Here is a 242,757-nt window from a genome sequence, read left to right as displayed (position 1 = left end):
AGCTCAGGTCAGTCGAGTGCCCCTCCTCGGGCACTTGCTTTTTACACTCCATATTAGACAAAGAAGCTCATCAGTTTAACACAACAAATGAGTTCACTGCATCATCACTGCACTATTGGTGAATATTGTCAATCACGGAATAGTTTGGGTTGGAAGGGACCCTTTAAACCCCTCATTTCAGCCCTTCCCCAGACCCGCTTCAGGGGATGGGGCAGCCAAACCTCCCTGAGCAGCCTGGGCCTGCTTCACCGCCCTCATTCTGAAAAAATGAGTGTTTAGTGTGGGTGAATGCCTCAGGTGAACGTTTTGATTGTAAATGTTTTGCTTTGTTACTATCTTGGTTTGAAATCTACATGGCAAGTTGAGCTATGTGACTATGCCATGTGGTTATTTTCCTGATAGGCTAAGGCAGTGATCTTCAGAGATGGTGTAAATCCTTGCACAGCACATTTAATCCCTTTGCAACTGTCATGGTTTTCTTGCAGGCTTGCTATTGTAAGGTTTCAATGCTGGACAACTTAAAAATACTAAAAGAAAATGGTTTTTTGCTTTGTAGCTGAACTACATGTTATCATCAGGCAGTTTTGACAGTAATTCTTGTGAAACTTGGCTCTTTTCTATTTGTTTTTTAACCCAAAAGTTATTACTCAGTTATTTAGCACATCCCAAACCTTTTAAAGACTAACTACTTTCCATTTTTGTTCAAATAGCACCGCTCAGTGTTCAGTTGTGGTAAGTGACACTCTCCTGTACCTAGCTCTGTTGGCAGCAATGCTGAAACTGTGTAATTAAAATAAGGGAGAAACTTTTTTCATCTTATCCGAGTGTCAAAAGCCAAACACCTTTTTCTTGTTTCAGAACTAAGCCACTTAAATCAATATTCAGTAATAAATAATTGCTATAAAATTATCTATTATTCTTAGCCATGTCATTAAGAGCAGGTGCACTGTCTTGCTGTAGCATGTAGCTAATATATAGAATTCACATCAAGCTTCCATAGTTTTTTAACCTTATGCACTGTCTGTACTTAGTTACTTACACATTTTGATGCAGAGAGAAGTATTTGTACTACAGTGTAACAATGTACAGAAATATCTCCAAGTATCTCTTAGCAGGATTATGTTGTGAGTATCCTTGTCACCTGGAAGGATTTCATTTCTGATTACATAGTATTTCCTGGAAGCAAACAAAAAAGAGCTCCCTATAAAGATGTTTGAAAATTGAACGTCTTCCCCGCAGGCCTGTTCAACTCAGCTCAGTTTCCTTTTGTGCAGATAAAATCTGTGTTTACTCCTAACAGTTGTTTGCTTTATTAAATTGTGTGAAGAAAAGCTGTGCTTGTGAAAGAACTAAGCTATGTTTTGCGTGTCAAGTTATGCCAGAATACAAATTGACCAGAATTAAAAGTCTATGTGATTTGCTGAAAGCAATAACATTTCCCTTTTTTTTCTTTAAAGTTATTGTTAAGTAAAATTATAGCCAGCTATTTTCAGAGGCTCTTCTCCTATTGTCTGGAGATGCAGATCTTTTACCCTTTTTATCTTCTCTTTTTTTTTTTTTTTTTTTTTAATCAAAGATAATTAGGTGGTTGAGAAGACCTCAAATAGCACATAGGGCCATTAGTTTACATAAAAGGCTGGGCTGGTTAGACTTTTAATTGCCTTAAGCTTGTCAGAAATGTGTGAGATAGAACACGTTTTAAATACTTTAAATTATAAATGCATTGGTATGTATCAGTACTACAAATTATTGTGTGTGGTCCAATCTGGTTAAAAGGACAAGGTCTGAATGGGTGTGAACATATATTAAGTTTAAGAAACATGAATGTGATCTAGTCTAGAGAAAGTGGCAGAGAAAAAATACTAAAAAAAGTCATCAAGTCACACATATGTTGGATGAGAATGTTTTTAATACCTGCCTTTTCTGCCTTGGCAGTGTGTCTAGGGTTTTTTCTGTGATTTCTTTTCCCTTTTGAAAAATGTGAGTATGCCAAATTTGGTTAACAATACAGACTAAATAATGCTGCACAGGAGTAAAACATTCTCTGGGACTATCTGTCTCCCTTCATGTAATTATTTTATACTAGCATTGTTCTGACACATGCTATTAATCAGTTTTCTTTGCTGTTATTAGGTTTCTGGCTATTAAAGTGATTAATCTACTTGTTAATAATATAACTACAGTTTCTTATTCTAACCTATATCCCAAACACTCCTCTGCTCACAGAACAGAAGGAATAAAGTAGTTCATGTGATATGATTTTTGTTGTTTTGTCACTTGTGGGGATGCCTCCCATTTTGGTGAGAATTCAGTGTGGAGTTTTCCTGTAATGCTTTTTTTCTGGCAGTGAATCTATTCATGCTACATTATTTTCTGAAATTAAACAATCCATTAAAAAGACCTTTCAGTTTACATTTTACAAGAAAGAGGAGCAGGATTCTTGTATGCTATATTGGCACTAAGTTTGCTGATACAGGTACATGAGTGGAAATTTATCCTACATGGGATCTGGTTAAAGAAATCCAAAACAGATATTATTGTTCATTTGGTGTTTTATAACCAAAAGATTCTGCTGGAGAAGGAGGAAAGGGGAAGGGAATAATTTGTAAAGTGTCTAAGACACCCAAATACTTGTCAGTTAGTTTGGATTGAGTTACCCACACCTCCATGGTGTTTTCTACAGGTTTCTAATTTAGATTTGTACAGAGTATTCTCTTTGGTGAAATTGTATAATGAGTATTTTCTCTTCAAATTGAGCTGTTCCATCATGACTGACTGTGCCAGCTATTTGAAGATCTTCTTTGCCTGGCTGAATTTCATTCAGCAGATGGACTTGAGAAACCACTAGAGTTCTGTATCTCTCAGAAAAATATTGTCATTCCAGAAACAGTAATTTATGAAAAAAAATATAGAAATTTTAAAGTACTTCTCCAAGCAATAACACTGTATTTTTCAGAGATCTATATTAATTCTGAATAAGCCAAAATACTTTCATCAGCAATAAATAGTTTAGTGTGAGCAGAAACACCATTAACAAAGCTCGATTGCTTCTTACATTTATCTCTCCACAGGACTGTGCATTATGTATGTCTACCCTTAGGCAATTTTAAAATGCTTCTTTTCCAAGCTGTGGAGTATATTTCTCCAAGGTGCCTGCCCAGAACAATAAGACTGGCCATGACATTGGCTAAGAAAAAGTCTCAGCTCACTTCTTTTAAGAACTGCTTGCCAGGGACCTGCTTGAAGAGACTTGTGATGTTCAGCCACTTCCAAGGTATGGAGTGCAATGCATGTGCTGAACTGCAGAGTTCTGTCATCAGCCACGGGCACTGACACAAAATCACTGTGCCTGAGGCGTGGTCCTGTTTATAATGGGTGGAAATCAGGTCACTGTCTCTCGTGGTTACTGATCTGTTTACTTTAGTTTCCATGAATACTCATGCTTGAGATTTTGAAATTTGCTTTTTGTTAGCAATTTTTGTATGTAAAAAGGAATAGCATGATTATCTGTAGGGAAAAAAATTATCCCTAAGCTCCATGACTTAAGCTGACTTTGACTGTGTGGGTTGTTCAGGCATAAAGTCCTGCCAATGTGAACATACTCCTCCTGAAACTGGAAGGCAGCATTTCTGCATGGCCTCTTGTGACCCAGATCATTCTGTTTGTTCCCACTTTGGGGCTATCTATAGATAGTGCTCAGGGTTGTCTTTGCTTCCCTTTTTAGCCTTGCCTGCAGTGTGATTCCTCTCTTTTATTGTGAATTGCCTATTGGATCAATCATTGCCCTGTGATGTCACTTTCCTCCTTTGGGATTTTACTTCCCTGTGAGGATAGTGTTAAGAGAGAAACCAGTCTGTTCCCTTCATTTTCCACGGTGCAAATATATGCTGCAGTGTTGAAGCAAAGTAATGATGTACACAAATAACACTGGAGATATGGGTTAGTCTATCTTCAAACCTTTCCTAAATTTGTTAGAAACTGTATCCCACTGGCCCCCATTAGAAACTTATTTGTGGTAGTTAAGATTTAGAGATAAGGAAATTATGGAGATCAGAATACTTTTGTTCACATGAATCTGTGTTACATAAAATGAACCGTCTAGAAACAGGAACAGAAACTGATTTATGTATTTATACCATAAAACATGAATCAGTTAAATATTTCTGGCAGAGGAAAAAGGAACGTGATGAGAATCTTTTGTCCTAAGGGGGAAAGAACTAGTGTATTGTAATTGTTTTTAACATTTTCTGCCACCACTCTGCTATTTATGGTTTTGAATTGGCTGACCCTACTCTGGCAGTGTATTTATGTCAGACATCACGGCCTACAGAAAATATTTTATATGTCTGAGGACCCTGGCAACTGTTCTAATTTGAGGCTCAGAACATTTTGGCGTTTCCATGTCACAATGGGTTCGTAAAATAGCAGTTTAGTTGGTGGCTTTTCTTTGAGCTGTGGGAGAGCATGGTGTTGCAGTGTCATGCTGAGGATCCAACAAATGGGCAGAGCACAAATAATGTAATAAATAAGAAAATTGCTAAAATGGTCATTGCTGTGTAAAATATACAAAGTGTATTTGCTAGTCCAAACTGAAAAGCTAAATAATTCGTTCCATGAACACCTGTTTTTTAGAGAAATAACTTTCTTGCTGAAATAACTTAGGTATTGGAAAGAGTCCTCCTATATGTACTTTTCAGTGGACTGGAATTATACAGAATAAGCCATTTTTAATCTGAGTTTTAACTGAAGCCTCCTTAAAAAAAACCAAGTAAAATGGATTAGTGTAAAAGCAAGGGCTGAGCTCCTTACAAAGGAGGCAGAGTATCTGGTCTGTCTGCAGGAACAGTATTTTTGTGCTGCTCCCCTGGGGTCTCTAGCATTACACAGAGCACTGGGGGTCTGTGATCCCCTCTTAGGGGAGCTCCTGGAAGCAGCTTGGGATTGCACTGGAATCCCATAGGTATGGGGAACTCTTGGTTAAGTTCAGAATAAAATGTGTTTAAAATATATTATTTATGTTCATTGAGGTAATCAATGAGCAGCTTTCCCTTCTCCCTGCTTCTGGCAGCAGGAAGTATTTTCAATAATATATATCAGAACTAATTATGAAGATCACCAGACTATAAGCATTGCCATTATTTAAACTTTTGAGAATCATCTTGGAGGGAGGAAGCAGATACACAAGAGAATGCATGGAGTCACCATAATCCATACAATTTGTTCTTACTCCCTAAAAAAATTTTGTTTCATCTTGATAGGAGTTACTGAGGAGCAAGAAATATCAAATAAATGTGAAGTTTATTTAGCTTTTTAACTAGGGCTTTCACATGGAAAGAGAAACCTAAAATATATTTGAGCAATCTTAAGCAGTGGTAGCTGTGGCAAACAAGAAATGAAGGAAAAAATTAGTGATATAAAAGCTAATGGGTTATACTCAAAAATAGAAAAGCTGATAGATTTTCTTCTTGTTGCAGGGTACGCCGCTGATGTAAGTGGACTGATATTTGCATAAGATGATTATCAAAGAGGAAATGCATTTGCATTTATATCTCCATTTTATGTAGTCTTCTGGAATCAAAAACTGTTCTCTCTTAAAAAATTAATGTGGTGATAGATTTCTCTGTGGAGAACAATCACTAAATCCACAAAGAACTTTTTAATCTCTGTTGATCCTGGCAGCAGTCTTTGGCAAAACTTAAAGCAGCAATGGTGTCTTGCAGAAGACTTGCTTGATTTCCCATGATGTAACAGGGTATGTAAATGATTCAGTAGAGTCAACTTTGAGATAAAAAAAATTCTGAATGGAGATGGTCGTGCAGGGATGCAAGTTCCAAGGCTTAAAAGTACAAATGTGCAATTAATGTGACAATGCAGGCTTTTATGTCAAAATTTTAGTGAAAATGCAAAATAAGAAACATCAGGAAACTGGTTACATTAGCAAAGAAATTTAATGTGGAAATTTAGGGCACTTGCATATCATATGACTTAGGAAAAAAGAGAATAAATTCAGAAAGGAGAGAGGTGAATTAACCTTGGGAGACCAGCTAGATCCGAGCTGGAAGGAGAGAGAAAAGTTTGCCTCTTAGTGGCTGGATGGAGGAATAAGTGGCATTCTCCTGATTCTTTCCAGTTTAGAGCACAAAGAAAATCAAACTGACCATCGGGTTTTGGTTGATAGGGAATGCAGTACTGACATCATGGCAGAGAAGGATTCACAAAATCAGAATATCCTGAGTTGGAAAGGTTCCACTGGGATCATTGAGTCCAACACCTGGCCCTGCACAGGGATTCATAGGCACTTCAGATGAGACTCAACTGTTACAGGTATTTTTGCTGACATGAATTCCTGTAGGTACCTTATGAGCATCATAGATATTATGTATTATTTTATCCATTATTTTTGTAAGAACCTTTTTCTTTTCTTCTCTTATGCTTGTCTGTTAAATCCTGAGTAAGATGTACACTACAGTATAATTGAAGGGCAGTGCCTTGATCTGTTCAGAAAGTTATATTGAAAATCCTATGGATTCTTACATATTTTTTATAACTGTATCTTATTTGAGTGTGCTTTTATAACAGTATTTCTGCAGCAAGCACCTTCTATTGGTTGCATCTTCCATATTATGGTTTATGAAAGAGACTAAAAGCAACAATGATTTGTGGAAATTAGATGTGGCCTTTCCTATGTTGCAGGTATATGTCATGGTTGTGTGAAGTTTGGCTAGTTTTATTCAGAACAAGATTATGTGCTTTCCTACTTTCAGTAAAAGTCTTTCTGTTATACAGTCTGCATTGACTTATAATGATTTTTAAATCTGTTTTTCTTCCTCAGAAATGTTTGTGAAGTCTTGCCAAGAGATAAAAAAAAAAAAAAAGAGAAAGCAAAAAAATTGAATAAACATGTATCTGAAGGAAGAAATGGTTGCAACTGAGAATGACTGATTCTTTTCTCTCCCTATCCTAGGAAATGCCAACCCAAGTCCTACAAAAAGAATTGTTAGAAATAGCCCTGGCTATTGCAAACTCACAGTCTAAGCTGATCAAAGGAATGAGCTTCAGTCTGTAAAATCGTGAGGGATGATTCTATTCCCTACAGCAGGAAAATATGCTGGAAGCCTGGCAATATCTGGTGCTTCTTAATTTTTATTGTATGGCATCTTTTGTGCTGTTATGAATCCTGCATGATTCTAGTTAAATTTAGAAAGCTGGAGGACAGCTTTTCTGCTTTAATAACTTCTGCTGCTCCTGTAAGAGGTTTATATTTGCATGCCAATTTAGCATGCTTAATTTGCTGCTAAGGTTCACTGTACTCATTGTTTCACATATCCTGGGATGAACTCATTTAATTTATTCCTTTGTTAGCCTGTGTCCAGCTGGTGAACTGCTAATCGTAGCAAAGGTTATCAAATGTAACAAAAAATGAACTAGATTTTTTTTTCAGGAAGGACTAAAGGAGATATTTGACTATGATATCCCCACTGAAATGGCAGATAAATGCAACTATAATCTGCTTAAAGTGCATAGCTGGGTTTATTTCAAAGAACTGAAATTAGAAAATAATCATCCTTATCATTATTTCTGTAGTCCAGAATGCATCTCTACCACACTCCAATGAGTGTTCTCCAATCTTTCATCCAAGAGAAGATGGAGCACCTGTCCTATGAGGAAAGGCTGAGAGAGCTGGGAGTGTTCAGCCTGGAAAAGACAAGCCTTTCAGGGTCCCTTTCCAAACCAAACCATTCTATGATTCTGTGATTTTGATGTTTTCAAACTGAGGTTGGGCAGCATAGAGGACCAATTCTGGACTGTCATCTTTACATTATAATGTTAACTCTTAGAGCTGTAAAGATTTCCAGCTCATGCTTCAGAGTTTCTCACATCTTAGACAAAACCAGAGTGATGGGTACACTTGAAAGCACATGGTATCCCTGGAAGACATTTGAAAAAATTCACTTTACTGATTTTTGTTGGCAATTATTACAATGTTTGTTGAGATAGGCCGGTAAAATTTTTATATTTTTTGCCATGTATAACTTAACTTCTTCTGTGTTACCATTTTCGAACACTGGCATTATTTTCAGGCTTGGAAAGAGAAATTAACTTCTGAGAAAAAAGAGATTTTAAGGACAGTTTTCTTTGAGTAGAATTCATGATCAGTGAATGATTTAAGACAGGCATTTCAGTGCAGGATGGATAGGTGATATCCAGACCTGTCCAGATATTTTCTGTTGAACTGGAGTAAGACTGCTTATATGCCTATGACTGGCCATTAGTGCAAAAAGGAAAAAAAGGCAATTCAAAGCACTGGAATTGAAAACATCCTTATGGTAGTTTTTGTTGTCCAGACTCTTATCTATAGTGTTTTTTTCATGCTTGTCACTAGAAGCATCTTGTTGGTAGCAGATGGAATCTTTTGGTGGCCTTACCATTCTTTGCAGCAACAAGTTATTCTCTTGTATTTCTGTGTTGTCCTAATCTTCAGGCTTTGCCACAGTAGTATCCTGAATAATGTATTTGTATATTTTTTTGTTAAAAAGTACTGAGGTGCAGTTTTTATCTCAGCTGTCTGGGCAGCAGAAGGATCCAGAGTCAGAGCAGGCACTGGAGGTGATGTTGTGTAGACATGAAGGGTAAAGATAGGAAGTTTGGAGGGAGAAGTTGAAACCTGCAAATGAGATTCAAGAAGGGAATGAAAGATGATGAGTGTCAGGCAAAGCAAATGATAATTCCAGCAACCTTGTGGATACAATGGAGAACAAGACTGGAACTTCAGGAAGGAAGAGGAGGCAGTGAGACAGAATGATTTTTCTCAGTGTGGTCAAGAGCAAATAATGCCTTGGTGCTTTTTTTGTTTTTAGCAGTAGGGATTCCAAAGTACTCTGACCCTTGGAAATTGATTTGTTATGCTTATTACACTGATTATTTCTAGAAATTTGCTGAAGGTAGAAATAGGAAAATGTTTTTCAGTGGCAGTGAGTCCTGCAAATAAGTGTTATGGCACCACAATGTAATTAATGCCAAATGTGTCATAATGTCTTAGTCTGAAAGGAATTTAGGATGGATGCCCATTTTTTTTAGTGAATAAAATACCATTTCACCCAATTAGACTTATTTTTTACTGAGGACAATGGTTAAATTATATTAGCTAAACATCTCTCTTCAATATTACTGCCAGTCTGTACCAGTGACTGATCCTTTGGCTGATATAAAACTGTGCATGTAGGAGACATTTAATCTGGGGGCAGGACTAAATCTAGTCCAAAGAGAAACCCTAGAAAAGTACATTGTGTAAGCATAAAGGCCTGAGAATAAATTGTTTTGATGTACTGATACATTCCTATTGTGCTCAAATTACTAATGCAGACCTAACATATGCTGACAAACTGACAATTATTCAAATCTATTTTTATCTTTTATTCTGAGAATTACTCCAAACCTCTGCTTTAGTATTTTCTAGTAGAAAAGAAGTAGCTACTTTTGTTTTTGCAAACTGGGTTTATCCTTTAGCAGAAAGTCTCCAGTAGAAAGATTTCTGAATCTTCACCCAACCATAGATTCACAGAAGGCTACATCAAACCTGCTGTAAAATCCTGAACTGAACTGTTTTGTAACCTTACAGCTGGAAAGATTTACACTGCAAAGACACAATGGAACTGTGTCATCCCTGAGATTCCCATACACATCACTCATTCCCCTACTCATCATTTTCCCTCACATTTTACACTGTAAAGGTGATTCATTTACACAGACAGAACAAATACTAGGCAGAAATCAATGTCTGCACAAAAGCTATTTTTAATGCTTTTTAGAACAGCACACACTTTTTTCCTGAATCGTGTTCAAAGATTATCATTCATATGACAGAACTGTGTGTTTGCTCATGTAATTTCTGTTGGATGTTTTGGATTGTGGAGAAAACAGGAGCTACTTGAGAGCAAAGAATTGCTAAAATGATAAACATGCTACCATTGGAACACTTGAAAATGCCCATAAAAACTGACACGTCAGTAGTGGATTAACATTCATAACTCTGGTGTACAACAGGAAGCAGGGCTTAAATCTGGGGAAAACAATAGGCAGTAAGAGCCTTTGTATCTGGGAAGGATTTCCTTGTTTTATACTTGCTTGTAAACATGGCATGAATTCTGCTGAAACATGTGGGGAAGTTTTAGTGATTTACATGTCTGAGAACTTTCCCTGTTGACAAAAATAGCTGGGATTTTATTTTTAAACCTTAAAGAAAGTGCTACCTAATCTGATTGCAGGGGGCACAGAAGCTTCTATTTGCACCCAGTGCATTCAGAGCTGTTAAACTGTAATATTCCCAGCCAGATGTGTAACAATGCTTCTCGTTTTCAAAGCCAGATGAATCTTACAGAGATGCTACACCAAGAGGTTTTATTCTCTCTTACTTCTAATGAAAATAAAGATTATTTTAAACCTCATTTCTAAGTTTTCTGGGTTTGTAATCTGTCAGACCAGTATCCTGAGCAAAGTTCTGATTGTTGAATCTTAATTATCTGGTTTTCTGTTTGCCATATTTGTAAAAATAAAATTGATTGGATGTCTTAAGTTTTTCAGAATTCATGTTTTGTTACCCAACTGATGTTTTGTGGCACAAGAACTTCTAGATTTTTAAACCTGCTATGTACTTCTAAATTAGTATTAAAAAATGATTTACTTATTAATGATTGAAGACATTTAATAATGCAGGATTTCTCTTAATTTTTCTAGCTTGGATTCTAGCAAGATATTACATAATATGAAGAAATAATGCTTTGCAAGAAGTTCTTGAAGTGCATTAATAATCTGAATTTCAAGGTCAGTGGTACTTTAGTGCCAAGATGGCTGTTGTTGCTTGGCTCTGCTGTTCTCTGCTGGCCTGAAAGTGGCTTCAACAAGACAGAAAGAGAGGAAACCCAAGTATTCCTTAATGACATACTCATGGTGACTGAAGACATGGTTCTACTGGGAAATTAATCAATTTCTTTAGTCCTCTCATAATTAGGTTTACAGCCTTTAGGGAAGAGCTATGGTTAGGAAGATAGAGAACAAATGTTTCAGGGTGGAGGAGGAAGCCAGCCTTGAAACTCTTTCCAAAATATGGACAAATTAAAATAGTCATTACTGTGTCAACTGAATTAGTATCTAAATCTAAATGCCAAAGGCCTTCTCTGCAGTCTAAATACACATTTTACTGTATTTTTTTCTGGAAATAAGACCTGAAGGCCATAGAGGCAGCTTCTAGACAGACATTTTCATGCCACTGTTTCCTAGGGAGTGCTAGTTTGCCTAACAGAACCCTAAAGGTCAAAAAAAAAGTCTGCTTCCATGTTATGCTTTCGCATGGGAGCTCAGAAAGCTCAGGAAAAAATCACATCAAATGCCAAATTTATACACCTAAAGCTGGAAATAAAATGATGAGAGAAGATTCCTCTTCACACAGACGAGTTTCAATGGATTTGTGCAAGCCAAAGACAGACTGATTAGCTCAGGATGCAGCACAGAGCAGCAGTGATTTGCCCTGTTCCAGCAGCCCAGGGTCAGCAGCCTTGCAATCTTGCCAGACAGTATTTTCTTTTCCCAAATTAGAAGTTGTGTGTGCCAATAGTAGGTTTCCTGGTTAATTCTGAACTGTAAGTTGAGGGAGAGCCAGGTGCCCTGGCCTCATCCAGAGTCAGGATGGAGCTAAGCAGTGAGTCCAGAGGATCTCCCTGCTGTGAAATGCAGCAGGAGCTGTGAGCCCCTGGTTGCCATCCAAGGGGTGGTTTGACCAGTCATGGGTGACAGTACACTAAAGGAAAACTCCTCTATTGCAGCATCCTGGCATAAGAAGAAAGTTATGATTTTCAAGAATCTAGCAGATTTAAATAAAATGGAAAAACAGACCATCACTATGGGCATGTGCAATATCAAGACAGGAAAACATATGCCATAGTTAAATGTGTTTTCTTCGAGACCTTATTTCAATTATGAAAAAAAGCAGCAAATTGATTCCAACACTCTTCTACCATTGGATTGAAACATCAGTAAAGTTTCTTTTTCAGTTCTTGATAACTTTTCAGTGCTCATGTGGCAGATGTTCCTCAGCCCAATTCTTGTCAAACACTTGTGGTTTAGTACGTGCATAAAATGATGGCTGACAGCACTGGGGGTATGGAGTGAGTGCTCCATGTTGCACTGGTGCAGGCTGCTGCTAATATTAGAACAGAATGAAAGCTCACTTCCTGGAGGCATCAGCAAGCTTTATTTGCAAATTTTTTTTCAGTTGCATCAGACATGTGGAATAAATTATCATAAACTGCTTGTGATTAAATGTAAAGTACCAGGAGGATTTGCAATAGTTAATCCCTTTATTTCTGAAGTCTGTGAAGAGAAAATTCATCTGAAGACTGATACATAACTGGTTTTCATTAAACTAATGCTCTTATATTATAGCATTGTTTGGTTTAATTATGGAACATAATTTTGAAATTATAAGCTTTAGAAATAAGGCAGTCAGCAATGTGTACTAGTCTACAACTGATGTTATTCTGCACGAACCACAAGTTTATACTTTGATACTTCTAAAGTGACATTAGAGGAATTAAAACTTGCTCAACATTTTGTAATAAACTCGATCTTACTTTGTACCAATATATTACATGGCTATGGCCAAAAGCAGATTTTCCCCCTAAATTCTGCTGAAAGATAACCCTCTATTTCCACATATTTTAATTTCAGCACAGTTTTGGTAGGCAGTTTTGCTTTCCATTTAACTAAAATAGATGAGATTCTGACATCTGAAAGGATTTACCACAGCAAATGTGAGTCCATGTTTAAAAAACCCCAAAACAGAACACCCCAAACAGTTAAATCAAATGTTGCTAGCATACAAATGGAATTAACCTCTGGTCAGGGAAAGTGTGTGAATAAAAAAAGATAAAAAAGCAAGCAGAGAATAGCAAATGCACTTGGTTTCTCATTCAGTTTCTTCTCTCTTCCTCCTTTTTTTCCCTTTATATATCTACCCAAGGAGCAATCCCCACTGATGTTTGTGATGTAAATGCAGCCATGTCTGGAGCTTTGGACTAGAGGTGCTATGAAGAAGTTCTTCTCTTTCAGTGGCAGAACAGGCAGCTCTGGATGAGTTCTCTGGGCCCAGACAGCAGCACATCCTGCAAAGCCCCTGCAAAGACAGCGGGTTAAGTGGATTATCTGTGTGGTTGAGGTAAACCTCTAAGCCTGTGGTTTCATGAGGCAAGGTAAACTGATCTAGTAGTTTACCACTGCTGAAAGGATAATCTTGTTCCTTTGCTCCCAGCTAACACACTCAGCACTTTCTGTGTCTTATCTGGCCCTTGAGAGAGTCCACTTTAACCTGTTCACCCTGCAGGAAAGGGGCAGGATATTTTTTGTGTTAATAATCTGAATGGATTCATGAAAATAGTGATTAGTGCCATGGTTTGGGCAAGTAGCAAGGGTGGGACCATAGTAAAGAAGGGAGGAATGGCATAAAAGAAAATGGAAACAGAATCTTACTCTTTTTTGGTTGTTTTTTTTCAGATTCCTGTGAAACTACACCATAAGATACAGCCTTGATTTATCTGAGACAGTAAATAGAAGCATTTATTCAGGTAACTGGAAAATACTTCATTGTTAAAGTCAAAGCAATAGGTAGTGGAAGATCATGGAGAGATGTGTTGGTATGTGTGCTTCTAACATGTTTGCCCTATTTATAGCAAACATTCTTTTCAAATACATGCTGAGTTAATTAGGCAACTAAATGGCATTTTTGTGTGTCACATGATACCTTTGAAACACTGACTTCTGCACTGAAGGATCAGTGCTGTGTGCACACATCCTTCTTGACAAGGAAAAGCAAAGGCATCTCTGAATTAGGGTCTGATTGGTCTGATTTTCTTGTGCATGTCTTCTCTTTCCAGCTGGAAATTTGTTTGTTGGAGGAATTCAAGCTGTTTCTACATTTGTCCAGGATTTATGGATGTTCAGTAGCTTGTGCAGTTTGGAGAGTCCAGATATGTTCATGTTACATTTTCAGAACAGACACAGAGTGGATTTGCAGTAAGTCAGATGTTTTTTGGGCAGTAGCATAGAAGCCTCCTGTGGAGCTAACATGAGTAGTCTTGATAATTCTAACATGAACTAGAAGCACTGAAGTATTTTATAATAAGCATGTAGTTTTCACTGTCCATGAAATCTTTTAAAGTATGGCAGCCAAACCGAGCCATAGGGAACTGTGAGACTGTAACATGCAGGAACAGAGAAGAATAGAAACAAAAGTGTAATATCAGTATGTGCAGTGACCATGGCCAAACCACAAAACATGCCACCTTTTGTAAATAGAACTTTCCAGGGCTATGTTGAAAGCTGTGAACATCAAGTCAGAGAGTGCAACTTTTCCTGGAGGGAAGGAGATTTTTTTCTGATTTTCTACTATTTTTTTCCCAATTGGATGTCCTCTCTGTTCAGCAGGTGCACTGCATTCTCAAGCACTGACATGCAGTTCAGTGAGTTTAAACCCTGGGGAGCAATATTGCTTAAAGTTTTGGCTGCAGGATTTATGTTCCAAGGCACTTCAAACATCCTTCCCCCAGGACCCACCCTGAATTACTGTTGGAGGTGGTACACAATCAGTAGCAGTCTCCTTCAGTCAGATGGGTGTGCTAATAAGCTAAAGACAACAGGCAAAGGAAATACTATTCAGAGGTCTTGAGGTCCCAAGGGCTATGACTCAGATTTGGGACAGGGTGCGAGGAATTGCTTTATTTGGTATCTGCTGCTTCTGCAGCGCCGTGTCATTGTTAAAAGCGAAACACTCACGCACCCAACTCTCTTCTCCTTGTTTAGAAGGGTGAGGTATGTGGATCATACTCCTGTTAAACAAACAGAAGCATACAATGTTTTCCATGTTCTAGATATAACTTGGCTGCAGCTGAGGAATCCAGAGTTAAGGCTGTTGTTGCAGACATAATTAACTCCAGCACCATTACGTGTAATGCAGCTATGCAGCTCCATGTGGGCATCCTGTGCCTACCCAGTTCCATGGAACAGGCTCAGGATACTTGTTCAAGTGTGTCTGATTTAGCATGGGACTATGTAAATACCTCACAACATCTGAAAAATTTCTAAGAATGTAGTGTTTACAAGATAAGAAAGTACAAGTGGGTGCAGTAACTACAACTGTAGCTGCAATTACCAGTGTAATGTGGCATGAGAGGAATAATCATAGTAAATGATAATTATAATCCTCTGACCTGGCATTGATTTACAGAAGTGTTGTGGCTATAGTTTCTGAATGCTTGGCAGAGAATTCTGAGCATTCTAAAACCATTCCTTCAATCACATACCACATTCTTTAAGTTTTATGTTATTTAAAAATCTTCTTTATTTGATTCAGCCTTGAGTTAATTTTACAAGAGCTCATTAACAAAAAACTGATGCTTTTATATGCTGTGGTTTTGCAGCTAGTGGCTGTTATTTGAGACAAATCATTTATATGAATACACTAATATCCACCATTGAGCTTGTAACCCACAGCAAGTTTTAGTACTAGATAAATTTTAGCTTTCCTCTGACTGCAGTCGGGATTTAGGTTTGCTCATGTCAGCAACCACATGTGTTGCTGGTAATTGTGAGGAGTTACTGAACAAATTCAAGGCAGGGAGAGCACATTCAGTTTCTTATATTGCTCTCATGCCCTAATGACCAAAATGGAATGACCACTGGGAATGCTGCTTTTAAACCAAGTATGACAGCAAGGATTAACTGGGACAAGCGCTGATTTGAATTTAACATGAATATTTCTGAAATATACAAGTAGGAAAAGGTAAATGTTGGATGTGAGAGGACATCCTGATCCTTTTATGTGAGTTTACTATTTAGTAGGGAGAGGGAGAAGCTACTTTTGCATTTTATGAATGCCTAAGGATCTGAGCATGCTCTGTCAAGCAGGATACAGAGCAGACTGCAGCTCTGTTCTGTGTCTGTTAAGGAAATGAGCCCCACCTCTGCTAAAATGGGCAAAACATCCTTGGTAAACAGAGCACTGGGCAGAGCTTACACAATTAGCAATTACTCCATGAAACCCAGGCTGGCCACTGCCCAACTTCAACTGAACTTTTATCCTCCTACAACATTTTATTTAGAAACTATTTTTAAACAATAATACTCTCTAGCAACACTCATCCTAGAGGACATCAACTGCTCTGACTGTCATCTCAAGACCTGCTTAAACTGGGAACAGCAGATGACACCTCTAACAGAAATTATGAAAAGTCAGTGACCAGTACTTCATGTCTTATACATCTTCATTAATGAAAAGGGAACAAATTACTTCCACAATGCTGTATTGTTGCACTCAGTCCTGCACAAAGGCTTCTTCAGAGTCATCGTGACAGTGTGTTCTTCATGACAGAAAGGGAATATGTTGGAAAGCTGTCAGTCAGGGAACCAGCCGAAGCCCTGAAATCATCTCGGTTTGGATTCAAACTGGGTGCCAGAGACAGAGTATTTTGCTGATTCCAGTTTATGCAAGCAAGATTATATCTTAGTTTCCTTTCAAAAATCAATCTAATTTTGTAACTTGACAAAAATTTTGAATCTTTAGTCCTCTGCTACTTCCAATAATGTCTTAGAGCACCTCCTGGGAAGTGTTGGCAAAATAATCACTGCTCTGCGACAATTTTTGAGTTCAAAAGACAAGTACTTGCCCAGAATGACTTTAAACAGTATTAACCACTGATGTTTTCTCAAATCAAGTATCCCCTTCCTTTCCTACCAGCATATTCAACTCTCCACAGCCCACAGCTTCTCAGCACTAATAACTGGCTAGTTACACTCTAAGAGCATAGTTATATTGCAGCCATTGGTCTCTTTTTGAAAATAGAATTGAAAGCAGCACATGCGAAGAGGAAGTGATGTAGAGAAAACAGGAGGACAGAATTTACTTTTGTTTCATAATCCAATTACTTTGGATACACTGAATCAATGGGGCTATTCCAGCTCTGAGAATAAGGCCTGCTCATGTGACTACGTGCTTGGAATCCCAAACTCTGCCAATTCATGCTGGCATAACTAAAGAGATTCCTGCCTCCAGCTCTCTGCCTGTTCTAGATGCTGTCAGGACAGTGGGAGGGGCGGAAGCTGGGCAGTGTTCCTGCCCTGAGACACCCAGTCTGGGGTAGCAGAACAAGCAGCCATAAAGTTCAGTTTTTACTGTCCTGTGAGCAGCAGATGCTGAAGGCTCCAATTCACAGTCCTTCATGGATTTTGACTTCAGCAGCTAAAAAGGTCTCTATCCTGCTAGCACTCATAACTCCAGAAAAAATTGTAATCAGAGCCTCCAAACATCACAGGGGGTTAAACCCTGTTTTTCATAGCTGTCACCAGTATGGATCTGTCAAAATCACTGCTTGCACCCAGGGTCAGTGAAGTCAAGTAGCCAATGTGTTTTTATATGCATGTACACACGTGCTTTTAAATACATTTCTGGCTGTTAACTATGATCTCCTGGTGAGCATTTGATTCCTCTATGGTTCTGAAATGGAGCTGGTTTTGTCAGCAGTTTGTCAAATCATATACTGTGAGTTTTTCCCACCAAGAGGAGTAGTAGCAGAGCAGCACTGTGGGGAAAGTGATTTATTGCACACATGTTATAAGGGAAGTTGCTCTGAAGAATATTTATATTTATGATTTAAATGAGATCATCTGGAGATTTTTCTCAAGAAAAAAAAAAAAGAAAAATTTAAATGGATGCAGCTCTGTTTTGGTGTGAGCACGATTGGGTTTTTGTGGGAATGTATGAAAAAATCTCAAAACTCTTGCTCTGATTTTGAAAAATAATGTAAGAGTTATTTTGGGAGTATAGCCTCCAAATTCCTACCCTTTGGGTGTAAAGCAGGCAAATGTCTGGATTTTTAGAATGAAAAATGATGCCAGTAGATAAATGTTTGGAATTATTTTGACTGCAGCCAGCAAATATATCTCATCACTATGGTTGCAAAAACAAAACACCCACCAAAGAATTGTATCTGATACAGGGAAAATAATTAAAGGAAATGGAACAATTTGCAGCTTGTATTAAATTCTTTGCATTCCTTCACACAAATCAGTAGTTGGAGGGGTGAACTGTGACCTCAGTGTGAATATTCTGTTTGTGTTCTTGCCATTCTGACAGTAGCAAATAGGGCAAACACTACTTAAAAATAGAAAGGAACTTGAGATGTATCCTCCTACTCTGAACCATTTTCCATCCCACATTTTTGAAAATCAATGTGAATTCAAAAGTATAGTTTTTCTTTTGAGCCCAAACTGAAAATAATTCTCTTTACCTTGTTCTGGATGTAGTTAAAGACAATAAAACTTCCCAGAAGCACCTTACAGTTAGGAATTTGGCCAGCTCAAGTTCAGTGGGATCAATCCATAGTTAAGCAAGTTGAGTTCTGTACACTAACAAAAATAATTTCCTGTAAAATATATTAATATGTTTTAAAACCCAAGTATTTTAATTTTAAAAAATACCAACAATAAAAGGAAGAAGCATGAATTAGAATTGGAATGACCAATGCCATTCCACATGGATGTGTTGTGCAGCTGCTAAACCATCAGCATTTAGAACCAGCCTGAAAATGGTATTTGTGCTGTGTTTTTATGAGCGGGGTTGGGTGTAAGTAGCCATGAAACATTGTCTCTTCCAGGACCTAAGGTGACAATTCTTAGTAGGGCATCCTTGGAGAGAGGAGGAGGCGCTGCAGCTATCCCAGAATAAGGTACCAGTTTTCATCTATCCAAGCCCTGAGATGTAGATGATACCCCTTCCCCTAACAAACAGCCAAACAAATAAACCCACCACAGAACCCATCCCTGGGGGTTGGAACCTTAGTCTCACAATGTTCTTTCTATAGTTTTCTGCTAAGACTGAGCTTGGACAATCACTGCTCACTTTGCTGTGAGTGATCCCATCAAGACAAGTTATGTTTGCAGTTCTAATGAGTAGGGTTTGGGTTAACCTAGGAGTTAGGCTTAGGATTAGTGTTAGGGTCTAAAGGGTCAAATATCCTACAGGTCCGGGAACACTGAGGCTGGAAAAGGCATGACAAAATGATTCTAGCAGGGTCCCAATATTGCTGGTCCTTCATCTCTCTGACCACCCATGGTATTGGGTCAGGGTTAGGGTTAGGGAATTGTTTACAGTGGTGTTCGTGGTAGTTAATTGTAGGAGTAATGTTTAGCATGGTGTTTATGGGTCTGGTTAGGGCAGTGGTTAAGGGTAGTGTTTGTAGCAGTGGTTAGGGCCAGAGCTGTATGTTAGATTTAGTTTTAGGGATAAGAGTGTCAAAGACCCTACAGCTCCAGGAACACTGGGGCTGGTAAAGGCATGCCAAGGTGATCCTTTCTCTTCCTCATTCTCTGGGAAGATATTATTTCTCCTAATATTTCTGAAAGATGATGCATATCTACAGGACATGCATTCCATTCTCTGCTAAGCAGATGCAACAATGAAATAATACTAGAAAACTTCAAAACACTGCATAAATTCTTCCTTAAAAAAATATGAATGTTCCTTTGCTACACCCCATCTCTTTTTTTTTTTTGAGAAAGTGAATCAGCAAAGTTTACAGACATGTAAATCCCTATCAGTAAAATAGTTAACCCTAGTAAATTCCTCCTAATATGCTTATTATTTCAGACTATCCCATACAAAGGGAAACACTGTCTCACAGATTGCATGAACAGAGCTTACACTGAAACCAAAGGATATCTGCATACTTACAAAGGTACTGTAGAGTTATGTAATATCATTATTCACTTCCAAAATCTTCTTGATATCACCTTATTTAAAAGTAAACTTCCATTTTTAAATTCAGCCCACAAACCTTACAGCAAGCAATTCCAAGCTGGGAAAGGAGGGAGGATGTTCTACCTTACCTGTCCTTACATATTTTGCACCGTAAAATATACTGAAATTAAGAATTTTCAATTAGTTTATGTTATTTGCCTATAAATTTTAGAAAAGTCAGTCGTCAATCCATTCATCTCCCCCCGTCCCCAGACAGCAGTAGGGTGACATCATATAAAGGGAATGAACACAATGCTGCAAGTGTCCTGCTGGTTTGTATTAACCTCCCTGATCAGGCACATCCTGTGCAGCATCAGTTCAGCCTTACCAGTTTTAAAATAGACAGAGTCTGTGTGAACCAAGAGTGAACCAAGAGTGAACCAAGAGTTCACTGGATAGGGAAGCTTCCCTCCACCCAGCAAATAGAGAGCAAAGCTGTTGGGAACTTTTCAAAGGTGAATGCACAGCCATTCCTCTTCAGACACAGCACACTTTCTGTACAAACTTAACACATCCTCTTCCTTCAAAATACTAACACAGGAATGTGCAGGATAAGGGGTAAAAGAGGTTAAAATTATTATAAGTAGTCTTTCTAAGTGACACCCTTCATCCTGTCAGATGTCTAAATGCTTTCTGAAACAGATGGAAATTAAGAAGAAAGTGGATCTGTAGACAGGGAGGGGAAAAATAAATCCTATTGTTTAGAGTAATGGGGGACCGTGTTCAGGCCTGATGGCAGAGACTGCTCACAAAGTTTGGTTTTGTGGGATTTTGATGAGAGTGTTCTGCTACTCCTGTTACACATGTAAACAGCAAACCCACCTATAACTTATTAATAGTCGTGAAAACTTCATTTTGTGAGGTGGGATTTGAAAACCTCTGTGCTGAGAAGGGAGGGTGGGGTGGCATTTCTTCCCTCAAATTCAGACTCTGATACTGTTAATACCAGCTCTGTATGTACTGGTGAAGCTGCCAAAGGTTAAATGAAGATTAAATGAAGATTAAATGAAGATTAAATGAAAGGCAACTTAAATATTTTTTCTTCCTGAGTCCAACACCTATACAATCCCTCTTGTCTATCCATCTGTGTCTGTGAGTGAAATATGTATATGCACCATAGCAGCTAACTTATTTTTAGATGCTGGACACTGCCAAAAGAAATTTCTGTTTTCTCTTATGGAATCCCTTCTTGAATCCTTTGATAAATTAACTATGAGAAAACATAATCTTCTCCTTAATTTATAATTCTTTTGTCAAAAGCTTGAGTACACAGTGTTTATGTATATATGAGTGATGAAGGCAAAAGCAATTTAATAGTAACTCATTTAGTGTGTGTGTTACTTATATCTCAGCAGTAATCAACTGAAATGGAGGTGATTTTCAGCTACTGGTGATGATAAAGATAGTTGCATCACTGTAGTTAATCAATGGATGCTTTGAAAATAAAGGTCCTAAGGAAGAGTAAAGAAAAGGAAGGAAAACACAAAAAAATCTTGTGTTTGAACTGGGTACTTGCTGAAAGATCTCAGCCCACTGGTAGGAGGCATATTGAGCAGGTGGGCTGGCAGAGATGTACAGACAGCTGGTTTTGTCTGGCATGCAGGTGTTAACTTGGCTGCCTGCAGGTTAGCTATGAGATGCCAGATAATTTGAGGGGACCACCTTGTTTAAGAAGAAGTGTCTCTTGTCCATTCCCATAGTGAGTTCAGTGAACAAAGCTGTGTGGCTGTTTTCACTTCCTCTCTGCTCACCTCTTTGACACAGTCCAAAAACCCCATTCACCTTCTGTAGGATTTAGATGGGAGAGAAAACAGTCCTTGCAGGTGGGGTGTGGTGGGTTTGCCTTTTCTTTTATTGGAAACAAAGATGTAACAAAACTAGATGTTGCTGTGATGTTTAATATTGAAACTAGTGTTAATGTTATGTCATTCTTCAGAGAGTTCTTTTTGGTTTGATTTTGTTAGACTAACAAACATTAGCTGAGCTCTGTGTGCTTTTATTTGAAATAATGTTTTTCAGTAGTTCCCTGATGAGCTAGTACTTGACTGTGAGTATTTGGGATTCGCTGCTGTGAAAGTTTTGGGGTCAATCCAAAAGTTAAACTGCAGAAATAGCTGTATAACATCAGCAAAGGCAGTTTGCTCCTTTCCAAGTTGTAGTAAGCCATAAAGTAAATGTAATGCACTGGTAATAGATGTCAACTGAGAATCTTCATGAATGGTGTCAGATGCACACCATTAATAATACTGTCTGCTAGAACAGAGTGTCAAATACAAACTTGCATAAGTAGGTTAAATAAGTTTGCCCTGAGCATAATGTTGTCATCAGTGTACTTTTCCTCTGATGCTAAGTTTAATTGCAGCCTCACTGACCTGGGATTGCTGTTGGAGGCAAAGTTCTCCTGTTGCATTTTTGTTTCATGGCCTGATGGCCCTGTCAAGCAATCATTTGATTCCTCTTGCAACTTTTATGTTTCCTGTATGGAATCAGATCTGTAAGAGTCTGGGCAACCTCTCTGAAAGTCAGATGTAAATTTCTGACTGTCGTAAAAGGACAGTAGTTGAATGTTGATCTGACTTTGTTATCTTTAATTAAGAAATATAAATATATGCAGAGTAAAATGTTTTGTTCTTGCTCCACAACAAAAGCTGCATTTCATTATTTTAACTCATAAACTCTCAAATGCTATGAAGAAGCACTAATACTGTTCTTTATGAATGCAGGTTGTGCAGTCAACCTCCTGAACAGTGCACTGAAAATGTAATTTCCACCATCAAGATGCACTTGGTCTGAAGAACTTGCTGCAACACCTATATTTTGTGCTAAAAATAAAAGCTGTGTGAAGATTCTAAGCTTGTAAACTGAATTTTTTAACGTTAAAAACTATTAAGACATGGGCTGCAAATCCACATCAGTCACTGAAATACCATATGAAACTTGGATGGAGAGCTGAAGGTATTACACAAATGAACTGGGAATTTCTGGGGCATATGTATTGATTTTTGTTGAATTGGCAGCTATTAGGAGTGGAATTTAGAAAATAATGCTATTAACAAATAATAACTAATTGCCTCCCAAGTGAGCAGTGCTCTTCTTAGGGCAGCAAACTGTCCTCAGCCTGAATGGTTACAGGTGCCCAGAGCCAGCAATCCATGGGCTCAGAAGAATCAGAGGGTAGTTGTAAATGGGAAAGCAAATTGTAAAATTATTGGCACCTTCTTTTCATAACTGGCATCACAGATTCATCCCATTGAAGTTCCTCAGAGGACCAGCATGCCAGAAAATGTACAGTTCTGGGAGAAGGTAAGGAGAACCAACTTCTCACCACAGTCCAGACCCCCAGAGAAGCTTGCCAAAGTCAATCACAGTTGGAGCTTGTACTCCCAGCCTGAGGTAACCCATGAAATGTTGCTCCTGAACAGTCTTTTTGCTCAGTTTTTAATCAGTTTTTGCCTCTTAATCAGTTTTTGCAGCCATGCCAGAGAACAAGCTGACAGTCAATCAGCTTAACTTAAAAGAGAGGGTGCAAGCTTTGCTGTCCTCAGTCCTGTGAGGCTGTTCTGGAAGAGAAGGTGTCTGCTTAACCCCTCTTCCCTGAGGTACTGCAGCTCCCTGTAGATTGTAACTGATGGCTGAGAGCACAACTTACACGTCTGATTGTGTCATTACTGGTGTTTTACTGTAGTGACTGGTTTATTATGCAAGTCTGTGGTTGCACTGTAATCAAAAATCCTTATGGCTTGGGGAATATGGGATAGGATAACAATCATTAGTGTAAGGTCAGCTTGAACCCTTAGGTGCTGAGTTGTCACCAAAAATATTTGGTTTCCCTTTAATATACTACACAGCAAATTGCCTTCTCATTCTAAGGGAAAAACTGATATTGAATTAGAAGACCTTGCTCTATATGAAAGAAACTCAGAATACTTAAAAGAGGGGAACATAAGGGCAGTCATATAGAATGTGATATATGAAACAAGAGCCAAGTTAAAAAATGATTAGCTGTTTGCCAGCCAAAGAAAACAAGACTCTGTGAGACCTAACCTGCCTACTCCTCTCTTGAGACTCATATACCAGCTCATGGGAGCTCTGCAGTGGAAATGTACATTTAATTCTGATTTGTTTTACTTGGCAATTGTATTCCTTCAACCGCACTGATTTCAGCATTCAATATTTTAATGATGCATCTCAATAAAAAATACCTAAGATCTTAGTCAATCAGTCCTCAAAAATAATACAAATATCACTTCCATTTAATGACACATGGCATTGTTCCCAATGATTGATTCAGAAGAGTGACCAGAGCTGCACATAGTACTATAGGGTATAGGTAAGTAATGTGTTGACATGGTGGCAAAAAGATATTTCTTGGTTTGTTCTCAATTAATTCCTGATTATTCTTTCTGTGTAATTTATTCTCAGAGATGTTGAGTTATTTGGAAAGAAAAAGTTAAGAAAACTGGTCAGTATTTTGGGTCTACTTTAAAAACCTTTGAGCACAGTAAGACTTAGTTACCCTTACTATCCATGTATTCTTTGGAAACCACACAGATTTCATTTTGGACAATATGTGGGTCCTGTTTTCAGACACACATCTCCCATTCATGTGCATTTCCAAGGACTGTGCATTGATACATAAAAATGTTTTAAGAAGATGCTCATCACTTTCAACTGAATGGGTTTCTTCCTTAAAGAAATGCCATATACATTTTAAACCTCTAGCTTAAAATAGAAATGTAATGTAGACTGTTGATTTTATCCTTGGAAAGTCTGTGTACTTAATATTGTCTTACATGTGGCTTATGAAGCTCTTTTAACTCCTTCATGTAATAGGGGGAAAATGCATTTTTTTCTTTCAGCATGTTCATTACATTACATTAAATTACATTACATTACATTACATTATACAGGATGTTTTAGGAATAGAAAAATTATGTACTTATGTAATCAATTCTATTGGTTTTCTTCTATAATTGGTTTGCTGTTACTGAATCCACTTGGTGATATCATGGCTGCTACCATTTTCTATATCTTTTTATTATCTTTTTTCTTGTCCCTGTTTCTCTCAAACTTATTTTCATCATGTTGTTTGCTTAAATTAGATTTTCTTCACTGCTATCATATCTTCAGAGCATAAACAATCAAACTAGATTTACCTAGTTAGTATATTTAAATTAAGTAATTTACTAAATTTACTAAATTTAATCATCAAATCACAGATTTAATGACTCCTTGGACAATCCTTAGCACAAAAATTTAGGACTGGTGTGAGGTATGTTTACATAAAGCTGTGACTATATATTTTGATAGATTCTTCCCTAGCTCTTTGAAAGTCCGGACTCTGGTTTATGAAGTTTGTGATATTTTCAGTTGTGAGAACAGGAGAAAATGGTTTGGTATTTACCTTGCTCCTTCACATCCCAAATATCTCAAACTGAAGTATTTTCTGTATTGTAGTGGCTCATTCACTCAGAGAAACTTAATGCATTTTACTCACTTGAATATTTTCACAATCATAATACTTTTGTGAACTAGTTAAGTGTTATTAACCCCATTTTACAGCTGAAAAACACAGAGATAAGAGAGATGAGAAACAATGCTTTCAAAAATGATCTCTAAAAACCATAAGTGTGAAAATTCAGGAACCCCTTTTGAATGCAAATATCAGTCATTTTACCAGTGTGTCCTAAGAAATTTAGCAATTTTGGCAACCTATCTTGTGATTCTTACTTTTTAATTTTATTTGCACCTTCACCATATTATTTCAAAATGAAAACAAATGTATACTTTATTCATCAGCCATCAGATCTACTAAGAATAAATAATACAATGCTGACAATGCTGGTGAGTGCTGTGCTTCAGCCATTTATTTAGTAGTGATGCTATTTATAGAAAGCTCCTTCATGTGATGGTGTTGCCAGTAACACAGATGTCCCTTGAATACACTCTATTTTAAACAGAGGTGAAAGGCTAAGGAAAATATAAAAGAACCCACCTTTAATATTTCAATTTAACAATAACAAGCAGGGTGTGGCCACCCTGAAACTGCAGCTTGTCAAATGCTTGGGAGAAGGGAAGGGTGGGAAAGCTCTCTGCTTACCAGTTCCACAGTCTGGTTAGTAAAAACACATCTGACACCAGTGATTGTGGCCTGAGAGATACAGTGAGAATGGGTGGTGCCTTCAGTAATTGCTGTGAATAAACAGATTTTCTAGTATGTGGAATGTAGCCGTGGAATAAGCAGTTTTATGAGTGTTAATGCACTTATATTTTAGAAGCTGTGAATGAAAACTCAAGAATTCTTGGCTGTTAAAAAATATATATTTCTTTAAAATACTGGTTTTGCCCCCAACGATGCTGTAAGACTCTGCACATAAAGCTTATCCAGAAAGTTTCTTCTTCATGCTCAATTTGTTGTCCTTAAGCTGGACACTGATATTTTCAGTGTTCAAAATGAGAATTACTGGCTGCAAGTTACAGAAAATGCTGTTGCTCCTATTTGACAGTGGTTTAATAGTAAATTAAATTCACAGGAACATGGGAAGGTCAAAGACAGAAAAAAATGCACATTTTACACATGGATAATCCTCCCTGGAATAACTTGGACTTCTTATTCATTTGGTTTTAGGATATTCTTTTATGTGTGTGTTGTTGTTGTCTAGGGGGAAAGTTGGGGTTTTTGTTGTGTATTTGTGGTTTGGTTGGGAGTTTTTTTAAATTAGAGAGTAACAATCTGAACTTCCTGTGAACTGAAAATTTAAGGCTTAAATAATATGTATTTACCTGGAATCAGATTAGGAGAAGCTAAGCTAGCTTTATCCTAGCCCTGGAGAAAAAAAATCACACATATTTCCAGCAAGAATAGACTTCCAGTAACCCAAAGTCACCCAGAACTTGCTCTCCAAATATGAGGTCACCTGGAACAAGCACTTGATTTTTTTAATTCTCCTTTTATTGGGATTTATTAATTTAGTTTTGATTCAGGAGGAGTTAGAAATAAAGAAAAAACATGGGTGCTGTATAGTATCACAGCTAATGTGTTCTGCTATTCCAGAAGACTCTACCAAATAACTTCCACTCTGTTTTATCTAACTATAAAGGAATTTTATTCTGAGAAAAGGGAGTATTTTTCAGAGTGTGTAGCATGGTTGAGTGTCTGCCATAAAATAGACTGTTCATTCCTCCAAAAATGCTACAAGCAGGTTGTAGTGAGTCTAGTATCTAGACAGATTTTGTCTGAGCTCATTCAACACATGGAAAAAATATTTCATCTCATTTCTTCCCAAACTGACACCACAAAGCCATTTCATTTATTTTTCCTGACATGTTGTGTTGTTCAGTACTGGATGTAGTCTCCCCTGACTTTGGAACAAGCTGGTAGGATTGAGCAAAACTCTTTCCTTTTCCCAGTTAGAAGGCAAAATGAGATCATAAAAGAAAAATTTAACTACAGAGTAATGATTGGGCTCCTTGCACAGAAATGTCAAGCACACCTGAAGGAAATGACTCTGGTAAGGCTTGCTAGCCACATACTACACAGCTATTTTTGTTGCTTTCTATACCTTAAGGCCTCCCACAATAAATCCTCACCTAGTGAGAATCTAGTGGGCTGTCAACTTGAACAAATTATAACGCTGCTGATGGCACAGAATTACTGTACCTTCCCATCTGAGTCATCTTTTAATCAAAGCAGGAAGAGATCAAACCCCTTCCAGAGATAAGCAGCACTAAAAACCTTGCAGGGAAACTAAATATTACAATTTTTTACTCCTGCTTCCAGTAGGGTGGAGGTGGGGGAGGAAGGGAGATCTGCAGCCAGATCAGAGAAGGCTGTAGTGTTTCTGGAATAAATGGGGAGTGCAGGGGTGTAAAACTTAAATGTTGTCTTGCACAGGAGTCAGGCTTGACTTGAACAAGGGAGATCTCTTTCAGAGTCCACTATGATCTGTGAAGGCAAAAGGAGAACAAGGTACATTACAAAGATGTTCAAAAGGTGCAGAAAGCTTGAATTGCCACTATTCTTTCATCTCTGTGACTCTCCAATCTCATACCCATGTTAGCAGCTAGGAATAAAGAAGAATCTATTTGTACACTGATCCAGTTTGCTTAATATTTTGCTCAAATTGCTGCATAAGCAACACCTGAGAAAAGGAATAGGGACATATCTGAATAAGAAAAGGAAATTAGTGATGGAAAAATTCGGGAAATGCAATGATGGCAGATGATCCTGATAAAATGAGAGCAGAAAATCTGCAAGCAGAAACAAGTCCATCATAAATGTGGGACCACCAGAACTTTCCCCCTCCAACAGAGTCTACTTTGAAGGAGTTAGCAAATAATTTATCCTAGGACTATAGCTTTTATTCTTGTCAAGGACTGCTGCAAAGGGATCACAGTTTTCCTGAATTTATAGCTGAAAAATCAAAGGTCTTTTCTTATAAATCTTATCAGAACTGGGACTGCTGCTTGCTCGCAGAGGCTCAGATGATTGGCAGGGAATTACTGGTCTTCTCTCATGTGTTTTATCATCTTTTGTGAACCAAAATGTCTGCAGATACTTCAATATCTGGGTCTCAAAAATAATTTCTGCAAAAAAAAAGAGTGCCAGTAAAATGTGACCACTTAAGCAGTCCTAGAAAATGCAAAGGGCAGAAGAGATGGGTGATCCTTCCTAACTGAAATCCTAATTATCATCAATCAACCATGAGTTAACTGTGAGTTACAGCACATCAGGGGTGCAGTCATGGGCCCCAGCCCCAGGAGATCTGAGCTTGTTTCCTGCTTTATGGTAGATCACAGTCTCTGAAGCTGGACAAGTAATGTAATCACTGTTGGCCATCTCCAGCAGGGGTGATCAGCTCCAACCATTTGCCTCTGTTGGCTCTGTAAACTAAAAGCTCCCAAAATGTGTCAGTCTGTCACTACAGTGCCTAAGCTCTGTACAGCCTGATTAGACATGGGGCCCCTTGCACAGTCATCTGGCAAACACCATAACACAGTTCATAAATAATAATGTTTTACAATAGCCCTTTTCTTCAGTTCTCAAGGAGAAGACGTAACACATTGTGTTGAAGGAACTCTCATCTGGTAATTTTAAAAATGTTCTGAGCTCTCTGGTCACCCAAGAAGTCAGATGGAGTTGGAAAATCCCTTTCAGCAACTTGGTGTGATTTTAACCTGTCTTCAAGTCCGAGATTGGAAATTCTTCCTTTGAAGAGAGTTCCTTTGAACAGCTAAGGTATGAAATTAATTTCTCAAAATGTTCATGGTCTTTCATGGTTTCAGGTTAATATTTATCAATGCCTTTTGGCTTGCCAGAGCCTTTCTTGTTTGAATTCATAGTTTAAGAGGGGAGGACAAAGTCAGTTATTGCATGTACCTTTAATGCAAGGTGAGTTATTGTATGTGCACTGCAAAATGACAGCCATGACTGTCTGAACTGTCCAGGCACAGAAAGCTGTTTCTTTCAAATACTTATGGTATGACTGAATACATGCTCAAAGTAAGATCTTTGTTTAGTAAATACTGAATATTCCCTAGTCCTTTATATCCCGTCGTCATTTCCTCTGTACAGCTTGCAGCTGTAGTTTCAAGCCAATGTACAAAAGTAATTGGCTAGGCAGAGTTCAGAAGTGTGTTTAACTGTGTAACAGAGATATTTTTGATATTTTTTTCCTCTCAACAAAATTCTTGGAGTTCTGTATCAAAACTGTATCCTGCATCCAAACTGGCCTACACCAACATCTTCTGTGTATAAGTCAGGAGATCCATTAGTTATCCATAGTGAGTATAAATATACTGTAATGCACATACAAATCCATGAGTATAAATATAGACATATATACATAAATACATATTAAAAATAGGGAACTTGGCTGCCATGTAGTCAGTTTGTGGTTTTGGAAAACCACAGGCTTTAGGGTGGAGATAGCCATTGTATTGCATTAGTTATTTTCTCATAGTGTAAGAAGCAGCAGCTCAGAAATGTTTTGTCCAGACAGTAAAACACCCAACAGGAAAGCAGTTCCTCTATGCAGACCCACGTGTTTCACCAGGCCTCTGAAAAGATGTGGGTGGAAGAGGATGTTGGCTAATTCATAGGTGGTCACAGGTTCCTGTGAGTTGGGCAGGAGTGGGAAGAGGGACATTGTGTAGTGGTGAAGCCTTGTGAGGAGGAACATCCAGTGAGCTGTGTGAGGAGGACAGGGAGGACTGCTCACCCTCGGTCTTCACAGGATTTACTCCAGGGTAATGCCTCTGTGTGTGCTGGGTTTCAGAACAAACATGGAAAACACAATTTTGCAGGGTGGTTTTGTCAGTTTTGAGTTGTGGGCAGAGCACACAGGTTTTGGATTGTAATCTTAATTTTATTTTCTGCCCAATTAATATTGAAATGGGTTCATTTTCTTGTGATTTTTTTTTCCTGTTAGGTTTTCCCCCTCTGCATGTTTCCATTCTCTGAGTTGAATGTGTCAGTGACTAACACTGACAGAGTTAATTAATTGAATAGTAAACATCTGTGTTAGAGCTGCTGCCTCTCTCAATTCTCAGTCTCTTTTTGAGCTGTGCCAGAGAACTCAGGCTGTGTAGGGCTAGACAGAAGAGGAGTTTGGATGTTGTTAGCAACTCTAAGTTAGAAAATGTATTGAAGGTGTAAGCACCACTCAAGTATGCTGCTGAACAACACTTAAAAGGCAGCATGATTCAGCTCAGTGGCCTACAGGTGGAAGGCAAACCATTATTTTCACTTTTTCAGCCTTGTAGAATTCATATGAGCTTCAAAATCAGAACATGAAACCTGCAAATTCTGAAAATATTTCAACTCATTGCTTCCTGATAGTTGTTCTATAAATGATACCAGAAAAGTCACATAAAAAAAAAGTAATAAAAAAAATCTCCAAACAAACTGACCAAGAACTTAGATGAGGTGGAATTCATGCTCAGTTCTCTGGAAAGGCTCCCAGCCTATGCACAGCAATCTTGAACGGGTAGTGTTCAGCAGGCAGCATCCTATTTTCCATCCTTACCACCTCCAATTGTTGTGATTCATCCAGAGATGTTTTTTTCCACTGTTAAGATAATGGAACAGCAAAATCTTCCATGGAAATGAAACTCAGAGCCTCTGACTGAAATTGAAATTATTCTTTTGACAGAGTAGCAAAAGAAAGATGATAAGTAACATTATCACACCAAGGGAAGCAATACATTTGTGGTGTCAAGGGTATCAAACCAGTGATTAGCATATTCGGTTTGAAATTAACCTCATTATAAATTGTTGCTATGAAATCTCCTTTGAAAAATTACTTCAGAACTGAACCTTACTCCAGACAAATGGCTGGAATTTGACCTCTTTCTAATAGCTTTATTTTTTTCCCCTTGTGGTTTAATTCATTATGATGTCACCAATAAATACAATAATCTTCCCTCTGCCAAAATGCTTCCCAAAATATTATCTGTCTTCCAGGGGGAGTGAAGAGAGGAGTTTTGTTTGGGTTTTTTAAAGTGAATTTTTAAATAAAATAAATATAGAGCATATATTTTATGATTCAACAGTCTGAGACCATGTTAAGAATAAAGAATTACTTTATTGGTGTTTCAGTGCCAATTCATTTACATTGTTAATGATGTTACACAAATAACACTGCTTCAGGAAGGCTCATACCCTGGATCATAGCCCACATCTCCACATCCTATCTCCTCATGGGAATTTTACCCCAGTATTCCCCCAGGTGCTGCAATTGGGTCAGCAGCTCTCCTGTGAGCTGGGGCAGAGATGGGGCTCTGTGGGAGTGCACAGCCTCAGCAGTGCTCACAGACACCATCCAGGGTACAGGAAGGGAATATCTACCTCTTCTCTTCAGGCAGAATAGAGAGTAGGAGCAGATCTCTATAGTGGCTTTTCTGCTGCACAGTTCCCCAAGGCTATTGCTCAGCTGGAAGCAAGGGTGGGTGAGTCAGCAGTCTGTCTGTGTCCTTAAGGTGTCCTTATCCTGTGCACTATTTAGGCAATAAAACTGTTAGATTTTTCATTCAGATCCATGATATGTGGTGGTGAACATACTGCAATGCTATTTCCAGAATAAAAAGTTGTCAGTGGAGCAAGAAGGGTGGCTCTAGCAGCACAGATTTTGAGAAGTAATTTTTTTGTTTCTTTTCATAAGACTTTCAATTAAGCACTTTCAGTGTTATCTGGCTCTCTCACCTGTTCCAGCTGCACTAACAGGGCTGTATTTAGTTTGCCAGGTTCAAGGTTACCTTGAGATTGGACTCAGACCATGGTCAAGAAATGTAAACATGTGAAAGGCATGTGAACACGTTTGGGAAATGCCATATGGCATTCTTCCTCCTCCCCATCCTTGCTAGTGAAAGCCTGTTGACATTTTTGTATTGAATTCTCTAGGAAAGAACAGATAAACACCAAGATGAAACTGCAGCATAGCCAGGCTCAAGATCAGATGAGACTTTATCCCTCCTCTGAAAACTTAATCAGGCCAAGCTTATGTGGGACTGGTGTTTGCTGACTTATTGTTTCTGCCTGTCCTTTGTGAATCATGGAAAGAAACATATCCCAGTGCTGTCAGAGAAGCATCCAGGCTGCTTTAACCTGTTTATAATGGCTCTTGGGGTATGTCTGCACTGCACAGTAGAGATACCTGTTTTGGCTACAAGCAAGTTTCCTCCAGAGCCTGAACCAGTACTGCTGTGCCAGTGGGGCTTTGCATAAAGCAAATTGTCATGTGCTGCTCCCTCTGTGTGGCCACACTCTGGGCTGCACAGTCCTGCTGCAGAACACAGGCAACTCTCAAACAGCTCTGCCTTGTGGGGCACAAAGCTCTGCTGTCTTCATACATGCTTAGGATTTCTTCTAATTTCAAACTTTTTAGTCTCTGTAAATGCTTCAGTTTATTTTTGCCTTTCATTTTGACAAACTCACAAACGCACAGAGACAAACTCACATCCTTCCCACCAGAGACATCAGCCCTCACTGTCGCTAGCAGTGCTGAATTATGGTCATAAAATGGGAAGAGTTGGGGATCTCCCAATATCTTTGTTTCCAATGAAAAAGACTCCCATCCAACAGTCAGGAATGATGCAATGCTCCTGGTTTTGCTCTAGAGATCCTATTCTGTTGATTCAAATGCCCAGCATTGTGCAGAACTGCCCTGGAAGCCCACTGCTGCTCTCAGTCCTTTTCTCCCCAGCTCCCCTGCTAGACCAGAACCTTCCCTTTTCCACCTCACAGCTTTCCAGACAGCATCTGCTGCCCAACAAAAGTGGGTTGCATGGGCTCTGAAGAGAGGGCAAGAGATACATGTTCTAAATCTAATAGAAGTGCATAATCCACAGGGCTATTGCTTTGCACATCTCCAGGGAATTCAGAGCTGTGTTGCAGTGCCCAATTTCCATAGCTGAATGGCCAATTTAAGGGACTCAGTTTCACAACTAATTCCCCTGTGCAGTGTGTGACTGGCTGAATGGTACCCCACATATCAATTTTACTTTGAAGAACTGAGCATTCATCTGCAACTTCCAAAAGTTTAAATTTAGTTTGCTATTATTTGGTTTTTCTTGTTTGAAAATTTGCCTGGTAAAAACATTGTGCTTGCTTTTATCTCCTTTCCTGCTTCCACAGCTGCCTCTAACCCACTTGAGCTGTAGCTCTTGCCACCTTGGTTCATGTCAGTAAGTCACAGAGGTGACCTAGAATCACCTAAATCAAAAAAATTTCTAGTTGTAGCCACATTTTCTGAGGTAAAGCTCATCTATATCTTTTCCTTCATTCTTACCCTTGCTTTCACACTTTCAGGCTCTATGAAAGCTGGTTTCAGTGTTGATGTAAAACTTTAACAGTTGGCATTTGGTCTCACTCCCACTCAACATTTCTTTATTTCTTTAGCTGTGATCCTACAACTGTGTGTGGGCTTGTGTTAGAAACCAGATCACTGAAATGGTACAACATTCATCGAGGCAGGGAGGGCAGAAGGGAAGGAAGGAGGGAGGGAGGAAGAACAAGCTGGTTAAATTGACTTTACTAAGGTCTCTTAGAGGATGCACCTTCCTTCTCTCTCTGCATGGCTTTCTCTTCCTCCTCTATCTTTGCCCACCTGAGCATTCCCACTTGCCACTTTTAGATCACATTTCTTGCCATCAGCTCCTCACACTCTCTGTTTACGGAAGTTAACAAAGTTCACATCATTTTACCTAAATTTTCTGTCCTTGTCTTGTGCACCTTTTCACCAATACAGAGAAGAGTGTACATATACTACTATACAGAAATCAAGCAGCACATCAGGTCAAACCAACTGCAGCTCTGTATTGTAAGGAGGATGTGTTAATGGGGCTTTTCAGGCAAGTCTGTTCCCTCTGAGTGCTCATGGGGATGCTGGGTGGTATAATGATAGAATTTTCACATGACCAGGATTTCATTACATCATTTGTTAGCATATGGAATGCCACAGGGAGTTCTACTTTATTTAACATAGTAACAATGAACAGCTGGCTGCATTACAGTCCTCTGCGTCAGAGAGGATACAGTCAAAATATATTAGTCTAGTTTAAAACATTCAAATTACTTTTTGTAGGCTGGCCAGTATGCCCCATGAGTGAACAAAAACAAGGAAAAGACAACTCAATAGTGGAAATAAAATGTCAAACATAATGAGAGCCTGAGCTCCAAACAGAAGAAATGTTGCCATGAAAGGTGTTGGAGGGATTTAACCTATTTAAGGGACATGGATTTTAAAGGTATCTAGTTTCCAGGATTTCTCTGGTGTCTACCAGGACTTTTAAGCCAAGAGTTATATATGATACAATGTTGATATCACTATTCTGATAAAATTATTATTTTACTTGCCTGAAAAATCCAGTGTTAAAAATGTCACTATTAGCTCCTTTTGTAGGTCTGTGAGTTTAGCAGGGACATTTGATCATTCCCAGCTACTGGCATAGCCTTGTCTGCAGCACCTCTGTTCCCTTCCCCTCCAGCCATGTCAGACAGCATCAATGCAGCTGCACTGAGGGCACCAGACAGCTCTGACAATTTGGATATGTATGATATAGAGAATTCTAGAACCTTCTGCACATTAGCACTGGGTGATGTGTCCCAAAAGCTGACATGTGCAGTTGTAGCCTCTGTAATGGTTAACAGACTGTGAACTGCTTCTTTCTCTGTGCACCTTTAATTAAGTTTCCTAGTTTTACCCAGTCTCAGTTCACCAATTTGAGAATTAGGATTGAGCATAATTTTCTCATGTGTTTTGATGGATGGACAGAGTTCTGTGAGCTATTCCATAGCAAAACAGAAATACTCTGCACAAACTCCCATTCATGTAGCACTTTTGGGGAAGTTTACTCGAGTACATACAGTATTATTCAAGTTAATAATAGGAAGAAAGATGTCACTTCTTGACAGTTTGTGGTATTACCCACAGACCTTTTCAGAGAGCTTTGCAAATGTAGTTTTACAAGCTGAAAAGGACATTGTGTTCCCACAGTTGCTATAAAAGATCTTTTTGTAGTGTTAAAACATGGGATTGACAGGAAGCTTTCTCTCATTATTGGCCTGATTTTTTTGTTGTTTTAATTATGCATGGTTATACCTTGACATTTGTATTTTTCTAATAGCTAACATAATAACACTGCCATTATCTTTTCTTGCCATTGGCACAGTTAGACACATTCAGCATGTCCAGTTGTAGAGGAGCTGGTGTCTTTGGGCATTGGTATTTGCATGGCTTTCCCCCCAGCTCACCTGATATTCTGCTTTGGAGGCAGATGGCCAGAACAAAGAAAGGGTTTCCAGATTTGGCCTTACAAACTGCTAAATGAACAACCACCTGAGGTTTTAGTACACAATTAAATGTAACTTAGTCATACTTTAATGGCCAGATGAAAGGGGATTCAAAATTGGGAAGGGAAAGAAAGAATACCAAAATGCAGCAATAGTCATGAAGTATCACCTTCAAAGAAGGTTTTCAACAAGATGTCCATGTTTAAAGTTGAACAATTGGATAAAGAACTGAATGATGTCTTACAGATTATTTTTTGCTTGAGAACATTTTTCTGATCTGTCAAAGACATTGAGAAGGAAACACTTTTCTCAGTCCCAAAGTGAAATGAAACAAAATTCATCTTTATAGTTCCTCTAAAACAAAGAGACTGACACTGTCTCACATCTTACAGTCACTGATGGGGAAAGTGAGGACTGAAGGTGGTCAGGGTGGGTCTGCTCCTGAGTCCATAACTGACAAGTATACTTTTGGAAATGGACTGGAAAACACAAAATGCAAAGGTTCTGCCAGTCTGCAGCAAGAAAATTATGTTCCTGCCTTTCAAGCAAGAGATACAGAAACACAAAGCTGCTGTTCTTAAACACAGCTCCTTGTTCAGAGGTGTTAAATCAGTTTATTTACCTAAGACAAACATGACTAGAATCTGTGAGGAGGAAGGTGCCTGCCTCCTGCAGCATCCCAGCTGGGCAGACAGGCAGTGCTGGTGAAGGGAGGGATGAAAACAGTAACTGGACTCAGCTCAGTCTGTTGAAGGAAACAAGTTAATTAGAATAAGAGATGTAGCATTTCATATTGACTTGAACATTTCAAATTACAGAGAGGACACAAATGTAATAAAAATTTTATTGTTTTCAGAATAATGGGGAGATTTATTATGGTTTTTGTGTGACAGAAAATGCTGTAATTAAGACTGCACTATAAAAACAAGTGTGGCAAGAGCTATTTTTAAGATTCTTAAACTCTTTGACAAATTCTTGTTTTAAGCTTTCTTACTTCCCCCAACAGTGGAAAAAAAATCATATGATGCAAAGAAATCATAATTTCAATTATAAAGCTGTTTTTTAAAAAAGTAGAAAATTAAATAAAATATATATTCTGATTCCAGTTTGCATAATTTAACAAAAATAAGTTTGGAAGCATCACAGTAGTGCTCAATGGGGAAAAGTAGCTCCCATAGCATTTTCTATGCCTACATTTTCAGATAAAGAATAGCTTGGCACAGTCATTGCTTAAAATTATGCAACCTAAATATTTCAGCACTGAAGAGGTAACATGCATTGCTTGATATTCCCTTTTTTGCAATTTAGCATTGCCCTTATAATAAGGCTTTGAGGTACTGTATTACTTTAAAAAGTCAGTCACTCTTCACTATTTCGTCAATGCCTGTTTTGCTATATAGGGACAAAATTAAGCAATGCTTAATTGATAATTCAGTTTATCTATCTGCAGCATTTTTGTAAATGCTGTGCCACAATGGACACTTCAGCCTGGAACATTCTGGTGCTGAGCAAGAGCTGATCCCAGGTGGGCTCTCCTACCTGCTGGGAGCACACTCAGCTGTTAGAGTTGTAGTGCTACATAGCCTGCAAGTAAAACATTTTATAAACCAGACTGTATTTAGCCTCTGTGTTTTCATTATAGCTATTTTCCAGACACCAAAAGTTGAGTTTATTTTTTGAAAGAGACTCCACGAGTATAAACAAGGGCTTAAGTTTTTATTATTTATTATGTAAATGTTACATGTTTTATTCCTGAAGAGCTGTATCAAAGCTGCACACAGGACATTGAGTTCAGTGCTGGTAAGGGAAAATGATCCCTCCTCCCTGTGCAGAAAGCATTACATCACAAGGGGATGGAAACAAAGAGCTCTGAGGGATTGGGATAGGCAAACTTCCCTCCATTCACAGGAAATGGGTGAAGCCTTGCTTGAAATTATTATTCAGACATTTTGTGCTGTGAAGGAAATGTCTCCTGATAGCACAAGCTATTGGTTTCCTGTTGTGAACTAACAGTTTTGGCATAACCAAGAATGGACAGGAAGGGCAAATGATTGGGGGGTCATTGGAAGAACTTATTTTAATGAAAAGACCAGACCAAGTAAGTGAGAAGAAATTTGGCCTGAAAAAATACCTGAAATTAAAATGGGGGTGGGAGAAGAGGGAAGAAGACAGGGCTCAGATGCTGATTGCTACAGTGGAAATAAATCTTTGTGGGAATAAATAATAACAAAAAAAATGTTCCCCATGAAATGTTCACTGGGTAAGCAGGGGGAACACTGTTGTTGGGCAGGAAGTATCACAGGGGGAGAAAGCCCTTTGTGTCCTACCTAATCAAGAGCCTGATTCAACAAATAGATATCCGGCTTCTGCCCTGAGGAAAGCAATTTTTGGAAGTTTTCACAGATGCTGAATTGTTTGGGGTTTTTTTTTACAACTAGAACCTTTTAACAGAGGCAGTCTCCAGTGTTCTTTTTCAAGCAGGGTGTATAAATAGCAGTGCCAGCAGGTCCCTGCAGTGCTGGAGCACTGGGCCAGCTGAGTGTGGCACGGTCCTTCCCAGCCTGCTGCCAGAGCAGAGAGGGGGATGAGGCTCCCCTTGTCCCTCTGAGGTCTCTGGGGATCTGTGCCACCTCCACAGGGCTGCTGATGCCCAGCCAGGACAGGCTGTTGTCTGTCACTCTGGCTCCTCTCTGGAGGAGCTCACAGCTCCAGAGCCTTTCCCTGGAGCCTGCCAGGGCTGGAGGATGGCAGGGCATGGCAGGGAGACTCACTGAGCTCTGCCTGTCCCTCACAGGGTTTCCCTCTCAGCACCAGAATGTAAACCTAAAAATCTTTCCAGTGTCACAGGCTTCTTTTTAAGATGGCAGCCTAAATTTCACTTCAATCATTCAAAGTACCTAAAGACTGTTTCTATAAATGAATGAAATCTGTTTGGACTCTTGTGTTATGTGCTTTTGGAGAAAGCATCTTCACCCTTGCAGATTATTTTGATTGTATGGAAATTCAGTTTGTAGAAAATGGCTGCCTGGTTCAGAAAAAAAACATGAAAAGAGTCACTTTTTGTTTGCAGATTATTCAAAGGCTGCCTCTAAAGAGTCTTTTATGATGCCAAACCCAAAAGAGTTTGTAAAAATGTGTTTGAATTTGTTTTTGGATTTAATTTATATAGAAATTTTAAACCCATGTACAACATTTCTGCTTCCTAGTCTTAGAAAAATATGAACTTCAGTCACATTGGAATCATGTTTTTTTTTTAACATCTCCTTTTAAATATTTTTGTTTCCATTTAGGACTGCCAGCATTACCATGGAAACCCCCAAAAATAAAGACTTTCCCAGCCTTGTGAGAGTACACCTGCAAGAGCAAGAACTGCCTATCAAAAGTGACTTCTTCATTATGGGTGTCACCTAAGGACATTTTGTGTGGTCAGTATGACTTTTTCTCTCAAAATGTATTGAAATTATATTCTTAACTTTGATACAATTTGGTATCTTGCCATGGACCAGTAACAACCAGTCTGTTGCTATCCAGTAGTGCTCTCTTTAATATACTATCTCAGTTTCAAGAGAAAAACCAGCTCTTGACAAACTGTAGGGTTGAGTTTGGAAGCCCTGAAATACCAAGATGACATAAGCACTCATCTCAGTGAGACAAACACGTAAAATGAAGATCTAATAAGCTGTTTTAATATAAATCATTTCACTGGCTTCAGAAGGACTTGGATCAGAGTTACAGAGAGAATTGCAAGAATTCATCTGCTGTTTCCTAGTAGAGAGGTGGAGCATATTTACTAGTGAGCAGTTGGCTACTATCAAAGTGGATCTGTTTCGACTTTTCAAGACTGCTGATTTTATATATATATTTTGTCACAAAGTTAAACGGTTTGATGTGAATTTTTACAATTGCAATTAACTCTGTGCAGTTGTCAAATTAACAACAAAAAAATTTTAGTTAATTGCAATGGCTTAACATGTATTTTTTTCCAAGAAGAAGGTAGCTATGTTGGTAGGGCTGAATTCAGATAACCTGGCAGTAGCTATGAATAATATTTCAAGACAATGTTCTTGTAATAACAAGCCCTCAAAGCAACAAGATATTTCCATTCTTTTGGTGCCTACTCTCTTTTCTTAGCTCGATGAATTTTATATTCTGCTTGCCAAATTGTTAAAATTTTCAGCATATGAAGGCTTTTGATTTGTGTACCTTTCTGCAGTGTAGTAGCAATTTGACAAGTCTGCATCTGTAATGAGCACCACTGGGAAAATAGAGATTTGTTTGTTTGTTTTACTGTATTAAGAACATCCCAAAACCAATGAAAAACTGACCTCTAAATGATGCTAGAAATACACCTGTGTGTTATTACCAATAGCATATGAAAATCACCTACATATTTTTTGCTGTTATTTAAGCATACTGGAAAACCTGATTTAAATGCACTCAGGTGTCACAAAGATTTGCTTTTCACTGCTGTTTTAATGGGCAAAGTCCTTGGCAGAACTGTTTTTCAGCACAGACAAACCTCAGAAATGCTATCTGTAACATCTCCATGGAATGTCTAATAGCAAATGATCCTGTTCAAATCAATAGACACCTTGGGAAATTAGATTCCACGTGAAGAGGAGCATCAGCCTCAGCTCCCTGGGAGTATTGAAATACTAAAGGAAAGAACAAATTCAGTCCTCAAACCAAATGTTTGCAGTTACAGAGCTGAGTCTAAAGAGGGAGGGATTCATTCAAGCAGAACATTTAGCTGTACATGACAAATTAGTGTCATGACTATTGATTGCACAGTCTCAAACTATAATCTCATGAGAATATTGTATTTTTGCAGGACTGGAGCTTCCTGTTGTACAAATGAAAAATTTTCCCGAAGAAGTCTGATGTTTGTAAGAAGAAATCTTTCCAAAAGTGCACAGGTACTCTCAAAAAGTTATAATAGTACTGAAGTAATTTTTTTCTGAATTTGCCAGCTTTAGGTACTGTACTATGAATTTTCTGGATGTTTGCAGTCAATAACGTATCTGTGTCACAAGGAAATGTTTCCCCAACAAATGCTGATTCAAATGTTATATATTCCCACTGCTTCAATATTTTGCTCTAGGCTAAGTAGATGATTATTTAGTGTTGCTACAAGCTGTCATATTACCTATGCTGCTCACCAAAGAGGTGGCTGTGTTTCAGCATTAGGCAGGGAGTGTGTGCATTTGAGCCCAAAATGAACATTTCAGAAGGTTGTTGCCTACATTAATTGAAACCCTCTAAGGCTGATTGTTGCAGATGGCAGCAGAAGTTGAATTTGCCTGTGAAGGTGGGTAGGAGTGCCAATCAGATGAAATTAGGAAAAGGTTGTAAGTGTTTTAAATTATTCTGGGGCAAAAATTGTGGAAACTGTGGATAGGTTAAAGAATGATGGGTTACCATGCAGGGTTATTTTTTTAGGAATGAAGTGGAGAAATTATAATGACATTAATTGTAGTGGAATTTGTAAACTGGCATAGAATTGAGGTCAGTCATTGTAAAATTATTCCTCTTCCTTTGGCTGGATGCTCTGCACAAGCTGCTATTCCCCCTCCTACAGTCTTAAAATCACTTCTTTTCATTTGTGTGTGCTTTCTGGAACTGATGAGATTAAAACAGCATAATACAACTTCAGCTCAATAGGGAATGATTGCAATTGAAAAGCATTTATTTATTTGATGTGAATCACTCTGTAGCACATTTCAGTTCCATATTTGAGAGGAGAGGTTTTTGTCTTTTAAATATTTACTTAAGTAGGAGAAAAGAGAAGATGTCCCTGTCCCTGGCACCTTTACTTTGCTAATGCAGGTGACACAAACCTCACTTCACAGTGCTGATATATTGCAAGGGGACAGCTAGGATAGCTTCAATTATTCTAGTGTTCACTTTTACCACATCAAGTCCTTGCAGTTGTGTATGCTGGTCAGTGTAAAAAAGAAATCATAATGTAATACAAGTATCATAGAAAGGGTTACAAACAAAAAAACAAAAAGTAGGTTTTGTTGTAATGCCACTGGCTATTGGCTCTACATTGCTAGTAGTTTTTAAAATAAGCTAGACATTAAATAGCCACAGTTTTGTCTAAAAATAAAGTAGATGCTTTATGGAGAAAATTTTGTCCTAATTAAGAGGACAGGTGAATTGTGGGGAGAATGACTTAATATTATGGTAATCATAATATTTGACTTTTAATTGTATTTAAAAACGCTGCCCTTTTAATGACAGCTTGCTTACACTAATGCATAGCTTTGCTTTTTTTTTTTCCTCAACTTAGTTAGCAGTTCAGATCAGATCCTTTTATTCCAATTTACATACATGCCAATCATTCCAGGATGGAACTAACAATTGTATTCTAGCAAGAACAAAAGAGAGTTTGTAGAAAAAGAACATTAACAAAAAAATCTATTTTTAGTCCAGTTAATATAATTGAAAAGAACAGGCAGGCTTTTGGCTCAAAGTCCTTTCTCTGGATCTGAAAAGGAGTGGCAGAATCTAAGACAGAGACAAGATTAGGCCAAATTCCCCTTAATTTAATCTAATTATGTTAGTTAGGACACTAGAGAGATAAGGGTAGTTAGCATGCACAGAGCAAATCTCCCTTCCATGGTACAGCAATCATGCTGTGCTGGGAAAAGCTGTGCTGCAAGGAGAGCTGCAGGAGCCTGTGCCTCAGTCTCCAGGGCCCTCCTGGTGTCCCTGGCATGCACCCAGCCACACTGGCAGCACACACAGTACTCAGCCCAGGCATGGAATACAGGGGCTGCAGGGGCTCTGTGGCAGCCAAATTAACACCACAGTCCCACCTTTACAGAGCTCCCTGCACCTGTGGCTTGCTCAGCAATGTCTGGCTGCTGAGTCCTGCTCAGACTGAGAGTAGCTCAGTGCCTGGGACCTCTGGAGTGCCCCCCTGAGCTGGTGTGGACAAGATTCCAACCAGGCAAATGGATGGATTACCAATATTCCTTGGATTCCTTGGCCATCTGGATGTACTGCTACCACCAGGCTCATTTTTCAGCTTGATGAATGTAATGATTTTGGCAATGGATGTGGCTGCTCCCAATCATTCTTTCAACAATTTCCATTACCCTGGCCAGTTGTTTTCAGGGTCTTGGCCTTTTCCTTCAGAGCTATGTGTTTCTATGTTTCAAGATCTCTGATTGTACAAGTATGTCCCTTCGTGTCTACTCCTGAACTTGGAGCAGTTTATGTACAGCAAATACCTTTTGAATGGGCTTGTGACAAAGTGACCCAGGCAATGCTGTTCTAAATGACCTTTCCCCAGACAATGAATAAAAAGGAGACAAGCATCAGCTCTCCATTTTGCTGGACAGGGCACACACACTAAGCTTACAGTCAGGTGGAAAGTAATGTGGATTTCATAATGGTGTCAGTAGCAGACCCCAGCTGTTCCCTCTGATACAGCACACACAGGGACTTCCCAGACTGGGCTGGTTTCAGCTCCATTTTACTCTACACTTTTGTCTATATGCAGTTTTTTCAGGTTTTTTTCAGCCCCAACAGGCATCTTCTTGTGTGTTTGAAGCTGAAAGAAAGTCAGCAAACAAAAACTGAGTCTACACAGGCACCCAGAAACAAAGCTGTCATTATAGGATATGCAACTGCTTTTTCTGAAGCATTGCTAAGTCTTGTTCTTTTAGGTCCATACACACTGTCCAGTTCACATCTCAGATCACTGGGAGAAAAGAAAGTTCCCAAATATCCTTGATATAGTAAAGAAGTCCCAAAAGCAAAAACCTAAACAAGCACTATTCCCCTCACTGATCACAGCCAATCCTCCCCCAACCTAGGCAGCCACTGACACTCTTATCACCTTCTGCCAGCAACTCTGGATGTTCTGTTCTTCACAAGGAAGCCTTACACTGCTTGTGCAGCTTTTTGTCACCCCTGTGCATTGTATGCCTCAGTTACTGAGCCAGCTGCTCTGCTGATTCTTAGAAGGGCTTTCACAGAATGGAATTCTGTACACAATTCCTGCTGCCCTGAGACTAGGTGGTGACTAGTGGTGACTGGTCATTAGGTCACCCTGGTGGCTTGTGGTGACTGGTGCCACTCGTTACAGAAGGGGCCAAACAGCAGACAGACATTTTGGCAGAATGGCTTCTGAGTGACAACCAATCTTTACCAGTGTATGTACACACCACAGTAGAGTAGACCAGGCATCTCTAATTACCACTGTTTACTCACAAAAGTAGGGTTGGCTAGTCTTAGCCTCTTGACAGAAGAAGTTATAATGAAAATCAAAAGCTGCACTTGGTGAAAATTATAATTACCACCTGAAATAAAAACATTTCAGATGCCATTTCCTTGAATATATGGTTAATAGTTTCAAATCTTAGAAAGCATGTGCCAGCTCCTCCCCATTATACAGCTGCACCAACTTCATGGTCTTTGGAATCAGTTAAAATCTTTTTTTTCAGTATGACGAGAACTTTTGCCAGCACTGTAGTTAAGCAACAAGAATGATTCCAGTAATAAGACAGACAAACAAAAATACCTTGGCAAGCAGGTAAAGATCTAAAGCCTTGGGAAAGGCTAGTTAAGTTTTCAGCACAAATAGAACCATAGCAAATTAAGCAGGTTTGCTTAAATTGTACCTGAGATGGCCACTCCTAGAAACAGGTCTTGAGCCATAAATTCTCCTTTCCAGGTGGCTCTTGCAGACAACCTGAATCCAGGTCTAAAAGTGCCTTGTTCTCACTTCAGGCCACATCAGCCCTTATCAAAAAAGGCCACAGAATATCTTATCTGGCTGGACTCAAACTTATGGTCTTGTCACAAGGTCAGATGGGATGTGGGGAGGTGACAGGGACAGGTAATGCTCAGGGCTGGACAGCACTACAGGTCAGATGCTGGGAGTAAACTTTAGTTTTTCTCCAAGTGTACTGATTAGTTCAGCAGTCCCAAATGTGATCCTGGGAACTGATCAGGAGTTTAATTCAAAGCAGTAAATTTGTTCTTTAGGCTGTGCTCAACTCACAGAGCTTCTTTATCCATTGGATCAAGGAAAGCCTGAAAAATTACACATTAGGTATGCACAATTTCACAGCAAATGCAAATACACACTAAATGTCATATGAATGCAGTGGATTGCATTCACAGCATGCTGGTGGCCTATTTAAATACCAACATTTTCTTCTCTTCAATGCATGTGTAATTTATAATAGCCAGCTAACATCAGGAAACTCTTCATGCGCCAAGGCTGAAATACTCGTAAATTATACCTGTATACTGTGCTACCCCCGAAGACTAATAGTAAAACAAAATAGGGAAATTCACTCCCTAGAGAGAAGACTCCTCTAGGCTTTAAGGACACATAACTTCCAATTAAAGTTTTAAAGAAGAGCTGATATGTGCAGTGTGACTAAGGCTCGAGACTACCCTGATGCATGTCTGTCTGATGAGGTGCCTATGGCACTGCTGTTGCATTACAAACTTGTACCAGTAAATCCACCTCTGAATGCAGTTCTTCTCTCTTGGGAATGAAGTTCATCTTTCACAATACAGCATGGTCTTCTAAACAGAAGGAGAAAGAAAAAAACATTTATCATTCTTGTGCCAAGCAGAGTTCAATTTGAAAGAAACCAGATGAAATGTGTATCATTCATCTAAGGAACAAATCCACACTACAGATTTGTCTGAGAGACAAGTGAATGTGATCCAAAAAAGCTATCCATTTCAGAATGGGAGGCTTGAATTCAGTCCAAGCAGAAAATGCAGGCTGAGTAACATCCATTATTCAGAGTAGTAATGGTTTCTTCTAAGGGCACATTGCCTTGATCACTGTGTTAAACATAGTATATATAACCAACAAAAACTCCCATCTTTGCAAATGCAGGCTATCTGCCAGTTCCACAAAGGGATTTTTTTTTCTAAACAGCTACTGCATAAGGGCTGTTGCCTGCAGAGCAGGTTTTGTGTGCTCAGCCTAGTGCGATCATCAGGTCTGAGTGCACAGTAAATGGAATTCACAAGCCTTTCCAAGTCACCTCCTGTGTAAAGCCCTGAACAGACAGTCCCAGAAGTGAAGTAAGGAACCACTTCCCTCTCCGCCCCTTTGGGCAGCTCACATAAATGCTTTTAGCAATACCTAAAACAAGAAAAACACCTACAGCCACTTCACGGGGACTGGCGGAAACAGAACGGAAATGAGAAACTGATTAAGTGGAGAGCCAGCTTCACATGCAGAGAAACTTCCAACTTTCGCTCCTGACGACTTAAAAAAGTGCTTCAGTTTTGCTAGTATTCCCTTTGAAAAAAAATAAAAATCTTGGCCCATGAGCTCTCAGTGCCTACACAGATGAAAGCTGAGAGAGGCCTTAAATGACTTCAGCAGGAAACTACTGGGAAGGGGAGGGGTCTGTTTTCTGACAGTCCCATTACACATTTCTAGGAAAAAGCTTTTCAAGTTCTGTGGACAAAAACGAAACAGAATTACAGCACTGCCTCTCTTTTGGAGACAATCAAAACAACACTTTTCCTGCTCCCATGCTGGAGTGCTGCAAAATAATTCCCTTCTTTTTTTATCTCTCCTTTTCTCTTTCTCAGGATCTTAGGGACAGGAATAGCACTTCAGATTGAAGAAATTGTTAGAGTCAATGCATTCTCATCTGCTCAAATAGGACCCACGTTTGTTTCAGGTAAACCTGAGGAATACTTTGCTCTGCAGTTGCTTTTATAAATCCTTCTGCCCTTTCCCAAACTCTCACAAAGTTTTTAGTGAGCTCAGGAGTTTTCTGTTTAGTAGTGATGACAAAGCACTCGACTACTGCAAAACCACGGCAGGGAAGCTGAGCAATAACAGACATCAGCCAACATCACCCCCAGATCACTGGGGTGGAAGGTCATCCTCAAACAGTATTTCCATTTTTCATTCTTGGTAAATTGCTATGGGAAAAATTCTCCTTTTATAGAGTAATGTAGTTAAAAATTAGAAAGTCACCACCACTTACACAAAGCTGGAATTCCTGGCCGTGTTGGGAATTTTAACTGATGTCTCCACCCAAGCAGCGTGTGGAACCAATGTAATGGCTAACACAATTCAGAGCTTAAAATGGAGTGATGTTGCAGCTCCAGCTGTTTTTATAACAGTACAAGAGATCTTTGGAAGCATTAGAGAAGAAATAGAAACAGGGGTGGATTATGTCTTCTAGCCTGATGATGTGCACTAAGGAATATGTGAGTGACAGTATAAAATGCAAGAAAAAAGTAAAGCATCACTGGACAGTATTCCATAGGGCCATGCTCAGGACCAAGACAGCCACAAAAAAGTGATGACTGTTGGGACATATCTCATGGGAAACAGGTGCATTGTTTCTTATCTGTGCTCCCAGAAAAGGCAGAGTCCTCAAAGGTGAAGATACATGACAGCCTGGGATAGACAATACAGCTTTTGTTCTGATGAAGAGGAAAGGTTCACTGTGAGCAGACTTGGCCCAACTGCCCTGAACAGTTCCTGTGACTTGATGTGCTCTACAAATCCCCAGTTATCAGCAAGCCACAGCTCCCTATTTATCAGCTCATCCAAGCTAACTCTGCAAGGGCTTTTTTATTCCCTGAGAACTGAGCTGTACTGTTTGACCAAACAAGTTTACACCTTCTTTCCCAGCTGGAACATGCAGAGACCCAAAATCACTGGCAGGGCACAACAATGACAAGCATTTATGTTATTACCAAATGCATTTCCATATAGGTTCCTGCTTATAAGCAGAAGTGCTCAACTAGCTGCTAGTTCAGATTTTTAGCAATTTAATAATTACTTAATATTTAATGAGTATTTAGTAGTAATTTAGTAGACCTGCTGTATATCTGGAGATGGTAGAAATAAAGAATTTATCCAGTGAAGAGAATCATGGTATAAACTCTATGTCCACTAAAAACAGAAGCTTATTTGCTGCCAACATCAATGCTTCATATTTGCACAGGGTACTATGCTGTGTATTTAAAAAATAATTAAATAAATAGATTAGCAATGGAACTATTTTACCAAAACTAAAGAGGGATGAGACACTTAATAAAACACTTCTAGGGCATTCATCTCAAAAACCTCATTTAAAAGGTTGCTTATAAATAATAAAAAAATTCTGTGTTTCTTTGAAAAGTCAAAATACCCAAACCTCAGGTAATGCAATTCTTCACTAACACAACAACCTCTCTCAGAACATGTTAAACCTGTACATGCCAGTTTCATATCTGCAGGTAGGACTCACTCTGCAAATTAGACTTAACTAGGAACATTTTACAGAGCACATTCTAAAGGGCTATAATTACCCTCCCCAAAAAAATGGTCTGAGAATTCTGTCCTTTCTGGAGTGGTAAAATTAAACAGTTTGAAAATAATATGCTTCAGGCTCACAGGAGTCCTCAAACACTACTACAAATACAGCAGCACTTAAAATTCCTAAATTGAAATTATCATCAATCTGACTTCACTACAGTGCTAGATTTTTCCCTTAGAAATAAATTTGATATTATTTCTCTCTGTCACTAACCAGGATTATTTGATTCTGAGGACAAATTTATATAGTCACTATCATTGAAGCACATAAACAAGCTGAGAACTTTTCTAAAATAAAACTGTAGGACGTAATCAATGCAAATCAACAGTAAAAATATATTTTAGAATTATGTAAGAAGTAGAATAACTTAGTTACAGAGCATCTAAATGACTAAAAGAAATACTGTTTTTCAGCCCACTTCTGAAAACTAAAGTAGTTTGCTTTTCCCCATTTTTAGAAAAAGCCTGCTATTTTTTGGCATAGCCCTCCCAACATTTAATCTGATATTTTTGATAAATAGACTTTGAAAAGAGCAAAATATGAAGGAAGATTTTTGTGAACCATGCAGATTATAATTTTTTTTTGGCAGCTGAAATTCCTTAAATTTTAGAATTAATAGTCCTGAGGTAGAGGGGCTAGTTCAGAGTTATTGAAAGAGAAGTGTCCATCTTACAGCATTTTCCTACAGCTGTACTGTGAACATTCTTTATGCTCTATTCTCTTGACAAGAGTGATTTTCCTTGGACATCAGTAATTAATTGAAACTCCAGATCACTTCAGTAAAATGCAGTCTCACAAGGAAGAATCTGCAATATCTCAGAGATCATAGTCTTAAAAAGGATCTAAACCCAGTGAGCAACTGCATCTTCCATAAGTGAAACCCATCCATCTTCTACAATCATCTCATGGAGAGATGTCCACAGTCAGTAAACGACTGGAACAGCAACCCAGGTAAAACTGTGGCTATGGCAATACCTTTGGGAAAAGCTTTTAAAAAGTACTTTGACTCTTTTTTAATAATCTTTCTATCAGATGGATTTAGTAGATTTTACAAGTCTGTTTTACCCAAGCTTCTTTCTGATCACCACTGTACATTTCCAAAAGTGCATTTATCATCCAGGGAGAATCTTCTACAGACCACCATTATTTTCAAAGGAAAAGGGGAAAATACAGCAAAGGCTTCAAAGATGTGAGTGAATTATTTCATTCACAAGTGCAGCATGTGCTCTCTCTTCTCTAATGACACAGTACAGAAAACAAGAGGTAATTAATGCAATTCCTTTGCCAAATGAGTGGGATCTTATAAAGAATTGGCACATAATTCTGATTTGAGCTTTCTGGTTTTAAACAAAACCAAACCTAATACAGAACAGTATCATGTACTAACACGGTCCTTCACCATATTTTTCCTTTTCCCCAATACAAATGCCTGCAAAGTGCTGGGCCTGTAATCAAAGGACACTCAGTGTCCAAAGCAGCACTGCTGATGCAGCCAGACATTTCTGTGTACTACAGTACAGTCAGGAAAGTGAACCAAAGAAGAACATTTGGTCTTTTGTTGTCTTACATACTAAGACAGAAAAGCATGGCTTTTCCTCTGTTCTACCCAATGAACAGATGTGAGTTTAATCACACACAAAAGAAAATGCTCACAAATTTCAGACTGACTTTGATATTTAGGAGTAAAATTTTTTTCTCAAAGGAAGTAATTTTCATCTAATTATCTTGAAACTGTCCATAAAAGGAAGATAGGTAAGGAATTGGATAAATACTCCAAATAGGGTTTCCTTTGGAGTTATTTTCTTCAGCTGGGAAGAAACTGAAGGTAATTTTCATCATCAAAAAACTCATGGCAAGATAAGAAAAGAAGCCTCGGGGTCCAATATAGGAAAGTTATAGAAGACTCTTCAATAAATAAATGTAACAGAGCAATGTAAATTCAAATGCCTCCTCTGTCTTACTGAACTCAAAGGTGCAGATCAACTCAACACACAAAGTTAGCAAACAGCAGTTAGGAAAACAAAAGCAGAAAATGCCATACAAAAAAGCCCAAAAGGACACTTTAAGGGCTATAACTTTAAGCTGGCCACTAACCTACTATCCAGCTCCCTGCCTCCCCTCCAGCTCAAATCACCTCATAAATACCAGATTTCCCTTCCTTCTGAGGAGCATTACAGCTCTGACAAACTGTGTGAAACGCAGACCCAGGGAACACACATCTGGGGCAACTCTTCAAGACACATTTTGAGAGGATGTCCATGGATGGAGGTGGATGGAATTTGCATGCAGAGGTATGTTTCCAATGCCATCTGACCCTCCACAGGGATAATGTGCATAGAGTACAAAAGGATCTCTTTTCCACATCTGGGTGTTGCACCAGGAGCAGAGGGTGCAGGGACAGAGGTGAAATCTGTGATTCTGATGTGAAAGTAAGATGCACAGTGCTGGCATCTGGCAGACATAAAAGACACATGAGTTGGAGCTGGCCCCTGGGCTGTGGCCAGCCAGGGCACCTGCAGGGACAACAAGAGCTTGTAACCCCTGCAGAAGGGTCAGGATGGCAGCAACACAGTTATGGTTATGGTACCATGCTGGTACTTCAACTGCAAATTCCCTGGCTTCCCAGAGTTTCTGCAAAAGCCTTCCCAACATCCTAGATTAATTTTAAAACCCCAGGCATTCAAAGTTCATCACAAATGACCAGGCCCACAAAACATTCAGACATATATACACCTCCCACTGAAAAATCAGTGGGGGTTAAGCCCCTAAATACTCCTATAGTTCTGACCAAATATTTTTAACTTTTCCCCCTTAAAAACTCCAAGTTGTGCCATCCCTTTGAGCCTCCCTCAGCTTTTTCCAGTCCTATATTTCACTGTAATTTCTTGAGAGTATCACAGCCTGCAGTGCCAGCCAGCAGCATCTATCTGGAGTTTCAGAGATAGTGCTGCTGTCTCTGCAGCCTGTGGTGCTCACTTCAACAACTGCTCTTCAGCCCACTCACGTTACCAGCTCCATTTACAGGCTGTTGGATAAACTCCTTCAATGCCAGGCACAAGACAGGATTACAGATCTGAATGAATCCATGTCTAAACTTAAGGGAATTTCATGCAGGCAGTTTCACTTACAGGCTTTCTCGCAATGCCTAGGACCTATTAGAGTTTCTAAAAAGTGAGTTTTTAATTATGAACAGAGAAACAATAGATCACTTCAGCATGAAAAAGAATACACCCACTATTCTTCCATGCTCTGTAATTTAAAAATAGGTCAGCTCATTAGCTTTAAAACTTTCAAAAACACTAAAACTGAAATACAGGGCTCAATTTCTTTTTGTTTTTTAAGCCAGACTCAGAGATTGAAGAGTTTAAGACCAATGACTACTTTAAGATGATGAAAGAGGATAAAGTTTTTGAACTATGAATCTAATATAGCCAGAACAGATTGATTTCATAGTAAATTTTTAAACAGAAAGTAAATTTTTAAACATTGACTAAATTTAAAGCATTTAAATAAGGCCAGAGCACTAACTGCATGCCAGTTCAGAAGTGCTGCAGGGCTATAATCTGTCACTCTGCACATATAGATCAAGATGACTTTTCTCACTTTTTTCCATCGTGTGCATGTCCAGAATGCAAACAGGGGACAAAGTGCACCTGAGCAGCCAATTGAGAGACTTCCTATATCTAATGTGAACCAGACACAATCAATACATACTGCAGAAAATTGACTAGGAAAGGGCAATTTCTTACTCTGTACTTAAAAACATAACCCTGAGGGCCAGGATTGCTCTCTTGACATTTTGTAAGTTGACAACAACAGAATTATGATTAGTGGGACATTGACTCCTGGTGCTTCCCAAGCACCTTCTGCATGACCTGGGGGAAACACCTGGTGTGCATTCAGTATGAAACAATTTCATCAGTGCCAGTGCCCAACAGGCTTCAGGGCTGTGTTCTCTATCCCCAGACTAAAGTTCAGGTTCCTGCTACCCAAACAAAACTAGAGAAAAACTGCTGGTTTGGTAGGCAAGTCAAACCAAAACCCAACTACTCTGAGCCATCCCATACTTCCAGTCACTTCACCTGAAAATAATTTGATTTTAAAATTGAATTTAAGCAAGTTGTTAGTAATAACTTTTCAAGTATTTATTTTATTGAGGGAGGGAGGAGAGGAAAATCAAGCTATTTAGCTTTCCAAGTATTTAACATAAAACCCAGAAGAGCTCCATCTGGCAACCAGCAGGATTTCTAAATAATCTAAATAGTATCTACATAAGAACCAGGCTGTCTATGGAGTGAGACAACTTCAATTTTTACAGCCACAAGAAGTCTTTATTAACATAAAAGGAAATTATAAAGAATTACGTTAGAACAGGAACAAGAGCCTGGCAAGCTGACAAAAGACCCCAGGAACCTCTGCATTCATCTTGAAATGCTGCTTTTGACTTGTTGGAATATAGCATCATACTCTGCGTGGTTTAAAAAAAACAAAATAAAAAAACCCTCTTAGGTTCAAAGGACTCCAGTGCAATAAAACCAGCTCTAGGAAAATATTCAGATTAATGAAAATCAATATGCAATTCCTTACTTTGCCACACAAAAAACAACCCTTAACATTTGAAGATAGTTTGGAAAACATTAGTATTTAATTAAAGTCATGGACAAGGCTCTTCATGTTTATAGATGTCTGTCTTCATTAAGAAGATGGCTCTGTGTACTGCTGCTAATTATGTACATTAAATATACTTTTGAACTAGTTTTACATATAAAAAATATTATAATTCTAATTCCCAAGTAAGTAAACACCTCAGAGTATACAGTATTTAATTTTCTCAGTTCTTCATATGAAGGATCTGGCCCTGCACTTCATACCTAGCCCATCTACTTTTTGGATGCTTTGTGAGTGATCCAAACCTGCTGGTGGTTTGGTGTCATATGGGAAATATTTAACTGGTCCTCAATGCCCCCGTCAAGTTGCCATTGGGATTTTCTGTCAGTTTCTTGGCAAAAAATCAAAGAGTGAAACAGTGGGCCCAAAAAAACATGTGATGGTGATTCTGTGAGGATAGGGCAGCCTTGAAGCTCTGTGCTTTCCGCTATCCCTGGGCTACAGGAAGAGAATTTCTATCTTTATCATTGCCCATCTGGCACCTTTCACAGGCAGCAAGAACAAAGAAGTAAAATGTACTGGCCCCTACCATCTGCTTCTGCTTGTGAAGTCTGCAAAGAGCCCGATAGGGAAGAGAGCAAAGAAAGATAAAACTCAAGCCCTTCATTTCCCACCAAACTGTTCTGGCAGGTACACGTTGTGCCTGTGCTTCTTGCATATCTCAGGGCCACCCCAGAGACCTCTGTGTCCCTAGAGCAGCACAGCTGCTGAGCACAGAGCATCCCAAATCTCCCACCCCACGTGCTCCCGCAGCCTCCCGAGGGCCCAAGACTGTTCATTGGATCAGCCCCTGCTTTATCTACAACTGGAAAATTCCTGTGGGTTTCATAAGAGGTATTACCCTACAGATTTTCTCTGGTCCCACCTCCTTTCCCATCAGCCACATCCCCTGTTACTGCAAGGCTGCCTACACCATGTGTTGGCTGAGCCCCTTCTGTCTCTGACAGAAGTTTGGCCAAAAAGAGCAGATTTTCTGCTACTTTGATCATTTCCTGTGGTAAAAAGTGAAGGGAATTATCTGACCCAGGGTCTTTTTTTTCTTTCTTTCTTAGTTTTGAAAAATAACATGGCTTTACATTTGCAAGTTCCCTTAAATAGTGTACTTGCTTTCCAATAGCATTTTGCTGTAGGTTTGCTGGTTGCCTTACAGAACTTAATTTTTTTTTAGAATCAGAAAACACATTGCTCTGATCTCAAACTCAAACTCAACTGCTGTATTACATCAATAATGACCTTCCCTATGCTGAAGCAGCAACCACAAGATAGTATCAAATTTATAGACAATACAGAGGTAGCAGCTTCTTCCCTGTTAAAAAATTATTACATTTAAAAAACAAGCTTACTTCTCTTGTGGTGGGGACAGCATTTTTTTTTTGCTAGGAATGTGCGTTGCATAATGTCTTTAGAAATAAGTTAACCATTTTATTAAATGCACTATTACAGTAGTCTGTGACATATGTGATATAAGCACCCTAAGACTTTTTTCCCCCCCTCAAGACTCCACATCAGAAAAATCTCATGCTTGTGTAGGTCCATGTTGAAATAGCCACAGCACCTGCTGACTTAAACAGTGTGGAAGCATTTGGGAACAGGGGTCTAAGTACAGTGCCAAGTGGTAATCACTGACTTCCATGGGCCCTGCAAGTGCACCCTGCAAACTCTTCCATTTTGCATTTTTTTCTGACCCAAAGAGCACAAAGTAAAAAATGTGAATCTTCCTACTGAACTGATGTCTTGTATCAGAATTAATATTCTATAGGAACAAATTCCAAATAAATTATCAAAATATATATTAAGTCCATAAATGTGGCACTACAGCATTTAAAATAGATACATGTATTCACACTTAGAAGTGGGACTCCACTTTTTTCAGCTCAGAAAAATGTCACACTGTGTAAGTTGTGCTTGCTGGCATCAAAACTTTCCTTTTCAACTTTGCTGTGCTAATTACATGAGTAGATACACAGTTGAGCTGAGGCCAGGGTGCAATGTGTGCCTCCCTTTGTGTGAGTTGTACTCTCAAAAGAAATGATTGAACATTTTGAACTGTTAAAATTACTATTATTTTAAAATGTTACAGGAAGCTACTTTGGTGAATTTACTGTTTGTGTACACATATATTTTTTTTTTAACCAGCCTTTTAAAAAGTCATGACCCTGGCTACATTTATTTATTAAACTGAATCCTTCCAGAACTCACACAGCTCAAAAGCTGAGGGAGACCTATTGCTGCTGTCTGGTTTCTTTCAGCATTAAAGAAAGAAGACACGTACTTATTTATATATGCATGCATGTACCTCACTTAAAAATATAATAAGAAAGGGGACGAGGAATCTATGGTAACCTTGTTAAAACAAAAATTGTACTAAACCACTTCAAACAAAATCTTAGCACAACAAAAATCAGCATTATCATCATTAATAATACAGTGCCTTTCATATGCAGTGGTAATAAGCAGGCTGCACTGTGATCCATATAACCTCAATAATGTATAAATGAATCAAAAAAGGATCTAATTAGTTCAGCAGCACCAAAAACTATTAAGTAGAAACATCAAAAGAGCCAGTGGGACGTTACATTTTTTTTTGTCAGACGTGCTGCAGAGGTGCCCTTCAGAATTGCCCGGTTTGTATGTGGAAGGAGGTGACAGAAAGGAGCGGGGGGTGAAGGATGCTCCGAGAGCAGTGCCCGGAGCCACGGAGCCACAGCACCTCCCTGGAGATGGACGGGCCCCCCGCGGCTCCCTCCAGACTGCTCATGGCACAGAAAAGTCTTCATGCAATTCTCTAGAGTCAGAAAAGTTCCATTTAAAGAGAAACAAAACCTAAGATAAACGTCCATTGTACTTAAGGAATTATTTTTCTCTAACCCTGAATATACAGATATTGCTTGTATCTCCTCCACTGTCCACTACCCAGTAATGTCTCGCTCCACTTAGTAAAAGCATCATATGCAAGAGAAACAATGCTACAAAACAAAGACCTTTCACTACTCCAAGTCCATTCCATACCCAAAGGTTTCCCTCCTCAAAAAAATAAATTTGTTAAGGTTTAAGCCACAATAACAAAATTTTAAGGCGCTTCCTCCAATAGCTTTAAACATGATTCGATCTGCAGACCTATAAAAACCCCCAAAATTATGCAATGGAGCAGGACAGAGAAACAAAACCCTTCCAGAAGACTTGCTCTTCTATTTACCTTCTCTTTAACACAGAAGGCAGCAGATCTCACAGGGCCACAAAGAGCAGGCTGACAACATTCATCATTGCAACTCTGGGACATACTGCTGTATGCACTAAGCTCCACTCACACCTCCCAAGGAATCCAACTGGAGGCCAGCTGCACCTCGAAAGTCAGCCATGCTCTCCTGTAATCCACAACATCAAACTCCAACTGCTTTGACAGAAATCTCTACTGAGGAGCTCCAACACAAATGATGAGGAATTAAAGTACCCACTCCATCAAACCTTCACAATCCCAAGAAAATGTATGGCACATGCTGGGCTAACCAGGAGAGTTAAGTTTTTCAATAAATAATACTGAAACTCAAAGGTTTAACACACAGATGGCCCCCAACACCTGCAAGAATTAAAATACAAAACCTTCTCAAAAGGTTACACTGAATGCTGGTAAGACAAACAAAGCCAGGCTGTGCCCTGCTGCAGCAGCCACCAGTGCTCTGCAGAGTCCCCATGCCAAGCAATGCCAGGGCACAGCAATCCCAGTGTGTGCAGCACTGCCAGCTGTCCACACACACAACTGGAACAGCTCTGTCAGAGCCTCCTGAGGAGGAGAGGGACAGCATTTATGAAAATAGAAGAACTGAATTGAAGCCTGTATGCTGCTGTCTAGAACTTACAGTTACGTTTGTACCACCCATTCCCTGGGGGAAATGACATACAATACAAACAGGCCTAGTTGTTCAATTATTCAAGTATTAAGAGATTCACAGAAAGGCATCTGAGAAACATAACATTTTAATAGATGAAATAAATACTCCAGTACATGCAAGATAAAAACTGACATTGGAAAAAAATTAAAAATCACTTTTGTTATAGTGTAATTTTGTTTGTTTGTTTAAACACTCACAGTAGCTTTTCCCCCAGTTTGGAAATCAACACATGGAAAACATAATCACAACCTCCAGTCCTTCCACTCCTACACACCAAATGCACTTCTAACCTAACACTTGATGCAAAATAAAAAAAGTCATACAAAACAAAAACAAACAAAATAGTAGCTACATCCATCGTCTATGTGTTGTTGGGTTTTTTCATTTTTTTAAATGAGTAAGAACTGAGGTAACCTTTTTCCTGCACAACCGAACAGCAAAATTTAGAAGGGAAATTTCGGAAGACAAGACAAGACAAACTTTAGAAACCGCACCCAGCGCGATTAAAGCTCTTTTTTTTTCTCCTTTTTCTAAGATACCCCCACCTCCCCAGATATAAAAAAACTTTGAAACAGTTTTACCACTTGTGTGAAGACCTTGTTGAATAAAGGAAAATTTATCTGCAGATGCTTGCTTAACTTTAAAGTAAAATAAAAAGAAGCCAAAACTGGCTACCTTTATTATACATATAGTTTAAATATGTTCTGCTTTTTCACCACATAAAATCAAAGGATTGGGCTCATCCAAGCAAATTCTTTGGTATACAAAAAAGGGGTGAGGAGGTGGGATATTATTTTCCTTTAGCAATGACTGGGATCTAAACAGAAGATGTGGGGGTTAATTCACAGAATTGGAGTTCACTGGCGGTAAAGTCCTGGGTGAAGATCTTTCTCTTAGTGCCTGAGATAGCAGGTTGCAACCATCCGAGACGGCGCAAGCCGAGTTCCTCAACCTTTCCCTGTAATCGCTCATTTTGGTGCTACTTTCGGGGTGTTGGGCTATATCCCTGAGGCATTGGGTCAGGAGCACACAAGCAGATACCACACTCATGGCTCCTCCTAGGATGGCAGTTTGCACAGCTTTGCCCTCTGGATTAATGGTGGCAGCTTTACCCAAAAACTGGGGCTCAGTGGCAAAGCCCACCAGAGCATAGACAGACTGCACCAAAGGTCCACTGAACAAGACGCACCGGTTCCTGGTCAGCTCGCTGGGGGAGGTCTTCACCTCCTTGACACAGGCCAAGAGGGCAGAGGCGCTGGTGCTCATACATTTGACACTGAGTTTGAACTGCTCCTTAGCAAACTTATCCTTGGATTTCTCACTGGCCAGCACGCAGGCGTCCGTCAGGAATTTCAAGTTCTTGGACATGTTCTGAGAAACCTCCAGCAGGAGCTGAGGGCTCATATCTGCCAAAGGGGTGGTCTTCAAGACCCCGCAGCCGTGCTCCACCTCATGCCTACATCGGGTCACCTTGTAGCGATCCACCAAGCCAGGCATGGCAGGCTGGGCCCCTGGAGTCTCCACTGCAGCCAGGTAGGCAGCGTGGGCAGAGCACTCGGTCAGGGACACCACCAGCTCCCCCATCTCCATCAGGCTTTCTCCCACCTCCCCGAAGCGTCCCATGTTGAGCTGGCTCTGGACGTCATGGGTCAGGATGGAGAGTCCTTTGGTCCTGGCAATGATCGTGTCCCTGCACTTCTCAAAGGACTCACCGAAGACAGACAGACTCTCGGTGTTCACCGGCCTGGTCTCGCTCGACAGCAAAAGCAGATCGGCCACCAGTTGCATCTTGATCTTGCAGTGGTCGCAGATAGAGATGAGCTTCTTCCTCTGCAGGGAGCTGCTGCTGGGGATGCCGCCGCCGGAGACCTCGCTGCTGGACTTGCCGGAGCCACCGCTAGCCATAGCGCCGGGGGGGCACTCGCATGCCGCTCGCTACCCCGCTGCCGCCGCCTCCGCCGCCGCCCGAGCAGTCCCGACTGAGCCCGGCAGGATCGCTCTGCCTTTTCCGCAACATCATTCCATTAATCGCCGGGAGGCAAGAAAAGGCTCTGGGCGCCGGGGCTGCCGCCGCTGCGGGAGCGAGCTCGGCCGGGGCGCCCGCCCCGCTCCGGCGCCAGCCTCCGCTCCTACGGCGCTCCCGCGGCGGGGCGGCGCTCGCCGGGCGCCCCCGGGCCCCGGTCTGGCATCCTTTAGTTAAAAATACGTAATTTTTTTTTTTTCCTTTCCTTTTCGCACGCTGGCTCTCCTTCCTTCCAGCGCCTCGTCCGGCTCTCCCCGGCTGCGGGATCCTGCGCGAAGTTCCTTTCACCAGCCGCAATCCCTCAGGGACGCGCCGCCGCCGCGCCGAGTTGGGGCAGGGGCGCAGCCCTTCAAGTTGCTACCGCGCCCCCGGCGCCTCCGGTCGGGGAGCGCCCGGCGGGCGCAGCTCGCAGGGGCCGGAGGGGCGGCGGCTGCGCACCATGTGCCGCCCCCGGCGCCCGCCGCGGCCCCGGCTCGCAGGAAGCGCCGCGGAGGGTGTGGCCCGCCCGCCCCGCACGGCCCCGCCGCGCACCCGCGGGGAGCCGGCCCGGGAGGGGAGAGGGGCACGGCGGGGAGCCGGGACGCGGGGGAGCGCGGGGGGAAGGGAAAAAAAATTAAAAAATGAAGAAAGAGAGGAGGGGGAGAAAAAAAAAAAAAAGCTCCACCGGATCCGGGTGCTGGGGCGGGCGGGCGGATCCGTTCCCCTTCCTTTGCCGCTGCCTCACTCCTTCCTGCCGCGATCATTCACGCGGGCGCTGCGCGCTCGCTCCCCGCCGCTGCGGTCCATGCCCTGCGCCCCGGGCCCTCCTCGCCGGCTCCGCGCTGCCGCCGCCGCGCCAACTTAGGCTCTTCCCGCAAACAAGGGTGGTGGCCGCGGGCTGCAGCCGCGGATGCTGCGACCCGCCCGGCCTTGCGCTCCTCCTGCCATCTTCCCTGGCTGAGCCGCCAACTCCCAGGAAAAAAAAAAAAAAAAAAAAAAAAAAAAAAAAAAAAAAAGAAAAAGGAAAAAAAAAGAAGGGAGGAAATCTTCGTTTAAATTCCCTTTCTCAGGCTTTCAGACAAACTACTGGGAAGCGGCGGCTGCGACGGCGCTGCCAGCCAGACGCTGCACGGCTCTGGGGGAGCTCCCCCGCCCCGCTGCCTTTGCTGTAACCTCACTTGAGCCTATCGAAATCTTTTGTGCGGTGTCACCGCCCTTCGTTTAAATCCTGCCCTCCCCCCGCCGCCGCTCCGCGCCCGCCGCCGCTCGCTCCTCCCAGGCGGAGGGGGCAGCAGAGCCGGCACCGCCCGCGGCCGCCGCTGCCCCGTGCGGGCTCCGGCGCTGAGCGAGCGGCGGGGCGCGGAGCGACGGCCAGAGGCGGCCGGGGAGCGGCCGGGGAGCGAGGAGCCGGCCCGGCCGGGCTCAGCCGGGGCTCAGCCGGCCCGGGCCCGCTCCCGGGCCCGCTCCCGGCCCGGCCCCGCCAGGTGAGTGCGGCGTTCGCTCGGAGCCCCCGGCCCGTGTCGGGCTGTCGCGGTCCGGCGGCAGACGGGGACCCGGCCCGGGCTCCCGGCGGGCGGGCTGGGGGGATTGCTGCGGCTCTTCACACAGCAATAGTGCTCTCAGCACTGCCTTGACACAGATTTTGAACCAATGAAGGCGAATTTGGTCTGTTGCTCTCCCGTTTCCGTCGCTGTTTTTGAACACTGGTTACTGTTTATTAGACTTTAGCAGGGAAAATGTGAACATACTGACGCTGCTGTGTAATGAAAGCTCTGCGAAGACTTTCCTTGTTCTGTTTCCATTCTGCAGCACACCGAGAACTTTTTCAGAAGATTGTCAAAAGCAAGCAAACCTGAGGCACACATCAGACAGATTCGGTCCTGTTGCACAGTGTCTACATCAGTATAATTCTGATTAATCAAAGCTCATGTTGAAACCACATCTTACATTTGTTACATATTTTGCTGTAGCTTAAGCTGCAGCTAAATAATATTATTTTGCTCCTTTCAATCAGAATTCTCTTTTTAAGTCAGCCACCTAATTCTAGGATTTACAATGCATTTAAAAGGTTACAGAACTCCAGAAGTACATTTGTCCCAATTCACAGTTAACATCCTGCTACATTGCTACTACTGCAGCCGCAGAAATGATCTTGAAATAAATGGAAATTGAACCAGATTCCTCACTTGCAGTTGCATCCAATGATGCCCTGGCACAAATAGAGCCCACCTAATGGGTTCTGTACATTTAAAGAGCTTCAGACAAGTTTATTTGCACATTAGCTAGAAGAACCTTTGGTCTTCTACTTGTAGAGCAAGGTGAACACAGATGTGAAAATGGGGGTTAACAGGGTGTAGGTATTGGGGGGCAGGGAAAGCCCTTGCCATAAAGCCAGCCTTGAGAAAAGGGGTAGATACTGATCAGTGGGTGTGTCAAAAACAGGGCAGTTCTCCACCCATCCCTCCTCACAAAAACAGTGTGAGGGAAATTCTGTTTACTTGAGTCAGATTATTGCACTTTCAGAGAAGGTCATGATTTAGGCCTAAACAATTTTGGCTTACAGCCAGCAACTTATTTTCAAAAGTAAAAAATAGGAATTATTTCAGAGTACTCTGAAAAATAAAAATCAATGGGCAGAAGAAGCCAGCTGAACTGTATTTCCAGATATGTCCTTAAATGAGGTAAGATAGTATGCAGCACAAGGAATGTCTCTCATAAATATTAACCTAGTTTATCTTTAATGAGGATTGACTACATTTAATTAGGGTTTGAAATATTTCATTTTAGAAGACGTAGGTCTCTTCCCTGGCTAGAGGAGGTGTTACATGACCTAATAATCTTTTCCATTTTTAGATGCTGCTGCCTGCCATGATGTTCTGTGTGATTTGTGCCACTCCCCAAGGACAAAGCAGAGAGATCTTTGGTTTGGACAAGTCCTGCAGTGCCTCCTCCATCAGTCTCCCTCCATAGAAACCCAGCTGGGCCTTAACTGTGGCAGCTCCTACAAGCTGACAGGGCCACCAAAGCTCTTAGTAACTGCTACAATATAAAGCAAATATTTTTCTATCTCTTCTAATCCATCCACAAGACTGATCCAGTCCTTATCTACCTCAGTATTAGCAAGGGAGAGATCTGGTCATTTTTGCCCTGCAGTAGGTGTTGTATGTGGGCAGTGTCCAGGGAAGTCTTGCCAAATGCCATTCTCCTCCCATAGCAGCCCTGGCTGTTTAGCTTTTCTGCATATTAAATGTTTGGGGAAGTGTGACTTGGCTTTTGCTTTTTTGAAAAAATAATGTGGAAAATACCACTTTCATTAGTAATTTTTACCATGGAAGTGGCATTTCCTGGAGCAGCTCCCTGTGAGATGTATCCTACAGACTGCAGGGTTGCTGCCCAGGTACCCCTGGCCTGGCTGGATTCCCTCTTAGTCTGTGTTTCATGATCATACAGTCTCATTGTTAAAGGCAGCCTTGGATTCTCTTTAAAGTGCTTTAAAGTGCCAGGATGTGTGATTGAGGAGGAAACTTGCACCCAGTGATGTTTGGGGTGTGTATTTCCTTCATAAGTCTTCTGCCCATCTCTTTCAAGGAGAATGTGTTCATACCCATTTATTTCATGGCTGCTGAGTGCACAGGTGATCCACAGGACTTGGGCAGCTCAGTGAATTGGTGTAGAAACTTGGGAGATGTGAAAATCAGGTGGCCATGCTTGGCTTTAAAAAGATTTCACTGACATAGTCTGAATGAATTAACTCTCTGGGGTTCAAACCAGCAGGCATTGTCAGATACAAGGGATTAAAAGGCTTTTTAATGTGGCTTAGTAGTGTACAGAAGATTGGCTTACTTGTATGAGCTCTTCTTTTGTCACATTGATCTTTATTTTGCATTGTGCTTAGTACAACAGAAACTGGAGGCTGAAGTCTTCTTTCCTGAATCATCTGACAGCACTTGGCCCTTTTATTGCTTAGTAAAATATTTTTTGTGAAGGAGGAATTGATTTTTCCCAGTGTAGCCACTGTTGAGTAATAGCTGAAGAATACCAAGTTGTAATAATTTCATGAGCACTGTATGTGGCCAGGTCAGTGAGAGGAAGTTACTATATGGTGGGTTGTACTTCTTTATATTACTTTCCTGTATAGATGTATTGATCTAACCTAATAGGGAGCTAGCTGATGAAGGAATAAAAGGCAATTCAGTGGTTCCCCTGTGTCAGCTGTATGTGACTAAACCCGTGAGGTGGTAATTATGGGAATGATAGCTCCAGTTCTGAGGGATGCAGCTGGTTGTCAGGCTGTAAACTAAAAATCATAAGAGGATAAAGTTGGCAGGGACTGATGGAGGAAATGCTTAAACACCAAGGCAGACTTTGCAGAAGAGGGTGGATGAAGATGGGCCTTCCTCTCTGCAGCAGTGTAAGTCACATGGAAGGAAAGGCAAGTGTGTTGACCAGCTCATTGTTCTTAAGATCTATTTTGTCTTAAATGTTTTGGTGCTGAGTAAGTGTTTTGTGGTCAGTGCTTACAGCCATTACTTCATGGGAGACAAACTGTGAGCTCTGGGTCTGCCTGGGCTCTGCAGAGTTAGCCATGGTTGATGCACTGGGGATGCAACTCGAGAACTGCTCTGCTTGGATCTGCAGAAACAGTTAACCAGCACTTGAGACAGAAAAGTGCAAATGCAGCCACAAGTTTTGTTTCTTCTTTTTTTCTATAAATAAATAGATTTTAGAATAGAGGGTGGGTTTTCACATATAGGTTTAATAAACCTTGGTGTTCTGATGTGGTGGTTAGTGTTTGTTCTTTGTTTAATATGGCATAGGCAAAAACACAGTATCAAAGGTAATAACAAATTTATTACATAGACACCATTAAAGTAAATATCCCAATAGTGGGATGCTGGTCAGTGTCTGTTTCTCAGCTGAAAGGTAATACAGCAAAAGAGGTTTATCTTCTGTTGTCCTTTTTTTCACCATTTATTGCACTGTTTTCACCACTTGCTGTATATAATCGATTGGTTGTCCCCTGCTGTTACCATGGATATTTAGTACATCAACATGGAAAAGACACACATTTTTATGAAAAGGAAAAAAAATGCAGCCACAAAGCTCCTTTTGCACTGAATGGACAGCTGTGCCATATTTTATGGGAGTACAACCAATAATGGCTTTTTGCTTCCTGTTCTTGCCTGCACCTACCCACACAGACATCCCTGCTGCACCTGGAGTGTGCAGGTGAGGCTGGTGCCCAGGAGGTGCCCTGCAGCTCCTGGTGTCCATTCTCCCTCCCTGCAGCAGGTGAGAAGGGCCAGAGGAAGGTTTGTGGCCTTGAAACTCATGAGCACTTCATGGAAGAATGGCAGGTGCTGTTGGTTAGAGTGGTCCAGCATAAACAGGAATCCAAGACCCTCCCTTAGGCTCTTATGTCTGAGTTTTTTTGAGATCAAAGGAGAACATGGTATTTTGAACAAAATGTGCAAGGGCCCACCCTTCCTGAATTGCACTTTTGGTGGTATGTTCTGTCCTGCAGCTGTAATGCTCTACAGAAGGGTTTGGGTTTTTCCCCTCCCTATTTTAATATGTATCATGAGAGACATTTAATAGATGTTTTCACAGGAGTCTCTGATCCTGCACTGCTCTCATTGTGCCTCTGTGTTCTGTGAGCAGGGCTACTGATCATTAACAATTTAAGCCTGGCACCTCTAATTCATCTGAAGTTCATGTAATGTATTACTTACATTAGATCTAGGTGTCAAAACTGACCTGTAAACCTAAAATGAAATTGGGACTACAACATTAATTTAATTTAGATTGTGAAAATTAGACTATAAATGGAATTCCTGTGGGAACTGTGTAAATCTTCTTTGACATTGATTTAATGTAATTCTTTTCTTAACAGGGTAACTTTAAATTGTGTAACCAGTACATAGTTTAAACCAGCACAGATTTGCAGCACATTTTGCAGTAAGATGAGTACTAAGAGGAACATTCTGTGGTGTTCCTGAATTTAAGGATCACCCTGTATATCTTTAAAGCAGTTGACTAGACAATCAAGCATCACACCCCTTCCCCAACCCTGAGCAGAGAGGTGATGGCACAAAGCTGTGATGCCATTTGTCAAACATCTCCATCCCATCAATAAATACTAATTTATAAAATGCACATGCACAGGGTAACACAAATTCAGGGTAAAGATTTATTTTATGCTCAAAACTCAAGTCAGAATTTGAATTTCAAGGTTAGTACCTGAATCAGAATTTCATGTCTGCATCACAATAGTTAATCCCTAATCTGGGAAAATTTTTAATAAAGACTTAATTTTTCAAATTGGATCCAGGAATTTAAGATCTGACTAGCTCTGGAACAAAAATCTGTGTTCCCTTAATAGATGGCAAGTAAGTGTGCTTGTCTGATGCATGAAATTAAATTGAGGACTGAAATTATTCTGAATATTCAAATGTTCATGCTCTAGATGACAGCATATTCTGCTTGCTGTGCTGCTTTTTGTCTTAGGCATGTTTGGGTTTTTTTTAAAAATAACATGTTCAGGTCTGATTCTTCAAGTTTAATTTTGCCTGTGAGTAAATTCAGAGGGTTGGATTAACACATGCACTGTCTGTGCATGAGAACTCAGGCATTAGATTCTCTCTGCAGGGGAACATTTAAGGTACTTGAGATAATATGACCTACGAAAACAATAATTCTAAATGTTTTACTGCGAATAACTCATAATATCCTGACACTCTGTATAATGTATGAAAGTGCTTTTAAACAGGGAAGACTATGCTGGATGTTGGGACATCTCAAAACTTGCTTGAAGTTTTCTGGGTCTCTTACTCAGCAAGTCTTCTGTGTTGTTTAAAAATATTGTCCTGGTCTTGCTCTAAGCCAGTAGGTGCAAAAGCCTGTTAGGTTGTATAAGAGTCAGATCTTAATCATTTTTTATATCCAGAATTGCCACTACAAGGCTGCCTTGCACAACACTTTAAGATTCTACTGTACTATATTTGCAAAGAAAAGTAAAATATGACAAATAGGAATCCACTTTAAAACAGACACTTGCATATAAAACTCCACCACCAGCAAAGAATTGAGAGAGCTTTTGGCAATTAAAAATTCACAATCTTCTCCCAGCTCCTAAGAAAGAATGGTATGGAAAATACATTTTGCACAAATACAGTTCCAAAAATGGAAAAAAATAAGAGAATCTCAAACTTCATTGACAGAAATTTAGAACATCCTGAATTCTCTCATATTACAGCCTGACCCAGCCCTGCTCAATAATGAAAACAGTTTACAAGGGAAGGTAGATTTGCCTTTCTGGTAAGGTAAAACTTTATAATTAACAGTACTACTAATAAAGCTTGAGTGTTGCAGAAGCAGAAATGACAGTCATGGCTTGAGACCTTCCCTGGCATGACTAGATGGGACTTTCAGCTACAAGGTAAAGCATTTACCACCTTACTCTTGCAATCTACAGTGAAAGCAGCCATGTATTATCCAGTACATTCTGTATTGCAATCCTGATAATGGTGGCTGCTAGGACTATAAAAACTGTTAAGAAATGTGAAAGCACTTAAGCTATAAAAAGCATATTGGCATGATTCAATAGACACTCTGATTATTACACAATGTGCTTCAATAAAAAGAAAATGCAATTTAACTTGCTCCTGTCTGTGGTGTGTGCTGCACTGCATTTGCTTCTTGCATGGGAAAGAGGAACAGCAGAGAACAGGGCTCAACAGGTGTTTGTCCTGCAGCTGACCCCACAAGCAGCAGACTTGAACCAGTCCTGCCAGACACAGAATTTTGCCTGAACAGAGGTAGTTGCAAAATCAGAACCAAGCATGAAAATTACCTCCTTTTCAAATTAAAGCTTTTATTGTCACAACAAGGAAATGTATAGTACAGACCTGGGTATACTGAACAACTTGTTCACCTACCAAAGGGGATTGGGTTACTTTTGAGATCCATATCTGAACGTAGTATCAGACATTCAAGTACGTTGGTTTGGTTTGTTCTAACAAGAAAAAACAGAATTGAAGAAAATATTTCCTAGTAGAAATTCAATGCAAATATTTTATGCTGCAAGTCCAGCATTCCAAGATGGATTCTTTCTTTTTTTTTCCCAGTGAACGTATGCACGATCCAGTAATAACAAAAGTTAGCAGAAACCTATTTTAGTAAAACCTCATTAATCACAGCAATCTGATATAGTATACCTGACATTCATTATATTTAATGAGAAATCACAAGCAAATGTGCTCATTAGTGGCTCTGGTATTGGACAGCTCTGTGAGAAGTGCTTGTCTAAACCCTGTTCCAGTTATGTACATTTAACAAGCTCCACGAATAGCTCTGCTCTGCTTCCTGTTCCTCAGGCACTGGCAGTGTCTGAAATGTTATAAAACCATGGGGGCTGCAGGCTGGTTTATGGGGGTGCTGAAATCTGGGATCTCACATCCTCTGCTGTTTCTCTGGTACGTGTGCTTGGCAAGCTGCTGCTTGGTGTGCCGTGTGTGACAGAGCTACTGCAGTGTCTGGTCACTTCAACAAGAGTTAGTCCAGGCTTTGGAGAGCCTCCCCAAACGCCTCCTGACAGCTTGTGTTTTGTGTTTGCACACCTTGCCCATAAAGGCACTGGGTTCCTGGTTCATTACACGGCCAGAACTGAATCATCTGGGGTTGAAACTAAATGATCTGTAAAGCCCCTTCCAACCCAAACCGTCCTGTGATGACAGGATTCTGTGATACAGAATGGGGATTGAAGAGTTCTCTCAACAGAATTAGTTCTCTGCTCTGAACCTGTTCTGTCTTAAATGCTGGAATGGAAAAGCAGCCTGTTCACTAATCAGCCTGGCTGCAATTAATATCTACAACTAGCAGTAACAGTGATGCTTCCTTGCATCCCCGAGTTTTAACCTCCTGGAATCCAAGGTGAAAGGTAGAAGATTGTGCTATTTGTAATTTAAAAACGTTACCATGAGGAAAAAAATGAAGACTGAAGTGAAATAAGGTTGTGCAGACATCCATGCATACAATTTGGATTAGATAATGGAAAAACAGCCTGTACAAATAAAAAACCCGTATCTTTTTTTTTTTTTTTTTTTTTTTTTTTTTTGGTGGTGGTGGTCAGATATTCTGGAGTTGTATTTTAGTAACAAACAGCATTAATTTTAATACTTTTAGAAGCCTAATATTGCTGAGAGAGTAGTCAACATCAGAAGACCCATGCAGCGCCCAGTTCCCGTCACACAGATCAGCAAACCCGGATACTTTTCATCCTCTTTTTACAAAACAACAAGAAGCACCCCCCACATAGTTTAGATCGCAGGCGCTGGGCCCATCATTTATTTACTCGTTTTACCCTCCCTGCCCGGGCCCTGCAGGGCTGCACCGGGGGCTGGAGCGGGGCTTCGTGCGGGGACAGCGGCACCGGGAGCGGCACCGGGAGCGGCGAGGGGAGCGGCACCGGGAGCGGCACCGGGAGCGGCGAGGGGAGTGGCGAGGGGAGCGGCACCGGGAGCGGCACCGGGAACGGCACCGGGAATGGCACCGGGAGCGGCGAGGGGAGTGGCGAGGGGAGCGGCACCGGGAGCGGTACCGGGAGCGGCGAGGGGAGTGGCGAGGGGAGCGGCACCGGGAGCGGTACCGGGAGCGGCGAGGGGAGCGGCACCGGGAGCGGTACCGGGAGCGGCACCGGGAGCGGCGAGGGGAGCGGCACCGGGAGCGGCACCGGGAGCGGCGAGGGGAGCGGGCGGTGCCCGGCGGTGTCCGGGAGCCCGGGCCGCGCCCAGCCCGGCCCCATCCGCCCGTCCAGCTCCTCCCTGCCCGATCCATCCCGTGCCCGTCCAGCTCCTCCTCCCTGCCCGATCCATCCCGTGCCCGTCCAGCTCCTCCCAGCCCGATCCATCCTCAAGCCTGTCCAGCTCCTCCCTGCCCGATCCATCCCGTGTCCATCCAGCTCCTCCCTGCCCGATCCATCCCGTGTCCATCCAGCTCCTCCCTGCCCGATCCATCCCGTGTCCATCCAGCTCCTCCCAGCCCGATCCATCCTCAAGCCCGTCCAGCTCCTCCTCCCTGCCCGATCCATCCCGTGTCCATCCAGCTCCTCCTCCGGCCCGATCCATCCCGTGTCCATCCAGCTCCTCCTCCCTGCCCGATCCATCCCGTGTCCATCCAGCTCCTCCCTGCCCGATCCATCCCGTGTCCATCCAGCTCCTCCCAGCCCGATCCATCCTCAAGCCTGTCCAGCTCCTCCTCCGGCCCGATCCATCCTCAAGCCTGTCCAGCTCCTCCTCCCTGCCCGATCCATCCCGTGTCCATCCAGCTCCTCCTCCGGCCCGATCCATCCTCAAGCCTGTCCAGCTCCTCCTCCCGGCCCGGCTCGCTCCCCCGCCCATGAGGCGCCGGGCCGCCTCCCCCAGAGCGGCAGAAGATGGCGGCGGCCGCGGGCTGGGCGCTGCTGGCCCTGGCGCTGTGTGTGAGCGCGGCGGCCGCGACCGGCGGCTCCGAGGGGAAGCGGCGGGAGGGGCCGCCCAAGAAGAAGGACATTCGGGACTACAACGACGCGGACATGGCCCGGCTGTTGGAGCAGTGGGAGGTGCGGGAGGCGCCGGGGTCCGCCCGCAGCACGCGGAGGGAGCGCCGCGGCTGCCGGGGGCGGCGGGGCCGGGCCGGGGCAGCTCCGCGGGGCAGCGCCGCTCCGCCGGGGGATCCGCGGGCCCGGGCGGGAGGCGTGCCCGAGCCCGGTGCCGTGTTCCTGTTCCGGGGCTCTGGGTCCGTGTGGGGGGTTTCAGGCGGGCGGCCCGCAGCCTGTCCCGCCTTCCCAGAGCCCAGCGCCCCGCCAGGAGCGCGGTGTCTGCCAGCATCCTCGTCTGCTAAACCATACACGTTATGTGACCGAGGGGTGGATACCAGGAGAAATATTCATTTCACGTTTACAGGGTAGATACGTCGTTGTTTTGGTTTGGTGTTTCTTTCCTATCTTTCCTCATAGTAACAGCTTCTAATTCCAGCTCTCTCTCTCGCCTTCATCCTTATCAGCCGCTGCCTTAACTTTCCTTGGCGGTTTCCTATCACTCTCTTCTCCATGTGTTTGTCATGCCACTGTTAGGTTCTTTTCACTGTGTTATGGTCCATCATCTTCTGATAAATGCCAGAGCACTCCTCAGTGTCATTTATTCTTTCCCGTGAGGTTTTTCCCTGGAATAGTTTGCAAAAAAGCCTGAAGGAAATAAGCGAGAGAAGACTTATGTTTTGTGTAACACCAGTTGCAGCTGTACGTTAAGGTGGAGAAGTGTGTTTTATATGTGGATTATAGATGAAGGAACGGTAAGTGTGGATGCTTGCCTTGGTCCTGGTTGGCAGCTTATGGACTTATTCATCCCATAGATTGTTACTGCATATATGCCTTCAGGAAGGGTGGTTCTTAGAAAATTTAGTTAAAATTTTAAATGAAATTAATAAAAGGCTCAAAGTTCACTTTTCTGTTAGTGGTATCAGCAGGGACCCAGCAGGCCCAGCTGCTAAAATATCAAGGCTTAGTATTGCCCATCTTGAACCAGATTTGGCCTTGTAGGAAAAAATCTTAAAAGGTGAGCATGTCTTCTAAATGAGCTGGCTGAAAGGGAGGCTCAAGTTAATTCTGTTGTGACTCTTGACTGTATATTCTGCTCCAGCCCTCGTGGGTAGGTCACAAGGCTGTGAGGGTTTTTTCTTTTCAGCTGGGCTGCTGCACAAAGGCAGATGTGGCAGAGCAGAGCAGGGACTGAGGCAGGGATCAACCATTTGGGATGTTTGGTCTCCTGGGATGGTCAGCTGCAGGGCATTTTGCCTGGTGGGAGTCAGGACACAGCATGAAAAGCTTGGGGGGATGGTGGCTGGAGGAGAGGAAGGGACATGAGTGCACTTGTTGGAGTGGGATGAGAAACAAAGGGGCCACTGTGAGTTTGGGAGAGAGCAGGAACTGCGCTTGGGAATGAGGGGCACAGGGCATAGGTCTGTACAGAATCAAATGTCATTACTTTCAACTCAGTGAAATTACTCCAGATATTTTTTATTTCCCTGGCAATTAGTCTGAAACCACTGGAGGATGGTGGTTATGACATGCTGGGGTTTGGCTACAAGCCTGAGCCTGTGGCTCCAGCAGCTTTCCCAGCAGGAGCAGCCACCTCTGTGCAGATCTTGTGCTGCCCCTTGCACCGTGTGCATGGCTGCCTGGTGATCCAGGAGAGTGATCTGCTGGAAAACAAGGATAGGCAGCAGGACAAAGGCAGAGCTGCACAGTTACACAACTAGAGCTTGGAGGAAGCCACTGAGGGTGCTTTCCTGATGGAAAGGGACTCTCCTGAAGCCTGGAGTCCTGGGGAGCTGGACACACAACTGAGAATCTTAGTTACTGATATGTCAGGTGCATTAAATAGTTCATTACTGTTCCAAGCTCAGGGTTTCTCAGGCTTGACTCTGATCATTGAATAGGCAAAGCAATTAAGTGGCAAATGTTACTAATGTTTTTAAAAATTGAAATGCAGGACATTTATGAGAAATTTCAGAGAATGGGAGCTGAGGGGAGGACCAAGTGAAGGAATATGCAGTTTTTCCTGTGTCTATGTAATTCTTTCCCTGTGGAACCTCATGTTACTGTTTAAATGAGTGAGTCCGTGTCCTGAGGTGAATTGTATCCCCATTCCTTTGTTTAGGCCAGAAACAAGCTTTGCACCTCTAGAACTAGATCTGGGAGTGAAGGAGGAGAAGGAGAAGCAGTGGAATGTCTGTTTTCAAAACACAGAGATAAGAGCTTCAGCTTTCCTGCTCCTGGGCTGTGTTTGCAGCACGGACAGAGCAGCAGAGAGCTCTCCTTTGCTTTGTAGTTAGTTTTTAGCTAGCTGAGGCAGAGGAGTTCCCCAGACTGTGGCTTTTCTTTTTCTTGGGACTGTTCAAACCTGCTCTGGACTGAAAACCCAGAACACACCTGGAGCTCACAGCTGTGGCCCACCAGGACTGGGATGTGGCATTTTCCAGCAGGAGGGACTGATGGAGACTGAGCAGGCTGAACTACAGCCCACAACAAGGACTCTCTGAATTTGCCATCTCTTCAGAACAGCAAGAGGTCTTATTGTTTAATACTATTCATTTTTTATGTTTGTGAATACTTTGCCTGTTTATTTATAAATAGGTTTTTTTTCCCACTTTTCTCTAAAGAAATGTTTTTGTGAACCATGTGGGGTAGAGGCCACTTGAATCTGCTTTACAAAGTTTGGAAGTTTCCTCCCAAATTTGCCCTAAACCAGGACAGTCTGCTAGACTTTTCAAAGCAAAAGCTTATACTTTTCCTTCCCCTTTTTACCTTTTAGATGGCTTTAAGCACAGCTGCATCACATTTTGTACAGAAAATAATAAATGCCATCTAGGGGAGCTTTTGGCATCTTCTGATAATACTCCCATTCAAACCATAAGAATGCAATTCCAGGAGCATTTAGTTGAACAGTTGAGGAAAAAAAACAGGTAATACATGCTAGTAGCTCATGTTGTCATTATATCCAAAGTCAGTTTCTGTATTTCATAAAGAGTATTTCAAAATGTTTCTTTCTGCCTTTTTCTTTCAAAACTGTGAAATAAACTGGCTTTGCTCTAGTCAAACCAGACTTCAGCTGCAATTTGCCTTTAATTGTGGAGAATGTTTTTCAGTCAATCACATGAGATTTTGTATTTTCACTGTGCTTTACCAATTTGACCATTCTTCAGCTTCCTATAAGATAAGTGATGTTGCCACTTAGTGACAGCAGGGTTTTTCCATGGGCTGTCCTTGCCTCCCAGTTTACTCATTTCAGAAATTTTAAGGCATGTGAACTACTGGAAGGTGTGTTTCAGACTTGCAAAATTGAAACAAAAACATAATTGTAAGGAAAGAAAAGATAAAATCTGAGGCTCTTACAGATTCTGTTTTGTGGTCCCTAAATTTTAAACTCTTCTCCAGAAAGACAAGAAACTGCAGAAATGAGCTGGGGAAAGAACATGGGTCATTTGTGTGTCACTTAGCCTTTGAGGGATGGTCCTTGGGTGTGTAGGAGGATGCTGTTGGGTTTGTGTATAAGCATGTGCAGAGATGTGAGGGTGATGCATTCTGAGATCTGGAAATCAAGCTCACTTTGAGGCCTCTGAAGGAGAATGTCTTTATCTGCTGCTACAGTTCATGTTCCCAATGGAGTGATGCATTTTGAAGTAATGACAACACCTAAAATATCTGCCTTAATTCCTGCTCATTTAGTGGTGGTTGGGTAGATGCCAGTATAAGATTTCTGGGGATTTTTGTAGGGGTTTTTTGTTTGTTTGTTTGTTTTTTACTTTTTAATTCTGTGCTACAAGCACTGTTACAGAAATCAGGTTCTGTCTTAATGTAAGTTGTCACAATGTTCAGCTCACAGTTGTGAGCTCTTTTAAGGGGCAGCAGTCTGATTGTACCTTTCCAAATATTTAAATGTCTGTCAGCCTCAGCAGAGGTATCAAGAGGTTAATTTTTTTCTTTTTTGTGAGAGTGATTTACTCTGGGTAATTATGTTGTCAGACTGTGCATCTGTGCATTAGAAAAGTCACGAAACCTTTAATCAAAGTCTTTCTGTGACATAAGCACACAGAAAATCTGAATACTTGTGGGTTTAATTGTTTAAAGACACAAATTCTTAAATTTAATTCTCAAGCAATCACATGATTCCCAGAAGTGAGTATTGACCTCTGAAAGCAATATCAGATGAATGTTTTTTCATATATGTTTCTATGAGGCTTTTTATTGCAACTTTCCCATTTCATCTCGCATGCATAATAAATATTTTTGAAACTGTGATGAAAAAAGAAACTATTTTATGAGTTTTGTAGGTGGAATTGAATTAGCCTTAAGGCTGAAATATTTCTCAGTATGTGATAAAATGAGATTCCACCTGTCAGTATGAAAATGTGCATCATTTTCAGGGGAGGGTTATAAATGGAAAGGGCACTCTTGGTAAAGTATCTTGAAACAACAGTCACTATTTAATTTCACAATCTCCATCACTCAGCTAAAAATATTTTGTCAAAGCACAGTTATTCTCTGAAGAGAAATTAGCAAAAAAAAAAAAGATCCAAAATATATTTGTGGAAGAGTTGAGTTTAAAGCTTCCTTGTCGTTTTCACAACAGAAAGATGATGACATTGAAGAGGGAGATCTCCCTGAACACAAGAGGCCTCCAGCACCAATAGATTTCTCAAAAATAGATCCAGGCAAGCCTGAAAGCATCCTGAAGCTGACAAAGAAGGGGAAGACTTTGATGATGTTTGTCACAGTGTCAGGAAATCCCACAGAAAAGGAGACAGAAGAAATCACCAGCTTGTGGCAGGGCAGCCTCTTCAACGCGAACTACGACGTGCAAAGGTGAGCTGGTGTGCACAGGGATAAAGCTCTTGCCTTTGCAGAGCCCTCTCTTTCTTCCTGAAAACCTTTTTAACTGTTCATCCTTTGCTGTTCTCCATCATCCATTCCTGTTTCTGTTTCTTTGTCAGTTGTGACAAAGCTTGTGCAGAAACCTCTTCAATGCTTATGCACTATGTGTGTTTGTACAGCCCAGATTCTTTTTATCTCACTATGGTTCAGCTATTTATCAGTTCTAGCTGCAGTGGTTTGCCTCTATGTGCTTGGTGGGAAGTATCACACTCTAAAGACTTGTCACCACAAAAGGCTTTTTGTTTCCTTACTAAAAAATGGGACTCTTTTTGAGAGAGAAGCATCATTTTGAAACAGAAGAATGTTGTGCTCTTGTATGGAGGCTGAGAAGGGTTGCACTAAGTGTATAAAGCAAATTTAATGCTTGTTAGTGGATTTTACACTTTTAAATTAGTTCTAAATTTGTTTCCTTATTCTTACTTTCTTGGTTACTCACTGATACACTTCATACATTTTATTCTTAAATGTCCTAGGAGGTTGTTCTCCTGTCCCCATCCCCAGGCAATGACTAGACCATCTTCTTGCTCTTAGGCATGTGCCTCAGTCATGGAGGCTCTCTGAGAAAATGCTGAATTGTTTGCAAAGTAGAGAGTTAACTGAAAAAAATATGGATTTTTCTTCTAGGTTTATTGTTGGCTCCAATCGAGCCATCTTCATGCTGCGGGATGGTGGCTACGCCTGGGAGATCAAAGACTTCCTGATAAATCAGGAAAGGTGTGCAGATGTTACTCTGGAAGGTCAGGTTTATCCTGGCAAAGGAGCAGATGGAAATGAGAAAGTGAAAAACAAAACAAAACCTGAAAAAGCAAAGAAGAAAAAAGACGCAGAGAAGAAATCTAACGGTGTCAAAGAGGACAACCGAGCAACCAACCAGAGAGAGGAGCTATGACAGCCACGGTACCAGACTGAGTCTGCTCTGCTGCTCCTTGGAAGGAATCTGCTGAGGAGTCCTGGGCTTTGGGGAGGAAGGAAGCAGAGACTACTGAAGCTTAAATTTATGTTGAAATTCACCAGTTTACTCATTGCTGTTGGCCATTTGTTTAGTTACAGGAAAGGTAATGCTTCATGTCAGCAATTCACTGCTTTGGTTTGTAATTATTTTATGCTTTTGTTCTTGTTTAAAACTAGCATTCAAATCTGTGTGTCTAACATCACAAATTTAATTTAAGTGGAAAAGAAGAATGATGGTTTCATAATACACTGATGTTCATCTGCAGTAGCTATGTCCATCTTGGGTGTGCAAATCATGGATTCACAGCTGCTGTCAGAGTGCCAGGTGCAGTGTGAAAAGATTCTCTTGGAATATGGTTTGATAGACACAGTTGTCACAAAACTGCCCAAAGTTGCAAAGAGTAGTGGCCAAAGATGCCTGAAATTATGGGGTTTAGGATATGTTTGGTTAGACTGCCTGTTTCTTTAAAATTAACTCAACCCATTGTGTCCCAGGAAATCTGTGTCAGTGCTTAGGAGTGTGATGGACTCGAGGCAGGAACTCAGCTAATGCACTCCAGATCTGTTCAGGAGGGACCCTGTGCCCTTCAGAAGGGAATGGAACTGCAGCACCTGCACCAGCAGTGTCAGGGAGAAAGGTGAAGATGAATCCAGGGCATTCAGGTTCTCCTGCTGCTGAAGGACTGTGCCTGTGGAAGCAGCTGTTCTGTGTGCCCTGTTACTCATGCAGTGAGCTGGAAGAAACAGCTTTAACTCTGAAATTAATTTGGTTTGCTGATTTAATGATTTGTTTAAATATTTGGAAAGGCGCAGAGTTAAATTTGGAGTTGGACATTTCCCTTACTGATGCTGATCTGGTCAGATTTTGGTGGGGTTTTTTTCTTGGTACAGATTCCTGACTGATGTGGTTGATTGTAAATGATCATTTGATTTGAATTCTATGAAGCTGGACATATGGGAGCCAATATTTTGTATAACTGGGGAGGTTTTGTTATTACTCAGATTGTTTTCAAATGCTTTGCTTAGAATTGTTTCTCTTCTGCCTTACTACCAGTTAGGGACTAAAGGCACCAAGTAGTGTGGTCCACATCATTTTGCAGAGGATGAGCACAGTATCACCTGTCTTCATTCAATCCTGGGATGGTGTTACTTTTTCTTTAAGGTGCTAAAATCCAAGTGTTTTGGATAAAAGGTCCTAATTGAACCATAATGGTTGATCTTGTGGAATACTTCAGTATCAAAAGTACAAAACTGTGACTGAGTCCTTGTCCTAAAATAAAATATGTCACTGAACTTACTGTTTTGCAGAGTAGTAAAACCTTTTAAATAGATCTGCATTTGGTTATGTATTCAAGAGGCAGACTAACTTATCTTTGGTTTCTGTATGTAAGGACTACATGATATTGATGAAGGTTCCAGTTGATTCATTTCATTTAATTTTAATTATATTTGTATGGATTTAGATTAAAGAAACCTTTGCAGCTACACTTCATTAAACAGGCCTGTACCTGTTTGAGTGGAAAATTAAAATTTGTTTCTTCAGGATTAACTATTACCTTTTATATTCTCCTACTAATGCAGATGTGCAGCAGAGTTGAGAAGAGTCTCAGTAGATATTTGGATAGTTGAGATGTGCAATCCAATTCTTATGTATAACTAATTTATCATTTGGTCACATATTCTGGGTTAGCACCACCTTTTTTTTATAAAAATTATTGCTTCTCGTCTCAAGGGAAGAACAGGCCACATGAAACTATAAAAATTAAATATAAATGAGTTTTCAAAGTTATGGTATAGAGGTGATAATTCAGATTTTGATAAGAAAGGCATAGAAGTGCAGTTTTGTATTCCTCCTAATGTTATTTCCTTTTTGATCAGATTGGGTTTGAGACTGTTGGACAAACAATTGCTACACTGTGGCTATAGCCCAGATTTTGAGCATATTTACTTCAGTGTCATAAATCTACATTTACAGTAGATTGGGTCTTTCCCCTTTGAAGTTAAAAGGAGCTTTGTTGAAATTGAACCAGCCAATGCAGGTATGTCTTGTGCCACACAGCTTAATCAAATTTCAAAGTGTTTGGTTTTTTTTGTTTTTTTGGGTTTTTTTTTTAGGTTTTTAATCTGTGTGATGACTTGGCAGTTACTTTCTGATATAAAAAACAAAATGCTGCCTTCACAAAATAAGTTTCTTCTAATCTTCCTTGTTTCTTCTCCCTTTTCCATGCTTTACACTAAACAAATATTGAGATATACCAGTAAGTGTAACATGGCAGTCTGGCAGGATCTGCTTTACCTCAGCCAGTCTTTCTCTGCTATCACAGTTCATTAATCAAGAATAACTTAATTGCCTTTTAAAGCTGGTAGAGTCTTTGAGACAGTTGTACTTGTCCTGGGACAGTGTTACATAACCAAATGTTTGGTGATGATTTAAGAATCCCAAACCCTATTGATATATATTGATATATATATATATATATCAAATATCCTCCAAAAGTTACAAAAGCCAGGAATATTCTATGAGTACCTCAGAGGATGAAGTCTCCCTTGGAGGCTTATCAGGCTTTCAATAACAGATTTTTTGGTTCCACATACAGGACATTCAGATACCTCCTTTAAAACTAATTTCAACCAGTAGGGTGGTAATTATAGCTCTTACTATTTCCTTTTTTTTTTTCAGTTTTATGCAGAGGTACATGGGAAATCATCTGTTTTCATGACAGTGAAATATCTGCTGCCTTCCTCCCAGGATAGTGGTTTCTCTGTTCTAGTGCTATAACTAACTTTTCTGAGCTACTATTAAATTTTTAACCCAGCTGTCCTACTCAGAAAAAAGAGTTTGTCAGTGATGCTACACAGGATGTGGTTGCACTTTGTGAAAAATTTCCAATGGACAATCAACTTTTTATGTAATAAAATACTGGAACAAATATTCTGGATTTTGTTGATTTGGGGTTTTCCCTTAAACTGTTCTGACACAAACTACAACAGCATTTCTGCTCTTAACTTAGAGTGGTCTAAGCATTTCTCTGAACAGTCAGGTCAGCCTTGACTTCCAAGAGAATCTACTTTTCTATCACTGTTCCTGAACTCTTTTCAATTTTGTCCCAAAAAGGAAATCATAAATTAAAACACAGAACAACCTGCTTTTATCTGGTATTTGGCCACTCTTCTCCACGGGTTTCTGGTAAGGCTTATAAAGTATTTCCATTCTTTTATCTCATTTCCTTTTTTAATCAGGGAGTATCACTGCCTTTTCCAGGGTTTTTTTAACTGCATTGTGTATTTATAGAAATTCAAAGAACCTGTGCCTGAATAGAGGAGATGCCTCTGTGTTTAAAATGCCAAATTCATTGGTACTGTCATGTTTTTCTTACATTAAGATTGCCATCCTACTAGAATCCACCGATACCCTGCTATTTGATAATTCTTACTCTGGATAAAATGAACTATTTTTGAGTATCACTATTTTTTTATCTTTTATACTGTGCCCTTTCAACAGGACAAACCCACTGAACTCAGATAGTGCCAAATTGCCAGGAAGGAAAAGAAGGAGGAAAATCACTGGGAATTTTTGGGTGATGGTATTTTTGTCCTGCAGTAGTCAGGTGGTGGAGGGGGTTGGACACCTGGCTCTGGAGCAGTAGAACTCTGTGCAGAGCAGTTTTTGATTAGCATTTAAAAAGCTGCTGTGCCACACAGCAATCAGGCATTGCACTGCCAGGCTTTAGGACAGATGGGAAATGCTTTGTTCCTTTCCTGTGTGATGCTGCTTGACAGACAGTGTTGATACTGGCTGGGTTATCAGTGCCATTATATCCATTGTTTCTGTGACAGGAGAACCAGATCTGTTAACCAGATCATTTAACTTTGCAGTAATAATGGTAATCATTATTTTTAAATCGGTGTCATGTGTGTTTATTATTATTGTTAATATTATTATTACATAGACATTGATATTTTGGGAAGGGAAATGAGACATTTAAAGGAGCTTCAGCCTCTTCCCCATCTTATGGGCAAAGGCTACAACTTCTCAGAAGCAGAACCTTTTCCTTTCTTACTCCAGAATTGTGCCTCTGTTGCAGAGGGACAGAAGACACCTTTGCTTTTTACCCAAGAGTGACTGGAATGTTCTAATTAATGGAGTTTATTCCCTTAGATAATTTATTGATACCTCCAAAACCCCATGGGCCCATCTTTACTGCCTGTAACATCTGCTGCTTTTAAATTATCAGTTGTGTCTGAGCAGAGGCTGAACTTCTGTGTTGTCACGCTGCCCACTAATTCTGTGGGAAACACTGACCAGAGCATTGAGCACTCATTAAGTCATTAATATTTAAATCAGCTCGGCTGCTTTAATTGGTGGCAGGTTACATGTCACCAGGGCTCTGTGTGCATTGGAACAGCAAAGCCCTGGAATTTGCTTGCAAGGTGCAAGGATTGAACAGCACCATGAAGTGACCTGGTTCTGGCTGTAACTTACATAAAGTTTCCTCTGTAGGGAGGAAGACTGAATTATGCAGAAATAATTGTAGTGCAAGGGTGTATTGAAAACAAGATCATTGTGAGCACTTGCTGAGTCAATACAAAAATAAGCAAAAAGGTTTAACAGGTGTATTTATGTGGCCATGCTATTATTTTGAGATTAGGTGTATTTATGTGACCATTGCTGTTATTTTTGAGATTCATGCCTGCAGACCATCTTGTATATTTGGGATTTTTCTAACTTGTCCTTCCTGCAACTCCATTTCATTCAGCTTAGTTTGAAAAACAGTTAGAAATGGGTCAGTATTCATCCTCCCATCTAAAATGATATTTCATAAGCGTCCACAATAGTGCATATTTGAAATAATGTAAGACTTTTATATGAGTATTTTAATATTCATCCCACCAGTTGTATCCACAGCCATTCCCTGTGCCTTGCCAGCCCTTGATAGTCAGCTGCTGTCTTTCAGGTGCTGTACAGCATGTTAATCACTGTGTGGACTTCAGATAATTGCACTTGTAATAGGATGGAGTTGCCAGGAGCTTAATGGAAGCACAGACATGCAAATGCTTTGGCATTTAAGACAGCAGTTGAGCACAAGATCTTGAAAAAACAACTGTCTTGCCTTTAATGTGGGTACCAGGTAGTTTGTTGTGAACTAATGAGCTGTGTAACCTAATGAGGGCAAGACCACTTTCCTTTTAATCAGCATTCCTCTCAGCCTCTGTTCCCACAGAGCATCACCATGTTAGCCAGAGTGCTCATTTCTCAGATAACCCAGCTAAGGCCTGAGGTGTATTTCAGCCATGTTGCTATTTCTGGCAGTAGTGATAAACCAGGACAGCCTCACTTTCTGGGATGAGAAAATCAAGTTTAGATTTGTAATTAGAGCAGACTGTGTTCAAGAGATGTAGCTGTAGCACTTGAACGCTGGAGTAGTCTATAGGAAAGCAGAAATCAATGAGCTGCATTCACTTCCTTGGGTGTTGCTATCAACTGACAGGGCCTTTGCTTTCAGGGGAGGTACCTGCTTAAAGAAACATTATCCTGTGCTACTCACACAGCAGGAGAGGAGATGGGGTTATGGTGGCGCTGGTCACTTCATTGTCATCTCACACCCTCAGGCAAAGGAAACGATTTATTTGTAGGGTGCTTCCTGTCGAATCCTGTCACTGTTCCCTTACCACACCCTTGCCACGTCCTGATAGTGCTGAGACACTCCAGCTGAGCCTTACACTCTAAATTCCAAATAGATCCGTCTGCAGGGTGCTGCAGCTCTCCCTGGTGCTCTGGTGTTGAGGCTGTACAGCGAGTGACCACTCACATCGCCCTTCCAGGCTGGAAAAGCCGGGACACCGCAGCAGAGGGGATGGACTGGTGCTCTCAGAGTCCGCAAGGGATGCAGAAAATGGGTTTCACTATATTTGGGGGCGCGGGCAAGCGGAGAGTGCTGCGCTCGGTGCCCGGAGAGACCCGCGGGGAGTCCCGGGAGCGGCCACCAGAGGGCGCGCGGGGACAGGGAACGGCCGGGACAGCTGAGAATAGAATAGAATAGAATAGACTAGACTAGACTAGACTAGAATAGAATAGAATATAGAAATTTAGAATAGAATATAGAATAGAATATAGAATGGAATAATATATGAGGCATATAAAATAAATTCTATTATAATGTGGCATTTCTGGACATATTTCAGCAGTCGGCTTTGGAATGCTTGGTTGTTGGACTCAAGGACCTTTGAGGTCTTTCCCAAGGTAAATGATTCCGTTCTCCTCTAGTCTATAATATCTTTTAATAATTTGTATTATCTTCATAATATATAATCTAAAGATTAAAATAAGTTATATTTTATTTAACATATTAAGTTATGGGTTTTTTGCTTTTCAATCTTACATAAGAGATCGACTCAGCCATCACTGGTCCCAAATACAGATGCACACACACAGAGCAGCAATGGCACAGCAGTGATGTCTGCCTGTGTGCTGGCAGGAGTTGAGGTGGGGGGAACTCTCTTCACATCTTCATTTGAGTCCCTTCTGTGCATTTCCAGTTTCCTGGGCTGTCACCCAAGAGTGCCCACCTGTCCCAAATACAGGCCTTTCTCATGGCTGTAATATCCCCTTCCCATCCCCTTCTCTTTCCCCTCTCTCAGCTCCTGCAGCTGTGACCAGGCAGTGAGAGGTGCTGTGGTCTGTGTGGACTGGCCAAAAAACTGCAGACAGGGACTGCTTGACCCCTTGGGTCTTGTCTTTTGAAATAAGTAGGGAGACAAAAATAAAATAAGAAATTTGCACTGAATATTTATTTTGATAAACATTGTGTACTCCAAACAACTACATGTTATTTCAGTTGTAAGCCACAATCTTTTGGAAACAACGTCCCAAGAGCTCTTGTCATCATAAACCAGACAGTTAATGCACCACCAGGGTCTGTGGACATAGAGAGCTTTCAAGTGCAAAGCAGATTATCAGAGAAGACACATTGCCAACCTCCTTAACAAACTGGACAATGCTCAACTGCAGTAAAAATGCTTCATATGTCTGCAATTTAGTTGTCTTAGTGCCATTGTAATAAATTAATAGAAAATATATCTTTTTTTTTTTTTTTTCATTGGAAAGTCTATAAGAAAATGTACAAACATCTAACTCCGAAAAAGGACCAGCTGTTTCGGCGACAGGTAAAACAAGCAACTGAACAGAGGAATAAAACCCAAACATCCCAACAAACAAAGAGACAAACAAACAGAATGCAATCAAAACAACCTCACTCCACCAATGGCAACTGTCTAGGCAAACATGGAAACATCTGCAGAAATGCAACCTTACAGAGAGGGTCAGTGCAGCTCGTGCAGGGACTGTGTGGGCAGAGGGTGAGCTTTGGGAATTCACTGCTCAGAGTGCACCTGCAGAACAGCCAGAGACTGAGCAGGAATCATTTGGCACCAAGCTCTTGCTGACTGGCCATGGCACCAGGCTCCATCCTGTCTCCAGAGGACTCAGGGATGCTCCAGGCCCTGCAGGAGCCCTGGGCATTTCCCTGTCCTGCACACTGGCAGCCTGCAGTGATTCCCTGCACAGCACAGACCCTCCCCAGCTCCAAAACAGCCCCCAGGTGACAAACCCGGCACCACAGGACAAGCTGCTCAGGTTTACTCTCTTAATAAGGTAAGCTCTTTTAGAAAAGGAAAAGAAAAAGGTTTTTCCTGGAGCCAAGTCTGGTATTTTCACCCTGAGAATTCCCAAAACAGTAAAATCAGAAGCTACACTTCAACAGAGAGGCAGCATGCTCCCAGAAGCTGAACAAAGCAGTCCAGGGCACAGACCCACCTGGTGGGATGCTCTGCACACTTAGAGGGAGCAGGAGAGGGGAGATGGCTGTGGAGCACTGCAGTGGGCAACCCCAGCACTGAGGCTTGTACAAAGCCAATTCCCACATCCCAAGCCTGGCTTTCCTGCCCACCATCTGCTAAGAGCTCATGAAGGAAATGCTCCTGCTTTGGTCCAGCTCCTGGGAGCAGTGTTCCACCAACACTGCTGCAAAGGCATCAACAGCACTGGCTCAGGGCAGGAAAAGGTTTACACAGCCCAAACTGACAGACCCAAGGGAATTCCTGCTAGCCCCTTCCCTTGACTTCATGCATCTGGCACTCTTTTGGCCATCACAGGACATCAGATAAACATTTTGGATGATCACGGTTGAAACACCAGTGAGACTGACTCTTCAATGGAATAATTTGTGAAATTCCCAAACTATCATGATTTTGGGGGATAGACAACCCACCTTATTTCCCTTTTACAAATGTTGCTCATTCACTCTGTAAATGCACAAATGCCCAAGGAGCATCCATTACCAGACTCCTGTTGGGAAGCTGGGAGGGAATGCTTGGCTCTTCTTCTTTTTTTTTTTTTTTTTTTTTTTTTTAAATGCAATATACATGACATTCAGTGAATTCAAAACAGTTTTGTAGTAAGTCTGAAAATAATATTTCCAGTTTCAAAACCCAGGAGAGGCTTGAGGGGAATGTAACCTACAGTACAATCTGAATTTTGTTCACGCTTGCTTTGACATTCAGAGCAACTGATTTAAACCAGCATCTGCCCAGCCATTGGAATGACACAAAATCCTTGCTTTTTAGTCTAACTTCAAGGTAGCATTTTTGATACTGTGGTGGGGAAAAGAACAACTTAATTAGATAAACCAAATAGCCATCAGCAACTGAAATCATTTATGTGGCAGTGGGGACAGGCAGAGATAAAGTGGGAAAACAATCCCAAGTCTTACTGGCAAGATTGACATTCTTTAAAAAGCTTGTCATGGTGTCTTTCACACTTCCCCCCTGCCCTTAGATTTCTAAGAACAGCCACAGCCTCCAGAAACGCCTTTGTGGTATTTCTGGGCAACTGACAGAAATATCACTGAACACTAGAAATGCTTTCAGTGTTTTACAAGATAATGTTTAATTTCCCAGCTTCAAGAGAGGCCCCTGTAAGGTCCTGATTCACTCTGATCTGCCTTCAGTACACAGCTATTGGTTTAAATAGGGAAAGGAGGTACAAGACATCCAACTAGTGCATTGGGATTCCCACTTTAGTTCTTCAGCCACCTGGAAAGATCTCATGCAGGTCTCATGTAACTCTTACAGGAGGACCAGGACAATATCTGAAGCCTGAGGACAAGATCAGAAAGCAGCACAGCAGAGCAGTCTGATCCTGTTCCCTCTGATGTCCTGGGAAAGGCAAGGGCAGCTGACCCAATTTGATGTTGAATAAGGTAAGTCCCAGTATTCCTGGTCAAAAATTGGAAACCTTGAATTGGGATAGCTTTAACCATAAACTGATCCTGAATGTTGTTATACAGAGGGAAAGGCTGAATGGGAAAAGCTGAGAAAATTCATGTGCTAATTGACATTGCTCTCCTTCTAGCCTGCAGCTGCTTGTTGATGGAAAATTTCTTATTTGCATAACCTCCTTGATCCATAGGAAAAACGCAGTTTTCTGAGGAAGCAGAAATAGGTGGTTCCATCAGTCTCTGTTGGCATGTTTTGTCCACTCCTTCTGTCATTTCTTCCCCAACTATGTGCCGTGGGCTGCATGTACAACACACACCCCAAAGAGCTTGATCAAACCCCACAGAAGCTTTAAGAGAAGTGCTTACTGTCCCAGCATCCAGAAAATCACTCAGATCCACTCTTTCCACCCCAGATTGCCAACCAGTCTTTGAGCTGGCATCCACGTCTGCATGAGCAGCTAGTCACACTATGGAAAAGAAAAAGTCTTCAGACAATTTAGGGGCTGGTAGAAGCAACAATCCATGCTGGTCTTCAGACCAAGAGCTTCAGACCAAGAACCCTCCAAGGGGCAGCACTGGCGTCAGTCTGGCAGGAGGAGCAGCTCAGCCCTTGGTCAGTGCAGGCTGGGCTGCAGCACAGAGCACTCCCTGGCCACGGGGCAGGGAAGCAAGGAGCCTTCCTGGCACAGTGACACTCTAGCTACTTACACTGGGATTTCTTTGTGACAGCAACAACAACAACAAGAAGCCGCTGCCCGGCGGCGCAGGCGGCGTCCGTCCGTCCCTCCGTCCGTCTGTCCTGCGGGCAGTGCTGGCGGCCAGCAGCACAGCAGGGTCTCCTCACAGCTTCATCTTCCTCTGCACAGGGATGGGCAGCGCTTGGAAGATCTTGGCTGAGTCCTGGCTGGTGAGCAGCCTCACCCAGGCGGGGCGGAAGCTGCCCTTGAAGCCCACAAAAGCCATTTTCTCTGCAAATAAAGCAGAGGGTTGGGAGTGTGCCAGAAACCACCTGAGCGTGGAGGGGGCACAGGAGCCATGTGTGCAACACACACACACACACAGGGGACCCTGCCCAGAGCAGCAAGGTGCACATGGAGCTGGGTTCTAATTCCAGGGGATGCCCTGAAATCAATATGCTTGGTGCTATCAAGGTGCAAGAGAAAACCAGCTACAAACGAGTTCAGACAAGTAAAAAAAAATCCTGGTGTGGGGCATTTAGTGGGTGAAAAGGCTCAATATTTCTATTATTAAAAGGTCTTTTTATCTAAAATTAATCTGGAAAATCAACCCACTGAATTGTTTATTTCTAAGAAAAACTGCCAGATTGTGTTTTCTATTTACAGTTTTAAACTGAGCATGTTACCCAAAGCTTCAGTGGATACAACCTTTTTAAATAAATAAATTACTGTTTCCAGGATGTTTGAGCACATGCTGGTAGAAGCAAGAAAGGCAAAATTTAGAAGCAGAAAAAAGGTCCCTTTACTGGAATAATGGGAGGTTAATAAGGAGTTTTTAAAAACTGTTACCTTTTAACCTAAACCCCTCTCCTGCTCCAAGTTTCTCCAGTACTTTAGTCCATGGTCCTCTTGAAATGAATCTTCCTTTAGATGTCACCAGCACGATGGAGCTGGAGGAAACAAAGAGATGTGTAAATGGATGCAGAGTTAGAACACATTCCTTGCTTGCTTGCCCTGAGCACTGGTAACTCCTGCCTGTGTGTTCACACCCCCATGAACTGCAGTGGCTTCAGCTTTAATGCTTTCAATGCTTTCCAACAGTTTGGTCATAGGTTATTTTTCCAGTCATGCAAAACCCATTAGAAAGCAGAGAAATCATTTTTTTTTTATTTTTTCACATGGTTTTCTAGGAGGTTTTAAATGTTTCCAACCTGCAGCTCCATCCTGCTTTGCTCAGGGAGACTCATCTTCTCCCTGGGATGCCCTTAGCAAGTCTCAAATAATTTCTTGTTCTTTCATTAGCAGGAAAAAAAATCTGAATAAATTCACTTCTCTGAGACTGTTATTGGCCTCATGCTTTTCCTTTCAGCATGCTTCTGTTTAAAAAGTGTGTTAATATTATTACTGCTACTCCTGATCAGGAACTGGATTTAGCCAGGATTGGGAATTTTGTAAAGCAGGATAATGGCCTCCCTTAAAATAATTCTTATTTTTTATATGAAAGAAAAGTGAGAAATTACCATGCTTCCCTGAAGTAACTATGTGATGTGATTTTTGAAACCACTAGAATTATTTAAGACAATAGAAACACATCTGGTTGCACCTGCATGGCACTCAGCTCAAGCTTGCCCCAAGCCTCTAGAGTAAATGCCAGAACAATATCCTGCTGATCTGCCCACAGCTATTTCAGATGGTTTGTCAACAAAGCACTCCTATTTGTATGAAATGTTACACACCAGATTTCAAATCCAAACAGATTAAATAACAATTAAATATATTCACTTCCCACGAGCTCTCCACAAGCTAATGTGGGAACAACCCCTTTGGTAAAGGGGTTTCTGATGTGGTTCCAATTCTCCCTCCAGAAGAAGCCACTGTCCTCCAACATGCAGGAACACCTTTTGGCTATTTACCACCTATTTCCAAAACTCTGCCCAAACTTAAAATACAAAATAATCCAGCCTTTAGGTCTGGGCAGGGGAACATGCAAAGGGGAATGTATTTTATTAGTGGAATTATCTGCAACTTGAAAAAATGTACATGCAGTAAAAAAATGCAAGCTGTGCACATCTGTACAGATGAGTGCTTTGTGAATTTAAGTCTGCAGTTTGTCTATAACCCACAGCATAAATGTAGCTCTGTAATTTGTTAATCACATACTGCCCTACAAATTATCTGGAGCTCAATCAGTCCCTGAATCAGAATGTTCATCCTGCTGCTGCCTGCATGTCCTGCACACATTTGGGCTCCTTTGGAGCCATCAGGCACAAAAATACATTGGGTGCATTGCTCTGCTGCTGGGTGATAAAAGCCAAGAAAAAGATGAGTGTTGTGCATCATTCCTGTAATTGCACCTTAGAAAGAACAGATTATTTACTCACTGATCTTTGATGTTGTTGACATAATTCTCTATCTGTGCTGGGATTCCTTGCAGAATGGAGTTTTTGAATGTTGCTCGATCAACAACTTTTCCTTGGTGTCCATCAATCACAACCAGCTGGATACCCTCTTCAGTGAGGAAAAACCTGACTCCCTCGACCTGGGCAGGGGGAAAAATATTCTTGATCTCTCACAGCAACACAATTGCAAACAACCCCCTGTAAGAAGCACTGACAGTCTTGAGTCACAGACTGCTGCTCTATTCAAAGGGCAGAATTCCAGGTCTCTGAGGTCCTGGTTTCCAGCCTAGTAGAAGATACAGCCTTCTTTTTGTCTTTTTTTTTTTTTTTTTTTTTTTTTTTTCCCAAAATACAAAGCAGAAATGACCTGACTTTAACTCCCCATGGTAACTTTGTGAGCACTTTTTCCATGAAGATAAAGCAAGTGCTATAGAATTGCCCCCCATTAAGTTTGTTGAGAGGATCTGCTCACCTCAATGTATGCAAAGTCATCCCTCAGGTGGAAGTACTGCTTCTTGTAAGTTTCTATTTTCACTTCAATTAGGTGGTCCTTGGTCTTCTGTTTGCAAAATGAAATAAACAGGTTTTCTAGTGAGAATGCCCATTACCTGGATGCTGCATTTTCAATGAAAACATTTCAAACCTTGAAATTCAATCAACATGGAAGCTACATAATAAGCACTGACTTGCCAAATTAAATTGCTAATGAAACTGGGCACAATGGGAACCTCTCTGCTCATCCTGTCACCAGGAAAATTGTTTCACTGAATAGCAGAGTGATTCTCAGTTTGCAGAACTGACACATAATTCTCCCAGGCTTTGCTGTGTATTCCTGTTTCAAGAGGAAAAATCCAAATAACAGATAAATACCCCACTTCCCCCCCTCCCCCAGAACCAGACTGGGAACAGGAGATTGTTTTTTGCATTACATAAATGAGAATAATTCATCTCCACCATTCAGTCCCCTGTGTGTCACTGCTGTTCTTACAGCCTGGAGGAGCTGGAGGCTCCAAAATCACATTGACTGGACCAACCTGTTTTCCAGCTCATCAGTTTTCACCCTGTGCTTTCAAGAACAGCATGTCACACCAGAGTCCCAAAATACCAAGTACACAGCTTGCAATGGCTCTCTGCACATTGCAATAATCTGTTTTATATTATTTCACCTGCTGAACCATCTCAAAAAATCAAGCACAGCTTCTACTGACCCTGGCACAAAGTTTTGCTATGTCTGTGGGCACAGTATGTGCCAGATCTACATGAGCAATGATTCTGTGATAAGAAATCAGCTGCTTTACCAGTTGTGCACTGGAGAGCTTCTTTGGCATTGGAACTTCCACTATTGGTGTCTCAATGTACTTGGGATAAGCTGTGGCTTCACAGTCACTGACACCAGCTGTCTTTGGGATCACAGCTTTGATCCTTATTCGTTCACAGCCCTTTACAGAGCAGAAAGCAAATTTCTCCTTCTCATTTTGAGCTTTGAGTTTCAGGAACAGCAGCCTGCAGGCAGAAGAAAAAAAAAATCAATCAGCATCCTTCAAACTTTTTGTGCATAAACATACTGAGTTTTGGCGGACTCCTATGCTCTGCAATAATTTTCATTGCAGCCCTTGGTGCCTTGTTCTATAGTGCCCAATATCCCACATGGAAATAAAAGGGAACACTCATCTCAGAAAAGGTTTAGGGATCTCACAAAAAGTAAAACAGAAAAATCATATAATGTCTGAACACCTTCTGAGCTCTATTCTCTACTGATACATATATATAGAAATACATGCTTTGTATTTTAGACCTTCCTTCCTTCCTTCCTTCCTTCCTTCCTTCCTTCCTTCCTTCCTTCCTTCCTTCCTTCCTTCCTTCCTTCCTTCCTTCCTCTCCTTCCTCCTTCCTTCCTTCTTCCTTCCTTCCTTCCTTCCTTCCTTCCTCCTTCCTTCCTTCCTTCCTTCCTTCCTTCCTTCCTTCCTTCCTTCCTTCCTTCCTCCTTCCTTCCTTCCTTCTTCCTTCCTTCCTTCCTTCCTTCCTTCCTTCCATTCCTTCCTTCCTTCCTTCCTTCCTTCCTTCCTTCCTTCCTTCCTTCCTTCCTTCCTTCCTTCCTTCCTTCCTTCCTTTCCTTCCTTCCTTCCTTCCTTCCTTCCTTCCTTCCTTCCTTCCTTCCTTCCTTCCTTCCTTCCTTCCTTCCTTCCTTCCTTCCTTCCTTCCTTCCTTCCTTCCTTCCTTCCTTCCTTCCTTCCTTCCTTCCTTCCTTCCTTCCTTCCTTCCTTCCTTCCTTCCTTCCTTCCTTCCTTCCTTCCTTCCTTCCTTCCTTCCTTCCTTCCTTCCTTCCTTCCTTCCTTCCTTCCTTCCTTCCTTCTTCCTTCCTTCCTTCCTTCCTTCCTTCCTTCCTTCCTTCCTTCCTTCCTTCCTTCCTTCCTTCCTTCCTTCCTTCCTTCCTTCCTTCCTTCCTTCCTTCCTTCCTTCCTTCCTTCCTTCCTTCCTTCCTTCCTTCCTTCCTTCCCTTCCTTCCTTCCTTCCTTCCTTCCTTCCTTCCTTCCTTCCTTCCTTCCTTCCTTCCTTCCTTCCTTCCTTCCTTCCTTCCTTCCTTCCTTCCTTCCTTCCTTCCTTCCTTCCTTCCTTCCTTCCTTCCTTCCTTCCTTCCTTCCGTCCCTTCCTTCCTTCCTTCCTTCCTTCCTTCCTTCCTTCCTCCTTCCTCTTCCTTCCTTCCTTCCTTCCTTCCTTCCTTCCTTCCTTCCTTCCTTCCTTCCTTCCTTCCTTCCTTCCTTCCTTCCTTCCTTCCTTCCTTCCTTCCTTCCTTCCTTCCTTCCTTCCTTCCTTCCTTCCTTCCTTCCTTCCTTCCTTCCTTCCTCCCTCCCTCCCTCCCTCCCTCCCTCCCTACCCTCCCTCCCTCCCTCCCTCTCCCCTCCCTCCCTCCCTCCCTCCCTCCCTCCTCCCTCCCTCCCTCCCTCCCTCCCTCCCTCCCTCCCTCCCTCCCTCCCTCCCTCCCTCCCTCCCTCCCTCCCATTATTTTAATCCCTAAAAATAAAAAGGTTTATACTTAGTTCCTGTATATTCCTGTCATGTTGTTTAAAAACAATTGTTGTTCAAAACATGTGCATGTCTTCAGTTAAGTTTCATGGTCTGCAATTTGCTTTTTTCTTTCCTTTTTTTATTTTTTTTTCTAATTTGTATTCACTTGGAAAAGCATTTCCCAGAGTAATTGGCAGTGCAACAGAGGCTGTGCATGACTGGCAGGCCTGGGGGTCCCAGGTGAATTAAACACTGGTCACATTCCCAGAAAAGCTTCCTGGTTTTGTTGTGACCCCTGCTAGTGGCATTAGCCCAACTGCTCACAATCCCAGCAGCTTTCCCAAAGCAATTCCCGGTTCCCTGCCATCTTACCCAGTGTCCTCATCCCAGTAGTAGTAGCCTTTGGTGGGATATCTGTGCTCCAGCTTCTCCATTTGGGAGGTTCTGTAGAAGGTCCCAGTTTTGTATGTTTTCTTCAAGAGACGGTTGTGGATGTCTGAGAGAATGGAAAACGTTGTCCCCTTAGGATAGCAAAACCCTACTTGGATCCAGTCATTCCTAAAAATAGCAAAGACTCACATTGTAACAAGTTATAACAGAACCATTCTTTTCCTCAGCATGCTAGAAGCCAAACTAAATAATTTACAATAAGTTTTTTCCTGTCCAGTTAAAATTGTCATGGTTTAGAAGGAATAAATGCAACATAAATTAGACTTAACAACCATGGGTGAGTTAAGCAATGTAGGGCAGATCTGCTCTTGACTTGTACACCTGTGACTTCCAGGCACCAGGAATGAATTAGCTCTTCCAAAAATGGACTGTGTTATCTTACAGGGCTTCCTGGGGGAGGAAACAGGAACCTGGGATGGCTCATGAAAAGATGGTGAACTCAATGGACTGGGGGGATGACCTCACCCAGTGAAAATGTGCAGCTACATGATTGTCCTGGAATGCTGGGATGCAGTTCACTCACTTGTTGAAGTTGATGAGCCATATGGCCAGCTCTTCAGGGGCTGTCTTGTCCCAGTGGATGGTGTAGCCTTTCCTCAGGGTTATAACTGGCTGATACTGCTGGTAATGAGTGCTTTTGCTCAAAGCCCCTTCCAAGTAGAGTGGGTGGTTGTGGTAGTCGTTTTTTATTATTTTCATTTTCAGGTTGGCTGGCTTGTAGGCTTGGATGTATATCTAGATGGAAAAAAAAAATCACCAAGGGTTTAATGAACTACAGTGAAAGGTTCAGATATTCAATGGATGTGAACTAGTGCAAGTCCTGTGTGCTAGGCAGGGACCTGTGGGCTGTGCACTTATGTTCAATTCCTTAGGCTTTCATTTCAACAAAGCAAACTGCTTCCAGGGGGAAGAGAAAAAAAATAAAAACAACTAATTTCCTCATCCACTGAGTTAAAGTGCATGTGCCAGAGGCTGCAGCAGGGCTGAGATACTCCACAGCTTCCTGCAACCCTCAGCAGCAGGACAGTATCTACCTCAGACATCTGACTTGTGCTGAACAAGGATCCTTCTGTCTGGATTTCAGAAGCCTGAAACCCAGCTCAGTGGTTAGAAATTGGCTGCAGTGGCACTACACACAAAAACCCCCAACTGCTGCAACACCCAAGACAAAACCAGACCCTCTCAGCAGAGGAAAGTGAGGACTCTCATGGCAGCAGCACTCAGGGCTCCTGTGGTGGGAAGAGTGGTTTGGTGGTCACACACAGGATGAAAGACCATGAAAGCTGAAGTCTAATTTCAACTCATCAGCACATTTCCCATAACACTGTGGGCAACACTTCCTTCCATAAATCAGGGAAAAAATAACTAGCTGACAGCCCATGGATTTATGAATATTAATCTGTGAAGGCCCATGGAGCTCTCAGGAGGCTTCAGGCAGAAATGCACCACAGTATTTCTCATGTTCAAAGCCACCTGTGCAGACATGCTGATAAATAAACACTGAGCACTCTGAAGAAAGCCCATTTCTACAGGTCAAGCTTTAAAGTGCCAGGAACTTTAGAATAAACCCAGGTGCTGATGGTACTGCAGGACAAGCAGCCTCACCTGTGCAAAGTGCCCGCTGCAGATGGAGCCTCTCCAGTCGGGCACGTCGATGCAGTCGGGGTGTTTGATCAGCCAGTTATCTTCCTTGATCAGGTATGAGCCTGGATATTCTGACACAGAACCATCCACATCATGAAAAACTGATGTTTTGTCACCGTCCATATCCAGATCGTTGAACCATGGGCCAGGTTCTCCAAAGAAGACTCTTGAAGTAATCTAAACAAAACAGTGCAACAAATTTACATCTCCAGAAAGGAATTCATCACTTGGAGTACAAGAAAAGGATGCCCTGGTCACCACAGTGGCTCAAATTACCCATTTTCTGACTTCAAAGATGTGTTTGACTTGTCAGGCAGAGCAGACACATATTTCCCTGCTGACCATGGGGCAAAGGCTAAAAAAACCACAATTTCAGCCTCACCAGTGGGAAGGGTTGCTTTAAAATTCTGGAGGAAGGTTCAGGAGACAGGGTGATTTCATGAGAGCCACTTTGCTCATTGTTTGCTAACACAGTTTCAAAGTTCCAAGCCACATGAAGTCATACCAATGTGGGAAATAGTCAGCCCTGGGAAATGGCTGCTCAGGCAACTTCTGACTGATATTTTTATCCAGCATAAATAAATGCCATGTCATCAGCCTGCCTCGTGCAATGTGAGAGACCAACCAACACTTTTAGGGGAATTTTGCCTTTCCCATCATATTTGGCACTGGTCAGCATTTTTCCTGATCGGTGAGCAAGCCTGCTAATTTTTTGAAAATTAGGCAACACAAATCATTTCAGCCCAACCACTTTATTTATTTGTTTGCTTGTAATGTTTGGCAGCTAGGTTTAACAGCTACTAAAGGTGAACCTCAGTGAAACAGTTAGCGTGTATTTGTGCAGGCAAATACAAAAATAACTCAAAAGAACAGGCCCAGCACCCAGAGGTTCATACTGTAATTCAAAATTTGGCAAACCCCTTTTGGCTGGACTCTTCTCTCATTTATGTCTGCAGAACTGGAGTCTGGAATTACCCTGGTGTGCAGGGCTGCAGAATTATCCTGCATCAGCTCAGTTTCACTGGCTGTCCCCCAAAATCACTATTTTCTACTTCTAGGTCAGTCAGGTCTTTCAAAACAGACTTCCTTCTGTTGCTTTAATATTATACCTCTGTTGAAAATAAAGGGGGGGCTGATTCTTCGGTTTCTGAGTTGTACAGAAACGTAAATTATTTTCACTTCAACATTGCCATTTTTATTTTTTTTATTTTAACTGATGCCTTCACCTGTTTTACTGCAAACCTGACAATTTCCTCATTATTGCACCCATCACGTTTCCTCTTTCTACTTCACTGTCATTCTCCTGGCAAAGACAATCAGCAGGATCTGCCACTTTCTGCTTTTTGCCCACAGCCCCTCTTCCAAGGCACCCAGGTTTGGGTTTCTGGGCATGGTGACTCACGGGGACGTCCTGGAAGTGGATGCTGGTGACGTTGTTGTTGGGGCAGCTCTGCCAGGCGTTGTTGAGGCGGAAGGCGAGCGCGCTGGTGTGCCGCCCGTCCAGCGCCGCGAACTTGCGGAAGGTGCAGTTCTGCACGTTGATGGGCCCGTCGTAGAACTGGATCCCTCGGATGGGAAAATCCCTAAAACACAGCCAGAGGAGACACAGAGGCTTGGTCATGGCACGTTAGCACAGGGAGATGTGCTCTAGACGCGTTTCGCGGCTGTTCAGCCCGCAGGATGGCTCCTGAGTTCTGCTTTGGAAGAGAAGGGATTCCCCTTCTTTCCAGCTCTTATCCTTGCAAGTTCAGCTCAAGTTCTCTCGTGTTGAACTGATCATCTTTATTTAGTCTGTACTTCTCCAGGGAAGGAAGTAACAGCAATGCCAAAGGATTGAGCTAAAGATGAATAAATTCGTGTTTGCCATCAGAAATGAGTTCTGCAGCACTGAAACCTGAAACTCAGCAGAGCAGTGCAGACTCCTTGGGCTGAGTAATGGCAGGGATAAAAGAAGTCCCACCACATCTTTCAAAGGGATTTGGAGAGAAGCATCGCTAATCAACTGCAATAAAAAAGATGTTTTTGGAAACAAGGAAAGGTCCTACAATCTAAAGCTAAGAAGAGTTGAAGGGGCAGGTTAATTAATGTTAATCACCTTTTCTGATATCATCTGCAAGGTAAAGAAGACACCATTTTCACACCAATTAAATGAATAATATGCTTAAGGTCTTTAAGAGGCCAAGATAAGACATTTCAAATTTCACTTATGATACATAAATTTGATCCCTTCCTTGTATGATCCCTTAGAGAATTCCTGCCTGCTGCAGTGCATTTGTTCTGAGTTTCTGCATACAACATTCAATATGAGATATGTGCACATATATATGTGTGTAAAGGATATTAGGAGAGTCATAGCAGAATGGGCTTTCATTATTGGTATAGTTTATATTAAACCTCCAGCATCACTGCTGACAGCAAAATTGAGGCCTGCAATAAGGCAGAAAAGCATCAGTTGAGCTGCTTGCTCACTGTGAGGCTAGTTAGGAGAACTGTGTTTTTAGGAAGCAAAAGCATTGCACTTGCAAACCAATCAGTAGGACTAAGGTCTAGGAAGAGGCCACACACGAAGTTCACTGGCCATTTCAAAGCTGCTGAACAAAAGCATCAAACTCCTTTGCAGGAGCACTGAGCACACCCATGACCATGGGCAAGCCTGGGAAGGGGCTGCTCTGAGCCTTCCTGGCAGCTGATGGAGCTCAGCTCATTGCTGATCACACCTACAGAGGTGCCCTGCTAGCACAGAGTGCTCTTGCTGTCCTCTCAAATCCTCCTGCAAAGGGGAGGGGGAAGGAAAGAAGAGTTTGATCAGTCTTGGCAGCCTGCAAGGATGTACCTGCCAGCAGCAGCTGCACAGTGAGGACTCTGGGACTGGGAGACATGGAATGAAATCCTTGCTGTGTAATGGTTATTAAACTGAACAGTGCTGAGGAAACCACTGGGAGCAGGAGCTGTGAGTGCTGTGAGTGCTGAGCTCACTTACGGGCCGATGGGCAGCGTCCTGCCCCTGTGATCCAGACCTCCAGGGCCCCAGATCTCATTGTCCATCGTCTCCGTGCCCAGGTTCCCACTCTCACCAACAAACAGGCTGTTCTTGATTTCCTGCTTCGAGCCATCATCATGAGGAAAGGTCCCACCACTGCAAGAAAGGGCTGGAGCTGAAAGGGCTGGAGGCAAAAAGCTGCTCACACCCAGCCCAGCACCAGCACTGTGCCCAGGCTGTGCCACACAGCCTTTAAAACACACCTGTACCACACATCTGTGCCACACAGCCTTTAAAACACACCTGTACCACACAGCCTGTGCCACAAAGCCTTTAAAACACATCTGTACCACACATCTGTACCACACATCTGTTCCATACAGCCTTTAAAACACACCTGTACCACACATCTGTGCCACACATCTGTGCCACACTTACCTCGCCAGGGTCAGCCCAATGCCATTGTCAGCAAACCTGCCAAGAGAAGGGAGATGCTTCAGAAGAGATCTGGGATGCTTTGGTTTGTCAGGTCAAACTCTACCAAGCAAACTAGTGGAGGACAGGAGGGATTAATTACTGCACAGTGCTCAAGGTTTTTCCAGCCTTTTTCCCTGTCCAGTTTTAGAAGATCCCTTTTGGCACATCTTGCAGAATATGCAGGTCACGTGAAGCAGCAGACACACACCTGATTGCTCCAGCTGGGGTTAAGGTGGTGATTACCAGCCATAGTTTACTTGCCTGATAAAGCTTTATCCCTTTGTCTAATGACCACGCTTTTCTCTTGTAGATAAAAATCATGATTATCTCTCACTCCAACCAGCTTTTATTATTTAATGGTGCTTTCCCTTACACACTGTACTTCCCTGTCTTTATGTTTCACAAACTGCTTCCATAAAAATGCTTTGCAAGGGGATAAAAAAAGATCAGCTTGGCTTTTCTTTCCTCAACAAGAATACAGATATCAGAGCTTCCTTATTAAAAATAAAAACAACAATCAGAATATCTTTCTGTTTTGTTGAAATTTCAAGATAAATCACAGATGTTGGTCCTTGACTCCTGCTTAGAGAAATGCTACAATGAATTGATAGTTTGAGTGAGATTTGATGGTGTCTTCACACACATCACTTCCCACGTGTGTCTCTGGCGCTGTCACTGGTCTGGGAGCAGATCCCCTCATGTGCTGCAGTCTGTAGGTGGCAGCCCTTCCCTCCCTATCACCTCCTTGCTTCCCTGCAGGCCACATTAACGCTGGCCCTGTTAATGGGATACATAAGTCATTCTGTAGCAATAGAAATGGAAATGGAAATGGCTATAAAGACAATTACAGCTTGATGGCTGCTTCCTCCACACACACTCCAGATTTGCTGCTGGAAACTCATAAAGCACTTGGTGTCTGAGCACCCTCCACACTGCCTCTGCTCCATCAGCAGTGAAATTATCCCAGTGACCTGAGTGGGATCTGTGAGGAAACACTTGCTGGCCATGGAGGGGGTGGATTCTCGTGGGTCATAACAAACACAAACTCTATTGTTGTATATGACATTTCTGAGTTCTGCTACAGCCCCATTCTCACCAGGTCTCTCTTGGCAGCTTATCCCATGGGTGCTTTGAGAGGTTTGGGTCACTGGAAGGTAAGGCAGCTCTGGCTGGGAATTGGACACCAGATATCAGCGTGGCAGCCATTCCCACCAGGGTTATCACAATATGCCTCAGAAAGGAGCTTTTGCCTTTTTCTCCTCTTCACTAGGATTGATATCAGGAGCCTGGCTCAGAAACAGAAACTGCAGCAGATCATCTGTTTTCAAGTGCAAAACAAATATCTGCTGTGGCCAGCACAGGAAATGGCCTTCAAAGAGCACAACACACACTTGCCCAGATCTCTCCCTTGCTGCTGTGATGCATAGTTTTATGTCTGCTTCATCAGTACCTGCTTATTCAGCACTACACTGAGCCACATAAAACTGATCTGTGACCAGGCTGAGCCAGGAAAGGTGGTGCATTTCAGTGTTTTCTTTTCAAAGCACATCATTTTTCACGGGGAAAAAAAAAAATTTAGTTATTTGCATCTGCATGTCTTTGTGTGTGTTGTGTGACCATTTATGAATGCTGGTCAGCATCTCACAGAGAAACAACCTGAGGGATCCCCAGCTCAGACAAAGCAGCTTTTGTTTGTGTAAAATAATGCCTGTGGTGGCTTAACATTTCATCTTCATTTCCATCTTGGCCATATGAAAGGTGCAAAGCGATATAAATAGTCTGAACCACAGCTATGCTGGCCATAAACACCAGGCTGACCTCTGAGAGTTGAAATAAGGCAAAACTCACTGGCAGTTGTCCAGCCACACATCTCCACCCCGCAGCCAGGCCCCGTGGTCCTGATTCTTGTAGGCAATAAAGCGCTCGATTATTGCAGGTTCCCTGGGCTTCAAAGGATCAGCATCCTTGTGGGGGCTGTACCTGCAGCCAGGAGACAGGAAAGGCTGGTGAGGGAAGGTGGCCTTGCTGAACATGGCCCTGCTGAACATCTGGTTGCTGGTAACTCAGGAGCAGCTCTGGGACCACAGTCCATCCACGTAGTGTGCCTGCTCCAGCTGTGACTCCAGAGCCAGCTGCCAAGGCAAGGAAGGTCCAGGCACACACTTGGAAAGACCTGCTCCAAGTTTCCTTCCACCTTTCCGGTATTGTGTTGCTGATATATTGCTGAAAGCATGGAAAGTTTATTATTGCTCCCAAAAGTTCCAGAGATTTTTTTAATCCCTTACTGCTATCCTTTAGCATGTTCCTGTTATTTAGATAAATATCCTTTTGTTTTCCCTTTTGAGCATTCTTATCTCCTAACTCTGGCTATACTGTGGCCATGAGTACCACTGCCAAATTCTTCTTGCTGTGGAAAGGAATTAAAAAATCTTGGAGAGGGGCTGAGAGTATGTCCTTCACTACTCCCACTACACAGGACACACGTACAAGATTTATTAACCCTGAAGTTCTCAGTACGCTTAAATATTGGTCTGATTTGGTGAAAAAACAAAGCAGGCAGAAGCAGAAAGTGCAGCAATGTGTGCCCTCAGCTGCTCCCTGACAGCCACTGCCTGGGCCACAGGATCTGAGTGAGGTGATGCTGAGCTTGGCTGTCATTTACCCCAGCCTGAGGCACCAGGCTCCTTTCTGCTGTTGGAGGAGCATCCTCCATCACACTACACAGCTTAGAAAACCTGACAGATGAGTATCCAACTCAGTGCCAGCAACGGATGGTCCAGAGATTAAAATTCATTCCTCACCATGGATAGTGAGGCCCAGCTGTCAAATTGCTAACAGATATTCAATAGCACTTTGCTTTGCTTAATAAGCCATCATATCAATCTAAAACTGAGCATCAGGCTGATAGGATTCCAATAAATGAATATTGCTTTGGCAGCTTCATCACTGTGAATTTACTTTCAGAGACAGATTTAGTATCAGCTCTTGTGAATTCCCCAGGCATTATTAAGTACAGATATTTTGAGAAGGATTCCAATTTCATTCACATCCATGATAACTGGAGAAATACTACAGAGTTCAGAACTTGACTTGGACATTTAATGCTGCAATAGAATGCAGAATAATCTCTCCAACTCTGTCACTGTCCAGCCTAGCTCACAGTTTGCTCCAGCCAGATCAACTTCAGTCATTATTCAGTTCAGCCTTGACACACGAAAAGTGGAAAATGGAATAAATAATCTGAGCTGCATTTTATGCTGGTGGGCAATCCCCAAGCACAACCATGAGAGAATTATGAATTGTTTGGCTTCCAAGAGCCATTCCTGCCCTTGTATGGCAAGGGAGAAATTGCCTTTTGTAACCACTAACTGTGCCTGTGGCAGCAGGCAGCTCCCCAAGGCACGTGTTCAGCTGCTTGGAAAAGCAGCATCAGGCTCCCAAAAGCAGGCTGCTCTTAAGTTATTTTTTCAGCAGCTACTTTTAGATTTGAATTAATCTCTTCAATTAACTGAGCATTAAAATAATGTAAATAACATCCACTTTTGAACATATTTTAGCATCAGCTGCCAGCCAGGGCTCTGGGGTGATGTGCACTGATATCTGAGCTCCTGGCTGGGCTCTCCTGGGGAGGAAGATGGATCCCTGTAATGCTTGCCCAGACCATGACTACAGTAGTCTGGGTAACCCAAACCCCAGAGACAAGAAGGAGATAAAGTTGTCATTCTCCCCTGCTGAGCAGAGGCTTTCAGCATGTTTCTCTTCCTTACATAGTTTCTTCTGTCAAGAAATGCAGTTGTGGGGGAATGTTGGTTAGGGTGAAACTGGAGGCAATTGGTCTGTTAGGAAAGAAACTATGAAATTTGAGACTATTTAAGCCCTTTTACATGTCTGGGGGTTGGCAACTGAGAGCCAGACTCATGAGATACAAGGGTGCAAGTGCAGCCCTTTCATCAGCATCCTCTGGGGCCATCTCTGGGGAAAGAGTGGGTTCTCAGAATCCACCACACCACAGTAGATCTGCTGATATGATACAGCCTATAGAGAGGTTTCCATTATATCTAAATTACTCCATTACACCACAGAGAGGCTGTGCACAGCAGCAGAAATGAAGGATCGCTCTGTGAATTTAACTGTGATTGTTACTGCAGTGTCAGATTTGGAACTTGACTGAAATCTGAAATCAAAGCATGATCTCCATGCCCTAAGTACTTCCTGTTCAAGCAGGTTATAAAAGAATGCAAAAAATCAATATCATTCCCAAGAAATACTTAAGTTTCTTATTCCTAAGAAACTCTTACAGCAAGTTCTGCCCAAAGGGACTGTTGACCAGGCAGTGAATTTCCTTCCTTATCTAAAAAATTCAAAAATAAATGTAACACCCTAGACAGATGTAATATTCATGCCAGCTCAGCTCAGAGCTAAAGAATGAAGATGAAACCAGAAGGGCTAGGGATGGGTGTTGAGGGTCCCTTCCAAAGGAGAATGGAGAGATGAAGACAGAAATGGCAAGGTGTTTCTAAGTGAAAAGAGCCACCCCAAAGGCATTGCAATGATTCTTGTGAACTTCTTTGGGGCAATTTCATAGCTTTCAGTCAGTGTTTTAGAGAAATCTTTTCCAAATCAAACTAAGCAAAACACTTTACCTCCCAGAAATCAGTGTCAGGATAGGTCTTTTGTCCTTGGCAGAAGCTGGGGTGGTTTTGACGCCATTATCAATGATCATTCCAGCCTAAAGGAAAACAGAAATGCAATTATCACAGTATATTTACAAATTATACAGCTCTTTCCATGTTCAGACTCTACCTCCAGTTGTTCTAAGCCCAAGTCACCCACATAATGCTGGGAACAACTTCTGTTAATAGCATTTAAACAGAGGGCTGCCAAGACTATCCAGACCTTCACATACCCCCCAGAATTGCTGCAAATTTCCAAAGCTGCACTTTTCTCATAATTGCATGTATTCCCATACACCTAAACCTTCTGCTTCAGCCTAAAGTCCTCAGTAACACAGGGCCCCACAGCACGGCACAGGGGTAAGAACCAGAGAATGTGATTAGACACAGCGGCCGTATTTATCCCTCTAGAAGCTGTTAATTGCCAGCACTGGCAGGTGAGGTGTGTAATCAGGTAAGCTGGAGCTCCTGGAGGCAGCATTCCAGGAGCACAGGGGCAGGGCAGCAGCCTGAGCAGAGGGCAGAGCTGATGGATGCCCAGGAGCTGAGCACAGCCGGTGCTGGTGGCTCCAAGCACAGCCAGCAGCAGGGTTGAGACTGAGCACAGGCACTGACAGCTCTCAGGGTGGCAGCTGAGCCAGGGCATGCTGCTGGCTCCCAGGGCAGCTGGAATCAGGGGATGCTGCTGGCTCCCAGGGCAGCTGAGCCAGGGGATGCTGCTGGCTCCCAGGGCAGCTGGAATCAGGGGATGCTGCTGGCTCCCAGGGCAGCTGAGCCAGGGGATGCTGCTGGCTCCCAGGGCAGCTGGAATCAGGGGATGCTGCTGGCTCCCAGGGCAGCTGGAATCAGGGGATGCTGCTGGCTCCCAGGGCAGCTGGAATCAGGGGATGCTGCTGGCTCCCAGGGCAGGGCTCCTGCAGACTCACCCGGTAGTTGGAATGCGCGCGGTTGTTGGAGAATTTCCCCATCGGCATGTGCTCGGAGTAGCCAGGGGAGTACATGCCTGCCGAGGGGCCTGTTGGCACGTGGTGCAGCACAAACCAAAATCCTGTTTCCTGAGAGAGAGAAGGGACCTCTGAGGCTTTGCTAGCCCCAGGAGAGCTCAGCAAAGCCGCCAGATTTCAGGACAAATGGCAGCACTGACCCGCGTAACGCTCTGCAGCAAAGAGTTTAATGCACGTGAACACTGACATTCACCCTTCTGATCTTCAGCGTGCCTTAGGTTAAGTTTGGCATCAGTACTGAAGCATAACTGAGATTTCCCAAAGTTAAAAATCAAATAATTTTTATTTAGTTGCATAAAAATTTATCAAGGAGTCTCAATATAGGTACTCAAGTTTTGGAGGCTTTGGAAAGACCCCATCTCTCTGTCTTAGGCTTGATTTTCTTGTTTTCATGTCTTCTCAGGACAATAAGGGCTCCTGATGTGACCAAAAATGCCTGTGGAATTAGCATTAGGGCTGACTGAAATTTCAGAGCACCACTACTGTACTGCAATCAACAATATCATTGCCAAAAGCTTCTCTATGACTCCACAGTCACATTTATTTAATCTATTCAGGCTGCACACTGTGGAATTTTTTTAAATCTGGAATTTTGTTAAATCCAGCTCTAGAAACAGCAAATGACAATAATTGTGGAGCAAAAGTAAGACCATTATTTTTATTGGTGGCACCAGCCACATTAATGTGTGTCTCAATCAAGCAGCTTCCAAAATGTCTGTGTCACAAAAACGGGTTTTATTCCAGTGAGAGCCTCCCTCAGCCCTGCAGGGCTGTCACTGGCCTGAGCTATTACCAAATAAGAAACTTGTGCACTCACTTCAGATCCAGCAGCTGCACAGTTTATGAGGTTGTTGTGTGGGTTGGCTATCCAGAAGGTGGATACAGCACTGCAGAGCAGGAAAACAAAGAATAACACAAAAATGACACTTGGAGCACAAAACAGTCACCCATAAACTCCCCCAGTGCAGGCAGGGCTGATACCTGCCCAGATAAGGGGTCCTACCCAGGGGCAAAGGAATGTGTTTTTTTCTTTCTCCTCTCATATCTCATGTCCTCTGTGGTTTGACAGAGAACATGGCCTTATCTTTTAAAACACCATGTATTAAATGAGGAATTTCCACTGCAATTCCAAGCCTGCTATGAAGCTGTCAGATGTCAATCATGTTTTATGATAAGCTAAATATGTCACAGAAAAGAACTTTGCTCCCACATAAGCCCTTGGGTTCATTAGAGATTTGTTTAATCAAGGAACCCAATGAATTTCCTGTTAAAGGCTTTCCAAGTGTACCCCCATACCTGCCTTTCCCAAGAGCTGCTGTGATTGATTAACTTTATTTGCTCCCACCCTTCTGCACACTTCTTTTGGGACAAAAGCATTCCATTTGCCTAATGCACATAAAAGACTCTTAATTGAAACATTCCCATCAAGGAGGACAGATCAACCCATCCATCACTGTCAATCCTGTGACATGCAGAATTCATTAACCAACAGGCACGGGAAACATCCAGCCCATCCACCCAGGCTGGCCTCTAAATTTGCTGGGTGAGATTTGCCCTTCTGCAGGATATGAACCTATGGAATCCTTATGTCTATTTTAATTTTCCCATGAGGAACTTCACAGGGGCTTTAGGCCAATTGATTTTGCTGATGCATTTCCGTTTGTCTGACTTTACCATGAAAACATAGCAAAATGTTTCTATTTTGGGCATGGGACTGGCCTAGAAATAAATAAATTTGGATTATTTATAGACCACCTCCTGCTGCACAGACAAGGGCAAGGACAGTGTATTTCCACAGAGACCTGTGTTTCATCCTAATCCCATTCTTCAGATGCATAGATTGGGCAGGTTATGGTGTCATTTGGCACAATCCCATTGTTTTAATTCCTAGCAGCAGCTCCTTGCCTGCCTTTCCCAAGCTGATGGAGCCACAGCTGGTGCTCATCCCCTGTCCCTGCACTGGGATTAGTGTTTGTGTACTCATTCCAGGCTGGATAAGCCCAGTGCAAAACAAGCTGAGCTGTTTTTCTGATCAGACCTTGAATTCTTTTATGAAGGAAGACAGGGAAGATCAAAGTACCATAACACTGTTCCATTGGAAAGTGCTCGTTCATGTAACAATCTTCAAAATGACACACAAAATACATCCCTCTGACTATTAAATGGATTATCAGTGAAAAATTAGCACAATGGCTAATTAACCCTTATTTTAAGAATGGGAACAATAGGTGTATTTCATAAACAAACATAGATGTGAAAAAGAACATCGCATGAATTTTTCTCTCTCTCATGCCAAATTAAGAAGTTAAAAACACCTTTGCTTGAACAAAACCTCAGTTTGTTCTGAGGACAAAATGGATGACACTGAAATCTTTTCAAAACCAGCTGCCATTTGAGATGAGCACACAAAAGTCAGAACGTGGCCCATTCTGAACTCAGCAACTTTTAGCTGAGCCATCAGGTTCAAGACTCCACAAGGCACAAGGCAGGGCTGCACACTTTGAAAGAAAGATGTTTTAGGTGGGAACCATCTCCATGGACTTGATGCAAAAGTTAGAAGTACACCCTGGATCTGTAAGCATCTGAATAGCCCGAGGAAACTGTTCTCCCAAATTTGGGGCAAACAAACAGCCCAGACCCCTATAGATGTCCACATTATCCCTTACACAGGATGCTGTCTGTTATGGCTAAGTGTCGGAGCCTAGGACGTACCCCTGGCCTCCTTGGGGGTCTCAAAACCCCCCTGGCAAGGGTCTCAAAGACCTCTGAGTGAGACCCTGGTGTCACAGGTGCTGAATTCTAACCCCTGGGGGAAGTTGTCAGCACAAAGAGAATGGAAACAAGCTACCAAAATTAGTAAAGTATAAATTAGACCTTCAGAACGTAGATAAACAGGGTTTTTTGAATGTTTATGATATGGGACACGTGGCCAAGATGGAGAATTTGGGGGGTGGACACCTTTTCCTTCTTCTTCTCCATATCATCCATGTTGGGTGACACGTTGGCACTCTTGGATTGGATGGGGTCAGGGCTGGACCATTTAATAAAATTGTATTGTATTGGGAAAATTGTTGTAAACATGTAATACGTAGTACAAACTATATAAGATAAGCCCTGCCTTCACCAGGGAGATTCCACCATGGATGCCAGGCTGAGCAGACCCTGCTGGCCAGGCAAAAAGTCCCTGATATATGAAACAATAAACAATCCTTGGAAAAAGGGAAAACCGTCTCCAGCAATCTCTCTTTGGCTGCCTCAGAGAAAACCAGGGTTTGAACCACCTCATGTCCCTCTGGGGTGATCTCGGGGCAAAGGAGAAACCCCAGACTGGGACAGCTAAGTCCTGCACGGAGAAGGAGGAGAAAAGGAAGGCTGCCACTGACCTGCAGTCCTGCCTGGGCTTAGGGATGTAGCCGGGGTAAGCTCCCTCGGTGATGAGCCTGCACATCCTGCTGTCGCGGTCGGAGGGGAGCAGCGTGCTGGGCTTCACCAGCAGCCCCAGGCAGTGATCAAACGTGTTGCGCTCCTCTGGTCCATCCTCCGTGAAAAAACAATGGCCCAGAGCATCATAGCCCACCACATCCTTCACCTGTGTGCACACAACAAAGCTCAGGGCTGAGGCTTTATGCTTTCAGTTAGAACAAACATAGTGTGGTGGCACATAGGAGCCTCAGCACCCTTTTAAACAAAGGATCTATAACCAAAACCAAAAGCAGGATCCCTCTCTTAAGCCCTTAAGAGCTCATAGTCTAAGCAATAACTCTAACACTTAATTAGAATTTGTCATCACCTAGGAAATGCTCATTCCATTCTTTTGTTTGCCTGTGAAATCAGAGACTGTCTTAGCATGGGGCTGGAAAAAATGCAGGGTGGGGGGTGAGGAGAGGAATTAGACATTCAAATCACATCTGGGCTCATTCATCTTCATGTGCAGTTACATGAGCAGCTACGTAAAATGCAACTCAAAAATGCAGCTGAGATGAAAAAATATTTTTTCAAGCTGTCAGAGAGGCAGAAAGTTGTTTTCCAGACAAGCTAGCTTGTTCTAGGTTTGACCTGATCTTTTTTTCAAGTTGTTGACAGAAGTCTTGCTTGACCCTGAGACAAATCAGCTGGTGTTAATCAATGCTGTTCTGGTTTTGGTTTGGATGTTGCTAACACTGGGACACCCTTGGTTGGGCAGAACAACACTCTACCCACCACTGGAAGATCTGAGTGCAGGAATGTGAGTTTGAAGCCTAAGGATAGCACAAGAGGGGAAACAACAGCCCTTGGGCATGCAGCAAGTGTGTCCAGCAAGACAGTTGTCAGTGACTATATCTGAGATATAGAAAATAAATTTCAGGTCTCCACTGACCAGGGGAAGGTCTGGATCTCCTGGGCTCTTTCCTTGCTGTTCCCATCAGCCACCACCCATAAATCACCTTGGACTAGGGAAACCTCCCTAGTGAAGGTTAACCTGCCACAAATGTGTTCTTCTAAATGCATCTGAGGGAACAGTAATTGTCAGGGGACAAAGGGCAGTATTAACCTGGATAGAAAACCTGTTCATCATGGTGTCAGAGAAATCAAGTGCTTGGGCACTCAAGTGCTTGAACTGCTTTTGTAAACAGGCTTGAGACTTCTTTGTCACCTTCATGCCTCATTCCTGGGGCAAGGAGCACCAATTTCAAATAAAATCCCAGGCTTGGTGTTGAAATGATTACAAATATGTTCTCACATGAGAACAAACACTTTGCTTGCCAAATTTATTACTGGCTTATGACCACACAGACTTCTATTATGTAGCATCCCTGCTCCAGTGTAAATACTCAAATCTCTGAGCACAAGTCATCACAGTAAATTAAGCACTGCTAAAATGACCTGCAAAATGGTACAGTCCATTAAGCTACCTCACTGAAATTCACTGCTAACTTCCCTGGTCCAAAAAAAAAAGATAGATTTTACAAGGTTTAACCTTCTTTAGTTAAGTGTAAAGCATATGTACTAAACTGTAGCCCCTGGAAGAATGAACTATCCCAGCCTTGTTATGATAAAGGTTTACAGCACAGAAGATTTCAGGAGAGTGAGTAACATTCAGAAGGTTTCCAACATGTAGAGGAAATCTTTTAACCACAGAGATGTCAGAATTCCACAAAAACTGCCATTGAATCCTTGAAGCATTGAAGTTTTCTCTGACAGGACAGTAATACCAAAAACACACATAAGCAATGGTGTTGGGACATTTAGATGATGGAAGCAGATTCCCTAGGGAAATCTTTGCCACTTCAGCCATTTATCTTTACAACCCTGCACCAGGAGATGGAAACCTGCAGTGCCCAGACCCAGCTGGGGCAAAGCAGGGAGTGCTATCCCAGGGGATCACATCTCCAGAACAGCAGAGAGCAGGAGCAGGGCCAGAGAGGGCTGTGCACCAGCAGAGAGGCTCAGAGCCACCAGCTCCTGTTCTCCTAACTCATCCCTGAAAGCCCACAGAATTACAGGGAGTTATCAGCCAGGGATCTGGTCCCTTAGGCATTTGTCACCTTCTCTTTGATTAATATTTTCCCCATAGCCATCTCTCAGTCACCTCTGACTTGTCTCCTGTGCCTGTTTTCATGCACAAACCCACTACTGAAATGCTTGGATAGCAAACAAAATGCTTGTTCCAAAATCACTCTTCTAATGTATTTCATTTTTTATTTGATTAAAACCTTGCTAATAGTCCATAATCTTACATTAACCATGAGTAATTTTGAGCCAGATAATTCCCTTTCTGGCAAAACAATTGCTGTGAAGTATAGCTGGATTAGTAAAAGCAGATACCACTGGAGCTGTTAGATAGCACAACCTCTTATTCCATGAAGTACAGGTCTCCCTTGGACTATTTACTGACCCCCATTTAATTTTCTTCCCCAGTGGCTGCTTCTATTTTAGCTTGCACAGTGGGATCCAGTGGAGAGAGTGGGAATAAGAGCAAAGTTTCATCCCTGAGATTGCAGTGATGTAACTAGGTAGTTTTTCGGCCAATATATTGCAGAAAACATTGGGTAACTATTGCATTTTAAAACAATAATTATGGTGAGAAACTCATTGCTACAGATTTGTTCCCAGAATGATTCTCTGTGCCTCTCAGCTAATTTGAATTTACAGACAAGTGTGGAATAACCCATCAATGAGGTGAGCTAACCTTGAGAAAGCCACTTCTAAGAGACTGTGCAGACTCACAGAAAAATACCTGTCACCAGAAATAACTGGATACTCTTTTCTCCTAGACTTTTCAGTATCTGTGAGTATCTCTGAAGTGACATGAGAGAAGTGACAGCAAAGCAAGCAGGAGACCCTGTATGTAAATTACCTGCCTGCTTTAATGACAGCAAAAAGCAACTGATGCCACTCTTCCATTTTTTAAAACATTTGCACAGGTACTCTACAACACCCATGGAAAAAGCACCTCTGAAATCAACAGATTAATGTTAGGGACATCATTAATTGCTGTGCTGTGCTAATAGTCCAGCTTGAATTTTTATGGCTATTTCCAAAGTGTGGTTTGTGCACATCATTAAGGCAAAATTTCCCTCAGCAAAGTACACTTTGGATCTACCTGATGTCAGAGGGAATGAATGTTACCTGGGGAAAGACAGAGATCACCTCTGTTTGCATGGAAGGTGTTCTTGCATGTAGAAACAGGTGGTGCTGCCCAAGAGAAAAGATAATAGACAACAGGGAAATGTGTATAATAACTACTGTAGTCATCAGAGACCCATGTGGGTGTCTTTGAATATATCTGGGGGAGAAGGAAGAGGAGAGGAAGGAAATTAGAGTCAGAAAGCAGATGAGGAGATTGTGGTGGGATCACCTGATGAATCAAGGCACGGGGCTGCTGACTGCAGATGAGTATCAGAGCATGAAACAACACCTCAGTGATGCAACTATTGGAGCACATTTTCTGTGATGCAACTGAACAAACTTGATCAGATTGCTTTAGATCACCAGGGCTTTTTTTTTTTCAGCCATCAGCAATAATGATGAGTTTAAAAAACACAAAGAAAAACAATGGGGAGAGCTTCATATTCACACATTTTGATAAACTAAAATCAAGAGAGATTATATTGACTAACTAATGTCCTAAATTGTAAGATTTCTCTTGGGTGCCTTGTCACAAAGGCAAAGTATGATCATTTAGGGAATTGTGGTTGTTCAATAACAGCAAGAGAATCAAGTTGCTTTCATCAGCTCCATCAGCCTGTCTAAATTCTGTCATCTTGGCTGGAAGTTTGAGCACATGGATTCCTGCACCACAGATCCCTCATGGCACAGTGGCTGCCCAGAGAAAGCACAAGAGACAAAACTATTTCCAAATTCTCTTCATGAGCCCATCCCTGATAAGAAAAATGCCAGGCTCTGGGTGTTTGGTTTGGCAGCAAGGAATGAGGATTTCACTTTAGATCCAGAAGCAGCTGCAGCTCGTCAGCAGCTGTGCAGCCAGAGGATGAGTTTGTGGTGCCACTGGTGACAGTGTGACACAGTGTCAAAATGAAACCTGCAATGCTGCCACTCTGCTCATTAATTGTGTACTGAGCCCTTCTACTGCCAGCTTCAGATTGGGCAAATGCCATATGACCCTGAATGACTTATATAATTTATGCAGTAAAATGTCTCTTTAATTCAGAAGCCATGTTCATTTGGTAGGTTTTCAAGATCATGCTATAAACTTAGGACAGAGGTCAAACCCAAAACCTCAGATTCATAAATAGCAGAGAAAAGCTGCTCTGCTTCTGGAACTAAAATTTAAGTGCCCTTTGTTCAACTTCTATACATTATAATTATGCCTGTGACTCTCCCTTCCAATGCTGACACTTCTAGAGGTATGAACTCTTAATGCATAGTGACCACTCCAGGTTACTGCCAATGATATGTTTCCACTTAAAATTCTGTTATATATAGCAGCAGGGCTCTTAACAGTACAAATTCTCCTCTTCAGGGCTCAGATACACTTTTTCCTTTTGGAATGTGTTGCCAAGTCACTGAATGGGTGAGAGTCCTTTGTCTAGAGAAATCCTGCACCTTTAAGATTTTCTTCTTGAAGATCATCCAGTCCCCCTGGACTCTTTTGCCCTTCAGGACCTGCCTCTCAAGGGATTCTGTCAGCCAGGTTCCCAAACTCTGCCCTCTGGAAATCCAAAGCAGCTGTTCTGCTGACCCACTTCCTTACTTCTGCAAGAATAGAAAACTGCTACAATTTTACCATCACCATGCCCAAGACAGCCTCTAACCATCACATCACCCACAAGTTCTTCTCTGTTCACAATCAGGTCCAGCATCCTTACCCCAAAAACAAAGGTACCTTTAGATCTGGGAAGAATCTGAACATGTTCTTGACATCTCTGGTCTGTAACTTGTCTGGTAACCATCAGTCATTTTAAAGATTTATCCTAAAGGATTTCTTTTTGTGGAGTGCAACTCTAGCAAATCACAGCTCTGTGAGTGCTTAATGTTATGGCTGGCATTGCAAACCCAAACCTTTATTACAGGAAAGATGAGGCACATCTTAAAGCTTCTGATTATCCTCTTTAAATAGCAAACTCTGTCTACAGAAAGATCCAACCACTCATTAGAGATGGGCTGGCCTGCAGACACTGCAGTACCCAGACAAATGCTCTGCCCACCCTGAGCCACTCACAGCCCCCAGTGCCACACTGGCACAGTGAGGCACTCCTTCTATATCCAGGGTGGGAAGAGTCAGGCATTGGCTTTAACAACAAAACACATAATTCTGCAATAATTAAGCAATGAGGAAATGTTTTTGCTGCTGTCTGTATCTCTCAGGCAGACACTGGGACTTCTTACCAGTAAACCATTGGATCCATGGACTGTGACACAGCGGGAGAAGGTGTGGTGGATGGAGGTTTCCTTCACATATGTTGGAGGGTTGTAGCCTCCCTTCTCATCCACGTCTCCAGCCATATGGAAATGAATTGGATAATGCCCCATTGTCTGCTGGCCCATGTGTTTCAGTTCTAGACCTTCAATGTGGGTAGCCTTAAAATCAAGACCAATCTGGAGAACAAGAGAACAGCAGTCAAGAAACACAGGAGTCTGTTGAGGGCAAGGAGAGGGAACGCAGGCATAGGAAGGGTTGCACTGTATCTGCTGGAAAGATTTACTGTGTGGAGGGGAGTGTGTGGCTGCAGGGAGAGGGAGAGAGGGAGAGAGGGGCTGCTCTTTGATTTCCCCACTGCGTTTAACTTAATTGCAGAAGGAAAGCGATTTATATTTATTATTTTCCATGACTTTCAGCCAGCTGGGTTCAAATTGAACTTGCTGGGCTAAGCACCACCAAAATCTAGGGAAAACTGGGACTGGGATGTGAAGACTATCTCAGGGGTGTTGATCACTGGCTGAGCAATTTCTGCAGGAGCAGGACATGCACTTCAAAGCCAAAGGACAGGCAGCAGCCAGAGGGTGGATCTGCTGTGCTGTGGGCAGAGGTTGCTTGCTCAATGGCTGGTGAGGAATTTTCCTGTCTGCATCTTGCCTTCCTTGGTATGTGCAGGTGTGTCCAGGAGGAAAGGACAGGCAAAGGGCTCAGCCTTACCTTGATGTGCCCTCCAAAGGTGTCGAAGGGGAAGAAGGAGCACAGCTTGCTGCTGTACTCGTAGCACTGCGGCTCCATCTCGCCCATCACGGCCACGTTGCGGCTCAGCAGCCCCACCTCTGCCCGCATGTCCACGCCGTCCACCACCTCCCCCATGTGCAGGTACCTGGCTTTCCCTAAAGGAACCACAGCCAGGGTTACTCAGGATTACTCTGCCAATGCTGCTGGCAGCCTTGGGCTTGCTGTGCTGATGAAAGGAGCAAGCGAGTCAGCACAAACTGCTGGCTGACACCTCAAAGGAGGGAAGGCTGGAGCACAGGTGACACCCAAGCCTTGGTGGGATATTTGCAATGCAGGAAGTGAGATTTTTGGACTTAGGTTGCTTCATTTAACCAGGTAGTTAAACCAACAGCCTGTTAGACAAAACACATTTCCTACCTTGAAAAGGAGCTGCGTACTTTGGGTTACAACTGGCTGTGTATGAATATCCAATGCAAAAAGCCCTGGTGATGCAGCTACAGAAAAGTGCAGTTCACCAAGGTTAGCACAGCATTTCCCTTAGTAAGACATGGGGAGCTGCTCAGACCCCACAGCACTACTCTTGGGCAGGCATCAGTCAGATCCTGCTAACACCATGGCTGTTGATGCAAACAAGGAGCAGAGGGAGCAGAAAGCATCATAGGATTATGGCTTGGGACAATCACAGCCCCTCACCAAGTTTGTGGGTTGTAAAACCTCCAAGTCCCTGACCTCCCAAACCTCTCCATTGTAGATCTACCCTCATGTCTCCAACTTGCTCCCAAGGCTTCCTTCTGCCCTGGTGTAGTTGGAGTCAATGGAATCTTCCATCTATCCCATCCCACACTTCCCTTTGCCAAGCCAAGTTGCTCATAATATCTTCCACACACCCCCTCCTCCATGGAGGGGTTCAAAGCACAGAAAACTTTCCCTGGCCTGACTAGAAAGAGGGGAAGTCCAGGCAGTGGGGATGTCTAGAAAGCAAAGCATCTCTTTATTGTAATTTCATTCAAACATATTCCTACTACCTCCTTCCTTCCGCAGGTTTTTGCAGAGAAATGCCATTGGGAAAAGGTTCACCTTACTGACTCCATTCTGCATTATTCCAGTAAAAATAAGTAATAAACTCTTTAAGTAAACACTGAACTTTAAGGAATGCTACACTTGCATGTATTTAATTTCCATGGAATCGTTCAAATCCTTAATTAGAAACAAATGGCAAGCCTGAAGTCTGGCTATCGCTGCAAAGCACTTCATGCTTAAGCAGAAGTGCCAAGTCAAGGGGAGGATTTTGAACACTGAAACAATATTATTTTTAACCAAAACATGATGCTTTGAGTGTATAAAGATAAGCAAACACCATTCACTCCCTCTTCTCCTGAAGCAGGAAGCAGTGGGGTTTGATGGCAATACTGGGATTTGGGAAGGGCCCTGCCCTGAGCCTGCTGTGCTGTGGGACAGGGTCACACCAAACACGTGCCTTCTGCCTTGGCACCTCTGCATTCCAAATCATCTGACCTTGTGAAAATCACTCTGTTAACTAGAGGAGTGGTGGTGGCCAAAGAGCTGCATGCTCATCTCAGAAATGCAGGGCTGCAAGGGACCCTGGATTTGCACCTCACCCACTTTTTCAATTATCACCCTAGAAAGTCCTGAGCTTACCAATGCCTGTGTTGTGTCCTGCAGCCAGGGAGCCTCATCAGGTGTGTGGCCAAAACCAGACTCAACCCATCCAAAAAACAGCAGCTTTGCTTCCTTCATTCATACACATGAACAAAGCCACTGCAGTGAGCACCCTCCACATGAGGATACTCCATGCTGAACCCTTGAGTGAGTCTGTAAAGGAGCACAGTTTCTCCTCATGGAGAATGTTTTAAGCTGTTATTTTTTAGTTTTCCCCAGAGCTGACCTCTCCTTGATTTACTGAAATGCAGGAAGAATTTTAGATAATCATAAGAACATACTATTTGAAGCCACATCTCCAGGATTTGTGGCAGTGAAATTAGATAGGCAGTTTTGTTATTCCTGTGCTGAGCTCTAGAATAATAAATGTCATGCTTGCATGTATTTAATTTAATTTAACACCAGTCCAGACATGCAAAACAGGGTAAGCACTGACAGGAATGTTAAATACGGACTAACCAGTTTCTAAATATAACTCCTTGGGTGCATGTTTTCACTCTATGCTTTTGCTGATTTGACATATTTGGAGATAAAAGGAGAGATGGAAAATAATCCCCTTCCAAAGTAAAAGCGGATTTTGAATAACAACTCCTTTAATAGAGTTTTGAAAAACAAACCGTTCTCAAGGCTGACAGAAATTCAAGCTCCCTGCAGCAACAGAGCTGAAAGAAGAGAGGGAGATTGTGGGATTGCCTCTCTTGTGGGAGCCCTGGTGTGCTGTAAATGACTTCTGGGAGCCAGCACTACAACACTGGGCACTTCCCATGGGATAGGAGCACAGTGAGGGGCATTCACAGACACGTGGCACTGCCAGGGAGCTGCCTGGGGCATCCTTGGTGGTGAAGGATAAAACCCACAAGAGAGTCTGCCCTGTGGTGGGTTCAGGCAGTTCACACGAGGCTGGCAGGTCTCACTCTGCACAGCTACAAGTCTGAAGTTTGGCTGCTGCTCACAGCTGGCACAGGGAGCCCTCCCAGTGACCAGCCAGGATATTAGAGACCCAGGCACTGACCACGGGCAAACCCCAGCCAGGGGTTGCACATGGGCACTGCAGTGGTTTCATACTAAAAAGGCAACCCTGTGTTTGAAAGTGGGAGGAATGTGCTGCTGCTTCAGCATCAAAGGCAGTGCTGTGATTTCCCAACCACTGACAAGCCCTGAGGTCACTGATTCACCTTCTCCTCCTTTGGGCTGGGGCTTGCTGCATCTCTGGTGGATAGATCCTGCCCTGCCAGGCTTGTGCCATGTTGTAATCTAAACCAAACACAGCCTTGCAGGGACACAGATCACATCTCCTCACAACAGACCCGTGTGATGGACATAAAAAACTCCCTGGCTTTGCTGCTGCTGTGTCACTGCAGTGCCTCCAGTCAGCACTGGTACATTTACAGGGCAAACTTCCTCAGTGTGTGGGCTTGCCTGGTGGAAGTCTTGATTCAGCAAAATATGAACACCTTTCCATGCTTATTATTCAAGACAGTGACTATTGAAATAAGTGGTTGGTAAGGACAAGGTAATTATTAAAAGGAAATATACATTAAAATAAATATAGATGATCCACTCATCAAGGGCATGCTTATATCAACAAAGCAATTCAAAGCAGAGTTTCTCCAAATGGTACAAAGAAAAACCTGCCACATGTGAACCCAGCCATAAAACCTGGGCCTTATCAGACCTGGGAAGGGTGGAATTTTCAAACTATTTCAACTGCTGCAAATGAGTAAGAGTGCTCAGATCTGCTGAGTTAGATCTCTCAGAAAACCCTCCCAGGTACACTCATGCATTCCTAAATCCCTGGGCTCTAAAAGGCCCAAACTGATAAATCTCCCTTTGAGAAGTGACAACCAGCACTTGAAGGTCTGGATTTGGTGAAGATAAAGTAAAGCTGAGATTTTCCTGGAGATTTTCTCTAAAGAGTCTTTTTAAAATTTTTTTTCTCTAAAGAGTCTTTTATTCTCCTTTGGGATAAGACCCAGTGTCTCATGGTCTTTTGATGTTTTCTAATCAAGTTTTTAAGGGAAATGCTAAACACAATTTGTCATGTTGTTCAACCCACACGATCCAGTGACAGTGAATCCTTCATGACATCTTTAAAGTCAGTTCAACTCATTGCAGATGCCAGCCCAGATCTGACAGATTTATAATTTTTGCCAAGCACTTGTCATCCCTGGTGGTAATGCCCCTATTGCTTATATTTAATAACATACAAATGTTCACGCTGGCATCTTTCAAATCCTCATTATTCTGAATTATCTTCATGGGGTTTGCTGTTGCATTCCAAAGGCACAGCATGGTTTGGGTGAGCTGGCTGGATCCTTGAGTCCCACAGTACACTCTGATGTCCTAACCAACAAATATTCCTCCAATCCATCATTTTTACATGGAAAATTAGGTTTTCAGCAAACAGACATAAAGCAATCAGGCATAAACACTACCCTTATGAACTTCTGTGTAAACCTGAATGAAATTCTGTCAGCTCAGCTCCCAGGCAATGCCCAAAGGTAGAAGGAGCTCTGAAAGACTTTTAGAAAGGACCATTTCACAAGATTTCCTGCCCTGCCCTCAAACACCAGGGTTGCCTTAAAAAAAGAGCTTTTGGCAAGTTCCAGCCAAAATGATGCCAACTTCTTAACAGAACACCCTAAATCTCTAAAAATATCTGAATTTTGATAGTGGAGTAAATTCTCCCATCCTTACAGCACCAGAAGAATGCTGACACAGGCTGTGAATTTGTGAGACAACTATGTATTTATACTTTTAATTCAAAGTACTCTGCATGAACAAGATCATAGTAAACTCGTTATCTCTCTAATATTTGCAACCCAATAAGCAGGATTTAAGAGATGTGTGCTTGAATTCATAGATTCACCAGCATGTGGGATAATTGGAGCAATTATGCCAGGCACAAATAGTTTTTTCATCCTTTATCAAGAGCATATAGGAGCACAAAAGAGCATTTCATCATTTCTGTTCCATGGTGAAACTTATCAGCATTACTAGAAACTTCATACAGAGCAACCAAGATGAAGATAAGACTTGTTTCCCAGGGAAACTAGACAAAATACTTGATCTTTCCTACTATCCAGTTCTATCATAACAACACAACCCTTCCTTCCTTCCTCCCTCCCTCCTCCCTCCCCTTGCCCTGCACTGTCATCCCTCCCCAAAACTTGTGAAGTTGGAAGATCAAACAGTTTTAATCTTTTCCCACAGTGAAAATAATCTAGGCACAAAAAAAGACAAGCAAAAAAAAAAAAAAGTTAAACAAAGAAAGCAAGTGGAGGAAAAAGTTCCATTTAAGTGAGTGACCAATTACTGGGAGCAGGACCTGCAGATCTGGGTCCCCATGCAAACCACACCTACCCATGGGAGCCACAGATTTTACATTAGAGCCAGCAAAAGAGTGCAAAAGATCAGGGCCTGTGTGCCCTCCCTCACTTTCTACACTGAGATTTGCAGATGTCCATAGTTAAATTACTAAATCCTCCTAGAACCTGATGACAATTCAGTATTAACTCCCTTAAGTTCTTTTGAAAAGCTCTAATCAATCCATTTCCAGCCAGTAAAGAAAGTATGAGTTTCAGCAGGAAGTATCAAATATAAATAGGACATGAGCTAACTAATGAGTTTGACTTATTTGGCACAATATGCTAAACCATGTCTATTAAAATACTATTAAATTATGAGAGCATAAATTACATTAAACCTTGGTATGCCAAGTGGCTGCCACACCATACTGGCTGTCCACAAAGCAGAGGTTTTCTTTCTTTTTTATAACAGAGACTCTTAAGTAGCTCAGATCTGACATTTAGGTTTCATTTTAAAAATAAATAGAAAGGGAAAAAAAAAGATTAAAAGAGAAATAAATCATCATGGATAGGAATGGTTTTATCATTTGTCTTTCAAAGAGTAAACTTTTGGAGTTCTCAGACTAAACCTCTTAGGAAAATTAAGCCTTTTCACTTATTAGAAATGACATCCCTCTGAGATCCTGTATATAAATATATATGTGGAAGGTTTTTCTCAGAAGGAGCAAAGCAATCTTGCCCACCTCCATAGCAAAAGGCAGGCAGACATTTATGATGAATGTTCTTCTCCACCCAATTACAACCTGTCCCAAGGCCAGGGCTGCTCACTTGTGCTGAGCCAGGGGCCACTAATGATCCTTATTTTGGAATTCCCTGTCATGGCACAGGGCAGCCCAGGGACCTCCTGGCTCCTACAGACAGGGGACACCTCAGACTTGCCAGGTTTTATTTCATCTACACTGAACCTACATTCAGGCAGATTATTTTGTTTTCTAGTGTGAATGTGTTTTTGTTACACAAAAGAAAGTTGGAAGTGATTTTTATAAGTGGACTAGATTTTGCCTTGATTTATATAATCAGTGAAATCCCATTGACGTCAATAGAGTTGCCTGGATATAAGAAAGGAGAGACTTTGGCCCTGGTGTTCATGTCATTTGTGGTAATAAAAGGAATGTCCTAAATCTCCTAAAGAGCAATTGGAGACCAAGAGCACAATTGCTTTAACAATTGCTTCTTTACTTGAAATTCACATGATTTTTTGTTGTTTTTAACCCATTATTTGTTTCCTTAAACTAACCTAGCTGTCACTGCTGCAGAAGATGGATGTAACTACAGGAATTCCAGAGATCCATCAGATTATGGGAAGCCCAAGACTCCTACATCATCTTTATTTTTACTGGCAATCTACCAGGACCATCTTCATGATGTGACTTGTATCATACCAGCCTGAGTCCAACAGCTCAAAAGTTGCTCAAGAAAAATATTCAGCTTGGAAATGTGTCTTCTTTGAAAGCACTAGACATTTGAAGTCATAAGACTATGATACATTCAGACTGTGAATAACATTTTTCTTGGCCTAATGCACATCTCCAACAATGAATGGCCAAAGCTCATGGGGAGGCAGCTGCCAAAGGAAGTATATTGGTACCTTCCAGAAGAAGTTGCATCAGAGATAGTGTGGAAATGGTTCATTTCAGAGAACTGAGTGAACTCCCTGGTGCATTGGATGTTCCAAGTGCCCTCATGGTTTCTCAGAAAGGTCTTACTGTAAATGCAGACAGGACCTACAGCAACAGCCATGTGCAAGCAAAGATAAAGTCACAGGCATGATTTACCACCAGGCAGATGCTGCCTCTGAAAGGCAGCCTCATCTGCTACAGACTTTTACACTGTAAAATAAGGTTTGCTTTTGTAAATTATAGAAGTAATAAAAATATTCTCATCTATTCAGATAAGGGGCAGTTCATGTGCTATTTCCATGCTCTGCTTATCAGTGTGGCAAAACAAGGTTCTGGAAGGAAAGGACAACTTCACAGACTCAAGTGAAGATTAAATCTCCCACTCTGGACTTCAGTTTTGTGCTTGTGCTGGTAACAGTCTGTGTTTCATCATGATTATGCTTCTTAATTGGATTTGGTATCCAGAGCCCATTCTACAATCATTGGACTACAAATCTATTAATCAAAAGCAATTTGTTTTGCATTTGAGCTGGTCACCTACAACAGAAAAAATGCTGGGGCTCTACAAAGGCTCCCACTCCTCCATCTGAGGCTCTGGCAGCACCCTGCCACTGCATCTCCCCAGTGCTGAGGCTCAGGACAAATCACTGGCCACCAGAAGTGTTTGGTTAACATATCACCTCTAAGCAATACTCTCTGGAGACACAGCAAATGGGAAACAGTAGCTTCAGTAGTACAAAAAAAAGTATTTCTAAAATGTAAGATTACAGTTCTTGTTAAATAAAACTTAGGAAAGCAGCCAGCTGGAAATTACTTCATAGACTTACAGTCTCTCACAGTCTGCTCCTGCCCTAGCTCACTGTTCACATCAGCTGTGCTCATCTGCTTTCTAGAAAGTGGTATTTCAAATGCAGGTAATGAAAATCTCAAATACATAATCTGTTCCTCTATCTGTTCCTCTTAAGTAAATTCACCCACGCAATAAAGTGCTTAGGGACAAAAATGGAGTCAGCTATGAAAAGAGAAGGCAGAAAGGAACCAAAATCCAGTTAGATGGTTTTCAAGCATGCAAGTTATGTATCCCAAAAGCATCTAACAACCAGCCACCAAGATTTCAACATTTTCCAATTCATCTTGGAGTCACCTCAGTGCAAATGACAGGATTTGTGAACAGCAACCCCAGAGTGATAAGAGGAAGCATCTCACCTGCCACCTTGAGCTGGGTGGGGCTGCAGGTTCTGCAGGGCAGCACCTGGAACTCCTCTGCCTGGTACATGGAGTAGTCAGTGCTTGCCACCACCAGCCTGTCCCCAGGCTCCCAGGAGCTCACATCATCCACCAGGTTCAGGATGGTGCTGTTCACGTTGGTGTCAACAGTTACCGTGAGCTTTGGCTTCACTGAAAACCCAAAATGCAAGGGTGGAGAATTCAGTCAGTCCTACCAGAAAAAAACTTGCTCCATCTTTTTTCGTCTCTACCCCCGCCCCCCCTCCTTCTTGGAGTGCCACCAAAAATTATAATTTTCTCATATTCAAAGGAAAAAAAAAGTGAACTCCTCCAAACATGTTTTTAACTGGCTTTGGCTTGGCAAGCAAGAAAACAGGAAAACGTTTTTCTTTAGTTGCAGGCAGGTGGATTTTCCACTAACCCCAGGATAAATTTAAATGTAGCTCTTAGTGGCTCATTCTCACCACACCCACTTAGCAGCAGCTCTTGTGGGCGCTGGGTGCTGCTGTTTACAGCAGCCAATTGGTCTTTAACCTAATGATGTTTTTTTCCAGCAAAACAACAGCCTGCCACCTTTCTTTTCCTGCCAGCACCAAAAATCCTAATGGCCTGTCTAATGACCAGGTTAAGGACAGCAGTGTTGGAATGATGAGCTTTAAGTTTCATACCCTGTTGTCTCCACACGTTCTGTTTGACTACTCCTACATCATCCCGAAATGTTTTTGCAAAAGACAAGGAATTTACAGGAAAGAACTTGCCAAATATTTCCCACAGCCTTGCTGGGTATTTGAAAAACCACCCTGCTGCTTCTGTTAGTGCTCAGGAATTTTTTCCTGAGATAAATCTTCAGCCATTCTATCTGACTTCGTGTCCATAGCCCACCTAAAGCTTTAGCTTGGAAAAATTACAGAAGTTGTTGTGGCACCAAGAAGGAGCCAGTCATGGGAGGACAGTGCTGGGGCACATACCAGATTTGCCACACAGGAACCTCACTCTGTAGTTGTGGCAGCCCTCTCCTGTCTGGTGCTTGCCATGGCACAGGAATTGGTAATCGTGGCCGCCCTTGTAGAAAACCTCAGTGGTTAACTCTGCTCCATCGAGGGTCACTGCCTGGAACAAGGATGGAAATACAGCTCACGTGCTGTGTGAGGTGAGGTGAAGGCATTTCACCAAAACATCTGAATCAGAAGAGGCCTTGGCTTTGTTTTGGTGATGGCACAGCCCTGTCCTGACCAACCCCTGTGACTGTGCTCTGCAGCCAGCATTGCAGCCACTGCCTGGCTGCCCTCCTTTCTCCTTCTCTGTGCTGGGACCACAGGCTGCTTTGGCTGGAGTTTGTGAGCTTCACAAACAGCTGCCTCAGTGCCCTGGATTTTTCTCTTGCCATTGGTTTGAGGGCAGATGGAAACATTGCACAGGGATGCTTGCACCCAGATGAACTCATGGTTGGTTTAAAGCCTCTGCACTGTGCTCATTCCATTGCTTGTGGTCAGGCTCTCTCTGAATCTCACAGAAGAAAGGGGCAGGGGTTTTATTTCTCCATTGCATGGATCAGTCTGTCAAAAAAAACCCCAAGGGTGCTGCAATACTGCTGCCTGTTCCAAAAGAAACAAGGAGAAGTGGCCTTTTCTCACAGGCAAGTACCAGCCTGTAGAGCTGCCTTGAGAAAATAGGCTGTATCATGCCAAGAAGCAGTGAGATATGTAACCTCTCTGGTGTTCCTGCTGGGGCAATGTCTCAGGGTCATGTCAAATTTCACATTCTGTCTCTAGAGCTTGTATTTCTCTTGACCCTTTCACAAAAATGTGGTGCATTGCATTGAGGAATCCAAATACCACCTGCATTTTGGCAAGGCACCAGCAGAAAAGGCATCATTGAATGGAGGGTCTGATCCTCATTCTCTCACTCATGCAGGCTTTCCTTATTAATGCATCCACCCTGCTGCTGTGTGTGGGATTAGCACTGCCAGCTGGAGGAATGTGCCTCTGGCTGTGCTGTGCTGCTGTTATTATCATCATATCTGTAATTTTCTCCCATGTTCCAGAGCTGGGGCAGGCCAGCTGCTATAAATCAGCTTTATAAAAGCAATGAGCAGCACCAGATTACACTACCTGAGGATTTGCCCTAAGATCTGCAGGATAAACTGAAAAATTTCTCACTTGTAATATGCATGGGGAAAAAAAAAAAAAAATCCATGGAAGAGGAAAAGAAAAGGTTTGTTTCTAGAGCAGAATATTTTTTTATTTCTGTTTTAACACACTTTTTAGAAGGGGATGTATCATAAGAAACATCTGACCCCTGTTTTGAACTAAGTTGTCACTTCTAATACACGTATATGGAAGCAGAAATGAATGTGGGTTTGGTAAGACCTGGAAGAAAATTATAGGACAGTTTTTTCCTTTCTGTTCAAGTGAGATTTTTTTTATAACATCTAGCCCTGGAAACTTTCACTCATGGAGTCAGAATTCCCATTTACTTCAATAGCCACATTCTTGTGAATAAGAACAACTCCACTGGCTCAGCCTCACACAGATGTGAAGGATTTTATTGTCTTTTCCTAGGCAATGCTTCTGCTATGGTATTTTCAGCAGGTAGACATAAAAAGTATATGGTGAACATATAAAAGAATAACCTCATTTATTGCTGGTGGTGGGGTTTTTTTGGGGTTTTTTTGTCCTTAAAGAGTGTTTTTTTTCAGGGTCAGGAAAGCCATCTGGGTGCTCCTCAGCATGCTGGCCTGGTGATATAATTATAATGCTTAGCTCCAAACAGAATTCAAATTTCTTTCTACAGAGGTAAAACAATTGATTCCAAGAAATGGCTGAAAGCTCACCAGCATTTTTGACAACCTGCTACAGCTGGTAGTTGCACTATTTTGTTACATTTTGTGATTAATTTTTTAGGTAGGGTCCATTCCAGGACCACGAAAACCTTTGAAATTTTCATGTGCTTGCTCCTTTTAATTTTCCATCAGGGAACCACATATTTCACAATAGCATCTGTGCTGTCCATGACCCCATCTGTACACCTTTTCATGCCAGGAGCCAGAATTTAGTGAAAAGAGCTCAGTTCTATCACATTTGTCTCACAACAATACAAGACTGTAGGCAGGATCTTGCTGGTTAGGTATTAGAGTGGTAAAATAATTGGTGTGTTTTATTCAGAAACAAACATTACTGAAAATCACAATTGTTTTGGGGGTTCAGTGTCACTCCAAAAAAGACTCAACCCCCTGTAAAGTGAGTGGCAAGCCTGCCTACCTGGATGTCAATGGGCTGCCTGCAGATTTTGTCAGGGTGAGCAGCTTTGAAGTCAGACAGCTTCTCCATGTCCTTAGATCTTGCTTTGTCAGGCTTCTCAAACCACTCTGTCCATTCTACATCTGGAGACAAGTGCAAACAAGTATAGTCATTTGAAAGTCAAGCTTAATGAGTGCAGCAAAAATGCATGAAGCATAATATGATCTCAGATCTCATTCACAAGTTTCTTCATGATGATCTGATTTGTGCCTCTTCCTGCCAGTCTGTCAGCCACTTTTAATGATGCTGTGAAGTGCAACCAGCCAAGGGAGGGCAGAGTTATTAACAGCTTCACAACTGGCCTGTGCACTGTAAGCATTATTAACAGATGCAGATTTTGGATCTGTGTCCACCTTGGCTGCCTTCTGATCTTCAGATCAAGTTGCACCAGCTACTGTGTGTTGTCTGAACCATGGACATGATGACTGTGCAGTGAAAAGAAGAGGTTGTGTGTGATCTCTGAGCCCACAGGAGATGGAATTTCATACCCAGTGCAGAAAAGGAAAAAGGATCTCAGTTATTTAGAGGGTCCCAGAGTCAACTGAGGGAAGAATCTGTGAGTTCATTAATTGGGTTAATGATGACATAAATAGCAGCTAGCAAGTCCCCTCTTCCCAAATGGAAAAGGATGATTCACCCTATTTATCACTGTCTGCCACTGAGTGAAATAGATCCCAGAGCCCTTACCTTGAACCCACTCGCTCGTTGAAGAGACGTTAAAATGTTCTCCATTCTCAGCTTTGAATAGCTTGAATACTTTGGCCACAGCTGACCCTTTGTGACCTGTTAAACAACCCAAAACATTGGTAAAATCTTTGAAATCAATTGGTGAAATTATTGAATACAGTTGATAAGAACTGAAAATGTAATTGTCTCTGTGCATATTTGCATTTTTTTTACTGCATTATTTAAAATTAGCCTTGCACAACTTCCAGAAAAATTTACTAATCTTGCAATGAGGCTTCAGACACTTTTGTAACTGCATGGATAATGAGGAAGAAAAATCTAAAATCAAGAGAGGACAATGCCCACAATTAATGAGAAGACAGAGACTCTACAGTGTTCAGCTTGCAAGAAAATGGTTTCACAGGAGGGTTTGAGGATACTAATTCAGGAGACACTGATTAAATTTTCAGCTGGTGTGAACTGGATCTGTTCCAGAGATTTGTGTCTTAAGAGAGGCAATGTCTGAGTTCAGTGAAGTTACAGATTTACACTGGTGCAGGATCTCACCTTTTATCTAAAGGTTTGGATAACCTAAGCTGTTCCTCACTCAGCTGCTTCAGATGCATTAATGGGCAGAAGCAATATATAAATAGAACATTCCTTTAAATATGTCAAACCATCAGTTACTCATAGCTTCAGTGTACCAATTGACCAAATTAATCTCAGCTATAACTCCAGGGACTTCCAGAGATCACATCAAGACAGCATTTTGTGCATTAAATACCTTGATATTCAATGTGGTCTTCAACAGAAGAGGAGGGATTTCCTTTAATGGTAATAAAACTCCATGGGTGCCTAGAAAACGAAAATGAGAAATGATCAAGTTGTCAAGTATGAGATGCATATTTCTTATAGCCCAATGTTCTTAAATTTCTCAGAGACACCACATTCAAAACAGTCAGATTAGTGTCACAGGCAGCAAAATTAAAATTATCTTAACACTCTATATTTCTTCAGTAAATATATCAGAAGAGAAGCAATTTTGAAGACAAATCCCCGCTTAAAACATGCCTGTAACAAGTGTGTTTGTTTATTAAATGAATGTTTAAAGAAATTTGTGTATGACAGACCCAAAAGACACTGGCAACTCCTTGGGGAGCCTTCAAATAAATCTTGTGTGTTTGTGTATACACTGAATAATATGAAAAGAAACCACTTCTGCTTAAATAAATTTAGCTCATGCTGAAACCTTGTATGTGACAATTGTCTTTGGAGTGACCCATGAGGATTTCTAATAGACAAACTGGCTGACAAAGGACAATTAAAAATGCTTAGACAGTCTCTGCATATCTAGTTTCCTTCTTTGAACACTGAACAAGGATAAAGGTTTATGGCTCTGAATTGTCTGTTCAAATCTGATGCCATGTCAGAATTCAGTCCATTTCCATCTGATGGTCATTGATCAAGTAGGCTCAGTGGCTGTCAGCCACCCTGGAGAGTGCCCACATGGATGAGAAACCAATATAATATATATAATATGGGATATATATATATAAAATATAGGAAATAAAGTGCCTCCCAACCTTGAGGGTGAACCCAATTAGGGATCAGGGGGGATTTTTATCTTCAAAGTAGAAGTAGTTCAGGCTTTTAATGACTAAGAGAATAAAAAAATATGCTTTTAGGGTGGTAGAGAGACTGTCCTGACTTTAGCAGGAGCTCCCATGGATTAGGTCATGTCTCTATAGTTGTAAATATCTGGTCATTTCAATTGCATCAAGAGTCTTGCAGGTCACCTTACATTGGTTCAAACCAAGTTCCAAACCACAGAATAAAACACGTACAGACATTGGCAGAGAGCCATAAAGCACACCCAGACCAGAGCTGGGCTTTGCTGGGCTTTGCTGCTCTGGGGCAGCAGGGCAGGCTCAGGCTGAGCCCTGGCTGTGCCATGGCCCCAGGGGGGGACACTGTCCCAGCAGAGTGTCCCCAGCCCCAGCCCTGGCCAGGCTCAGTGGAAGCTGCCAGCTCTGCTGCCTGGGGAGCCTGCCAACCAGCCAGATGCTCCTGCTGGAAAATTTGCTTGTGTGCCAATTGCCAAAGGCACTGACAGGCTGTGATCTCCATCCAGGAGAGAAGGGGGATGGGAGCAGGAAGGACACTTTATCACTCAGCAGTCACCTTTTTTTTTGTTTTGTTTTGGTTTTTTTTGTTATATTATGATTATTATTATTATTATTATTATTATTATTTTGGCAAAACAAATTCGAAACAAATGACAAAAAAATTACGATGCCTCAAAAATAATCTTGAAAATAATTTAAGGAATAAGGAACTATTCACTTCTGCAGCTCAAGGCCTGGCCCTGTTTCATGTGTTAAAATACTTGTTTCTCCCAGTTATTTTACCACTAAAAATAGTTTTAAAGTCGTTCAACCCTGACACATAAGGACACATGCAATCTGTTTGGGCTGTATGAAATGAAGAGACCAGGAAGTCCAGAGCCAAACTGGAGATGCTTGTGTGGAATTCCAAAGTGTCATCAAGTGCAGAAAGGCTTTCTCTTCATTTATTAGTAAAAGGGGAAGAAAATGGCTCACACTGAAAGAGTAAACACATTTTTCAGAAGGAAAACAACGGGAGAGGAATGCAAGATTTTCTTTTCATTCCTGATGTTCTGAACTGAGCAAATAGGCAATGAAAAGAGATTCCAGGAGCACAGAAACATTTCTGAATAAATCAACATTGTGCATCAGCTGTGCTGCACAAGGGGGAGTAGCACAGCTTTACAATCTGGTTGAATGTGGAGCAACTGAAGATGGACAGGAATTTGCCCATTGACCCCAGCCAGAAACCAGCACAATCTATGACTGCACAGCCTGACTCAAGTGGCACCTCACAAAATTCCAAGAAGAAATTTCCTAAGCCTGGGGTTTACACTCTCATTCTCTCAGGGATGCCCATGGCCAGCCCCAGCCATCATCAGCTGAGCAGATTTGACAGCCAGGGTTCAGCAGGACCAGCCAGGGTTGGGCAGTGAGTGGTGACAGGAGTGTTAGAAAGAAAAACCCATCTGCTCTCCTCAGCCAGAGCCTGCCTTGGCCACCGAGGGTAAAATGTGTACACCTGGGTGTAATTTTCTCATTCCAAACATTTTTTTCTAAGACACTCAAAAAAATTTTCAAAAAGCACCTGTCAAGTGCATACATCCTTATTCATAGTTACAGATGTGTCTGAAACATTAAGCACTATGTCTAAATCTTGTTACACTGAAAGTTTAATCTGATTTAGAGGAAAAGCTTGGATACACCTGAAGTTCCTGTGTTCCACTGTGCCATCAAATTGCCCTTTCTAAGTCTGGTTCCAGCTGTCATCCAGACAGTGTGGCTTTTGAGAATTGATGAACTTAAACTCTGAGAACATTCCTAAAAATATGTTCTTTTAAATAATGCACCAGATATTTTCCACACACCAGAATGCTGGTGGAAGACAGTGTTGACCAATTAGTACCTCATTATTTATCCACATGTCTCTATAATTCATGGAATGCAATTTTGTGGTATTTCTGACAACAGCATGGCAAGGATTAGCCTCTTGACTGCAAACAATAGCAACACTGAAAGCCACACTTCCATGGATGAATTTCTGTGCTTTTTAATTTATAAACATTGATGGCAAAATGATGAGAAGCTTGCATTAGAACACCACAGCAGCATAAAAAAATCAAGTGCATTTTACTTTTATAAGCATATGCAAAAACGATCAATTCCTTCCTGTAGCACAATTGGGGGAAAAAATGTATAATGTTCAAGAGTCATGTTCTGTTTCCCTAATTCCAGCATCTGAAAAAAAAAAAAAGAAAAAAAAAAAGAAAAAAAAGAAAAACAAACCAGCAGGCTGCTGGGCTCTAATATGGGGTCTATATTTGAGAGCAAGAATTGCACTGAAGAAGATAGCCTGGTTTTAGAGACCATTTCTGCCCTTCTTGTTGATTCTTTGAAATGTGTTGTCTGGTGCCCAGGAGCCCCTGTAACATTTGACACAAGCTCTTCATCAACCACCCCAGATCTTGCTCCATCTGTGTGTGCCCAGCTGACAGATGTCTCTTTCCACAAACTGCTGTATTGTAGCACTTCTCCCTACAAGGCAGATTTTATATGTGTGTGTGTGTTCTGCAGACACCCTCTTAGTGCCTCATAAAAAAAGCCTACATAAATTCAGATAAACACAAAAAATATAATGGCTACAGTTGGGTAAATAGCAAGTATTCTCAACAGTGTGTGTGCCAACACAGACACTGTTTTGGCTACAGAAGTATTTACAGTCCACACCATAAATCCGTGTTTGCTAAATTTCTGTGCTGCACAAGTCCCCAGACCTGTACTGGACAAGCTGAGGAATGTGAGTGTGTCTGTATGGATGTAGCCAGGGCTGCACAGCAATTATTGTACCCTACTTAACTCTCAGCCCATCTAATCTTCTGTGTATGTATAAATATACTTCTTCAATCTTTGGGGGTTGGCTTGAAAATAAGTTGGAATAAGCAACCTGTGGGAACAATATCTTGGAAAACCAAATTTTTAATGTGATTCATATGCTATTCCTCAATCTGCTAATAAAAATACCCAATATAGACTCTGAGTCCATCTGAAACTACCTAATTAACTGCTAAAACTCTACATTGAGAGGCTTCCATCTTTTTAAATTTTTTTTTTTCCCATGTGAAAGAACTTTGTGACTTTGAAAGAGTGGAACTATTTGGACATCTCAGTAACATAATAAAGCCTCTGTGCTGGGAGAACTGGCAGGACTGGTACATACCTAAACCCAAGGTGGAGGAAATGCTTGCTGCCCAGTTTGGTCATTGCTTTCCTGGCCAAGTCATCCAAGTTTCTGGATCCTTCATCATTCACTGCGACCGACAGGATCATGCCATTTGCAACTCTACCCAGATACTGAGCCAGGCGGATACTTTCCTCTTTTGCTCTGTAGGTATCAAACCTGAAATGATAAAAAACACCCATAAACATTTACTGCAGTGATCATCTCATCCTCATGTACTGAAAAGCAAGTACTATAAAGAAAGTGGTCTGTGGTATTGCTCACTGTTGTAAAAGCACTTGTCTAGCAGGGTTTGTTAGATTAAACTCAATTTAACAAATGCAAGGTACAACACTGCTCGCTCTGTGGTTTTGGAGATTGCTGGTCTAGGAGAAATTGTACAGATATACAATAACACCCATTTGAGCAAGATGCTAAAATGTGTGTGTTTGAGCTTGCTGAGATGCTGCCCCCAGCTTGTTCCCAAAGATGTCACAGCTGGGCAGCAGCAGGTCACTCACCGGTCCGAGTGCACGACTGCCCCCGTCCTTGGGTCAATGACATGGACAATGACACCCCGGTGGCCCCAGCTCCTCTCAAAGTAATAGCCACCTTCTTCCATGCCACCAGGATGAAGAGTCTTGTTTAGGAAAGTCCAGGACAGCTTTTTCTTTCCATGGATCTCCAGAGTGCCACCTTTGCTGACTCCAAGGTACTTCTGCCCAAAGTAAGGGTTTGGCTGGCTGCCGTCGTCCGCTCTGGAGCAGGAGGGGAGGAAAGGGAGCAGGTGTGGGTTTGTGTCTGAGTCAAGGAACCTCTCTCCTTGTGCTGCTGTGACCCAAGGTGAGAAGCTTTATGATTTACAGTTACTCCAAGAATCAGGAGCTGCCCACGATTTACAGAAAATAAATTATTTTAAAAACGGTAGCAGCTACCCAAGACCAATAGCAATCTGGAACACAGCTTATTTATACGTGTTATATTCATTATATCCAGGCCAGAGGAGGCCTGGAGTCCAGACTGAATGCCACATCTGTGTTTTTGAATTCTGGAGGCAGGCAAGATCCTAACCAGGAGCTAAGAGGTCTCTTGGTTTTTAAATATGCATTCACCATCCTTGAAATTTTAAGAGATCCTGTACCAATCTGCAAGACATGAATGTGTTATCCTTCAGCTCACAAGTTCCATACAGAAAGAAAGACTGATTAGAGAGGACAACAAAAATAACTCCTGTTCTAGAAAATCAGTTTGAGTTGTGGAAAAATGCATGTTGATTTCTCTGGCATGCCCAAACACCCCAGTGTTCATATCCCAGTAGAAGAGAAAAACCCCCAAACCTGCACCAATTTTTGTGGGCCATTTAAATTATTTTAAAAGTTACTGAACCTCCACAGAGCAGAGAGAACATGTAATTTTAAAGAACATTTTCATTCCCTGATCTGGAAGAGAGATGCCAGAAGGTTCTAAGGTAGTTTTTTATGGTGCATACGTACCGCCCATATAAGATGATAACCACATTGCCTTGGTAAGGGCACAGCTCACTGCCAATGTGCAACTCTCCATCATTTTCAATGAGTATATGTCTTGTACGCAGGATGATGGGCTGCACATCATCTTTGATGACCAGTTTCCCTAGGTAGAGAAGGTTATGATATTTGCTTTATCACACAGAAGCTCATGTGAGGTGAGCCCAATGCGGGGCTGTCATCTTAGCCATTCAAAAATTCTGTTCATGCACCCCAAAAGTGCTCTCTATACAAATCCTGAAAACATTGGTTTTTATTCATCCAGTTCTTGAAGAATGTAATTAATATTTACATGGAAGAGGACCCATTCAAAACTGAGAAATTTAGAGTTCAGATGAATAAAAGCTATTCATGCCAGCAACACTCTGGCTCTGTCCTTGGACACAAAGAGGGACATAAACATTGCCATGTCCTGAGGCCCTGATAACACAGCTGCTGCAGTAGGATGCTATCAGGCCAGTGGTTCGCTAAAAAAAAAATGTTTTTGAAGCAAATCAAGGAAGTAGAATTGATCATTACACTGAGCTACTTGTGTAAATTCTCCAGACAGGACAGAAAACAGGCTGGATACAATGGCTGAAGAATCTCAGCTCCTCAGCTACCCCTCACCCTTGTACTGAGTGAAGCTGTGTTTGCCACTTCTCAGCAAGAAACTCTCCCAGCATGATTTAAAGAGCAGACTGCCAGGCTTGCCAGCAGCACGTTTTACCTCCATCAGTGATGTGGATAGAGTGGACAGTGGCAGAAGAAGAGAGGAGCAGCTTCCTGCCACTCCGGATCTCCACGCGGTTTTCTTCGTCGTGGCCTGGGTTCCAGATTTCTAACTCAGGATCTCTGTCAGGACATGTGGAAGCTGCTTCTGCTGGGCAAAGATGGAGAGGAAGGACAATCAGTGTTTGTTTGGTGTGAGACAGAAAGCTCTGCTCCTGGGCATCTCCACAGAATCACTCAGCATCTCGCCCTTGGCTGCCTCCCTGGAGCACAGCAAGACCTCAGTGCAGCAGGGTCACCACCAAAAGAAAACAAACAACAGCTTAAGCTGTATGGCTTTCTGTTTTCTGGAAGAATGGAAAAACCCAATGCAAAGGAACCTCGTAGAGGATGCAATTTCTAGAAAACTACTGAACAGGGACTTTAACTGAGCCCTTCCTGCAGTGACATTTAGGTCTGTTCATGCCACCTAGACACAAAGCCCAGGGAAGGTATTGATAAAAGGATAAAACAGCAACTACCTTTAAAAGTACCCCCAAATTACCTTCTTTGTTTAATATAAAGATGTTAAAATATGTTTGCATTATATATTTTCACTGGAGATAGAAAGAAGAAGAGATCAAACTGACATGGAAGCACCCAGTACATTCAGTAATAGAGAGCAACAGGAACCCCACAAGTGTGTGTGGGTTTGTGAGCTTTTCCAGGCAGAAGCAATAAGGATTCATTCACTTTGGGATCACCCATCTCCAGTCTGCACACACAGATCTGATGAGGGGCTGCCATGACGTGTTAGTCTGAACAGCTCTCATACCACATCCAAGAGTCTCATGTTGCAGCTATTTATTTAAGATAAAATATTTCCCTGATACAACCTCAGCTGATATGTGAGCCTCATGTCTCACTCTAATCAACTAAACTGTGAGTGAGTCTCACGTGTGATGCATATTTTCTGAGGGTAGAACCCTTTCTAATCCTAGGAAGCTGAGGTCAGTGGAAGTTTGAACAATGAGCCCTTTGCCTTCAGAAAGAGCTGGGAATTCTCACCAGCTTTGCAATTTTTATCCCTTAAAATGAAAACACCATGGAGAAAAGTGCAGGAGCAACAAATCAGTGATGATGAGCATGGGATAAACACCTTGACCTCAGCAGGATTATATCTTTGGAACTTGGTACAGTAAATTTGTGTGGGTTTTGCCCCACAGATACTAATGCCTCCAGGTAATGGAAAGGACAATGATGTAAATCCAAGCAAGGAAACATTTTCTGATGCTGGTGCAGTCCATGGGCAGTTGTTTTGTGCTGCCACTGTGGAATTTGAAGGACATCTGTAATTCCACTACAAGAGGAACAAAACCTGTCCATCTGCATTCAGTTGCCCCTCACATTCCTCCACCAGCTTCGTATCTTAAGAAAACAATAGAATTGGACCAGCCATGGCTTTAAAGTCTCCAGAGCCCCAATAAATACCAATTTTCAAGGTGAGCAAGGGGTGTTTCATGTCTCTCTGCAAACTTTTTTCATATACATGAAGTAAATCAGAGAGGGCTAATAATCCACCAGGCAGCAAGTCAGATACAGATTAACATCCAGGACTTGATTTTGGTACCACTGTGCCAGCTGGAAGCTGGAATTGTATTAGTAATGTCAGAGGCCCTCCCTCTGATTTACAGTAATTGAAAAAAATAAGGAGGTGTTTGTAGGTTCCTACCAGAAGCCACACAGGATTAATAAAAGTTAGAAAAGATAAATATTTCAGACAGAGAATGGGGCTTGCATTCTAAATAGATGTTCAAATATAACTGCAATACACACTAACAACAATTATTTTTTTTAAGAGATGCAATTTCCCTGAGAATAAGGATAATAGAAAAATTTGCTCATGATGAGAAGTGATATAAAACCAAAAGAGTCAATTCAAATGGAAAGGCATAATTTATCAATTATACCTTAATTAATCAATTTAAATGTAAAGGATAAAAATCTTGTTCATATTTCCATTTACTTGAATATGCTGCTACACAAGGAGCTTCCTGCAGTCTCAAAAGATGACTTGTGCCACCAAATTCATTATTTTGAGACAGAGGGGCTCACAGGGAAGCCTAAGGGGAAATCAAGAGGAATTTAGGCTGGTTTTTGGGATGAGAAACATCAAAAGCCAACAAACCAGAAGCAGAGGGCCCAAATTCCCATTTTCATTAGCCAATTGGTACCAGAACTTTGCACACCAGCAGCATCTGCTGTGCCAATGACACCATCAGGCTGAGCATCTTCTGCCAGCTGGTCCAGTTACCTTGACAGCTTGATTATTACTTTCATTGTCATTTTTTAAATAAAAGTGCAAATTCTACCCAGCACAAGGAATTGGCTGAATGTTTGTTTCTTGACCAAAAGGGCCTGAGCATGACAATGAGAGGTTGCTTCAAGCAGCTGCAGTGTTTGGGGCAAGACATATGGTCTCTTTGTTTCAAACAAATACAAATCTCCAAATTAGCTGTGTAAAGAATATGCAAATCAAACTCCCCTTTCCCCCTTCCCTGAACTGCTTAGTAAAAAACTGCTTGGAAGAGACAAAACCCAAGGGACAGGGATGTCCCAGGCCAGAGATTTTGCTCTCCACATCTGGGCTTGAGGAATGCAGGAAAGGGCTCGCCTCCACCTCCCTCAGCCACACACAGCTATTAGGACCTGAGGTTTCTTTTGCTATTTCTTTGTGGCAGTTTTGCTGGGTTTGTGTTTGGTTTAAGAATGTGTGGCTGAGTCTGAGGGATTGCTGAGGGTACATTCACCTGCTCAGAAATTTCAGTCTTTGCCACTCCAGCTGTCTTTGATTGGGAATATTGGCACACCAGAAAACTGCTTTTTTCCTGAGTTTTTCCACTCTGTCCTTGACTCTTTTTATACAAAGAGTGAAAAGCTGTCATATTAAAAACAGCATTACAAACCATACCCTTTTCCCCCAAACTTACCTGTGCTTACTGAAGAGACTACAAACAGAAAAAACCCCAAACTTCCAGCCAGATACTTGGAGGTAGGTAGAGCCATTCTTCAGGATTTTCAACTCTTTGTATGGATAGCTGTGAAAAAAGAATATCAAGAAAATGTCACTTTTTTTTTTTTTCTCCCCCAGCTCATTCACTGCACAAAAAGAACAACAACAAAAAAAAAGAGGTTAAATCCAGCTTTTTGCCAGACCACATCCACTCCTGTTCAGCTCAAGGGCTGCAAACACCTTTGCACTGATTCAAGACCAGCCTGCACAGAGCAGGGAGCCATGGGCAGCTCCTCACCCTTTGTTTGGTTTGGGATAAACCCACTCGGGAGTCCAAATAGACACTCAGAAAGCAGCCACCAGCTGTAACCAAAAACGCCTCAGGAATGTGGCATAAACACATCCAGTGTCAGGACTCTCCAGTGCTGCATACTCACATGTGCTAAAAAGTAATGAAACACAGCAGAGAAGGCGTTTGCAGAGTGACAGATTTTCACAGAGTAACCTCTCCCTGGCACCTCTCTCCCCCCGAAATACCCACACGTTTTTAGCAATGGTGTTTTGTGTAACCCCCAGATAAACTGTACTCACACTTCCAACCTGAAGCAGGCAGTTTCTTAGATTTCAGATCTAAGAAAATATTGTCTGTTTGGTGTGCCAGCTGAGAATTTTCTTGCAAAGCCAAAAGCTGCTTTTGAAACCAGTCTACCTAATGTTGTTTTCGTTTCTTCCGTAGCCAACCCCCAGCAAAAACAAACAAGCAGTGTCATGAAAGTCAAAGTTAGAATTAATGTGATTCTCTCTGGTCTCCAGTGATTGATTCTGCATCTCTGCCCCGGGCTCATGACAATTTATTGACATGTGTATTCACAGGGAGGCAAGGACACCCACTTCTGTATTCATAAGGCACTGTTTAAAATTCATATGTAGTCCTTGGAGTCTTTAGGTTTTATCATATAAGCCAGTGTCTGGGGAATATCAAAGACATTTGTTTGTAGCTGTCATGTCTCATCCCACTGATGAAACAAAATAAATGTATGCATCACACAGTTTAATTCAACACAAAGAAAAAAACCACTGAAAAACAATTCCCGGGTACCCCAATTGTTTAGGGCAAAAACACGTTATTTTTCATGTCACTTGTTAACATAAGCTCAACAACAAAAACAAAAACACAAGAAAAAGAATGGAAGAAGCCAGGATTTATTCTGAAGCAAATTTTGTGGTCTGTATATGAAACACATCTGTTCTGCTCGTAAAGGTGACACAGCTCAAAGCACAATGATAAGTTCAAAACACATGTAATCCAATGATTGCATTAAAAATAGCATTAGGACCAGATTTTGCAGGAAATATTTTGCCAGGGAAATGTTTGTTTGCTTTGGTATAGTGTATTTGACAGCTCTGAGCTCTGGAAACAGCATAGACTCAGGCTTGGTGGAGTCTATCAGGTGCTGAAATGCTGTTAGAGAGCAGTGGAGGAGAGGAATGCACTTAGCAACGCCATAACTTTAAATGATGTACATTATCAGAGAGCAGGGTCGTCACCATGGAATCTGTGCCAGAGCCAGGCTGCACGTGTCTGACATTTTAACAGCATTAACCATCAACATTGGATAAGCCAGAGCTCTTTCAAAGAAACATTATGAGAGGTACACCCCAAGTACAGCAGTCACCATTAAAATGCCAAGATTTATTAGTGATTATTACACAGCCTGATCTGCAGAGCCAGGCATTAGGCTCTGCTGTAATGATTGAGGAAGAACTAAACAAGAGGTAATACCACTGGATGGTCTTTGCAGATAAACAGCATTTCTCAGAGTGTGGACACAACTGGGTGTAAGTGCTCCATAAAGCCAGATTCCAACCAGTGAGGCTTTGGTCATAAAATACATTCAGATGATAATAAGAGTTCACAGCAATAAAAAGAAGGGGCTGTTTTTTGAGAGTGGCATGCATTTGCTCTACTATTGCTGTGTAGGTAGCAAAGAAATGTCTTTGTTCTGGCCCGTTAGAAGCTCAGAGGAGCATCTCTGTTCTGTCCAGCATATGACCTTACCTCTGAAACAAACCTGTAGGAAACTACATCAAGAGATTTCTCAGCCTTTGCTTTCTTTAGAACCAAGAACTGCACAGTACTTACCACCAGGCTGTGCAAAATGGCTTCTGGTTTTATATCCCCTGTTGCTCACCAGGGACTGCTTCCCTGATTGCATCCATCTTCATCAGCAGAGATCAAAACAAGCAATCAGACACTGGGAAGACATGTCATTTGCAGAGGCATCAGCTGTGTGCCAGGGCTCCGATGTTTTCACAGTGTCTGAGGTGCCACAGTCCAAAGAATATCCTGCTTATTTTGTGACTGAGGTTGGGTGTTTGATTCAGCTGCACCGAGCCCGAGTTCATGGCAATGCTAGTATTAACTGGCACTTGGCTTGGAAAGGCTGGGAGCCAAGAGAGCCAAGAGGATTCGACTCCTCTGATTCAGCTCTGACTAACACCCGGCTGGAAAAATGCTGCTCGCAGGATAATCTCAGGAATTTTCCTTCAAAACCTCCCAATTAAGCATCTTTCCCAAATACTGGGTTCAAGCAGCAGGGTTTGATTGTTCAGTCCAAGAGGAGGAGACAGTGGCTCTGCTGATGGCTGTGGTGCTGGAGCAGCTCAGAGCAGCTCTGTCCTGCCAGGCAGCGTTTCCCCAGCCTGGGAGCCGCGCGGGATGCGCTCACGCCGCATCCTTGAACGGGCGCCACGGGCTGACTCCAGCTCTGATGTAACCACCAGAGTCAACAAATCTCCCTGCAGATTCCAGCACAAGGGCCATGCAAGTGGCTGCCTGAGCCTATCGTCTCCAGCCTTTCTCAAATCCCATCTGGGACTTCCCTCTTGGGTGAGAAAAGCTTTTATATCTAGCCATTAAGAGCTGCCTGGCAATGGCAAGTGGGACTCATATCCTTGGATCTGGCGAGGCAGACTCTCTGAAATGATTCCCAGCTGCTGAACCTTTCCAAAAAAATGAACAATAGCAGCAGACAATGCTAAAAGTAGATGCAGGAAACCATTAGTCCTCAGCTGGCTGCTACCACAGGTGTCAGCAGCGATGCTGTACTAGAAAGCACAATGCAGAGGAATCCCTACCCACCACCCTTCCCACGGGTTTATGCTGGAGGCAACACACTGCAGACAGTTCTGAGAACAGAACAGTGAAGAAATGCTCTGAGGAAGCTGGATTGTCACAGGTCTCGTGGTGGGGTCCCAGAGACACCCTGAACCTGAAGGGTCAGGGAGGAGGCACCACCTGAATGTTTCAGACATTCAGAAGCACCTACTATGACTCACCCCCTTGAAAACTCTGGGCCAACCACCCAAACCTGGCAACAAAATCTTTAAAAGTTACTCCCAGGACTGGGTGCTTAGAAGTGCTTTTTAAGACTGGCTTGACAGTCTTTGGAGGAAGTATCTCCAGCTTCTGCTGGAGACAGCTCCTTTCAGTATTTCAAGCAGGGCATAATGGGATCATTCACTACTCATTAAAAATGAGGCAAGAAAAAAACCCATTAAAAATTAGGCAAGGAAAAAGGCAGCAGCTACCTGATCTCTCCTGAAAAAGATGTTAAACAGGGGCAGCAAACCATGCTGCTTCTGCTGCTTCTACTGCCCAGTGAAAGAGACCACCAACCTGCATGGGGGCAAAGCATCATCCCCAGACAACAGGGAAAGCTCACAGGGAAAAGGCACCTTTTAGCCTGATGAGGAGTGAGCTCTCAGCAGACACTGAATTTCCCAGGTGCTTGGATGACCTGTGAGTAAATCCTTTGTTCCCCAGGGCCCCTCTGCACTGACCTGCTGGGTCAGAGGGGCACCAAGCCCAGCCCCTCCCACAGCCACTGCTGGTGCTGAGGCTGCAGCAGCTGGACAGAGAGATTTGAAGCCTTGCTGCATCTTTTCTCTTGCATATGCAGGGAAGCCAACATCGATTTGGAACCCTGAGAAAGGGAGGAGCTGTTTAATTAACACCTCTGCTCCCTTCTTCTGACACTGCATGGCAGCAGGTCCCCTCGCCCTGCTCATGGAATTTTGCATTTCAGCCTCAGCTGGGAAGATGGATTTGAGGTGCATGTTTGTGTTTCTGACCTGAGAACATGCCAGCCCTTGCTACAGTGACATACAGAGAGGATTTTCACACACCCAGCCACAGGCACAGCTGAAGCCTTCAGAAAATAAACACAGGAATTTCTGGGGATTGCTAATGGAAATGCTGTTCAATCCCAGTGCATGGCAGAGCATAGCTGCCTCTACTCCACATCTTTTCCTTGTGCTTGCCACCCACACATCAGCTGCTCTTTTTTACTAGCAAGAAGAGGAGGATTAAAACTCAGGAACAGACTTTAATTCTCAATGAATCAATACTGGAGTCAAAAGCAACATTCTGACTGTTTTCCCAGTGAACCTTGGTTTCTTATAAATTTATCTAACAACTTTCCCAACAAGAAGCTCACATATTCTGTATAAACATCACTGCAAGTTCCTTGGTTCCTGATGTCCACGAAAATAGATTCTCAATGAGAAGCAGGAGTTAGAGGAAATTTTTGAAATTAATAAATTAAACTAAGGTGCTTGCTAATTTGTTGTAATATTGGCAAACTATTTTGAGACAGATATAAAAAGGGGAAAGTTGGAGGTTTAAAGCTATACTTTTTTGAAGAGTTTACTTTTTTTTTTTTTTTTTTTTTCCAGAGGCTTACAGACTTTGAAGAGGAAAGGAAGCAATTTTTGGCTCTGTTTAAGAAAAATCATATGCAATTCCCATCACTCCACCCATCCGAGGCTGACTGACTCCCAATCTCACATGCTTTCAAAGTGCCCAGCATTTCACTGAACTAAACCCTCCTCCACCACACAAAGTTTTCAAGGCAGCAGAGCAGTGGGAAGCTGAGGCTCAGGGTGCACTGACTCTGCTGTGCCTGCTGCCTGAAGCTCATGCTTCCAGGGGATGCCAGAGCCACTGCAGAGATGCTCTGGGGATGACCAGAATGGCCACACGCCCTGAACTGAATGCATGGCATGTGCTGGACATACCTGGATTATCTGCAATCCACAAGGACATGTGCAGTCCCTGTGGAGTCCAGCATGGGGTGGATATCCTCAGGAAATGCCCAGGAGGAGCAGAGCAGCTTCCTCCAAACACAACAGCCACGCAGCACTTACCCCACAGCTTCATGCACACGGGCTCCTGGTGCATGCCAAGTCAGCAGCAGCCTTTGGAAACATCCCTTGAATGTCCCAGCAGTCCCTGGAGGAGCTGTTCCCTCTGCAGTGTCCCTGGTTAGAGGGCTCTTTTCCCTCCCAAGGTAAGGAAAGTGAGTGCTGTGGCTGAAGAGGATCACAGCATCCTGAATCCTCTTCAAACTGCTGCTTTTAACTACCCAAATAACTGCATCAGGATGTAAATATTTTTCTTTTTGCTTTTGTGGTACTTCACTGTTTGCATCTGGCTGGCCACGACTCCACGCCTTCCTCTCCAGGACATTTGCCATTTGCTCTCCTTCTGGGAGGAGGAATAGAGATTTTTCAGAGGTTTAGGCACATTCCTCTCCTTCCTTCACCAGGCTCTTCTTTTGCCAATTGTTTAGTCTCAGCCTGGGGTTAGAGCTCTGCAAAGTTTTATTGGGATCCAGGGTCTGGACATGTCACAGATTATCAAATAAATCTTCAAGAAGCTAAAAGCTTGCTCTGTAAGTACTTGTTCCAGTGCTGGGCTTGTGCTTACGAGCCAAAAACATCTCACTTTTTTCCCCCTGTGCCGCATCAGAAATCAAAACAATTAGGTATTAATAAGAGTTCAAAAGGGCTGAAGGGATCTCCCTAGAGGGGCAGTTCCAGCTGCTCAGGTTGTTGCACCAGTTCTCATCCCCATGATGTCCCATGCATCATGATTTTTCTTACCTTACTGAGCAGCATCACTGATTTCTTCACACTTTCTGGCAAGCCAGGACCTCTTCCCTGGCCAAACCCAACTCTCACCTCTCCTGCCTGGGGTGGGGATGGAGCCACAGGCTTTTTTCCTGCCTGTAAACCTTCTGGGTGTCCTCTGACACACATCCAAGGGCCAGGGCAGAATGGGTCTGGGGGAGGCAGGTGTCCCATCCAAGGCATTCAGTCCCCACACAGAGCAGTGCCAGCTGGCTGGTGTGTGGATGCCAGAGCAACTCACTCACCAGGGAGCAAAAGTCTGGCCAACAAAACACTAACCTTTCCCTGGAGCAACTTGTTTGGCCGTTTCTGAGAATTCCAAAGAAACAACAGGACATCAGGTGCAAAACCTTCCCCGACCTGTTTGAACAGCCCATTTTATTCAATGACAGGGATGATCTGACACCACCTGTCCCTTCAGTGTTGCCACCAAGTAGCATCATGTTCAAACCCAAGTGACTCTTTCATCATTTCAGGGTCACTTTGTGCTTAACTGCAGTCAGTGAGCTCATCAGTTTTTTTTCACTTTGCATATAAATCTCTATTTTTGCCTTTACTTCAAACAGCTGCATCATAACCATAAAGCAAAGAGAATTAGCCACTAATACTGACAATATTTCAGTCCTCAGTGGGAGCTGAAAGTTGATACAAGCATTGTCTGAAAGGAACACAAGACTTTACCCTAAGCAGCACATACTTTATCCTGGGTTTTATTCCTGTCAGTCTTTAATTAAATGTTCACATCAGCTAGACAAACATCATTTGACTAGTCATTAGCTTCAGACAGAAGCACATTTATAATTCCTTGTTGTGCTCTGTGCTCAGTTCAATTAGAAGACACTGTCACAAGATCATTGCACACTGACCAAGCAGATGTTGCTGAGTTCACCTAAGATGCCACAGCAGATGGACACATTTAAAAAAAAAAAACAAAAAAACCAAAAAAACCCATTAATGGATAAAAGCAGGAATGAAGGGAGAATTCCCTACCTTTGCTTAAGTTCATGTTTCCTTGGAACTGCTAAATTTCCACACTATATTTCATTTGTAGTCCCACAGTTACCACAGAACAGCTCTTGCCTTTAAACTTACCTTTTGATACCAAATCACAGTATGTTGAAACACTTCCCCCAGGGAAGGGCAGCCCACAGACTGCTCCTGTTCTGCCTTGTGAGGCACTGGCTGAAAAATAAAGCTCTACCAAGGGGGAAAGGTGAGAATATATTTATTGGTTATAAAATATACAAGTGAACAGCATGGGTTTGGTACAATCTTGTGGGAACAGCAGGTTTGGTGGTGGTGCTGGGCTCTGCCTGGCTGGTGCTTCCCAGCAGTGCTAACCCCAGGGCGCCCCAGCCTTTGCAGGCATGAGCTCCAAGCACGTCTGAGAAAAAGCAAATTCTAGCAATTCAACAGCATTGTCAGGACATTGTCAGTGACATTTTTTTTCAACCTCAAGGAGACATAATACTGTAGAGAAGCAGCTTTCTGATAACTTGTATGATTAAAGACTTTAATCCAGGGTGGTTTGGCTTGTCCTTTATAGCCAAGTGTGGCAAAACTCCCTGAAAAACAGACACAAGGAGAGAAGTGACCCTCTGGGTGTGGCAGATCACTTACCAGCAGCACAGCTTGGGATCCCTCCACACATCATGGAAATTTCTTAGCCCTTCCTTTATTTCTTGAATTAAAATAATAGAATATATAGAAGAGAAAAAGGGGGATGGAAGTGGGAATGAGCCTCACTGAAACTGTAAACTTGCTGCATCATGGATCTGCTGGTATTTCAACAAGCTAAGCCAGGTACCAGATACCAGTTAGCAGGAATATTGTTTTACTCTTTTTTTTTAAATAATACTGGTACTTTTTCTTATTTGACTACTTGAAAATGGTTAGACACTTTGAATCCTTCTTTTATTAGTTTACATCTGTTTCATCCTGTTATGCCTTAACTATCCCTCATGTCGACTCTGCTCTGGTCCTCTGCTGTCCCAAAGTACAAAGGCATTATGTACTCTTCTATTTTAATAATAATGTCTTGTGTTTATATTATGCTTTTCATTGCAAAGACTCCCAAGGCTATTTGCAGCTGGCTGGATCCAGGCTATTCCTGTAAACACTTTTAATTTAAATAAGGTTTTGCAAAACCAGGAAACAAGACCCTAAATCCTGATCCCGCTGGGGTCAAGAGGATTGGGGTTTTGTTGCATTATCCCTGGCAGAAGCAATGTGTGCTTGGGAGAAATGCTCCAGCTTGCCCTGAAACTCAGCCCCCCCAGCACGGAGCAGTCCTGGAGCTGGGAAGTCAAATAGTCCAAATACCTGAAGCAGCAGGAGGAAGCTCATGAAGCAAACATAATTCCCCAGGCTGGAAATCAGGGCAGGCACACGGGTGAACACCCTTGCCCTCAGGAAAGGGAAAACAGGGGCAGCTTGTGATCAGCCAGCAGCAGCTCAGTGCCACACCAGGCAGCAGCATCCCACCAACGTGGCAGGGCAAGGACAAGACCCCCAGACAGTCCCCAGGGTGCTGCTGGCACTGCCTGGCTGCTTTTTGTGTCCTTTTTGTGTCAGGGCAGGAGGCTGAACTGAGCTCCCAAAACAGCCAAGAGGATGGCACAGGTGGCTCAGGGAAAAAAGTTTGGCAAAACAAACAAACAAAAAAAAATATTTCCTTTTAATAAAAAAAATTCCTTTCAAAAGTATTCAGGGCTTTGATGAAAGAATAAAGTTTCAGGACAAAAATAGAAAAGAAAACCTCAAACTTTTGCTTTTCAAAGGATGAAAGAAGAAGCAGCTTCTCAGGAATCAAACATGCACCAAAATGAAATTGCTGCCTCTGCTTGAAAGACTGTGTTGTCCTCCTCTGGAATGGTCATAGCAATGAGCTTTGAAACTTAGGAGCATGCTTGACTTTAACAACATCTAAATCCCCTTAATTTCAATCCCATGTAAGCTTTCCCAAGTTTAAACCTCCTTTTAAGTGGTCCTAGATTAAACCTGTGCCTCACATGGAATAAAACCAGCCCAAATGACTGTGGAGATGGGAGAGGGACACTCAGTTGCTGTGCAGTGCTGAGACTCAAACCATCTACATCCTGACTCTGATTTCAATCAATCTTCAAGCTGCCTTTGGTGCTCACAGAGTCCTTTCAGTGAGTTGTACCTGCAGTGAATTGCAGGCACAAGTGGTCACATTTAGCTGAATGCCTCATTGCAAAATCTTACCAGGAAAACAAACTGAATGCACAGATGTTGCATGGATATATGCATAAATGCAGATGTAATAACTCAGGAGTGTTCAAACCCTTGGCCATGAACTGCTCAGAAATGCCTTGGACTGAAAGTCTGTTTTCTGGTTACTTGACCTGCTTCTACCAGCAGCCAAGAATATATCTATCCATCTCTGTTGTTCCATGTTTATGTGGCAACACATAAAACCACAAGGAATGTAGGACAGACACAAACAGAGATGGTCCAGACCACTGCCAGGACCCACAGAAGGCAGGAGAGCCAGCAGCAGGCAGGACTAGTCATTGAAAGTCTGGAAAATCTGGCACACCTGTGATTTTCATCTGTCACAAGAGGTAAAAACAATCAGTAAGAATAAACAGAAATGGACTTGTTTCCAAAATGGAACACTGAATCACTGGCTGCCAGGAAGTGTCTGGACATGGGGATGGGTGCATAGGATTGCAAGTGTCATTGCAAGGACCTTATCTACCCCCTGCTGGAAAATGACTGGCTTATTTAGAAGAAATTGCCAGTTTTCTAGAAAACCTGTTTCTGTCTGCTCTAATCTGTACAGCCCTGGGAGAGAAATGCTGCTCCTCTTATCTGGCTGATGCTTGGGATTTGTACATGCTTAATTTGTGCCAGATTTCTTCAGAGCACAGGTTTGGTTATGAAATTACATCATTTTCCTTCCTTTGTCTATCAGCCACATGTTGCTACACGAAGTGGAGTCTCAGCAGTTTTCTTACCTCTCTTTTATGGATGTTTGAACATATTCAGTTATTTGCACAGGCAGCATTTCCACTGGTAAATGTGCCAAAGTGCTGCCTACCCATGACTGCTCCTGAGCAGGCATCCAGCACCATATAGAATATCCCAGTGCTGGTGAACAGGAGCACTGTGTCATTTATCTGCAATGAAAAAAGCAGAGGTAGGTTATGTGGAGACAGCCTGACTGTGATCCTGCTCCTCCATAAACGAGTTGCAAGCAAGGAAAATATCTAGATTTTAAAAATACCTATAATTTTAAATGTATCATTGGTACAGATGAAGTGACATCATTGATTGTTGGCCAGTGGAAGGAGGAAGCAAAATCCCTTCTCAAAGGGGTTCAAAACCAAGAGCAATGAGGTCATCAGCATCTTCTGTGGATTAGTAAGACACATATAGGAAGCCAAGAGTCCTGAGAGTAAAATGCTTAGCTCAGCCTTAATAGAGTTTCCTTTCATGTGGGGGAAATTACTGTCACTGGGCAAAGCAGATTTGCCCACGGAGCAAGGGAGAGGTGCTGAGACAGCAGACAGATGAATAGAAATGAAACATGCTTTTTTTTTTGTTTGTTTTCCCCAATAATATAAATATCCAAACCAAACTATTCCTTCTTGGAAGGACTGTCCCAGTGCCTCCAAGAAGTTGTAGCAGAAGTAACTCTAGTTCTTCTCCTTTCCTTCAGCAAGAACTCCTTCCCCAGGTTACACATCTCAAGATGTGCCATGGTATTTACTTTTAGAAAGCCAAAAGCTCTCTGAGCAGCCTGGCACTGGTGTCACCTCCCAACACCTTGGGGACAGCCTATCCCCAAAACAGAACCTCCACCAAGGGGAGCAGCAGCACAGCAAGGTCAGGCTGTCAGGACACTGACCCCAGCATACACAGGGCTGCAGTGCAGTCTTCCAAAGCCTGCAGGCACCAGGAAGTTCACATCCCATCACTCTGAAACATGTATGTCTCCAGGGAATATAAGACCAGACTAAATGTGGGAGCCAAGAGTCAAAAGGTGACTTTTGCAAGATGTCAGAGGATGCTGAATGCAATATGGGGCCAAGGGTAAGGGAAACAAGAATGTCCAGGGAAGTGAGAGGGAGCAAACACAGACAAAACCTTTTGCCTGTCTCACCATCCTAAGTGTGGGAAGTGTGTGAAAGTCTGGATGCAAGCACAGCAAAGCAGCCACCGTGCCCTGCCCTGTCCCATCCTGTCCCTGCAGACCCTCCAGGATCCAGCACAGCCCTGTGGGACCTGGGGCAGGGCACACCACAGCCAGCTCACTCAGCTTTTGGGGAAGCTTGGCTCAGAAATCTAAAACATCTCTGGGTTTTGAATTTCATTCAGCAAAACAAGAACAAAATACGTTGTCCTTCATTTTTCAAATTTTCTGTGCCTTTCAAGATTTAGGGTTTAACCTTTAGGCATTAACCTTTACCACTTGCCTGCTTTTACTGCAGCTAGGACTACATGTGTTGAAATTTAAACTTCTTTAGAAAAGCACCACTTTGCATTAAAACCTTAGAAAAGACAAAGAAGCTTTGAGGACACCACACCTGTCCCAGGAGTGCTGCACCCACAGGTGTCTGTGCTTCACAGGAGGATGCTGCCTGCACTAACACCTGCTTGCTAATGGCTTTCAATGAGTTTTTGACCATGCAGCCAGGAATCTTGGCTGCTCATATTCCTTAAGGATGCTGTACCAGCTTTGCTTGGCATTTGTTAGCATTAATTATAATTCAGTAGCACACAGGCATGTAAGCCTGGGCAGTGTCCTTGCAGGAATTATTTCACTCACCCTTCTCTGTCTAGACAGATGTATAAAGCATGTGCAGGGGCAATCTGACAGTTCCAAAGCTCTTAAGTAGTGAAATACAGTTATTTTTATCTTTTAGTGCAATGCCGGCAGAGAAAATCAGAAAAACAAACTTGTTTTTCCCCCACATCCTTTGTAAACAATGGCTTCTATCTTGCTTTTTCCTCCCCTTCCTCTACATTACAGCAGTGGTGTTAATTCTTCTGCTGAGGTGATAAAAGAACATTTTTTTCCCTCTAAGAGCTCAAATCCTCATCTGAATAGAATACAAACTCCCAGTGACTTTAATTGAGTTAATTGTAAGGGAGAACAATGTACTTGCCTCTTCCAAGGGAACTTCCCATTTCCTTCTGCCAAGGCTCAGCAAGACTCTGCAGTAACTTTCCTTGGAGATAAAGTTTCCCCTATTTAACCACTACTTCAAATGCAGTAAAACACAAAATATCCTAATGAATGCAGATGTAAAGTGGTTTTGTATGTCTGCCCTGCCAAGAGACTGGATCTGGATCCTTATATCCTTGACTGAGGGGGTGTTGGTGATAGCAACCTGCAATTACACCAGAGGCAACCTTAAAAATTGGCTTACTAAGTGGTTGCCATCAGCAAAATGACACTGGGTATCAATGTCCAGATTTACATGATGCCAAAAGTAAGAATCCTTCACTCAAATTGTGAACCTGATTCACATTTTAGTGTTCATTACTAGTATTTATAAAAGAATTGTTGTATTGCAGTTGGAAGGAACCTCTTATAAACACTCTGGCTTGAAGTAAGTTGAGCATGGATTTCATATATTTTGTCTGGCTATAAAATCAATTGGAGATCTGTACCAGCCTGAAACAGTTCTGCAGGATTTAGAGTGGGGTGAATTTACAGTAAACCAGGGGAAAAGCTGGCTCTAGATTTTCAGTTATTCCTTTTAACCAGAATTACTTCCTGGTTTGAAACACAGCAGCAATGTTGTCCTTTGGAATTTAAAGCTAATCCAAAATAAGCCCTCACAAGAGTCCTTTTGTTCTGGTTTAAAATAAAGAAATGGGGGGAGAGGTGCCATGAATGTGCACCCACATGCTTCTAGCTGAGCTTTATCTTTGAGGCAGTATTTGAGGCACAGCACAAAAGGCTGCAGAAAATCAGAGCAAACCCCTTCTCTCTACACAAGTTATGTGATGCTGGGCAGATTCTCATGTGGGAATTCCCTACAGCTCATGGCTGCATGGGCATTGTGTAACACAAGAGGCTGTTTCACCCATCAGATGGGACCTGCAGAGCCTCACACCCCTGGCAGTGGGACATGGGGTGCTGGGACATGGAAACAGGGCTCTGGGACAGGGACATGGGTGCTGGGACAGGGACATGGGGTGCTGGAACAGGGACACAGGGTGCTGGGACAGGGACATGGGTGCTGGGACAGGGACACAGGGTTCTGGGACAGGGACATGGCTGCTGGAACAGGGACACAGGGTGCTGGGCAGCCTCTGGCCTCTCTGGGAAGGGGTTGGGACCACAGCTCCAGGAGCACCCTGATTAAAATCCTATGTGTCATGATTTTAATCCCTTCACAGCCCTGCTGGGAGCAGTAACTGTGTTCTCTCCAAGCTCCACAGGCTCACAGGTGAACAAACAGGTAGCTACAAATGGCAGCAAGCAGAGGGATCAGGGCCCTGTGCTTAGAGGATAAACTGGGTGCAGGCTGGAGCTGCACTTGCTAAATTGCACTCACATTTGCCAGCATCACAAACCAGCTCTAGCAGTTACACGTGGCACATCCATTGCCAGATCCTGCAAGATTACAGGCTGAGCTCCCCTCTCCTCCTGCAGCACCTGCAGCCCGTGCCCCCAGGGCAGCACACCCCACTGCACACCCAGGCAGCCCTGCTGCCCATGGGCACATCCCACCAGAGAAGGAGCAGCAGCTCTGCTTAGGCTGCTCTGCAGAGGGACCCAGTTTCCTTGGAGTTACCAGCATCACTTCTTTGCAGAGCTCAGCCCAAAGCATGCACAGCAGAAGCTCCAAGGCAGCCAGGTCTTCTGGCCTTTGGAGCTCATTTTTATTTCTAACTGTTCCAAGTATGTTTTCAATCCTGTCCATTTTGCTATTCAGGCTGAGGATATTATATAAACAGCTCAGTTCAGCTCCAGGATCAAAAAGATACATGAGCTTTACAGGGATTCTTCATTCTATTTCTTTTAAAACTAAATATTTGTTTCTATTTGTCTGGAAGAAAGAATGAGTAAGCTTGGTGCCTTTCCAAGGATCCAGCATGTGGGGTTAAAAAAAGAAGGGGAAACATCCCACTCATTATGAAATAGTCTAAAAAACAACAACAGGAAAAGAAAAAAGCCAATCCCATAACTTCTGGACTCTGAAAGGCTAAAAAAATAACTGCTGAACTAAACAGAGAACCAAAATGCTGATACTGCCAGAATTCAGTCAGGTTAGACCATCAGTCTGCATGTGCCAGGTCCAGATGGCTGCTGGCAGCTCATGGCTCTTCCCCCACACACCCACACGTGTGACCATTTTTCCTGCTATTTAGTAGTAAACAACCTGTTTACAGAATTTGGGCAACCTTTTTTTTTTTTTTTTTTTTTTTTTTTTTTTTTTTTTTTTGTAGAGGAAGATTAATTACCAAATTGGTGTTTCACAATTCCTGTGATGAGTGAGACCTGGCCATCATCAAGGAGCCTGGTTAACAGGGAAGGCATTCTGGGATTTGATTGCTCATGTGTTATGGTTGAATGAATAAATATATCCCATCTTATTTTCAAATCTGGCATTTGTGGATTGATTCCTGAAGTAGCTGCTTAGTCAGGTGAAGCATCATGAGACCCATGGTTAAACCACAAAACACTTTTTTCCTGCCTAACTATTTTAGCTGACTGAGAAACAGAGTTTCGTAACATGTTTTTTTAACCAAAGGTGTCCTCAAGTCTCATAAAGACAGTGCAAGAGTTTCAGAGTCTTCATGCCTCCAAAATAAGAGATGTGCTTTGGTGCTCACCTTTTTTCAATAAAACCTGATTTTTAGAATGGGATTGTTTTAGAAATCTCTTTTGATGGGCATATGAAGAGGTTGAAGCTTCACAAACTGTCTCAGTGTTGGTCACAAGAGGGTCTTTCTCACGGCCCTTTAGGGTACATTGGGTTTAAACAAATATTTACACCATGCCCACACCTGCAGCAGTCTAAGCAGCAGGGATGCACAAGGAGCCCAGCCCAGCCTGGAGATCAGCCCTTTTCTGAACAGCACTGCAAATCTCTGCTCAGCTACAGATGCACACCTACCCCAGGTACTCCAGCCTGGAAATCCATTTTGGCCTGAAATCACTGAAGAGAGTATGTAAGGTAGACAGACCTGAATTTTGACTGTGAGAAAGAGAAAGGAGGTGCTGGGGTAAGAAAAATACCTGGAGGGCTTGTTGCCCACTCAGGGCTCACCCTGGAGCTCTGTGGGAGTGGAAGGGCTGCTCACCCCAGAGGGAATGTGTGCTGGACACTGTGCCCTGTCCCTGTCCCTCGCTGGGATATCTGCCACACCTGGAAAACAGCTTTCCTGGGATTGCAGAGGACAACACACAGCCAGTCTCAAAAAGGGCAGGCTGGGGCAAAGAGAAAAAATGCATTTAAGGGCTTGAACACAAGAGAGATGGTCTGCAGCCAAGAGTACAGTCTTCAAGGGAAAACAAAGAAATGTCCTTTGAGGTTCTCTTTCTACTCTAAAAAAACACAACAAATCCTCAAAGCCAAAGAAAATCAGATTTTTTTTGCTTTGTCTGGAAACAACGGCTGCTTATTACGAAGGTCTGATCCAGGGACCCTGGCTGACCTCTGAGGACTTTGAGTCAGGTGCCAGGATGGCTGAAAACAAGGGATTTTCTCTTCCTTGCCCCACAAGGCTGAGGTACAGCCAGTCACATACCCATTGTGTCTCCTGGGGCAGCCAGGTCATGTGGAGCTGCTGCAGCAGAGGGAACCAGCATCCAGCAGACATTTCACCAGGGGCACAGATTCAGGAATTAGAAAGTAATCTCCAACTTGAACCAGAGCCACAGTCTAGAGAGACCTGCTTCCTCCACTTTGCAGAGAAGTTTATTATTATGGTTTCCACTAAAATCTCTCTCTCCCTGGCTGTTTCTTCAATGTCAGTTTAGAATAACTAAGGATAAAGTTAAATCATCTTTTAACTCCTGTTTCCCCAAAATTTGACATACACATTTACAAAAGAATTGCCCCTATGTCTTTCCTACATCCTGTGATTCCTGTGATTCACCCTCTTTCAGAGAAAAAAAGACTCCAAAGTAGAAACCTTTGGTACAAGCCTTAGAGCCAAAACTGCAGATATAGTACAGTTGCTATACTGATAGAAAAGATCTCCCACAAAATACCCCAACACCCATTCCTGTCTGAGAAAGGCATTTGTGCTGTGCAAAGCAGAAAGCCACATGAAGTTTACACTTGAAAAGAAAAACTAAACACCAAGATAATTAGCTTTTGGAGTTTTTTTTTTTCTCTTTCCTCTCCTCTTAAGTGGCTTAGCATGTAACACCGAGATGCCTGAACCATGGTTTGCTTTCCTCATGTCCCCAAAACCTTCCAGGATTTAAATACATTCTTTGAACTACCTGCATTCCTGGTAAAAATGGAAAACATAAATTTGGCTTAGAGAAAAAAAGCACCACCTTCATTGTCTGCCTCTGCATTCTACAAAGCTCAGGAAGTCAAAATTTTTCCAAAGGATTCCCTGAAGTGACCCACCACCCATTCCTGCCTGTAGAGGGATAAATGAGGGGAAAACACTTAATTTTGGTGAAATCAGGTGTTCTGAATGCCTGGACCTTTACTTTGCTTTACATATGGATAGCAATAAAGGAAAGCTCTTTCTGACTTGTACTGGTTTTTTCATTAAAATAAAACAAAGCTATCTACAGGATGGAAGAGGGGACAGGCTGTTCTAAAACAATAAATCAAAGCCACACAAAGACCCATCAGCTTAAGCCAGATACTGCCCTCTAGATTTTAACCAGCTCCAGCTGTGTCATAACACAGGACAGCTCAAAACCAGATATATTTTCAGATGATCTGCCCCTGACTAGAGGAAATGAAAGAAATGCACCAGAGCCATATTCGTGGAATATTTTTAGGCTGGAGTCCCAAGACGTTTGGCTGTTTCATAAGGGTGATTTGCATTGCCTTAGCACATTTCATCCCCTGAAGTCACCATCACAAAAAGAGCTTGTCACTCCCCCAGATGCTGGGAAACAGCTCTGGTGCTGCACTGCACTGACTGCCACCTCCCTGAGGAAAGAGGAAGGCATCAGAAGAGGAAACTAGAGGGTGAAAGAATTAAAAAAAAAAAAAAAAAAAAAAAAAGAAAAAAGAAAAAACCACAGCTGTGACCATCTTGAGCTGCAGGATCATTTGGGAATAAGAGTGTGACAGTCTAGTGTGCACATGAGCAGGCTGAATGCAGCAATGAAATAAATTACACAAGGATTGAAGAGATCAAATGAAAAGCACATACTTTGGAGTTTGTGGAGGAAGAGATGGAAATAAGGACTTCCCCACAACAAAGGGCTTGGGAAGAGTGGCAAGAAGTGAAGGTATTAGAACTTATCCTCTATGTAAATATTGGAAAGGTTAAGGGGGTTATTTTCTGTTTAAATTAGTGATATTTAACAGTTTCCTATTTAGTTCTGCAGTTCAGTTCTGTTTCTTCAGCCTGTACAAAAGCCCCTGTGAGCCCTGCAGCAGAGCTGTCTGTGTGGCTGAGCTGGGCTGCAGCAGAGGAGAGATGCCAGCTGGGCAGAGAGGTAGGGCAGATGTGTGCTCCAGCCATTCCCAAAACTGAGGGAGAGCTGCAGCCTCAGGAGAGAAGCAGTAATCAGGCATGGGCTTCAAAGCAAAGCAGATGTGTGTTTTCCTGAGGACCTCCTGGCTGCTCCCAAGTGCAGAAGCCTTCCCCTCTTTCAGGGGGGTCAATAAGCTTTGGGTCCTGCTTCTCTGCTTAAATCTCTCAGTTCTGTATTATTTAGCAGCTGCTACTCTGAGAAAAATTTGACCAGCCTAAGCATCTTGTAGATGAGCTCTAGTTTTGGCACTCTCAGTGCTGGCACACCAGGAGCTCCACAGGTGCCCAGGGGCTTGTGGACACACAGCACTGGCAAGGAATGACAGCAATGAATTCATGGTAGATCCCAAACTACAAATTCAAAGTAATTTTAGAGCCCTACCTGAAGGCTGGGGGAACATACATAGATTTAGATGCTTTTGTGCTTCAAAACCAGCTCAAACAAGGGAGACAAACTTAGAACACAAGGGATAGAAGTCAAACTTGATAAATATAATGCCAATGGAGCAATACACAGGACCACATTTTTGTCTTCTTAGGAGTTTCTTGCAAGAGAAACAAATGAAAATATTTTTAGGCAGAAAGTTTAACTTTCCAGTTTAAATAAAAGTCATACTAACATGTGTAGAAAACTACCTTGAGCTATTTAAGGTATTTGTACCCCAAAACTAAGCAACTGTGTTCACAACCTTTTCTAGTGAAAAAGTTATTTTCATTTTATAAATAAGGAACTTTCTTCTTTCTTTTTTTCATTCATGTTCCTAGTCAGGTCAACACTTTTTTATGTTTTCACAAAAAAAAATTCGGTCTTTGAAGGAGGCAAGCTTAATATACACAAGCAAAAAGTCAGTGTTTAGTGGGTCTCAACTGTCTGAAACATTACTTTGAAAATTTTTGAGGATCTACTGACACCAGACTGTATAAAACCTGACATTTCTGCCCTTCTGTTACTGTCATTCAACAATCCCCACAGTGCACTTCATGCATTTTTACCATTGTGTTTATCCTGCTTGTTTTCTTTTGGAAATTGCTGGATGAAACAAACCCAAGAAGTCTTTGGGGTTTTTTTTTATCAAGATACTAGCATTTGCAGTTCTGGCTCTTTCAGGTAAAGTAAAAACATCAAAGTGTTAAAAAAGTGTTCTGTTTTGGCAGTGAGCAGGCTTCCTGGGATAAGCAAAAGTATAAAAAGGACAAGGGAAAGGCAAAAGAGCAGGCAAGAGGTTTCCTGTTCTTGAACATGTGGCAGATAGAGATCTGCACGTACACACATCCATACCTCATTTACAACCCTCAGAACACTCCTCCAGTTCACTCTGAACTCTCAGAAGCAAAGACACTGAGAGAAATGTGATCAAGCAGGCAAAGGAGGGGAGATTCTGTAGTGGTGGGATGGAAAACGAGTCACGTAACTTGGAGATGAGATTTGGCTGAACAAACCCACACAAAGTGCATGTCTGGGGCTCTGGGAGAGGATGAATAACACTTGTTCAGTATAGTGAGCAGCACACAGTATTGGCTGCATCAGGTGGAGTGTGAGTCCTAGGCAAATGGGTATCATCTAGTGCTGGGTTTTCTGGTTATCCTGGATGCCAATCCTGGCTGTGTTTTAGTGAAGGGAACCTCTAGGCTGATGAATGTTTTTCTAGAAAACAGCCCTGCCATGTTTATTGACGTGGTGTGTCACATAGCTGATGAACATGGAAGGGCACAGTCCAAATCCTGACCTCACTGATGAAAATCTGGGGTAAACTAACAAGGGAATGCCATAGAGTACAACTGAAAATTACATATTTTTTTCCTTGGGATTGAAAAAACAAGAGAGTTCCATCCAGTGAGTCAGTCTCCCCCAACTGCTATTACTCCTATTTAAAAACAACCCCTCCTGACACTTTGGTCAACATCTACGTGAGCTGAACTTTCAAAGGGAGTGAGAGAACTGGGAATTTAAAACTTTCCTGTTCATAATATGGGAATGAAGCAGAAGTCCCCATATGCTGCTTTGGTAAGTTTGTCTCTTACAGACTGAAATTTAAACTTCAAAGGACCATAAAAAATGCACAAGCCCCTATTTGGCCTCCAACCCATCCCAGGAATAAATCACAGGAGGTCAGTACTTCTTGCTCTCAGTCAGGATACAGCTGGTTTTTCTCTCAAGAAATTTCTCCCACCTCACAACAACTTGCCCAGCACTTGGCTGAATCTCCTGTGGCACAAATCATGTTTTCAGGACATGCCACCTCATCTTCAGTCAGCAGCACTGGTGAGGAAAGAGGAATGAGAAATATCCCCCACCTCACTGGTGCTGAGAAGAGCATAGAAAGGGCTGCAGAGCATCTGGCCCTGCCACTTTTTCCCAGTTCAAGCTGTTTTCCATGAGCCCCATTTCCCACCAGCTCCCTGCAGCTGTCACTCACTTTTCTTAGATTTTGGCTTTTTTTACAGTTTTCTGCCATCATCTCAAGTCTAGTAAACACACCCAGCCCTCACAATGACAAACATGGCTATTGGGTGAACATCCAGCCAATTTTCTCAGGGCCTTGTTGCTGAGGATGGACTCTTCTGGAGGACTGCTGTTTGCAGGGACTGTAACTAGTCAGGTGTGTGTTTACATAACTAGAGTCAGATATATTGGGATTTAAATGCTTTTCCTAAATACTGCTATTTAGGAAATGCCATTAAAAATTCAAAAGCATAGGTCATACCTTAATATAAATTACAATTTTCTGTCCACATCTCCTTAGGCAAAAAGAATGATTTTTGGTTTTGTGAAGCTCAACAAATTACAGGAGGGATCCTGCCCTGAGGTACAGATCTGCTGATCCCCATGAAACCAAGGTCTGACTCAGACAGCATTTGGCTTGCAGACAAATGTGTTCAAGCAAAAATAAGAACTCCCTGCATTTAACACAGTACATCATTTCATCATCTCTTTTCCCACCCTACATATTTCATGGAGGAATCACATCCCAGTTCACTTCCTACCTTTTTAATGTCTTCCCAAGCTCTCTGTCACAGACTATTGTGTATTTTGTGTTTTCCTGCTGCTGTGGATGCACATCTGGTCAGGAGATGCTCCCTCAAGACCAGGAGAAGGATAAAAGCAGGGAAAACCCCTCAGGTTTATATGCCAGGCTGCTAAGTGACAAGCAGCCTGGTTTGCCACAGCCATCTGGGACTGCCTGATGCTCAGATTGCTCTAATTCCTGCTGGAATGTGACCATCTCAGCAAGGATGTGTCTGCTCAGAGCCACCTTGCTAATGCCAGCTGCAGAGCACAGCCACCAGCAAGGGAGGAGGTGAAGAGGGAAAACCTCAGGGCTTTGGGATGGCTCAGGCAGTGCCAGCTCTGGCTTCCCCCAGCTGCTCTAAGTGGTGCAATCTGCTACCTGGTGTTCTGGCAAGTGTTTTAGCTCCTTTCCAATTATAAAAAAACATGTATACAAATCTTGTGGCTTTCATCCATGGGTTGATCTGTGGGTAGTTAAAGGATTTTAATAGACAGAAGGGAATTCAAATACATCTGCTGACTTCTGTGTTGTGTGGATGATCCCCTCTGAATCACTGATGTTATCAGGAGGGGCAGGCTATGAAACCCAAGTAGCACTTTGTTATTATTGGAAGTAGTGGTGGTGTTCCTTGTATTGCACCCATATCTAGGGGATGGAGGGGTCAGAACTCATTCATGTACAAGAACAAGAAAGCATTCACAGCTTTAAACTGTGAGCTCCACTTTGAAATACTAATTATGCCTTCCTGAGCATTTATCCATCTGGAAAGCAAGAGGAAAAGCTCATTTGGAACTAATCTGAAAAAGAAGCAATTTAGGAAATATCTCAAAACTGGGCAAGACTGCAGCAAGCACATTCTAGCCTCATCTTGTTATCTTTGTTTTCCTCCCGACCTTATCACCACTAAGGAATTTAATCGTAAAATGACAAGTAGCTGAAAGTATGAATCAGACTGGCATTGAATAATAGGCCATAGGAAAAAAATCTACCTACACAACCTTGGCAAATACAAGTATAATGAGTCCCCCAGAGTCTCAGTGCAGACTTGGGCTATGTAAGTTTCCCTGCACTGAAATCTCCACCTTTGGATGGGTTGCAGCCTCCTGGAGGCTTTGTGTCACCCAAGGTCAAAAGAGTCCAGATTTTAAAAAAGAATATTTAGACACAAGTTCATTTTGGGCTCTTGAATTTTCAGATAATCAAAATTGTTCACTGATGAACATGATAACAAGCTCCTGCACAGTTTTCAGCCCATGAAATAGAGGTTGAGCAGTGAACCTGTGCCCATCCCTGCACAAACACCACAGCAGGAGAAAGGCTGAACACATGCCTGAGCACTCACATGGGCATCTACCTGTTTGTTTGCTGCTGACAAGAAATTTGGCCCTCCCCTCCCTAATTTTCTTTATAAGACTCTCATAAGTATCCAAGTCCTTCATCAAGGCACCAAAGAATACCAATATGATGAGCCTCACTGCACACCTCCAGACACATTTCCCTGAATTCTCCCTGTAAAACCAAGGCAGGGAGTCCTGACAAGGGAAAACCCTCCCCTCTGAGCCTTAGCAGACCACATATTTCCCTGTTGGGAATACAATATGTATTTCCCTGTTTGGAAATACCAAAGGTATTTCCCTGTTCTCATTAATAGCAAGGAATGCTTAATCTAACTGCCACAGCTTTCAGGCTGCCTCAACAATTTGACTTATTACACTATACTTCAGATATGTGCTTTGAGGAGATATAATTCTTATCTTTAGATGTGCTGATAGCAGAAAGAAGCCTGGCCGACTTACTGAACAGCCCTGTGCCTTTGATAATAGTATTTGCCTTTGGTGCTTCTGTGATTAGAAAATTTGCACAGGCACAAAGCCTGGGTCATTAAATTGAAGGATTAAATTTCTGACTTTGATTACTGCATGAAGTGCCAATCTTTGTACTGTTGTCCAGCACCAAAAGAAGGCACTTACAACCAAATAATATTTTCCATCCTCTTCTCCTGGATTACCAGCCTCTCTATCTTGTAACAAGCCTGATGTTCTCTATGGACCTTTGTGCTTCAGGACAATAATTTTGAGGAGAGCCCTTAACTGAGTCTTAGAGATAACTCTCAAACTTCTGTGAAGCAGAAGAAAAATACCAACACTGCCCCACCCCACCCCCCCACCCCCCCCCCCAAAAAAACCAAACAAACAAAAAAACAAATCAAACAAACAAATAAAAGGAAAGGAAAAGTAAAAACAGCTTGGAGAGGGTGAAGATCATGGAAACTCTCCAGCAAAGAGACAAAACCCACGGAGAAGGGATCTGAGGGTACATAAAGGTTTTGCACACACTTTTTCTGTCCTGAAAGAAATGCTCAGCAGATCTGGACTGATCCTGGAGCACACTTCACTCCTAGGCATTACAATTCCAGCCCATGCTCTCCTGTTCACTTGCCAAAACATTCAGAGTTACTTGCCCTGCACTAATCCTTTCCAGAGGCATCAGCACACATCCTCCTGCTCATCCTCACAGGGAGCTCCCAGCCATAGACAGAAAACTGCTGTCTGCAGCTTGATCAGGCATTTCTGCTGAGCCTGCAGTGTTCCCCAGCAGCCTGGAAACACAACCTGTGGGTCTCCACCAGGGCTTTGTGCTTGCCCATCAGCCAGTGAGAGGCACAGGTCCCCTGAGAGATGCCAGCCAGTCTGAGCTGTGCTGGCAGGTGTGGAGCAGCCTCTTTGCAGCACAGGGCAGCATGTGGAGAATCAGGAATTCTGCTTGCTTCAGCCACCTAGCCTGATGGAAGCAGAGAAACTGAAGGATTACTCTAAACATGGTTTGAAAAGGTGGGAGGAAGGCACAAGTGCTGCAGCAAGACAGGAAGAAAAAGCCCAACAGCCAGATAAGATGTGCTGGGTGGCTGTGCTGTGGCTGTGTCCTCCTCCACATCCACCCAAGTACTGCCTCTGAGCTCACTGGACAAGATTCACACTCACAGCTGCCAATTTCAGCTGAGTCATGTGCATTCATCCCAACAGCTCCTGCCTACCCCAGGAATCTGGGTGTTCCAGCCCTCCAACAGATGTCTGGACTGGCACGAGATCTGCTGGGTCTTCCTACAGTGCCCCAGAGGCAGGGAAAGTGTTAATCATGCAGTATCCAACATTAACCTATCCAAATCCTGGTACACAGCTCCCTGTCAAATTCTTTATTTCCCCTCTGACCTTCCCTTAGCCAGCCTAGTGCAGATACTGTGGAAGCTGAGGGCAGCCTGCAAAGGCAGCATCCCAGGTACAGCCACCCATCAGCTTACAGTGACAGCACTGAAAACACTTCACCTGCTCACTCAGGTTATTTCTGAAATTATCAACCCTAGAAGATTGCTAATAAAGTTCATCCAAACGTGATTTGGTTTGCATCTTGTGTTTGGCACAGATATCACTACACTAAGAGATCATTTCTTGGAGGTTATGCAGTACTTTGAATTTTAAAAGAACAGATAAAACATAAAGTCACTTGAGACAGGTAAAAGTCTGGTTTTCTATCTCTGATTACTCTGGGCTCCACAATCTGACATTTCTTTCATTCCAGAAATCATTGGAATACAATGCCTGTAGAGTTCATATGCGAAATTGCTTAGGCAGGCACTTATTTTCCTTCAAACTCCTAAAATCTCTTTTTCTCCTCAATTCCTTCACCCTTCCATGGGAATCTTATTCCTCCATGTTTTTCCATGCAGTCTGGAGATTTCACTGTTGCATCAGCCCTGAGTCTCACACTAGTGAGCATCCAGCATACTTGAGGTGTAGACAGAGCAGCCACACAATTCACTCCCAATTATTTCTGAGCAAGATGCTCTAAACAAAATGAAGTAAAATTGTGGTTTTCCTTTGTTACAGCATATTTCTTGCTTATGATTCTTCAAAACAGATACATTGCCAACTGTTTCTGGATCAGAAAACTCTGCAAACCTCTGCCCAGTTCAAATAACTGGTTCCATACAAGACAAAGGGAACCACAACCACATTGTGGTTTTCAATAGTAAAATGTAGTTAAATTGATGCTTGAAAAAGAGCTAAAGTTAAAGCTGAACTTTACCAACGCCCTGGTGCTGCCTTCAAATTTAAATTCATGCCTGAAGATTGTGGGCCAAAGCTTTGGCAAGTGTGAGCTGGCCATCAGTGACTTGGCAGATTTAGCTCTGCATTTGCAAACTGAGAGCTCACCATTTAAAATAGATAATAACTGCAAAACTCAAGTTGTCCATGAGCTGCTAGTAGGTTTTACTCTTCCTTAAAGTGCACAAAGATAGATTAATATAGATATATGAAAGTGTTATAATTCTGGTAATTCCCCCATGACAGGAGTGTCCAGACTCATTATTACAGCAACTCAGTCATGGCCCTACATCTCTAAATCAAGATGTCACCCCCTGGAATGGGGGAATTACCAGAATTATAACACTTTCATATATCTATATTAATAATGCCCTTCTCAGGTGCATTCCCATGGCCTTCATGATGGGATCAAAGGACAACATCTTTAGATTTTTTTTCAGATTCTAAGTTCAGGGGAACGAAATGGAGCTCAAGCTTTGGCCAAAGCTATCCTGCCCAAACCCACAGCAGGGACACTGCCAGAGGAGCAGCACACACATGGGTGTGGGGCTTGGTGGATAATGCTGGAGGGACCTGGGAGCCCTCCAGCTTTGCCAGCAGAACGTGCTGCTTCACATCCCCAGTGCCTTTGCCTTCTTTGGTGCCAACTATCTCAAACCTGCTTTGGAAACCTGAGCCTCTGTTGTGTGTAATCAGCTCAGGTTTCACCTGCAAACCTCTGGGGTTTTTACCACAGTGTGTTTTTAACAATAACTGAGGACTCAAAGTGCAGGAGCCAAGGTGATGGCCAGGCTTTCTCGTGGTGCTCATCCCTTGCAGCATCTGCTGTGTGCAAGCCATGGCATTGCCCACCCTGCTGAGCTGGCTGGCTCCAGGACTCTCTCCTAACAGTGGAACCAGTGCAAAGCACAAGTCATTTCACTGAAGTAAGAGCACCACTAAAAACCATAAATTAAATCAAGCCAAATGAAGAAGATTGCAGGGGGAAAAGCAGCACCTAAAATGGATATTCCCTGTCTTTATACAATGCTAAGAAAAGATGGAAAATAAATGCAGCACAGTCTGCAATCTTGCTGTGCTGAGACCCAACATTTCAAAGCTTTAGTTAGAAAGATGCAATAATTCCAGTGCTGTTTGGATTACAGAAGATGCAAAGTTTTGTGCACATTCTGATGTATTTCTGCACTTTATATATATGTGGGAGATAAATTATGTGTGCAGCGACCAGTACAAATAAATGAACCAGAGCCAGAGCTCTTCTGGAGGGATTTCAGGGACAGCAGGCCAGGACTTACTTGGATCCTATTTCAAAACTTTCTGGAAAGAGAAACCTCTCTGCACATCAAAAAAGCTGGAATAGAGTGAAAGCAGAAGCATCTCTGCATCAGTTAGTGTCAACCTTTCAAACCTTGCTTCTACACTCTTAGAAACTGCTGAGACCTTCAAAAGGTCACTGATGAATATTTTGGGAAAATGATAAAGCTCCAGACCTTTGGAAAACAGAACATTTTCTATCAACATAGGGCAGTACCTGTAGAAGTTGCTGGGGTCCTGGATGACATTTTCAGGGGCTCTCCATTCCACTGGAGGATGCAATCCTGCTCGAGCATGACGACACCTGGCACTGCTGGAGCAGCTCACAGCCACAGGGATGGGAAGGGAATGCTGCTCTGGCAATGGACAAGGTCAGGTCTTGGGGCACCTGGCCTGGATACAGAGCTGAGGGAGAAAGAAAAATGACAAACACATCCATTAAACCAGCCAGGCACAGCCGGAACATGTGCATTTGATCATCACTGCCTGTAAATGGTTTTTTTGCCAATGAAGAGTTCAGAACATTTGGAAAGTCACTGAAATGTTTCCAGTTCAAATAAAAAAGGTAAACCAGAAATAGCATCTGCAGCCATCCATGGGGATACCATGAAGTGAGATATGAGATGTACAGTGCCATAAAAATGTTCACTATTCAAAATCTTTTGGGAGACGGATAATCAAGGAAGCATCACAAAGTAACTCGTTTTTTATGAATTCAAATAGCTGCACTTTAAAAACAGGCTTATTCCATTGAAAATACAGAAAACTGAAGTTATTTCAATGGGCTTTGGACTAGGTCCAGTTATCTAATAGAATCCACATCTTTGCTCTCAAGTAGCAGACTAGGCTGAAATTCTGGGGGCTAAAATTTGATGTCCTGACTAAATGACCTCGCAGACTAAATACCAAAGCCCAAGGCTTCAGCAAAGCTCTTGCAGGGACCAAGAGATGCCCCTGACCTGTAACTCAACTCTACAAACCAATTACAAAACCACACTCCAGCTGTGTCCTTTTTCTGCTCTGCCATCACTCAAAGAAAGTTTGTGTGGCAAACATTTGTTTTAAGGCTGAAGGCATGATGCTCCCCTGCTTTCCACCATGTGAAATTCCAGTGCAAAAGGAAGATGCACAGCTAGTCATACAAATCTGTCTCTGCATGCAGGGCTGTTTCAGGCAGCTTGTCATGTTCCCTGAAGGGTTTCAGATGCACAAAGGACAGATGAGGACATCTATAATCCTGCTGCCTTCATTCTCCTACAGTGTAGAATAACACTCTTTGCATCAAGAACTTAAAACATCCAACATAAAAATCTGTGGCAGCTCAGAAATGTCTAAGCTTCACCATGAGCATCCATCCATCAAAATTATTTTTAAACTCAGTTTGTGTCTTTGGGGTAGATCTAAATGGAAGCAGTAGTTTCTTATCAGATTTTGATTTCGCAAGGGTACAAGTGCAGCCAAGATGAGCTGAGACTCCATCTATCAGGATATCTGCCTGCTAATGCAGGGCACTCACATCTCCAGATCTGCTTATCCTCCTCTTGTCTACACAAACTGAAAGATCTGCAAAAGCAGACTATCACTCATTGTTGATTTTCAGTCCCATGGAAATACAATAATTTATCTGACAGATCTTTAAACATGTGTCTTACTGAAAGAGGTTACAGCCCTGATCAAGAAATCCAGATCCTATGTGAAGAGGCTGTTTTTTCCATGTGGAACATCACTAAGTCAATAGGAATGAAAAATTAATCCACTTTCTAGAAAGAAAAATCCATCTTCCTTAGAACTACCACTATAATTTTTGGTTACTTCTGTCAAAATCGTTTAAAGAAAATGGTTGCAAAGAGACTTTAAAATAAGAGAAGTGGTGACAGATTGATGTGCTAGGAGAAGAAGAACTGGTTAAAATATTATAAAATGTGACTCTTCTGATTGCTTGGGTGGTTTAATGGACATAGTTGTCATTTTAGCTGCACAACACGTCCTGCTGAAGAGATGTGTCAGATTTCCCCATTCTTACAAGGCAATTTTCCCAAGTAGATTGTGAAAATGAGAAGTTCTTTACAATTCAGAGAGATCTGCTATTCTGCTGGAGAGTGAGTATGAAGATAAGCAACATGCCAAGTATTGGAATAACCATGTTGATTTCTGAGGAAAGGTTTTCTTGCTTTCTTGTTTCGTTACTCTTGCTTTTGTCCTGTCATGCTGTCAGCTGTCATGTTGTAGCAAAAAACCTTAAAAATGAAAAGATCAAAACATACCTTCTCCCTTTCTGGTTGACTGACTGTTCAAAAAATGTTAATATCTTAGGGAAAAAAATTTTCTTGGTGAAATTTCCAAGTGAAGGCTTTAAAATTCTCACAGAAAGAAAAAAAAAATGTATCTTTCTTTCTCTAAGACATGCTAGGGTGTCACTGGCATCAGGAAAACTACTTCGATTTTTCAACTGGTTTACATCAGAGATCCAAACTGAACCTCTTTATCCAAATACAGACACTATGAACTGAAAAACATCTCTTTTCCTTCTTCCCAGCCTGTGCAGTGCTGATAATCCTCAAGCAGCACAGAAACCCTGGGACTGCTCAGATTTCCTGTGGCTAGAAAACCACTGCTCACTGCCTCCTGCATCTCCTGCTTGCTTTACACCTAAGAGCATCAGGAGCAAAGCAGCCACAGGGACACTGAGCCCACAGAAGAGCCAAGAATGTGAAACCCAGAGATGAAGGATCAGCACAACTGCAAACATTCACTGCAAGAACAGAGTTAACAAAAATGGAATCGTTTCTATTTCACTCGGTGAAGAGTGACCAAGTGAACTGGTGTAAAATCAACAGCATTTCCTGCAGTATTTTAGAATTGCGAAGCATCTTTTTTTTTTTTTTTAATTCAAAACTGACACTAATTTGGCTGTGTGGCAGTCTCTTATGACTGTCTAACACCTTTTTAAGCTTATAAAAGAAAACAGCACATCCTGCCAAAAACTCTGCTTACTTTAATAAGAACTAATACCAAAAAAAAGAAGTTCCAGCCTCCCCTGATGAGCTGCTGTGAAGTCTGCAGGCAAACAGTAAATGCACAGCTTCACCTGCCCAGTGGAAACCAAGGCACTTGTCTTGTAATTTGTATAAAAATCAGAAAATGCTTAGGAATCTCATTTACATTGGAACAAGTACTGCAGGTGTCAGGAAGTCTCCTGTTCCATGCTACTGGAAATTTCACACACCTGTATAGAGAGAGCCATGAAACCTCTCCCTACATTTTTCTCTCTTTGTTGACCTTTGCAGCAGCTGAAAGTCAGATTGCTGGGACACCAAGGACCTTGGTGCCCTGATGATGAAGTCTGAGGGACTCTGAGACTGCCAGAAGATGTGGTGCTGGCAGCTCTGGTGATTTCCCTGTGACTTTCCCTCTGTTTAGTGTTCCCCCTCAAAGCATTGCTTTATTTACATTGCAACATGAGAGTTTCAGATGTCATTAAAGAGCAAAGGGATTGGTCCTGTTTGGACAACAACAACACTGCAGACTCCAGAATCAAAAAGGGAAGATTAAAAGACCTGATAGCTCTTGCTTAGTGAATTTCATGATTTTGAGTTGGTCCCAGGACCATGGGGAATTATTTGGTGCTCCCTGCTGAAGAAAGCCCTTGGAAACCACTGAGAGAATGACATTTGATATTCCTTGGAGGACTGAGGAGGAAGGACCATGAACAAACCACAGAGGGTGGGAATATCAGCCTGAGCTGCCAGATTAAAACATCCCCAGGAAAACCCATCCCCAGGATTTTTGGATCTAGAAACACTGCCAGAGGAATTGTTTTTCCCCAGGCATTTCTTTTCCTGGGCAAATTACATCCAGGAGGAGAGGAGCATGAAATGGGAATGAAAGAAACCAAGCAGAAAGGAATTAACTGTACTCTAGGCACTTAGCTCAGAAAGGATTTGCCTGCAAAGTTAGCTGAAGGACTTGGATCTCAGTTTTCCACGCCAAGGAGCCCATCCCTAGACTGACTATCTTGGGCTCCATTCAGCAGTAACACAGCAGTCACTATTTCCTTCAGCTGAAAGGATATTTTCACCTGCTTGCACAGAATACAAGTTCTTTTCTACCAGAGCTGCAGGAAAAGGAGTAGAAAAACAGATTTTGTAATAAAGTTGTTAAGATCAAAGCAAACCATCTTTCTCCATAATCGGATTGACTCTTTCAGGCTTTTGATCAGAAGTATGACACTGAGAATTTAGCAGACAAACAAGCAAGCCATCAGTTAGTCAGGGTGCTGAGAATCAGAGTGAGGCTGAAATATTCTAACACTTCTCCTCTTCAAATTAATCAAACTCTGAGGCACGAGAACAATTTCTTCTATCCTGCACATACATATATTTCCCTCCCAAAACCCATAAAGTGAAGCATTTAATGTGACCTTTACTCATCCTGCTGGATGCTTATTAGTTGAAAATGTTGGTAAGTAATGGATCCCAGGGAAGTAAATGTTTATGCTTGCCTAAACCTAGCCAAGGAAATTTTCTATGGTGGAAAAACTGTCTCACCATGTAGAGTGCCATAACCAGGAGGATATTAATAGAAATAAAAATATAAATGCCTGCTTGTTTGCAACTCTGAATTTAACTGTTAGGTTGCCAGAGCAGGGACAATAATTTCTCTGGAGACACAGAGCCAAACCAAGTGCCAAGGACAAAACCCTATTTCAAAGGGACTGTTTCATAGGAGCCCAATCCTGTTTCTGCCCAGCCAAAACACATCAGAGTTTTTAATTCCAGTGTTTAGATACTTAAATAGCAACTCCTGCTCTCTGCTGTGCAACTAAAGCAAATGCATCCAATTTTTTTAGCTTAGGGAGACATGCATACTCTATGTTTGACTGTGATATTCACTGCTGGCAAGGTTTGAGGCCACCTCTTAGCCTGTGATTTCTGCATGGGAAATAAGACATAGGTGCAAGTTTGCATCTCAACCACCCATTTCACCATCCTGAACACAAGTAGGATGTACCAGAGAAGCAAACCTTCAATTACTGCAACTTGATTTAGCACAACAATCCACCAGAGCCCCATGACAGAGCAGACAAATGGCTGGAGCAAGAAAACACCAAACTTTACCCCAGGAAAATTATATCAAATTTACTGTTCATCCTTTGTGTGGGTAGTGCTGAGCAGCTTCCCTGCCTCCCCCCTCACCAGAATATCTGCTGCTGGCTGGGCTGGGTGTTACCTGTGTGTTTCCCAGGACAGATCACCCCATTCCAGCAGGGCACCACGAGGGATGTGGCAGCAGGGTGTTGTCTGCTCTGCCTCTGGAGGTGTCTGGGTACCCTGTCACCAGCCATCCTCATCATGGAAGAGGGACATTTTCATTGTCACTGTTTCCAAACCACTGGCCTGGTCTGCCAAAAAACACTCTCAGTCCAACCTAGAGAAGAAAATAAAGTGAAAATCACTCTTAGCTCAAAGCAAGGACTCAGCTTTGCAGAATTTTGACAGTGATAGAGTTGGAACTAGGAAGCTCTATTGTCTGAGCAGAGTTTTATTTTGCCTCTTCTATTTAGAAAAAAAATGTTGGTTCTCCCTCTCATGTCTTAATCCCAGGAGATATTTTTACAAAAATTAGACTTTTGGTTCTTTGAAGTGCACCCACACCACCATGCTTCTGCTTGAAATCACACAGCAATTAATTGAACAGTGGCAAAAGAAGAGGATGGCTGAAAGTGTAGGAAAATATTGGATGATTATGAAATTTACTGAGGAATATCACAGCTGTTAATAAAGAATATAAAAACAACCTGGCTATTTGGGGAATTTTCTCATATCTTTTCAATGTCCACTAAAATGGTTCTGTCAGTGCCATTTTTTTCTAATTCTTCTTCCTAAACTCCCATAAAACTTATAAAAGTTTTAAATTCTCAGAATTGGCTCTCATGAACATTCTAATATATCCCATGTTTGTTTGGGTTTTTTTAGGAAAGAGAAATAACAGGAAGAAGCATTATCCCCATTTTGCATAGCTCTGCTCTCAAGATTTTTCAGTAGCTAAATAAAAATATCTGTCCCAATATGAGAATCCAGCAAAACAAGGAAACTGCAGATGTTCAGCAAAAAAAAAAAAAAAAGCATGGAATATTTTAATGTCTGCAGATAAAATTATTACAGAGTGTGAAGATTAAGTTTAGAAGTAATCAAGAAAATAATTACTCCAGTTCAAACACTCTGAATGAATCCAGCAGCAACACGTATAAAAGCAGACAGCATAAATAACAACAGGATTGTGCTGACCCAAAGACTGTCATTTGTTCCATTTAACCCAACTAATTTTAATTGGACTGTGCACATGAGTAAGAATTAGGGTCAGCAGGATTAGGCTGAAAGTTTATTAAAGGCTTTAAAGGCTTTATTTTAACAATAATAAACAGAAGGGCTTAGGAGAATAGGAGGGTTATTGTGACTCTGAGTTGGATGGAAGTCCATCACCTTAAAAAAAACCAAACCCTGCAGCAACAGCTATTTGCAGAATAAAAGTCTTTATTCCTTTAAAATGAAATTAAAGCCTAGAACCATTTTCTGCCACCTTCTTTTCTAAGTATGAATCTCATAAACAAGTATTTGAAGCAGTCTCTTTTAAAGGAGGCTCAAACACTTGGAAATTGAAGGTGCATTTGCAAGGTTTTTTTAATCTTTTCTTGCCTCACCACAGAAAGTTTTTCACCAAAAGGCTCCTTGGCCTTGGCCTAGGAGGATCCCAAAAGTTGGTTTTTTTCCTTTCCTTGAGTTTTAATTTATAAAAGATGAGATAATAAAAAAATGCAAACACTGCAGCAGCTCAAAACTCCATCACAAATACTTTGTGATGGCACTTCTGGAGTTGCATATGAAAACAGGCACTTCACTGGGAAGGAGAACAAAGTCAGCTGCACTTCAAACCAAATGAAGGCACAGCCAGCACATCTTACATTTGATCAACACTCTCAGTGTTCCCATCCAGCAGACAGTTTTGGTGCTAATTTTGTTAACATTCTCCTCTAAAAAGTCTGAAAGTCAGAATTAAAGTGGAAATGTTAATGAGCAGTGTCAGTTCTCATATAAGTCTCAAGGTTACCTTACTTTGGTAAGCTGTGGGAGTGTCATTGAGTTTGCAGTTACAGCTATGGCAGTGTGTATTTTTTTTTCTAAGTGAACACACAGGAATAAAGCCTCTGCTCCTCAGGTTTGTTCACACAGATCTAGGAATGAGCTAGAAGAAGGTGCAGAGACAGGTCATGTCTGGATGCCACACTCCTGCTCAGACATCTAATTTTCACTAGGTGTGGACTACCTCTGAGTGATATGGTATAAAGGTTACTTGAGTTACCTGTCTGAAGCCTGACAGAGTTCTGTTTGTAATCTCTCAAGAATGTGCTAACTCAACCTGTCCAAAGGCAGCACACCTAACACACCTGCAGGGAACCCTGACAGCTGCACTTTCTGCTTTAAAAAATAATAAGGTGCTGGAAATCATTGTAATAATTAGTAACTTCTTGTAATATTTCAGTGTTGGCACAAGCTGCCAACAAAAGACATCTCACTGTTATCATTTCAATAAAACCATTTTCATCCAGTGGGAATCTTCCCCTCTTTTACCACCCAAGGTCTCTGTCCCCATGGCTTTTCCTCTACTGGAGTGATGCAAATCCTCACCCTGCCAAGTTCCCTTTGGTCAGGAGTCTCCTTAGGGTTGGGACTGTTTTATTTCTGCTGTCTGTTTCAGGAAATAACAGACTTCAGCTCACTGTCTGCTTTTCTTTTTTCCCATCATGAGCTATTTGCAAATATGTGCCTTGACGCAGAAACCCAGCACTAAAACAACCCAGGCCAAGCATAGCAAAATCAACATGAGGAGTGTCCATCTCCCAGCTAGGCTGGGCTGCAATCCCATGGGAGCTGCTAGCCCATAGCCAGGGGTCAGTACTGGCCCCTGTGAGCCCTTCTGGGGACCACAAACCCACCCAACAGAGCACTGGGATTCCTTTGGCAGACAATTCCTGAGATGAGGTAGAGCTGGCACAGGTAGGAGTGGAAAAGGATGGAATCCACCCTAAACTCCTGGTGCAGGGACAAAATGACCAGAGGAATTTTTAGCAGACAATGTGAGCTGGGAAAAATTTGGGAGTCTTCTGCACCTGTTGCAGGTGGCTTTGCTCCTGCTCCTCACCTCACTCTGTGCTCAGAGGGGTGAGTGGGTGGCAGTTTTGTGACTAAAAAGAGATATATCAGGCAGTTTTATGACTAAAAAGAGATAATGTCAGGTCTTCTTAAGAAGTGATGGAGCAGAGTTTGGACATGGCCTGGTTCTGGGCTGGGGCATCTTTGGGTTCTCCAGGTGCTGCTGACTGACACATAACACAGATACAGGAGACCACATCACCATCCCTCAGCTGGGTTACAGCCAGCTGCTGCTTCCACTGCTTTGAAATAACTTTCTAAAAGCACTCTTCTCAAAACAAACAAACAAACAAGCCCAGCAATAATCTTGCAATGGATAAATGCATAGATAATATGTGAGACTGAGCTTTGTCAATGGATAGACAACTAGAATCCTTCATGTGCAGTGCAATGTTTAGGTCTTCTGTTCTGCTTCACTGTTATTTTTATGCTGGAATTAAACAAGACCTGACTGGCTTTATTATTTTGTTGTCTAACCAATCTGCTGATTAGTCTGATTAATTATACAATTATCTTTCAGCATGACTAATAGTTTTGTCATCACTACACAACTTGCAGTAATGTTTCATTTCTTCTTAAAGAACAACAGTGAAATGATTGTACTTTAGGGAATTAGTACTTAGCCATCCTTTAAAAACTAATAAAATGAAGCCTGGAGATGGAAAATTAATTAAAATGGTTGACAGGCTCTATCATAACTAGGCAAAGATATATTATCCCATATAGCAATGAGCAACAACAACAACAACAAATAAACTGTCTGTGGTTCTACAAGCAAAAAATCAGATGTAGCACATATGGGTTCAATCCAGATAAGATAGAATCAAAGTGAAAGTTCCTGGGATGCAGGTGCTTACAAATATACATGGTTCTTAAGCTGGCAAAGCACCAGAAGTTGATATTTTCTTAGAAATATACAAATAATAAATATTGAGATCATGTCATTAGGGTTTGTTTGACTTTGTGGTTGTTTTTTGGTTTGTTTTGGATTTTTTTGTAATAGGCCTTCACTGCAATGGTTTAATTTTCTTTGCAGAATTATTTAGGAATTCTTCTCACCATTTTTACTTTGAAATGCTTAGCTCCTAAAGGTGTTGCAGTACTGAACTGCCTCTCAAACAGATAATACTGCATATTTAGCAGGATCATTGGCCTCAAATGTTGTGACTGTATTAAAGACTTGCATTTTCAGCCATTCAAGATATAATCAACCCTTTGCCAAAGTGCATAAAATGTCACTTGTCTGAAACCATTCTGGTGGACAGTCCTACCAGCTATTACTGGAGGGAATTTTCCACTCTTCCACTCCCCTGATCAAACATTTTTTTTTCTCTAAGCTCACCTCCCCAGTTCCATTTTGATTTTCTTGTCAATGTTCCCCAAGACATCTTATACCCATTTCCCCAAGGGAACACATAAAGAAGGAGCTGCAAATTAAAGGTCCATAAAGCATCTGAGATAACTAAGATCTCCTCACCAAAATGCACAGAGCCTTGTTTTCCTTAGAGGAGCAGTCAAGTGACTGCAATCAACACCATCCTTTATGAATTTATAAGTATCCCCTTGCTGTTGGTCTAAGGTGTGCCAGAGAGGGGACAGATAAAGGCTCTGCTTACCAGAGGCAGTGATGTTGGTCAGTCTCAGAGCAATGGAAATTTTCCTCAAGATAAAACCAAACCTCAAGCCAGAGTTACTGTAGTTCATGGACATCCCAACAACTACAGACCTTGTTTGAAAAAGCTGAGGAGAGGTCACAATTCCTGGGAGAGAGCCAGGTGGAATCCATCATTTCCCAATCCAAGTGTCCAGGGTCATGATCCCTGCAGGAATCCAGGACAAGGACTGGAATTGCTCAGCATTCTACAGCTTCTGCCAAGGCAGAGATACAGAGCCCCATTCTGCTGTCACAGCTCAAGGGAAGTCACTGTTGTGCTCAACAGGAATTTCACAGCTGATCTCAGAAACTGGGTCATGGCTTTGCTTCTCAGAGCATTTGCTATTTCTGTGGAATTGTTTTGCAGTTTACTGGCTCCTGATATCTCCTGTGTGACCCTCTCAACCTCTGAGGCCAGGTCTTTGCCAGGTCCTCAGCAGCTGGCAATGCTGCACCACCTAAAAGTTGTGTTCTGGGTGTTCTGGTTACAAGGTGAAACCTTTCTCCAATGCAGATTTCTCTGTGTATGTCTGCCCAGGCATAAAACCATCACATTTTACTTGCTTATAAATAACCTTCATCACTAATAAGAAAAGGGTTTCAAAATTAATTGATGGCATACACCAATGTAACACACACTTCTGCTTGGAAATCCTGCTCTAGGATAGATCTCTCACCACTGCTAAAAACTTCAAAACCTTTCACATCCAACAGCAAACATTTCTGCTTCTCTTACTTACACTTTTGTCCATCAGGATCTCTGACATGTTCCTCTGGGGCTGACCTGCCAGGGGTTTTTCATGAAGAACCTGATGGCTCTGGAGTATCTGTCAACAATTGGGGTGAACTTCTGAAAGTGCATCTTGCCATCCTGGCAGACCCATCATAAATCTGGAATCCATGGACAGGGAATGTCCATCTCAGGAAAATCAGCATGACTGAAAAAATGGTAGCAGTCAGATTTTCTGGAGACAAGTGTCTCCTTGGAAGCAATTACCAAAAGGACAGACATCAGATGCTTTGCCATACTCCTCCCCAAACTGCTTAACACTATTAGAGCTTATCTGAACTGCAAAGGAGCTTTTTGCAGCTTCAATTTAAATAACAACACCAGTAATAACTGAGGATAGCTCTGATTATTCTTGCTGTCCTGCGGAGATCTCATTCCTGGTGTCACTTGTGGTCGAGTCATGTATAGCCAGAGCTATATTACTTCTGCTTATTACTTAATTTTTTATACCTCATAGAATGTTTAATAATTGTTAAGCCTCACCAAAACCATATATTAAAATAGAATTTAGGCTTAGGGCAGCACAATTTTCTGTGAGGACGTGGGTAGGCACTGTGGTTGCCAGAGAGCTGTGCTGCTAAAAACAGGAAATAACACATAGTTATCAAAAAAAAGAAAAAAGATGCTATAGTGAAAAATGGTTTCTCCTTTTCCAAGGAGTGTTTGCCCAGTTATGCCCAGAGGAGGGAGGGTGTCATGGTGTGTGGGAGCTGCACCCTCACTTTGGTGCTGCACTGCTGGAGCACCACACAAGAGCCATTTGGCATAAATCAGATTCTCTAATCCATTCTCCACTGACTAATAAACTAAAGAGAAAACTAAATCAAACACATTCAGTCAAGAATGCTCTCAAGCTGTTGGCCTGAAGAGTAAGTTTATTTGGATGCTTATTATTTCTGGCCTGAACAATAATTTAAGCACCTGGTATAAATTACTCATTGGTAGCTGCATTAATTCTTGGAGCTTTTCTTTTACCTTAAGCTAACATCAAGAAGAAATGGCAGAAGAATAACTCACTTGTTTCTGGGCAGTGTTCTGTGTTGTCCATTTGCCCCTTTTCCCCAGTAGCTGTTCTGGCCACCCTGGGAGCCAAAGTTGCTGTTTTCTCCAACTAAAATGGAGTGTGCAACCTCCAGGCTGGAGATGTCATCTGTTGGGAAAGTCCCATCACTGCAAGCAAAGAAACACCAGGTAAATATGCAGCACAACACACCAATTAACACTTTTAATTACACCACAGACACAGCAAAATTTGTGTCCTTAAAAGGTGTATGCACCACTACAACAGCCTAAAATATGTTTAGAAACCAGCAAGTTAATGACAAGGCAGCTTTGTGCTTGAGCATCAGGACCTCCCGTTCAGCAGGAAATATTCTGCAATTCTGATGTATTCCCCAGGCATGCTCAGGCAGAGAGAATGAAGGGCTGAATTGCCCCTTGTGTTTATGGCTGCCCAGGGAAGACTTGATGTGGTCTAAAAGGGAAATATGAGCTTTTCTCCTGTCTTACACTAATTAGCAGGGGAGTGTCTCAGTTTCCATTCTTGAGCATGTTACACTGGGGGAGAAAATAGGAAGAAGACTCATTTTAAGAAATTAACTTGCTAGAGTGAGTCCAATTTAATTGTCTGAAAACCTGGGACAGAGGAAACACAATGGTGTAAATGATGAGGAATGTCTGCAGTAAATTTGGCCTACAGACCTATTTATGCTTGTTGGGGGTGGAATTATATAAAAGTAAACTACCTTCAGTTGTGGAAAATAATGTCACCACCTCTGGCCCAGGCCCCATGGTCATTATTTTTAAGAGCAATAAGACCATCAGTCATGGCAGGAACTCATGAGTTTTCAGGATCAGCATCTTAATGTGGACAAAACCTGAAGAAAGAATCTTAGTCAATGCAGCACAAAAGACACAGGAATCAACTTCAGACAGAGGCAGTAATGTCCAGCAGATCTTTTTTGGCTTCCATTTATTGGCATGGTGGATTTAAAGAGGTGATATGCCCTGAATCAGAGTCAGGCTATTAGCCTGATTTCACTTTTGAGCTTTAGTGTAAAGCAGAAAACAAGAAACATTTATAAGGACAAAATTCTGGCCTGGGTGAAGTGAGCAGGTGACACTAGACACCAATGGGCCCACAGCTACTCCTTAATTTGATTCAGTGTGATTTAGAGGCATAGAAAAGATTTTTCCCAAGTCACTCGGATCCTTTTGTAGATGTTCTTACAGGGCCCATTGACAATCTCTCTGTTGATGCTAGAAAATCAATTAGACACTTTCAGGAATCTCATTCAGCAGGGATAACAGAGTAATTGGAGCTGCTCTCCTTGCATATACAGACCAAACCCCCATATGTTTCTGTGTCTGCTGAAAGAGAACCTGCCAAAAGCAAAAGTTTTTCCTGGAACTGGATGCATCTAAATTGTTCACAGGCTGTTGCTTGCCACAGTGGCTGTTAATAGTAGATCTGTGCTGTGCTGGAGGAAAAATCACCATTGCTTTTTTTGAGTCTATCCATCCTCACCTCCTGCTTCTTCCAGCTGAGGTACAAAGGCACAAAAGTGTCTCCTTGGTGCCCAAAGGGGTGACCCTGGCAGAGCAGTGTCTCAAGGGACACACAGTCATCTTTTCCTTTCAGCCTTATGGGAATATCATATCGATAGGGGATGATGGAGGGGGGAAAAAACCAAGGCTTGACCAGGAGCAGCAGCTGATTTCTCTCAACTTCCTCACACAGACCCATAGGACTGCAGTGAGGGAGAAAATGGCCTTAATTTACCTGCTTCCATTCTGTGAAAGGAAGCTCAGACATTTCAAAGCAGCTGACAAAAGCCTTTGAGGCTGCTTATTTCCCTCATTAATCTCTTACCAGTCTCAGCAGCCTCTTACATCACCTTTCAGATACAAGTTCTTCTAAGCAATTAGTAATAAATGTTACAGTTTACAAACCCACTAATGCACTAATGGGATCTAGATCCCCTTCCACATGCTTCACTGCTTAGTCCTCACAACCCAAGTGCATGGGTGTCCTTTTTGGCCAGCAATAACACAAACAATCCAGTGCATAGCTATGGAATTGTTGCCTCTGCACATCAGAGAGAGCTCGTGTATTTTTCAGATGCTCTAGCCATAATGAGGCATTAATGATCTGCTAAATGCAATGCAGAAGCCAAGATGCAGTACAGCTATCCAAAACAGAGCCATGCAGCATGTGCTTACCTGGCATCATCAGCAGTGAGATGCTCCCTGGGATCCTCAGCCCTGGCTCTCGTTGTCTTTACTCCTTTTCCAATAACCAAACCAGCCTGGAAATGCACACACCTCCAATTAGCTTAACAGATCAACCAAGAGGGAGCAAAATCCCAGATTTTCTCAATGGATGTGGGCAGGCAGTGCAGGCACAGGAGCAGCAGCAGCCAGGCTCTCTGTCCCTTTTGGTGTCCCTTGGCCCTGCTCAGCAGGACATTAGCACAGGATGTGGCTGGATCAGGACACAGCCTGCCCTGCCATATGTTATACATCAGCATCTTGGGCTCCCTCCTGACCCAAAGCAAGGCTCTGAACTCCCACTCTCTCCCTTGCAGAAAGCAGTAAGGGACCCTGCCAAGCTCTTGATAACTTTTTGGAAAAAGAGTGTTGTTGAGAATTAAGGTTTTAAATAAGGAGTGACGAGTCCCCCGGCAGCCGAGAGAGAACACGAGCTGCTGCAGCCAACTGACAGGCTTTGGGCTGGAGCTGCCATGGACCAAGATGTAAAATGCACAAAGCACAGAGAACAAAACCAGGGTCAATCTAGAATACTGAGAAATAAGTTTGAAATTATTTTTATGTCTTACAGGTTATGTCTTCATGTCAACAGCATATGTGGGGGAAAGTGGTTGTGTTGGAACTACCCTTGAATTTTTGGTCTCATTTTCCAGAGGTGATGAGCAGTCATTGGCATGAATTATTTTCCTCATCCCCTTACACCCTGGCATCACTGTGGCCAACAGCAGTCAGAGGGTCCTGCCTGTCTCTCCTCAAATCTCATTTTAAAGTTGGTGTACTCGTAGCCTGGGCACATTCCCTCTGACACAGCCACCCCACTGAAGCTCCTGGAATGGAACCTCAATATTTACAGCAAACAGAGCCCCCAAAAGTTAATTGTGTCTTGATGCAATGTTAAAAAGACCTTTGTCAAAATGTGATACACCCACAACCATCACAGAGCAGGACACACAGCCAGTGTCACACTGTAATATTGACAGGAGCACAAAAACCATCCACATGCCTTGATTGGAGTGGTGAAACACTCCCAGGAGGGGATGTTCAGCCTGTCCCTCTGGATATCTTCCCTCAGACTGTCCAGTGGGACCCAGTGGAGGAGGCAGCACATCCCAACATCCTGAAAGACAAAGGGAGGTCTGAGAAATGGGGCTCTGCCATCAGTGGTACAGCTCACCCTGGGGAGTTTAGCTTTTCACACTGTGCTGGGCAGATTTCCAACCTGAGCCTGGCCAACATGTGCCCCTGGGGGTGACACATCAGCCCATAATTCCTACACCTCCCAGCTTATCCTTTGGCATGCACAGTACATCCCCAGGGCACACACAAGGGTTCTAAAAATGCATTTACTGTGGGTGAAATTCAGGTGGTTTATTAGAAAACAGCCAGGTCTGTACAGGTATATAAAACACAAACCTGTTTTGGGTAAATATAAGATATAATAATAAGGAGAGAGCATGTATTCATATATAAAAACTTAAAATTTTATTGAGCATTTAACTATTAACTACTAATAAAAAGGAATCTTTTCTAAGAGATATCACACATCATTTCCAGTCACAAATGTGAGAGAAATCAGTGGAGAAGTGTAGGCACATTGTTGTTTTTAACTGAGACAAAGATTGCAGAAATACATATGCAAATTTTATCTAGTACTAAAAACTTATTGCTCTTGACATCAATGGATAAGTGTAGAATATTTGGGAAGTGGAGGCAAAGTATAGCTCTGCCATTAAATGGTTTTACCTGAGCACCAGCTGCTGCATTCTCTGAGTTGTCAGAATGTGCTGACAGCCTTGAAAAATCAAAATCAAAATGATCCTAAGCAGTTACCAAACAGGAAGGGATACATTTTCATAGCACTGCCCTGGACTTGAGCCACAACTCTCCTATTGACTTTAAAACTCCACACAACCTTTTAATGACACTCTTTAAGGAAAATAAACCATCTAATAATGTCAGACATGGTCATTTATGGAGCCACATGCTGAACCTATTGTAAATTATATGTGAACATTAACACAAAATCCATGTTCTGTTCAATGCAGCTGAAGGAAATCCAAGGGTTGGGGGATTTTTTAAGTAAAGAGGCTTTGGAAAATATCTGAAGAGAGAAACTTCTGGTCTGTTGTTTGAAACTTTAGGGGCAATAGCAGGAGCTAGGAATTGCTTATGAATTTATGAAGCTTCTATGTGAAAAAAACCAAAACAATATCCTTGCAAGCTGCAAATGGCCCATTAAGAAGACTAAGGAGATAAAATGTTGGTGTTTGTCCCAGTAAGGAGTTTTTCTTCAGAAGGAAGATCACTAGTGGTACACACAGAAGCCAGATATAGCTATAAAAACATTGTCATCTGTTGTCTTACTTCATTGGATAGCATCTTTTGTAAGTAATAAAGATCATGTATAAAAAAACCTGCTGACCTTCTATCACTATGAGAGGTGCCTCCATCAGTCCTGGAACTGACTCAAACTACAGGCACAATTGTGGACTGATCTTAAAACTACTCTGAGGAAGATTACATGCATAATTAATGGAAAAGTGCAAAATACTGGATTTGAAAATACCCTCATCTCTCAGAAAGACTTTTTGATTCAGTGTCATAAAGTAAATATCTATATAAAGGTGAATAAAGACAAGTGTGTCTCACATGATAAACCAAAAAATCACTATGGTTAATCAAGAAATTTTTATGACTGCAACATTCTCAAAATTGAATAAGATATACTTTCAAATGCACCATGCAAAGTAATTTATATTAACGAGATTCCTGTTCTTTCTTCTCCATTCTCAGAAGGTGCAGGGCCACTTCTTCCCTGTAATGATCATCTTGGGTAGAGATGGTATTTTACTATTTCAGTCTATTTAATATTAATTGACATGCTCGGGGATATGGCATTAAACCCTAATTTGACCAAAAGGACTTAGCACAAGCCTCCTTTGATGTACAGTCTTATGAAGATAAATTCAGAAATCCTTCTTTTAAATGTAAATATTAAATCAGGCTAGTTAAAATACCAGCTATTTGTTACTAAATCTTACAGAAACCTTAACTTTGTACTCAAATGATCCCTGTCAGCATTTATATTCCCTCTTCAGGCATACAAAATTCCTGTTGACGTCAGCTATGTCTATGCAAGACTGCAAGATTAACTAATATTAACCTACTTGGTTATTTTTGTATACAGAGGGATACTTGAAATAAATCCATTTTGTGGAATCATATCCTGTAATTTCCCCTTGATGGGCTGAAACTGTACATAACATCTGGACTCACAAACAGTATAGTCCCCATAGGTATATATATAATCTGCTGGATTTCATTGTTTTCCTGGCAGTCACCCCTCAAACTTGTCATCTGCTGTTCCTGTTTCTGCCTCAATGAGGTGTCCAAAAGAGAGTTAAAATGAGGCACAACACAAGCAGGTGCCCAGTTCCTCTGAGTGTTGAAAATCCAGCAGGACCCTGCATATGGGCACAGCACCTTGGAGTGAGCCACAGGAGGGTGACAGAGAACTGACACTGAGCATGTCCCTCCCAGCCAGCTGAGTCTCATAAAAGCAAATAGGAAATGGATTTAGGCAAAAATGCAAGTGTCCCTGCCAGCCTGCTCAGATCAGTAAGCCTGGCTGCTTCCACCCTCCCAAATGGAGGCCAGAAGCTGTGCCAAGGGGCCATGGAAGGCTGGGTTTGGAGAGAAAACTGCAACAAACTGCTCCCTGTGTGGAACAGCATCTCAACTGTAGAGTTTCATTTTTCTGCATGTAGCTGCAGTTTGGCTAATTGTGCTTCAGATGGCTGCATGAAAAGCCAGACTTGCATTCAAAACCAGATCTTAGCTTCAATTAATATGATTAGTCCTGGCTTCAGGCTTGCATGGCAGCCCTGAAAAGTTGCACACACAAAATGGGAGTGATCACTCTCGTGACCAGGACTGATGTGATTACAAGATCACTCCCATTTGCTCAGAGATAAGGGTCCATGCCATCAGAACAAAACCCCAGTAAGTGATCAATTCCAGTGTATCAGTGATAGGAAACCCAGGCCTGGAAGGGCACCCACCTGCAGCACTGTCAGTGACATTTTACTGTGTGTGCCAGCATGAAACACTGTCCCCAGCACAAGCTGCAGCCCTGCTGCTGTGGCCAGATGACTAAGATGCCTCTGAACACTGAATTATATATAGTTCAGCAACACAATATAGGTGTCCTTTATGCAGTGCAACGTTAGACATGGCAGATGAGCAGCCTGCCCTGTGCCCAGCACTGAGCACAGCCAGCCTGCTCAGCCTCCCCAGCAACCCAAGCTGCTGCTGGCTGCAAAGCAGCACCAGCCTGGCACAGATGGAGAAGGGGAGTGCAGACAGCTCTGCATGACCTGCACACAGTGGAGCACAAACCACTCTGGCAATGTGCATCTAAAATTACACCCTCCAAAACCTCGGGATGGGAGGGGGGAAACCTCCTCTCTATTTTACTCTGGAATTCCATGATGTGGTGCTGAAGCAGGTACCTGCCTGTGTTATTTAACTGCCTTGCTCTGATATACACATGCTGTTCTCTGGAGCTACAAATTATTTTAAATTCTTTGAAAGCAAAGCTTTTTATTACATTTTAATTACTCTTCATTTTAATGACTATAGATCAAAGCCACATGATTCTTTCAAAGAATCACATATTTAATTTTTACTATGAAATCTTCTCACTGATTCAAGTACTCCAAGCCCTCAGGGTCACACAACCAGGGCTTGGATCACTTGGATCCTTGATTGCACTCCACACACCCAGATAAACCCTTGAGTACCTCCCTTCTGATAAAGAGCAAGACCATGCACTATTCTTCTAAAGACCATTATTAGCATAAGGCTTTATTTTTCATCCCAGACACATTACTTCAATTCCAGAGGTGTGGAACCCAAGGAAAAGAAAGAAGCTAAACTACATCCACACATCCTGGACAAGCCTCCTGCCAACCTAAGGACTGAACACAGAATTAGGCTCTACAGACAGAGAAAATTACAATATAATATAAATCAAGTTTAGGATACATGAAGAGTGCTGCTGTGTTGTACAGGTCCTGTCTTGCATTTTCATGAATACATTATTTCAGGGAACCCTTTCACACATGGAGCACATCTCTATTTTGTGTCTTATACAGCTTTTTCAGTTCTTACAAGACTGAGAAAAAATTGCCAGGAAAAACACAGGAGGTCAGGATGTCCTCCTAAGCACACACCCAGTGAATGAGGAAATGCTCTCAGACACCAAAATTTTGCTCAGGGTCCTGCAGAGCACACAGCAACTGGACATGTTGGGACTGGAGCAGGAATCTCTCCTTTCCAGCTGGGACACGTATGGCTTTTGTTGTGACCTTTTTTTAAAGTTCCTCTTCACAATGCCCTTGTGGATCTAGGTCAAAACCAAGTTCCTGAGGGCTTTACTGGCACTGAAGGGACCATTTGGGTCTGTTGTGCTCATATTTCATTCCCTTTGTCACATGAACATTTTGGGATATATTTCATGTTGTCATGATTTGAGCAAGCCCTCTCTTTTTTATCTGATTGCAAATTAAAGGTCCATTGCTTCAGTCAGCTCCATTTGTACTTCAGTGCATTAATTTTATATAAAAGTTCTCATTATCACAAACTGTCCAGAATTACCATGGCAAAGATTTCCCTATATCTGATCACACTATATATGATCTGATAATATTAATTAGGCTGTGCTGAGAACCTGACATTTATTTCAAACAGAGGAACAGTCCTAAACAAGGGAGAAGTTGGGACATTTCTTGGGAAAAAGATGCCTTACTTAAATATCCTGATTTCTCTTTGCATCACAAATGGCTCTCACTGTTTAGCCCTGGCAAAGCAAGGAACTGAACTTGTTACTAATAAAATATATCTCTTACCAGAAAGCCACAAGTTCCACATATGAGAACACACCCAGAAAAGCAGTGGTGATAACCAGGTTATTGTGTGCACATATCCTCTCCCATCCACATCCTCAGCCAGGTGAAAATGCACTGGGTAACTGCCCAGGATTTGTTGCCCCATGTATTTTTTTGTTCCACTCCTGACATGTGAACAGAGCTAAAATTCCTCAGGATCTGTTGAGACAAATGCAGATCCAGGTAAGGCATTACAATAGAAACAATCACAAAAAGAAAAACACTTTTGGTGCTTTTTTTCTCTTTCACTAGGCAACACTTTTTCAGAGTTAAACGTGGTCTGGTCCCAGGAGGAAGTGTGAGCTGCCTGTTTGCACCCTGAGCAGCTCAGGAGCTGCAGTGTGTGCCAGCAGCTGCACACCTACGGGCACAGGGCTGCCAGGAGCAGCTGCCAGGCAGCATGTGCAGTGTTTAGCAATGGCACTGACAGACACCCTGCTCCTGCCAACTGCAGAAAGGGGAGCCTTTGCCAGCAGGCTCTGTTTCCTGGCAGCTTCTGCTGTAGAGTGATTTTAGCCCAGACCTGCTCAGCTCCCCAGTTTCCACCACCTGGTACAGGAGCACCTTTACACAAAGCCCTGGAGCAGCAAGGCTGCACCTCCACCCAGCACACGAGACAGCTGGGAGGTGCAAAGCACAACAAGGAGAGACCCAGCATTTCTCTGGGAGCAGGTTTGCTCTGCAGGAGCTGCAGTTTCTTCAGTGACATCTCGTGAACTATCTTTGCACTGGCCCTGCTGACAGCAATGCTGCTAAAGAATCCCCGCAAAGGGTATCCCCTAGAAGGGCATGGTTTTGCAAACATACTAAAGAAAACCACATACATAATGGTAATTGGATGCTTTATATTGCTTGTTTACAAACCAGGAAAGGAACTATCTGAAACCACCTACAAGCAAACATATTAAAAATTACTCACTTGAATGTGAACTCCAAAAGTATCAAAAGATAAAAACTGGCATTGGTATTGTCCATAACAGGAGTCTTCCATTTCTCCTTGAATAAGTATATTTCTTATACTTCTTCAACCTCAGTTCTCATATCAACACCATCTATGACTTCTCCAATGTGAAGACAAATCGGGCTGCCTGTGGAAACCAGAAAAATTTTTACTCAGGATGAATCCCCCTTCTTTATGAATTGTTCAGAACAAATGCACATCTTTCCTTGAAGCAATCACCAAGTCTGGGCACATGCCAGCCATTACTATCTGATCCCAGAGGCTGCTACAAAGGAATGCTGCCTCTGGTAAAACTTTCAAACCCCAAAATAAAATCAGGGCATTCAGCTCTCATATGTGCCCTTAGGTTTATGGGACATCAACTGTTTTAAAACACAAGTAAATGTAGAATTTAAAAGACAAGACTATGTAAATATTTACCACGAATTAGTACCTTGATAAAAATATTTCATACCATCAGTTTCACATCGTTTTTCCTTGGACAAGGAAGGAGATTGAACTCTTCAGGCTGATGCATAGAATAATCTGTACTGGCAGTGATGATACCAGGTCACTAGGTAACCAACTTGTAACCTCATCCACCAGATGAAAAATTATTCCTTTGGACACTTCCACTTCAAATCCATTATGAGGCACGCCTGAAAAATGAAGCAATCAATTATTTTTACAGCTGCACATGGCAGAATCATACAATTAGATGAAGAGCATAATGATTTAATTCTGATCTAGATAACCCTGTGCATGATAGAACTACTCTAGCATGAAATATGTCAGTGCCATCTTTTGTAGAAAACTAAAACACTACTTTGAAGAGTATTCTGTTAGCTTGGTCAACATCCATGTGAGCCAAAGACTATGGCATGATTATCATTGCTCAGATTCACAGCGGCCACACAGGAAAAGCAGAGCAAAGCAACAGAAGAGGAGCAATTCTCAGGGAAGGCTGAACCTTTTGCCCATCCACTGAAAGGAGCTACAGTAAAACTGGTGCTGTTGTATGTGAGGAAATATCTCTAGGCTATGGCTAACCCTATTGTCCATTCCCATGATACTTCTGCTCATCTTCTCTGTGAAATGCTGATCCCCTCCGAGGATCCCACCAGCGCCCAGCACTGCCTGAGAGAGGCAGGGAAGGAGCAAACAGGTGACACTCCGAGCCCTGCACCCCGCGAAGAACTTGGGCAGGAGGGAGCATGGCACAACTCTCCTCCTTCTGGCACGGGGCATGTTGACCCCGGGTGCTTCCTGCATCCCCCGGTACCCACCGCATCCCCCGGCCCGCGGGCCCGGCCGAGCCCCGCTCCGCCCCTCGCTCGGGACGAGCCCCCGGCACGCGGAGCTGTCCATGGTGGCTCCGCTCCCGCCCCCGCCTCACCTGGAGCGCCGGAGGATGAAGCGCTGTCCCGGCGGTCCCGCAGCAGCAGCCGCGTCTCCGGGGGGAGGCTGCGGGCGGCCGAGCCCCCCGGGGCTGCCGGGCCAGGAAAGCGCTGCCCGGCCGCAGGTGGGTGTAGAAGCAGCCGCGCTGTGCCGCCGTCCAGGGCGCGCAGGTTGAGCCCGCGGCTGCCCCAGCGCCTCTCGGAGCAGCCGGGGCCGTGGCGGAGCCGCAGGGATGCAGCGTCCTGCACACGAGGGTCCAGGAGCGGCCGTGCGGCTCCAGGATGCCGCCACGACTCACGCCCACGAAGTTCTGCCCGAAGCCTTCCACGGCGGCGTGCCCGTACAGAGAGGCAGGGGCAGCGCTCCGAGCCCATGTGCCGCTCCCCGCCGTCGTGGATGAGGATGCGGAGGGCCCGCAGGGTGACGGGCGGCCCGTGGGGGCGGTTGGCGAGCACCGGCTGCCGGGTGACGAGGGGAGCGAGGGGCCGGGAGGTGCCGGCAGCGAGGCCGGGACACCCCGCAGCACCCGCGGCTCCGGCGGCCCCGCTCTCCTCCGGCGGATGACGAGGGAAGGCGGCGGAGCCCTCGGGGCGCAGGGCCGGCTCACAGCCCAGCCCGGCGGCTGTCGGAGCCGGCTCGCCACAGGGCGAGCTGCGGACGGTATCCGGGCAGAGCCCTGCAAGAAAGGAGCGGCGGCAGCGGCGGCGGCGTCTGGGGGCGAGGGGGAGCGGAGGGAGCGGTACCGACCTGGTGCTGCTGCGATCGCCGCTCCGGGACGCGTCCCGCGGCGGCACCGGCAGCGGGTCCGGGGCGAAGGGCAGGAGGAGTCGCGGCTCCCCGGGCTCCCCGCCCGGTCCCGGGCGCGCCCGCAGCCGCTACCTGCGCCCGGGGCCGCTGCCGTCCGCAACACGTGCGCCGCGACTTTGCACGGAGCCGGCAAAAGGCACATTTGCTTTGGATGTTTGAATGGTTTCGCTGGGGGGGTTTGGTTTTCTTTCTTTTCCTTTTCTCCCTTCACTTAACGTCGCAGCGGCGCAAGCAGAGCCCCGTCCCGCTCCACACACCCCGCAGGCGGCGAGCCCGAGCGGCGGCGCGGAGCGAACCCGGCGCTGCTCGACGAGCGGCACCGCCGCGCCCCAAACTTCGCTGCGCGCACTTACCTGTCCCGACAGCGCCGACCGTGGGCTCTGCCGCAGCCTCTGGAGCTGCCGGCCCGGTCTGCGGGCACCTGGCGGGGCAGGCAGGCAGGGGCAGGCAGGCGCAGGCAGCTCCCGCTCCGCCGCTCCGGCTGCCTCCCCTCCGCCTCCCTTTTTATATCCATCTCCCAACCGCTGGCGGTGCCCGCACTGTTTACAGCGGCGGAGCCGCTGGCTCCTCCCAGCCGGGGACGTTCCCTCCAGCCCGGACCTATATCTGCGAGCGGCGCCCTGATGCCCCGCTGCCCGCACGGAAAGGTTGTCCCGGCTCCGAGCTCCGGGGGCAGCGGGCTCCTGGCCGGGCTCCTGGCCGGGCTCCTGGCCGGGCTCCCCCGTCTGTGCCCCGCTCAACAGCCCCGCGCAGAGGATGCGGCTGGGTGCCAGCTGTCTCTCCAAGGGCAGAGAGCTGAGGCACCCCGGCCCAGGCTCCCGATGCCCTAAAGCGGGGCTTGGCATCCCCTGGCGCTTCTCGGGAGGCAGCTGGCCCCTCTGGCACCTTTCCGTGCCGGTGTTTCACCCTGTACTGTCCTGTGTCTGGCCGATCTACGGACGACACTGCAACCCAACAGCTGCAAAAGCTCTCCTGGCAGTGGGTGAGCAGAGAGGTATTTGCCACTTCACCCCCCATCAATCTGTACTCAGAGTTTGCAGTGAGGAAGAGGCTTAGAAATTGTTCTGACAAGACAGAGACATAAAAAACCCATGTGCTGGGACTACCTTCCTGGTTGGGAAAGTTCCAGTCTCAGTGGACATGGCACTACCTGTTACACCATCACACCTGGCACTGACCATCACACACTGGCTTGTTTTCCATGAACCCCAACATCACAATTTTTCATAGACTGTGAAATACAGCACAACTGAGCTTCTGAATGACATGTAAATACAGGTATCTGCTTTACAGCAGCCACAGCCTCTCCCTCACCAGGGTCATAATCCCTGATCTCCACACCAGAGCCCAGCATCCCCAGGATGAGTGCAGGACAAGCCAGAAGTGGGTAGGCAATGGTTCCAGGCACAACTCCTGCCCAGGGCCAAAGCCAAAGAGGTGCAGAGTCACAGGTGCTGTTGGTCTAAAAGACATTTGTGTGCCATCATCTGGTCAAACTGTTCCAATCTGTCACCTCTGAAATTTATTCTGGTGCAGGATTTCTTCTGAAAGAGGGCACAAAGACGCTATAGTCATGTTAATAAGGAGCAAGTGCTGTCAGACAAAATATGGGAACAGACTGGAAGCAGAGGGGGTGGGTGAGGGGCACAGCCATGCCCCATGCTCCAGGCATGCTCTGGTGAGGGAGCAACATTCACTTGTGCTAAACAAAACCCATCCACTCTCCTACACCCAGTCCTGGGACCCAGAGAATTGCTGAATCTGAAGACAAGCATCCAGCCCAGGAAAACAAACCCAGATAACACTCCTTTGTTTCAATACTCCATAAATACAGGGAAATGCTAGAGCTGCCACCTTTGCTACCAGCTGTTCATCTGTCATTTAGTGCTGGCACTTCTATTCCTGTCTCAAATAGCTTTTGTCATTTTCCTTCCAAAAAAGCAACATTAGTCAGCGTTGTGCTTCCTCCTTATCTGAATATGACACATATGAATGCAGGTCATGGGAACTCAGGCTGGTTACCAGTAAAGGAAGGAGGCTTCACTCAGTCTTTTAAGAAAAATTTATCTACTGGTGGAAGTTTCAGGCAAGACAAGACAAATAAGAGTATTTTTATTTAAAATCACTCTAAATTCTCTGAACTCAATGTTTGTAGAAGTGCAAAATTCAAAGAGGACCTGAGTCTTTTACATCTGCCAGGGCCCTAGAAATGTCATAACATTGTTACTTAAAGTACTTACTTCATGCAAAAGATTTCACAAACTTGCAATCTAAATAACTGGCATCAATAATTAATCTAACATAGCAGAGGTAAATGTAAAGCGCTTTGGTTAGTGCTAAGATTTGTGTAGGCCTTACAGAAGAATCAGCAAAGCCAAAATCACGACTGCTTACCTGGGACTTTTCCTGAAAAAGTAACCAAAATCTTGAAGGTGTGACTACTGTTTAAATTCATTAAAGGCATTTTCTCTTTCACTAGTCTGAGGAAGAAAAATTTTAGGCTAAAAGGGACTAAACATATCACTGTTTTCTAAAGATTGCTATCTCTTTTTAAGGTAAACACAGAAGCACCCATTACTATCTGTAGAGTGGTGTTTGGCTGCTGAACTCTTTCCCTTTCACTCTTTATATTTCATTTTTTCCAAGCTGATTTCTGTTTTGCAGCAGCACCAGGATGAAGTTTACAGCACAGCCCTCTGTTACAGGATGCATCCATAGTGTGAGAACACTACTGAACAACCTCACACCTGCAAATGAGAAATCATGACTAATGCTCACTGCCTCCAACACACGCCTGGTGCAGCTCTTCCTCACAAAAATAACCAACCTGAGCCCTCCTCCGAGTGCTATTGTGGGTTATAAACTGCAATTTACCTTTCTAACAAGCAAAAATGGGTCATTTTCTGTAATGGGCTGCCGGGGACAATACAGCCTCAACTGTCCCGTGTCTTGGCACGTTGCAGTGACTGTGATGCTCTGCCTACAAACACAGCTGCAGCGTTCAATACCAAATATCGATGGCTGAGATTTTCACGGCCAAGGCAAGGGCAGAGAACCAAGCTAATGTGAGTGAGTGGCCTGCAGGAACCGACTCGCGGGGTACAGAAATCCCTGCCCAGGGACCCGGTTCTCGCACACGAGTGCAGGGAGGTTCCTCTGTAAGTGACTTTACCCGGGCACACTCCCTCGCTGGGCGGTTCCCTGTTTCCTTCGGGAAAGGAAAGAGGAACGGAGGCAGCACCCCCTGAGCATCACCCCGTTCCCACGGGGCACTGGGGGCGCTCGGGGTAACTGCGGCCGTGGGGCTCGGGAACGCGCAGGGCTGGCGGCAGCTCAGACCGCAGGGTGCGAGCCCGGAGCCCCAAGGACACGGACACGGCGGGGGGACAAAGCGGGGGCAGGGTGGGGACACGGGGAGGGACGCGGGAGCGCGACCCGGCCCTGCAGAGCCGCGGGCGGCCGGGAGGCGGCGCCCTTGCACAGCCGCTGCCCCGCGGCCCGGCCGGAGCGACCCCGAGCGATCCTGCCCCGATCCCGGGAATCCTGCACTGATCCTGGGCATCCTGCACGGATCCTGGGCATCCTGCACTGATCCCGGGCATCCTGCACGGATCCTGGGCAACCTGCATGGATCCCGGGCATCCTGCACTGATCCTGGGCAACCTGCATGGATCCTGGGCATCCTGCACGGATCCTGGGCATCCTGCACTGATCCTGGGCATCCTGCACGGATCCTGGGCATCCTGCCCCGATCCCGGGAATCCTGCACTGATCCTGGGCAACCTGCATGGATCCTGGGCATCCTGCACTGATCCTGGGCAACCTGCATGGATCCTGGGCATCCTGCACGGATCCTGGGCATCCTGCACTGACCCCGGACATCTTGCACGGATCCTGGGCATCCTGCACTGATCCTGAGCAACCTGCATGGATCCCGGGCATCCTGCACTGACCCCGGGCATCCTGCACTGATCCTGGGCATCCTGCACTGATCCTGGGCATCCTGCATGGATCCCGGGCATCCTGCACGGATCCCGGGCATCCTGCACTGATCCTGGGCATCCTGCACTGATCCTGGGCATCCTGCATGGATCCCGGGCATCCTGCACGGATCCCGGGCATCCTGCACTGATCCTGGGCATCCTGCACTGATCCTGGGCATCCTGCACTGATCCCGGGCATCCTGCACTGATCCCGGGCATCCTGCATGGATCCCGGGCATCCTGCATGGATCCCGGGCATCCTGCACGGATCCTGGGCATCCTGCACTGACCCCGGGCATCCTGCACGGATCCTGGGCATCCTGCACTGATCCTGGGCATCCTGCCCCGATCCCGGGCATCTTGCACGGATCCTGGGCATCCTGCATGGATCCCGGGCATCCTGCACTGATCCTGGGCATCCTGCATGGATCCCGGGCATCCTGCCCCGATCCCGGACATCCTGCACGGATCCTGGGCATCCTGCATGGATCCCGGGCATCCTTCCCCGATCCCGGGCATCCTGCACTGATCCCGGGCATCCTGAACTGATTCCGGTCATCCTGCACTGATCCTGGGCATCCTCAGTTCATCCTGGGTCACCTGCACTGATCCCGGTCATCCTGCACTGATCCTAGGCATCCTGCACTGATCCCGGTCATCCTGCACTGATCCTAGGCATCCTGAACTGATCCCAGGCATCCTGCACTGATCTCGGGCATCCTCAGTTCATCCTGGGTCACCTGCACTGATCCTGGGCATCCTGTGCTGATCCTGCCTATCCTTCACCGACCCTGCCCATCCTTCACCGCTGAGTGCTGAGTGCCCCAAGCCCGACTGTCTCTCAGCCCAAGCACTGAGCGTGGTTCCTGGCCCAGTGCAGGACCCATCCCTACCAGGCTGCACCCAGCAATGCCCACCCCTCACCTGCCCTGCTGTTCTTGTCAACCAGCACCAGAAAGAGCATGAGATACCAAACCCACGTCCTCCTTGTGTACCTACCAGTTTGTTCCTCTTTGGGCTATAATGGCATTTTTCTTGGTTTAATCATTTGCTTCTGGAGCAGAGAGAAGGCCTTGGACTGCTGGGCTTGACACAATACTCCCATATTCCCCAGGAGCTGGAGCATCTTGTGCAGCAAGAACAGCTTCACCTTGTGCTGGATCCCCTGGAGGGCACTGATGTGAATTTTGAGCAGGTTGGCATTTTGATCACAGCTACAAAACCAAGAGAGATTCCAGGCAAAGCTAGGTCCAAAGGTATCTTTTAAAATATATCTGAAGAGTTTAAGGAATACTTCACAGGACCAATGCTTTTCTTGTGGCTTCTTGCCCAGGTTCTGACTTAGCAAACTTCTGTGATAAGAGAGCTGCTTCTGAACAGGCTGGAGGGTTTGTAAGGGCCCAGGAAGGATTTTCTTACTGCACAAGTTTTTCATAACCCATGTCTCACAGAGAACTTCTAGGACTCAGGCTATGTTCTAAAATAATTATAAATACAGTGAACCTATTAAACATAAGCAGCAAAGAATCCCAGAGAGTTTGTTTCTTCAAAATATGTGTGTACATAACTACATTTATGGATATTCTGCAGTCCTGGCTACACTCACTGCACCACTTTGACAAACACTGAATGTTCAACAGGCCAAATCAAGAGATGTACGATAGATAGGTTTTAGGTACTAAAATGTAATAATGGGTATATATAATTTTTCATTTAAAGTACTCTTTAATACTCAGGAAAACTATCTTCATTATTCATACAAACACTCAAAGACTACACAGATTTTCCCCTCCCCTCCTTCCCTCCCCCTAAAAAAACCCCTTCCCAATCACCAAAAGAAAATTTTCTATTCCATATTAATTTTCTGCAAAACATTTTTAAAAATTGCTAAAGTTGTTACTCTTGCTAAAGATTTTTTTTATACTTGATTAAGGAAGGAAACTTATACTCCTGCTGAGCCATTTGTACTTTGGGTCCAGCCCCAGGGTCCAGCACAGACTCTATTTTTCCAACAGATGTAAGCTGGGTTTAAAGGCTGTTTTGCTCTCTTGCTCTTTGTCTCTGCCTGCTGATTAAAGCCATTAGGCTGGTGTAACCAGGTGAAGCTGTGGCTGCTCAAAGGCCACAGCAACTTCATCCTGTTGATAAAAAGGTGCTGGTAAGGGACAGCAGGGGCTCTATGGAGCTTAAGTCTTCTTCTAAAGCAGTGCCCCTATCTAGTTCTCCTTCCTCCAGGCTGAGCCCAAAGGTTCAATTTACACTCTGGGAATGGATCAATAAAGCAATTACATGCAACATAAGTAGGCTGGGACTCTACCACAAGTAGGGCTGCAAACACAAAAGAAAGCTCTGATAATTAAAAGGGACAAGGAACCCAAAACTCAGCAGCATATTGCCAAGAGTGTTTGAAATGGTGAATGTTTTAATGTAACAACATACTGATGAAGGCTGGAGGTCATGTCCTGGAGCCCTGGAATGTGCCTGAAGCCTTCTTTTTCATTTCTAAGCAGAGAACAAAAATTTTTAGACTGTTTTTCTATTTCCTAGAGGGGCATCCCAGATCAGCATGTTTGAGAAGCTTTAGGTTTGTTATTTATTTGACTCAAGATTAAAGTTATCAACTTCAACTATTTGTGACTTAAGGTCCAGGGGATTGTTTTTGTATTTGTAATTGTATTAGATAAGCATTCTACTAATATGTTGGAATTTGACATATCAAAATGCCCATTCATGGCTGTAACTAATCCCTAAAAGATAACACTATTACTCAGCTTAGTCCCAGTAGTTATATTTTACAGATGGTCCATGCAGAGGATGTTAAGCACTGCTGCCATGCCACTGCTCCTGGTCTGAGCCAAAGGGAAAGGGTTTTGAGGCAGATCCAAAGCATTCCTAATGGCACTGTTACAGCAGGGCAACTTGAAATGTAAATGATGTTCAATCTTTTAGCAGGTCTGCAAGTCCTAAGAACAAACCGCCATGAAAAACATGATTTAGGATAAGCGAAACTATGTATTGATGTCTTCTTAGTTTAAAGCAGCCCTTAAACCAATACGGCCTAGAAACAAAAGGAGAAAATAAACGTAACACCCATTGCATGCAGCCACCTCCAATGACACAGCAAACCAGGCACCTATGTCTGCCTGGAAGTCCAGGTGCAATCCAGAGGGGTGTGTTCCTTCTGCTGCTTCTCCTGATAAAGCGAGGCTCAGACCCAGCGGCTCCGCTCCTCCTCCTCTCCCGGGACCGCCGCGGCTGCAGCAGCTGAGCCTCGCTTTATCAGGCGCAGCCCCGTCCCAGCGGGGCGAGCTCAGCCCGCAGGGACAGCAGCACACGGTTTTACTCTATAAAGGGACGCGATGCGCTCGCAGCCCCGCAGCGCCGGCCCTGAGGAAACCCACACCAAAACACCTCTACCCTTACAGGAACCAGAATGTAATTTATAACTGACCCACTAATGGGGTAGGGGTCTTCTTGGAATTTCTTTTTTTTAAGGACAGCAGGCATGTTACCCTTACACTTTCTGCAAAATTAATTTAATTACTGCAGAAACTCGTCTGCAAAACCAGACATCGGCAGAGTCAAAGGAGCAGGGCTCACTCCCCTGCTGCAAGGACCAGCTCCTGCTTTTTACTGCTGTACCAAAGTTGTGAGACCCAAGTACAACCTCCTGCTTTACAATTCACACCCATCCGACCTCAGTACTGCCGCTGGACTTGGAAAGCGACACAGACCCAGCAGGGAGTTTCTGTGCCTGACCTCATTCCCAACAGCCGAATGCCCACCATCAAAGAGCCATCCCACCCTCACCCAGTGCTGGACTACAAACGACTGCATTTGAGCTAAATTTCACAGCTAAAATGTTTAGAGAGTTCCACACAGGACATAGAGAAATGAGTTAAATGGGCTTAACTGAGATCAGTAGTTTGCTTTCACAAGAATAGACCTGGGGAAGAAAGAGCTTTCCGAGTGAGAACAATCAAGTTTTATGGCTGAACAAATAATCAGAGGAAGCAAGTACATTGGGTCTCTACTTCTATGTTTAGCACCATTTAGAAAAAGCAAATGCAATACAGAGTTTAAAGATGTGTACAATGCTAAGCATAAATACAGGTTTGGGTATTTAGAGTTCCAGGGTCAGCACCCCGAGCAGAGCTGCACAAATTACAGCAGTGACACGGAAAACGAGGAACAAAACCGCAGCAGAGGCAACACAGGTAACAGGCCTCCATGTGAGCACAAGTTAAATTTGTAACAGTTACATAAATTTTAAAAGGATACATATCAGACTCCTTGGAAAATGACACCTTTGAAGCTGTAACAAATATTCTCCTCTGTCTTTTCCAAAGTACAAACACTAGACAACTACTGACAGTAAACGGATGTACCACACCTTACCTTCCTGCAAACAAGCTGTACATCACCTGTGGCTGCACTACATGAACAAAAATGGTCAGTCACACAGGAAAAATGGACAGAGCATCCCCATCAACAACAAAATGTTTGTGATCACTCACACCTTTGGGAGACCCGTTGCATAATTTATCCAGGCACACAGAGCCATTTTTACAGTGACACCTTGATAGCTCTAAAATATGCAAAACAAGTTCTTGTAAAGGCCCACGTTATATATTTAAATTACAGCATGTTAGCAATTTGCTGGAGCAGACTATTTTTTTAAGCCCAAAATTTGTTTTTCATAACCTCACATCATTCCCTTTAATACCCTTAAAGATCAAAATATTTTTAAGAAAAAATTAAATTTTTTTTTTCTTTAAAATAATGAGGACCTGAAATTCACTGTCATGGATGAAATTGCAGCTTTATGACTTGACCACATTTTTTCAATAGCTCCAAGGTTGATCAGCAGAGTTTTGAAATGCTTGAAACCTTGGTACAAGTTTACAATACACAGCAGCTCACTGTTAGCATTTACTTTGTGCAGAGCATACATCAGAAAACTATTAAAAAAATTCAGAATTCATTTAAGAACTATTGGATGAGAATAGGGCTACGAGGAAAATTATTTAAGGGAACAAACAGGTAAACAAATTACTGAATTAAAAGAGAGGGAAGAAGATCCATACCAGTGGATCAATAGGTCATTAGTATTTTAATTAAGAGCAAAACATCTGTATTAATTTAATGCAGATGAACTTCATAAACCAAACTAGAAAATGCAGAAGCCAGAAGACCCAGGCTCCTCTGAGAATTAGATAAGCAGGAATTCAGGCAAATAAAAGAAAACAGAAGTGGAAATCCATGTTCAGCCACAACATCTGAATGTGTCTGCAACTGCAGAGACCATGGAACATAAATCACAATGCTGAATTCATATTCAGGGTTTTCATTAACAGAGGAATACAGGCAAAAAACAAAGCAAATGCAGAAACAAGTCATAAAATTACTTCAGGAATTGGAAAAGCAGAAATCAACAAACCAGTTTATAGGGAAAAGGTTAGAAGTATCAGTTTGTTAAAGGGTAGCTGCAGAGGGTCATGAGAAGAAGTGCTGCAGGCTGAGGTTTCAAAACAACACAAAGTTCAGTTTGGGTACCAAAAAAAAGCCAATTAGGTCAAAATCCTCCAACTCACTCCATGGACAGGCTGACCCTTTTAACATTACCTTAAATACCTGTACCACACTCAGCAGCTTGGACCCCACAGGGTACAGTCCCAGGAAGCTGCCACTGTGGATGTATGGAGGTACAACACATATAAAATCAGATAAGTATCTGAATATTTATTTAAAATACAGGAGGCAAGTGCTGAGCTTGAGGTGGTGATTAGGCAAAACCTGACAATTTTGGCTGGCAGAGTCACCAAGAGCTGGGGCCCTGCTGCTCAGGACAGTTAAAAGTCACAACTAGACAACACTGCCCAGATGCAGAGTCTAAGGACCCAGGTGATGTGGACAGGATGCATGTCCTCATTTTCCCTGGAAGTTAAAATACAAGTTTTTCCCCTCTTGTAGTAATAAGACCAAGGCAATAATTAAAGACAATGCACACTTGCAGCACTGAAAATTAACTGCAGGCCTGTTGCAGGAATTCATATCAACCATGTTCAGATATTTCTTCCAGGCAATGAATCATTTTTCATTACTAAGAACCAGCTGAACACCATTTAAACAAAACCTCTTGCACATTTGATTTACATACCCAGCTTACTCTATCAAGTGAAGTTTTCACACTTTCCTCATGAAAATTTTGCACCAAATAAGATTCCAAACTTGAGCAAGCTCTAATCCATGCATCCTTTATTCCATTACAATCACTGTGTTGCTTTCTAGCAACAGGACACAAACTGCAATCAATCGCAATCAATTTATACAACAATCTGAGGCTTACAGTACATTTAAGGCCTTGAAATTTGGAAAAATTAGACCTATCCTAGTAGTGTAACAATTTTTAAGTGTTTTGCATTTCTGATGCATAATCTGTGCGATTCCAGTGTCAAAGAATCAAATTACTTCTAAACTAAAAAGATCAGCTCAATGAAAATTTAGTTACATAATTCATCAAAACATAAATGTGTAAATTTTTTTTTTTTTTTTTGTCCTGGAAACTTTATAAAACTTTAATAGCAAAATAATATAGGGATAAAAACATATTTTAACAAAATGTATTCAATCATATACAAACCAGAATTTTGCAGTTTATTGTAACTAGACTTAAATTAAAACTACCAATTAAGAATCTATGCACAATGTAAATTCAAATATGTACAGTACTTTTAAAAAGTCTACAGGAATGCTTTACAGAAGGAAATGTCTTATGGCTATTATTCAGACAATCTGAATATTAAAATGAGTTTTCTAGTAGTAAATTTACACATTTATTTTTAAACAAAAGCAGTTTTGTCCCTAGATCCTTTAAGAATATTCCAGTTATGTTTATACAAGTAATGGAGAGGTCGTTACAGAATTTAGCCCCATATAGTAGTTTGTTTATTTTCAGGTAAAAGCATATTTAAATAATTTACTTGGGAAGATCAGTAAGTTAACAAAAGAACACTAGAAGGGAGGAGGGGGAACTTCATCACAATAACTTTCCAGTTACAATACCACAGCTAGAAACTTCACAGAGAAAGTACTCCCTTAGATTGAACCCATGATTGTTCAGAACAAGCTGTAGCTCATAACAGTTGTGTTCCCACTCTGAGAACACAGTGGGGAAAAAGTCTTTGTAGGACAGAATTATAAATGATCTGAAGTGAGACAGAGAAAACTGATCTTCAATTAATACAGCACTAGGTAAAAAGTGTCCCCATAAGCAGCTAGGATTCCCACTTCCTTCAGGGCAATGAAGCTAAAAATTGTTGGAATTACAGTAGTTGACCATATTTGTGTGCATTAGTAGAATCATTTCCAGATAGAAAAGACAAATTTCATCAGATGTTTGATTAGAACACCCTCAAGACAGGGTATTTCTTCATAGTATAAAGCTATTACAGCTATCCAGTTAAAGCATGTGCAAAACCAGGTAATTTCTTCCGTTCACAGTAACTGAGGTAAATCAGGTAGGCTTCTTCAGGAGTTGGGGAGTTCATGAGATATGAACTGTTTTAGTCTCTCTAAGTACTGTGCATAAAGCTCTATGTCATTATGCCCAGCCCCTTCCACCCAGAGGGGCTCCACTGCTCGTGGGCATCGCTCGTACATGGCCAGGCCATGGGAGAAATCAATCACCTCATCTTCAGTACCGTGGATGACCAGCACAGGAGAGGTCACTTTAGAGATCTTGTCAATGCTGGGGGAAGGAAAAGAAAGACACAGATCAGTTTGGGGCTTTCAGTTCCACATGATTAGAGAAAGCAAGCTTAACTGTTGACACACAACCCAGTTACCACTGCACGTTTTCAAAGGGCTGCAAACCACTGGAACTGTGCACGAGTGATATGGGACAAGGCTCATTCCCAAAAAATGTGAAAAAAGGAGCCTGCACTGCCATCACCACCATCCCACCCGTGCTAACAACAACAAGTTTGAGTGGGCAGCATGCAAATAAAGTTTTGCACCCAAAAACCCCCACCAAAACAGTGATTGCATCTATCACACAAAGCACTGTGAGGCAAGTAAGATTCCACGGGACATTCTGCAAACATGGACTCTTCTCACATGACACATTATCACCTTCCAATTTAACAGCTTAGGGACTAATTAACTACATTCCAGTCATAAGATTTTATTATTGGCTCATGGAGCTTGAACCTGTCTTTGAATCCCCAACTTATGCAGATTTAGCTAAAGGAAAACAATCTGTTCTGTACTGATCGTTTAAGTTCAAACAATGAACTAGAAAACTGTGGGAGAAGAGCATTACACAGGGATATTTAACTGCAAACCACAGAAATCACAGGGTTTTACTTTATGTAACCAGTCTCTTTGCCAGCTGTGACTGCAAAGTGGCCTTATAGTAACATTTTTCCTTTTCTCTAGCTACCTTTAGCAGACCAATATAGCTTGAGACTACCTGCCACAGGAAAATGAATTCTGAGGGAAGGCTGACAAAGGCACCTTCCCATCTAAGAGGTCAGAAAACCCCAATTATGAAGCATCCTGGCAGCACATGAACTTGCAAGCAGTGAACAGCAGCTTTCTCTGACTCTCCTCAAAGGCCCCAGCTTTTATTTTCAGACAGCCATTTCATGCTGGTAGTTACCAATGATTCCAAATCTGTGCAGAGACACCATGTGCTAATGAACTCTCAATTTCCTACCAGCTCCACTTCCATCAACAAATGGAGGAATGTGAAAAAATGAGTGCTGGTCCAACTCAATTTTATGGGAGGACAAATCTATTTCTTTATGGTAGCTAATAAAAGGTGTTTGGATTTTCCTGCTCCTGTAGAACAAGAAGACATGCAATTTTGGCATGATCACTGATTTTAAAAAATTATCAAGACTGCTTAAAATTATTTAAAAATACAGATGCCAGCATACCCTGACTTAAAACAGGTTCAAAACGTTTAATGAAAACAAAGTTAACTAAAAAAGATGCAAACTGAAGCAGTAAGCCTCACACTTACAAACCTCAGCATTTGGTATTCTAGAGAACTGTCATTGGTATTCCAGTGAACAGCTGGGTGTAAACCCATTTCTTTCTCTGTATCTATATCTCTCAAAAAAAACCTCTCATGCTTCATGCCATTTAAGGTACTATTTAAAGTAAAAATGCAGTCTTATTTCACTTTTCATGTGTGGAACTTGAGCTGTGTGCAATGATGCTGAATAAAAAAAAAATTATCCCAACATAAAAGAGGCATAAGAATAATGCAGATTTTGTTTTTCCCCATAATTTTCATCCCAAAATTAGTATCATAGCCAAATGTAAATACTTTATAATTCAATATGCTGTATAAACTGAAGTTTTAAGCCCATGAAAGGTCTGGTGTAATAGACCTATCAGCTACAGAGATGTTTATGCATAATTTTTGTGGCTAGACACTAAGTTCTCATTTATTGTAGGAAACCCCTTTCACTTCAGTGTTCATATAATGAAACTTTTTTTTTTCCACATATATTCACAGACCATTAAGCCAGATAATATTTATATTTTGCAGAAAATTGGAAGGTGTCCCATTGCCAACTCAGCAACTCATAAAGCAGTGTTTAAACTGCACATTAGCCTTGCTTAGTATTCTCAGCCACACAGCTCTGCAGCTAGAAAAATCTACTGAGACCAAATTCTCATGGAGTCCCAACATAAAATGCACATAATAGCAACTCTCTGTAGGTGCACACAGAACTATTTTGTTCCCCACTGTGAAGACAGACAGTTGAGCTGCACACATTCATAAAGTGCACTGCTGTTTATTTTCACTGCTCCCAGTACCAGGGAAGTCAGACTGACACCAATGAACAGCTCAGTAGGGCAAGAACAAAATACTCAAGTGCTATAGCACATCTGCTGTCACTGTTCCCATTCTCATTTTTCTTTTTAAAACTATTATTTGATTTGGCTGGTAACAGCTCATCACTGTTACTTCTGTAATCAGAGCTATGTTTAAGGCTTTAAGGAACACCAAGCTTTTTACCTGTGCTTCCCCCTGCCCTGCTATAAAGAGACTGGCTTCCCCTCTCATATTCTTCCATAACTTTAGATCAGATGAGAAGTTCTAAAAGATTCCTAGAGTATCTGCTCTTCCTGTGACCTCTACCATTCTCAAATATTTGGGTATTCCAGATCTTTGTTGCAATTGTTTTTCCAGTGAAAACTAGACTATAAAAGCAAATGTTTTACCTTAAAATCTGTTGTATATAGTTTTCTAGAGCTTCTTAAAACAAGCTTAATATCTTCTAAAAGATGGGACAGGGACTTTTTGTTTTGGTCACAAAATCAGGATCCTACAAAATCCCCACCAGGGAGGAACAAATACACGTCTGGTGTCTACTTACACCACCAGCCCCTTTTAAACACCTAGAGAGCATGGTGAGTATGGAAACCCCCCTTGCAGCAGTGACACATACCTTGGGAAAGCATCAAAGCAATAGGTTTTCCTGGTGTCAGGAAAAGCCACCCGTAATCCAGACATGAGGGGAGAATGGAGGATCACAGCTGCACACTCGTACCGAGATGCCAGGTCTACTGTAGGGACAGTACCAATGCTCTGGCCATACAGGATTATGTTCTCAGGGCTCACACCATACCTGCAGGGAAAAGGAAGATCTCTTTAAAATAAAAAAGCCAAAACACAACATGTTTCACATCAATTTCACATCACAGATGCAGACACCAAACCAACAAAAGCAGAGGGGGATAAAACCCAAAGCATCACTTCTTATCCTTTGTGGGTCTTTAAAATCTGTTCCTAGGAGACATGAACTTTAAATTTAACAACAATTCAGCAAATATTACACAGGTTGAAGACAGCTATCCTCAAAGAAGGAATGGCAGTTTGATCATTAATCTTCATCTTTTTCAGGAACAGCTCTTGTCTTTCACTCCACAGCACAGCACACTATAAATGAGACTTCCCCCTCTCCAGAGTCACTCTCAGGAATGGATGTCCTAGAGGCCAACAGCCCTTCCACCATTTAATAAGGCAGTTACTCCTCTGCCTACCTTTAACTCCATGCAGCTGGAATAAGAAGACAAAATTGCCTTGTTTGTGACAGCAAAGACAAGTCTGTTCATTTTTCCAGTTACTGATCAGTGTAAAATATTCCTCATTTTTCTTTGCCAGTTTAAAACAGGTAAAGTTTATTTTGTAACTATAAAAATACATCATTCCATAAAATGCAGGGTTCATAGCAGGTCCTGCATGATTCCCCAATATTCCCATCCAGTCTATGAAACTGTCCCAGCCTGTGTGCTGTTTCACACTACAAAAAAAGCTGAGAATGAGACTAATTCAGTTTTCATTTAACATATGCAAAACAGAAAGGAATTTGGAAAGGGCACAGGAAGAGGTGACAGTAGATAGGAAGAAATGAAGAGTATTTGGACACCAGAACTGTTAGGAAAGCTGCAAATCAAAGCTGTTACTCAGCTATAAAGTATTTACCCAGAAGATTTCTCTCTGTTAACTCTACCTCCCATTGCAAGCTGTATAATCAAATACAGAAGAGAACACATTTCTAGTAGAAAATAATTTGTGTAAGGCATGTCTTTTTGACAGTCTAAGCCATCTACAGTCCTGTGGTCACTGTTGTGGCAATGAAAAGTAAACACTGCAGTTTAGGCTATACCACATGTACACCTGGAAGATACCAATTTCCTTGTAAAGCTGCTTGCAAGGTGTATAGCAGGCCTGGAGAGTACTTGACTTTCAAGCAGCTAAATGATTTGGTATGTGTAAAAAGAGAAAATTACAACAGAAGAAAGATCAATTAATAATTAAAATTAAGAATAATCCAGTACTAATTGTCCAATTACAGGCTGTCAAGACTGTCTTGTTTCATGATGAAGTATAACTAGACTGGATTGCAGCCTCTGTGAAACTGAAATTTTCTTAATATTTTTATACTGCTGAGCATAAGGGTGCTTTTGGCATCTACAGTTATATGAATAAGCAACTGTATAAAAATATCTCTCCGGAGTAAAATTTTATCCTCTTGGTAACCAAGCAGCAGCTGATGCTGGCAGTCTGTCACCACAGCCACAGCCTGATGTTTTTAAAGAGATGTTGTGCAGCTCTTTCAGCAGATTTTTTTTCTCCCTTCGTGTTAGACATGGTCCAGCACACAGCAGGGCCTGTTTGACTTGGTTAACAGGAGCTTGGAACAAAGTCTTGTCATCACAGACTTCACTCCAGCTGCTGGGTGGGGAGGGCTGGAGGCATGCACCCAAAGGCACCACATGCATCCAGCCTATCTGCCAGCTGCTGCATCCTGTTAAAGACAGGCAGAAATGCATCAGCATCAGGGATACACAAGAAAACAGGACTGGAACACAATCACCTACATGGCATTTCATGGGGATGGAATGATATTAATGCTGGTATGTTTTGAAACTCCATCCTGAACTGCAGTATCATGTTAAATGTGACGTTTCCTTTCTAAAAGGTTTACAATATAAGCAGAATGTGGAAACAGATGTTTGAATGAGAATCACAGGATAACAGGACAGCATAGGGTGCTGCCTTAACTGATCTGCTTTAGACTCACTCCTTTTGATGCCATTTTGTTTCTGAAAACATCTCATATTATTAGATAAATACCTTGATGTTGTGGCAATAGGTACTCTAAAGAAAAATCTGTTTCACAGTATACCAGGTCAAGCCAGATACAATCCATAGCATCATTTAAAAAGTTCAGAGATATGTCTAAACCTGTAATAGTTCTTCATCACTATAACTATTCAATATCCAACTCCACAGAAAGGAAACGTGACTATCTGGACAAAATAAATAATTGTAAAAGGGCATTAGGGCACTGAGTTAGAGCACTCTTACCCTATCTTTAGAGCAAATGTCTTTTCTGCTTTACATTCCTACTGACTGACAATAAAAATCTCTAGGGCAGCTTTATTTATGGACAGTTCCCCTTTTCAAGACAGATGAGTTACTGTAACAGATTTATCTTTTTAAGCTCTCTACCATTAGGTCATCACTCAGCAAGTGAGACATCGAGCTTACTGCAAACATCAGCACAAACAGCTAAACGTAAATGCAATATTTATTTAGAGAGGCCAAAGGACACAGGACAAGCCATGAGCAAAGGCCATGAATAATTGAGCTGTGCAAGGTCCTTGAGCTGAGGGCCAGGGCTTGGCTTTGTGATCCTCTGTCCTCAAACACTGCCCAGTAGTGATTCAGCAAGCACAGCTCAGCCCAGGTACAAACCCACCTGGGGGCTTTGTCTTTAAAACACAACACTCTGAAAGCAGAGGATGGGTTCCTCCTCAGTGTCTGTGAACTAGTACTTAGATCCTTGCACAACAGGAGCAGTGATACAGAAAGTGAAAGAGGGGAAGAGCAGACATGGGTAAGAAGGTGGCAGTGAAAGGGAAACTAGGTGACACAGAAAAAGGGAAAGAACATGGTAGAAAAAAGTAAAAGACACTCTGGAAAAAGAGGAATCCTGTTACAGTCTGCTCTCCTATTAAGGAAGAAAGTCTTTCCACCAGTTAAACAGCAGGTCCTAAAAATAACTTCCTTGAAACACACAAGCTTTGGTCTCTGTAGAAACAGAGCTCCATCCGACGGAGCAGGAGAGCCAAGTAAAATTTCTGGATATGCTTGGGCACTTCTCCTGTGGAGCCCCACCAGAGAGTTCTAAACAAGCAGGGCAACACAGCAATGTGGAAACCAGCCTTCAGCAAAGCCAAAAGCAGGAAACAACTCAGTTACCATGGGCATATGCAAACCCTTGCTTTGACAAATGGGGAAAAAGAGAAGAAAAAAGGGCAGGAGTGCTTTTTTCCCCAAAGGGAACTCCATTACTGCAGCTACTGCTGTATAAGTGGTGCAAGCATTTCTGCTCCCCCCTACCCATAAACACAGGTGGCAAAGCTCAAAGCTCTCCAGTCTACTGCACTCTCAATAAGCCACAAATACACTGTGTGGCTTACAGATTCTATTTGTGTGCAGAAAAAGCCCCAGCAACCTTCACAAGCAGTACAGCTTTATACCTAGAGCATCAGGCCAGGTCTGGCTAAGCCCAAAACACCCCACAGTCTATAATAACAGTAGTTTGTTGGTTTTTTCCATAGTGTTACTGCCTCATGAAATCAAAATGAGGTTTACCAGCAGTTCTGGTCTCCCCATACTAGCACAAACTATGTGCATAGAAGCTGGTTATTAAAAATGCACATCCCAGACTCTTCTATTTATTCCTTCACAGGGTAATGAGAGACCTCAGTCATGCCAGCACATCAGTGGGATACAGGAGACTGGGAATACTGCTGACAGGGAGCACAGCAGAGGAGGATGAGATACTGCTTCTATTTCCCCTGCTTGGCTGTATGGCTGTGGCTTGGGCCATGTCCCTCCTCAGCTTCCTCATACATCACCAGCGATGGCATCAACTGCTATGCAAAGCACCTCAGACTTTCTGGATGACAGCAATGTGCAAACTATGTATTATCTCAAAGCATCTTTAATTATGAGCCTGAGATACTGAATCCCTCCTCCCTGCAGGGTTCCAGCTTTGAGCCATAGAGCTGGAAAGTTTACCATTGCTATTTTTACTGTCTCCTTGCTCAGTGGAGAGTGCCAGTGAAATGCTGCTACAGGGACTCCAGACGTGTCACAGCTGAAGCCCTGCAATGCCCATGGCCAAAGCTGCCAGTCCTCAAAAGTGTCAAATATATATTCATGAAGAAGGCTAGTCCCTTTTTCAGGCTTATTGAATCCATAAAGTTAACCTCACCTTGAATTTTTATGATATTTATCCCATTATTCCTCACCTGAAAAGGAAAGCACAGAGAGCTGCCTGTATACAGCAACAGCAATAAATTAGTTTTCAGAAACTGTCTATGCAGAGTACTTTGGTGGCACAAATCCCACTCCATAATGCTGTTGAGCAGTGTTTAACTGCTGCTAAACTAAGGCAGGCACTGATGGGTGAGTTCTTCCTCACAACACATAAGTACATAAATTTACAAGGCCAGGAAAATGAGGTAAGCAGCTCCTGCATTCTCATGGGGGGACTGAGTCAAACTGGGCACTCCTCTCTCCAGCAAACACCAATTAAATAAATCATTTTCAAGACACAAAGAAAATCTATCACACATTAGGAATAACATAAATCATGCCTCAATTTGGAGGAAATAGTGACTTCTGGAGTACCTTTACTAGAATATATACGTGCTCAGTTCCTCACAACCTATTCAAGTCTGCTTCTTTCAGTTTACACAAACCCATTTGTCACAAAATACTATTTATCACCTTTTCAAAATGTATTATCTCTATGTTTAATAATCCAGAGAAATTTAGATCACTTGTTAAGAACCATGGATAGGTATTCTCTAGAATGATTATACACTTCCATGTATATTTTCTGAAACAACTCACTCTTTAACCCTGTATAAATCTAAAAATGTAATTTTGGGAATAGAAAGAAAACCAAAAATCCTCAATTAAGTCACACATTGAGATTGCATATATTGAGCATGAGTTTATGTTGCATGATTTTACGTTAAAATAAATCAACACTAGCTACCTAGTCAATAATGATTATTGCAAGAAATTTAAAATATCAGAACACTGAATTTTGCATTGTGTTTCAGCAAATACCACTCCAACATGTCAGCTAAAATAACAGAGAAATTACAGATTTTTCAGTCTAAATGCCAACATTAAATTGAGAGGAATGTATTAGATTAAGGATTTTGTGAGTTAACCGTAACAATTGTCAAATGAGAAAAACCAGATTTCGAGATTCACAGAAAACCCTGGCACACAAAAACTGTCCCTGTGCCAGTTTCTCCAGTTTCCTTGAATTCACACACATAGGTCTAAAACTCTTCACTGTTTTAGTGACACTGACTCTTTCAAACATGAGATTTCCTCCTTCTCTACCTTCTTCCTCTCCAAGCCTACAAGTACTATGCAATTCAAGTTCAGGTACACCACACTCTATTTCACTTCACATTTTCATGGAGCTAAGAGCCAAAACTGGTTTATGAAGCTGAAAAAGAGAGAGACCAATTTTTACGGCTTATGTCCCAGCACTCTGTCACAGGAGCAGACAAGTAATTCCACAAATGTGTTCACTCTCAAAATAATTTAAATGGCTGACAGAGAAATTTAATCAAGGACTCCACCACAGTTTTATATCACTATTATTTTTACTACCACACCAGTCATTTGATTATGCCATGGAGAAAGCTCAGTGCCAACCAATATAAGCTAATAGTGGAATTACAGAACGAACCTATGACTCTTGAAAATGCCCTCTTACAGGAAATTTTGGAAGTTATTAGCAAATATCACACTCCTACAGGCTTGCTGGACTCTGTGACTACAGCACTAATCCAGTGATGTACCAGCTCTTCTTTTCATATTAATAAAGTTTATCAAGTGGAAGCAACTTCCAGGCACTTCTGAGAATGATCATTTGCCCTGCAGTACATGAAATTATATTTCAATTATACCAAAGCATGAAATCACTGCAACTGGTTCTTGATTACTGTCCTGGATAATCAGCAATCTGTTATCAAACACTGAAAACTGTGCTCACAGTTCAACCAAGTCCTGACAAGGATATTGAGTATCACTGGAGAGCTCAAGCATCCATGACAAAACAGGGATCTACAGGCTGCTGAGTAGTGAAGCCACTGCAAGTTTGCCCTGAACAACCAGGGTAGGTAAAGGTAAATGGCATTTCATGGCATTCCCTAGTACAAACTGTAATGAGATTACATTTAAAATAAATTGAATTATGCTAATCTGCACTGAGTGGCTTTGGGGTGACAGCTGGATGACTTTTTTTTTTTTAATCCAAATAATACTGGTTTGTCTAAAAATTGCTCCTTTTTGAAATACAACCTTAAGCCACTTTTTGTTCATCCACCTCAAACACAGCTCCTGAAGTTATCATATTTCAAAGTAGGAAACACCTTCTCTGACTAAAGTAAAACTACTCAGGACTCAGAGCAAGCCAAGTGCTCTTAAACAGTAAATCCACTCCCCTCCTTTCCCCCCCACCCAGTTTCACCATTACCAGGAAGTTCCTTTTCCCCCAGACAAAAAAAAAAAAAATAAAAAAGGCAATCTGTTTGCAGATCTATTTATGTCTTTAAGGAACTAAAAAGTAAAACCTCCTTTGTTTTACTGAGGGCTCAACTGTATGCATAACACAACTTTTCTCCACCACAATAACCCAGGATAGAGATTTTGGTGTTTGGTTTATGATAGATTGCTCATTTGTCCACCACATGAACTAGCAGTTTTATGTATAAACAACAAACAGATTTGGAACAGTTGCTTCTGCCTGACTGAGGGTTTGGTTTTTTTTTTCTTTTTTGGTTGGTTGTTTGGTTTTTATTTTCCTAGATAGCAGGGAAGCAGGAAATAGAGTTTTCATTAAATGTGCACTGAAATTTAAGCAGGAACTTGTGCCAAAGGCTTGCTGATGTAAGAGAATAACTTAGCCCCTACAAGCATTAATTCTTTCATATTGAGTGAAAGCAAGAAGGCCACTGACAAGCAAAGAGGACTCCTGTAAAACATCCAAGAAAAATGAGCATCTGTTAGACTCCTACCTTCACCATTCCACTGCTCTATGACAAAAGAAGAATAATACCCCAAACTCAGTGCACACTTATGCAATGAGGAGTGAGCACCTTCCTTAATTAACTCCTAAATAACCACCTCTAAATGTTGGGGGCTGTTTTATTTCTCTAATCACAAGGGCAAATATAAACCAAACCCACTGCAAGTTTAAATACAAGAAGATAATGAAATATGACTTAAACACATGGATATATTCAAACATAATTCCCACTGCCCCCAACTTTCTTTGCTTTAGCACCCTTAAAAATCAGTTCTGCAGACAACACTGGCACAAGACTACAGTTTTGAATATGAACAAACATGGGAGCTCTCTACTCATCATAGTTTCCTGCTTCTTCCAAAGTGCTTTCTTAGACCAATCTTGATTCACACCATTAGGTCCCATGGCGCAACAGGTAAATGGCATATAAAATGAATTTTTTATTTCAGTTATTTTAAAAATAGAGCATTGGAATTAACATCAATGAAGCATTTTGCATTTAATTACGATGCTCTGTAGCAAATAAACCTGGAATGCAGAAGACTGGAAACTTTTGCTGGCCACTGAGCCACTGAGCACTCTTTATGACCATAGCATCAATAATTCACAAATATTCAGTCAGCTACTTCTACTATATACTCTTTACTGCAAGCAGTGTACCAAACCTATACAGTCATTCTCTGAGGTACACTTAACTGAGACAGCAGAAAAAAAATCAGCTACTTTCACAGAGCAGCTCAGTCTACAGCATCTTCTGAAGGAATCCATTATCTCACCTCTCTCCTGCTGGGGTATTTTTACTTCAACTGCATACATACCCTATGCTCTAACACAGCAGAGTTAAGATAAATGAAAACTACTCACAACACTTGATGTGAAATTAAAACTTCATCCGTCTTTTTACTGTTGCAAAAAGGCTTCACTTTTGGGCATCTTACACTCAAAATCTGAAAATAAGGTAAAGTACTCCCTAAAATTGTGCACCTGGTAAGAGTTGTTATGAAAAACAAGAAATATTTTATTATATTCACGTGCATTAAGATACTATCTTTTAATGTAAAGACTTCAGTTAAAGCAAGTGTCAGCTAACACAGAAGTTGATTCCTTAGGAGACATTAAGCAAACCTGAGTGCAAATTCTAATGCCAGTTCTGCACTCCCACAAGTTTTATGCTTTCATAGCTGTTTCTTCGATTTCAGCCACATCCAAACTGGAGAGCCTTGCCTTATCCTGAGGCTGAAATTTCACAGTGAGCCAGTGCATTTTGGCTCACCTCCCAAGCCCATCACATAACCCTCCTCACCAGCCTTGGCTCAGCACTGGGAAACTGAGGGTTTACAAGGCTGGAAGGAACAATCCTGCATCTCCTTCTCAGTTCTCAAAGCATTTTTTTTCAGGAGCACTGTCTCAATCTTCTGGTATTTCCATGTGTTCATGAAAGCCCCTCTGACACCTGTCTTGAGCACTGCTCTTGCCAGGACTCCTCACATCAAACACCAACTTCTTGATGTGTTTCCCTTACCCTACACACCCAAAGCACCAGGCTGAGGTGAGGCCACCCTGCTGTGGCACTAATTAATTACCATGAGCTGCACCTTGCAAGGCTTCAGCCTCTGACTCATGACCTGGAATCATTCATGGGAGGAGCACAGTGGCTTTTGACCAGAGCTGCTGCCTGCTCCACCCAACTCCAACAATTCCCCCCTTCCACCAGCTACAGCCCCGCTGCCCACAAAGCAGGGAATAACTGCTCCAGTGCACAAACCAAGTCAAGACTAAAAGAAATGGCTCCAGGTGTCTTCTTTCAATGTATCAGGCTGTAGTATCTGAAAACAGCTATCACTGTATAAGTATAGAACAAAACAAGACTAACTTAGACTGTAATGGATCAAACTCACTAAAAATGTCTCACCAGAAGGTTTGTACAGCTGTTAGTCACACACACTGTAACTTCATAAAAAATATATTCTTGACCTAAGGATCTTAAACTAGAAGTATATCTATAAATTTGCCTGAAGGCAGTTAGTGGCCTGGGTGCTATAGCAGCATTAAATGGTTTGCTCACGGTGGAATTAATACTTTGGTGACTAATATTTGGAAGATTAAGTGAAAAAAAATCAAAGCAGAGCACTCAGACTGATAGCTACAGATCTTGGACCTTGAACTGCTCAGGTAATGAACCTACCACTCTTTGAATTCAAAATATTTTCTTTTGTGTGTTGTTCTTCTGCTTTGTGGTTTGTTGTTGTTTGGGCTTTTTTCCATTCTTGCCTTCCTTTTGCATGCTCTTTTATATGTTTATTGCAATTCTGTTTGTGTTTCAGTCTCTAAGTAAAAGCTATTTCATCTACAGGTTTTACTAAGAACTTCACATTCTCAAATATTAGCAGCATTAAATGACTTGGTCTTGCTACGATTATTTGATAGAGCTGACAAGCCATTAAATGTGAAATATGTGGCACTGATACAGCATTTTCCTTTCATCACTTACAGACAACTGTAGCTGTATCTAAAACACAATATAGTAAAAATAAATAAAAAAAAAAATCCACGTGTTACCCCCCCTAATGCTTACAGAGGAGAACAAAGAAAAAACTGAACTACACAAACAGCAGGTGCTGGTATCTAAAATCCTATTACAGCAGACATTTTCATTCTGTTCTTCAAAGACCTCTGCCAATCTGAATGCTGTCTCTCCCACAGAGCACCAGAGCTGGAGTCCAAGAGGATTACACAGGAGCTGGAATGGATAAGGCCTTGCAGGAATGCAAGCAGACAAACTGGATGCAGCATTTCTTCCATGCAGAAGCATTAGTGCAGCTCAGGCAGTGATTTGAGTCTCTAACAGAATAGACATGAGAGAGCAGAAAGGCAGGATGGAGAACAAGGATGGCAGAGAGGTCCTGAAACAAAAGTGATCCATGACAGAAAACTGGTCCAGTGTTCCTAAAAAGGATCAACAGCAAATGAAGGCATCTGTCCTCAGAACACAAGTCTTTCAGCAGCCAGCATTGTATGAAGATGACTCAGCTGGCAGTAAGATCTCTCTCTCCTTTATAAACTTTCATTAACATGCCCAAGCACTGTAGAAGAACCAAGTTGTTAGGTAAGAATGAGCTCCTCTCAAAGAAATGCAGTATCTCAAACACTGAAGGGCTCTATAGAGAAGCCCAGTGCAGAAGTGTTATGGTGTGTGTTATCCAGGAGGCCACACATCCCCTTTGGATAGTCCTCCTTCAATTCCCTGGAAACATTTCTGGTTTCTCTGAGCTACTCTAACCATTTCCACAGACTTGAAGAAATACACTATTTTCTTTTGATTTAAGAATCAAAACAATAGGCACTTCCTCTGCATTGACATGTCTCATGAATCATAAATAGGAAAAAATCCTACTTGGATAAATGACACTGTAACCTCTATTTTTCCCCACCCCATGGTAAGTGGAGAAAACACATATCAATTTTTTATTTGCTCAAAACACTGAGCTTTGTCACGGTGTGAATCTGCATACGTTTAAACATCTGCTTTCAAAAAGTGCCAAATTCACAGCCTCACAGAGAAACACAACTCTCCTGATGAATCTCTCCTGCCTCTCTCAATTATCCATTTTCAAGTGGATTCGTTGAATATTCCACCAAATACCAAGAATGGTAAGCGGCAAATGGAAGATGACAGTCATTTCATAAAAGCAATTTATTACCTGAAAAGATTCATCAAGTATCTTTTCAGAGACAAGAAAACCTCAGTGTTCTGTTTTTTTCTGTGCCATTTTAATATTGGCAGTCTTGACTTTTAAATCAGACTCATCTATTCCTTTCTTCCCAAGTATACTCATCTTGCACATGTTCCTTTAATGAACTTTTAGCACAATCAATGTTCAACCCCCAGTAACAGTCAATATAAACCTAAGATGATTAAAAAATATATAGCAATCACCAGGATTAAGAGTACCATATGCTTTAGAACAGCAGACCACAGATAACTAGTTCAGAGCTTAAAAATCAAATTTCCTAGCCACAGCCTTTATCACCACAAACCCAGGGGCTAAATCCCTCTTCACTTCCCCCAGTAAATACTACTTAGAATTCTGCACAGTAAAATTTAGCGCAAAGTTTCTTCTGTGTACTTCTGTTTGGTTAAAGTGCTTATAAAACCTGCCTTGTGCTCACTAAGAAACTAAAAAGATAGCACAGAAAAGTAATTTATTACAGAAATATTTATCAGCATTTAATGATATGTAGAAACATTGAACATCAGTAAACTTAACCTGTCTTGAAGCAACACATGTTATTCTAAATAATGAGAAGAGTAAGTTGAAACTAAGATGAGAAAATTCAGTCCTGAAACCAGGTCATATATACTCATTCAGTGTATCCAGCTGTCTTATCCGGGATCATCAGAGTCTGTGGAGTAAAAGACATTTTGCCCAGATTGTGTAAATAAAGAGGTTTTAACAATGATCAAACAGTACACTTGGAGACTTTGTTTTCTGCCACCACACCTAGTTAACAGGGCCAATTGCTTTTGTAGTTTTTTAGTGAAAGATCTCTTTCTAGCCAACTTTTTCCTCTCAAAAAAAGATGCTTACCAAGCAATTACCAGCTATGCCACAAGAAGCAGAAGTACCTCAAAGTGGATCAAGGACAACTGTTAATGCAATCACTTAATATCATTATTTCAGCTGATGCTAAAGGTAGAAACTGGTCTGCAGCTGCATCTTAGAAATTAAAAAAAATAAAAAAGAGAAGAAAAAGCAGCTTCTGGATGTTACTCAGGCCCCTATTTGCTTGTCACTGATACAGTCCTTGTAATGCCTGTAGGCTCCCTACTTGACTGCATGGAGTATCACCACAGAACAACTGGTTATGCAGGAAAAAATGTCAGCAATCCCAGCCCATGCCACACCGGCACTTAACTGCCTCCCAATAAACCAGCACAGCACAAAGAAGTCTTGTGCTGCTGGGGTTTCTATTTTTGAAATAACAGATAACAGCACAGTGCTTGGAAAAGAAGTGTATTAATGTCTATGTTACTACCCAAGTTGGCATTTGGCCATGTAGGTTTTCTGCAGTTCACAATTTCACAACATGGACACTTTCAGCCACAAGCTACTACTCTTTACTCCCCCAACACACATTTTTTCTATTTATCTCTGCACAGTTCCATTTTACAGTTTAAATGGATACAGTATTTCCCTTTCTCCTAATACCATAAAGCTTCCAAGAGAGAGGCAAAAGAGAAACATGAAATGAGAATTTAAAAATAAATTTAAGGAAGAAGGCCTGTTCTACAGTGAAGAACAGGAAAGCACATAGCTCACACAACCTAGAAACACCAGAAATAGTGGAAAGATGAAAAACAGAGAAATAGACAAAAAACAGTGCCTGCTAAATCCTCCTCTGCCCCTCAATTTCAGTAATTAAATGAGCTAAGTTTAAGCTAACACTGCTACCTTTATTTCAAATTAACACACATATTAATGTACTAAAAAAAGAAAAATAGAAAATTGTTGTGAAAAATCAACAAAAGAGAATAGTAATCTTTAATGCAATTTCTCCTGCTGCTCAAATGCAACAAATTTAGAAGTATATCCAGGTAAGAAGTATCTACTTAGGTTTTATATTCTTTATAATGAATATTAAAGTAGATTTTTGGATGGAAAGAGTAATTTCCTGAAATAGTTCTAAATGCCAGATTCTATTTGTGTCCATAGTGTCTGTTCAATGCTCTATACAAAATTATCTACATATCTTAGATGAGCTTGGACAGAAGGACATCCAGTTTGGAAGGGTGGGGCACTTGGCAACAGATTCCTTCACCTCGGGACAGAAAAGAACTCATAAATCAAGGAGACTTGATAACCCACTCGCTCTCTACAAAACTCTATTAACATTTGAGATTTATGACAATATTATCTTTCAAGATCTATCAAAAATTCAGATCCAAATTATCTTCAAGTACGTTCCATTATCTTCATTTTTTATTAATGCAAATACAAATCAGAACAATTTCTTTCTCTAAAAGCCAACCTTGTGCCTATATTCCTTTACAGATAGTAATTTCTGCATTACAAGATTGATTTTTAGTACAAATTTCAAAGAGAGGATAAAGAACTGATTGTACTGGGCCCATGCACATCAGTCTTTAGAAGTGAACATCACATTACATGAAAATTAGCAAGAGTTCAGGGCAGAGGGTTTTGCTGTCAGACAAACAGAAGGTTGGAAGCTGGCAGAGATAGAGCACGTCAAAACCTTTTAGGCACACTGGACAGGCTTAAGGTTGAAATTTGAAACCTCAGTTAACATCCTAACCTGCAGCACTGACTCTGAAAGGTGCTGCACCATGCCACACATGGTTAACTCCCAGTGTATTTATTAACCAGTGTGAGCAAAGGTTGCACGTTCATAAACCCCTATGCATAAAAATAGCAAAACTGTGGCTGAAACATGACCCCGCCTCTTCCCACAACTCCGGTACTTTTACAGTTTGTTAAACTCCATCAGATGTTCATAGACAGGCTGAAACAGTAACTTTTTCTGTAACATTAAACATCCACTTTTTTATTTTACCAGGAAAAGAATCTAAGCTTTTTGCAGTAGGGAGCTACAACAAAATATACTACAAACAAAATGTGTAATACAACTTAAATATGCAAGCTGAGATACATTTCAGTCTTAGTGGAAGGAGGAAACTGAATGGCTCTTGAGTAGCTGCCTCCAGGTAAGAATTGTCCAGGGAACACCTCCAAAGTAAATATTATACAAAATTAGCTACTTCTTTCAAAAATAATCCAAACACTACACTTAATACATACAAATACCTTTGTAAGAAATGAAGTTCTAAACAACAAATAGCATGTTGGAAAAGACTATTGTAAATTTGCCCTGGAGAATGTGCCCCAAAACCAAGAGCATTTTCTTGGAAGATGCCACTTTCCCCAGGCTCTCCTATAGCCAAAATCCTACTTAAACAAATTCATCAGATGTTGAAGAAGACTATACAGAGTTGGGACAATCATTAAGTTCTGCCCAAACTGGTCCAATGCTTAAGGCAGCGAATAAACTTCTCCTTTAAAGTAGAAATGGTTCTATACACCATTTTGGTTACTAAGTGCTCAACAGAAGTTCACTTTTATCATTTTTGGCTTTTATATTTTGCATATTATTGAGGCTCATGATATATCATATAGTGTAATACTTAAGACAAAATGTCTTGTTTAATTTGTTATAAAGAACTATTAAGATGCATGGAATAATGCTAAAATAATCTGAACCTAATTTCAGTTTATCTGCACATTGGGGAAAAAAACCAGCTGGTTTTGCTTCTTTACTGAACACCATTTTTCCAGTTTTGTAAGGGCATTCATAGCAAAGCTAACTAAAATTTTGGAGTAATGTTTAGAAAAAATCTCTAATCTGAGCAAAACCCATAATAAACAACCTTATTAAAGGAAACATTTCAAGTCATACTACTAAAAGCTGCTTCCCTGAGAAATGTGTTGAAGTTGGCCTCAGACCTTCCAGATTTGTTGGCTTCCAATACCCATTACTCCACAGTTGTTCTGCTGCACACAGAAAGAAATAGCCATGCCACAGCACAAAGTTAAAAGTAACTGGTCTAACATACTGGGATCTTAAGAAATGTGCAAGTACCTGGTAAAAAAAAAAAAATAAAAAAATCTTAGAGCTTCTAGCTGGTACTGCATGCCTTGAGAAGGGTCATTTGCCAGACACTGAGCTATGCAGCTCATTTAACAGCATGCCTTGGCTGATAAATAAGGCTCCCCTGAGTCACAGTTCTTGAAGTAGCATTTCTACATGTAAGCAGGCTTTTTTTAATAAGGTACAGTAACACTAATCTTCCTAAAAAAATAATCCAAACTGTCTAACACAAACAATTCCTAATCAACAGCTGAAAACAGAATTTTCATCTTCAAGGTACACCTAGAAAAAACTTCCAGAGACTCTACCAATAAATAATATTACTGTCAGAAGAGCATACATGAAGTTCTTCTAACAAATTTGCAATACAAAATAAAAACCAGAGGCAATACTTTGAGATTACCTCTCATTTAAATTTTTCCATCTAGACTTTGAGGCAAGTATGCTAACTTAAAACATCATCTTCCACATCAATATCATTCCTCATTTGTTAACCCACATGGAATTCCCCTTTTTGAAAGTTGAGAGGTTACAGATTTATTTCATGATTATAGGGATTTTCCCAAAGACATGTGTGTGCTTACCAGGAGCCATGACACCAAGGGTGGGAAGGTGGGTGGGCATTGAGCCAGATCCTGCTGTTTAGCTCAATTTTGTGCCTTTGTCTTACTTGGTCTCACAGTCAGCAAATCCAACCACAGTGTTTAATTCTAACAGGAGAACCTTTGTTCTGTAAAGCTAACAAAGTGGTTACAAATATAAAGATATGGATACAGATAATGCCAGTATATCTCTGTCATTATACAACTGACCCATGCCTGCACCTTTCTGTGATTGTTTGTGGGCAGCAGAGCTTAATGTGCAAATAACATTAACCCATTTTTCTCAAATTAGCCTTTGGAATAAAGAATGCAAAGATGTTCCTCTGTCCTTAAGCTGACACTGTGCACTATTCATCCATCCTATTCTACATTCTTAGCCTTCTGTTAAAAGCATCTTTATTCCTCTGTGTTCATACAGCATTTCCTGGGTTTACAATCCCACATTTCCTATTGCTCCCAAAACCTGACACACTGAAAAAAAAAACCACTGCCAAGGAAATACTCAGTTTTAATCAGGAATAAAATTGAGCTTCATCATCAGATGTCAGGCTGAGCATGCAAGACCAGTGTAAGTCATTCATCTAAAAACTGGAAAGCAGGGCAGCCAAGATGAAGCAGCAGCAAATGGGTCACTGCAACTGCTTATTCAATTCACCAGTGCTTGTCTGCAGCAATCTCAATTATCCACCACCACTGGCACAGGAGATACAGGAGATACTGTCTATCAGTTGGTTTGGGGTTGTATTTTAGGCCATACAAACCCAAGCTTTAAGAGTCACACAAAAACCTATTCTTAATCACTTCATTTCAAACACCTAAGAGCCACCAGCATTCAAAAACTGTAAAAAGATTTTTTCCTAAATTCAGGAAGACACAAGGAACCCCTCATCTTGTACACAGGTGGCTATAATTCCTCTGAAGTTCAGTGGCAACTGAAGCCATCTCCTAATCCATGGGAAAATATTTCTGATCTTCTTAGGGGCTACTTGGCAAAAGCAAACTGTATGTACAAAGCATGTTAGTACAAGACATACCTTGTTTTATGACTCCTTTCAGCTGCTTCCAATGCAGCCTTGTAATTGATTTACATTGGTGAAGGAGGGCAGAAAGGATTCTTAGTTATTCATTAAATTTATTATCAGCTTTGGGGAAAAAATACAAACTCCTACGTTATTTGTTCATTTTCTTTACTAGTGCTGCATAATCTTCAGACTGCTGGCCTTAAAACCAACACAGAATACAACTGTGGAACTTAAAATTGGGTTTGGGGCAGGGATGAAAAGCTGATATCATCACATTGGCACATCATATTAAAAGGAAATAGGAAATTTAGACCTTAGTCCCAGCAGTCAGGCTCAAAGAGCCAATACTTGGCACTGCCTTTGTACCAGTACAATCTCCACATGAGGAAACATTACAGGACTGAAAACCCCCAGAAAACTGAAAAGGACCTGGTTTCTTCATTCAGTATGGAAACAGAAATATCCATTTGCTGACTCAGTTTTTCCCACAAAGTCACTTGCTGGCAGATAACCACTTACATACCCTGAAACTGTTCCCACCTATCCATTCCCACACCTATCTACAGTCCTGGACAGCACTGCTACTTTTTTTGTTGTTGCTGTTGTTCTTTTTACTTATATTCACAAGTAAAGAATAGATGTAAACATAGCCCAGCACTTTGGAATGCTTCGAAGGAGCAGAGTAAAGGGTGAATTTTGGAGGAGTTTTTTGGTTTTGAGGTTGTGATGGACTGGAGACTGACCCTGGCTTCAGAGCAAAGCCATTGAGGTTCAAACAGTCCAGCTCAAATTCCCCTGTCAAGAACAAACTGAACAAATCTAAGAGCTGCCAGCAACATGCACAGGTCAAACAGCCACAGCAGAGCAACCACCAGCTCAGCCTCAAAAGGTGACACTTCTCTGTCTAGAGAGAGAGAGAAAAAGCTGCCTTTCCTGTGCATGTCATTTAGTGATAAAAAGCAGACAGTTACTTCAGCATGGAGGGTTTAACAGTATGTTCCTCCAGGAATCTTTTATGTTCAAATCTTTTATGCTCTGATCATGTTAAGAACCAGGTCTTACAACCTTTGTACATCAGGGTAAACCAATATCTCCAGTTCAGACAGCTGAATTTCAGGACTATCCACACTCAGGAGAGCATGTACTGCTAGCCAAAGGCTCTTTGGCAGCTTATTTTCCTTTCCAAATAACACCAGTTGCAAAACATTCTCGACAGTGAAAAGTTTCCTCTTATTTTTTCTTTTTAAACAAGCTTTGATCTTGTAGTCCTGACAGAAACAGGGAAATATTTAACAAAACTACTTTTACTTCAGTGACTAAAAGACGTAATACAACACCAAAGCTCAGTAAACATTTTGAATAACTTTGAACATCAGAGCACCTGTTTTGAACAGTTGCTGGTATTTGTCCCAGGGACGCTCATCATCTGAATTAATCTCTGCTCATTGCATAGACAACAACAGCAGAGGATTGTGCATGCATCTGTTTTTACTAACAGCTATATGCAGCCTTTCTTGAAGTGTTGGCTCTGGCAGGGAGAGTAAGTTCAGTTTTAGAGGATAGTAGCTTTAAACAATGCTTTGGAGACATTATAACAACATTCTCGAAAAGATGGTACAACTAAACAATCTCTAGGCAATGCTTCACGAAGAGAGGAAACCCTGTTACTCCAGGATTATTAACTGTGGCTCTGCCAAGCACTGCCTTTCCTCATGTCAGGATTTAGCTGGTAACTTCTGATAAAAACCTTTAAGCATCCAATCTAAACAAATTACACAAAATATGGTGCTGGTGAAAGAAAATTCTGTGGCAAAGAAAATTGAAGTAGAAATTGAGTATTTTGATTAGAAAAGGTAAAAAACCCTGAAGCTGTTATTCACTTGGAAGGCTGTAAGCACCTCATCACATCAGAACGGAGACGAACTAAACTGACACAACCTCAGAAGATTAGTTATCACTCTGGCCTAATCCAATTAGGTGTGTTTCCTGATTTTACTCAATGTAAGACTTCTCCACCAGCTCCTACACAGGAAACAGCAATCCTGATAATCTCATAATAATCTCCTGATAATCAGCACCACAAGCAATAAAATTTCTGCATAATGAAGGGTTTGGTCTGCAATTTTTTAACATTAAATTTGGCAAAATAGTTAAGAAAACTATTTAAATATTTTATCTACTACCCAGTGACCAAAAGCCCATGGATTTTACTACACCATTACACAATTCAATTCCTTCCATCATACTGTATTGACCAAGAAGTATAAGGAAAACTGAAAGTGAACCAATGCTCTGCTATGGATTGAAAGACAAATTCAAATGCAGCTTTTTTGAGAATTAAGGATTTAAACATTGCAATAGCATCTATAATTTATTTAAAGCTTAAAAAATAGTTTATATTGTGCACCATCAAAAATCCAGCTGTATCTTGTTAAATGCAACAAGAACAGCTCTTCTAAGCTATTAATTACATTTTCTTCACTTTCTTTCAGGATCCAAAAGATGGACTAACAGGTTCTGCTCTGATACTTTACTACAGAAGCAGAGGGAGTGGGGCAGCAGTGCCTTCTTACTCTTGACTGGGATTTTAAAATACTTCACCAACCTTCTCCAAATTTTTAGGGAACATACAAACTGATTTTAATATAAATAGCATATGACTGACAAAGCAGCCATGGTTTTGTGCTTGAGCACTGAACCCAAGCCCTACATGTGTATCCTGTTTTTAAGTACTGTACATTGTCTTAATGTAAAAGTGTTAGAAAGTTCAACCTTCCCATGTGGGATTCAGGAAAGGGGGGAAGAGGAGGACAATCAAGTCATTTTGAACAGATGTTGCATTAAGACAATCAGATATTAGGATAAGAGACACATCCGAACAAAAAGCAACTTAAAACCACACAGACAATGAGAGAAGACAGTCTGCTACACATTCTCTTCAATTTGGTTCTGATTTTGAAGCAAACAGAACAAAATCAGCCCAACCTGCCTAAAATAAAACACTTACAAAAATACGATCTGTAGCAATAAGACAGAAAATTCTTTTTGAGAAACATTGAGATACCAGATGGAAATCTGTTAATCAAATGGGAAAAAAAACATATAAAAGACCAAATTAATCACTGATTAATACTTGATACCAGAATGAAACAACCAATGCTACAATTACAGCCTCTGAAGAAAAACCTATAAAAATTCATTTTAAGGGAACAAAATTGTACGTCAACATCTTTACTGGGCTAAAAGACAGAATTTTAAATTATTTAAAATTAGTAAAATTACCCTTTAAAATATAGTTTATTCATGAGAAGAAATACTAAATTCCTTTAAATTAATGAAAATAAGTTTCCTTTACAAAGGCTAAAAGAATGGAGAACAGTTGAGACTGATTTTGCTAAGACAGGCTGATAACTGAAACAGAACAAAAGAATTTTATTATTTTATTTTTTCATCCACTGCTTTCAGATAGTTTTATAATCGTTTGTTATATAAGGTTTGATTTCTAAACATGTATGTGATAGCAAGAGCCTTGTTTCAGGGCCTTGAAAAAGTACAGTCAGAATCTGCAGTGCTGATGGCAACCCCTTCCAGCTCACCACCTTTTTCTAAAATTTGACAGCTTCCTCCAAGCACAGGGTTAATTCCCAGCTTCCTCAAGGCACCTTTCAAAACACACCAATAAATTAATGATTGCTAAGTATCCGTGGCACTTCAGAGGCATAATTTAAAAGGAAAAAAGTCTCAGACTTGCAACATTTTAATTCCTTTCTGCTGCCAGGTGCAAAGTCTGCTGGATTCAGAAGAGCAACAGCTTCCCACGGAACCCAGCACAGATGACTAAATGCTTTTGATGGCACAGTGAACCTCTATTTTAAGACCTCACTTTTAACTCTGCATTACAGTTCACTACCATATGACTGGAGGCCAAACGCCAGGAATTTGCATTAAGAATGAAAGCATACACAATCTCCTGGAGCTACCGAGGAACTGCTGCAGCAGGAATGCTCAAACATGACATTTTACCTCAAGAGGTATACTTGTATTTCTGCTGCAGAATATTTCACTTAATTGGGAGCCACTTGGATTGAGGACTGGCAAATGATCAGTCTTGTAAAGTTCACACTGTTACTTGGAGAATTCATCAGCAGAAAGACTAAGATTTCAGCTCATACCTGTTAAAGTCAACTGTTAATAGAATTGATTAGCTTTCTATTGAAATTTACACTTCAAAGTGGCCAACTCTTTACTTGGCACCTAAAATATTGTAATCATAAAATCACAAAATTATTAACATTGCAAAAGACTTCAAAGAGCATCAAGTCCAAGCATTAACCCAGCACCACCATGTTCATCACCAAACTACATCCCCAGGTGCCACATTCACATGTCCATTGAACTATTCCAAAGGTGGTGATGCCACCACTTCCCTGGGCACCCAATTCCAATGGCTTTGGAATTGGAATTTTAGGTTAGAAACCCAACCAATGCTAACTACTCTAACTGTACCCTCAAGGTACTAAAATGTGGGATTAACAAACATGACAAAGTAAGAGCTGGGAAATATCTACTCTTCAATTTAAGGTGGAAAGCCTAGAAATTGTATAAACCACTGAAAGGACACTAATAGAAAACCACAAACCTTTCCAGTCACACATTTACTGAAGAAACCCAATCCTCTCAGAGCAAGTTGGGCATGTGCTGGCATCACCTACTGGATCAGGTTTCTTAAAAGATTAAAGTGAAGGAACCTCTTGTTTCTGGGCCTACATGGAACTTAACCATACACTAAATGCTTAGGAGAAGATGCACCTCCAGGCAGATGTGAAAGCACTTTTTCAGAGCTTGAGAAAGTTTAAATAAAATAATATTATCAACTAAACATCAAGTAAAAGAGAAATGACAGTAACTGAAGGACAAATATTAACTAGGGTTGGTTTAGATGTAGCACTTTTCCTCCCTTGAACCTCATTTACATCACCCATATGCGTTGTAGTGGCACTTAATAATTCATTATGCAAACAGCATATCAAAATCACTTCTTTACATAAGACAATATTATTTTATATTCGAGGAAACAAGTCTTTTTTAAACTCCTGGAAAACAAGCCCCAAATCTGGTTTGCTCACCAAGCAGCCAGAACACATGCTATGGAAGGGTGGCTTCCCCTCACACCTTTCTCCCCCCGCTCTTCTCTTGACTTAGGCAGAGCAATGTCAAAAGGCATTTGGACTCCACAACTAACCAATCCCTGGATTCTTGCAAAGCCAATTATCTAAATTAGTAACAACTCCTGTCACTATTTCTGAAGCTGGCATGTATCCCCAAGATAGACATTAAATACGCATTTCACGCAAGCCAAGTTTGTCTATGCAAGGCCAGAGCCAAGAACTGAAAATGTTCATCGCTCTATTCTCTTGGCCTACTACAATTTAAGCTTTTTAAAGCTCTTTCTTTCAGTACATGTTGTGTGAGGTCATACTTTAAGAACCACTTATGCAACAGCAAAAGGAGCTCATGGTTTCTGTGGACAGAAGCAAGAGGCCCAGGGACGGCCATCAGTGGTAGCAAGGAGCCAGAGTCTCAGCTCTGTCCAGGGTTTTCTAAAAGCCAAGGGCTCACTGTTTCCACTCACCAGGCTGCCTCTTGCCAGAGCCTTCTCACTGTTGCTCCATCCCTTTGGATGCCACATACTTTGGCATCTCCTGGCAGAAACCCCAGCTCTACTTCCAGATGTCAACACTTTTTCCTTCCAGCCCACCATCACCATACGCATTGGATAACAGCGGTTTGGAGGCCCAAAGGAAAAGATACCTATGTTGCAGGAGCTTGCACGAAACCCCAAACATGTCAGGCAACACCAGCAGCTTCCTGGTAAGCCCTGGCCAAGGCCACTGCCAAAATCAGTCAGAGCTCTGGCTCACCTGGGTTACCTCTAAGTGTAGACAATGGCAGGCAAGTCTCGAACAACAGGTTTATTGCAGTCTGCAAGCTCAAACTGCAACCAGTGCAATATGTCCTCATCAAGATGGATATTTTCAATGGTGAAGCAATGGCTCACACAAATTACATCTGAATAATCCTCTAAATCTAGAAAAAGCCAGAGGATGAAGGTCTGCCCATCATTTTAGCAAATGAAGCCATCCAGTAAATCACACTGTAGCTGTTCGTGGAACATCTGGTGAGGCCACCAAGGCAACTGAAACCATTTACAAACCCTTCCCTTCCACTCAGCAAGGTTAACCGTGCAGACTTATCAGGATTAAAGGGAGATACAAAAATACCTCGTCCCCAATATCCATTTACCTTGTCCTGAGGGCCTGCCAGGCTGCATCAATGTCTGCATACAGGTTTTTCTCAGAGGGCTTGCCGGTGCTCACCCCGTAGCCGGAGTAGTCATAGGAGAAGACGTTGCAGTTGATGCGGGAGCCGAGGCCAATGTAGAAGCTGCACATCTGGCCCAGGTCTACAGCATTACCGTGCGAGAAGAGCAGCGTGTACCGGCCAGTGGGGGCACAGCGAACGAACATGCAGCCCAGCCTGTTATCTCGGGCCGTGCGGGAGAAGAACACTTCCACGGCATCCAGTTCCCGCTGGGAATACTGCCAGTCGGCCCGCTCGCTGAGGTGCAGGCTGCAGGTGGCCGATCCCGTGGGGGTGCCCGCCGCGGCCGCCGCCCCGGGCTCCTGCTGCTGCTCGGGCTGCAGCACGGTGTACGTGGGCTCCGGGGGCAGGAAGGCCAGCTTGGCGGCGATGCGGCTGGGGCAGGGCGGGCAGCAGAACAGCCAGCACAGCTCGCCCAGAGAGAAACCGTTCATTCTGGGGCCTTGTTCTGGCATCAGAGACGCCGGAGAAAAGCTAAACCTCTGCTGGAAAGAAGTCGCACGGAACCGACCCAGAGCCCTCCTCCGGCGCGACCTGCCGCCTTCCTGCGAGGCCGCCGGCTGCCCTCCCAGAACGCAAACAATGGCAACCTTGGCAGAACTACGGTTCAACAACAGCAATGCAGCTCTTCAAAGCCTGGAGACTGCTTATACAAACCAAAAACACAACCCCACGAAATACGGATGGGCTACAACCAGCCCTCGACCCCCCCCCGCAACTAACGCTACAGCAAATGCAACTCCCTAAAACACGACCCTAGACCCCCTCACGGCACATGAGGCACACGTACACATTTACAAAACGAATTCCCCGCAGCCGCGGCTCGGTGCGGCGCCCCAGCCCCGGAGCCGGCCCCCCGCAAGGAACATGCAGGATCCCGGGAAGCGCCTTCCCGCACACAGCGCCCCACGCGCGGCTCCGCCCCGGCCCCGGGACGCCCGCACGGCAGCGAGGGGCCCCAGCAGCGCCACCGCCCCCGGCGCGGCCCCGGCAGGAGGAAGAGGAGAAGGAAGAGGAGCACGAGGAGCAGGATGAGGAGGGTCCGAGGGGAAGGGGAAGGCAAGGTCGAGGCTCAGCCGCGCGCGGCCGCGGGCAGGGCCATGCCGGCTGCGGCGCGCAGGCAGGAGCGGGCAGCGGCCATGTCCCGGCTCCCCCTCCGCGCCGCCGCAGCGCTTCCGGGTTACGGGCGCGGAGCGGCGCCGCCGCAGGTGCCGGGGCGGGTGAGGGGCTGCGCCGAGCCGCGCCCGCAGCGCCGCCGCCTGGGCGGGGCGCCGGGAGGTGCGGGAGGTGCGGGAGGTGCGGGAGCGGGTCCCGCAGCGCCGGCCGGGACGCGGGAGCCGCCGCCGGGCCCTTTAAGGGACCCCCCCAAACCCCTGCGCCGGGCGCCCACCCTCGCGCGTGCGCGGCGGGGCCGGGGGCGAGGGGCGGCGCGCGCGGGGGCCATTTCGCGCCTCGGGGCGTCCGTGAGGGGAGCGGTGCGTGAGGGGAGCCGCGCTCGGCCACCCTGAGCGGCCGCCCCTGGGGCTCCCATGGCCCCGAGCATCGCTCCTCAATCGCACAAGCTGTGCAGCATTGCCAACCGAGCTGCTCCTCCGCAGTGCCCCGAGCCCCGCTCGCTCCCCGGCTGCCGAGCGAGCTGCGCGTCCCAGGCTCGAAAGCTCTGGGGAATCTCTGGATTTGCCGGCAGTTTCAAGAGATACCAAGGATAGCATAAAATGGTGCAATTGCAGAAGCCACATTTCGTTAGAAAATCAGGATAATGGTCCGTATCCCAAATCAATCATTGAATAAGTTGGCAAATTGCATATGGCAAACCCCATGGATAAGCGGTACTGCACCTTTACCATGCTTCGACCCTGAGAGCAGAGCACAAAGACTGTGGGCAAATGATGCTTGTGTGTAACATTCTGTTAGTAACACAGGTTATAAGTACACTCCTTAATAAACCAGCATTGCACGCTTACTGAAAAAAAGTCACATAGCCCAAGTGAAAATATAGGGAAAATTACACCTGTGCAACTTCACTTATCCTGCAATTCTTACACTTGCAAGCAGTGTCCTGACTTGAGACATGGTGAGCATGTTCACCCCTTTGTGTTGCTCTCCTACTGCTTGGCCATTACCCTAGGTGCTACCTATGAGGAATAAAGTTTCAAAAACTCAGGAACTGGGATAATTTCATAAGTTAAAAACCTGAAATGCCCTTCTCTTACATGTTCGTTGAGTAGCACTTGCCAACTCTTAAGAAAACTCAGTTCAAAACGGGTGTACAAAAAGTTGGTCGTGTGTGGTACTCCTTTGTCTTTGGAACTGGAACGTCAAAAATGAGCTCAGCCCCCATCCACAGCAGTCTTTAGTTTTGCTAACAATGGGGATTTTAGAAATGCTAAAATCAGCCAGCAATAATTGTGTCTATGCTGACTGTTAAGGGAGAAAATGAAAGGGAGAAATGTGTTATCTCCATCCAGCTTGAATTTGTGGCCTCTGGCATGGACAGATTGTTCCTATAGAGGACAGAGAATACCCAGTTAATTACACGTGTCCCAGGCATGTCCCACTGGGAGGGTGACGGGGTCCAGAGATCAGGCAGGGTAATAAAATGTGTCCAACCTACTTGATGCTGCGTTCCTTTGGGTGGCAGAGACAGCCAAGGCACCCACGCATGGGTCAGGAAATGATGAAAGGGACTCCTACTCCACAGACTGTGACAGGAAAACACTCGATAGATAAATGAAGGACCCTGTGAAATTCCTTGAGGACGACAAACGCCCTCAAGCTCCACCTCAGCTGTTACAAGAGACACTATTGATAATCTGTGGGAAGACTGATTGAACCCTGAGAAAACCCTGAATATACCCTGAGAAGCGATTTGGCTGAGGAGAGCTGCAAAGGGCCTGTCAAGTGCTGCCAACATGAGTCCCTCTCCCTGCACACACACTGAAACTAAGGTAAGAGCTGGAATCTGGGCATCAGCACCAGCTGAAACTAACATTTCTCAGAACCCTTTCAAAGGCTGTATGACTCACCCAGAGCCAGGCAGCAGTAGTTGTTATACTGTAAGTAGATTGCTACTCCAAAGAATAGGCAATTAAAAGGACAATATTTCCTATGCGCCACCCTGGCCCTTCCTTAGGTCATGTTTGCAGTAGCAAAATTAAAGTATTAAAATGTCCTCTTTGAATCAAAGGGGAAGGGTTATGAATTTGCTCCTTGAGCTAATAGGGCTGTGCAAACCACATTTACTATCAGCCTTTAAGTAATTCTTGATGGACCTAGAAAGAAGCCTCAAGTGAGCAGGGATGATCTTCAATTAGCTACCAAAAAAGCAAATACAATAAACAGAACACACTGTAGTTGATTATGTCTTGATTATTTCCATGTCCTGTAGCCTCACCGTGCCTGTTGCAAGGGTAGAGCACTTTGCACCACACTTCCTTTTCCTGAACACTGGATAGACAAAAGAATAGGCCAGAAGACAGGGAGACTGAAGCCAAGGAAGACACCTGGCAGCAGCTCTGTGAATATTGTGTATCCTAAACATTACCTATGCCTGACTTCCTGCTGCTGCTGGCCGACTGTGTGGCTGTAACAGCTGGATAAACACTCCACATCTCTTACCTGCACACCTGCAACTACCCTCTGCTTCAGGACTGCTTACAAACACCCGACTCAGACTAGGAAGTTCCTCAAAGCATTTTTGCTTATTTCCTGGACAAATAGTGCATGAAGAGTGCAAGTATTATTTTTTCTGCTCATGTAGCTTAGTAACTGTGTATCCCAGACCTGTTCTAGGATATGTTAAAGCAGTAGCAGCACTGACAAGCAACAGCTCTATCAGCTGAAACACAAGGTAAGAGATCACACTGGAATCTGCCAAACTCATGTGCAGGGCAAATAATGAAGCAGTATTAATTAGCATATATGGCTGTGTTCTCATCAGCCATGTCACCGACCAGTTCTTTGCAGTTTCTGGACAAAGATGTGCTTGAAGGAAATATTTAAAATAGAAAAATTAATTTGCTTTGGGAATGGAAAAAGATCCTCCCTAACACAAGAGAACCAAATGTAGTGGGAGGTGGTGTGTCTGGAAAAGAAAGTATGGGCCACAGAGGGTGGCATCAAGAACTTACTGGAGACTATCACTCTGGTGCTAGTGAGAAGATCATAGAACCAGAGTCATTTAGGCTGGAAAAGACCTTTAAGATCGGAGTCAAACCATTAACCCTGGACTGCCAAGTCCTTCCCTAAAACATGTCCCTTAATGCCACGTCTGCACATCATCTAAATGCCTGCAAGGATGGTGACTGGACTTCCCTGGGCAGTCTGTCCCAGTACTTGTCAACCCAATCCCAGCGAAGAAATTTTTCTAATATCCAATCTCTCCTGGCACAACTTGAGGCTATTTCCTCTTGTCCTGTCACTTGTTAGTTGGAAGAAGAGGCCAATTCCCACCTGGCTACAATCTCCTGTCAGATAGCTGTAGAGAACAATAAGGTGTCTTTTGAACCTCATTTTCTCCAGGCTCTGGTCTCTGTATAGTCAAAGCTGGAAGATATAACACCTAAATTAATCACCCAGGGTAAGCAAGCTAAATGCAGCCTTCAGTAGATGGCCCATACTTACGTTTTTTCTTTTGGGTGTATCCTTCCTTACATTGTGCCAGTGGAAAGAACGGATTACTTATTTCTCTTTCTGCAGCTGAGCAAGACTGTAGCAATTTTCTGCTACATAAAACCATGTAGCATTAAACTTACAGGTCTATATGGACAAAAATGTATCAATTACTTTACCAGAATGAATGAAAAAAGGAAAAAATAGAAAATTCATGGAGCTTGAATGATCAATTTCTTCAGAAATATGAGTCTAAGATAAATGACACTCTTCAGGGTTTAAAACAGCTTTCTTCTAGGTCTGCAGGGTTTTAGTCAAGACTCAGCTATCCTCAGATTTGCTGTGAATACAGTATGAGAAGAATGTGAAAGGGAAAACAAAGATGTACAAGCATCAAAACTTATGGGAGGGATGGTGGGGGGAGGGTGAAGTGGCAGCTATGTGATAATGTACAATGGGGGTTTAGAGTCTTGAATTGCAGTGACTGCACTTTATGCCTGTCACTGGCAAATTGACATTTTAAAGATATGTTCTTGACTGCTTTTTCATGTCAGTATCATTGTTCAGGCTATATCTCGGCTGATGAAAGGAATTTCAATTAAGGATGAAATCCTTTCCATTCTGTATTGAAATGCACAGGGTGGGAGCAGAGGAAGAATGGAGCAATGAAAGCTCTGTAGAGAGTTCTTTAAGGCATCTTGCTGACACAGGACAAGATAGTTTAGGAATGCCTGGGGCAGTGCACTCTGTAGTGGTTTACTGTGCCTTTACAGAGAAACCGTGTGCATTCACCTTAGTGCCTACTGCCTGAGGCCATATATCATTCAAACAGGCAGCTAAGGGTTTAATAAATCCCAATCTACTTTAGTCCTCAAGGGAATAGTAGTCTGGAGTCATTCAGGAGTGGCAGGGAGGGTGGCCACATAACCTGGCAGAAAAAGGCTGATTTTCACCCTCTGTCTGTAAGCAGTATCCTGGGAAAGGAAAGGGGTTATAAATCTGCACAGTGAAAGCCTTAGGGAAAAGAAGTGTGAAAAACAGTAAGACATGGATGCAAAGAGAGTTCATGAGAGAGAGAGGAAAAAGAAAAAAAAAAAAAAAAAAAGAGAAAGACAATAGAAAACTGAGAGGGGGGGAAAAGAATACTAATTGTAGGAAACCACATCAAACCCACTTTATCCACCTACCTTGCAATCACCTAATATTTGGGGTGAAAGACAAATTAGCTCCCACCCCACTGAGCACTTTCACAGAGATGTTTTTCTCTTTGCATGCTTGTCCTTGTCCACCATTTTCCCAGCTTATGTCATGGTGAGAATTTTTAGTTTGCTGATGTATCCAGAGTGCTCACCCAACCCTTGCAGCTGGGCTCCAGCTGTCGTGGTGACCTTCAGAGAGCAGCTGATCCACACTCCACTCCCACCCATGCACTCAGAGTGGGTGTAGCAAGTGCACTCCAAAGGCTCCTCAGGACCTCTACGTGTACCTGTCAGTAGTGCCTTCATTCAGGTCTGAAGATGGCATTGAGCTGTTACTGCTCAACAAAATCTGGACAGAGGCAGAGCTCTGTGTCACTGTGGCCAACCCACAGCACTACAGAGTCATTAATATCACTGAGGCATAGACATACATTTCATTCTCTTCAATAATTCATCTATTAAGATGATCTGATTTATCAGCAAGAGCCAGAATGACATGGTTTACCCAGTTATTCAGGGCTGAGGCTGTCATATATGAAATCCTGATCTGAGCATTACCATACAACTGCCAAATCCCATGTATGTTACAGGAACTGCAGTGGAAAACTGCCAAATTCTCCTGCAATAATGTGGGAGCTCTGATGGTGTATAACACTGTTCCCTGGAAAAAATTAAAACTAGACTGACTGGTTTTTGTGTTTTCCCACTTTCCAGAAATCATCAGAGAACATATGCTTCATTTCATCATAAGCCTCCAAGGCATTTTCAAGGTCAGTGGAGATGGAGTTCAGACTCCCATTCATGAGTATTGGCCATGTAATTAAAACAGAAAAATGTATTTTGGCTTCTGCATGCTCCTGTGTGTCAGAAATCCACAGTGCTTTCTTGAAGCATGTGGACTCTTCCAACTGTGTGTCAATCTTCACATCCAAAGTCTGAACCACATCCTTCAGCTGGAATAAACCTATGGTAATCAGCTCAAATTTAATTTTTAAAAAAATAAGCACAGAAGGGCCAATGGTGATTACTTAAAATCTGTGGACACCTATTGATTTTTTTTCTTTTCAACATCACTTTAACTTGGTTTTCTGAAATCATACAAACCAAAACCATTAGTCTGAGACTATCCCTTGACTCCCTGAAAGATTTGAAAATCAGGTCACATGTTTCCACCTGAAACATGCATTTGAAAACCAGACAGCCCGTCTCTCAAGCATTACCTACTCCTCCCTTCCTTCTCTTTAAGCTCTTATCTCCCCTATTCTCCCTAGAAACCTCCAATAAAGCCTGTTCTGATAACATGCTTTTATCAGTGCATGAAGAAGCAGAAAACTGAACTGTGGAATATACTCCTCTTTGGTGGTGGAGCTGCTGGGGGTTACTTTACCAGACACTAGATGCTGGTGGCACTTTTTGCCTCCTATGGCAACAAGAGAACAGCATCAAGAACTGCGTGATCTTTGATTTTGTGGCAATCATCTGGAATTCTCCACCATGATGTTCTGAAAGTAAATAGGAAAAACTTTGAAGAGATACCCTGTCAGAATGAACCTGGAGGGAAGAGATGAAGTTACCAAAACTGCTGCAGTAAACCAGGGTACCCACCACATGCAGCACTGGCTGAGTGGAGTGGGCACGTGGGGCCCCTGGAAGAAGCAGGGTTAGAGACAGATGAGCAGAGATGCTCCTCTCTGTGAAAAGAGTGGTAGGAGGCAGCAGAAATGACACATTCTGGCTTCAGTCCTCACCAACTGCCTACAGCTATTACCATTACTTAAAACTAAATATTTTTCCTTTTAGCTCAAGGACAAATTCTAAGAACAGAAGAGACAGTGAGCTGAGAGTCCTCTGTGCTGTCTCAGAGTCATTTTGTGGGCAAACTCAATTTCTCCACATTGCCTTTTAGTCACTATGGTTTCCAAAAGGTCAGACCCTGATGTTCATAGTCTTGGGGAAATTTCCTAGAGAAGTCTTTTATGTTTGGTCCCTAGTGTCTAAAAAAGCAGTATAATTACATCCTAGCACAGAAGCCCACCACTACTTTTCCTACAATTAGCTTTAAGAGTTTATTTTCCTTTCTACTGCAGTTATTTACATATTTGTCATTGCCTCTATTCTGTAATTTCTTCAGATAATTTCAGTTCCTTCTACTTTATCCTTCTTCAGTTTCTGAGTCATTCTTATTCTTCATCTCCCTCAAGCTGACCCACAACTATTCTCAAATGCTGCAGGCTGGATATGGTACCCAACTGTGGCCTTACTCATGGTGAGTAGAATAGTAGGATGAGGTCATAACTTGTAGACTGCACTTTCACTGATCTACCCTAGTATGATGTTTGCCTTTTTTTTTTTCCTTTTAAAGTAAGAGCTGCATGACACTGCTTGTTCCATTGAGGCTGCAGTTCTCTCTCTCATACCTTTTCAGCTAACTGCTGCTTGCTCTGTTGGCTCTTTACTCCATTTCTTTGCAATTGATTATTCCTACCAATACACAGGCCATGGCAATTGTCCTTATCAGGTTGCAGTTACCCATTTCTAACACAATCAACACAGCACCTGCAGAGCTGCAAACAAACACTGCTGAGCACAGAGCCTTGGTCAGGTCAGCCCAGCATTTTTAGGAAACACTTAACAATCTCATTTTCAGACCCCTTCTTGTCTACAGAGGACAAATACTGCCATGGCTGTTGGCCAGCCAGGGTGACTGAGAAGGTTTCCCTGGGAACTTCTTATGCTGCCATGGGTGGGCAGCTGGGGCCAAGTGCCAGCCTTAGCCCATGAGCCAGCCCTCTGCTCCTGAACTTTGAAGCATGACAGGCAGGAGCAAATCTCACCTTTCTCCAAAGAGACCAAACATTTCTTTTCTTTTTGACTCACAGTATCTGAAAATAAAAAACAAACCATAAAAGTTATTTACCATCTGATGAAAAAATAACTGTTTTCCCTTTTTTTGCTGACCTGTGATGCAACATCTGCTGATATATATGGGGTAATTCAGGGCATACATACTTACTCATGCTTAGATCGTTTTTCCTGACATGTGTAAAGCTTTCCACAGATTTCCCCCCCCCCCCCCCCCCCCATCTTCCAAAATCTCACACTGTTTTATATGTGATTATCCGACTGTTAACATGTGAACGCTGGCAATACAGAACAAGCCTCGTTGTTCTTCCTACCTTTGTCTGACAGGGGTGTTTAAAGAGATGTGCTGCTAATCACTTTGACTGCAGGAGTCTGGGTATGTAAGTACAAAGAGACTCATTACTTACTGGTGAAGCAGCTGTAATGAAATCCAGTGACAGTGACGTGGAGGCTAGACCCAAAAAGAGAATAATCCAAGCTACTGTGATAGCAGATTGATGTTAAGTATGTAATTAGAGAAGGAAAAATGAATGAAAAAAGAAACAGATGTAAACCAGCTTAATAGTTATTTTGTATGTTCTTGCCAAATATATCTTATTACTGTTCTGCTACTGTTGCTTTTAAATCTCTGCTAAACAAAATGTATCAGATATGGAGAACTATGACATTTTCATCCTGGGTTACAACCCTGGTGGTTCTGCCAAGCTCTGCTCATTGCAAGAACCCGCCAGGATGCCAAATAGTTAATGAGGTAACAACAACTACATTTATAAAAAAGGAAAAATGGTAGATGGTCAGCTCCTTTTGGTTTTAAAAATTAACACCACAGTACTGATAAAATACGTGGTAATTTCCTGAGGAAAGATTAGAGGCTTGTGCTCAAGATAAAACCCCCAAAGCATATGTTTTCCTGCCTGGGTTTTCATGTATTAATCCTATATAGATTGATGGTGTAATTAGAACAATTCTGTGACAGTCACAATTTGATGACTACCATCCTAATAGCTAAGCACACGTTCCTTATTCTCCCAAGACCACAGGAATCCAAATCTCTCACTGCTTTCACTTTGTCCAGTATTAAAAGGGAGTTTGGTGCTGCTCATGTCTGTCAGCAGGTAATAAAGACTGGATCCACAAATGCCTTAAGAGATGATGCCTCACAACCCTCCAGAGCTGTGACCAGGCTGACAGATCTTTGTGCACTGGTTATCAAGAGATGACCGACCCTTCCTTCCCACAGCCTGATTCACATCAGCAAGGCTTTCAGTGGCTGCACTAATGACAGAGCTGCATCCTAGAGCAGCCTCATGCTGGCTCTGAAGTGATTTCTGCAGTGAAGGCACTGTCAGGAGGTGGTCCAAGGCTGGCTCATTGCCCTGTGCATCCATTGGTCCAACTGCATCATCTCTTTTCAAGGCCATTCTTGGCTGGCAGGACAAGTTTTGCAGAGCTGGAAGGCAGAGGAGGAAGGTCTGACAAGTTCAGTCAGATACAGGAAAACTTCCCTTGTGAAATGCAGCATTTTCCTCTTCCTGCACATTGGTCACTCAGGGAGAACAGAGGAAAAAACCCTTTTGTCTGAGTCATTCACACTATACTAAGAAAAGCACTTGGAACTGTACTCCAGGGAGTAGCATTACACTAGTATAATGGAGTACTTGGGTGAAGCCAGGTTCCTTCATTTTACAGCAAATATCACTACCTGAATGCTGTTGTTCATTTCCAGGCATTTTGGTGATTCAGCCAGGGAGGTGTCTGTGTTCACAGATTGCAATAACTGTCTGTATTGCAAAAGGGAAACAGATACAATGCAGTGCTTTAGTTGCACTGAAATGATTGTTTTTTCTTACAGAAATTGGATTAATTTTAGCTCTGATTAAGTACTTAATCTGGTGTTTAACTTGAAACAATTCAGTACTTCCATTGACATGAATAAATTTGTCCACATCCAGCTAAGTAACTTTCCTGTTTTCCTGTACTGTGATCCTTTAGAACTGAACAGTTAGCTTAGCAAATACTAGTCTAAGTATAACTGTAGTCTGATCTGAAAAGAAAGGGTGTTTAAAGGGTAGATCTTCTGGCTTCTGTAAGTTTTAGGTTCTTTATGAGAAAGCTTTCTGCCTCCCACTTTGGGCCAAAATGCAATTTTTTGAGGTATGGAATTCCACTCTCATGGTACAAATTCCAACAGCGATGGTAACATTTGTAATTGTTTGCAGTAGTTTCTAACAGAAGGATTTCTTCTCCCTCTTGGATACATTTGTTTCTTGTAACGCTTGATGCAGTGCATCCATTTGGCAATAAACCCCTCATTGGGGAATTACAATCTGTTGGATTTTTTTTTTCAGTCTGAAGTTTCTCAGAGTTAAGTCCCAAGTTAAATTTATCAGAACCAATATAAGCATGATTCACATAGATGTTAAGTCACCAGACCCTCCTTTTTCTCACAGCACCTCTCAGGTGTTCCTCTTACAGAAACCAACCGTAAGTCTGGTGAAATTGGGGTGAAAATGCAGCATCACATGTCAGAAAAAAGGCTCCTCTGTTAGAGAGAGTTGAGGTAACCTCTCGTACATGATGGACAGTGACCCACTTCTCCAGCTTGGGAGGCTTGGCCAGTCTTCACAGAAATCAGTGAAACCAGGTCAATTAACTGCAGTGAAAAAACTGGCCAAAGGAACAAACAGGATGGAAAAGGGATAAAGTGATAAAGGAGCTAAACACAGCTTGAGCTGAAGTGTTCAGGGACCACAATTCATGTGGCCAGAGGATAAAGGTGAAGTTCAATGACAAGGTTCCCTGGATTCTCTTTTTTGCCCATCTGTGCACTCTTTAGTGTGACCCAGTTTCCCCTTGGCACTGGGGAGAGCGTGGTCCATTCTGATCAGGATTTTATTTCTAACCTCACTGCACTGAAAGGAGGATCCCGATTTACACTGACAAGGTAAAGGCCCTTGGGGTTAGATGGGGGCTCAACACCCCCTTCCTCTTCCCAGCAGCAGATAGCTCAGCAGGAAAATGGTAAAACAATTGGCTGGGCTGACAGATGTTCAGTCTGACTTCAGATGATATAGGAAAGCCTGGATCTGCAGATGTTGATAGTTTTCTGATTGAAAATCCTCCACTGACACACAGATAGATTAAAAAAATAATTCTTTAAAAGCACAGCAAAACCTTGATTTATGTATGCACACAGAAAAGTTGTCACCAGCTTTGATATGCATTTCCCTCCCCAGAATCCCACCGACTGTGCAGGGCAGAGATCCAGCCTGTCCTCCACTGCCAGGGAAATACTGGGATCTCATTACAGCTTCTCAGGTCAGGGCACAGGGACCTGTCAGTCCCTGCTTCAGCACCCTGACAGGAACTGACTGCACTGCTGAAACCCAAAGATGATTGAAATTTTAATTGCTTCCAGGACAGTGTCAGCAGCCTTGCCTGGCTGAAAGAAAAACCCCAGGGCATTTACCTGAAGGCAGATGAGGATCCTCCTTATCCCAGGTCAAAGCAGACCAACTCCATTAATTTCAGGCATTTAGGTTTTTTCCCCTAGAAGGGTGAGAGCTCAGAATCTGTTCTCAGTTCATTAGTATAGCCCAACATGGAGAAACCAACTCTGCAAGATGGGAAGTTAGCCATGAAATACACTGTTAATGTAAGTAAGGGAGCAATGACAGACATCAGAATTATTCTGCTATGCTTATGTTCTGGGAGATGCAGAATCCCAGCAGATCATTAGCAGGGGGCAATAAAGAAGTCCTTGGGCAAAATTTTGCCATTTCTCCCAGTAATTGCCTTTAAACAATTGGGAGTTTTTAGGTGAAAGGTCTTGTACAACCAGAATGAGCAGTTCATGACTAAATTTTTCTGACTGTAATCAGAAGCATTAAGACCCCAAATAGTCATGGTTTACTAATGCTAACAGAGCAACACAGTCCTTCAGAGGCCACTTACCTTCATTTTGTTTTATGTTTATGTGCAGCCAATAGACAGATCATACCAGCTTATTGCAAAGATATATTTTCTTACACACAGATGGTATTAGAAAACAACTCTGTATATAAATTCTCCAAATACACAATGAATAAGTGATCTGTACACAATAAATTAGTTTTCTGTGCAACTCTCCCAACAGGAAGCGACGCATGTCCAGTGACTAAAACCAATATTATTACTTGTTTAAATAGAGCAATGCATCCTGTTGTTGTGAAGGATAAGCTTTGATTGAAATGGGTTGTTTTGGCAGCTTCAAATAATTCAAAACACTTTAAAAGAAAAAAAAAAGTTTTATTCACTTTTTAAGCAGCGACTCTTGGCACATTTCCTTACAGAAGACACTGCCGTGTCCGGCTATTACTCAACCACTAACATTAGAGACATTAAAGTTGCAGGAAACAGAGTTCATCTCTTGCGTCGTTAGAAAGGAGTTGGCTTCCCAATTATCCTGGAAACTGGACTTGCTGCTGGGCAGAAAACCACAATTCACAGGGAAAATAATAGTTGATATATGAATATCTACCTAAAGGCTACTCAGCAAAATAAACAACACATGAGGAAGATGACCCACATGACGTTGTTTGGAGGAAATTAGTAATCAGTGTTCTCTAGCTTCCTTTTGTTTTAAATCATTAAATCACTGCTCCTCATCAGTTTAGATAAGAATGGGTTAATGCAATCTGTTGAGGATAACAATTTAAGGGCCAGGCTGTATTTTACAATCGCCTGCTGTTGACCATGTGCCTGTTGACTTCCAAGGGTCAGTGCTCCAGGCTAGTCTGTAATTCCAGATGTTACTGCACATCATGTGGTGCTAAGGGTCCTAGCAAGCATTGCCATCATGAAATAAAGACATGAGAAACTGAGGGTAGAGGTGGATCAAGTTGGTGCATGGTCCCAACATACCTTCTGTGGTTTCCTGCTGTATTCAAAGAGCACAGCTTCAAAAGTTTTCTTTTCTCCCACTTCCAGCTTTATTGCACACTATTTAGGAAGGATAACCAGCACAGTGCAGTGAGATAAACCTCTCTGTATCTGAGGTAAATGCAGTGACTCTGATTTCCAGCTTGATTATGCCAAAGCTCAACCAGGAGCAGTGGGGCCTCTGCAGCCAGCTGTGTGATGTACAGGCAGTAGCTCTGAAAGGGTCTGTTTGCTTCCTCCATTGAGAGAATACACATACAGCATTCCAGAAACCGAGTACTACAGGATGTGCTCACCAAACAAACAAAAAACACCAGGAGTCCAGGACCCACTGATGTCAATGGAAGTTTTTGTTGTTCATTTCACCTTGGCCATTGTTTTCCCTGTCCCCAGTCTACAGGCAAGACAGGACAGAGTGAAGTTGGTGCTTGGAGTTTCCTGGATAATGTGACTTCTCCTTCAACGTGGTTAACTCCTGTTCATTTTCAAAAGCCAGGGCATCCCTTAGTCATCATTGCAGGCTGCTCTGAGGCTGGTAGCCCCTTTGCCTCTTACATTTTAATTAGGTTCTAAACTCTATCAAATAAGCTTGATTGCAGACTAACACATTGTATTTACAGCTTTCTGGCCAAAAAAAGATTCAGACTCACCACTGTTTCACACTAGGCTTCCCTAGGTCAACACATAAGCTCTGGAGGCTTTAGGCAGCTTTGCTCTATTGTCCACTATAGTTCAAAGGCATGTGGCTCACACTGAACTGGAAATTGCTGCCAAAACAGTCCATTTTGATGTGTAAACCAGAAGAAAGGTCACTGTGCTGAGGAGCAGACAGGCACCAATACCAGTGACGTGCAGGAGCTGGAAAAAGCATCAACCTCTGTGGGTGAATATGACAGGACAGTCTGGAGCTGGGCTGCTTTGGCCACTCTCACCCTGTACACTGCTTTGGGCTACCTGTATGGACACTCTGAGCAAACAGCAACTCTGGCACAGGTTTAGGGATTGTCAACAACTGGCTTTTGTTTTCATGTTTTTTAAATGTAACTGTTTCAGTGAGAGAAAGAGAACAACCAAAGAAAGAAAGAATCCTCAATCTGAATGTTAAAACTCTGTTTTAAAACTTTGAGAAAAACGCTTTCTTCCCACCCCCCACCCCAGGAAATGACTCAGTTCTAGAGAAGCATCCAAAAAAATCAGCTTGTCTGTTAGTGTAAAAACCAATTAAGAAACCCCAAAACACAATATGAGCAGCTGGCTTGGCTGAATGTGTCTCCTAGCAGTGGTCTTCCCTTGTCCTGCCTGTTTCTCCTTTGGCCTCCTACCCCACAGCTGTATCTGCTCTGCTCCCTCTCCTTCCAATTGCTACTTTTTAGAACAAATCAGTGCTACTGAGTCACGAAAAGGCCAGGCTCCTCCTCTTTCACCTCATCTCCTGGTGTCAGGAGCTCCTGCGGAGCTGCCTCCGAGCTCACCTCCTCCTTCCTCAGCCACAGCACTGGAACCAGAGTCATCTCCATCCTGCAGGAGTTCAGGACACTCAGGGCTGCTGCCAGCAGACCTACTGGGAACAGGATCTTCCTCCCAGTTTGTCTTGAGGCCATGATTTGCCTGACCTAGCAGCAGGCTGTGTTAAGCAACTACTTGCTGGTTGTACTCCATGGATATATCCTTCAAACCTCATGATTTTCATCGACTGATAAACAATGCAAATATTTTCTGTGATCACTACCCACCCAACAATTTCAGCCTTGGCCATCCATCAGCCCAACACAAGGCTGGGCAGGATCACACCAGTCCCTGTGGATCACCATGCTCCTGCACAGTGCTGTGGCTGGCTGTGCAGGGATAGCTGTGTGTAACCCACACAGCCAGCACTGCCACACGGGGCCCTGGGGAAGGGAAAGGGGCTGCCCTGCCCAAAGGAGACCTCTGGGAACAGGCCAGGTCCATGCCAAGTTTGGCAGCTCCCCCAGCAGCTGTAGCTGCAGACCAGGGCAGCACAGGGTAATGGTCAGGGGTAATGAGCTCGTAGAGGTGTGAGTGTGCATCTGGTGTGGATCACAGGCTGACTTCATTTCCTTCCTCCTGGCTCCCTTGTCGTGCTCTGCCTGGCCATTTGGCCCAGCCTGGCTCTTATCCAGCCAGTACCTAGTTTCATCAGGGCAGAGCCACAGATAGCACTGCCTTCCCAAGGTGTGGGACAGCCAGTAATCACTCCAGTGAGCCTTTGTGAGCATATTTTCTTTCTCAGGAGCCACCAGGTCTCCCCGTGGCATCTGGAGAACATCCAGAGCTGACAAAGCAGTGAACAGGCACTTCCCTGTTATACCTGCCTGAACTGCAGACCGCAGCCAGGAACACAGAGAGAAAGATTTCCAGTCCCTTGGCCCATGAGGCTCTCTTAAAAGCTGGAGACAGGAAACATTATCTATTAGGGACTGATCAGTATTTGTACTGCAATGGCTCTGGAGGCTCCCACTGACATCCTGCTCCTGTTATTCTGGGCACAGCCACCAGATTGGAAACAGTCCTGGCTGCAAAGCCTTTGCAGTTGGACTCACCTGCATGAATAAATCAGGCCTGCCTTGCCAACAGACCTGCAGCTAAGGGCTTGGCTCTACCTTTATAGCCAGGACCACCAGGGATCTGTGGAACCTGCCCAGCCCATTCTAAGCCCAATGTACCCATCTCCAACCTGGAGGATGCTACTGAGAACCTGGAAGGACAGCAGCAAAACTGAAGGAAATGCAGCCACCTTCAGGCCTCTTTTTCCTCCCAAATAGCTCCTCATTTGATGGATAGTTTTACTCTTAACCCCACCACCTTTAGTAATTCCCACAGGTAACAAAGTGAGACAATATCAGGGCTGGGAGAGAGACAAGGATCTTAACTCAGGGTCACAGTATGCAGGTCCACAGCACAGCCAAAGGCTGTACCCAGGTCATCTCAAACTCAACCCTGTGCCCAGTCACCTGAGCAACACCACCTTTCATGCCTTTTCTTCTTGTGTTTAAATGACAAGAAAATTGTTTCATCAAAGTAATTTTCTGGGGTTTTCAACTTGGAATAAGAAGCTTCCAAACTGTGCAGACCTGCCTATCTGGAACAGAGTGCTTCTTGTTCTTGAATGGTAAAGATGAAGTTAATTGCCAGGAAGTGGAAACTGTGCTATAATATCTTGGCAAAAGCATATTTGATGAAGAGCTGTTTGCTCTGCTGGACTTGCAGTGTTAATAACACACATGTGTCTGCTGGACTCTGTGCCATCAGGAGTCAGCAGGAACTGGATGACCTGCGTGGTGTTGGATCAATCATTAATTAAAACCTGGCAGCTGAGCCCAGGATGGTGCAATGAGGAGTTGGCTGGGACAGGCAGAGGGATGTGCAGAGGGATATACAGAGGGATTTGCAGAGGGATGTGCAGTGGGGTGTGCAGAGGGATGTGAAGAGGGATATACAGAGGGATGTGCAGAGGCTTTCCCCAAAACAAACACTGCCTGTGCTGATCCATCCCTGCAGGCAGTGTCAGTGTGAGCCAGATCCTGCACACACACAGACCTGGGACTGCCTGGATCTGGCATCCTTCTCTGGACTGAACGAGGACACCAGGGAAGAAATACCTAACCTTGGCATCAGTCAAGCATATGCATCTTAATTAATAAACTGTAACAAGTGCTTATCAGTCCCTCATTAGTAAAGATTATTCTCCAATGTCTGCACCACTTGCAAAGCCTGGAACTGGCTGGGTTTGTTCCTCCCTTATTCTTCCCAGGAGGTATACGTGCAGTCAGCACTATTTAACCATTCCCAGGAAGAGATGAGCTTTCCTGAAAGGAAATCAGTGTTTCATCTCCACCCAGAAAAATCAGCAGGACTGGATAAAATCCACAGTGCTGTAAGTAAGCTCAGGGGCACAGCTAGTGAGCAAGGCTTGTACAAGCACTTTTGGTGCAGATGAAAGGTTCATGGAAAAAGACTTTAGCCTCTGAGTTTCCGTACTTCCAGTGTGAAACAGAGGATGCTGAGCCTGGTTCTGCTCCCCCTGATCTCTTTCTTTCCCCTTGGCTTCCTGCCATTGTCTTTGGCAGAGCTAGGATGGCTGTGGGAGCCCAAGGAAAAGCAGAATTTTCTTCTCTTGCCCATCAGAGCAATTATTTGCAGCCCTTTTAGGTATTTTCCAGCTCGAGTGGAGCTCAAGTGTCCATATACACACAGACATATGTATACACATTTATACATGCACACACACCTACTTTAGATATATATTCCTGTACGTGCACAAATTTTTATGGTGACCTTGGCCCATCAGAAAGTGTGTTAGACTCATTTCTGCCATGCTCATGTACTTCCATCAGCAAGCTTTCATCTCCCAACATTTTTCCTGCAAAATGATGACACTGAAGGACAGGATGAGCACACCATGGGAGTGCAGCCAGCCTGGTGCTGCCTTACACACTGACACAGCACGAAACTGGGGGGCAAACTGGTTTGCTGGTTGTGTAACACAGCCCAGCTCCTAATTGCTGTGCTGTCCCCATCCAGGAAGGACTCAGAACACCTACTTTTGCAACAGTTGGCCTTTAGGCCAGGCTCTGGGCTCACTGGGGCTTTGGTTAATGCACCTGAGTGCCCTGAAGCAGCTGTCAGCACCCTCCCTCCCTTCTAGCATATCCTGGAAGCAGTTCAGCCCCTGGAAGCTGTTTTATTTTGTGGCAGCAGCTCCAGTCCCCTCCACTGCTTGTACACACTGTGTTTTGGTGCCACAAACACAATGTCCTTCCTGGGCTTCCCTATTGCTTGGGAGATGCTGGATGCTAGAGCAAGTTCCTGAAGATTTTCAGGCTGCTGAGATTGATTTTTCCTCCCTTTCCCATTCCTGGGACAGGCCAAGGCACCTGGCATTCATTAGTTTTGGTGCTCTGCTCTAGGAAGCAAGTTCTAGTTTGAGAATGACTTTTTGCTTTGAAGAAACTACTGTTTAAAGAAAAATGTTTTCTCATCCAATGTCATCAGTGGTAATGCTGAAAGGCTGCTTTCAGCCTGCCGGAAACTGGCCTCAGGGAGACCTCAACACCTGCTAAAATCCTGCCCTGAGCTGAGGCCTCTGCAAGCCTCCTCCACCACAGTCCTTGTCAGCAGAATTCAGAGCCAGTCCATCACCTCAGACAGCTTGCAAGGCATCTCTTCCTCCAGCCTCAGCACCAGGGAGAGTGGAGGAGCCCTGTGTGAAGAAATCTGGTCTGGGGGATCCACCTGCAGCTCACACAGCTGCCAAGAGCTGCCTGCTCAGGACAGGGCTGGTGAAGCATCTCCTCGTGAGCCCACAGGAGTCCCCTGCACAGCTCATCCTGAGTGTGGGAGACACCCAGAGCTGCCCATCAGGGAGCAGAACAGCTCTGCTGGTGCATTGAGGCCAGCTGGGAGTTAATCCACCTCACTGCTATCTGTGGTGCTAACAGCAGGCCTGTAAGAAGCCTCTCAGACTGAATTCTGACTTAATCCAACATTAGCTGTAAGAAAGCAACCTGCCTCTTCTTAGAATAGAACCCTGCAATGGTGAAAACCAGCTTGTTTCCTTGAGAAAGAATTCTACAGATCAGGACTGTTTTCTGCACCTGTGTCAACTATTGCCAATCATCAAGTAGAAGAATTAAAACAGCATCTCAAAAAAACTCTTCCCTGCACATACAGATCTTGGCTGGACAGGTCAATCATTACAAGGTAGCAGCTTATTACTGAGCAACTGGGGATAGACACGAGATGTTTGTAAAACTCTATATAAAGATGTGTGAAACAAGCCTGTAGCTTCTTTTTCTCCATGAAAAGAGTCTAAAATGAGGTCAACAGCAACAGTATGTGGGGCAGGTACCACACTCAACACATCCACAGATACATTTTCTCACCCACTGGGTGGGGTCACCCCCTGGAGAGAAATCCAACCCAGAGAGGGCTGGGGATGGGAAAGGGAAGGGCAAGGAAGAAGGGGGAAGTCATGGAAGCAAAGGTCCCAGCAGGAAACCCAGATAAGAAATAAGTCATGAGAACTCCCTACCCATGATTTGCTCTATGAGAAATATCCGCTCTCGGCATTGCCAACCCAGGCGTTTTCTTTAACATCCAACACTCAAACTTTCTTCCTGCCTGTACCAGGCATTCCTGCTTCATTAGAACACCTGGAATTTCTGAATCATCTGTGATTTCTTTCACTGTGACACAGTGCCTTTTGATTTCCATTATCCACTGCCCAACATGATAGTATGAGTGGGTATTGCAGGCTCCAACAAGAACCCCTCAAACAAAGAATAAAATAATTCCTCATTGATGCTCAGAGCTAAGCTGAGCTGTGCTTTTTGCAGAGCTTGGCTCATTACTTACTGCTGTCACTCAGACTCCAGCCCCAGAAAACCTCTGTGGACCTTGAAGATTGTCAGACAAGTTTGCTGCAGGTGACCCAGCAGGGGAATGTTTCTCTTTCCTGTTGTCACGGTGCACTGAGCAGCAGAGGAACAGTGTTGGATCTCCAGCCCTGCATGGGTCCACCTCTCTGGGGAACCTGGCTCTGCATGTAACTGCTGGAGAGGAACAGAGAAAGTACTACTGATAAACACTGCAGAAACAACGTGATACATATGTTAAGAGCAAAGCTGAGAGCCAGAGCCAGCTCCTGTGGTGAAAGCACTCTGGGGCTGTAGAGAGGAGTGTGGGGCAGTAGGATCAGGGAAATGCTGTCACTTAGCAACTGCATTAACACAAGAACCAGAACCAAACTGTCTGAAGTGAGATGTCACTATTTTTTGGTGCAGCTGTGCCCACATGCTGGAGCAAAGGGAAGCCATTTGAGTCCTGGGGTGCTGGTGCCACCTACACCAAGAGAAGGGCCCTTAACAGTGAACAAGGGAGTGAGTACAGCAGAGGTTTTCCTTTTAAGATGTGAGTCCCACTACAAACTGAAACATTTTGTCAGAGGAATCAGCTCACTCAAGTTCTGAGGCACTTTTACTTACCCCAACCCACTGCTTTTTATCCTCAGACGGGTAGTAAATGGCAACCAATCCCCTGTCTTTTGTAACAAAACCCAGCAAAAATTCATTGCATTAGATGTTGCTACAACTGCATTTGGGAGGATGGGTCACATTAGTGCTAAATACAACCCTTGTTCTTCTGCACCCTGCAATGCACAGACAGAAAAGAGGCATTTTAATAAAAGAATAAAGACTGCTTGTTGGGTGGCTGGCTGTGGCCTACACCAGGCAAAGATTTATCTTGTCATAATACAGGCAGAATGAGAAAACACAACATTGGGAATTGAGGATGCTCAGACTCATGAACTGATAGCTTTGATTCTTAGAGCAATATATTTTTAAGCAGAGTTGGGTGGTCACCAGCTGAGGATATCTCCTAAGGTGAAAAGAGGTGTCTTTCCTACCTGCCATATGGGCACCTGTCCCCAAAACCAGCTCTCAAATCAGGAACCAGGCTGGAAAGCAGAGTCTGGTAGAGAGGAAGAGGCTCACTGTTCCAGGGGAAAAGAACTGGTCATGTCACCCATAGCCCCAAACTTCAACATTTTCTCTAATGCTTTTGTTTTTCATTTCCTTACTTTCTGTTTGTGAAAATATCATCCTAGAGGAGGGATATAGGATTTATGCTTACAAACAAAATAGACTATAACTTGCCTAATGGGAGCAGTTCAGTTTTACATGGTTGTCTCTTTGACATGTTTACACAGCTGGCCAGATACCATTAAAACATATTTTCTCAGGAGGCAGTGTGGTCTTGTGGAATGAGCACGGGCCTAGCAGTCAGGAACTCCCACGTTGTCATTCTGGGTCACCAGTGGTTTGGTTTGGTTTGGTGCACAGAGTCATTTAACCTCCTCATCACAGCGAGCTGCTGAAGATCCACGTGTTAGTCCTGGGGTAGGAGAGGACCAGAGCCCTGATGTGGCACCCAGGGTCAGAAACACCCAAATAAAGACTCTGGAGGGATGGATTGGAGATGCTTCCCCATCTGGTGGGTTTGGCTTAGGCAGTCCCTGGATCAGAAATGATGCATCTGACATGATCCTGTGCAGGTTGTCCTGATCCAAACTGAGATCATCCATGAGCACTGTCCCTCTTCCCAGCAATGAGCACAACCTTCTTGGAAAGACCCCCAGAGCTCTGCAGATCCTTAGTGAAGTGAAAAAGCCAACAAGCAGCAGTGCTTAGTTCAGGAATATAAATGGCTAAAACCCATCAATTTCCAAAAAGCTGATGAGCCTATCAAATACTACACCTGAACAGGAGTTTGCACAAAAATAGCATTTAAATACCATGGAATGACTGGCTCTAGTTCTAGCTCAGATGGTTAAAAATCGAGTAAAACCTTAACTGATATAATTGATAGTTCAATGATACTAAACTAGGGCCTTGTGACACCACTGAACTTGCAGCCCTCCTACTTCAATTCCTGTAATCCAGAGTCCTTTTGCAACAGCATCAAGTTACAGAGTAGCCTTCACACTGGTCCTACAAACTGCAGGGACACCAATCCATAGTTCTGGGTAATGATCATGGAAAACATTTGAGCTGGTAGCTAAATTGTGATCTTACCTATTAAAAATCCACCTTGTTTACTTCTCCCACTGGTCACTTCTGGTAACTGCTGTGTTTGTGTTTGACTGCTGTTAAAAAGGGTTTTATCTGATGGGATATTGGAGATTCTCCAGCAAAACAACATTCCCAATCAGACAACAGCTATTGTGCTACATCAAGATAGTTCCTCCTTTTTTGGTGTCTCAGGGCCTGTAATAAAAAGTTCCTTGCAGAATTCAGGGACTGGCTATGCTGATAGACTCTGGGCTTTTGTCAGCAACCTCAGGGGACTTTTGTCAACAACCTGAGTCACTTTAGAAGAGAACTGGTCTGCTCTCTAAAGAAGGATGGGTGTGAGAACAGCTCAGCAGCAGAACATCCAAGAGGTGGTGTGGTCCAGAGCACTTTCTCAGGATATGGGGGAAGGATGAGTCAGTGGAGGAGGTGGTCACAGCCCCAGCCTTGTGGCCGTGGCTGTTCAGTCCTGGGGCAGCTCTGCCTGGCTGAGGAGGCCACATGGACCTTTCATGGCTCAGGGTCAGTGACCACGTCAGGGACTTGGTGCTTCTCTGACACTGTGGCTGTGCTGAGGGCTGGACCTGACCCCACTGGATCCCAGAATGTTGGAGGTACAGCACCACATGGAGCTCCTGGGAAAGCAGAGACCTGCAGAGGACCTTTGGCAGCCTTTTCCCAAGCTGACAGAAGATGTTCAACCTGCACCTCCTGCACAGCATGGCTGTGCCTGCAGAGCCCTGCTGAGACCTGGGGCTCAGAGAATACACCTTCCCCTCCTGCACTGCCCAGCTCCCAGTGTGGTGAGGAAACAGAGGAAGCTGCAAACCATTTCAGTGGGCACAGCTGAGAAAAGTACCATTTTCACCTCAATTTCACAGGTGACAGGGTATCAGCAAATCTGACAAACAGCATTTGGTTTCTCAGAGAAACAACTGAATTAACTAGAAGCTTTTTTTTTGCTTTTCTTTTTTTGAGAGAAACATTTTTATCTTCTGGATGGCAGACTTACACAGCAAAGAAATTTGTGCCTTCAGGGTATCTTTAACCCAATTTTAGAACCTCCTGGAAGTTGGAGCTATTAATGGACTTGTTGCTGGAAGCTCAGCTCCAGTGTTTTAAATGGCTGTGAAACATGCTCCTTATGGGAGAACAAGCAC

At 42.7% G+C, this 242,757-nt stretch overlaps 4 protein-coding genes, 1 long non-coding RNA gene and 1 pseudogene across 8 annotated transcripts; 2 read left to right on the top strand and 4 right to left on the bottom strand.

Annotated features, from left to right (window-relative positions):
• The first annotated feature begins 23,068 nt into the window (after positions 1–23,068).
• Positions 23,069–40,914, top strand: LOC306808090. Its single transcript, XR_013775901.1, has 3 exons — positions 23,069–23,143; positions 38,921–39,055; positions 40,462–40,914. It is a non-coding gene; the product is annotated as an uncharacterized lncRNA (long non-coding RNA).
• Positions 40,915–56,569: 15,655 nt separating this feature from the next.
• On the bottom strand, positions 56,570–59,707 carry TLNRD1 (talin rod domain containing 1). The gene has a single exon (XM_079317541.1). The coding sequence runs from the start codon at positions 58,405–58,407 to the stop codon at positions 57,340–57,342; it is 1,068 nt and encodes a 355-aa protein (XP_079173667.1). The 5' UTR covers positions 58,408–59,707; the 3' UTR covers positions 56,570–57,339.
• Positions 59,708–68,770: 9,063 nt separating this feature from the next.
• MESD (mesoderm development LRP chaperone) lies at positions 68,771–77,856 on the top strand. The gene is made up of 3 exons (XM_079317544.1): positions 68,771–69,101; positions 73,672–73,904; positions 74,598–77,856. The coding sequence occupies exons 1-3, from the start codon at positions 68,937–68,939 to the stop codon at positions 74,860–74,862; spliced, it is 663 nt and encodes a 220-aa protein (XP_079173670.1). The 5' UTR covers positions 68,771–68,936; the 3' UTR covers positions 74,863–77,856.
• Positions 69,186–182,615, bottom strand: CEMIP (cell migration inducing hyaluronidase 1). Of its 3 annotated transcripts, XM_079317534.1 has the most exons (30): positions 182,455–182,615; positions 132,994–133,101; positions 130,023–130,175; positions 129,281–129,419; positions 128,309–128,545; positions 127,788–127,967; positions 123,751–123,821; positions 122,988–123,083; positions 122,262–122,383; positions 119,970–120,111; positions 118,981–119,172; positions 111,087–111,262; positions 110,339–110,548; positions 104,893–105,098; positions 102,327–102,396; positions 101,432–101,560; positions 100,476–100,561; positions 97,681–97,812; positions 95,794–95,829; positions 95,356–95,511; positions 93,778–93,958; positions 92,337–92,552; positions 91,255–91,466; positions 90,654–90,839; positions 88,574–88,778; positions 87,748–87,834; positions 87,258–87,415; positions 85,726–85,826; positions 85,012–85,167; positions 69,186–69,199 (listed from the first exon to the last, which is right to left on the bottom strand). In XM_079317534.1, the coding sequence occupies exons 2-29, from the start codon at positions 133,067–133,069 to the stop codon at positions 85,040–85,042; spliced, it is 4,083 nt and encodes a 1,360-aa protein (XP_079173660.1). In that variant the 5' UTR covers positions 133,070–133,101; positions 182,455–182,615; the 3' UTR covers positions 69,186–69,199; positions 85,012–85,039. The 3 variants fall into 3 exon arrangements, with proteins under 3 accessions (XP_079173660.1, XP_079173659.1, XP_079173661.1); XM_079317533.1 differs by lacking the exon at positions 69,186–69,199 and having other exon boundaries at positions 81,689–85,167; XM_079317535.1 differs by lacking the exon at positions 69,186–69,199 and having other exon boundaries at positions 81,689–85,167; positions 130,023–130,172.
• On the bottom strand, positions 164,276–182,946 carry LOC306807976 (cell surface hyaluronidase CEMIP2-like; annotated as a pseudogene). Its single transcript has 9 exons — positions 182,174–182,946; positions 181,293–182,005; positions 180,867–181,033; positions 180,372–180,555; positions 179,876–180,044; positions 178,860–179,115; positions 170,756–170,908; positions 169,689–169,867; positions 164,276–164,511 (listed from the first exon to the last, which is right to left on the bottom strand). The product of its transcript is annotated as a cell surface hyaluronidase CEMIP2-like (transcript).
• An 8,275-nt stretch (positions 182,947–191,221) lies between these two features.
• ABHD17C (abhydrolase domain containing 17C, depalmitoylase) lies at positions 191,222–220,578 on the bottom strand. The gene is made up of 3 exons (XM_079317542.1): positions 219,337–220,578; positions 196,554–196,733; positions 191,222–193,834 (listed from the first exon to the last, which is right to left on the bottom strand). Exons 1-3 carry the CDS (start codon positions 219,867–219,869, stop codon positions 193,615–193,617), a joined length of 933 nt encoding a protein of 310 aa, XP_079173668.1. The 5' UTR covers positions 219,870–220,578; the 3' UTR covers positions 191,222–193,614.
• Positions 220,579–242,757: the final 22,179 nt, after the last annotated feature.

This window comes from Erithacus rubecula (genome assembly GCF_903797595.1).
Source record: "Erithacus rubecula genome assembly, chromosome: 14".
Taxonomy (NCBI): Eukaryota; Metazoa; Chordata; class Aves; order Passeriformes; family Muscicapidae; genus Erithacus; species Erithacus rubecula.
This window is presented reverse-complemented; position numbering and strand designations above follow the sequence as displayed.

Excerpts from the sequence above, each read along its gene's own strand:
- CEMIP (XM_079317534.1), bottom strand. The coding sequence starts at position 133,069 with ATGGCTCTACCTACCTCCAAGTATCTGGCTGGAAGTTTGGGGTTTTTT. Across the intron at positions 95,830-97,680 it reads GTGTGGCTGGACAACTGCCA|GTTTGCTGACAATGGCATTG; the intron begins GTGAGTTTTGCC and ends TTCTCTTGGCAG. Across the intron at positions 95,512-95,793 it reads ATTGGGCTGACCCTGGCGAG|TGGTGGGACCTTTCCTCATG; the intron begins GTAAGTGTGGCA and ends CCTTTCTTGCAG.
- MESD (XM_079317544.1), top strand. The coding sequence starts at position 68,937 with ATGGCGGCGGCCGCGGGCTGGGCGCTGCTGGCCCTGGCGCTGTGTGTG. Across the intron at positions 69,102-73,671 it reads GGCTGTTGGAGCAGTGGGAG|AAAGATGATGACATTGAAGA; the intron begins GTGCGGGAGGCG and ends TTTTCACAACAG. Across the intron at positions 73,905-74,597 it reads GCGAACTACGACGTGCAAAG|GTTTATTGTTGGCTCCAATC; the intron begins GTGAGCTGGTGT and ends TTTTTCTTCTAG.
- TLNRD1 (XM_079317541.1), bottom strand. The coding sequence starts at position 58,407 with ATGGCTAGCGGTGGCTCCGGCAAGTCCAGCAGCGAGGTCTCCGGCGGC.
- ABHD17C (XM_079317542.1), bottom strand. The coding sequence starts at position 219,869 with ATGCCAGAACAAGGCCCCAGAATGAACGGTTTCTCTCTGGGCGAGCTG. Across the intron at positions 196,734-219,336 it reads TGGCAGGCCCTCAGGACAAG|GTATGGTGTGAGCCCTGAGA; the intron begins GTAAATGGATAT and ends TTTTCCCTGCAG. Across the intron at positions 193,835-196,553 it reads TGCTTTGATGCTTTCCCAAG|CATTGACAAGATCTCTAAAG; the intron begins GTATGTGTCACT and ends TCCTTCCCCCAG.